This window comes from Schistocerca americana, chromosome 2 (assembly GCF_021461395.2).
Source record: "Schistocerca americana isolate TAMUIC-IGC-003095 chromosome 2, iqSchAmer2.1, whole genome shotgun sequence".
NCBI lineage: Eukaryota > Metazoa > Arthropoda > Insecta > Orthoptera > Acrididae > Schistocerca > Schistocerca americana.
The window spans coordinates 292,106,954-292,395,311 of record NC_060120.1 but is presented as its reverse complement, the minus strand read 5'-3'; the positions used below and the strand labels follow the sequence as shown (position 1 = coordinate 292,395,311).

The following is a 288,358-nucleotide window of genomic DNA, read 5'->3' as shown; positions in this document are numbered from 1 at the left end:
ACTTGACTAGAAGAAGGGATCGGTTGGTAGGACATGTACTGAGACATCGAGAGATCAGCAATTTAGTATTGGAGGGCAGCGTGGAGGGTAAACATCGTAGAGGGAGACCAAGAGATGAATACACTAAGCAGATTCCGAAGGATGTAGGCTGCAGTAGGTATTGGCAGATGAAGAAGCTTGCACAGGATAGAGTAGCATGGAGAGCTGCATCAAACCAGTCCCAGGACTGAAGACCACAACAACAACAAGAAATATATTTCACGGCGAAGCCTAAAGTAATTTGAAGTTTTAAGGAGCAACAGTACAAGCAGTTGACAAAGACTCTCACATCAAGATCACTCAAAAAATTATTTTTAGTGTCTGCATAAATGTCTTAAGGCCCAACTGTAAGTGTCTTCTAGCAAGAAGCCAAAATAGTTTGAAGTTTTAAGCAGCTGCTGCACTACTGGTTAACAAGTGGTTACAGGTCAAGACTGTTATGATCTGACGAAATTACAATCGTCAGGTCATAACTGTGAGTTCCTTGATTGTTTTGGGAGATGGCTCATCGGAAGTCCAACATATGGAACGTTAGTTCACTGTATTACAAGAATGATTAAATGATTTGCTGAACGTTTTACATCCCATTGCTACAGGAATGAGTCGTTGTTTACAGCTGTGTTTGAACAGAAAATCATTTCTTGCTGCACACAATTACAAAATCTTCTCTTGAAGTACAAGTCTGACAAAAAAATGCTCAAATGTGTGTGAATTCCTAAGGGACCAAACTGCTGAGGTCATCGGTCCCTAGACTTACACACTACTTAGACCAACTTAAACTAACTTATGCTAAGAACAACACACACACACCTACGCCCGAGGGAGGACTCGAACTTCCGGCGGGAGGGGCCGCGCAATCTGTGATATGGCGCCTCAAACCGCGCGACCGCTCTGAGTAGCAAAAGTTCAACATTTACAAAAGTACAGTCCTATATGCGACTTGAGTAGCATTGGTGCCATAACTAGATGATGTTGACTGCATCATTGGAGGTCTCCAGCTGGGGCTGAGCGAGACCACGCTTGGCTCAACCTCGACCTCCGTGTGATGGTGCTGCTGCGGTGCTGGAAGAGAGTGTGTGGCTTTAGGAGTGCCTCCAATTCGTCATTGTGGACTGCAGCGATACAACGCTAATATCTGTGACAGCGATGCACGTTTTCGACTTTGGCGTGGCACCACCATCTTTGGACGATACCAATCAAATAATTATTCTTACCAAATGTACAAATGGCTTAAGCACTCCGTCTTCAGGCCACAAGTGGCCCATCGGGACCATCCGACCGCCGGGTCATCCTCAGTTGAAGATAGGAGGGGCGTGTGGTCAGCACACCGCTCTCACGGTCGTTATGATGGTTTTCTTTGACCGGAGCCGCTACTATTCGGTCGAGTAGCTCCTCAATTGGCATCACGAAGCTGAGTGCACCCCGAAAAATGGCAACAGCGCATGGTGGCTGGACGGTCACCCATCCAAGTGCCGGCCACGCCCGACAGCGCTTAACTTCGGTTATCTCACGGGAACCGGTGTATCCACTGCGACAAGGCCGTTGCCACAGATGGTTTAAGGTCCAGTGATAAATATCTACCACAGGAAAACCATTCCAAGTAATACATTTTTGCGTAAAATTTTCATTAAGGGATATGATGCCTTGGCCATAAAGTCCAGTTTGCCAGCAACTCTGACCAAACTTGCGTGGACACAATTACACTACAAGAAACTTTAAGTTGTACCTCCAGACTATTACACATTAGAAACGACAGAATACGAAAAATTATAGGAGAAAGGACACTATTCTCGCTGCGTTAGATAGCAAAATACAAACTTGGTATGACCATCCCCAAGGAATGGACGATAACCACCGTTTAAAAAAGAGTCTATGAACGGACACTATCTGAGCGAAGAAATGTGAAAGACCGCCTAGAAGAGGGATGAAAGGGGTTAACGATATACTGAACTGTCGGGGTGAGGTGGCCGAGCGGTTCTAGGCGCTACAGTCTGGAACCGCGCGACCGCTACGGTCGCAGGTTCGAATCCTGCCTCGGGCATGGATGTGTGCGATGTCCTTAGGTTAGTTAGGCTTAAGTAGTTCTATGTTCTAGGGGACTGATGACCTCAGATGTTCACTCCCATAGCGCTCAGAGCCATTTGAACCATTTGAACTGACGGGGCTTTCAGGAGAAAGATTGGGCAGATATTAAACTATTAAAGTTGAGAAGCGGGATAGAACGACCGTCGTAAAAAATCCACTCATATACATACTTCAAACAACATAAACGTTACCAGTGAATTGGTTTAAATAGGCAGTAGGAGTAAGCTCAAGAAACCAACTGCAACATTCGCTATGATGGTCCGTCTACATTCGTAAGCGGAAGAATGACAAGGGTGTCTTAATAGGTGAAAACACAGACCTACCTTCTGGTTCTGGGCACTCATAGTTCATTTGCCGTCCTCCAGTTGTCATTACCTGACTGCCCTTACCTGTCCTACAGTCGTTCTCACACTGCGCTCCAACTAGTGTACGGAGTTACTCCTTATCATAATACAACCCAGGAAGTGGTCCATACAACATCAAATAAATAACATGCTACTCTGGTAAAACACAATTTATTGTTGAGGCCCTATGTCTTACAAGTATTTTAGTGTACAGTAGTAACAAAATAAACCAAATAAACCAGAGCCTACACGGTAGCCTTTACTTTCCCAGTTTTTTTCCCTTTATTGTTTTTTTGACATCTTAGACAAGAGTAGGCCGGCAGCGGCAATATTACGCCGCTCTTCTGCCACAGATAATACATTTATTACAAGCTGAGACCTCGAAAAACGAAACAACGCGGTAGATAGACAACAGTAGACACACAAACGTTAAATACATGAAGTCGTTCACAGGTGTAGCGTCCAAAGAAATACGTGCAGCACTCGGACACTAAGAGAGACGACAGAAACGGCACACGTTAACGAAGGAGCACAAATGACGAAACATGGAATCACTAACACGATGGCACACACTGGCGACGATCTCCAGCGCGCGAATGTTCACTTTATGTGTACGAGTCCGGGGACCTGCCAAAAGGTGAAAGGTGGGGGAGGAGGGAGAGGGGAGGGTTCAAATGGTTCAAATGGCTCTGAGCACTATGGGACTTAACATCTATGGTCATCAGTCCCCTAGAACTTAGAACTATTTAAACCTAACTAACCTAAGGACATCACACAACACCCAGTCATCATGAGGCAGAGAAAATCCCTGACCCCGCCGGGAATCGAACCCGGGAACCCGGGCGTGGGAAGCGAAAACGCTACCGCACGACCACGAGCTGCGAACAGAGGGGAGGGTGTAGATGCCAGTGGCAGAGGAGATGGGAGGGGGAGGAAAGAAGGTAGGGGGGCAGGGGAAGCCCAGGGGAGAGGAGGGAGGGAGGAAGGGAGGAGGGAGAGAAGGGAGAGAGGGTGCCCTTGGGGAAAAACACAGGGCATGGATGGGGTGGATCGAAGTTGGTAGGAGGGGTAGATGGAGGGGAGGAGGGCATCATCAGCGAAGGGGAGTTGGTGGGAGCCACCTTGGGCGAGGGTATGAAGAGTGGAGAGATGGAGAGCAGGTGGGATGTGGGAATGCGGGCGTGGCAGCAGACCGAGGTGGGAGAGGATGGGAGAGACAAACAAGTGAGGGGGATCAAGTTTGCGGGAGGTGTAGAGGATCCATATCCGCTTTCCAGTTGAGAAGAGACACTTTTAAATTTAACATTCTAGCGACCTCTGTCTGAGATCACAATAATACTGCTGCCACACAGGACTTGGTTAATGAAACACCAGGACAGTTCGGATTGTTCTTGGCAACAAGGCATATGACATTCTCCAAGCTGAATAAAACTGCCCCACACAGTCGTGACCAAAGAGCGAACAGCGACGATTTAATACGAGGGCTATTCAGAAAGTAGGGAACGTTTCCGTCTGACGCCACTAGGCGCGCGCCGATCGCGTATATTCTGATATGTGCGTGCTCGGCAGCTCAGTCGGCATCCATCCGTGACAGCGGGAACGTCTCTGTGCGTTTGGATTTTTCGATATTCGAATTTGAAATGTGCGCTGCAATCGAAAATCCCGCCAGTTGTGAGGTGCGGTCTGTGATACGGTTTTTGTTCGCAAAAAACCTAAAACCTATAGAAATTCATCGTGAATTGTGCGAGGTGTACGGAAACAACGTAATGAGTGAATATTCCGTCCGGAAATGATGCATTCGGTTTCAAAATGGCCGAACCAACGTTCATGATGAAGGGAAGAGTGGACACCCGAGCATTGTCACTGACGATCTTGTCGCTAAAGTCGATGAAACAATTCGTGAAAACCGTCGCTTCACAATAACGGAGCTTTCGCTTTCTTTTCACAAGTTTCACGGACTTTGTTGTTTGAAATTGTCACTCAAAAGCTAGGCTACCACAAATATTGTGCATGATGGGTGCCCAAAATGCTTACAGAGCACCATAAAGAACAGCGAATGGGGCAACTTTGACATTTCTGGAGGCCTACCACAAACATAGTGATTCATTACTGCATCGAATCGTAACCGGTGACAAGACTTGGGTGAAAAACGTCAATTGCGAGACAAAATTACAGTCCATGGAGTGGGGGCACACAATGGACCCTCAAAAAAACAAGAAAACGGTTGCAAACCTTGTCAGCAAGGAAGTTGATGGTTACACGTTTTGGGATAGGCAAGGTGTGCTTCTTATTGATTTTCTTGAACCTGGAGCAACCATAAATTCTGCCTGGTACTACCATAGCCTTAAAAGTGCAGTTCAAAACAAACGCCGACGTCCAAAATTTTGTTTTTGCACGACAGTCCCCGACCTCACACGGCAAACCGCACTAAAGAAGTCCTAATTCATTCAAATGTCAAATTTTCCTTCATCCGCCCTACAGCCATATCTTTTACCAAGCGACTTCCACTTGTTTCCTAAGATGAAGAACTGGCTTGCAACGCAGCGCTTTGATGACGACGCGGAACTCCAGGCGGGCGTGACTCATTGGCTGAAGTCTCAGGCGGCAGAATTTTACGACGAAGGTCTTTCAGAGCTTGTCCACCGCTATGATAAGTGCCTCAATGTGTTTGGTGAGTATGTGGAAAAGTAGTATGTCAGTCGCTCTTTCAGATGTATATAATAAAATGTATTTCTTGTACTTAGTTTTTTTTTGTTTTTTTTTTTTTTTTTTTTAATGCCGAAACGTTCCCTCCTTTCTGAATAGCCCTCATACAACACTTAGAAACTTAACAACAAAACAATAAGCAACCTCCTATCTCCGGCAGGAAAACGAGAGATGACACAAAATGCAACATAAGCTTTGTTTACCTACATGACCGACGTCTAAATCGGTAGGTAATTTTACAGTCAAAATTATATTTTTAAAACACCAATTAACGTCACTACCTAGGCGACTGTTCATATTTTGACATCCCTAGTAGGAGATGAACGACCAAAAAGCTTATTGCACCACTTCGTTAGAACTCCACAAAAGAGTTACAGGTACGTCCTCAGTCAACACCCGACACATTAAGCTTCGAACAGTGCCCTACCAGGGCACACAGGGTGAACACCTAAACCTTGCACCGCAGATATTACGAAAATGGAAAGTGCTATTGATGTGCGGTTTTCACAGAATGGATTGGCAGTCAGGGGCTCGTATTGTTCGCCAATAACGGATTGTTATAATACTTATAAAGTGTATTTTTTGTGAAAACCTATAATTTTTTGAATGGGACAATACCTGTCAACATTAAGAGAATAAAAGTAGAGTAAATTAGAATGTCTGTTTTGTTCGTTGCAGGAGTCTGGTACAAGTCGTTTACGAGACATCGTATTTTTAAAAGTTCTCAAACCGATACTTGTACGGCACCTGTGGTAGAACACACTAAAGAACAATGCAACTGTATACACTAGTTATGTGGGTCCTGACCAGTAACGAGACAACTGACCATCACAAGTTGTGTTCCAAAAGGCCACCGACAGCGGCAATACACGCTCCCAGTGCGGTACGGAACGACTGCTGCACGCGTGCTAGCATTTCAGATGAGATGTCCGAGCAGGCTGCATTAATACGTCGTTTCATATCATCGGGTGTAGTTGGTGTGTCCTTGCAGACATCGTCTTCCCACAGAAAAAAGTTCTACGGGCGTCAGATTCGGGGAACGGACCGGCCAAGGTACGGGTTCTCTGCGTCCAATCTAACAATTTGGAAACATTTCGTGAAGACACGCTGTAGTACTTCGTGCACTATGATCTGGACAGCCATTACGTTGGTACCACAGGTTCCTCCTAGTCTACAGAGGAACGTCTTCTAGCATCCGTGGAGAATGGTGTGTTAGGAGCTGCGACACTTGCGCGCCTTCAGTGTCCCGTCAATGAAAAACTGGCCTTTGAGCTGATGGTTCACTGTCCCACACCACACGTTTACACTCCATGGACGCTGACGTTCCAGCTGACGAAGCCAACTGAGATTGTCAACATATCAACAGTTCATGTTTCGGCGGCTTACCTGGCCGCGATTGGTAAATGTGGCTTCATCACTAAACAAAATGTATCATATACCTGGAGTCTCCTGTCTTAATGCCCACGTAAAGAAGTAAACACGATGCCCATAATCGTATCCATGCACCTCTTGATGGAGAGAGATTTGATAGGAATGAAACCTATGTCGATAGAGAATGCGTAGGACACTTTCCTGACTGATTCCACTTCCTCATGCGATTACACGGGAGCTCAAGTGCGGATCAATTGCAATAGCAGCAAGAAAATTAATTTCCCCCTCTTCTGTCGTCACTTTTTTCCTTCTGTTACCTCGTCTAGGCGTTACACTTCCACTTTCACCTTGATAAATCACTTCCGAAATGGTTGACGTCTATTGGGATATCTTGCCGCATACACAGTACAACAACCAACTGCGTTCTTCCCACACTCTCCATACACTGTGATCACGTCGGTCTTTTCTGCTTTTTTAAATCTCATAGTACACTCACCACTTGGAATGTCAGACAGTAACAGGCTAGCATGTATGCAGAGCACCCAAGGAACACACACGCACTCTGTAAGCAAACATAACAAAATCTACCCTAGCAACTACGCAGGTTGAATGGCAACGAACAAGTGCTGGTGTGGAAACTTTTCAGAATACGATACCTCGTAAACGACTCGCACTAGTATCCTGCAACAAACACCACTGACATTCTAATTTACCCTAGTTTTAGTTTGTTAATACTGAAACCTTCCCGTCTCCTTTATATCTCTTTTGTTACGTAACCTTCCCTTCTACAATAACCTATGAAACCTTCCCTTAGGATTCCTATCTCTTGCTTTGTAATAACAAATCAAATCTTCCCTTTGAAATTAATTCTCTTTCTCAAAAATAATAAGTGCAATCTTCGCATACAAATTTAAATGCTTGTTATTAAAAGTGATTTGCTGATTATTTCGACGAAACATAGAATGTGTCGTCGTCGTGGCCCTCAGTCGTTATCTGCAATAACCCAAAACAGTTCCTTACCTTTTTACTGTTACTGGATCGCCATCTAACTGCTACATCGAACTGTGACATGAATATACTTACTCTGGTTAACTATACTCTATTAGCTGCTGGTGGGCTGTCATAATAAGTGACTGTATTTATTACCAAAGCTGACGTTATTCTTTAACAGCAAAGCTGACGTTATTCTTTAATTAATTTGACTGAAGTTACGTAATTCATAGTTAAACTTTTTCTTGACAACAATAAAATTTTGCAAAGTTTTACGTTGATGGTTTTGGGGATGGATTATAATCAGTAATGCAATATTGGTGGCAAAAATTAGTGTATTACTGTTGGTAATGAAATGATTTTACAAACGTTCAAATGGGACTTACTTTTTACAATAACCTTACAACTACCATTGCGCAAACATACCTTCAGTAGTCTTGAGTTTCTCAAAACAAAATAATTCAATAATATTAGTTCGCCTTATGATAATAGTTAGCTGATGTCTCTGTACATCCGTTTATAATCTCTTGTAAATCATAGCTGGTGGCTGGCAGGCACACCGCTCCTCTCAACGTCTCGCTTCAGACCTGCTACCGACTCGCTTCACATCTCGCTTACTGCTGACTTCGTACGAACGCTGAAGTGCGGTCTCTCCCGCCAACAATGCTTTCTGGTGCAGACAATCCCTGCTACCATTACAAAATGTATCAATGCGCGGTCTTTCCCGCTCTTTTCTTAAAATGTATCTATACGCGGTCTCTCCCGGCCTTTTTAAAATTATATCAATGTGCGGTCTCTTCCGCCAACAATACTTGAGTGCAGACATTCCCTGCTACCACAGTTATTTCCAAAATGACAAATACGAATTATTCCTACTTAATCCTATTAATAAAATACAAACATCTTTCATAAATTGTGGTTTGACAGTTGACAATAGAAATATACACGTCTTACAGTGTCACTAGGGTTTGTTACGTTTAAAAAAGTGTATTTTTTCACAAAATATACAGTTTCTAAGCATTATAGCATTAACATAATCTGCTTATTGGCTAACAATACGAGCCCCTGACTACCAGTCCACTCTGTGGAAACAGCACGTCAATGACACTTTCCATTTCCACAATATTTGTAGTGTAAGTTTTAGGTGAATCTTTCTAGCCGACTGTGCAATCAGACACGTTTTTCCTAAAATTACGATTTTGATATTACGCGTTCCAATCCATCTCCTATGTTCGACGTTAGCGAGCGATAACCACTCACAGACGACAGGTGGCACCGATAGTAGTGGAGGGTATATAAAGCACGTCGGAGGTACGCGTAAAATAGTGCAGTCATTGTCATAATGCGGAAACGGAGCGTTTTATTTGACGTCCAAAGCTGTACGATCAGTGGCTTTCGGGCAAAGGGTGGAAGCATTTCCGAAACGGCAAAGTTCTTAAACTGTCTGGATGCCTCCGTGGTTAAAGTATACGGTACGTGGCAAAATGGCGCTATCCAAAACCGGCGCCGAGGAAGCTGTGGTGCAGCAAGGACCATAGGTAACAGGGATGGACGATGGCTGTGGCGATGTGTACGGGCAAATACATGTACAACTGTTCAGCAACTACCGCCCAGATGAACCAAGTGGGTACCGACAGTGTCTCCTCAACGGCCGACAGCGAACGTTGCTCTGCATGGGCCCCCGCAACAGGCACCTGATTCGTGCACCCATACTGACTGCTGTTCATCAACGACGAATGCTGGAATTTGCACACCAACACCGCAACTGGACGTCCACTGAGTGCCGACTGGTTGCCTTTTCAGATGAATCACTTTTTATGGTCCATCGGACAGATAGGACACACCATGCAACAAACGTGGGAAGGGCCTTGGCCGGAGAAGGGAGTATTCTGTGCTGAGGAATGTTTTCGTCGCGCTTCCTGGGTGATCTCCCTCTTGCCTACAGCATTGTCAAAAATCTTCGAGAAAATAATGTACTCAAGAGTGGTTAGCTATCTCAACAGTAATGGGATACTTCTTAAATCACAGTTCGGATTTCAAAAATGCTGTTCCACTGAGACAGCAATGCACAATTTCACTGTCTTTAAATAGTAAAATGTCACCACTATCACCACTAGGAATTTTCTATGACTTGTCCAAAGCATTTGATTTTGTGAACCATGACATTATGTGACAGAAATTACAATTATATGGTGTAAATGGAATTCCATATGAGTGGCTTAAGTCATACCTACAGAACAGGAAACAAAAAGTCTCTTTATATGGGTTAAGTGTTTTAAATAAGTTTGCCACTTCATGTAACTGGGGTGATATTACATTAGGGGTTCCACAGGGTTCAGTCATAGGTCCCCTTCTGTTCTTGATATATGTGAACGACCTCCCTTCTTATATGAAACAGGAAGCTGAACTGACACTGTTTGCTGATGATACAAGCATTATTATAAACCCAGTAAAAGAAACTCCAATTGAAAATTGGATACAAATAAGGTCTTTGGAAAAGTGATTAATCGGTTTTCTGCAAATGGGCTTCCTGTAAACTTTGAAAAAAACACAGTACATGCAATTTTGTGCTGCAAACGTACAGTTCCTTCAATAAATATAACACATTTACAGAAGTCAGTAGACAGGGTAGAGCATACTAAGTTTTTGGGTGTACATATAGAAGAGAATCTTAATTGGAAAATTCGTATTTTGGATCTACTAAAGCGACTAGGTTCAGAATAATTGCCAATTTTGATGATACAGAAATTAGTAAGCTAACATACTTCGCATACTTTCACGCTCTGATGTCATACGGAATAATATTTTGGGACAACTCAACACTTAGACAAAAAGTATTCACTGCTCAAAAGAAAGTGGTTAGAATACTGTGTGGGGTACATAGTCGCACGTCTTGTAGGCATCTTTTTAAAAGATTGGGAATTCTTATAACGGCCTCAGAGTACATTTACTCACTAATGAAATTAGTTCTCAATAACATGGATCAGTTTGAAAACAACAGTGACATTCGTGATCATAATACCAGAAAAAAGAAAGACTTATACTATCCCTTACTCTACCTATCTTTGGCACAGAAAGGGGTAAAATATGCAGCTATGAAAATTTTTGACAAATTACCAGATGAAATAAAATGTCTGACAGACAGCAGTAGTAGCTTCAAAAACAAATTGAAATCATATCTCCATGACAATTCCTTCTGTACCATAGACGAATTCTTGAATAGGAATAAATAATCAAAATATTAATACAGCATATGCATGTTGTGCCATTTAAGGTAATGGGGTAAATAATAGAAATATTAATCTTTACAATTGTACTGTAATATGCATATATATTTGGAAAATCTTGTATCATGCATTTCTTGTGCACTTGACACGTTCCACATAATAACGGCTTCCATACCGTGCGATTGATCAAAGGAACACGCAACCAACTAACTCTCGTCATCCTCTAAGGCACAATGGATCAACACAAGTGTGCATCTCTCTTTGGGGGCCATGTCCACCCCTACATGCACTGCGTTTTTCTTCGGCACGATGGCATCTACCATCAGGACAATGCAACGTGTCACGCAGCTCGCAGTGTACGTCCGTGTTTCGAAGAGCACCAGGATGAATTCACCGCAACCCGCAAGCCACCAGACTCCCCGGATTTAAACCCAATCGACAGTCTGTGGGATCACTTCGATCGGGCTGTTGACGCTATGGATCGTCAATGGAGAAACTTAGGGCAGCTGGCACTGGAGTCGACATGGCTCCATATCACTGTCGGTGCCTTCCAGACCCTCAATGACTCTCCTCTTGCACATCTGGCAGTCGTCCGTGCTGCAAAAGGTGGTTCTTAAGGCTTTTGACATGTCAATGTGACTGGACGGTGCATTAGACACCACACTGGTTCCTGCGGTGTAATCCCTCTGGTAAAACTGCTTGAAATAATTTTTCGATCGCGCTATATCTTCAAAAACGTATTTTTCCGTATGCACTATTTTTACTTCCCCCATCCTTCAGGTTTCTATGCGAATCCAACACGCTGTTGCTAAGGAGTTTCTACCCCCGCAGACAGCGTCTAATGTTTAGTTTTTTCCGTCAGTATCCCCGCGCAAAGACACCAGACCCCTCTGAATACTTCACTGCGCCCCCGCCGTGGGTGACTTGCATTTTCATTGGCCGCTCGGTAGCCCTCAGAGCTACAAAGGTCGGATGCAGCCATCGTGCATGCCGGCGAATTCTGATACACTCGCTCAATTAAAATTAAAATATCTGACAAACCAAAACGCCGGATTAAGATGCGGTTTGCACCAATCAATATAAAATTAAACAGAATACGCGTTAAATATACGTCCACTGTCATTTCTTCCCTTATTCTGCTGATTTGATGACGTAACTTTAGTATGTAGAAGTGAATACGGTCAGTGACATAGGAAATCGCTGCCAGGCGTCATACCACCTTCAATGGTTCTAAAACTTCAAGTGTTGTGAAAATCTATAACTGTAACACAATTCTCTGTCACAAAATATTCCTTAAATTCACTCCGTTATTTCCAACTCCACATTTTTTTTTTCTCTGCAGTCCCTAATGACTTTATATTTATCTAATTTCTCGCTGATCGCTGATCGCTTATGTCAGACCATTCTCTCCACATCAACTTATTTTAGTCATATTGTTCTGCAACAGACTTAACTACTAAACACAAGCAAAATGCAAAGACAGTTGACAACTTTTTAGTACTAGCACATCTTTATGACTACTCATTCATTTTCTTTCCTTTAACTGGAATCACACTGTTTTCTACTCTCACTTTCTCTGATCACACATTCATGACACTCGTTCTCACTGCTGTGGCTACAGTCTTTGTTTTTAAGGACTGTTGTGGAGGGACAATGGTTGTTGGGGCCACTGTATGCAGTCTACCTCGCTTGCCGCATTGCCATCAAACCCCGTCGAGTCTACTCTCCTGAGTCGTGAAAACCGTAGAAGCCTTTCTCGACGCTGTCACCGTATCTAACACAAACGACAGTAAATATAACCCCTATAGTGCTTAATAAAATAGTCCTGTCTAACCTTTCAAACTTTTGGATTGAAAATGTTTGAATTAATATGTACCACAGTTCCTAGGTTCCTGCTTTCATCTGACGTTTCTCATAAAATACATGTACATTAACAATTCACTCTTCTGCCCTTGGCCGCTGAGTCCATTTAATTTCACAACAACACGCCAAACTTATTATAGTCCACATTATCGCTCTTGGCTGCTTAATCTGTCTTCGAGATATACAGCACTTCTATTTCTCTGACTGTTACATCATTATTTGTCGATTGTGAAACACTTCATCCACCCTGCATCCAATAATGTCCGAGCGTCAGCAAGAAAGCAATCTATTAACAAAACGTGAAGCATTGTAAGATGTTATACTAAGATATGAAAATGTTATATACAATGAATATGTACAGGGAGGGGGGGGGGGGGGGGCGGAGGTGGGTATGTCTTTAGACGTCGAGAAGCATCGAAATGGGAAGATGACACGGAAACATTTGCGCCTTGCTATGTCGCAGTACTTCCTGTTCTTCACATTTTTAATGTCCCTCTTAGTACATACTGATTATACAAATATCGAATGACCATATAAAATTCCATTTTAAAATCAGTTTGTTTGTAATGGGACAGAAAACGATGCTTTCTATCACATTAAAGACGTAATGAGCATTATTTGTGTTCGGTCCACTCTAGTAAGAAGTTGTGAATATATATCAAAACACAATATTACTATTTTAAGAGAGCCGCTCTGTATCTATGTTCGCTAAGACAATGGTAGGTGCCTGAATGATGAGTTTTAGTGTATGTTACAGCCAACATATAGATGTTTACTGTACAGGAAAAAAAAAATTGGAAATTTGTGGTAAGGACTATGGGACCAAACTGCTGAGGTCGTCGTTCCCTGGCTTTCACACTACTTAAACTAACCTAAACTAACTTACGCTGAGTGCAACACACACACCCATGCCCGAGGGAGGACTCGAACCTCCGACGGGGGCAGCCGTGGGGACAGTGACAAGGCGCCTCATACAGTACGGCTACCCCGCGCGGCTACTGTACAGCAGAACTTCTCTAGCATTAGTAGTATGTCAGGGTGATTGAATGTTAATAACGGTTCATATCATCGGGAATTAGAGAGACATCTATAGCCTATACGGTACCCAAGCTATGCTCAAGTTACATGCGGAAATCACATGAAAATTCTTCTAGTAGTTTTCGACATTAGCTTGTTCAAAGACAGATAGACAAGACAGTTTTACAGATTTAAAAATTAGTATAGATTTGTGTAGACTGTAGCTCCGTGCGGACGTGAAAAGTGGAAGATAAAACATTCAGACAAGAGAAGAGCAGTATTATTTGAATGCTGCAGAAGAATTCTGAAGATTAGACGTGTTCATCGGATTACTAATGAGGAATTACTGAATTGCATCTGCGAGATAAAAATTGTGACACAACTAGGGTAAGAGAAGGACTCAATTGAGAGGGTATGTCTTGAGACATCGAGGAATCATCGTTTTGGTACTGGAAGGAAAGTAAGGCGGTAAAAACTACAGGCAGAGACCTAGTCTCCAGTACAGTCATGGAGTATAAATATCCATGGAGTCAGCATTCGGATGCTCAGAACGAGACATCTGTCCGCAACATCTCCTGATGCTTAAGTCACGTGGTATTGGGACGGTACATGTTAGTCCGTATAGCGCTTAGCGTATTTTGAGTGTTATTACTTCGCTAGAACTGATAGATCACCTTCAGAAGTATCCTTTGCATATGCGTCTTATAGACATCTTAAAGCTGTGAAGAGCAAGGGTATTGTGCTTTTTCGCCGCAGTATCATAGCTCAGTTCCACGTTACTTACGTTTTTTTGGGTGCGGGAAAAGAAGCGACAGCCAATAATACCTTTTTCTGTTTTCTATTGCACTTATTCATGTTGTCGAATCTCCGTTCTAATTAATTACGTTACAATGACTCTATATTGGGGGCCAATGCATCACAGGAAAGGGGGGGGGGGGCGCATTTTTAGCAATGAAGTTGTTACTGTAAATAAGCAATTTTTGTATTTTGACTCTCTGTTCATCTTTCGGGAAACTAGAATACAAAAATTATGTAATGTAGGAAACTCTCTCATGCAGACGTACTTAGGTACACACAAGGGTTTGAGGACCTGAATAAACTGGAGGAAATATAAAGTTTATCTTCAAATGAACATAGCACGAATAAGTAAACACTGCCTGGCAGCTTAAACGCACTTGCAAATTTATCTAGCATTTCTCTCGAAAACACATGGACAAACAAACAAAAAAATTGCAGAAATTTGCTCTACAGTACAAGACATGATAATACTGCATCTCTATATTTTTAAACATATAAAGCGCCTCACATTAATATGATATTTACTATTAGAGATTTGTTGTACGTACCTATGAAAAGTATCTGGTCCTCCTTTCACGTACTCCTCTTTACATCAGTAGCAACAACAATACTGACCAATGGCTGTTATTACCATTAAAACGAGTAGAAACGTATGTAAAAACAGGTGAATACGTGTAATATTAAAGTTTCGCTGTTATCACAAATTGCAGACAAGCAGCGACGTCCCATTGCCATGTGACTAGACCGGCTTCATGTTCAGAACATGCGCAGTACACTACGCTCACTCCATAGATATTTATACTCTATGAGTACAGTAAGCAGTTTCAAATGCAGGTACTGCAGGTTGCAGTAGCCACAGAGAGACGGAGAGTCTCGCAGAAGTACGATTATCGTTCAGAGCTATATCTAACAAGTCTTAGGACTGAAGACCATAAGAGCATAAAACACTGAGATACGTAATCTGACCAGTCGAATCTCCGTTCTAATTAATTACGTCACAATGACACTGTATTGGGCGCCGATGCATCACAGGGAGGGGGGGGGGGGGAGGAGGGGAACCCATTTGTAGCAATGACATTGTTACTGTAAATTAGCAATTTTTATATTTTGACTCTCTGTTTAACAGGATGTTGGTCCACCATAGGAGCGAAATGCAGGAGCGATTCTGCGTAGCGTAGATTCGACCAGTCCTCCTTGACAGATTTATGGAGGTGTGTGGCGCCAGAAATTTCGCACAGGTAACGCAATTCACGTAAGCTACGGGCCGGTGGTTTGTGCGCGTGAAGCTGGCGCCCGTTGGACTCCTATAGGTATTCACCAGGCGAATCTAGTGCGAAAGGGACCAACGTGTGCTCGTTATCGTGGCCTCCAAACCAGTGTAGACGATTCTGCCCCTGTGACACGGACAAATATCCTGCTGATGGCGCACCAGCGAACATCGGACGCAAACATTTCAGGACCGCTGGATTGATTGGGAGGTCCCCACACCTTCGGCTGCTCGTTCCCCAGACCTAAATCCCCTAGACTTTTGGTTACGGGGGCACTTGAAGGAATTGGTCTACGACACGCCAATCAGTGATGTGCGGACACTACAGGGTTGTGTCTTCAATGCGTCCCAGCAGGTACAACAACAACCTGGTATATTTCAAATCATGCGTGAACCACATTTGTATTCATTGCTGGAATGGCACGGCTTCCAGAAAGGTGTCTCATTGTCCTGCTGGAATTGCCAACGTCCGTCGGAATGCACAATGGACACGAATGGATACAGGTGATCAGACAGGATACTTACGTACGTGTTACCTGTCAAGATTCGTACCTAGACGTATCAGTTTCCCATGTCACTCCAACTACGCACGCCTCACATCATTACAGAGGGTCCACCAGCTTGAACAGTCCCTTGTTGACACGCAGGATTAGCCGGCCGAAGTGGCCGTGCGGTTAAAGGCGCTGCAGTCTGGAACCGCAAGACCGCTACGGTCGCAGGTTCGAATCCTGCCTCGGGCATGGATGTTTGTGATATCCTTAGGTTAGTTAAGTTTAACTAGTTCTAAGTTCTAGGGGACTAATGACCTCAGCAGTTGAGTCCCATAGTGCTCAGAGCCATTTTTTTGACACGCAGGATTCATGGATTCATGAAGTTATCTCCATACCCATACAAGTCCATCCGCTCGCTACAATTTGAAACGAGACTGTTCCGACCAGGTGACATGTTTTCAGTCATCAACAGGGGCCTAGGCGAGGCGTAAGGCTCTATGTCGTGCAGTCATCGAGGTTACACGAGTGGGCCTTCGGCTCCGAATGACCATATCTATCATGTTTCGTTGAATGGTTCTGACACTGACACTTTTTGATGGCGCAGCATTGAAATCTGCAGCAATTTGCGGAAGGGTTGCACTTCTGCCACGTTCAACGATTTTCTTCAGTTGTCGTTGGTCTCGTCCTTGCAGGATCTTTTTCCGGCCGCAGTGATGTCGGAGATGTAATGTTTTACCGAATTCTACTATTAGTAAATGAAATTTACGCAAAACCTAACCGCCCCAGAAATTGACTCCAAATGCCTCTTAATGTTATAGAAGAAAATCAAACTACATCTTCGTAGTATATGGTTGCTAGCCGACAAAATGTGGAAGACAGGAACAGATGAAGGTCTACATTTGTCATCCAAATGTGTTAAACATTGAGAGTAGCAAAACACTCACAGCAACAGTTCTCTCGAGTCTATGGAACCGACGTCACAGTCACAACTCAAGATCACAAAAAAAACATTGCGCAACGAAGATTCGACTAGCTCTAGAAATTTGAGAGCTCTCATAAACGCTAAATGACCCGCTAGAAACGGACTGGTCACTTGCTGTCAAAAAATTTGTATGATGAGACGTTTCGGGGGCTGCCCATCTTCAGAAAGTCTGCCAAACAAAATTATAAAGTCATAAGTAGAAGCGTCATTTACAAAAGTCATTAGGAGTACAGTTACGGAAGCCATTACAAAAAAGTTCAAAAGATAAAGTAATCGTGCCAAATACAGCAGCCTTCATACAAAGAATGACATCGCATGCGTCCGCCCTCAACAACTCATTTCTACGGACCCATTTAGCATTGAAATACGCTGAAGAGCCAAAGAAACTGGTACACCTGCCTAATATCGTGTAGGGCTCCCGCGAGCACGCAAAGGCGCCGCAACACGACGTCGCATGGAATGAACTAATGTCTGAAGTACTGCTGGAGGGAAATGACACCACGAATCCTGCAGGGTTGTCCAAAAATCGGTGAGAGTAGGATGGGATGGAGATTCTTCTGAACAGCACATTGCAAGGCACCCCAGACATGCTCAGTAATGTTCATGTCTGCGGAGTTTGGTAGCCAGCCGAAGTGTTTAAAGTCAGAAGATGTTCTTGGAGCCACTCTGTAGCAATCCTGGACGTGTAGGGTGTCCCATTGTCCTGCTGGAATTGCCAAAGTCCGTCGGAATGCACAATGGACATGAATGGGTGCAGCTCATCAGACAGGATGCTTACGTACGTGTCACATGTCAGAGTCCTATCTACACGTATCAGGGGGCCCTTTTCGCTACAAGTGCACACGCCCCACACCATTACACTGCATCCACTAGCTTGAACAGTCCCCTGCCGAGATGCAGCGTCCACATTAACAGTCCAGTGTCGGTGTTGATGGGACCAGGCGAGGCGTAAAGCTTTGTGTCGTGCAGTCATCAAGGGTTCACGAATGGGCCTTTTGCTCCGAAAGCCCATATCGATGATATTTCGTTGAATGCTTCGCACACTGACACTAGTTGAAGGCCCAACACTGAAATCTGCAGCAATTTTCGGAAGGGTTGCGTTTCTGTCGTCGTTGGCCCTGTCCCATTTTCCGACCGCAGTGAGTCGGAGATTTGACGTTTTACCGGATTCCTGATATTCGCCGTACACTCGTGAAATACTCGTACGGGAAAATACCCACTACATCGCTACCTCGGAGATGCTGTGTCCCATCGCTCGTGCGCCGACTATAACAACACGTTCCATCAGTGCTGCCGAAGCAGAATTACTAAACACAGCCTTCCGAAATTCCTTCACCAGATAAGACGAAGTAAATATTCCAGAATTCGAATCAAGAACAGCTGCCAACATGAATAACATAGAAGTAAATATCCTCGGAGTAGTGAAGCAACTTAAATCACTTAATAAAAGCAAGTCTTTTGATCGAGACTGTATACGAATTAGGTTCCTTTCAGAGTGTGCTGGCGTATTAACACCGTACTTAATAATCATATTCAACCCTTCGCTCGACGAAAGTTGCGCAGGTCACACCAATATTCAGAAAAGGTAGTATAAGTAATCCACTTAATTATAGTCCTACATCATTAACGTCGATATGCAGCAGGATTTTAGAACATATATATTGTGTTCGAACATTATGTATTACCTCGAAGAAAACGGTCTATTGACACACAGGCAACGTAGATTTAGAAAACATCGTTCTTGTGTAACACAACTAGCTCTTTATTCGCATGAAGTGTTGCGTGCTATTGACAAGGGATTTCAGATGGATTCCGTATTTCTGGATTTCCGGAAGGCTGTTGACACTGTAACACACAAGCGGCTTGTAGTGAAATTGCTTGCTTATGGAATATCGTCTCAGTTATGTCATTGGATTTGTGATTTCCTGTCAGAGAGGCCACAGTTCGTAGTAATCGGCGGAATGTCATCGAGTAAAACAGAAGTGATTTCTGGCGTTCCCCAAGGTAGTGTTACAGGCCCTTTGCTGTTCCTTATCTATATAAACGATTTGGGAGACCATCTGAGCAACCTTCTTAGGTTGTTTGCAGATGACGGTGTCGTTTATCGACTAATAAAGTCATCAGAAGCTCAAAACAAATTGCAAAGCGATTTAGAAAAGATATCTGAATGGTGTGAAAACTGGCAGTTGACCCTAAATAACTAAAAATGTGAAATCATCCACACGAATGCTAAAGGGAATCCGTTAAACTTCGGTTACACGATAAATCAGTCAAATCTATAGGCCATAAATTCAACTACATACCTAGGAATTACAATTACGAACAGCTTAAATTGGAAGGAACACATAGAAAATTTTGTGGAGAAGGCTAACCAAAGACTGCGATTTATTGGCAGGACACTTAGAAAATGTAACAGATCTACGAAGGAGACTGCCTACACTAGGCTCGTCCGTCCTCTTTTAGAAAACTGCTGCGCGGTGTGGGATCCTTACCAGATAGGACTGACGAAGTACATCGAAAAAGTTCAAAGAAGGGCAGCACGTTTTGTATTATCGCGAAATATGAGAGAGAGTGTCACTGAAATGATGTAGGATTTGGGCTGGACATCATTAAAAGAAAGGTATTTTTCGTTGCGACGGAATTCTCTTACGAAATTCCGATCACCAACTTTCTCCTCCGAATGCGAAAATATTTTTTTGACACCGACCTACAAAGGGAGAAACGATCACTACGTTTATTGTAATAGAGCTCGTACGGAAAGACATAGGTGTTCGTTCTGTTCGCGCGCTGTACGAGACTGGAATAATTGAGAATTGTGAAGGTGGTTCGATGAATCCTCTGCCAGGCACTTAAATGTGATTTGTAGAGTATCCATGTAGACGCAGATGTAGAAACTCACTTAAATTTCGATAACCTGCCATTGCAGCAGCAGTAACCGATCTAACAACTGCGCTAGACACTTGTTGTCTTATGTAGGCCTTGTCGACCGCAACGCCGTGTTCTGCCTGTTTACGTATGTCTGTATTTGAATACGCATGCCTATAGCAGTTTCTTTGGCGCTTCGGTGTACTTGCTAACACTTTTGTGTCTACTTTTATTGTAACACGCAAAGTGGCAGCAAGTAATTTCGTTTTCGACTGCGAAATATCTTGGTTTACTTTGCATTGTGCCGGCCGGAGTGGCCGTGCGGTTCTAGGCGCTACAGTCTGGAGCCGAGCGACCGCTACGGTCGCAGGTTCGAATCCTGCCTTGGGAATGGATGTGTGTGATGTCCTTAGGTTAGTTAGGTTTAATTAGTTCTAAGTTCTAGGCGACTGATGACCTCAGAAGTTAAGTCGCATAGTGCTCAGAGCCATTATTTTGCATTGTAATGAATTTCAGCTCAGCGCTCGGTGTTGCCAAGACGCAAGTAGCGGGTTGCGAATCGTCGCGGAATCGCAATTTCTTCCCGGCGTTGTCACCCGATCCGGCAGAACGGAGGGGGCCGTATCTCGCTGGTGTGGCGACCGTCATCTGAGACTCGGGTCTGTCTCAGGTAGGCCTACCTGTTTTATCCTGTGCGGAGTACTGCTACAGTAGCCCTTCCTTCAGCCAGTTCTGTGTATCGCTTGAAAGTTCTGCACACTGGATGGAGATTAGTCTACATTCACTCAACAGAGGTATCGGACGTTCCTCAGGAAACTGCAGATCACCAGCACCGCCCGTGTTACATATTATTTTACTGAGTATAGGATCCACCGAACACTTCTCGGGAGAAAGAAAAAAAATGACAGTCGTATGGTATTGTTGGCTAGGAAACCGCGATGGCTTTTATCGTCGCCTAACTGGAAAACTCTTGCTTGCTCCGTCCAATAGCCCTTTTCCTTGCGTTGAGTGGGACTTTGAAATGGATCGCCGTCGGTCAAAAAGGTAGTCACCCAAGTGTGCACGAGCAGATGAATCGTTCTTCACAGCTGGCGCAGCAATCGAGTCACGTGTTCAGTCGCCAACACACTGCCTATACGTAAGCATAAGGCAGTAGCGATCGGTGAGACTTTCCTGCCGGCCGGTGTGGCCGAGCGGTTCTAGGCGCTTCAGTCTGGAACCGCGCGACCGCTACGGTCGCAGGTTCGAATCCTGCCTCGGCCATGGATATGTGTGATGTCCTTAGTTTAGTTAGGTTTACTAAGTTCTAAGGGACTGATGACCTCAGATGTTAAGTCCCATAGTGCTCAGAGCCATTTGAACCATTTAGACTTATGTTTCACATGAACACTGTACGTAAACACGGGAGAATATATGCACGTGACAGTGCGGCAAAAAGGTGCAGTCTGTTTGTTGTAACGATTCATAGCATGTAACACTATCAGAATATGAGTCATTTCTTCTTCTTTCGCTGCATCACGTGTGACTGGTTCGAACTTTTACCGAACCCTCGAACCTGATGCAGCTGACTATGACTTTTAAATCAGCTCCCAATCTCCACTATTACCTTAAGTTCGGAAACACATTATAACGTAACTAATTAATACATTAAATTAGTATTATCACTGTCAAGACAACACATTTTTAACAGACGTAACTATACACTCAGAAGGTAAAGGGAAGAACTGTCACATCTTAGCTAAGTCAAATTTCCATCTCTTGTTTCTTCCATTAAATACACTTTTCAACTTAAATTAAAGTACATTCACCACCTATTATGTATGTCATTACTGTCATTACCTAAGTTAGCAACAAGTTTAGACACAATTGCTTATCTGTGTGTATATATATTATTTGGTTTGTTTTTTTTGTAAAATTTTCAACAAAAAAACATTTGTACGACGGAACATGTAAAATCACACAATGTATGATCTGCTATGTAATAACAGGCAGCAGGTCTTTACTTAAGAAATAAATAAGTGCATAAATAATAGGCGTGTTTGACCCTGTCCACGGCCATAGGGCGAGTCAAGTTGCTGGGTGCGTTGGTGTTTCGCGGCGGACTGTTCAACGGTCTACCAGCCAGCAGTGGTGTAACACATGTTGCCACGAAACATGACGTCAGAATTGTGGTTGGACGACGATCCTGACTGAAAGGAACCGGATGTACGATTCACGGCTCGTAATTGAAAATCGCATCCAAACTCCACAGGAATTGCTCCAGTCAGTGACTTCATACCCATCCCAACCTGTTAGGGTGGAAAAATGTATGCAGTGAACATTTGGAGTCGGTCACCTCACAGGAAGCCATTGTTCACACTGGCAAAGTTCATCGGACAGCGAAGTTCAACGCACTGGAGGAATATGAAACTGGTTTTCTGAACACTCTTCCCACCTACTGCATCTCGATTGGCCTCTAAAATCACTTGACTTGAGACCCATCGAAAATCTATGGGACATGTAGGAACTGCGGGTAAAACGCCTCATCACCATGCGCACAATACGTTGGAATTGCGCGACCAAATCCTCAGCGAGTGGCTTAACCTGTTTGCGACGTACCCGTACTGCCTTGAGGACTGACTTCGTAACCGAATCTAGACGGCTGTCAAGTGCAGGGTCTGAATTACACGGTATTACACAATGCTTGCAATTATTTTTCCAGAGATGACTAATTTTTTGTCCGCTGAGCTCACTTAATGACTGTAGGTGACTGTACCGGCTATGGTACAGTGTCAACGTCACGCCTGTGCCGCTTGATGGGAGACAAGCGAGGAGGTAAAACCCGGAGCCCGCACACAGACTACTGCTCTCGAACAACACCGAGGGGGTCGCCGAGCTTCACGTCCCCATTCTACGGACAGACCACCATCATCAGTGTCACGTGACCTCACTTCATAAGACAGAGCAAGAGATTTGTAATTTTGAACAAAATGTTAGCTCAAAATCTTATCTCACCATTCCTCCTGCCCTTGCCGGTCAAATACCAGCGGGTACAGTTTCACCACCATTAGGATTCGAACTGCCTTACCTCCGACTCGAACGCCATGGCACAGGCGTGCATTATTGACCTCAGCGACGGTGGCCAGTATGTAGGAAAGGGTGCTATGTGCTCAAAGAAAGTTACTGGTATCTATTAGATCTCGGCAAAACATCTGCATGGTGATAGTACTTACTACTATTCCTTCTCTTACTGGAATCTTCCATTGCTTGGTGGCAGAACAACTGCATATCTAAGGAAAAAATGCACGGAAAAAAATGCGACTGCTCTACAAATATTGGATTATTATGAACCTTATGAAACTATTTTCAGACTGTCAGGTATCTAATAATAAAATGTCGTGTGGCTAGAGCCTCCCGTCGGGTAGACCGTTCGCCTGGTGCAGGTCTTTCGAGTTGACGCCACTTCGGCGACCTGCGCGTCGATGGGGATGAGGTGATGATGATTAGGACAACACAACACCCAGTCCCTGAGCGGAGAAAATCTCCGACACAGCCGGGAATCGAACCCGGGCCCTTAGGATTGACCGTCTGTCACGCTGACCACTCAGCTACTAGGGCGGACAGGTATCTAGTGATGACCTAATTAGCAGAAAGCAACTAAGAACCGCTATTTTGTTGGTTTTCGCTGTGTAACTTGCTAGGTATGTAATAAAATATAATGTTGTGCACTACATGCAACTAAAAATTTAATATTCTTTGACTTTATGATTACGAGTAATTAGTTTCATGGGAGCAGCAATTTGTGGATATAAGACGTGGAAAATTCACCTTCACTGGGTTGCGGTTAGAAAGAATCGCAGGAACGATTTAATGCTGGGATGACTGGGTACTTCACTTTATGTACGAAATAGATTACTTCCATGGCCCATATGTGAGTAATGCTCGAGAGTAAGAAAGTCATGTTAAGTCGAATTAGCATGATACGGTGCGAATCTTACAAATTTGAGTGGCGGGAGAGCTATGCAGACGTCCTGATAAATCCCAAATGTCTGATATTTAACATTTCGCCAAAGACTGTTTAGAAAGTCGGAAGAGGGGGTTATCAGGGAGGAACGTGTTAGACTTCTTTGGTCCCCTAAGTGTTGGTTTGATAAAGATCCTAAAAACAGAATAAGACAAATCCCATCTCGAATAAAAGCTTCCCGTTCCACTCATGAATGGAATGTGAGCAAGCACGAAAATTAAAAAGTACCGTCCCGAACACGCTTCGTACTAATTCTCAGAGATTAAATATAGATCTTTTCAGTTTTTAAATTAATTTTATCACGTTCCGTTCGACCATCTGTGCTAATGCTGTTTAGTTACTGTGCACATGAAATCTGATAGGAAAACAAAAACGAATGCGAAGCTTTTAAAGTACTGTATAGGTAAGAGTATTGTATTACAAGGAGAGCCTCCAATTACTACGAAGATATTTTTGCGCAAAGTGGAAGAAATGTGGGACTAGGGAGCCTTAAAGTTTGAATTTTACAGGTCACAGGGTTTTCACTCACAGTTTTCAGTTCCTCTGGAGATCGCCTGGAAATGGAACTTGTGAAATACTACACGCCTTCCAGCAAATGGTCAGCGAAGCGTTACGTGAGTCGAATTGTATTCCTATCTAGCGTTCAATGAACGAATACTTTTAAAGCGGCCAGTATTCTGAATCTGACTTAGGGACGGCTTCAGCAGCGGCCTACACGAAGTTCCCGAGCTGACACTGCAGAACCTTCTGCTAGACCTTTTCTGGGCTGAGAAAATCCTTTGACATTGCTCTAAGTCTCCCTGAAATGCAGAAAGAATTGCAGGTATACATCAGCGCGACGCGTGCAGTGTGACACTCCGAGGAGAATGATGTGCGACGGCGGCAGGAAATTCGAATGCCTACCGCTGCACCTACACAGATAGCGCGGGTAGACACGAGCTCTTATATAACACACAGCCCCAAAATGCGAGGCGAAATGCGGTCTGTCCGGGCCGTCTCTTGCATCGACCCGTGGTGGTTGTGCAGCTGTGCCGAAGGATAACACCGAGATTCCGTCCCCGGACCCAGAGGAGATGTGGACCCTGGCCGCCCGGGCAGGTAGCTTGTGGTGAACTGGTAATGAAGCGGTGGGCTGTGAGGAGAGAAGTTGCGAGTAGAGATTTCTTGCTCTGTGCCACATTTACACATCCACATCCAATCGCCTTACAGTCCAGCTCAACAGTACAACAAGCTGCAGTGGCTACAAGTGCTAGAGACAGGATGAGCGTCACTTGGGCAGCAACTGACACTGGCAAGGGGATAACCCAGTCCTACTCTGATATTCTTCAGTTAGGAAGAAGAATACACCGAAATAAATGCACTGCCATAATTTTACCTACTAAGGCGAACTGTAACTATTTTTTTTTTTCAAAATCCACAGTAAGAACCGCTTATAACAGGGGTTTGTACAGCCCTTCCTGTCTAGCGCACTAATCAGGAATTAAGCGGAGGCAGCCGTGACAGGATGACGTAGCGCCGCCAAGTCCAAAGTGCACACACACCACACACACACACACACACACACACACACACACACACACACACACACTAATTTTTGGCACCTAAACCATACCACAAAGTCTCAAATCATGAATTTTTTTAGTAGCTTCCACTTCACATAGACAGCTAAACTCTTGGCACCGGCCGCTGTGACCGAGCCGTTCTAGGCGCTACAGTCTGGAACCGAGCGACCGCTACGGTCACAAGTTCGAATCCTGCCTCGGGGATGGATATGTGTGATGTCCTTAGGTTAGTTAGGTTTAAGTAGTTCTAAGTTTAAGGGGACTGATGACTTCAGAAGTTAAGTCCCATAGTGATCAGAGCCATTTGAGCCATTTTTTGAGCTAAACTCTTGGAGCTGTGATTGTTACACAAGTGACTAGCAGAGGAAAGAAAATCGAGGCAGCGTAAGATGTTCCTTTAAGGAGGACTTCCATCAATCGGGACTTTAATTTGTTGAGATTAAATTTTTTATAACAATTCCTGCAGCCCAGTTCTTACGACAATATTTGAATAATGTATATTTTGCTAACAATGAAACAGTTCCTTGCTTATTCCCCGCAGTCATCACAAAAACGCGAAGTGACTAGCGGATGACGAAAACAAACATTTTTCATACACCAGGCACCCCTAATAAAAGAATTAATGGAATCAGGCTCTTCTTTGTAACTGCAAGTTTTATTTAGACGTGGCTGGAATGTTGTATAAAATGGTCGCATTCGCTGTTCAGTTTATTGTGCTGCGTATCAGGCATAGTTGACCAAATTCGTAAAATGTGATGGTACAAACTGACAATACAGAAATGACTGAAGTTTAAGAATACTGTACCGACCAGGCCAACAAAAGCGATGAATTATTTTCTGCAAGAAGACCTTACTGGTGTAACACTGAACATTATTCTCTATAGATTTTCCATATTTCATTTTCTTTAATTTTTGGTCCTAATATGCCTTGAACACAGATATAAATCTGCGGAAACAGTAATCCACTGGTATGTGCCATGGTACAAGTGACTCTGCCTTCTTTTCGCTCGAAATTCGGTTGCACGACACCAACTGCCTGGCTTCATACGCGACATTTTAGGGGATAACATAAACTTTCGTCGTCATATCAGCTACGATTTTGTCAACAGGGTGATTCAAAATTCATATCACCCGCTGCTAGGGGTTGTAGAGTGGACTTAGTAGATGACGTTTTGATGAGGAGCCGGCTGGCCGAGCGATTCTAGGCGCTACAGTCTGGAAACGCGCGACCGCTACGGTCGCAGGTTCAAATTCTGCCTCGGGCATGGATGTGTGTGATGTCCCTAGGTTAGTTAGGTTTAAGTAGTTCTAAGTTCTATGGGACTGATGACCACAGATGTTAAGTCCCATCGTGCTCAGAGCCATTTGAACCATTTTTTGATGGGGAACCCATGCCCGGAAACTTAGCGTTCGGATATGAAATAAGTTTGAAGATGGGTCACTTTCAAATCTTCCACTTGGCGGTAGGCACACGAGCAGAGAAGAGGACGGCATCGTCAGTTTCGGTGGTAGTTTTGATGTCACGCGACACCTTCATCCGACTACAGCATTGGCTGCGAGAAACTGGCGTGTCCGAAACTAGGAGGTTGGCTGTGGTGGCCCGTGCACGCGCTCCACTTTCGATTGTGGACGCCCCTCGTCTCGCAGAACAGAATCCAAAGTCGAGTACTCAAAACATTGTCCGTGCCACGTGCTCCTACAGCACGCAGGTCAGAGTGCATTGTCTCCGCTGTGTGCGTATCGTGAAGCGGAGGATTTGAACACGATCCGATCCTCAAACTGATTTTACAATCAAATGATACATTTCTGGACATAGGTTCCTCATCAAAACCGCATCTGCTAAGCCCCCCCCCCCCCACAACTTAGAGGACTTTAATTAGGTTCTGAACCACCCTGTATAGCATTACCTCTTAATGGCATCTCCTCCACACATTTACTTGAAGTGCAATGCGTAATTTTGCGACTTCCTTCCTCCGTATAATTTCCTGAATCAGTTTAACCAGGCCGAAGAAGATCGGGAATCAGTGATGCTCATCTCACTTGCAATTCACAGCTCCAGCCTGGCAGATTCGCCTCGGTATCAGTGTATTGACTCTCGCGAGCAGTTCCGAATCTTTCAAATAGTTTTTTTTTCACATTTCGGCGAGTTTCATTTTGGCACTTATTTCGCGTGTCGTACAAATTTTTCTTCCACTTATACAATTCATGTTGAGATTTTGCGAAACGAAACCGGCTTTGCCCACAACTAAAATTTAATTTTTTCCTCTTTCCTTCGTTTAACCAGGTCTGCACTCTTACTTTGTCACTGAAAGCTCTTACTGTACTTGTTTTCTTTGGGCTTGGGAGGTACCACATTTTTGTTCTGGACTTCAATGAGCTCAACAGTCATCTTTCGAACCACAATCCATTGAATCGTCACAGTTATTTCCCGTTTATTCTAACGTTTCCACAGTTCCTAATGGAATGTCAACATCATACAAATGAATTTCCGATACATTGATATATAACACACATGTGGGTATTCAGGAGAAGTAGGTGATTTCGACTGCATAGGACGATCTTCATATTTCATTTTGCAAAGCTGAAAACATTAACTGGATTTTACATTACTGTTAAACTCTGAAAACTGTACAAAGACATATGCTATTAGTAAGTAAATGTGAAGAAAATCACAAAGGAAGTTAAATGAATTTTATCACCATTGTTAATACTCAGGCATAACACAAAAACAACTGCTAACTATTATGGATATTAAAGGAGTTACTAAATCGAGTGAGTAGCAAGTGTCAACAATCATAGTAAATATCAAAGAAAACTGGAATTCTCTTGACAAACAACGATCGCATTGTGCCGTGCTGTCTGTTTATCCATGTGCCGTCAACCAAGGACACGTGCCCGCCGCCGGCTGGAGTGGCCGTGCGGTTCTAGGAGCTACAGTCTGGAGCCGAGCGACCGCTACGGTCGCAGGTTCGAATCCTGCCTCGGTCATGGATGTGTGTGATATCCTTGGGTTAGTTAGGTTTAATTAGTTCTAAGTTCTAGGCGACTGATGACCTCAGAAGTTAAGTCAAATAATGCTCAGAGCCATTTGAACCATTTGAACATGCCCGCCGAATTGGACATGCGCTCTCTGCTACAGCTACAGGACACGTGTACATTACTCCAGCTCCCTGGCGAGCTACGAAATTGTCAATTTTCAACATTTTTTTTAAAAAAAGGTACTTGCAGTCTGCCTTAGCAGCTAAAATTCTGTATTGTGTTTCTTTCGGTATATTCTTCTTGTATGAAAAAGTTTAGGATAGGTTTCAACATTTGTAATTGGACTATTCACTTATGAGCGCCAGGTATTGAAACATATACCTCTTCAGACCCGTCATGTGTGGGAGACATGGTCTTATAAATGGAGTGAATGCATATAACAATGCTAGATGGTGAATATTACAGAATTATTAAACGTGATTTCTGACGTTCCCCAAGGTAGTGATCATTATCTGTTCCTACTGTTCCTTATCTATGTAAACGATTTAGGAGACAATCCGAGCAGCCGTCTTAGGTTGTTTACAGATGAGCATATCGTCTAGTAAAGTCATCAGAAGATCAAAATAAATTGGAAAACAAGATAGAAAAAATATCTGTATGGAGCAAAAATTGGCAATTGACCCTAAATAACGAAAAGTGTGAGGTCATCCACATGAGTGCTAAAAGGAATCTGTTAAGCTAATGTTACGCGACAAATCAGTCAAATCTAAAGGCCGTAAATTAAACTAAATATCTACGAATTACAATTACGAACAACTTAAACTGGAAAGAACACATAGAAAATATTGTGGGGAAGGCGTACCAAAGATTGCGTTCTGTTGCGAGGACTCTTAGAAAGTGTAACGGATCTATTAAAGCAACGGCCTACACTTCGCTCGACCGTCGTCTGTTGGTATACGGCTGCGCGGTATGGCATCCTTATCAGATAGGACTAACGGAATATATCGAGAAAGTTCAAAGAAGGGTGGCACGTTTTGTATCATCGCGAAATAGGGGAGACAGTGTCACTGACATGATACAGAATTTGGGATGGACATCATTAAAACAAAGGCGTTTTTCGCTGCGGCGGAATCTCTTCACCAAATTTCAATCACCAACTTCCTCCTCCGAATGCGAAAATATTTTGTTGCCGCTGACCTACATAGGGAGAAACGATCGTCGTAATAAAGTAAGGTAAAACAAAGCTCGCAGGGAAAAACATAGGTGTTCCCGCGCGCTGTTCGACATTGAAATAACAGAATTATTGTGAAGGTGATTCGATGAAGCATCTATCAAACACTTAAGTGTGCTTTACAGAGTATCCATGCATATCTTGATGTAGATGTACCTATGCAATAGAGAATAGACCAGCACCACAAAAACACTAGTCACCCCCAGGATTCATCATGCTACCACCGTGTAATACTGCGTCTAGCATCGGTAATGGCTTCACTTCAGCAATGAAGAGAGTCCCCAAGTTCCTGCAGGTGTTTCACATCCAGCTAAATCCACCCATTAATGACACATGCTATTCCTAAATAATAGTTCCAGATACACAGAAGAGCCAAAGAAACTGGTATAGGCACCTGTATTCAAAGACAGAGATATGTAAACAGGCAGAATACGGCGCTGCGGTCGGCAACGCCTCTATAAGACAATAAGTGCCTGGCGCAGTTGTTAGATCGGTCACTGCTACTACAATGGCAGCTTATAAAGATGTAAGTGAGTTTGAACGTGGTGTTATAGTCGGCGCACGAGCGATGGGACGCAGTATCTCCGAGGTAGCAATAAAGTGGGCATATTCCCGTACGACCATCTAGACGAGCCACAAATACATATAATAGTTTAAAAGTTATTGTTGTCTTAAAAATTGTAATTTTAAGAAAGTTCAAAAGCTAATATCTCGGCACTGCTTTGGCTGATTAATATGAACAAAGCGCGTACACATGTGGCTAGTAGAGCTGCATCAAGCAATCATAGCCGATTTAGCACAGTGTGTACCATTTTTGAATGAGAGGTCGGAATATGGGATTCGACAGAGAGAAACTGTGTTCTTTTGTAATAAATAAATTTAAAGAGACGAAACTAGCGGCAGTATTCTAAAGTTTAAAGAGATAGATGACTAATTAAGTATGTATTTTTATTTGTTTATTTATGTTTAGTATCAAACATCTGCGAAAAGCAAAATCACCCCACAAGAACATTGTTGTTGTTGTTGTGGTCTTCAGTCCTGAGACTGGTTTGATGCAGCTCTCCATGCTACTCTATCCTGTGCAAGCTTCTTCATCTCCCAGTACCTACTGCAACCTACATCCTTCTGAATCTGCTTAGTGTATTCACCTCTTGGTCTCCCCCTATGATTTTTACCCTCCACGCTGCCCTCCAAGACTAAATTGGTGATCCCTTGATGCCTCAGAACATGTCCTACCAACCGATCCCTTCTTCTGGTCAAGTTGTGCCACAAACTTCTCTTCTCCCCAATCCTATTCAATACTTCATCATTAGTTATGTGATCTACCCATCTAATCTTCAGCATTCTTCTGTAGCACCACATTTCAAAAGCTTCTATTCTCTTCTTGTCCAAACTATTTACCGTCCATGTTTCACTTCCACACATGGCTACACTCCATACAAATACTTTCAGAAATAACTTCCTGACACTTAAATCTATACTCGATGTTAACAAATTTCTCTTCTTCAGAAACGCTTTCCTTGCCATTGCCAGTCTACATTTTATATCCTCTCTACTTCGTCCATCATCAGTTATTTCGCTCCCCAAATAGCAAAACTCCTTTACTAGTTTAAGTGTCTCATTTCCTAATCTAATACCCTCAGCATCACCCGACTTAACTCGACTTCATTCCATTATCCTCGTTTTGCTTTTGTTGATGTTCATCTTATATCCTCCCTTCAAGACACCATCCATTCCGTTCAACTGCTCTTCCAAGTCCTTTTCTGTCTCTGACAGAATTACAATGTCATCGGCGAACCTCAAAGTTTTTATTTCTTCTCCATGGATTTTAATACCTACTCCAAATTTTTCTTTTGTTTCCTTTACTGTTTGCTCAATATAGAGATTGAATAACATCGGGGAGAGGCTACAACCCTGTCTTACTCCCTTCCCAACCACTGCTTCCCTTTCATGTCCCTCAACTTTTATACCTGCCATCTGGTTTCTGTACAAGTTGTAAATAGCCTTTCGCTCCCTGTATTTTACCCCTGCCACCTTTAGAATTCGAAAGAGAGTATTCCAGTCAACATTGTCAAAAGCTTTCTCTAAGTCTACAAATGCTAGAAACGTAGGTTTGCCTTTCCTTAATCTTTCTTCTAAGATAAGTCGTAAGGTCAGTATTGCCTCACGTGTTCCAGTATTTCTACGGAATCCAAACTGATCTTCCCCGAGGTCGGCTTCTACTAGTTTTTCCATTCGTCTGTAAAGAATTCGTGTTAGTGCTTTGCAGCTGTGGCTTATTAAACTGATGGTTCGGTAATTTTCACATCTGTCAACACCTGCTTTCTTTGGGATTGGAATTATTATATTCTTCTTGAAGTCTGAAGGTATTTCGCCTGTTTCGTACATCTTGCTCACCAGATGGTAGAGTTTTGTCAGGACTGGCTCTCCCAAGGCCGTCAGTAGTTCCAATGGAATTTTGTCTACTCCGGGGGCCTTGTTTCGACTCAGGTCCTTCAGTGCTCTGTCAAACTCTTCACGCAGTATCGTATCTCCCATTTCATCTTCATCTACATCCTCCTCCATTTCCATAATATTGTCCTCAAGTGCATCGCCCTTGTATAGACCCTCTATATACTCCTTCCACCTTTCTGCTTTCCCTTCTTTGCTTAGAACTGGGTTTCCATCTGAGCTCTTGATGTTCATACATGTGGTTCTCTTATCTCCAAAGGTCTCTTTAATTTTCCTGTACGCAGTATCTATCTTACCCCTAGTGAGATAAGCCTCTACATCCTTACATTTGTCCTCTAGCCATCCCTGCTTAGCCATTTTGCACTTCCTGTCGATCTCATTTTTGAGACGTTTGTGTTCCTTTTTGCGTGCTTCATTTACTGCATTTTTATATTTTCTCCTTTCATCAAATAAATTCAATATTTCTTCTGTTACCCAAGGATTTCTACTAACCCTCTTCTTTTTACCTACTTGATCGTCTGCTGCCTTCACTACTTCATCCCTCAGAGCTACCCATTCTTCTTCTACTGTATTTTTTCCCCCATTCCTTTCAATTGTTCCCTTATGCTCTCCCTGAAACTCTGTACAACCTCTGGTTCTTTCAGTTTATCCAGGTCCCATCTCCTTAAATTCCCACCTTTTTGCAGTTTCTTCAGTTTTAATCTACAGGTCATAACCAACAGATTGTGGTCAGAGTCCACATCTGCCCCTGGAAATGTCTTACAATTTAAAACCTGGTTCCTAAATCTCTGTCTTAGCATTATATAATCTATCTGATACCTTTTAGTATCTCCAGGGTTCTTCCATGTATACAACCTTCTATCATGATTCTTAAACCAAGTGTTAGCTATGATTAAGTTGTGCTCTGTGCAAAATTCTATCAGTCGGCTTCCTCTTTCATTTCTTAGCCCCAATCCATATTCACCTACTACGTTTCCTTCTCTCCCTTTTCCTACACTCGAATTCCAGTCACCCATGATTATTAAATTTTCGTCTCCCTTCACTATCTGAATAATTTCTTTTATTTCATCATACATTTCTTCAATTTCTTCGTCATCTGCAGAGCTAGTTGGCATATAAACTTGTACTACTGTAGTAGGTGTGGGCTTCGTATCTATCTTGGCCACAATAATGCGTTCACTATGCTGTTTGTAGTAGCTTACCCGCACTCCTATTTTCCTATTCATTATTAAACCTACTCCTGCATTACCCCTATTTGACTTTGTGTTTATAACCCTGTAGTCACCTGACCAGAAGTCTTGTTCCTCCTGCCACCGAACTTCACTAATTCCAACTATATCTAACTTTAACCTATACATTTCCCTTTTTAAATTTTCTAACCTACCTGCCCGATTAAGGGATCTGACATCCCACGCTCCGATCCGTAGAACGCCAGTTTTCTTTCTCCTGATAACGACATCCTCTTGAGTAGTCCCCGCCCGGAGATCCGAATGGGGGACTATTTTACCTCCGCAATATTTTACCCAAGAGGACGCCATCATCATACAGTAAAGCTGCATGCCCTCGGGAAAAATTACGGCCGTAGTTTCCCCTTGCTTTCAGCCGTTCGCAGTACCAGCACAGCAAGGCCGTTTTGGTTATTGTTACAAGGCCAGATCAGTCAATCATCCAGACTGTTGCCCTTGCAACTACTGAAAAGGCTGCTGCCCCTCTTCAGGAACCACACGTTTGTCTGGCCTCTCAACAGATACCCCTCCGTTGTGGTTGTACCTACGGTACGGCTATCTGTATCGCTGAGGCACGCAAGCCTCCCCACCAACGGCAAGGTCCGTGGTTCATGGGGGGGGGACAAGAACATTATTTGTGAAAAAACTGTGGCAGATACAAAAAATTGGACTTTAAATTGTTATCGCCTGGAAAATTTCCATATTTTTCAATATGTCATAAATGTTTTTGTGTTTAGTTTTAGAATGTTCACAATCTTAGTCAAACAATGTTTTGTGTTCGGCAGTCGTTTCGAGGGTGCATAGAGCGGACGTCTTTGTGGACAGTTGGTTCTGAACAACGCTAAGAGCAGGACGTGCCCCGAATCTGGTGGGGGTAGTAGTGGGTTGGTAGCCACGTTAGAAAGCAATAAAGTTGAGCGCAATGTAGTGGCTTAGGACAGCAGACAAGAGTGTATTTTGTGAATTGTGAACAGACTGTCGAGTGCCGTGATCGCGACATATGAATTTTATAGTGAAGTGTTGTAGCATCAGTTGTTAAAGGCCGCCCTTACGTAAAAGCCCCTCAGACTGCATTTTAAGTGTTTAGTGAGTATACTGAAGAAAAATAAACTACTTGTTCAAATTATAAATCAACGTGAGTGACTCAATATTTTAAATTTCACCGCAATACCTGCTGCATTGCTTTTTTATATATGTATTTTACTTCAGCTTAAAAATTGAGTTTACGACAGGTGTGGGCTGGCACCCTATGACGAAAAACGTAGCCAAACATTGAGACCAGCCACATCTCTGGGCCACTCAATTAAGCTGAGTGTAACAAATATGTATATTTTCGTGCCATAGCACTTAGGGGGCCAAGCAAAACTATTCAAACTGCAATGTTAGTGCCCCGTAACGTCGTAACCGTTAATTAGTTTTCTAGCCGCTGCAGACCTATCATCAGTTGCAGCTGTTACAGGAACATGATTACAAAACGAAAACATCGTTACGTTTTATGTTACTTACACGACATTACCTCGTAGTATCCAGGACAAACAGTCTGACGGTGCACATTTTGCCGGCGCGTTGCCAGCGGTGGGACTTCGGCGGCATTCACCTTGCCCGCTGGAGCAGCAAGGACGTTTCTCCAGCTCACGTGGCTCAGCTGATCTCATGGCCGCAGCTCGCCTCACACACCTGCGGCTGCGGCCAGACGCTGGCTAACGGCAACTCCAGCGCCGAAGTCCTGCGATGAAAAAGAGTACCCTCGAAACCGGCGGCAGCTACTTAGACAACGAAGACAATGCAAGCTGGAATCCCACAAGGATATGTAGCAACTGCGACTATGTACAACATTTACATCACTGATATCCCTATGCACCAAGGCGTGGAGTTTGCACAGAATGCAGAGGACGATGCATTATTCGTGCATTTATGGTATCGCGTAACAGCATCACTCCTTTTGCGCAGATTTGGTGAAGTTTATTCCGTGTCCCACAAATAATAACATACCACGAATGTGGCCCAGTTACAGAAACAAGTAAATATTATCACCATAAGGCATAGAAAAAAAGGTAACACTGAACAGTGAAATCACTGAACCTTCGTGACAATATAAAAAGTAACAATCGAAATATTCCGTCGTCACTTAATATCAAATATCTCGCTATCATGCTAAATCGTCTAATCTTCTTGAAACACAATATTAACTGACAAAGGGCAAATGGCTCCAAATAGCAAAAGCACTTCTTCATTAGCACAGAACTGGAAATTTAAACAAAACTACGGCTGTTACGGTGCCACGCCTTTTTTATATTACTATTTAACCACACAGCATCAGTAAACATTGTACTTAACACCTGGTTGACGAAGACTTTCAATCAGGTACGTACATCAGTTCGGCTTGACCGTTTCAGTGTTCCTTTCCAGAGCTGTGCGACTCTACGAATTTGAATTGCGTTAAAAAAGCAGTTACATTAACTTTCTGCACTCACGGAAGTAGAGAAAGACAAAATTTCAATCGTTTTACCTATTACCAGTTCCAAAAAAGTTCCTTGCTTTCTCAACAATTGACAACTGGTGTATTATCTCTGCCCGTGCTTTTAACTATCGATCGGCTATTCATTTTATAGCGATCCTGCTTAGTCTTATTCCACATACAGACGAAATAACAGGCTTCAGAAGACAATAATTATTTATTTTTCTGATCGCAAGTACAAGACTGAAGGTAAAACGTCAAAGTCAATAAACAAAACAATAATCGAACTTTCAAAGAATAATGTAACTGTCACAGCAGAAGCTCCGAGGAATAAACTGCCGACGTTCACTGTGTGCTTTTAACTTGCGTGACAGCTACTCCCACAACTTTAAACTTCAATGACTGCAAAATTCTCAAAAATATTTATAAATTTATAAATTACAGAGCGCAGCAACCAGTCGTCCTTCTTTTGCAGGTTTTGTTTGGCAAATACAGAACTCGGCTAGTGCCTAGCCATTATCAATGCACTATTTCCTAGCCTCGATGCATGACAGAACCCTGTTGTTTGGGCGTCAGTCACAGTTCTTTGAACAATACTTGATCATTAAAAAAAATCAATCTTCTCATTATGAAATCAGATTCAGATTCAAATTACTGTTTCAGATATGCGTTAACTTTAGAAAATCTTGATGGATAAACAAATAACTTCTCACTTCCACCGATGCATTTTCAGACAGCGTAATTTTTACATGAACGTCGATGTTAGTTTATGAGGCCAAACGAGAACTAATAAGTCATCATTACATTTTCCATTTACAACACTGAACGTCCATTATTGTGTTTATCACAGACAATTCATTCCATTTAATTTTATGTAAAGCAGAGGGTGAGAACAAGCCCACAGAAGTCTCTTCCGTGCATTGGCCTTCACTTTGTGAACAACAGCCATCAGCTTGTTGTTTAGCGGCAGCACCGAAGATGCTGCCAACGTCTGATACGGCGTCTCTCTCGACGTGAAACAGACAAAAAAGACATTTAAATACACAGTTCAGACTTTGCAGCCACACAAATAACATTGACAATAATGGTAGTAGATATTCGACGTCATATACGTATAATACAGAGTGACAATTATTGAGCTGTATGAAATAAAGTCGTCATAACATCTGTACGGTTTGCATTAGGACGTCCAAACTGCACGGTTGGCCGGCGGGCATGATGGGAATTAGTACGTGCATGCATTGTTTACTTTAGTGACGAACCCCAGTTTCATTTGTATGGGTTCGTCAGTAAACAAAATTGGCTCATTCGGAGTACTGAGAATCCCCATTTCGCGATAGAGAAGTCTCTTCGCCCTCAATGGGTGATTGTGTGGCATGCAACGTCCAGTCACGGAATAATCGGTGCGACATTTCTTGATTGCACGGTGACTGCTGAATGGTACGTGAAAGTTTTGGAAGATGATTTCATTCCCATTATTCAAAATGACCCTGGTGTCAACAAGATGTGATTTATGCAAGACGCAGCTCGACCCCATGTAAGCATTAGAGTGTCTGATGTTCTGGGGACAGTATTCTAGCTCTGGGGTACCCAGAGGCCATACTCTCCGGACCTGAACACATGCGACTCCCATTTGTGGGGCTATATGAAAGACAAGGTGTGCAGCAATAACAAAAAACCATTGCTGAGCTGAATACAGCCATTCAGGAGGTCATCGGCAGCATCGATGTTCCGACGATCAGCGAGCGGGTCATGCAGAATTTCGCTATCCCTCTGCGCCACATCGGCAATGACGGCAGGCATATCGAACATGTCATAACCTAGATCCGAATATCTGTAGTGGCGAATTCATGTTGAATAAAGTGTGTGCACGCCGTAGTTTGTAATTAATTTGCGTTTTTTCATGTAGTTCAATAACTGTCACCCTGCATATGACTCCTCAGCGAGAGGCATTTCCTCGACAGCTCAACTAAATAAACAGTCTGACGAAAGAAGTGAAAAACCCAAAAGACACGGCTGGGTGTCAATGTAGCTTACACACCACTGGCAGGTAATAAAATTGTAAGTGGGCTGTTTAGGTTTTTTTATTGGTAACGCCACCTCTGTATGAAAATCTCTGGCTGTGCTGTGTGCAGTCTGTGGCTGCTTTGCATTGTTGTAATACTCGCCATTGTAGTGTTGGGCAGCTGGGCTGTTAACAGCGCGTAGCGTTGCGCAGTTGGAGGTGAGCCGCCAGCAGTGGTGGATGTGGGGAGAGAGATGGCGGAGTTTTGAAATTTGTCATGAACTGCTATATATATTATGACTATTAAGGTAAATACATTGTTTGTTCTCTATTAAAATCTTTCATTTGCTAACTATGCCTGTCAGTAGCTAGTGCCTTCAGTAGTTAGAATCTTTTATTTAGCTGGCAGTAGTGGCGCTCGCTGTATTGCAGTAGTTCGAGTAAGGAAGATTTTTGTGAGGTAAGTGATTTGTGAAACGTATAGGTTAATGTTAGTCAGGGCCATTCTTTTGTAGGGATTTTTGAAAGTCAGATTGCGTTGCGCTAAAAATATTGTGTGTCGGGTTAAGCACAGTCATGTATAATTGTTCAAAGGGGACGTTTCAAAATGATTAGATTTATAATTTATATAAAAACAGCTACCAGCCACATGTATGGTTTAAAAAGGTTTATTATCTTCAGACCATCTTTTGGTGATGTTAGTGGCGAAATTTAGAAGAATTTGTACTTACAGATAAATAACCTCTGTACAAAAGCATATCATAATCTGTGGAAGACCTATAATGTTATCTCTGTGGACTACCTGTAAGAAGATCTTTGTAACTGTTTTGTTTATATAAGATATTTTCGATGTGTAAAGTGTACAACAAGTTGTATGTGATGTTTAGTGTGTGTGAGACTCTGCACAAATGGACTGTAAGTACAAATTCTTCTAAATTTCGCCACTAACTTCACCAAAAGAATCGATAGCCAATTAAAAAATCGCGTTACCTCTACAAAATTTTCGCTATCGTAACGACGCGATTTTTGCGGTCATAGAGGGCTATGGCGCAACATAAACTGAGGCTGGTGGCAGAGAAGCTGTGTGTGCGGTGCGGCAGCAGTGCGCAGGTCTGCTCCACTGCTAGGTTGCATCTGCACGACACCAGTCGACGACTCGCAGGCAGTGTTTGGAGTGCTCCTTCTCGATCCGCTCCAAGTGTCACCGAAAGAGCCGCCATCTCGTGAGTAAAGGGAAAAAGCATGTCACGTAAAGTGCAAGACACACTCTGCTCGACAAAAAAAAGTGAAGCACCTAGAAAATGTGGAAGGAACTAAATGAATCTTTAAGGGTCCAGAGCGTGTGTGATTTCCTTCGGTAGTTACAAAATCGAGTCCATTTTAAAAAGAACTTGGCAACTGAGGTCGCTTCTCACTGTGACGTTTCAGCCCCTCTGGCCCGGATGCACGCACTGATTCGTTTGGGAAGGCTGTCATGAAGCTGTTTCATACTCTGGTGACAGCTCGGCCACAGCTGCTGTAGCAGCTCGGAATTCTGTGCCTGTTACCAGCAAGCGCAGTAAGCCCGTTTCTTTCACGTGGCGGACTGGGGTTTCTGCAGTGTGGAGACCGTTTCTAAACGCTGGCGTCTGATTTGTTTCTACTTGTCACCGGCAGGTGAATACAGGCCTAAGTGGAATGACAAGTCTTTCAGCAGTTCCTTAACAGAAAGTGCTACTTCGGACTGTCTAGCACGCAAGCAACACGCCAGACACTATGAGAAACCATTAACTCTTAATTTAAGTGTTTATTTAAAACACAAAGAATAAGAAGACGTTCCTAATTCATACAAAATAAAAGTGAATTCGTCATTGGACGTTGTTGCAAGATGATAGGAAATAGCCTTGGTATTCTCATTGTTCCTTAGATGAAAATTTAGTAGTCTTGCTATTGCAAACGTTACTACTTCTGTAGCGTGTCTGTAGGTTTTCAGATCAAGAGCTCTAGTCGTCCTTATAGTGAAAACTGGAACATGAATTTTGTAGTTAAAATGTAGTAGGTAGTGGCTGTGATTAACTGATTTCTGAAGTATATTTCGGTGTGCCCTGAGATGTCATCGTCAATTTGTCTTGTCATTGTGTTGTCGAAAGGAAAACTGTAAGTTTCTAATATTTAAATATTTATCTTGCAGCAGGCCGCAGTGGCGCTACAGTCTGGAACCAGGCGACCGCTACGGTCGCAGGTTCGAATCCTGCCTCGGGCATGGATGTGTGTGATGTCCTTAGGTTAGTTAGGTTTAATTAGTTCTAACTTCTAGGCTACTGATGACCTCAGAAGTTAAGTCGCATAGTGCTCAGAGCCATTTGAACCAGCCATTATCTTGCAAAACATGGCACTGCTGACTACCTAAAACTGTCACGCACGCGTTTATTTCATCACAAGATCCACAGAAGTTTTTAACTGAAAACTCTTCATTCGTCTCTCTTCTTCCTTTGGAAGATAAATCCCAGGTGAAAGAACGAAAGCCGACACTAAGTCTGTTCTAACATTCTGCGTGGTGTCTGTTGTTCTATGTCGTGTCTCCCTACCACTTTCGCTCAAAGACGCTCTGAGCGTGTTTTTTAAGGAATTGACTAGTTTGAACCTGGGACCTGTTGCTGGTAAGGAGACGCCAGACCGCACATGACATGTAGAGTTCAGAAGAGTTCAGTGAGACTATCGATGATATAACCAAATACTTAATGATTTCAGCGTCAGTTCCACTGCACTCCCTGTAAAAGAATCTTAATACTAACTAAATTTTGTGGAAGTGGTTCAAGGCTTTCCTATTTTTAGTTAGCTGGTAAAATAACGTCGAAAAAGCAGTTAAGTTTACCATTGGAAATTTTATTCTACTCACAAAACATTGTTTATAAATTGCACTATTGATAAAAGGAAATGTTTTAATACAGGATGATAAAAACCAACTGCGTTCAACAAGAATGTGAACGAATATTCCCTGAATGGGTTTCCAAGTTCTACAATGGATCGAAGGACGACCTATGCCATATCACATCGATAATCTAGGTTTAAATTAAGTTTCACAAAAGAGAAAACTATCAAAATGGTCTACAGTGACCCTCAATTATCTTTAATTACTTATCTAACTTGTTGTAAATTACAGTGGCTGATGCGGCTTCTCAATAATTATATAACAGAAAAATCATCGCGTTTCAGATTTTAACTTACGTAGCAAATGTGAATACCATGAGCTTTAATTGACGATCGACACTAGTATTACGCAAAACGGGGGTGTAACAGATGAGACTTCTGCAGTTCTGAGTGAAGCTTTATGCGCTGTTATGCGGCATCGCGTGCGTTCATTACCTTGTCGTTGGTTAGGCAGTGTCAGGGGGCGTCGGTCGGCACAGCTCCACGCACCTCGCCGACTCGGAAGCAACTCTCTCCTAACTTCTCCTTACTACAATTTACCGAAGTTGGTTTAAAAAAAAACTATCTGGCTGTGTTTTCATCTGACCAATCAGGGTCTCAATGTTAACCTTAAGCTCCGCCTACAAAAATTCTGTCTATTCCAATGAGAAACGTTATACTTTTCGTGGTGGGGCAATGTTTTTAAAGTTTGCAACGTAACAGAGACGCGAAAAAGTCTCACGCTAAAACTTGCGGATGGTGTGGCCCTTTTTGTGTTATCGTAAGATCTATACTGTTCTTCTGGAGGGCTCTAGCTTTTAACATGGGCTGTGGGGTGGTCCTGGTGGTTAGCTGGTGACGTGGGTGTCCGTCCCTTATCGTAGGGCCTTCTAGCTTAACACGGTTCTGCTCTCGGCTTCTGTTCTCGTTTCTCCTCTCGGAACTCCGTCTGTCTCACGGTGGGAAAGTATGACATGCATTTAGGCATTCTTGTGTTAGTCTGTGGTAGTCCATTTGCTCACTCGTTACTCGTATTACTTTGGTTAATTTAATGTCACGATTTATTCGGAGCTATGTGACATACTACTGGATTTGCTTATCATGTCAGGGTTTTCATGGAAGGTGTTGGATTTGCCTGACACCTTACACTGTCTCTCAAAAAAATCTCATGGAAACATTGCCAGACGTTTCCAAACACAATGGCACAATTTAAAACCGTGGATAAGCGGCAGCGTTGTGAGGAACAAACATTTTTTTGGTTTTACTCTGTACTACACTGAAGAGCTAAAGAAACTGATACACTTGCATAACATCGGGTCGGGCCCCAGTGAGCACGCGGAAGTACCGCAACAAGACGTGGCATGGACTCGACTAATGTCTGAAGTAGTCGGGATTTGATGTTTTACCGGATTCTTGATATTCACGGTACACTCGTGAAATAGTCGTACGAAAAAATCTCCACTTCATCACTACCTCTAGATGCTGTGTCCCATCGCTCTTGCGCCGACTATAACACCACGTTCAAACTCACTTCAATCTTGATAACCTGCCATTGTAGCAGCGGTGACCGACTGCGCCAGACAGTTGTCTTATATAGGTGTTGCCGACTGCAGCGCCGTATTCTACTTATCTACATGTCCCTGCATTTGCACATTGCAGTTTCTTTGGCGCTTCAGTGTGTCTGGAATGGGTAATTACAGTTTTATATGGCGTAACTGGAAAGCTAAAAGGCATGTTTGTATCATTTTACACAATCAGCTAGGTACAGTAAGAACTGACCATGCTCTTTCAGAAGCAACAAGCAGCTTTGAGACATAACGAGAAGGTTGATCGAAACAGAAGTATACTGAAGAGACCTACTTCGACTATCTGCGTTTTAGCAAGGCAATAGTAACCTCTTCGTGGTAATGACGAATCTGAGGTGTCAGTAAATAAAGGAAATTATTTAGAACTTTTGGATTTCTTGGTAGAAGAAGAACCATACGTTAAAGATCATTTGGCATCCGGTGGAGTATTTAAAGGCAATTCCTCTGACACACAGAATGAATTAATAGCTTGTATTACCGATGTCATTAAAGACCAAATTTGAGGTAAAGAGGTCTCAACTGCAACTCAAATGAGTGTAATTCTTCGGTTTGCAGCAAACCAATCAGAAGAAATACAAGAGAGATTCGTAGGGTTTTATGATGTATCCGAAGACCAGAGTGCACGCGGCATAGCCACTGTTTTCTTGGAAGTGCTAAGCAGTTGGAATATTGATAAAAACAAATTAGTGTCGCAAACAAATAATGGCTGCAGTGCAATACCAAGGGAAAAAAATAATTATACAAGTACAAGTTTTTGTGACAAATCTGTCGGGAATTCACGTATTTTCTAGCCGTTCCAGTAAAAGAAATGAACTTCTGAGGGAAAGAGTATTGAAACAACCAAGTCCTTGTGAAATGAGGTGGAATTTTCATTCCGGCGCATACAAATCATTATTCTTCACTACACTCACCGGAGAGCAGCATTTAATGATATGATAAACAATGAATGGTGGGATGATAATTTTTTATGTCAAGCAATTGGATACTGGATGATCAAACTTTATTTTTTCTACTGCAGCTGTACAGTTCGATTTTCTTGTTTGACATCTTGCAAAGTAAAGCTGTGGACATAAGTCCCGTAACTTCGGAATTGGAAACAGTATTAAGGCTCTGAAAGATTAAGATGTGAGTACATTATTGTGAAACGCATAGTGGAAGCTAAGAGCCTTACAAATTCAGCGGGAGTATCTGAAATTAATTTTAACGGAACTCAAGGAAGTCAAGGAAGTGTTCAGAAATTGAGAATGCTAGTATTCGATATAATTGACACAACAGAAGTAAACGTGGAAACTAGAGTCCAGGATTTCATGAAACAGATTTTACAGAAGTTGTAAATGAGAGAAATTTCTCAGGTTATAGTAGACCAAACAATTTTCCTATACGTGAAGTTGAAAAACTGTTTAGAATGTATCTTTTTTTTAACAGTGAAAAACTGGAACAAGAACTTACGTTTGCTTACAGCAGCGAGGATAAACAGCCTCAGGACGTCATTATCTCCATTATAAACCATGGATTAAAAAACGTGTTTTCTCAATGTGTGAAATTACTCTCGTTGATTTTTGCAATTCCAGCAACCACCGCGTCTTGCGAAAGAAACACGTGTATATTAAAACGCATTAAAACCAACTTTCTCAACATAATGACAGATTGTCCAATTTGGCGATTTTGGCTATAGAGAGGGGACTGTGAAAATCTTCAACCAAACGGCTGGTGTTGATATCTCGTGTTATCAAAAAATGGTTCAAATGGCTCTGAGCACTATGGGACTTAACATCTATGGTCATCAGTCCCCTAGAACTTAGAACTACTTAAACCTAACTAACCTAAGGACAGCACACAACACCCAGCCATCACGAGGCAGAGAAAATCCCTGACCCCGCAGGGAATCGAACCCGACACGTGTTATCAATGTTACGCCTAGAAAAAGGACAGGAGGATATAAATAATTTTTAAAAAGATGTAACAGTGAGTTACTATGTGTTAATTATTAACCATGGATTAAAAAATATAATATTTTTATGCATTTGTTTATAACTGAACGAGGTGGCGCAGTGGTTAAGACACTAGATTCGCATTCGGGAGGGCGACGATTCAAACCCGCGTCTGGCCATCCTGATATAGGTTTTCCGTGATTTCCCTAAATCGCTTCAGGCAAATGCCGGACTGGTTGCTTTGAAAGGACACGCCCAACTTTCTTCCCCATCCTTCCTTAATCCGATGAGACCGATGATCTCGCTGTTAGGCACCCTTCCCGAATCAACCAACCAACCATATTTATAACAATTTCTGTAGTAGTTTTAGTTTTAGTAGAAATATATAACCAAGTTACTTTTGCAGCGTTTCTATTTTACAAGTTTTTGTTTTGAGATTTTTTTCTTTCTTCGAAATTCGTTATTCTCAGCGTACCCTACAAAAATGTCGAGCTTCGCCTCTGGTGGCAAGAGAGATGGGACTCCGACACAGATACATTGCTTCTCCCCATATGTCAGGGAAAGACTGTAAATGGGTCACGTTCAACCGAGCGCTGACCCAGTGCACTCTCTGACAGGGCGTTGTCCATACCCATATTAACTGTAAAACATCCAGTAAAAACAGCAACCCAGTTGTGGTTGCGGAGCTAGTAGGTAAGTACTGTTCAACGAAAGCGGCGCTGTTGTAGCGACCAGAGCATCTGGATGAGGAGGAGAATAACTGTCTTCGATTCCTAAATGCGTTTTCGTTTGTTTATCATTATTTCGTATTTTTCCATACCGAAATCGGTAGGAATGGAGTGGGGCGGCGGGTAATACTCAAACGGCCTGAATTTTCCGTTATGTCATTATGAAAAGTCTCTTAACTGTCTGTGCATGCTATACACCTACCTTTGTCGTCGGCCAGCGAGGAAGCGATGGAGAGCATACCGACCATAATTTACAGTCTGCAAGTCCACATTACTCTTTCTGCCCACTCGAAGAAAATGTTCGATTCTAGGTGCTTTAGTCTGGAACCGCGCTACCGCTACGGTCGCAGGTTCGAATCCTGCCTCGGACATGTATGGTGTGATGCCATTAGGTTAATTAGGTTTAAGTAGTTCTAAGTTCTAGGGGACTGATGACCTCAGAAGTTGAGTCCCATAGTGCTCAGAGGCATTTGAACCATTTGAAGAAAATGTTCCTACTTGTTATTCACACAGCGGGCTCAGGAACTATGACTATAAATGAAAGTTTTGAGTTTTATCTGATTGAGATATTCTGTGAAAGTTCACGTGTACAAAATATGAGTCTTAGTATTGAAACTAATATGCCTACCGGAAACAGCGCTATTAACAGTTCAGAGCAGATCTCTATGGGAAGTTCCACGTAAAATGGTCTATCGCCCTGAATTCGAGTCACCAAAAGTTAATTGCTCGCCTTAAAACTGGAAAATAATCTAGCCAGCTGTCACTCTTTTTAAGTGTGAACTACAACTGCTCACATCATTGCAGGTTAGTCGGACTAGCTGGCTGGACAGTGCTGTCCACGTTTAACGCGCCGATAAAGCAGTTGTACCGCATTATCGCTGAGCCTGTGTGCGTGTAGCGCAGCATAAAAAGTATCTTTATGACCGTACTTGACCGTACTGGACACAGCTTGACTTCCGCTCCACGTGAAACGAAATCCAATGAGATTCAAGAAAACGCGGAAGTATACATGGCTTAGTGTTCACATCAGGCTTATTCTTACGATGAACACAGTACAGTATGGAACACCATAGCCTCGCTCTTCTTCGATGCAAGGCAGTTGTATCGTCAACGGTGCGTCAGCAGCCGGAGAGCACAGGACGTCAGGGGAGCTTCCGCAAGGCCAGCTGCTGCTGTTAGGCCAGGGGTTGCGAGGAGGCCGAACGTCAGCGCCTGAAGACGCAGCTGCGCCTGGCGAGCTGCTTGTACGCCCCGCGCGCTGCACCGCGGAGGACAGTTAGCTATCAGCTGTTACTCCGGCGCCCGTGTTTACGCATCGGCCGCCGTGTTGTGTCTGTGTGGCACGCCTGCAGTAGGAATGCCAGGCACGCGCACGTCACGCGTCACGCACCCGGGTGCGCCCTGCTCCGGACAGCACCAGTCTGCTGCGGCTGCGGCTGCGGCTGCGGCTGCGGCTACGGCTGTGACGTCACAGCGCCCACCTGCTGAATGAGCCAAGCGCGACGGTTATTCAGCCTGTAGTGCTACAACGATGAAAATTAATATTACGACGATGCCAAACCTTATTTTCATGATTTAAAGAAGTATTCATGATATTAAAAATGTAGTTATAATTTTATTATTTTCATTTTTGTGCTCAGTGTATCAAAGACTTTCTAGTGCACGGAATAAATTAGCATTGTTTGTACTACGAAACTATATATGGTTGTTGGGGGTTGAGCATGTAATAATTCGATGTAAGACATTTTGTTGAGTCTGAATTTTGTTCTCGTACTGGTCGGTAGAGAAGGAAACGTTCCTTAATCGATGTGAAGGTATAAAGGCCGTAAAAAGGAGAGAGAGAGAGAGAGAAGGTAAATACAAGTTATTCAAAACAAATATCTCTAAAGTGTAACGTCTTGTGATTTCTTATAACTAAAAATTGCAAGGTCTAATCTGAGCCTGTCCTGAATAACAGCGAAGAACATTTATGTTATCATATATTTTCTTCGTTTGATCACGGTTGTGACTCGCATGTTTCTTTTTGTTACGCGACGTGTTATGAATATTATCATTATACGCGCAAAAGTGCACACAGCCTTAATCGAACCTGCGTCTTTCGGAAACGATAACTTTTAATCAGTACAATTACGCGAATACCGTCTAAATCGGAACCGTGATCGCAAAAGTGTTTCCTGGACCAAATAATTCTTATAAAACGTGTATTCTCCAAAGCGAGCAGCATTGCACTATCGCTGACTCGCAACAATCGAAAGAGTAAAAACATTGCTTAAATAAAATTGCCACCTTTTAATAATTGCCGGCCGCGGTGGCCGTGCGGTTCTGGCGCTGCAGTCCGGAACCGCGGACTGCTACGGTCGCAGGTTCGAATCCTGCCTCGGGCATGGGTGTGTGTGATGTCCTTAGGTTAGTTAGGTTTAAGTAGTTCTAAGTTCTAGGGGACTTATGACCTAAGATGTTGAGTCCCATAGTGCTCAGAGCCATTTGAACCTTTTTTTATAATAATTATTATTGTCCCATTAAATAAATAAATAGCAATTCAGTGGCTATCCAATCAATAAACAGAGAGGGCAATTCAAGCTCAACAAGTGCGCTGCTTTCATCCACACGTACGGAGCTATAAGGCGAAAAAGTCTCCAAAATTAATGTCGATGAAACTGTGTGTTGCTGTTGTTGCTACATATTGTACCGCTATTTTTTTTATTTCGTCTACTATCAAGTCATTACTTGTATTTTTCTTGAATGCAACCCACTATTTCTTCATCTTTTCTCTGAATGGTCGCCGCGCGGAGTGACCGCACGGTTTGAGGCGCCATGTCACGGATTGCGCGGCCCCTCCTGCCGGAGGTTCGAGTCCTCCCTCTGCGGCATGGGTGTGTGTTGTTCTTAGCATAAGTTAATTTAAGTAGTGTGTAAGTCTAGGGACCAATGACCTCAGCAGTTTTATCCCTTAGGAATTCACACACATATCTGAGTGGTCTTTGTCACCGGGTAGTTCCCGTTCTCCATATTTTTTTATTTTTATTTTTTATTTTATTTGAAACAAAGCACGTTGAGAAGACATTTCCTCGGAATAGCTGAGACTGTGGGAGAACGAACCACTTCCATGATAAAGCTATTCTGCCTTATGTGCAACATATCTGAGCCAGACGAAATGACCTCCGACTTCAAGAAGACTGCAATAATGACAATCCCAAAAAACGCACGTGCTGACTGTGCAAATATCACCGCGCCGTGAGTTTATTACCTGTACGTCTTGACTGCGACATAGAATTACCTGGGCCCGCATCTCGTGGTCGTGCGGTAGCGTTCTCGCTTCCCACGCCCGGGTTCCCGGGTTCGATTCCCGGCGGGGTCAGGGATTTTCTCTGCCTCGTGATGGCTGGGTGTTGTGTGCTGTCCTTAGGTTAGTTAGGTTTAAGTAGTTCTAAGTTCTAGGGGACTGATGACCATAGATGTTAAGTCCCATAGTGCTCAGAGCCATTTGAACCATTTTTTTAGAATTACCTGGACAAGACAGGCAGAAGCCGACCCGGAGTAAGGTCAATTTGTTTCCCAAATAAATGTAGGAACACGCACCGCTTTTCGCAGTGATCACCAGAGCAAAACCTTTGATATTCTGAAAGTAGCGCTGATGAAATAGTGGGAGCGACATACTATTTACAAGTACTATGGAAATCGGACTATACTTCTAGGAGTCGAGGGACATGGAAGAAAAGCAGGAGCTAATAAGGGAGTGAGACGGAACTGTAACCTACCCCCAAATTATTCAATCTATACTTGTATCGTGTCATGAAACCAAAAAATTTGCAAAAGTAATTAAAGTTTATGTAGAAGAAATAAAGAGTTTGAGATTTGCCAGTGACAACCTAATCCTGTCGGAAAACGCAAAGTATTTGCAAGATCAGATGAACGGAATGGATTCCTGAAAAGAAGTAATATGAACGTCAACAACAGAAGAGCAAGATTAATGGAATGTAGTTGAAGAGTCAAAGTGACTCAGATGATGCTAGAGGAGTTAGATTAGGAAATGAGACACTAAAATAAGTAGACGAGTTTTGCTATTTCGGCAGCAAAATAAGCGTCGATTGTCGAAGCAGAGAGGAGTGCACGGTCCAGTCACATTAATGTGAGCACCGTCTATGTTAGACAGCAAAGTGCAATAATCACTCATAGACCTCGAAAAATGGTTCAAATGGCTCTAAGCACTGTGGGACTTAACATCTGAGGTCATCAGACACCTAGAACTACTTAAACCTAACTAACCTAAGGACATCACACACATCCAGGCCCGAGGCGGGATTCGAACCTGCAACAGTAGCAGCAGCAGCGCGGTTCCTGACGGAGAGGCCTAGAACCGCTCGGCCACAGCGGCCGGCATGGATCTCGGGCGGCACCTCTAGCAGTGTGGTGGATATAAAACGTGTCTGGGGGACGCGGGAAACAGTGTAGTCGTTGTCGCAAAGTGGAGTGATTTATCTGTCCTCCAAAAGGAGATGATCATTGGCTTTCGGGCTTAGTGTGGAAACATTACTGAAACGGCTAAGTCTGCAAACATTTGGCGTGCCGCCGTGGTTAAACAACACCGTGCTTGTCAAGATGGAACAATCCAAAACCGGCACTGAAGCAACTGTTGTGCACCATGGGCCAAAGATGACAGGGGTGAAAGAAGGCTGCGCAGGAGTGTATGGGCGAATAGGCGTGCAACTGTGGAGCAAGTGAGCCACCAGATGAACCAAGGGGCCACCAACAGTGTCTCCTCAACGACCGCTCAGATCATGTTGCTGCGTATGGGCCTCCGCAGCAGGGCCTGGTTCATGAAGCCACGCTGATCACTGTTCATCTACGACGAAGGCTGGAATTTGCACTCCAGGAAGGCCAATAAGTCGCGACAGGTGGCATTTTAAGATGAATCACGCTTCTTTGTTCGTACGAACAGATGCTCGTTAACGGGTACAGGATGAAACATATGAAAGCAATCATCCTGTAACACACGTGGGATGGGTCCAGACCGGGATCATTGGTCTGGGGAATGATTTCGTGGCATTCCCTGCGTGATCTCGTCATTCTGCGAGGTACAATGGATCAACACAAATATGCATCTAGCGTCGAGGATCATTTCCACGCCTACATGCAGTTTGTTTTTCCTCGTCAAAATAAAATCTACCAGGAGGACAATGCAACGTTTCACTCAGGTCGCAGCGTACGTGCGTAGTTCGAAGAGCAGCAGAATGAGTTTATCGTACTCCTCTGGTCACCAGACTCCCCGGTTATAAACCCAGTCGGGAGTCTCTGAGATAACCTCGATCGTGCTGTTCGCGCCACGGATGCTCAATCAAGAAATCTGGCGCAGCTGGCCACGGCAGGGGAGTCGGCGTCGTTTCACATCCCTGTCGGTACGTGCCAGAACCTCACTGAATTTCGTCCTGCACGTCTCTAACCGCTCCACCCTGAAAAATGTGGTTTTCACGCTATGACAGGTGGTCGCGTTAATATGGCTGAACAGTGTACATTGGAGGCTGACAACAAGAAGAAAAGCTTTTCATCAAAAAGAGGGATTTGTTAACATCGAATATAAGTTTCAAGTGTTAGGAAGTCTTCCCTGAAGTACTTGTGTGGGTTGTAGCGTTGTACGGAAGTGATGCTTTGACAATAGATAGTTCAGAAAAGAAAAGGTTAGATGCTTTTGGAATGTGGTGCTCTAGAAGAATGTTAAAGATTAGATGGGTAGGTCGTTTAAGTAATGAGAAGGCACTGTATAGAATTGGGGAGAAAACATTGTTGCACAGCCTGAATAAACAATGTATCGGTTGATGTGACACCACCTGACATAACAAGGAATTGTCAGTTTGGAAAATGTGGAGGGTGTAGGGAAGTAAGAATTGGAGAGCGAAACTAAGGCTTGCCCGTAACAAGCAGGTTCGAGCGAATGAAAGTTACAGGAGCTATACAGAGATGAACAGACTCGCACAAGGATACATTACCATGTGTAGCTGCAACAAACCAGTCTTCGGACTCAAGGTCGCGGCAACATTTGGCATTTGACTGTTACAACGTGAGACAACCATTCTTCCTATACAAGACACCACCAAACGTATTATTTACAACATAAATGTGGGATGTCTATACCACATATGCAACTTACATCGAAACGACAACAACATTGTAAAATACAGTTCACATTTTAACTGCACACGTTTTTAATTTCTGATGATATTTGAACTATACGGAGTAGCATATTGAGGTTACAAATACAGTGCGACACCAAGCTCATTCGCTAAAACAACCCTGTATAATGTCTTGAATATGACCTTTCCTTTCCGAATAAGAAGCAGGCAACGCCATATGCAAACTCGGATACTGATTTCTTTCATTTGACGAATTTATTCTTTCCCATGGTCTTCATGTTTGAAACATGCAGGGAATATACTGTGTTTCTGTCCCATGGATTCATCATTGTAGTCACACGAGTCACAACACCGATCATGGACAGACGAACTGGGAAACTGTCGTAACTGAATGCAATTTTTGTTGGAATTTTCAACATGTTGCAGCCTTGTCAGCAGCTGTAATAAATTAATATGTCAAAAACACGCCTCAGTTGCGAAATGTTACTGGTCTTTACCCAGGTTTGAGCTAGACTAACCTAGCATTCTTTAGAAGCATGAAATAAACTAATACATACCAGAATAAGGCACGGTCAAACATTAAAAGCTAAGTTCCAACGTAGCGTTCGCGGCTAACCGATCGCTTTCCTCTAAGGGCGGCCGGGGCTGTTGCTCAGCTAAGTAACGTAGCTTGACATGGTACCACGGTACTTTAACTTTTAATGTTTGACCGTGCCTTATTCTGGCATGTATTAGTTAATTTTATGCTTCTGAAGAAGGCTAGTTTACTCTAGCTGCAACCTTGGTAAAGACAAGTAACATTTCGCAACTGAGGCGTATTTTTGACATATTAATTTTTGTAGATTTATTGCAAGTCGTCTCGTAATCTTGTGATCAGTAGACCAAAATTTTAGACGAGTTCTCAGCCGGGTAGTTTACCATTGACTGTAGTAGGCTTCTTATAGGTTTCTTTGCAACGTTCTCGAGCGTTAGTTTCGCCCATGGTGGAAGATTGGGCTGTGGAATGTTTGTATTGCCGAGAACTGTCCGCTCTCGGTAGCTGAGTGGTCAGCGCGAAAGAATGACAATCCTAAGGGCCCAGGTTCGATTCCCTGCTGGGTCGGAGATTTTCTCCGCCCAGGGACTTGGTGTTGTGTTGTCCTAATCAGCATCATTTCATCCCCATCGACGTGCAAGTCATCGAAGTGACGGCAAATCGAAAGACTTGCACCTGGTGAACTATCTACCCGACGGGAGGCCCTAGTCACACGACATTTACATTTCCGAGAACTAATTTCTCTGCTATATGGAGTGATCAAAAAGGCTCCATTCGAAAGTAGTACATTCCAGAGTCGGTATGCTAATTAGGCTAATCCACCGTGAGCATTGAGGTAATCATCTCTCTGACGCACCAGATTGAAGATACGCATTTGGTATAACAACTTGTCCTTCTGCGTGAAGAACACCGTAACGGCTTGCTGCACATCCTCGTCCGACAGGAATTGTCGACCCTTCAAGGCATTTTTTAAGGAACCGAAGGGGTGGTGATCGCATGGGGAGAGATAAGGATTATAGGACGAGTGCTTGAGTTGGATGAGGCTGAAATTCCAGATCGACCGGCGTCTTGAACAGCCACAACAGTTGTCTTCGGCGGACATGCTTCCCACACAAATTCCTCATTCTTCGATGAATGTCTGCCGCTATTTGTCCTTCAGCAACCAAGAAAACAATAACAGCATGTTTGTCCTGTCTGGACGCATTCTGTAAAAATGTCGCCATAGTTCACGTTTCCGCATTTACAGCACGCACGTCGGGAAGACATGAATGACACAGTGATCCTTTCCCTACATGTCGGTGTTTGTAGACCAGCATCTGAGTCTTGCATCGTTGCATATACACTGCAGAAACGCCCTCAAACGGAAACTTTTCCATAGCCCCTTACATGATTTTTCCACTGTCTAATGCAGAGTCTCCTTTATAAAAAAAGTTCATTTTAATACTATTTTTTTTTTTTACTGACTGTCCAGTATGCTCTTGGAATATTTTATGATTAATAAATTGAGATACGCTATATGTCTCCAAAAATGGAAGCTTTTTTCAGGGCGGTAGACTCTGGTGTAAAGTAGGAAATTATTGGGAATTAAAAGTTGCCGATTCTGTTTTAATTTTGGACAAACAACTGTACAACCATTTATGTCTGCAGATATGCTATTAGACACATCTGCATAAATTTCAAGACAGTATAGAGCTACCTGTCTGATCCAGATCATTCCTTGATATTTCCACTGTCAAATAATCCCAAATTTGAGTTGCAATAAAGTACTATTGTGTTGTTTAATTTCTGTTTAATCCACTAGAGATGGTATTTTGGATTACAAAAGGTAGAGAAATTTCGACTTGCATCACCTCAGTTCTGAGAGTTCCGAAACCTGTACAGAAAATTGGAACAGAGATCAACATAAACAACATTTCCACCCTTTTTATTGCTCATGAAAACCACACATTGCATGTTGTACCAGCATGAGACAGGACATGTTACCCTCTCACCTAATTTTCGTATATGGAAAATTATTAAAGATTTTATTACAACCAGATCCACCTTGACGGGACTCTAGAAAGTTAATGGCCTGAGCAGACGTTGATGGAGCCTGTTAAGGCGCTGAAAGCATGAGGTACTTTTATTGTTCCTAGCTCGTGGAAATGGCATGTTGGGAGTTGGAAGCAATTGGCAGTGAGCCCATCCCTCAGTAAAGATTGCCAGACAGGCCCACAGCCATACAGGGCAGCGCCTCGTTGAGACAGGTCTCCAGCAGAACAATGCCACGATACCTGAATTGGCGCCAGCCAAAGACTGGGCTTGGGGCGGCGTAGTAGAGGAACACATCTACACAGTGGAGTCATAAACTGGGCATTGTGTGCAGAGCTGTAATAAACATTCACAAGTTTTCGTGTTTGCCAATACTGCAAATAGGCCTGTGACCCACTTCCACCAGCCACCTGGGTTGTATAAGAAACTCCAGCGTCTGAGAAACGTTTAGAGATAGAATCTTTATTACACCTCATACCTAGGACTAACAAGCTCCAAGGAATAGTTGATTTAGATAAAGATCTTTAACATTATATCTGTTCTCTTGATGCCATGGGAAGCGACATGATTTTGGATAAAATCATCTTCCCCCTCCATGGAAACTTAAAAAAAAACCAGTAATTGGTGGTTCCTTTTTTTTTCCTGAGACACAGGTTTCGTAACTCTTGCTGGGGGTTCGACATGAGTTTGTACTGTCGTTGTGTGAGGGGAGATTTAGGGCCTCTGGAGCCCTGTGATTGGCTCAAAAGGGCGTGACGGTGGTCTCGTTTGTGCACATTGCGGGAAAATGGATTTCTTTTTCAGGAGAGGTGCGAGGCACTCAGGTGCTGGACTTTGGTCTGGTAAGAAGACGACTTCTGGTCGATGCTCTGGCATGTGTGGTTGGTGCTTGGGACCTGTCCTGAGACTGACTTCACTTGTGAGTAGTTTGGACTGGGGAGCCTGTGGTGAAGTTCTTACTGTACCGACAGTATGACTTCAAGCGTCTGGGACTACTTGTTTGCCGAGGGCACACTTATTCGTTTTTGGTTTACCAGTCTTGACATTTGATATCCTTGTGCGCTCTGTCGTATAAATGAGCTAAATTGGTCCTTGGTATGATCAGCAAATGGGTATGTCACACACTAAAAGTACCATGATTTCAGGGCTCTGGTAGAGAGTAAATTGCGATCCATCTGCCTGATCACTAGACCGTGTCAGTTTTGCATTTCTTTCGTGGCTGCGAACGATTCACAGGTGCCGCCTCACGTCTCGCATCTGCCGCACACATCTCGCCAGCTGCAAGTTACGTCGTCACACAAAGCAAACAGGGTAACATACTACCACTCCGGCCTTGTCAGGGCGTACAGATCTCAATCGTCACTTGCTCTCAGCTGCACCTATACAGAGAAACTTCTGTAGATTTGAACAATCAAAGTCTGCTCAGTGTCAGATCAATTCAGATAGCGTTATCCACAATTTTGGGGCCAGGGTACTTCACTCCCATCTGCCACCCAGAGTCTTTGTCCATTGTGGTCTTAAATCACCTGTTAGTTGTTTACGGTATTCAGTCAGTAACTTGTTGAGCATAATTTACGTCTGTTTTTTTCTTTTGAAAAATAAATGTTGTTAGAACTCTACAACTTCTACCAACATTCTCAGCCGTTTATAACAGCCCAACACGGTTAGCTTTCAACCATAGAGGGAGACGTTCATAGGTAGTGGTCCAGATTGCTGTAAACACCGGAACCTTTAATACCCAGTAGCACGTCCTCTTGAATTGATGCATGCCTGTATTTGTTGTGGCAGACTATCCACAAGTTCATCAAGGCACTGCTGCTCCAGATCGTCCCACACCGCAATGGCGATTCGATGTGTGTGTGGGGGGGGGGGGGGGGGGGGGGGAATCACGTCGTCCATAAACAGCCCTTTTCTATCTATTCCAGGCACGTTTGATAGGGTTCATGTCTGGAGAATATGCTGGCCACTCTAGTCGAGCGATGTCATTATCCTGAAGGAAGACATTCACAAGATGTGCACGATGGTAGCGCGAATAGTCGTCCATGAAGACGGATGCCTCGCCAATATGCTGCCGATATGGTTGCACTATCGGTTGGAGAATGGTATTCACGTATTGTACACCCGTTACGGCGCCTTCCATGACCAGCAGCGGTGTACGTCGGCCCCACGAAATGCCACTCCAAAACAGCGGGGAACCTCCACCTTGCTGCACTACTGGACAATGTGTCTGAGGCGTTCAGCCTGACAGGGTTGCCTCCAAACACGTCTCCGACGATTGTCTGGTTGAAGGCATATGCGACACTCATCGTGGAAGAGAACGTGATGCCAATTCTGAGCAGTCCGTTCCTCATGTTGTTTGGCCCATCTGTACCGCGCTGCATGGTGTCGTGGTTGCAAAGATGGACCTCGCCATGGACTCGGGAGTGAAGTTGCGCATTATGCAGCCTACTGCACACATTTTGAGTCATAACACGACGTCCTGTGGCTGCACGAAAAGCATTATTCAACATGGTGGCGTTGCTGCCAGGGTTCCTCAGTGCCATAATCCGTAGGTACCGGTCATCCACTATAGTAGTAGCCCTTGGGCGGCCTGAGCGAGGCATGTCCACGACAGTTCCTGTATCTCTGTATCTTCTCCATTTCCGAGCAACAACGCTTCGGTTCATTCCGAGACGCCTGAACACTTTCCTTGTTGAGAGCCCTTCCTGGCGCAAAGTAACAATATGGACGCGATCGAACCGCGGTATCGACCGTCTAGGCATGGTCGAACTACAGACAACACGAGCCATGTACGTCCTTCCTGGTGGAATGACTGTCGGACCCCCTCCATCTAATATGCGCTGTTCGTGCATAGTCGTTTACATCTTTAGACGGGTTTAGATGATGATGATGTTTGGTTTGTGGGGCACTCAACTGCGCAGTTATCAGCGCCCGTACAAATTTCCAACCTTTGCTCAGTCCAATCTCGCCACTTTCATGAGTGATGACGAAATGATGAGGACAACACAAAGACCCACTCATCTCGAGGCAGGTGAAAATCCTTGATCTCTGACCCTGCTGGGAATCGAACCCGGAACCTCGTGCTCGGGAAGCGAGAACGCGACCACAAGATGAAACGTCCCCTTTCAACAATTTATACACGACTGTCCTTAAACTGACACACAATATTTTGTTAGCGCAACGCAATCTGACTTTCAAAATTCCCTACAAAAGAATGGCCCTGACTAACATTAAACTATACCTTTCACAAATCACTTACCTCACAAAAATCTTCGCTGCTCAAGCTACTGCAATACAGCGAGCGCCACTACTGCCAGCTAAATAAAAGATTCAAACTATGGAAGGCACTAACTACTGATAGGGATAGTTAGCAAATGAAAGATGTTAATAGAGAACGAACAATGTATTTACCATGATATCATCATATATAAATATAGCAGTTCATGACAAATTACAAACCTCCGCCATCTCTCTCCCCACATCCACCACTGCTGGCGGCTCACCTCCAACTGCGCAACGCTACGCGCTGTTCACAGCCAGCTGCCTAACACTACAATGGCGAGTATTACAACAATGCAAAGCAGACACAGACTGCCCACAGCACAGCCAGTGATTTTCATACAGAGGTGGCGTTACCAATAAAAAAACCTAAACAGCCTACTTACATAGCCCCCATGCTCCCCACAAAAAATTTTTACAAATTGGATTGGGCAGTGGCCAATACAGATTTGAAAAAAATTTTTCATAATTACAATAACAAAGAAATCAAATGCACACACTTATTGATACAATGTTGGTCAAAAGCTAAAAATTTCTCACAGTCCATAAAGACAGTCCTCATCATTCGTCACAGTAAAATTGCAGTGTTTTTCTCAAAGTCTGACCAGTAAAAGACAATGCACACAGACGTAGTGGATTTCCATGCAGTCTTGAAGAAGTAGTGTTGTCCTTCCAACGGAAAGACAGTGCTGACTCGACATGCAGACAGGTAATGGGCCACAACAGAGTAAACCCACAGCAGAGTCAGTCGACGTTTTGAAGAATATTGGTAGTTAGGTCATCACAGAGCAGACCCACTGTAGTCCTGGTAGAAATTGCGGTACTGGTGGGCCACCAGAGGTGCAGACCCACTGCAGTCCTTGTAGCAATTGGTGGGCCATCAAAGATGCAGACCCACTGTAGTCCTGGTAGAGACAGCCAGCAGCCATCTGTTGCAAATGTGCAGGTGCACAATCACCATCGAAGAGTCTTGCGGACAATATAGCAAGTCCATAAACCACCACTTGTGCACTCACAAAGTTTCTGGAATTGTCCTTAGATCCAGCAATGCTGTTATCCAGTCCCTTGCTGAATCATTAACACACGTGCAAACACTATCAGTCCCTACTTCTCACATATTGTCCATGTACTATGACCAACAGAAACGTGTGCAGTGAAATGTTACTTAATTTGAAGAACTGGTAACAATTACAATTTGGTAACATAAAAATACAATAACAAAGGTACATGATACATCATTAAAAACATAACAATACAGATAACATTTGTAGTAATACAGGCTTTACAAAAGAATCGAAATAACATATACATCAGTGTTACAGGAATTATAAGTACCTACATAAAGATCAGAATAGCTTTGGAAACAACAACTTCACACATGAGCATTAAAACAAAACAGAATAAATAATGTCTAAACATCTTTACAAAGTAAATAACATAGTATTAGAAAAATTCTACAACATAGCTCTCATCAGCTAAACACATAAAGACAGGAAAAACACAAATATACAAGAGTACACAAACATATAGAGGGATGACACAAAAGGAAAGGACAGGGTTTGTTTTACTGCAGTCCAACCCAAAACTTCATATATCTTTCCTCTTATTTCATCCTTTGTTTCCACCAAAAAAATTCTATCTAAGCATGCTTTCTGTATTTATATGTTCACACATTTCTCACCTCAACATTTATTTCCAAGAAAATCCTACCTAAACCTGTTTTCTGTACTTTTTTTTGTATAACTCCTTAATGCATTTCTTCCAATTCATCGAAACTCATTCTCTTAGAGGCTACCTACTCTTAAGCTAACTTAAATCTACTGAGCTCAGATGCTAAACTAAGGGACGAGGCAATGCAGCATCACATAACAAATTATCACAAACAGCAATGACAAAAAAATGCCAATTTGCAAAGCAAGCAGCAGCAAATCTAAATTAACAGATAAAATGCAAAATTACAACTAATATGAGCCAATGTGCAGCAACATGAAAAATAAATGAGTAGTAAAATTGGCTTAGCAGAGTAACACAAAGTCAAATTCAGTAACACTACGCCTGGCAAACAGCAGTAACTTATACCTAAACATGACATAGCTCAAGCAGAAAAAATATTACACTAAAATGGCCATGTCTAATACCTATGTCACATCTTAACATTAGAGTGATGCATCACAAAAACTTATGCTAGTAGATAAGTTACCAAATCGTAAAAAAATTATTTATGCAATTCCTGTGAAGGGAAATGTCTTTTTGTGCTCCCTCATTTGTTTTGGATAGATCATAAAATTATTTACTGGATCTGTAGGCATAAAATATTTATATTAGTACATATATTAAATTTTATTTTAACCAATGCTGCAGTGCAGCTAGAAACTTGATATTAAACAAAATGTGTAAATAAATACATAAAGCAAGCCATATGGCATTTTTCTTAACTAGCAAGACAATAGCTGTGAAATGTTTCTCATCGTTTCATTAGGCATTTCAGTAAATATCATAAATTACGAGCTCCACAGTATGCTTTCAACAAGGAGATGTCAGTAGCGTGGACAATGGCCTTCCCTTTCCTTTTTTTTCTACCTGTGCTTCTGACGAGGCACTCACACTAATGGCTTGTTCTCCAGGCGTCTGACACACCTGGGTGCCCAAGACGCATTACGTGCAGGTGGTCACTTAATTTTCTTACGGAAATATTTACAACAGTTTCCGCTACAGTGGCAGTCTCATATAAAAATATTTCACAGGTCAAGAATTTGCGTTACAAATCTGTAGAAACAAAATGCTATTGATATAACAGTGTCCAAAAAAATTTTCATCTGCATTGTAATACCTTCACGCATATACACACACATTTCATAACTCTTAAAGTACGTTTCTTGGTTTCCAACATCCTTTTCATAAATCAGAGTCCCTAAACACTACTCATTATTCCTTACCTCATTATACATATACATATTCGTCGACACTTCTTCAATATTTCATCATGAGAAATACGTAGCATAACAAACATTCCTCAACAACATTATACACATCGTCGTCGTAATAATAACATCATAACACTTCAGTCAAATCTCAAAATCGTCGTAACTTCCTCCAATAATTTCTAAGCCTAAAAAAATTCTCTGCTCATGTCAAAAGTGTCAGCTGCCTCAAACGTACTTTAAAAATCATGATCTCATACCAAATACATCATTCAAAGCTCTCATAGTATCACAATGATTCCGAAAAAATATGAACAGTTTACAAAGTACAGACAAAATACAGTTTCATAAGTGTGAAGTTATTCAACTGTGTAATTACGTAAACATCTGTCACTCATATAGTAAAATAAATGTTTGTCTCTCTCAGTTAAATGATCAGATAGCTGTGTAATTTGTGTGTTAGAGAAATATGGTACCGATGTGTAAAGTTGTATAAGCAAATACCATATTAGCTAGGGTTCCTTGTGGTTGCCAAACACATGGTACACAAAGTAGGCGTATACCCCCCTGAGGATTAATGTAATTATACCCTCAGGTGTTACAGATTACAGCAATAGAATGAAATATATCACGGAAAACTTTCTTTGTAATTCAAAAATCTTGAAAAATAAATGGCTTAAGTACAAAATCTCTCAAATGCGTGTCCTGTAGCGCTAAATGTGCGTCTTGCTGTAAGATAATTCTGTGGAAGTGTCGTACTTATCGTCCTCCGAAAGCCAAGTTCTGCAGAAGTCAATGTACTTACCTCATGATAAACAAAAGTGAAATGCTTTGCGTATAGATATCTTAGTTATTACGCTTATTGTTGTGATGAAGAAATTACTGTGCTGTAACGTATTGTTGTGCTACGGAAAAGGCTGTCTCATTGTAGCTATATCACAAAAGTTACTATTAAAACATGTTTTACTTTCCAGAATAATACAGAAAAACTGTGCAGATATAAAACAGATATTCCGCAAAAGCAACAATGTAAATTGTCACACATTAGTAACGTCGTGATATAAATCGTGTAGCTGTCCCATAAACTAACCACTGTGTCATCTGGTATCTCACAGAAAGTACTTTAAATACAGAATGTATTTTCAGGTAACCAAAATGTTGCATTAAAATCTCATTAGCAGTACTGGTAAATGTTCTAAGTATGTAAGCCTGATAGTCGTTACGTAATCGTGCAACTAACAAGCAAGAATGTACAAATACAACACTGTGTCGTCTGTTCACTATAACAATGCATTCGTAATTTCTGTTTAAAAATGTTCCCTCGGTTCTAGACTGGATAGTGAACTTCAAACATTCTTGCATGTTAACAGTTTCTTAAGTCTGACAAAGCATACTAGCAATGTAAAGTGAAAAGTTTTATGGCAAAGACTAAGTTAAACAGCAGATTATCATTCAATAAAGGGTTTTATATGTGAAGTGTGGTGAAATCCTTTACTCCTCATAGTACTCAGAGTTTGAACTCGAATGCGATTGTCATGCGGTATACGTCGGTAAAGAATGCCAAAATTTTTCTCAAGGCTAGCGTCTTATGTTATTTTTCTCGGAGCCAGCGGGCGCACGCGGCTGCCTGCTGTGCGAGTCATTGTCTGTCTCTTTGTTGGCGAGCGCCGTTATTGGGATTTGGAGACCTAACTTCTACAAATTCACTCTGACGAGAAGGCCCTGCTCTGTTTGAATCCCGCCAGTTCTGATGCAATTCAGGTCTGTCGTTACGATCATATCGTCTGTCGTCATGTCGGTAGTTCCTGTAGTTTCTTTCTTGTCGGTTAAGTGGTGGAGAATTTCTCCCTGAATCGTAACTGCGCGCTGGACCGTTGCGTCTCAAGTTATTCTGTCTCCCGTAATAATAATTGTTTTGGTTCCCATATTGTCTGTTTCTCTGATTGTCTCTGTGATAGTCATTACTACGGAAATGCGATCTTTCTCTGTAACTATTATTACTCTGCCAACGGTTGTCGTACGGGTGGTGTCTATTTTGGTCACGATTTGCGTTGTAAGAATAGACCAGTCGTGTCCGGTTATTGTTACTGTCGTCACGGAATAGTGACGGATGTGACCTGTAATTGTTGTGTCCTTGTTTTCGCGTTCCGCGATTGTCAGTGTCACTTTCCAGTTCTTGTAACAGTCCCTGAAAAGCTTCAATGTCGTCTTTGCAACGTCCTGCCAAAATAATATGTCTTGAATCAGCAGTTGTCTTGTGACAGCCAGAGCGAGAGCACCAGCAGCAGCGAGTACTGTTTGTATAAAGCGTTTATTTTGCATTTTGTTTACGACCTTCCACTAAGGAAGGGATTCTATTTGTGTTTATCTGCTCTGCATAGTAACTAACAGTTCTTGATAAAACTTTACGTAGTTTTCGTGTTAGATTTCTTAGTGTTTTCTTGATCGTTTAGAACAGAAAGCGCCCTAAAACCGTCTTTTGTTTGTTTCGCGGCCGTTAGCCACTAGTCACTTGAATCAGCAGTTGTCTTGTGACAGCCAGAGCGAGAGCACCAGCAGCAGCGAGTACTGTTTGTATAAAGCGTTTTTGTACTTATTTGCTGCGCTTAGCTTTTAAATAGTTTTTGTGGGAAAACCTAGCGTAGTTTTCGCGTCTCGTATTTCAGTGAGTGTTTCTTGATTATCAGAGTAGCTCATCAGAAGATTATCTTGGGAATTTGTCACCGTATAGAGTAGGGTAAACATAGTCATGTGTAGGGACTGTGGTTGTTGTGAGCGGACGCAAGGAGAATTGGCCACTCTTCGGGGGCAGGTGGAGGCTTTGTCTGTTAGGCTCATCGAGCTCGAGGCGCAGGCGTCGGCTCGTAGTGGCGTTGGGGCAACTGTGGTGAGACCTATGCCTACTTCGGTGGCCTTGGAATCACATGGAACCCCTGATGTCGCTGCGTCTTCCGGCAGTGAGCATCTTACCGGTCAGCCATCACTCCAGGGTGAATGGCGGACAGTGGTGGGCTCGCGCGTGCCTGGCCGAAAGGCGAAGGCGGGATCTGGCCGCGTGGCAGCTGCCTTACCCCTTTCCAACAGGTACGGGGTGCTTCCTAGTGGTGATGACATCGTTTCCGAGCCACCACAGGATGCCTCGCCTGTTGGGCCAGTGGCCGATTCTCCGGCAAGGTCCCGACAGTCACAGAGGGCGGGCCTATTAGTTATAGGGAGCTCCAACGTTAGGCGGGTTATGGAGCCCCTCAGGAAAATAGCGGGTAGGTCTGGGAAGAATGCCAGTGTGCACTCGGTGTGCTTGCCGGGGGGTCTCGTCCGTAATGTGGAGGAGGCCCTTCCGGCAGCTATTGAACGCACTGGGTGTGACCGGCTGCAGATAGTAGCACATGTCGGAACGAATGACGCCTGCCGCTTGGGTTCTGAGGCCATCCTTGGTTCCTTCCGGCGGCTGGCTGATTTGGTGAAGACAACCAGCATCGCACGCGGAGTGCAAGCTGAGCTTAATATCTGCAGCATAGTGTCCAGAGTCGATCGCGGTCCTCTGGTTTGGAGCCGTGTGGAGGGTCTATACCAGAGGCTCAGACGACTCTGCGACTATAATGGTTGCAAATTCATCGACCTCCGTTATTGGGTGGAGAACTGTAGGGCCCCCCTAGACAGGTCAGGCGTGCACTACACACCGGAAGCAGCTACTAGGGTAGCAGAGTACGTGTGGCGTGCACACGGGGGTTTTTTAGGTTAGAGGGACCCCCTCTTGGGCGAAACGATAAAATACCTGACGGCTTACCAGAGAGGACATTATCATCGTTGATAAAGAACGTCCGTCCTCAGAGACCAAAAACAGGAAAAGTTAACGTAATATTGGTAAACTGCAGGAGTATCCAGGGCAAGGTTCCTGAATTAGTATCTCTTATTGAAGGAAATAGTGCGCATATAGTATTAGGAACGGAAAGTTGGTTAAAACCGGAAGTGAACAGTAACGAAATCCTAGACACAGAATGGAATATATACCGCAAGGATAGGATAAACGCCAATGGTGGAGGAGTATTTATAGCAGTAAAGAATTCAATAATATCCAGTGAAGTTAATAGCGAATGTGAATGTGAAATAATCTGGGTTAAGTTAAGTATCAAAGGTGGGTCAGATATGATAGTCGGATGCTTCTATAGACCACCTGCATCAGCAACCGTAGTAGTTGAGCGCCTCAGAGAGAACCTGCAGAACGTCGTGAAGAAGTTTCGTGATCATACTATTGTAATAGGGGGAGACTTCAATCTACCAGGTATAGAATGGGATAGTCACACAATCAGAACTGGAGCCAGGGACAGAGACTCTTGTGACATTATCCTGACTGCCTTGTCCGAGAATTACTTCGAGCAGATAGTTAGAGAACCAACCCGTGAAGCTAACGTTTTAGACCTCATAGCAACAAATAGATCGGAACTTTTCGACTCCGTGAATGTAGAAGAGGGTATCAGTGATCATAAGTCAGTGGTTGCATCAATGACTACAAGTGTAATAAGAAATGCCAAGAAAGGAAGGAAAATATATTTGCTTAACAAGAGTGATAGGGCACAAATCGCAGAATATCTGAGTGACCACCATCAAACGTTCATTTCTGAGGAAGAGGATGTGGAACAAAAATGGAAAAAATTCAGAAACATCGTCCAGTACGCCTTAGATAAGTTCGTACCGACTAATGTCCAAAGCGAGGGGAAAGATCCACCGTGGTATAACAATCATGTACGAAAGGTACTACGGAAACAAAGAAAGCTTCATCATAGGTTTAAGAGTAGTCGAATCATAGCTGATAAGGAAAAGCTGAACGAAGCGAAAAAGACCGTAAAGAGAGCAATGAGAGAAGCATTCAACGAATTCGAACATAAAACATTGGCAAACAATCTAAACAAGAACCCTAAAAAGTTTTGGTCATATGTAAAATCGGTAAGCGGATCTAAATCCCCTATTCAGTCACTCGTTGACCACGATGGCACCGAAACAGAGGACGACCGAAGAAAGGCAGAAATACTGAATTCAGTGTTCCGAAACTGTTTCACTGCGGAAAATCGTAACACGGTCCCTGACTTCAGCCGTCGCACGGACGCCAAAATGGAAAATATTGAAATAAACGATATCGGAATTGAAAAACAACTGCTATCACTTAGTAGCGGAAAAGCATCCGGACCAGACGAGATATCCTTAAGATTCTACAGTGATTATGCTAAAGAACTTGCCCCCTTTCTATCAGCAATTTATCGTAGATCGCTGGAAGAACGTAAAGTACCTAGCGACTGGAAGAAAGCGCAGGTCGTTCCCATTTTCAAGAAGGGTCATAAATCAGATGCGAATAATTATAGGCCTATTTCGCTTACGTCAATCTGTTGTAGAATAATGGAACATGTTTTGTGTTCTCGTATTATGACGTTCTTAGATAATATAAATCTCCTTCATCATAACCAACATGGATTCCGCAAACAGAGATCATGTGAAACTCAGCTCGCCCTATTTGCCCAAGAAATTCACAGTGCCGTAGACACTGGCGAGCAGATTGATGCCGTATTCCTGGACTTCAGGAAGGCATTTGATACGGTTCCGCACTTACGTTTAGTGAAAAAAATACGAGCTTACGGAATATCGGACCAGGTTTGTGATTGGATTCAGGATTTCCTAGAAGAAAGAACACAACATGTCATTCTTAACGGTTCAAAATCTGCAGATGTAGAGGTAATTTCGGGAGTACCGCAGGGAAGCGTGATAGGACCTTTATTGTTTACAATATACATAAATGACTTAGTTGACAACATCGGTAGCTCCGTGAGGCTATTTGCAGATGACACGGTTGTCTACAAGAAAGTAGCAACATCAGAAGACTCGTACGTACTCCAGGAGGACCTGCAGAGGATTAATGCATGGTGCGACAGCTGGCAGCTTTCCCTAAACGTAGATAAATGTAATATAATGCGCATACATAGGGGCAGAAATCCATTCCAGTACGATTATGCCATAGGTGGTAAATCATTGGAAGCGGTAACGACCGTAAAATACTTAGGAGTTACTATCCGGAGCGATCTGAAGTGGAATGATCACATAAAACAAACAGTGGGAAAAGCAGGCGCCAGGTTGAGATTCATAGGAAGAATTCTAAGAAAATGTGACTCATCGACGAAAGAAGTAGCTTACAAAACGCTTGTTCGTCCGATTCTTGAGTATTGCTCATCAGTATGGGACCCTTACCAGGTTGGATTAATAGAAGAGATAGACATGATCCAGCGAAAAGCAGCGCGATTCGTCATGGGGACATTTAGTCAGCGCGAGAGCGTTACGGAGATGCTGAACAAGCTCCAGTGGCGGACACTTCAAGAAAGGCGTTACGCAATACGGAGAGGTTTATTATCGAAATTACGAGAGAGCACATTCCGGGAAGAGATGGGCAACATATTACTACCGCCCACATATATCTCGCGTAATGATCACAACGAAAAGATCCGAGAAATTAGAGCAAATACGGAGACTTACAAGCAGTCGTTCTTCCCACGCACAATTCGTGAATGGAACAGGGAAGGGGGGATCAGATAGTGGTACAATAAGTACCCTCCGCCACACACCGTAAGGTGGCTCGCGGAGTATAGATGTAGATGTAGATGTAGATGTAAATGTTCAGGCAATTTGATTAAGCAAATGCGGATGAGTTCTGAGGGGCTGTATGGGTTTGTCAGGTACTGATTCTTGTGCAACATGTCTTCAAAATATTTCACAAGACTGGAGAATTCAGATTGTTCGAAATGTTTCATCATTATGATGCCATGTTTTACTCGGTCTTGTGTGGCTGGAGACCAATATGCTGAGAGGAAGGCATGGTAAAACTCTCCTTCACTGTGGCAATCGTGAATTACCGATCGCATTCTTACAGCTGGTTCATTCTCTAAGTAGCCACACATAAATTCTAATCTGTGTTCCAACGACCAGTTGGGAGGAAAGCAATGAGAGAATTGATGGAGCCATGCTTGTGGATGAATGTCGTTGCCAGAATTCTTAAATGTTTTGAATTTACGTGTAGTAATGAACAGCTTATAGTCAAAGTCATCATGTCGGCGAGTCGCATATCGGTCATTGTTACGTCGTTTCGGCGGTTCCATTTCAAAATTCGGTGCACCTTGCCAATTTCTTTCATAACTTCCGAAATGCCCTGTGTTATTATTTTGTGGCTGTTCCGTATTTCTGTGTCCCTCTTCCCGTATTGGGGCGCGAGTATCCTCTGAAATACGTAATTCTTGTATTACCTGTGTCAGCTGATCTTGTACTTCTCGGATTTCTCTTTTGTACTGTGTATTGATTTGATTTTGATTCTGTTTGAATTTTCTAATTTGTTCATACTCTTCTGTGTCAGTGAAGGCTACAGGTCTTGTGTCATTCAGATCATCATCTACCTTTGTAGATAAGTTAGTGACCTTATCCGAAAGTTCGGCTACTTTCTCCGATAGTGAACACATTTCCTCAGAGTGTTTTTCTGAACCAAGTTTCAGAGTGTCCATTTGTGTTGAAATCGTATCTACTGTGTCCTTTAAGTTTTCTTGAGTTTTTGCAAGCTGCGTAACCGAATCGGTAGATGCAACTGAGTCAATTTTAGCTTGCAAGGTGTTGTGATTTTCATGAACAATGGTTTGCAGTTCTTTTATGGCTGCTTCGTGATTCTGTAATACATTTTCATGCCGCGAAAAAATGGGTTGAAAATGCTCACAAATTTGTGTTTTTATGTCATTACAGACTTTTTGACATTTCGATTCAATGTTATGTAACTCACTAGTTAAATCTTCACGTGTTTGTTCAAGTGTGGTGTCTAACTTTTGAAGATTTTGTCCCATTGCGTCTAACTGTTGCTGTGTTTGTCTCTGGTGTTGTTCCATTGTGTCTAACTTTTGAAGATTTTGTTCCACTGTGTCTAACTTTTGCTGTGTTTGTCTCTGATTTTGTTCCATTGTGTCTAACTTTTCAAGCTTTTGTCCCATTTGTTGCATTAATTGTAATAACAATGCACTGGTGTCTGAAACATGTTCCTCAGTGCTTTTCGGCAGTGAATTTGCGCCGGCAACATTCACATTTTGACAAGCGGAAAATGTGTCTTGACTCATTTGAGAAAACGGTGAGAACCCAAAACCTGAGTCTGCAGTATTTGCAATATTGTGTTCTGTCATTCCCGATTCCTGAGGCGAGCTGTTGCCGACCAATCGATCGATAACGCTTCCCTGTTCACTACCTGTTTCACTGTCTACACCATTGTTTGCCGCCCGCTCCATTTCCCTATGCGCAATTACCAAATTACTACTTTGAACATTAGTTAATTCATTACCCAGTGGTGCTGGCAAGCTACGCTCGTCGTCACTATCATTTCTCAATTTACTTTGGAGCCTAGTATTACGTTTTTCACACGCCATTATTGTCACAATATTTCACACGATAACACAGAAAAGCACAATTTGAAGTGCAAAAATAGGAGAACGCATTAACATAGCACTGAAAATAATATCTAGTTAATTGCAAGCGTAGCTGCGAAATACTTGGTGCAAATCTATATGCATGCCACAACTGTTTTACTGTACAACAATGAAAGGCTACAACTACAAAGGGGATTCTCTCTACAATTACGCGCTAGCAATAAACAAAAGCTACACTAAATACACAAACTACAAGAAAAAATCAGAAGATTCCAGTGAGGTATCCTAGGCTAAGAGTCGACATATGAAACGTCCCCTTTCAACAATTTATACACGACTGTCCTTAAACTGACACACAATATTTTGTTAGCGCAACGCAATCTGACTTTCAAAATTCCCTACAAAAGAATGGCCCTGACTGACATTAAACTATACCTTTCACAAATCACTTACCTCACAAAAATCTTCGCTGCTCAAGCTACTGCAATACAGCGAGCGCCACTACTGCCAGCTAAATAAAAGATTCAAACTATGGAAGGCACTAACTACTGATAGGGATAGTTAACAAATGAAAGATATTAATAGAGAACGAACAATGTATTTACCTTGATATCATCATATATAAATATAGCAGTTCATGACAAATTACAAACCTCCGCCATCTCTCTCCCCACATCCACCACTGCTGGCGGCTCACCTCCAACTGCGCAACGCTACGCGCTGTTCACAGCCAGCTGCCTAACACTACAATGGCGAGTATTACAACAATGCAAAGCAGACACAGACTGCCCACAGCACAGCCAGTGATTTTCATACAGAGGTGGATAAAAAAACCTAAACAGCCTACTTACAAAGACAACGAGCTCCGGGTTTAGTGACATCTCTGAACAGTCAAAGAAACTGTGTCTGTGATACAATATCCACAGTCAACGTCTATCTTCAGAAGTTCTGGGAAACGGGGTGATGCAAAACTTTTCTTGATGTGTGTATATTGCATACAAAATGGCTTATAGGTATTACATTCAGGAACAGTATTTTTGACTGGGGATGGTATTTTCAGATTCACGTCCACTTCCACTTAAGCTGTTAGTGCGACATGTCTCGTTGGTACAGGGATTAATTACAAACATTTTGTATAAATCTTGAAGGGAATTAAATCCTCTACAACATTGGCTATTAAGCAGCCCCAAAAACTGTAGTAAAAATGTTATAGTAAAAACAGTTATTAAAGGAACATAAATGACAAATACAAATGTTTGGGATTTCTTGACATTTTTGCAGGTTTTCACAGCCTCCTATCTCAGTAGCTGTTCCGAATTTTCCAGCATGTTATGTATGAAATATGCAGAAAATTTCACGCTCTTTATAATCGAAATGGCATATTTTTGCCTAAAATGCACAGGAAGCGAGTTAGCAAAAACATAAGAAGTCACATTTATTAGGCTTTTTCTCTCAAGATGGCTGATAATGTACAAGAGGGAGAAGGTCTAGAACTTACATTTCTCACGAGAGAGAGAATACATACAACTTACTTGAAGATCAAAATTACTCCATTTTTGAAAGCCAACACATTTTTCAGTGTTATCTCTACTGGACCAATCTGCATGGTTCTTTGAAACGGATTTCAGCAGTACAGGGTTTTCACATACCACACAGTGCTGCGTCCAACGCTGTATGAGAAGTAATGGAGGACAGGATGGGTGCAGATCGCTGGCAACGCTCGGACTCTGACAGATTGCGTAACGCATTTTGCTGAAACAGACGAGTTAGGAGTGGGCCTGGAAAGGAGACCGGGGGAACCGTTGCTTCGCTGAGCACTCCACATTGGGGTTTCAGCGGCCTCAGCTCACAGAGTGAAACCTCACAGAGTAACAGCAGTGCACTGACTCATCATTTCAGGTATTATTACTCGATATTAGTACTACAACTATCTATTGCAATTATACAAAAAAATGTTGATCCTGAAATGTTCTTTTCTACTGATGAACTATGGGTTTATTTTTTGAAGCCATATTGACTGTTTCAAAAATATGAAAAGTTTTTACAAATATTGCCAAAAATCAAAAAATGTCTTGACTACTTAAATTATTTAACTAGCAATGTGTTTCCAGGTTAGACTTGATCATCAGGCTATAGTAGCAGTAGAAAAACACTCAACACAAGTCTACATAGATGTTAAGGTATCTTTGTATAGTCTTGGTATATGCTATGGCCATCCTGTGGTGAATCAGAAGGATAACCTAATACTGATATTACTTTGTATGTTCATCTGCTGTCCACATCAACAGTTTCTAAATTTAGTAATCACTCACTTTGTTCTTGTTATACATTTATGTAAGGCAGAGTATATGTATACATGTGTGTCCAGGATCTCCTCCCAAACCCGAGGTCTAACTTCAACCAAATGTGTCACAGAAACAGCAGGTCTTGTAAGTATCAGCACTGTGCAGTTTGTAGTCTCCTAGTTCCAATAGGAGTGGAGATACAGGCAGAAACATGTTTTCCACACCCCTGTCATATAGGCTGCCCAGCATAATGAGCATTATCTGTGAGAATAGTATCAGCCTACCACATCAACCTGCTTTGCAGTGCAGCACACATGTCAGGGGCAAGGAACAGTTTTCAAGGCCCTAATATGTAGGCTGCCCCACATGATGGGCTTGTTGTTTTGGTGTAGTTTCAGCCTACTGTGTGTTGTACAGGCTATGTGCGGTGATGAGCCTGGCTGGGGACAGGTTGAGATGGCTACAGTAGGGGATGGGTAGAGTGAGAGAGAGGAGGAAATGGAAAGAGAGAGGGGTGGAGGGGAGATGCAAGAGGCAGGTGGAAGGTGTAGAGCGGAAGTGAACAGGTGTAAAAGGAAGAGGGGAAGGTGGAGATGGAAAGAGAGAGGGGAGGAGGATGTAATGAAGGGGAGAGGGGAAAGAAGATATGGTCAGAAAGAGGAGATACAGGAAATGGAGAAAGAGAAGTGGAGAAGGAAATGAAGAGACAGAGAGGAAGGTAGAGGTGAGAGGTTGAGATGGACAAGCAGAGGTAGGAAGAGGTGAAAGCAGAGAGAGAAGAAGTATGTGTGTTCATTTCATGTGTCTAATGCATACATGTGTGAAATAATGGGGAAAAGACTAGCGAATTCATACTAAGGAAAGTGAGACCGACTGTGAGGTGCTGCAAGAGCCATTGGCTGAACACAAAATGAGTTCTGAAGTCAGCAGAAGTCAAAGCATGTACATTGTGTAGATGCTCGGGTTGTAGTTGTATTTGCGTAATATTAACGACACAGTACCCTGCAAAACATTCATTTTACGTTCAACTGATGGAGCGCTGGTTGCAGGTGCCTCATCCTCTCTTACAAGCACTGTATCTCGCAAGTCGTCAGTGCGTGTGGTTCGGCCTCCCCCTTGGTTATTGTTCTGTAGTACCAATTACCCTGTTTCAAAAAAATGCGTGTGAATTCCTAAGGGACCAAACTGCTGAGGTCATCGGTTCCTCGACTTACATACTACTTAAACTAAGTTATGCTAAGAACAACACACACACTCATGCCTGAGGGAGGACTCCAGCCTCCGGCGGGAGGGGCCGTGCATTCTGTGACATGGCGCCTCAAATCGCGTGACCACTCCGCCGGCCTACCCTGTTGGAGCAGTCTTATAAACATGCAGTGAGCCGGATGTCTTCTACGCTGAGCTGATATATGGACCTGTACAACCTTCCTGCTTCTCTGCTGTTTCCAATTGCTTGCCCATACAAGAAAATCATGTCAGCAGGTTCCGTCGCAGGATACGACTCGATTTTGCTAGGGCTGATCGACATTAGTACATCAGCTTGTAAACACAATGTGTGGTCTACCACAATACGAGCGCTGCACACCAATATTTCAATACACAGCACACCATCTGCACTGGATTAGTTATTATACCAGTCTCCAGGCACGGATCTAGCTGAAAGGAGGGGCGGGGCAAACCAGGGATCAAAGACTCCCCCAAACCATAAAAGCGCCTTTTTGGGGTACAAAACCTGGTTTATCTGTACTCCGTGGCTATTCATTCGGAGAGAGCTACTGGCTTTTGCGTTTAGAGTTAGAGGACACATTTTCATCTCCTGTGATCAAGCGGTCATAAAAGGTTTCTGCATTGTGGCACTAATCAATAAGTTGCATATGGTGGATCGATTAGCTTTGCTTGTCTTTAAGAATCTGCAGTGAATGTTCTTGGATAGTCGACCAACGTTAGCTAAGAGTGTTTGAGAGTGGTTTGATCGTCCGACACGGGTATTCTTCCACATCTGCCCTTAACATTTCATTGACAAAAGTTGTTGGTCTTCCTGATCGACACACGAGTCAAAAAGATCAAAGTTATCGGATTTGAGCTTAGAAAACTACTTTTGGCATTTACGAATATCTGATGCTCTTGGATAAACATCGCACATGTCGTTTCTAGCAATTGTTGCGTTACTACCCGTGCGAAACTCAAAAAGCATAAAATGCCAAATACGAACTTCTGGTATTTGACTGGCCGTTTCATCATAAATTACAAAAAAAATTATTAAGATTTAATTGTTTACTAGTAAATATTCCAGTCTAACCTTAAAGTGTCTTTGGTGCGACTTTGAAGTACACAATGAGCAGATAAATGACGAACGAATATCGACATGCGCAGCAACGACATTAATGGTTCAAATGGCTCTGAGCACTATGGGACTTAACATCTATGGTCATCAGTCCCCTAGAACTTAGAACTACTTAAACCTAACTAACCTAAGGACAGCACACAACACCCAGCCATCACGAGGCAGAGAAAATCCCTGACCCCGCCGGGAATCGAACCCGGGAACCCGGGCGTGGGAAGCGAGAATGCTACCGCACGACCACGAGATGCGGGCCACGACATTAATGTCCGGTCCCCTTAACGAATGAAATACAGTCATATTCATTCCTGATAGGTTGTCACTATTAGGATACACTCTAGGATAGAATCAACACTCCAGAACGCCAACGTAAGTATTAAACACAGTTTAACGTTCACTTTGTACCAAAATTAGCATGAACAGAAATAACTGTACGATACGTATGTGGAGCTTGTTTCCAAAAGGTATCAAATCCACAAAATTTAAAAATGACTCCGACGTGGCAGCTCGTCCCTGATAGCTTTCTGAATCTACCTAGTAAATATTTTCTACCAATAAGTACCAGATCTCTTATATAGAGGTAGTAAAATCCAGCATTTTACACTAAAACATAGCATATCCCTTTGAACTTTCATAGCAAGCAGTACCAAATCGTCTTGCACTGATATGGCTGAGTGCTGTGCGTAACCAAAGAGCTAGGCCAATTTCAGTTTATTATTGTGTTATTTCATATAATATAATTGTGTTTTCTGTTGTGTTTGCTTATGGTTAACACGTAAAATGAAGTCTTATGTGTCCGATGAATATGCCGATGTGCTTGAACTTACAGAAAATCCAACTAAACGTAAAAAATCTGTAAATATGTGGAAGCATAGTGTTTTGAAATACGGGAAAACTAAATGTAAAAAAATCTGTAAATATGTGGAAGCATAGTGTTTTGAAACACGGGAAACATAATGGTTCAGCAAATGCAAAACCTCATATCAACTGTCAACGTAAAGACAGTTTTTGTAAAGCATTACGAATAACAGAAAATGAAATGATACGTGAAAAAAACGGATATTGGAACATTATAAATACTGTGAGTCAGAGAAACTTATTAATGGGGGATATTGACGTGAACTATCCTAAAAGAAGAAGACCTAATGGAGGTAAGAAAGAACGTTCAAGCCAAAAGAAAACTATAAGCTGCAGGATACGAACTGCTCTTTAGGGGTAGGTCCCTGTTTGTAGATTTAATGTTGGACGAAGAAAGGCTGAGCAAGCAGCTAATGATAAAATTAATAGTGGGGCTGCAGTTTCTGGAACAAGAGGTGGTGCAAGGCATGATGATGATACGAAAAAAATACAGGCTCAAACTATAGCTCACATAAATGGAAATGAAGTCCCATTCTTCTTCATAGAGCGTAGGGGAACGATGCGGAGGCCCCCATTGCCGTACTAGGCAAGGTCCTAGTGGAGGTGGTTTGCCGGTCCCTTCCTTCGACCGTAACGGGGATGAATGAGGATGATGAAGACGACACAACAACACCCAGTCATCTCGGGGTGGGTGAAAATCCCTGATCCTGTCGGGAGTCGAACCTGGGACCCTATGGTCGGGAAGCGAGAACGCTACCGCGAGACTACGAGTTGCGAACATAGCTCGCATAACAAGTTTTAAATGCAGAGAACAGTGCTTGTGGGGAGGGGGGTATAAAAAGGGCACAATCAAGAAAATACTTGCATTTAGAATTAACCATACGTCAGACGTAGAATTTATTTTGCGAGAAGAATGTTATTTGCTCATGAAGTATAATTTGTACAGTTTTAAAATAATTTTTATGAGAAAAAATACCAAATCCAAAATAACATCCCTATTAACTGTAGAATAATAAATATCTGAGAGAGTGAGGATTACCTCAGATTTTTCTAAAAGACCTATCAGTGAGTCGCAGACAAACTGCGTATCAACTATGGCTTGCATAAGAGAACTATTGGGGTTATAGGGAATTTTTCTGCTCTGCTAAAAAATGTGGCCAGTTGTATTTGGTACCTTTTGGAACCAAGCTCGATGTATACTTTTAGCTACGATTCTGCACTTGTTCACTGTCGTAGTTTCTCATTTCGGAGAACAATCAGAAATAAGGGACATATTTACATCTAGGCCTCTTGCGCCTTCCAGTACTATTTCCAGGCTATTTCTTAAATGCCTCAGTATTTTGCTGCATCTACGTAGAGCGAGGGCATCGTAAGTCGCCTCGCCTCATTTGTCCACAACGTAGCCTCCTAAGATGCTTATATATGGTCTCGCCTGTTCTTAGTCAATTATTAGGTATGTCTGCCATCTATGCTACTGTATAATGACAAAATGGTGTTTAACGTCGTTACCAAAAACTTCGGAAAGTTTTTAACCGACTTACTTCAGATCTTCCATGATGCTCTGATAAATACTCAGATGGACGTGGGTTACATACACACACACACACACACACACACACACACACACACACATTATATATACAGGGTGGTCCATTGATAGTGAGCGGGCCAAATATCTCACGAAATAAGCATCAAACGAAAAAACTATAAAGAACGAAACTCGTCTAGCTTGAAGGGGGAAACCAGATGGCGCTATGGTTGGCCCGCTAGATGGCGCTGCCATAGGTCAAACGGATATCAACTGCGTTTTTTTAAATAGGAACCCCCATTTTTTATTACATATTCGTGTAGTACGTAAAGAAATGTGAATGTTTTACTTAGAACATTTTTTTCGCTTTGTGATAGATGGTGCTGTAATAATCACAAACGTATATGTACGTGGTATCACATAACATTCCGCCAGTGCGGACATTATTTGCTTCCTGATACATTACCCGTGTTAAAATGGACCGTTTACCAATTGTGGAAAAGGTCGATGTCGTGTTGATGTATGGCTATTGCGGTAAAAATGCCCAACGGGCGTGTGCTATGTATGGTGCTCAGTATCCTGGACGACATCATCTAAGTGCCCGGACCGCTCGCAGGATAGTTACGCTGTTTAAGGGAACAGCAAGTGTTCAGCCACATGTGAAACGTCAACCACGACCTGCAACAAATTATCATGCCCAAGTAGGTGTTTTAGCTGCTGTCGCGGCTAATCCGCGCATCAGTAGCATACAAATTGCGCGAGAATCGGGAATCTCAAAAACGTCTGCGTTGAGAATGCTACATCAACATCGATTGCACCCGTACCATATTTCTATGCACCAGGAATTGCATGGCGACGACTTTGAACGTCGTCTACAGTTCTGCCACTGGGCACAAGAGAAATTACGGGACGATGACAGATTTTTGCACGCGTTCTATTTGGCGACGAAGCGTCATTCATCAACAGCGGTAACGTAAACCGGCATAGTATGCACTATTGGGCAATGGGAAATCCACGATTGCTGTCAAATGGAACATCAGCGACCTTGGCGGGTTAATGTATGGTGCGGCATTATAGGAGGATTGATAATTGGCCCCCATTTTATCGATGGCAATCTAAATGGTGCAATGTATGCTGATTTCCTAGGTAATGTTCTACCGATGTTACTACAACATGTTTCACTGCATGACAGAATGGCGATGTACTTCCAACATGATGGATGTCCGGCACATAGCTCGCTTGCTGTTGAAGCGGTACTGAATAGCATATTTCATGACAGGTGGATTGGTCGTCGAAGCACGTTCACCGGATCTGAGGTCCCCAGATATCTCTCCGTGGGGAAGGTGGAAGGATGTTTGCTATCGTTATCCACCGACCACGCCTGACAACATGCGTCAGCGCATTGTCAATGCATGTGCGAACATTGCGGAAGGCGAACTACTCGCTGTTGAGAGAAATGTCGTTACACGTATTGCCAAATGCATTGAGGTTGACGGACGTCATTTTGAGCTTTTATTGCATTAATGTGGTATTTAACAGGTAATCACGCTGTGACAGCATGCGTTCTCAGAAATGATAAGTTCACAAAGGTACATGGCACAACCGTTATGTATTTTAATTTAAAAAACCTACCTGTTACCAACTGTTCGTCTAAAATTGTGAGCCATATGTTTGACTATTATAGCGCCATCTACCACAAAGCGAAAAAGTGGTCCGCCTTTACTAGTACGACACAACATGTGGTTCATGCACGATGGAGCTCCTGCACATTTCAGTCGAAGTGTTCGTACGCTTCTCAACAACAGATTCGGTGACCGATGGATTGGTAGAGGCGGACCAATTACATGGCCTCCACGCTCTCCTGACCTCAACCCTCTTGACTTTCATTTATGGGGGTATTTGGAAGCTCTTGCCTACACAACCCTGGTACCAAATGTAGAGACTCTTCCTGCTCGTATTGTGGACGGCTGTGATACAATACGCCATTCTCCAGGGCTGCATCAGTGCATCAGGGATTCCATGCGACGGAGGGTGGATGCATGTATCCTCGCTAACGGAGGACATTTTGAACATTTCCTGTAACAAAGTGTTTGAAGTCACGCTGGTAGGTTCTGTTGCTGTGTGTTTCCATTCCATGATTAATGTGATTTGAAGAGAAGTAATAAAACGAGTTCTAACATGGAAAGTAAGCGTTACCGGACACATGTCCACATAACATATTTTCCTTCTTTGTGTGTGAGGAATGTTTCCTGAAAGTTTGGCCGTAACTTTTTGTAACACCCTGTCTTTCTTACAGTCAGTTTTAGCTTCTATAGCAGGACATTTAAAGCGTTACACAAACTGTTTCTCCCATATTTCTTCTTTCTTCGCATACATATTTTAAATAAAAACATATACATACCAGTGCGCTGATTTGTTTTCTTCCTCGCAGTCGGTCTTAACAGAAAATAGAAAGTTGTATTTATGGCTTGTCAGCGTATGATTAGAGTACTGTTGTGGAATCATTGTCTGAAACTTGCTAACCCTACGCATTCGCAGATTAAAATCATGCGAAATATTGTCACTGAAGCAACTATCCTCAGAGATTCAGCAGCTGGACGGGTCTCCCTCATACCCCGTACGCCAATGGTCCCAGCAGCTTCGCCTACTCATTTTAAGCGACGTCAGTTCCCAATCAAGGTTTTATTTGCAATGGCAATGAACGAGGCTCAACGACAGAGACAATGGGGAAGAGGAGATGGACAAAAAGAGGGGAAGAAACGGACATAGAGAGGAGGGAGGACGAGATGGGCAGAGAGAGGGGCTGGAGGAGAAGAGGAATGAAAGGGAGAGGAGGAGATGAACAGACAGAGGCGATTGAGGAGATAGGAGTGAGAGGGAGAGGAGGAGACGAACAGGGGGAGGAAGAGAGGGAGAAGGAGAGTATGAAGTGTATCCAGTTCCAGCACGAAATCAACAATTTCTATGCATTGCCGGATTCTCTAGTACATCATACAGATAAATACTCCTAAACGCAGTTATGTCATAGTAATTTTACATACATTTGTTCTTTCAATCAATACTGCGCATTCAACAGTCTACTTCATGACAAATTGTAATTAAAACATGGCTGTACGTAGCATCAAATTCTAATGAAAATAGAAACACAATCTTTTCAAAGAACATAATTTATGAGTTAAAATACAAGTAGTTATACTAGCTGTGCTCAGATGGCATCTGCTTGGTGATGCTACTGCATTTATTCTATTCGCGTTTTAATGAAGCATGAAAAATGAGAAACGAGTGATCAGTGTAATCAATGTGTCGTTACTACGTTTGTAACACATTATTCCTTATTACGCAATAAGTTCGTGCTCTTGGATGGTGATGACACCAGCATCCAGGGGGAGGCAGGGAGGGGAAACTTTGTCCGACCTCGAGATGAGGGGTCGCTCTTTCCGTAATCCATTTAAAATGGCTTGTGGTCCGATTCCTTGCTTAAAGATTTGTGACTTTTCCCCTAATTTAGGTGGTTCCTATGGCGTGTTGTAAAGAAACTTTTAAAATACCCTGGCACTAAACAGCAGGACACGGAGGAGCAGTTAGCGGGAGTAGCGATGGGAATATCTGAATTCTGCTCCTCAGGCTAACTGGCTCAAAGGTCTGAAAGCAGTTTTGAGGAGGTGCTTGGCGCTCGCAGGACTGTTAGTTGTTCCGTAGCCATCGACTGTGTAGGAGCCAACTGAAGCGGCAAAACTGGCTAGGTCTAACTGAAGCCAATAATTTTACATTGTGCTGAAAAGAAATGCCTCCGAATTTTTTATGTGAAGACTCATTAAAAAAAGCTTTTTAAATAAAACAAACTTCATTACATCTTTATTCTTCATGTTTATGTATTTACTTCTCACAATACTAATCCTGGAGACGAACACGTTTCTACCAACGAGAGACCAGTTTGTTGATACCGTCACTGTAGGATCTTCGCTTCATTGACCGAGCTACAACTCACCTCTGCTCCCACCGATTCATCATTATCAAAGCGAAGCTCCCGAAGTTGTTCTTTAAGTTTGGAAACAGCTTAAAATCGGCTGGGGCCAAGTCGGTACTGTACGGAGGATGATCGATGATAGTGAACCCAAGGCGTCGGATTGTTGCTGATGCCGCAGCATTCATGCATTGTTGTGCTCAAGGAGAGGGTGCGCCATGTGCAGGCGAACGTTTTCTGCAGTTAGAAACTCTTTTATAACTCGCTGATTCTCAGGCACCGTCTTATTTATGTGACACACCGCCATGTTACGCGCTACAATTCGAATCCCTCTAGTGACAGAGGGCTGTAACTCGCGTCAACGAAGCGGGAAAGTCGATCGAGTAATATGCATGACATGTAATACCTCAACGGACATTGAGAACAGAACAACAAGCTCTGAGACAAGCCCTCGTACATTTCCTTTCGTGCACATAAAAACTGGCCTGTTTTTTCTGTCTCTTTGACTTACTGACTTGAACCGCAATCCTATTTTCTTTTTATGAAGATTATTCAGCAAACGTCTCTCTGTAGCAACCGACTAGAGGTGCTGTACAAATTTTCGTGGTGTGCGTTTATCAGTCCATTGTTCAGATCTTGCCGGCCGGGGTGACCAAGCGGTTCTAGGCGCTACAGTCTGGAACCGCGCGACCGCTACGGTGGCAGGTTCGAATCCTGCCTCGGGCATTGATGTGCGTGATGTCCTTAGGTTAGTTAGGTTTAAGTAGTTCTAAGTTCTAGGGGACTGATGACCTCAGAAGTTAAGTCCCATAGTCCTCAGAGCCATTTGAACCATTTTTTGTTCAGATCTTGGAATCTTTCTGAATGCACTTGGGGCATTAATCTTTGTTATTGTGGCACTGGTAAATTTAACTCTGTCTCGCCGATGAAAACTGACCATCCTTAGTACTACAGTGTCAAGAATTAATTTAACTGACGCGACGGCGCAGCTTGGCCATGGGGCGCTGATGAACTAAATTTCTACAGGATGCTGTCAATGAACCTTCCCCTGGAAAATTACTTCTGAATAGACTGGCCTACATTATCTAACAGTTGTGACCAGTTGCTTCTTCATGTTTTCGCGTCCGCATAATATCCGTTTCATCTTCTAATATTCATATTTGTCGACGACATGTTAGTAGTGTCGCCTCATGGTGAAGATGGTAACCCATCTGAATACAGCCCGTGGACATCGAAAAGGAGGGATGCCTTCCATTTATGGATGTTTTCGTTCGGCACAAAGATGACATGTACGTAGTATATCGGAAACAGACACATACAGATCTATATTTACGTAGAAATAGCTGCCACCTTCCTTCCCATATGATTAGTGTTCTCAGAACTTTGGTTCACAGAGTATACGTCATTGCTGACTACAGCATTCTGCAGGACGAGCTCCAACACTTAAAAAGAGTTTCTGAAACAAACACGTATTCTCCACAGCACATAGGTAAGGAGCCACAAAGAAACCAAAGTTGAATATAAAAAATGCAGAAGAAGACACAGAAATATTTAAATCCATGGTTTTCTTGCCATATGTGGGAAGCTAACCTCAAAAATAGGATGAATTCTCAGCAAGCACCGAAGACAGCAGCACTCTTAGGTTCCTTTAAAGATGATTTGATACTCTGGAAGATTGGAATTTACAACAACCCCCACAAGCGAGGCCTTTCATGCATCGGACAGTCGACTCTTACCGAAAACCATAGGTATTCCCGGGTCCTGCAGCCCAATAAGAAGGCGGTGGCAGAGCACTGTACTGATACTGATCACTGTATGTTGTTCGACAATGTCAGATTTCTGGCGTCGACTTTGTAAGACGTCGTGGTCTCCTGATCTTCATTGCTTACATATTCCGCCCTCACAATCATATTCCGCACATCAAGACGCTTCATTCGAACCCAAACTCGATAAGATAAAGTCAATGTTGTATGAATTCATGTAAACGATATGCAGATAACTAATAAATCGCAAGTGCGCACCGTGATTGAAATACTCGAGACTGATGTACACACATACATTCCAGACACGATGGTCACAAGAGCTTTTAGTTGGAAAGAGGCAACCGCATGCCAGGAGGCCGGTCCCAACCCATCTACATCGGCCGGTGACCGCCCGTAGAGCAGACAGCTTTTGCCCGAGTGAAAGGGCGACCCCGTTTTCAGCTTAAAAGCAAATTCCGCTACACTGTGTGGGAGCGGCCAGCCTACGCATTCTTTACACATAGCATGCAGTTTCAGAGATTTTCACAGGGAGACAGCAAACACCAAACGCCGATACTATAGATCTCGGGATTGGTCGCCTTAAACGAAACGTCATTCTTCCGATTTAGAAGAGCAATGCTGATTGGCAGACGATATTTCTGACGCCTTGAGCTGAAGGAGTAATGGAAGAGACCGAAAAATATACCCTTTCACGTCTGGCGTGGAGAGGGGCCGTTCCGTTGTCGCTCTTGGAGCGAGAACACGTAACGAGAGCGTGCATGCTCGTACGTGTACTCGAAGAGTGAGGAACAAGTCTCTCCTCAGTACTTCACTGGGAGAGCACCTCTGTCGAGAGCGAATCAAAGTGCGACTGGATATTGAGTCCTTGCGATTAAGCGTTGTTCACTGTGTTGGCCGCCACGCTTATTGTGCGGTGTGAATGGACAGACTTATTGTTAAACGCCGGCGAGCGAATTTTTGAGTGGCATCACGGTGAACTAGTTATCTGACCACGCCAATAGTTAGACTAGGGGCGAATAGGAGCCCTTGACTTCATCAAGGCGTAGGGAGAGTTTGATTGGCAAAGGTCAATCCAGGTAGAACAAGAGTTATCTTATTTGTCAGCAGCGAGCGGCGCAAACAGCAGTCATCGCAGCTTACGGTATTGTACGCTACAGCTCTTGTGAGCCCCATATTTCCTCCACAACAGTACACTTCACTGCATTTCACGCGCGACAGCCTCGACCGTACCTAGGAAGATTCTAACGGATAATTATTCAAGTTGAGTAGGCGCACCTCTCAGCCATTCTCCCAAGTCAACAACAATCTTAAACTCTGTATAGAAATTTCATCAGCGAATCCTATCCTTGAGAGGTACTTCACACACCGAAAAGAACCAGGAAATAACGTGTTCAGTTCATAACTAAAAGAGCCATTGTGATTTCTCAGAATTTTGCAAAATAAATAATAATTTTCGTTCGTTTCATGTTTATGTTTTTCTTACACTAACTAGCACTACTCCAGTACCCAAGTATCCCACTAGTTACGTAAAAAGTTTGTGAATTTTTGGTGTCATTTCCTTACAGCGGACGACTCCAGAAGATATTTATTGCTGAAAGTTTGTCAGGCATTTCTCTTTAGAACGTTAGGAGCGTCTGTCTGACTTCTGTAGTAGTGTGCGGGTGGAAATTGCGTCTTTCAGGAGCCACAGGGTAAGGGGTACATCTCAGATTAATCCCACGCTCACAACGTCATTGCTCTGGGACTCGGTGGTGAAAGATGCAGCTGAAATTCATTTGGCGACGAATTTAATTAATGGAGAAAGATTTCAGCATTGATAAATCATGGAATCCGGCGCTTCCTTTAATAAACTTGCAACGACGTCGCATAGTGCAGCTCATGGTCATGCATCGTCTTCCCAGCGTGTATCGACCGCGTCGCCATGGACCTAATTTCCCGCTTATGTGTACTTCATTCCCGCCGATCAATGTCTATGGCGCTTGTGTATCTGTGCCCGCATGTGCAGTGGCACGGTCCTCGAGTTTAAAAGAACGGAACGATCACTGGAACGTCAGTCATTCAGCTCACTCTGAAGATGGTTGAACGATATACGTCCGACATATTAGAAGAAGAAGCGGTGCAATTTATGCATCTGCACGCCCGAAATTGATTGCCCATGGCTTTGTCAATGAAGGTTGTCAATCTAGATCGTTTCGTTGTATGTGTTCGAGGTTAACATTGCTTCCACCGAAGTCTCCCCATTTAGAAAAACCTCGTGATAACAATCAAAACAGGTACAACCTAGCTTTCGTAAAACAAGCTACAATGGTCAGTCAAAATATAGGATGTATCAAAAATAATCATCCGATTTGGCACGTCTATAAACATATACAATGAATTTTATCTTTTCATGAACGGGAAACTCAAAAAGTTTTTTTTTTTAATGCCTTTTCATAGGTGTTGAATATGCCCCCCTCGAGATGCACGGCATATGTCAATGCGGAATTCAAATTGTTCCCACACTGCAGCTAAGCTTCAGTTACAGCTTCCACAGCTGCTGCTATGTGATGTCTCACTTCATTCATTGTTGTTGGTAACGGAGGCACGTAAACAGAGTCTTTTTTAAACCCCCACAAGAAATAATCACCTACGGTCAGGTCCAGTGACCTTGGAGGCCAGTAATGTAAGGTTGAATCATTTGGTCCAGTCTGACCGATCCATCGTTCAGTAATCCTTTGACGTAAAAATTCCCACACTTCCGGTTTACAGTGTGGCAGTGCCCCATCCTGTTGGTAAATGAAGCCAAAAATGGTTCAAATGGCTCTGAGCACTATGGGACTCAACTGCTGAGGTCATTAGTCCCCTAGAACTTAGAACTAGTTAAACCTAACTAACCTAAGGACATCACAAACATCCATGCCCGAGGCAGGATTCGAACCTGCGACCGTAGCGGTCTTGCGGTTCCAGACTGCAGCGCCTTTAACCGCACGGCCACTTCGGCCGGCTAAATGAAGTCGTTCGAATCAGTCTCCAACTGGGGGAAAAGAGGTATGTGCTTCCTGTAACAGTGATCTCACCAAAGAAAATGGACATACACCTTTTCCCATGAAACTGCACAAAACACATTAAATTTTGGAAAGTCTCTCTCAATTTGTACAACTTCATGTGGTTGTTCCGTACACCATACTCTCACATTATGACTGTTCACCTTTCCATTTAAAAGGGTGTTGCTTCGTCACTAAGCCTAAACGTGGAAGAAAACTATTGTCCTCCATCTTGACAAGAACGAAATTACAGAACTCCACACGCTGTTGTTTGTCACCTTCAAGAAGAGCTTGCAGTAGTTGAATTTTGTATGGTTTCACGAGTAAACGTCGACACACACGCAAGACGGACATCGGGGGCATGTTGAGCTGACGACCTGCACGGTGAACGGATTTCTGCGGACACCTTGTGAAACTATGGGGGACGCGTTCGACGTCTGTGTCAGACACTCGGGGACGATCCGGCGATTTGTCTTTACACAAACAACCTGTTTCTCGGAATTGTTCATGCCATCGTATATTGCACTGTGCTGTAAGAGAATTCACTCCATACCTAGTACGAAGGTGATGCTGAACAGTTATTAATGACCCGCACTGCACAAAACGTAGAACGCAAAACACTTTCTGTTGTCCCGACACCATTTTTACTCGAACTGAAGATGCCGCGCACTGCAGCTACCTAGCGGGAAGCATGGAAAACTCGAGAGTTTATTCTTTCCAACAGCACGTTGTTCAGGAACATATCTCAAACAACATAATAGTTACGATTTTTTAAAAGTCTGATGATTCTTTTTGATACACCATGTATTACGACATCCTGATTCACACTGTGGTGGTCCATGTTTAGAACGCAGTAAAGCAGCAGTTCTGCGTGGCATGGATTCGACAAGTCCTTGATAGTTTTGTAGAGGTATGTGGCACCAAATGACTATGCGCAGTCATACAATTCCCTTAAATTACCGTCCGAAGGTTTGTGGACGAGGCGCCTCATACCATAGCAGGTGTGTTCCATTGAGTTCAGATCAGTCGAACTTTAAGCCCAATGTAAGTTCACTATCATGCTCCTCAAACCAATATAGCATCACTCTTGCCTTCTGACATGGACAACCACTCTGCTGGAAGATGTCATCATTACTGGGAAAGGCGTCAAGCATCAAGGGCTGGAGGTGGTCCGCGGTAATGTTAATTCAGTCAATGCCCGTCACGGTGCTTTCGACTACTACCACAGGTCCGTTGGAACCCCAGGTGAACGTACCCCGAAGTATAATATTGCCTGCATCCGTGGCGCGGTACATTTTTCGAGGAACCTTTTGGATGAAGGCGTATCCGCACCTGACATGGTGTAACAAGAAACACGATGAATACGAAGAGGCGACACGTTTCTGTCCATCCATTGTACAATCACGATGATCCAGTGTCTACTGTAGTCGTAACTGACAATGTCGTTGGGCCAACAACGGAATACATGTGGGTCGTTTGCTGTGAGAACCAGTGTTGAGCAATATTCTCTGAGCGGTGTGTTGTGAAACGGTTGTGTACGCGCTAACACTGAACTTTGTCGGGAGATCAACCACAGATCGTCGTCTATCCTGCTTTACAGAGCGTTCGAGCCCCCGACATCCGCGCTCCATGATGATCCATAGGCACCCACCACCTGGTCACCTGTTCGTGCTTTCACCGTCCTCCAATCACTTTACCTTGATGTTCGCGTCTGCAGCACGCAATAATCTGCACTTGGTCAAAGTCGGTCGTGCCATTATATTTCCTCATCGTCGAGCTGTTGTCAGTGAATTTCTCCATTTGCAGCCCATATCGTCTCTAGACTGATTCCACATTCCTCTCTACTCCGCTCACACGCTTTCCTTACCTAGTCAAGTTCCCGCAACAGCAGCAGGTGGCATTCAGTCTCGAGGTGGACAGTCGTCATAATGCATACCGGCTCACGTGGATCTACGTAAATACACACATACATATCGAACGATCACAGGCCCTGCATACGATGCGCTGCTTCCACGAACTGCCTCTATATCTTTCGGTTTTGTGCTCGGTTCCTCCAGGCGTCTTCAACCCTCAGGGTTGCCAGGTCCTTCGCCAGGTCATCCATTCAACGCTGTATTGGTCATCCTATGGGGGCTCGGTTGTTTGGTTTCCCGTAAAGTGCTTTCTTCACCTGTCTGCCTTTTGGAATACCGGCTACATGGCCCACCCATTGTATTCTTTTGTGCTACAGTTTCTGTAGGGTTGTTGGTTGTTGCCGCAAGAGGCGATTTCCTCATTCTTCCTCCTCCGTTCTTCCTTATCTAAAACTGGTCCCCATACGTTCCTCATTACTGTTCTTTCAAATGTTAATAGCGAAGTGAACTTTGAAACGTCTGCCAACGGACGATACCGGTATAGAGGAGGTAAAAAGTAGGGTGGGCAGTGCAAGGTAGAAAGGATCGTTAGGATTTAATGTCCCTTCGACATCAAGAACATTAGAGACGGAGCATAAGCTCTGAATCGTTAAAAGATGGGGAATGAAACCGACCGTGTTCTTTCAAAGCAACCATCCTGGCATTTGCCTGGGGCGATTTATGGAAATAACTGAAAGCCTAAATTTGGATGGCCGGACGCGGGTCTGAACCGGCGTCGTCCCGAAGGCGAGTCCAGTGTGCTGCCCACTGCCCTAGCTGGCCACATCGCTCGATGTGGGGCGTTCAGTGGTGAGGGCGACGAAGGATTGGATGGCGACAAGGGGGCAAGGGGGGGGGGGGGAGTCCGTGATTGCTGTTACTCGATCTGTCAGCGCCTATCGATTGTCCGTGGTCGACCACAACCTGACCTCACGATTGGTGTCAAGGGCCTTTTCAGTTCGCCTCGCGGAAGAGTCGTCTGCTGACGAGCCTTCAGTTGTCTCTTTAGTACAGGAAATGCAGTTTCCCACCAACTTTTTCACGAAATTTACTACTGATCATCTTCAACTTTTATAGTCCTGTCTTCCTCAGTTGCGTGTAATATTACGGTCGGCAACAGAAACCAAAACATTGCTTTAAAACAAGCGTTCAGTGCATAGTGTTGTGGAATGGGAAAAAACCGCAAATTGGCGTTCATAAGAAGAAGAACAACACCAAAAATGCAACAGGAGCGTAATATGTAGGAAATTGTCTACGCAACCTGCTACTGATGATGCCTTGCAGAAAATAGAGGCGAAACGCGTATGGCACTAAAATTGTGTTTTGTTCAGTTGCTGTCAGACGGTCCATAAGTAAACATTATTAATATACCGTAATATTGTGCATAGTGATATTACAACAAAAATTAAAATTTAGAAATAACATTTATAAATATTGCATTGTGATGTATCTAGGGTTTCTTCCAATATGTGAATGAAAGCTCATAACGTCCAAACATTTCAGTCGTAACGGACCACTGTTGTAACCCCTTTTCTTTCGTTCTTATTCTTCCTCTTTTTCCTTCTTCTTCTTACCTACTGTGGTCTTATCATGTTTTCAGTCAACTGCCAAACAGTTATACATGCAGATATTTATTATGGAATCTTACTGTCTGACGTTCTAATTACATGTGTCAGTAATACCAACTGAAAACGTCAGAACGGCTATGAATTATGTAAGTAGCCGTGTGTCTGATCGTCCAGTTGCTGCGTTGTTCCTGGGTCGTAGTGATCGCAGCATTCGCGGCCTTATCATTTCCATTATGTCAGTCCAGTTTGGAGTAGTGCGATCTATGATAGCAAGTTTCCGGATTTAAGACCAGACCTGTGGGTTAGGGTAACAATGGAACCAAATTATTTGCATGTGAAAGTTGTGGTGAGGTGGATGTTGCATTACTTTTCGTTGACTGCTATTCTTTCTTTGACGATCATTTCCTTTACCAATGTTTCAGTTCCACTCCATTTCTTTACGCGTTATTCCCATAAATTACTTTTACCACTGTGGCCTCAGTTGTAATTCACTGATGCTGTACGCAATGGCTACTACATTTTTACGTTGTGTGAAGTGTCCAGCCTTGCATTATTTTGCATAAAGACTTAATTAACAATCTCCGAACCAGGTGGATAATTTCTTTCGATATAACTGTTGTTGTTGCCATGTTCAGCCCGAAGACTGCTGCTCCATCCTGCGGAAGCTTCTTCATCTCTGAATAACTACTGCAACCTACATCCTTCTTAATCTGCTTACTATATTCTTCTCATGGTCTCCCTCTACGATTTTTACTCCCCACACTTCTCTCCAATATTAACCTGCTTATTTCTGGATGTCTCAGAACTTGTACTATCCCTTCTTTTAGTTAAGTTGTGCCACATATTTCTTGTTCAAAAATGGTTCAAATGGCTCTGAGCACTATGGGACTTAACTTCTGAGGTCATCAGTCCCCTAGAACTTAGATCTACTTAAACCTAACTAACCTAAGGACATCACACACATCCATGCCCGAGGCACGATTCGAACCTGCGACTGTAGCGCATATTTCTTGTCTCCCCAATTCTGTTCAGTAACTTCTCATTACTTAAGTGATCTACCCAACTAATCTTCAGAATTCTTCTGTAGCGTCACATTTCAAAAGCTTCTATCCTCTTCTTGTCTAAATTATTTGTCGTCTATGTTTCACTTCCATACATGGCTACATTCCTTCGGAAAGAGCTTTCTAGCACTTAAGTCTATAATCGATGTTAACAAATTTATATTCTTCAGAAATGCTTTTCTTGCCATTACCAGTCAACATTTTATATCCTCACTACTTCGGCCATCATTTATTTTAGTGGCCAAATAGCAAAACTCATCTACTGCTCTAAGTGTCTCGTTTCTTAATCTAATTGCCTCAGCATCACCTGATTTAATTCGATTACATTCCGTTACCCTTGTTTTGCTTTTGGTGATGTTAAACTTTATACCCTTCTTTCAGGACGCTGTCAATTCCGTTCATCTGCTCTTACGAGACCTTGGCTGTACCTTAAAAAATTACAATGTCGTCGGCAAATCTCTTACTGTATATGCAATAACATTTGCTCGTATTTAACGGCCTTAGCTTAAAAAAATCTCATTGGTTATAAGACAATTACTCCGGGGAGTTGTTAATATCCAGGGGACTGATGACCTAAGATGTTAAGTCCCATAGTGCTCAGAGCCATTTGTTAATATCCTACCGAGCGCGTCCACAGGTGGCGGATAGGGGGATGCTCACCAGATATGGTGGGTACAGGGGAAGAAAAGTACCTGTGGTGGACCAGAACTAGTACCAAGGACATGACAGTTCCATATGTCAGTGGTGGCTGATTAATTTGCTCTGTGGCTAACAACCACAGTTGTAACACGGAGCTTGGTACACTCGAGATTGATAACGTCTGACTTTCACACATGAAAAGTTCTTTTAGAAAAAAAAAATTCCATCGTCCAACCCAGTAGAAAAAATTCCACCCCCTAACCCAGTAGCCGGCCGCTGTGGTCTCGCGGTTGAAGCGCTCAGTCCGGAACCGCGCGACTGCTACGGTCGCAGGTTCGAATCCTGCCTCGGGCATGGATGTGTGTGATGTCCTTAGGTTAGTTAGGTTTAAGTAGTTCTAAGTTCTAGGGGACTGATGACCACAGATGTTAAGTCCCATAGTGCTCAGAGCCATTTGAACCATTTGAATCTAACCCAGTAGAGAAGGAGAAGGCCACATCGGATTCAGTAGGTAGCCAACTAGAAGACTCAAATGAATCGGAGCATTTGAAATCACTCAACTCTCATCAATGCATATGCCAAAATAAAACATAAACACGTTAACTACATTGCAACACATAACATAAAGTCTTTACTGAAAACTGCAAAGCTCAGTAACTTCACTCATGAATTGGACAGACAAAACGTCTTAATAGCAGGAGTCCAAGAAATGAGAAATACAACAGAAGATCCATTTGAATCTCAAGGTTATAGAATTTATAATGGAAAACCAAGACAAAGAGTTGTGAAACAGTGCCCACAATTCAGGACAGAATTTATAGTAAATTTGAAAATCATAGGCTCAATAACTTATTTTAAAGCTATTTCTCTGCGAATCTCAACTTTAACTCTGAAAACCACAAACAAGATCTGTACTATCATAAACGCCTATATCCCTAACAGTGAGAAAAATTTGCTAACAAGAACTACGGTAGAAGTAGGAAAATTCTGGGATCTTTTGGATCAGACAATAAATCAAGTCAATAAAAGTAACGCAAAGATCTTAATACAGGATTTTAATGCCCAACTGGGAAAGGAAAAGAATTACAGTTGGAAAATGGGCTCCACATAAGCAAACTAATAGAGACGGACAAAGGCTTATTGAAATTTGCAGAACAAGTGCGCTCATCTCTAAATCTAGATATTTTAAAAGAAAACCAAACAAACTTATGACGTTGAAACATCCGGACTGGACAAGAGAAGAGTGGCAGCTGGACCATGTCTACAAGGACAAATTCTTTCATAAGGAAATTCGAAATGTTAAAGTAATGAGAGGAACAGACACAAGTTCAGATCGTTATCCGGTCAAAATCCAATTCACCCCATCAAGGAAAAAACGACAGAGAACAGTTGGAGAGAAAAGAAAGTATGGCCGACATAAGTTAATAAAAAATGACAAGAATCAGCAAAACACACAAAATATAATAGTAACAGATAAGCTTGAGGAACTAATACCAGTTTTAAAACAACATGCTGAAAAATCGTCCCCAGTAAATCAACGTAAAAGACACATGCATGGTGGACTACGGAATGTGACGAAATTCGTGATGAAACACATCAAGCTTGGACAAAACCAAAGTTACAAGATAAAAGAGAATGAAACTAACCTCAAAACCATCGGAAAATAATTGCCTCGAATTATCAGGAAAACAAAGCGATAATATCAAAAAGATTTACTGAATTCCATTGAAGAAAACTACTACAAACCAAGTACAGAGATTATTTTAAAGCCTATAATCATTTTAAAGCCTCTAATAAACAGTTACGTAATTACAACCCTCCCACACTACTGCAGAGAAATAAAGATGGAAAAATAGCCCATAATAACAAGCAAAATCATGGCAGAAGCAATCAACAAGCTCTTGAACTGTGATGAACCTGAAAATCTTTTGACAATGGACACAGACACCCCCGTAAAAACCAAATTAGAAAATATAAACCTACCTACAGTATAAGAAATAGAAACTGCACTTAAATAAATGAGAATCTACAAAGCTTGTGGTGAAAATCAAGTATTTGCGGAAATTTGGAAATTTGCTGGTAAAAGAAATCAGACTTCTTTACATATTATTTTACAAAACATTTGGGCAACAGAAAAATTCCCAGAAGAATGAACCACAGCTATAATTAACCCACTTCATAAGAAAGGAGACAAAAGAGATCCAGACAACTACAGGGGAATCTCGCTCTTGGACTGAACCTACAAGATTTTTTTCCAAGATTTTACACAACAGGATCAAAGAACAACTGGATAAGGAACTGGGGAATACCAAGGAGGCTTCAGACCTTGGAGAAGCTGTACCAAACAAATAATTACTCTGAAATTAGTCAAGGCTTATTACCACAAACGAAATAAGCCTCTCTCAATTACATTTATAGTTTTTAAGAAAGTATATGATTCTATCCATAGACCCTCACTGTTAAAAATTTTGAGAGGTTTCAGACTCCAGCCAAAATTAATTAAACTGATAGAACTTACCTTAATAAATACAAATTCGAAAATTAAGTTCACAGGGGAACTTTCTGGATCATTCTGGGTTTAAGGCAGGGAGACGGCCTGTCACCACTTCTTTTTAATTGTGCCCTTGAGTACATAGTGACAGAATGGTACAAGGACAATCTGAAGAAAATTAAGTTTGGAACACAAAAATATGGCATAAAGTTGAACTGGCTCTTCTCGCCAACAACATTCAAAGAACCAAACAACAAATACAATCACTACAGAAAATAGCCAAGAGTATTGGCCTTAAAATATCATTAGAAGAAACAGAAATAATGCTAACGGAACCGCCACCGGCAAACAAAATTAGAATTGGAGAACACGACATAAAAATTGATGAAAAATTTAAATACTTGGGCGAAATAATAAGGCACAACCTGAATGAGAAACCATCATGACAGAGTAGAATTAACAAATTGATTAAAACATATCATGTTACCGAGAGCACATATAACAAAAGGTGTCTCTGAATAGCCACAAAACTGAAACACCACAGAACAGTCACTCAGCCGCAAATAGCATACGCTAGTGGAACTATATTTAAAACAACCAACACGATCCCAAAGAATGAAAAACTATTGGGCCAACGAAAGAAACAGAAACACCTTAATCATAATATTGACTGAAGTGATCCAGTGTTGGCGATAAAATAAAAAAAATAACGCTAATAACTAAACATTAACATTCTACCACCTGGGGCGCCTTTTTTCTAGATTTTAGTTATTTTTCATATTTTTATTCGTGTTTCCTTTCTTACGAATGATAAACTGTAACTAACAAAGAGGCAAGGCGCCTTAGATAATAAAAAACCACAGCAAAGATATGTAAGTTAACCAGAGACATGACGCAGAAAACGCCATAACGTCCTTAAATTGTTTCTTTTGTAGAAACATAAATGTGACGACACTGTGTAAAATCATTCACTTCTCCTCTAGCGATTCCTATGAAAATTGCCGTCTTTATTATTCGTTGCTGATTCATGAAAGCGTATTCTAGCTGAAAATGTAATTTCAAAGGCAAGTAATACTTAGATTCGCATGCGTTTTTAGTGATCCTGAGTCATATTCCACTTTTAAATAGCATCATCGTGAGGTCTGCGCCAAGTTAGAAGCCTAGCATCAGCTCTTACAAACTGAAATCGGGACTTATTCGACCAGATCACTGTTTTTCAGTAGTCTATAGTCCAATTGATATGGTCTCGAACCCAGGAGGAGCGCTGCAGGCAATGTTGTGGTGTCAGCAAAGACACAGTTGTTTTCTTACGAGTAGAGCAGTAATTCATTTTCAGATTCCAACTCTAGCATTGCATTCCATATCACATAACATTCGTAGGGTACTTCACTACTGAGTTTTAGTTATATGCTTTTCATGAAGCACGCAGTCAGTTTCCTTTGGCATTTAATGGATTCATTTTCTTTATTTCAAATTTTGCATTCCGTGAAGTTTTAAGTTTTACATCGCGACATTCTTCACGTGCACAAAACAGGGCCAACCGACACCCGGTTTCACTCAGCAATTGAATACGTTGCCTAAAGTACACGTTACATGAGAAGAAACTTTTTGAAAACAGTATATACAGTTCTTTCTCATACAGATAATATTTTATAGAAAGCTTAATACACAATGAAATTCCAAAGAAACTGGTATAGGCATGCGTATTCAAATACAGAGATATGTTAACTGGTAGAATACGGCGCTGCGGTCGGCAACGCCTATATAAGACAACAAGTGTTTGGCGCAATTGTTAGATCGGTTGCTGTTCCTGCAATGGCAGGTTATCAAGATTTAAGTAAGTTTGAACGTGGTGTTATAGTCGGTGCACGAGGCATGGGACACAGCATCTCCGAGGTAGCGATGAAGTGGGGATTTTCCCTTACGAACATTTCAAGAGTGTAACGTATCAGGAATCCGGTAAAACATCAAAACCCCAACATCGCTCCGACCGGAAAAATATCCTGCAAGAACGGGACCAAAGACGACTGAAGAGAATCGTTCAACGCTTCCGCAGATTGCTGCAGATTTCAATACTGGGTCATCAACAAGTGCCAGCGTGCGAACCATTCAACGAAGCGTAATCGATATCGGATTTCGGAGCCGAAGGCCCACTCGTGTACACTTGATGACTGCTCTACACAAAGCTTTACGCCACGCCTGGGCCCTTCAACATCGACATTAGATTTTTGAGGACTGGAAACATGTTGACTGGTCGGACGAGTCTCATTTTAAATTTTATCGAGCGGATGGACATTTACGGGTGTGGAGACAACCTCATGAATCCACGGACTGTTCAAGCTTGTGGAGCCTCTGTAATGGTGTGGTTCAAATGTTCAGATGTCTCTGAACATTATGGGACTTAACATCTGAGGTCATCAGTCCCCTAGAACTTAGAAATACTTAAACCTAACTAACCTAAGGACACCAAACACATCCATGCCCGAGGCAGGATTCGAACCTGCGACCGTAGCGGTCGCGCGGTTCCAGACTGAAGCGCCTAGAACCGCGTAATGGTGTGGGGCGTGCGCAGTTGGAGTGGTAGGGGTCCCCTGATACGTCTAGATACGACTGACAGGTGACACATACGTAAGCATCCTGTCTGATTACCTGCGTCCATTCATTTTCATTGTGCATTCCGACTGGCAATTCCAGCAGAACAATACGACACCCCACACGACCAGAATTCCTGCAGAGTGGCCCGAGAAAGAAGCGCCAAAGAAACTGTATAGGCATGTGTATTCAATTACAGAGACGTGTAAACAGGCAGAATATGGCGCTACGGTCGGCAAAGCTTATATAAGACAACAAGTGTCTGGCGCAGTTGTTAGATTGGTTACTGCTGCTATAATGGCAAGTTATCAGGTTTTAAGTGAGTTTGAACGTGATGCTATAATCGGCGCACAAGCTATGGGACACATCATCTCCGAGGTACACAAAGCCTTACGCCTCGCCTGGGCCCGTCAACACCGACACTGAACCGTTGATGACTGGAAACCTGTTGTCTGGTCGGACGAGTCTCGTTTCAAATTGTATCGAGCTGTTGGACGTGTATCGATAAGGAGACGATCTCGTGAATCCATGGACCCTGCATGTCAGCAGGGGACTGTATCTGACAGGTGTTACGTACGTAAGCAGCCTGTCTGATCACTTGCATCCATTCATGTCCATTGTGCCTTGCGACGGACTTCGGCAATTACAGCAGGACAATGCGACACCCCACACGTCCAGAATTGCTACAGAGTGGCTCCAGGAACATTCTTCTGAGTTTAAACACTTCCGATGCCCACCAAACTCCCCAGACATGAACATTATTGAGCATATATTGGATGCCTTGCTCCACCCTCGTATTCTTACGGATTTATGGATAGCCCTGCAGGATTCATGGTGTCGATTCCCTCTAGTACTACTTCAGATCTTAGTCGAGTCCATGCCATATCGTGCTCGCGCTGCCCCTACACGATATTATGAAGAGCCAAAGAAACTGGTACACTTGCCTAATATAGTGTAGCGGTCCCGCGAGCACGATATGGCATGGACTCGACTAAGGTCTGAAGTAGATACACATAACAGCGTAAAAAAGTTGTCCTGTCGGGTAATGCTGTTAGCAGTAGTCTGCTACTGGCTGAATTCGTTTCAAGCCCTCGCCTGCCGGCAGATGCCACTCAGAAACGCTGCGCCTCCGTCCATTGACCAGCTGTTTGACGGGGTCAAGCTGGGCGCTGCGCCGAGGCATGCGCGTCCAGGAGGCCGGCAGAAGGATGCGTGACGTCGGCTCGTTAACGGTCGCCGCATCAGGGAACAAGTGTTTCCGGACCTATCTGGATCGTTCTTCTTACGAGAGATGCGCGCCTTCCGTCCAGCGCCGCCGCAGGCGTTCCAGTTGCTGCCATTGTCCCTGTTCTGGAGGCTAAAGTAGACCGGCGGTGCTGCAGCCTCTTGTGCAGCGCCGAATCGTCAGGGGTTAAGAAGCCTCACTTCCCACAATTAACTTAACTGTCTCTGAACTAATAGGTGCAAACTCGTTAACTTCGCAATCTTTGACTTCAATATATACTGTACCCTCATAATTTGGAGCACCTCCCTGTATACTCTTAGCTCTAAAAAGAGCAATCGGAACGACGAACAGTGTCAGTTCGCGAACCTCGTGCTTGCTGTTGTCCAAGAGACTCGGAATTGTGACTGATACCCCTGCACACACCGACCGTCCAAGTCTTGCGTGCACGCATTCAAATCGGGCTGCCACATTCACTCTGTCAACACTGGACAACAAATTTACTAACACCTGGAAAACACTTCTGTAAGCAATTTACAGAGTTATACAGGGTGGGCTATTGATCGTGACCGGGCCAAACATCTCACGAAATAAGCATCAAACGGAAAACTACAAAGAACGATACTTGTCTAGCTTGAAGGGAGAAACTAGATGGCGCTATGGTTGGCCCGCTAGATGGCGATGCCATAGGTCAAACAGATATCAACTGTGTTTTTTTTAAATAGCAACCCCCATTTTTATTACGTATTCGTGTAGTACGTTAAGAAATATGAATGTTTTAGTTGGACCACTTTTTTCGCTTTGTGATAGATAACGCTGTAATAGTCAAAACGTATAAGTACGTGGTATCACATAACATTCCGCCAGTGCGGACGGATTTGCTTCGTGTTATACTACCCATGTTAAAATGGACCGTTTACCAATTGCAGAAAAGTTCAATAGCGTGTTGATGTATGGCTATTGTGATCAAAATGCCCAACGGGCGTGTGCAATGTATGTTGCTCGGTATCCTGGACGACATCATCCAAATGTCCTGACGGATCGCCGGATATTTACGTAATTTAAGGAAACAGGAAGTGTTCAGCCACATGTGAAACGTCAACCACGACCTACAAGAAATGATGATGCCCAAGTAGATGTTTTAGCTGCTGTCGCGGCTAATCCGCACATCAGTAGCAGACAAATTCCGCGAGAATCAGGAATCTCAAAACGTCGGTGTTGAGAATGCTACATCAACATCGATTGCACCCGTACCATATTTCTATGCACCAGGAATTGCATGGCGACGACTTTGAACGTCATGTACAGTTCTGCCACTGGGCACAAGAGAAATTACGGGACGATGACAGATTTTTGCACGCGTTCTATTTAGCGACGAAGCGTCATTCACCAACAGCGGTAACGTAAACCGGCATAATACGCACTATTTGGAAACGGGAAATCCACGATGGCTGCGACAAGTGGAACATCAGCGACCTTGGCGGGTTAATGTATGGTGCGGCATTATAGGAGGAAGGATAATTGGCCCCCATTTTATCGATGGCAATCTAAATGGCGCAATGTATGCTGATTTGCTACTTAATGTTCAATCGATGCTACTGCAAGATGTTTCACTGCATGACAGAATGGCTATGTACTTCCAACGTGATGGATGTCCGGCACATAGCTCGCGTGCGGTTGAAGCGGTATTGAATAGCATATTTTATGACAGGTGGATTGGTCGTCGAAGCTCCATACCATGGCCCGCACGGTCACCTGTTCTGACGTCCCCAGATTTCTTTCTGTGGGGAAAGTTGAATGATATTTGCTATCGTGATCCACCGACAACGCCTGAGAACATGCGTCAGCGCATTGTCAATGCATTTGCGAACATTACGGAAGGCGAACTACTCGCTGTTGAGAAGAATGTCGTTACACGTATTACCAAATGCAGTGAGGTTGACACACGTCATTTTGAGCATTTATTGCATTAATTTGGTATTTACAGGTAATCACGCTGTAACAGCATACGTTCTCAGAAATGATAAGTTCACAAAGGTACATGTATCACATTGTAACAACCAAAATAAAATGTTCAAACGTATCTACGTTCTGTATTTCAATTTGAAAAACCTACCTGTTACCAACTGTTCCTCTAAAATTGTGAGCCATATGTTTGTGACTATTACAGAACCATCTATCACAAAGCGAAAAAAGTGGTCCAACTAAAACATTCATATTTCTTTACGCACTACACGATTATGTAATAAAAAATGGGGGTTCCTATTTAAAAAAACGCAGTTGATATCCGTTTGACCTATGGCAGCGCCATCTAGCGGGCCAGCCATAGCGCCATCTGGTTTCCCCCTTCAAGCTAGACAAGTTTCGTACTTTGTAGTCTTTTCGTTTGACGCTAATTTCGTGAGATATTTGGCCCGGTCACGATCATTGGACCACCCCGTACACGCTGTTGTGTAAGTTCCTGTCCCCGCTCTGACGTGTATGTCATCTTCATTAGCGGTTGCGAGTTCCATTAAGGGAACCGAAATCTAACAACTGTACCGTGTGCCTAGAACACTTCCAATGGCCACGTTTCGATCTGAAGCTTGATTTCAATTTTGTTAGACAACAATAATGCGCACGCTTTATAGAGGTTGCTTGGAAATTCCTGTCACAAACTTATAGGACTTGCAGAGGGGGGGAGTACATAACATTTTGATTAGGAACCCAGGTCGGGAAATGTACCGTTTCCGTGATATAGCCGTTTCAAAATATGGTTTTTAGGTAGGTTCGCAACAGGGTAGTCATGGTGGTGGTGCTGTTCGCTCTGAATATCATGATGTTCGTAAATTCCCGTTACAAAATTGTAGCACTTGTAGAGGGGAGTGAGTACATAACATTTTGAATATAAATCCATGTCCTGAAACGTAACGTTTATGTGCAACAACCGTTTGGAAACATGTTTGCTAGATAGGTTTGCAGCAGGGTAATTATGGCGGGGGGAGGGGAGATGCTTACGTCGGGTTGGCGGAGTTCATCTGACGTCCATCCTACCTCTCTCACTTGGTTTGATCCTCATACACATGTCTGTAACCGTTAGAGGTGGTCTGGAATGTTGGAGGTGGCATGGGTATAGTTGTTGCACATCCATAACGTACCAGACGGTGCTGGGTGTGATACCCAATGCAAGTGCAATTGCTAGTGTGCACATTGACTGTTTCCCTTCAACATGATGGAGTGCGGTGTCTTCCAATTCGGATATGTGGCATCTTATTGGAGCACCACAAAAGCTTTTCATAACGATCTTGATAAAGGCGACGAGCAGCTATTCCATTAACCGTGAACTTTGCCGTTCAAAAAGATCGTGCCAGTGTGACCTGCAAACGTGTACTGAACCATGCTGCTCTAACACTCACAATGACGTGAATGAGGCTCGAGCCAGATGAGAGAGTTAGGATAGAGGTCAAATGGCATCAGCCAGGCCGACGTAAGAACTCCCCCCCCCCCCCCCCCCCATAATTACCCTGTTGCAAACCTACCTAGCAAACAGGTTTTCAAACGGGTGTTGCACAGAAAGGTTACGTTCCGGACATGGATTTCTATTCAAAATGTTATGTAATCACTCCTCTCTACAAGTCCTATAATTTTTTAACGGTAATTTACGAACACCATGTATTCAGTCAATCAGAGCGAACAGTATACGTAAATAATATTTGCTGTTTGTTCGACATGCATTTTACCGCCAACAGTTCCAATTAGAACTCGCATTTGTCACTATTGTTACAACACCATTTTCACTATCGTCAATGTCATTTTGGATTTTCTCCCATTCAACCCACAAAAATTTAGATGAAACGTTGTACGGGGGACAATTATTGAACTATATGAAATGAAATCGTCATGACTCCTGAACGGTTCGCGTTAGGACGTTTAAACTGCACAGTTGACCGCGGGGCATGATGGGAATTAGTAATGTGAATATGGTTTGGTTTAGCGACGAACCCCACTTCAATTTGAATGGGTTCGTCAATAAACAAAATTGACAATGGTATGTAAAGATTTTGGTAGATGATTTCATTCCCTTTATCCAAACCGACCCTGATTTCGACAAGATGTGATTCACGCAAGACGGAGTTCACCCACATCGAAGCAGGAGAGTGTTTGATGTCCTGGAGGACCACTTTGGGAACCGCGTTCTGTGGCTCCGGGGGAAACCACAGGCCACTGGCAAGGGCCTGGATTGGCAACCATATTCTCCGGATCTGAACGCATGCCACTCGTTTTTGTGGGCCTGTGTTAAAGACAAGGTGTACAGCAATAAGCCAAAAACCATTGCTGAGCTAAAAACAGCCATTCAGGAGATCATCAACGGCATTGATATTCATACACTTTAGCAGGTCATGAGGAATTCCGCTATTCGTCTGCGCCACATCATCGCCAATGATGGGAGGCCCATCGAACATGTGATAACCTAAATTCGAATGTATGTAATGACGTTTACATGCCGAATAAAGTGTGTGCAGGCCGTAGTTTGTAACTAAATTACGTTTTCGTTCATATAGTTCAATATTCTCACCCTGTTTATGACAGCCACTATTTCACACTACTCACACGCGTTTGTTAACTTTAACCACATAAGTCGCTTTAAATCAGAACTCTACTTTTCATCTGTACTACCAGTAAATATTCCTCCTTTCACCACGTTCAAAATGGTTCAAATGGCTCTGAGCACTATGGGACTTAACATCTGAGGTCATCAGTCCCCTAGAACTTAAAACTACTTAAACCTAACTAACCTAAGGACATCACACACATCCATGCCCGAGGCAGGATTCGAACCTGCGACCGTAGGAGTCGCACGGTTCTGGACTGAAGGACGTAGAACCGCTCGGCCACCGGGGCCGGCTCATCACGTTCCCCCTGATTTACTTACCGTCTAAGTCAATTGCATACTCTGCTTTCATTAATATCTCGTGTAAACTCGTTCGTGAAGGTTCTGACCACCTCCGCTAGTTTCCAGCGACCGATTGACAATATGAAAACTCATAAGCGCTCCAATCAAAAACAAGAACGTGCAGTTCGCGTCGCCCTACCAAATTACTTGACGCCATAGATATAGTACGCTCACAAGGTTCCATTTGCAGAAGGCTTGCAACATAAACCCCAGATTTTCAAATCTAAGTTGAAATTCAAGCTTGTGGCACACTACTTCTATTCTGTATTTTCGCACAGTTCTTTACAGCCTTGCACTGTAACGTATTATTTAATCTTTTACATACCCGCATCCAGGATTCTGTGTGGTGTGCCGGCCCCGGATCCAATCAGCCCGATGGATTAACGACGAGGGTCGGTGTGCCGGCCAGCCAGTTCAAATGGCTCTGAGCACTATGGGACTTAACATCTGAGGTCATCAGTCACCTAGAACTTAGAACTACATAAACCTAACATAAGGACAGCACACACATCCGTGCCCGAGGCAGGATTCGAACCTGCGACCGTAGAGGTCACGCGGTTCCAGACTGAAGCGCCTAGAACCGCACGGCCACACCGGCCGGCTCCGGCCAGCCAGCCTGGATGTGGTTTTTAGGCGGTTTCCCACATCCCATTATGGGAATAACAGACTGATCCCCACGTCCCGCCTCTATTGCACGATTCACAAACATTTCGAATACATTCTCACACTTTCCCAAGGGATAACACTAGACGCAGACAGATGGGACACGCTCTCCATCCCAGGGGGGTGGGGTGAGAAACGAAGTGTATCCGACCATGCTGTGTCAAAACAAACATTGGGAAATCCAGAAAATAACATGCTGACCCCGTGAAGATACGGAGTAAGTCCAGGAAAAAAGGAAAAAGGAGTATCTTGTATACTACTGTAAACCTTTTCGGTGTTTTTAATTTCTATAGCCTTCTTGTTTCGGTTTTTAAATTTTTTATCTGGCATCTATGAATTACACTGCTATTTCCCCGTCCTGTGTTTAATTCACGATATAATAGTACAAACTGTCAACGGATGTCGTTACGATCGTGTTCTGCACTGAAAACGGCATTCCGATCAACGGACAACCACGCCAGCAATATCAGGGCACTTATCAAGCGGGATGGTGTTCGTAGGTTAGTCCCACATCCACAGTCGCTGTGTACACAATCACAGGCGGTGCAGTATGGCACAGAGAAGACGCTTGCAGACTCTCTGCTGTGGAGGGTCATGGGAAGAATAGATCAAGAGAGTCGCAAAGTGATGTAACCCGATAGCTTAATGTGCATCGTTCTGTTGTTTCTCGGATGAGGCGACAGTTTATAAAGACCGAAACTGTATCTCAGAGACCAGGACAGGGCCAACCACGTTTGACATCAGAAAGAGGGGACCGCTTTTGGCTGTACGGGCGCGGCAGTGCCGCCTTAGTACTGTAGTGCAACTTGCATCTGACCTCGCAGCATCACCTGGACGTGTTCTGACGAGGCAAACGCTATACAGAAGCCTTCAGCAGACTGGACTTTAATGTTGGAGATCTGCTGTCTGTTTACCTCTGGCGTGTCTTCACAGAAGGGAACGTCTAAAGTGGAGACGTCAACATACCACCTGGACGGTTGAACGATGGGCTAATGTTCTTATTGTTGTGACTTGGCAAGACAGCCAAGCCACTATGAGGTAGCCGAAAGGCACGCGTTTAAGCTCACGCACGCTGGCGTGAGGTCTGGAACAGTTAAAGGAGTTGAGTCTAGTAAAAAAAGTACGTAGCTTCTGGAATACTTAACTTTAATCCATAATTGGTAAACATCGGTCTGACGGTACATGCATCACAAGATAAATAGCAAATGATAATGGCGCCTTGCTAGGTCGTAGCAAATGACGTAGCTGAAGGCTATGCTAACTATCGTCTCGGCAAATGAGAGCGAAATTTGTCAGTGAACCATCGATAGCAAAGTCGGCTGTACAACTGGGGCGAGTGCTAGGAAGTCTCTCTAGACCTGCCGTGTGGCGGCGCTCGGTCTGCAATCACTGACAGTGGCGACACGCGGGAACGACGTATACTAACGGACCGCGGCCGATTTAAAGGCTACCAACTAGCAAGTGTGGTGTCTGGCGGTGACACCACACTTATCAAGGATGGGTATCGATTTGGTCTCGAGAGAGGTTCTCGACGGAATAGCATCTGAAGGGAACGTGGAACACGATTCTGGGACCTAAACATTGTGGAAAGAGATCAATATCGAGGAGGATCCCTAACGGTGTGAACAAGGATTATGTTGACCAGACGAACACTTCTTCATGAAATTGTGCGGGTGAATCAGCAGGATTTAACTGCTGTCAGGTATCTTGAGCAGATCTTGGAATCTCAAGCGCGATTGTTCCGAGGTGTTGTAGGCCCAGACTTCGTATTGATGGACGATACAGCTCGACCTCAAACAGCAGAACATGTCTTAGATGCACTAGGGAGATAGGTTACATCACGTCAGCATCCACCAACCACTCTCCAAGACTTGAGCTGCTCTGCAGGAAGAATGGGCGTTATTGCCTCAACATGAGATTGGTGACATCATTTGCAACAAGTCCCGTCGTTGTCAGGCCTGTATCGTTGCCAGGGGTGGTTACTCCCCATGCTGAGAGCATTAACCACTTGTCGAAATGCGTGTAAATCCGTTAAGTCGGAAAAAATGAAGAACATTTTTCAAAAATGGTTCAAATGGCTCTGAGCACTATGGGACTCAACATCTGAGGTCATAAGTCCCCTAGAACTCAGATCTACTTAAACCTAACTAACCTAAGGACATCACACACACCCATGCCCGAGGCAGGATTCGAACCTGCGACCGTAGCAGTCCCGCGGTTCCGGACTGCAGCGCCAGAACCGCACGGCCACCGCGGCCGGCAGAACATTTTTGCCCACCGTTATGCATGTTGCAGTTCATAACGTTCTGTATTCTTTACGTTGTTTCCACTTTAGTACCGCCTGTTTATACTGTTCTGAGGCAAAATAAATTTCCGTTTGATGCTTTAATTTTGGACACCACTGTATGTACTGATTCGTCTCATGATTAAGTAGCTTTGGCTAACATGAACTATACTTGAGTATTGCTCATCAGTGTGGGAGTTTGGGATCCGTACCAGGTCGGGTTGACGGAGGAGATAGAGAAGATCCAGAGAAGACAGGGTTATTTGGTAAGCGTGATAGTGTTACGGAGATTTTCAGCAAACTCAAGTGGCAAACTCTGCAAGAGAGGCGCTCTGTTTGGGCGCTGATGACCACGCTGTTTAGCGCCCGAAAACCTCAAACCACACACACACACAATGCATCGCGTTGTAGCTTGCTATCCAGGTTTCGAGAGGGTGCGTTTCTGGATGAGGTATCGAATATATTGCTTCCCCCTACTTATACCTCACGAGGAGATCACCAATGTAAAATTAGAGAGATTCGAGCGCGCACGGAGGCTTTCCGGCAGTCGTTCTTCCCGCGAACCATACGCGACTGGAACAGGAAAGGAAGGTAATGACAGTGGCACGTAAAGTGCCCTCCGCCACTCACCGTTGACTGGATTGCGGAGTATAAATGTAGATGTAGATGTGGGGAACTTGACGCTCAATGAATTAAACTGAGCAGAAGAGACCCGGCAGATCTGGGCAAAGTCGTCACGTGCAGTGGTTTGTAAGCGGTTTAGGGTCTCAGTACGAAGTTCCGGGCAAATGGCCAAGTATTTAGCCTTAGTTAATATAAGTAAAATTTCTGTCTGTCACGAAATAGAAGCAACTGTGGTTACTTTGAAAGGTATGATAAACGCCCTTGGGATACGCCAAATGGTAGTATCTACAGTTAATGCGGTGCATGCCTTTCTATCTACATTACGATGTAAATAACGATTAACAGGGCAATAACTGTACCATTAAAACACACACATCGTTGGATTTTGTGCTAGACAACGAAGAATGGTGATGTCTGTGCACAGTGCTTCAGAAGTCTGCAAACACATGATTATTCCAAGCGATGGGATTAAAACCACCACGTCTGTTGACAGCATTGACATGTACTATAGACGACACATTGATTAACATATCAGAAATAGTTATAGATGAGCTACTTTTTTCCCAGCGGAAGTGTTTAAACTCAGAAGAGTGTTCCTGGAGCCACTCTGTACAATTCTGAACGTGTGGGGTGTCGCATTGTCCTACTGGAATTGCCCAAGTTCGTCTGAATGCACAATGGACATCAATGGATGCATGTGATCAGACAGAATGCTTACGTACGTGTCATCTGTCAGCGTCATATCTAGGTGTATCAGTGGTCCCATATTACTCCAACTGCACACGCTCCACGTCATTACAGAGCCTCTGCCAGCTTGAACAGTACCCTGAAGACATGCAGGGTCCATGGTTTCACGAGGTCGTCTCCTTATCCGTACACGTCCATCCGCTCGATACAATTTGAAACGATACTCGTCCGACCAAGCAACAGGTTTCCAGTCATCAACGGTCCAGTGTCGGTGTTAACGGACCCAGGCGAGGCGTAAAGCTTTGTGTCAAACAGTCATCAAAGGTACACGAGTGGGTCTTCGGCTCCGAAAGCCCAAATTCATGACGTTTCGTTGAATGGTTCGCAAGCAGCATTGAAATCTGCAGCAATTTGCGGAAGGGCTGCACTTCTGTCACGTTGAACGGTTCTCTTCAGTCGTCTTTGGTCCCGTTCTTGCGGGATTTTTTCCGGCCGCAGCGATGTCAGAGGTTTTGCTGTTTTATCGCATACCTGATATTCACGGTACACTCGTGAAATGGTCGTACGGGAAAATCCCTACTTCATCGCTACCTCGGAGATGCTGTGTCCCATCGCTCGTGCGACGACTATAACACCACGTTCAAACTCACCTAAATCTTGATAACCCGCCAATGCAGCAGTAGTAACCGATCTAACAATTGCGCCAGACACTCGTTCTCATATACAGACGTAGCCGACCACAGTTCCTTATTCTACCAATTTACATATCTCTGTATTTGAATACGCATACCTATGGCAGTTTCTATGGAGCATCAGCGTGTATCTGGCCAACGAGATTTCTGTAGACATTGCGCTTCCGACTTACACCACTTACACGAACTGGTCAAAAATTAGTGGACATTACTATGGAGTGCGTCCAGTCTTCGCCTTTATGATTGCCTGATCCCTGCTGGAGACACTTTCAGCGGGGAGTCTGAATGTCTGGAGTGGCAGCCCATTCTTCCTCACGAACCGAATCCAGAGCAGGTAGTGATGATCTTCGATGCTGGGGTGAGTGGCGAAGTTATCGTTCTGACTCCTCCCAAAGGTGTTCCGTTGGGTTCAGGTCGGGGCTCGGGGCAGGTCAGTCCGTATTAGGCATGTTATTGTTCACAAACCATTGTCTCATGGTTGCTGCTTAATGAAAGGTGCATTGTCATCCTGATACAATCATCTTCCACTGCACACAGTACACGATGCTGGTAAATGTGTTCATATCTTTCCGACTTTATCCTTTTCTTAAGCTCAGTAAGTGGGCCACATCCTGACCACGAAACACACCCCCAATACTGTAACACCACCTCCAGCGTGTCCGCCCCCGGTAGCTGAGTGGTCAGCGCGACAGAATGTAGATCCTAGTTCGAATCTCGATGAACTCTACAATTTTTTTCGGTTTGAATACCTAGATGAGTTAAATATGAAATTCATCAAATATATGTTATTAACTGCTGCTTAACCACCATTTTTCAAGAAAACCGCACGTCCTCCAATTTCCGATTACATATCGAACGCAAAATTTTGGTTTTCATTGCAAATATGAATTCTTAAGTATCGACATTTTATAAAAGACTGTCAAAGTTTGCTTTTGGAGAAAAGTGAAAAATCAAATGCTCGTTATTTGAATATGCCCGTTGTTTTGTAGGATGGATGTGGTCTCACACGGGCCAACCATCGTAGAAAGATAGAAAACAATTTTTATGGTTTCGAGCACACTTTACAAATGCAGCATTTTTACAGTTGTCATCATACCACTGCAATCTGAACCCAATAGAAATGATCTAGAGCCAAGTTAAGGGAATTTCCGTGAGAAATAATAAGATATTTAAGCTGCCAGACGTACTGGAACTAATGCACGAAGATTTGCGACACGTCACTGCTGAACGATGGCGAAATGCAGAACAGCCTACCATAAAGGAGGAGGAGGAAATGTGGATTTTTTGGTGGCTTGGGATTCTGTTGCTGATGGCCTCGTTATCAACGTAGCAGAACTGAAATATATTGCTCTGAGTCCGACATGGAAGGAGTTCAGTAGTTAACTACATGGGAAATCAGCAGTATGTTTTTACGCCACACATAGCTCATGCAGAAGAATTACCCTTGCTAAAGTTAGAAATTTTCATCACTCTTGTTTTTCATTACAACAGTATGTTAGTAAAGATCGAGGACAATTTATGTTTTCCGTCAGGTCACCTAAGAAGCGTATCGCCTGGTTTTTCCCACATATAATTTCCTTCTGTTTAAAAATTCACAGGTATATTATCCTCTGCTTGCACCTTTTTACGTCTTTACTGCAGCTGACCACAATACTGCATGTTAGTTGGATCACTTGCCCGGCCGGTGCTGTCCAAGTTAAATGTGCCGTAAAGCTGATGCCCCATATCTTCGTTGAGTCGATAACCGTGTAACGCACAGGATAAAACGTATCCTCATTATCGTACTTGAATTTACTCCAGATAGATTTGCTTCCGCTCCACGTGAAACGAAATCCAACGATGTTCTAGCAAACGCAGAAGAATACGTAGTGTTATGTTTACATGAGGTTCATTCTTATGATGAACAGAGTATAGTGTATGCGTCATCTGATAAATGTCGCTGGGGTTTCCGTTGTGTGAAACAATTTTTTCGTCAATGAAGTAGAGACGTTGTTCAGACAAGAGTAAGCATGTCGAAGCATGCTTCATCCTCGTCTTTACGTGATGAAGACATTAAAACATTGTTAAATGAAAGTGGAAATGAGTGGTCTAGCGATAGCTTTTCAATCAGTGGGAAAGAGAACGGTGGTGACGACTTTAATGACAGCGATACAGAAGCGTCAAATGGCGAAGCCGACGTCGAAGAACTGCTGACTGCTGGCACTGGTTGTACTAGAGTGTGGTCTGTTAGTTGCAATGCAGGTAGGAGTACATTTGCCTTTACAGGGACACCAGATGTCGAATGAACTAGATATTTTAACATTAATTTTTGATAAACAAGTATGTTCTTAACCATGATACTAAGTTATAGGAACAAATAAGCTGAACAATGAAACTGAAACATTGTTATTCCCACACGGCGTAGCTGAGAAGCCCGATTCTGAGATGTATTACTCAACGAAAGAAATTCTTGAAACACCTATTTTCTGGAAAATAATGTCAGAAAGTATACTTAGTTTGCTGTTGAAATTATTATTCGAAAGACTGTTATTCCTGCTAAATTACACAAAGTGAAACCAACGATTGATCATCTGCAGAAAAAAATGTGAAGAGATATATATTCGCGAAATATCTGTTGACGATTTCGTTTTAATGTGGAAAGGGCAGCTTTCCATAAATCAGTATATACCTCTGAAATTTGGTCGTTTTGGGATCAAATCATTCCATTCGTGCCAAGCAAATAGTGATTACTTCTGTCGCTTTATAGTATACAAAGGAACATAGATTGCTTTTGTGCGACAATATAGTGAATATCCTGTTTCATCTAAAATTGTTTTGTCTTTGTTTAAGGATATTTTTGAAAAAGTACCGTTTTAACCGACAGACTTTTTACAAGTCCCTAATTACTTGATTGTGTTGTCTAAAAACACTGACTGCATTGGCCTCTGATTTTAAAACTACTATAGCTCTTTTCGGTTAATTGTAAATTAATTTTTCCGGCTGTTGGACTTCAGTATTCCTATAAGTAGGAACAGCTTTGTAACTGTTTTGTTTATGTAAGATATTTTCTATGTTTAAAGTCTACAGCAAGTTGTGTGTGATGTTTAGTGTGTGTGAGACTCTGCACAAATGGACCATAAGAAAACTTAAAGTGAACGAAACGAAGCAGACTCTCACACATCGACAACATCACATAGAAACGGCATAATACGCAAAAAAAACCACTTGAAAATGGGAATCATTTCCCGAAATGCGTCGTGTGAAAAGTAAATAAAGAAAATCGTGACTGGCAGCAGAAGAATTATTTACAAACAAATTGATTCACAGTTGCAGGCTTTCAAAAACCATTTATAATGGATCAAATCAGATTGTAATGTGTTTTCCATAAATTGTAAGTGATAAAATTGTTTTATACGATGTAAGGATGAAAACACAGTTGTAAACAAACAAATGTAGCTTGTACCACATATCGACCGCTGCCCAGCTGTTTAGCCCACTTGGCTTGCAATTTGTCCCTTACTAGCAGTTTGCACTTGTCTCGTGATTGAGACTGTTGACGACATACAGTGTATGTAATGAAGAGTTTTATATGATTGACATAACACTAGCAAGCTAGACAGCCATATTCTGCTCATTAGACTATGTGTCTAATGAATGACAAAATGTAACTTTTTTCACGTCATCTGACAACAGTTTTGCGTTGTATTTTATGGCCTTTTGAAAAGGACGGAAGATCGTAACTCGTAAGGTGATTTTGGAAGTAATAAAAAGTGTGGTCAAGACATCAGAAAAGTTATTAGAGTACAATACCACTACGTCATGACCTCAAAGACAGCAGTACTCCTTACAGGTTACGAGTAACAGGAAGTAAATAACATTTGCCTTGAGATAGACAACACTAGATAGGAAAAGTGATGGCGATGCGACGGCGAGGCAAGAAATCCGTTTGCTCTCTTTCTAGTATATTACCATGAGAGGAAGAAAAACAGTGTAAACGAAGTCAGAAAGTATCCCCAAATATGATGACAGAATGGGGGGCGGGGCGTTATCTTATAGCTAGATGACCAGCACATGACAGATTGCACAGCAGCAAGAAAATGTCTCACATAAAGCGATTTCGGTGTCCGATGTATGTTGCAGCTCTAAATTCATTCTTGTTGTACAAGAAAATTTGGAAGAGTTTATTTTCAGATTCAGCTTACTGAAAGTCTACTTGAAAAATACTGTGCGTCTGTTAATTCATTCCCAGCAAAGAGAAGTGGGTCGACCTCGTCAAGTGTCAGCCCCGACACGATTGGTGCGACGACACCTGCTTAAAATATATTCCTTCTCTGGAGGAAAATCATCCACCGATGAGATACTGCCAAGTGTGCTGCAGCCAAAAAGACGTCACTGGGGACAAAATAAGGAAAGAAACCCGTGTGTACTGTGAAGAGTGCGATGTTGGGCTACATGCAGTACCTTGCCTTTATTTGAACCATACTAAAAGTAATTTCCAAACAAATATTGTACAAGAAAGCTATGTGTGCATTAGTGCCTCCGATAAAATACTTCCTGAGATTATCAAAAGAAATCAAACGTAATGTACTTATTTTCATAGCACACATTGTTGCTGCCAAAAGCTTCGGTTTGTTGGAATATTGTAATCGCAACAAGCACGTTATCTGAGAAAAGCGCGTCGAAACGTGTCGGACTACGCCGCTATGCAGGAAAGGGGGAATATGACTACACTGGCGGGAGCAGAACAGGCAGCTGGCGCGCGCAAATCCCCACAGCGTTGGCGCCACAGCGGCACGTGGTACATACAGTACCGCGACCATGATGGCCGACACTCTCTCAGTGTGTCCACACATTGCTGGAATGATGGGATGTTAAGGGAGGCGTCCGAACAGCAGCAACAGCGCCGCGATGTCTTGGTATTACATTTTAAAAACAACAACTATAAAGTAATTTACAGACACACACATTTACACTCACAGGTCTAGAATAACAAGGGGAGGATAGGTGGTCGCCCGAGGCCTTAAAGCAGAAACCATTCCGGCATTTGGCTGAAATAATTTAGGGAAACCACGGAAACCTAAATCAGGATGGCTGGATGAAGTCTGGAGTCTCCACCCACCCGAATACAATGCCACTTTGTTGATAACAGTGTTACATCATTCGGTTTACTCCTAGTGCACAATACTGTTTCACGGATAAATTATTTAATAATGACAAAAGTCTAGGGCTGTTCTGTTCATTCTTTACTCACTCCCAGTCAGTGCACACACTACACACATATTGTTTCATAACACTACCCACACCACATCGGCTGCTGTCAGGACCATATTGTGCACTGCAGGCTCCCACATGCTAGCCTCAGAAATTGCGTTAGCATCCCTCTATAAGAAGTGAGATGTTCAGAACAAAAGGAACATAAGGTGTTATGTAAGATGTTATTACCGTTATCATTATTTCTGATGCTTTTTCGCCAATTTCCTACTCCGTGTTACCTAAGTAATCCATTAGTGTATAGAATGTTTGGGTTAACAGATCCATTACAACATATAGGTTGACTCTCACACAGAAGACTACAGCAACTAATCACTCTTTTCAATGCTATTCATTTATTTAAACAGCGCCGTTACCGGTTTCGAATCGATAGTTTCATCTTCAGACGGCTAGTTCACGTTTTACATTACATTTCATGTTTTGTTTCTGCACCTGACGAAACTTTCTGGGGTTGGCGATGCCCTACAACCAAAACAAGATGTGAGACAACGTCTTTTTAATTGTAATTGTGCCTCACGACGATTTTAAGTGATGTAAACTAATTAAAAATATTGTTAAATGGAAGATGTTTCTGTTACTTACAACGAAGAATCCGGCCCATCACTTTCCAGTGCAGGTTGCTTATCATCTTGTAACATCCAAAATTGTATAATTTCTCTCTTTTGTGTATATATATATGCACATAATGTAACACACCACTCACACACTTAGGAGTTTCGTCACATGGAGGTATGCGTACAAAGATGGCGATCGCATTTACAACCATAACAATTCCAAAGACTTCCACTCTCAGAGATATTTCATTATGTACATGCATGTGACAATAGAAATCTACAAATTGCTAATGTTACGTTACTTACTATTTACACTGAAAGAGAACTGATTAAAATTAAGACAAACATATGAAGCAGTCAGTTAAAAAGTGTGACTGAAGTAATATTACGTAAATATTATAGTATACATTGGTACAAAAGTAAATGATAAAGGCCAGACGTACAAAATAAATGTTACAACTATGGACATATTATGACATACATTGAAAGCACAGTAAACGGGTTGGGATGGATGTGCATATATATAAATATTACAAATATTACAAAAATGGAAATTTTATTTTTTTATTTTTTACTTTAAATTGGAAATCAGGTGAATGAAATTTTGGAGAAAAGCTGTATTGGCTAACTCGGTTTGTTCATTGAAGAGATTTTGTGGTGATTTGCTTTTATGCACATATACTTCTATCTCCTCAAGGAAATTCATAAGGCTATCTTAAGCAACGGTTCAAAGAACATATAGATACCATACGTTTGAACAATATTTCAAAATCCGCATTTGCCATGCAAACAACTACCAACAGTAATGGAATAAAGAACATTGAAGACAATTTACAAGTATTGCACCATGCTGAGAAACGTAGCCTTATGAATTTGCTTGAGGAGACTGAAATATATGTGCATAAAAGCAAATCACCACAAAATCTCCTCAGTGAACAAATCGAGTTGGCCAGCTTTTCTTCAAAATTTCATTTACCTGCTTTCCAATTTAAAGTAAAAAATAAAAAATTAAGAACGTCCACTTTTGTAATATTTATATGTATGCACATCCATCTCAACCCATTTACTGTATGCCATAATATGTCCATAGTTGCAACATTTATTTATGTACGTCTGGCTCTTATCATTTACTTTTGTTCCAATGTATACCATAATATTTATGTAAAATTACTACAGTAACATTATTTAACTGACTGCTTCATTTGTTTGCCTTAATTTTAATCAGTTCTCTTTCAATGTAAATAGTAAGTTACGTAACATTAGCAGTTTGTAAATGTCTACTGTCACATGCATGTACATAATGTAATATCTCTGAGAGTGGAAGTCTTTGGCAGTGTTATGGTAGTAATATCGCCATCTTTGTATGCATACCTCCATGTGACAAAACTTCTAAGTGTGTGAGTGGTGTGATATATATATATACACACAAAAAAGTGCATTATACAGATTTGGATGTTGCAAGATGATAAGCAACCTGCATTGGAAAGTGATGGCGCGGATTCTTCATTATAAGTACCCGAAACATCTTCCATTTAATAATAATTTTAATTTGTTTACATCACTTAAAATCGTCGTGAGACACAATTACAATTACAAAGACGTTGTCTCACATCTTGTTTTGGTTGTAGGGAATTGCCACCTCAAGGAAGTTTCACCAGGTGGGGAAACAAAACACTAAATGTAATGTAAAACGTGAAACAGCCGTCTGTAGATGAACCTATCGGTTCGAGACCGTTAACAGCGCTCTTCAAATAGTAAATAGTATTGAAAAAAATGCATTACAACTGCCTTTTTAAATAAATTTAATCCGTCAGTTACTTTAATCTCCTTTGGTACCTAATTGTACAATTTTATTTCTTAGTAGAAACCGCTGCTTTGAGTTTTATGTTTATTCTTTCTTGATAAATGTAAATTCAGTCTAGATCTTACCCCACTGTCGTGAATAGACCTGTTTGGGCAGTAATTATCAGTGTTATTATTTATGTGTGCAATTGTCTTGTAAATGTACTCACATGATGCAGTTATAAATCTGCAGTGAGATTGACTACTACTTTTGGTTATTATTCTAATGGCCTTTCTGCAGTTTGATAATTGTATTCATATTTTGTTCATTTGATCCCCAGAATAGATGCCGAGCTAAAAATAGAGTGTACTTATGAACAGTACGTAATAAAACACACTGGATGTTACACATTGATGACAGGACTCTAAGGCCATAACATGCTAATGCCGTTCTGTTAGCAAGTATATTCGTGTGTTCACACGACTTCATATGAGAATCAGTATTCATTCCTACATTTGTTACAGTCTCTACAGAGGTTTCATCCACATTTAGTTTGATAGTGTCATTTTCCCTCTTGAAACTGAAATCACAGCATTTGTCTTCTTTAGGTTCAGTGTCATTTTATTGCTCATTGACCAACTGTAAGCTTCCTTGAAGGATTTATTGGCTTTCTCTACGAGGAGTTTTCTTGTTCTCACAGTGACTATGATGTTACTGTCATCAGCAAAGAGAAGTTTTGGCAACGACTAACACTACCAGGAAACTCATTTCGGTTTATCAGGAACCGTATTGGTCCTCTAATGCTATCGTGTGTACCTCTTATATTAATATATTTTGGCTCTGATAAGTATTAGCAAAAATTTAGAGTTACTTGAGGTATGTGTCACCTCTACTCTCTATACCATATCTGCTAGCTATGATCGAAACCGCTATCAGTTGCCCTCTTATTCCTAATGCTTTTATCTTAGTCAGTAGAATCTTATGGTCAACATTATCCAAAGCCTTAGAAAGATCTAAAAATGTGTCTGTTGCATACTCATCTTTGTCAAGATTTCTACTACAGCTGATTGCGTACTTCCACCACTTCGGAAACCAAACTGTGATTCACATAAAAGGCTGTATTTATTCAGTCAACTCATTAATCTTTATATCATAATAGATTCAGTTACTTTTAAGAACGGTGAGAGCAGAGAAATAGGGCGGTAATTTTCTGCGTCTTCTGCATCACCTTTTTTAGCACCGGTACAGAGCTTCCTGTTTTAAATACTCTGAAAATTACCCTGATGTGAGGTTTCGATTATTATGTTTGTATACTCATTAGACACTGTTTCAGTAGACATAAAGGTACTTCATCTAAGTCTACAGCCTTTTTATTTTTTAGTTTTTGTACAGTTTTACTGACTTCAAGCTCTGTGGTTGGCAGCAACATCATCGTACTGCCTACATAATTATGTTTGTTTTTCGGGCCTCTTCCTCTTCCCTTTTTTATGACAGCCGAGACTGCTTTGCTTTTATTCGATACATATTATATTGAACCATGAACGTCATGAATTTGGGCTTTCGGAGCCGAAGACCCACTCGTGTACCCTTGATGACTGCATGACACAAAGCTTTACGCCTCGCCTTGGCCCGTCAACACCGACACTGGACCGTTGATGACTGGAAACCTGTTGCCTGGAAGGACGAGGCTCGTTTCAAATTGTATCGAGCGGATGGACGTATATGGATAAGGAGACGATCTCGTGAATCCATGGACCCTGCATGTCAGCAGGGGACTGTTAAAGCTGGCGGATGCTCTGTAATGGTGTAGGAAGTGTGCAGTTGGAATGGGACCCATGACACGTCTAGATACGACTCCGTCAGGTGACACGTACGTAAGCATCCCGTCTGATCACCAGCATCCATTCATGTGCAGCGTGCATTCCGAAGGACTTGGGCAATTTCAGCAGGACAATGTGACACCCCACACGTCCACATTTGCTACTGAGTGGCTCCAGAGACACTCTTCTGAGTTTAAACACTTCCGATGGCCACCAAACTCCCCAGACATGAACATTATTAAGTATATCTGGGATGCCTTACAACATGCTGTTCAGAAGAGATCCCCACTTCCTCATACTCTTACGGATTTATAGACAGCCCTGCAGAATTCATGGTGTCAGTTCCCTCCAGCACTACTGCAGACATTATTGGAGTCCGACACGATATTAGGCAGGTGTACCAGTTTCTTTGGTTCTTCAGTGTATGTGAGGAATTCAGGACCTCATCTGGATCGAGAGAGGATAACTGTCTTATCATTCAGTATGTTCTTGACACATAGTCGTGGCCATTGTGTAGCAATACAGGTAAACGGTGGCTCAGAGGTCTGGAAACAGATACCCGGTCGGTAGTATTTATGTCTGTCACTTACCAGTTCTGTTGTCTCTGTATATGTCTGTTAATGTGAGAAATGGCGAGTTGCACAGTGTTTCGGAGCCGAAGTTAAACTGTAGGTCTCCCTCCTACTGGTTGGGTAAATCAGGCCACAAGTCGGAAGAAGGCACGGGTCATCACCTCCAAGACGACAAAGTCTAGTAAAGTGCTGTAGCGTCAAACCAGTCTTCGGATTCAGGAGAGCTGTACCTTAAACATAGGAGGCGTAGACGTTATTTCATTAGACAACGTGAGTTTCCTTAGAAACGTCACCGCTGCCTTTCCAGTAAGCACACCCACGTCCATTTCCGGTGTAGACGATATTTGCGTTTCCGTCATTGCAGAGGACTCCCTGTTAATTGGCTGCGTCACTTCTGCCGCTGCTCAGCTCCCGGAACTGCCCGGCAGGTTCGGTCCAGTTCGCGGCAGACGGTCGTCGTGCACAGTGGCTGCACTGACGCAGACGGGCGCTGGCTGCTGGGCAGAAGGGCCCAATAAACACAGACAGCCGGGGCGCCGCGCGTTGCCTCACCTCTGCTGCCTGCTGCCGGGGCGGAAGCGACAGCAGTCAGTCGTCCAGAAGCACTTAGCAAAGTGTGGCTATTTGTGGGGATACGAGACGCAATATTCGCATAGGTTCAGTCGTGGGTGACGCAGGTAACAGACTTCCTGTAATTTGTAGGATACTGGGAAAATACAAACACTCTACAAAGGAGACAGGCTACCAAAAGCGGATAAAAATTCACTTGACGCCTTCCTGAGAGACAATCTCCACTCATTCCAAATTAACAATGTAAATTAGACCAGATGTGGCTTCAATACAAAGAAGTAGTATCGACATCAGTTCCGAAATTTATACCAAATAAATTAACAAAAGGCGGAGTGTCAGAACACTGTTACAGAAACAACGAAAAAATCATGCCAAATTTAAACGTTCAAAAAAATTGTTCAAATGGCTCTGAGCACTATGGGACTTAACAGCTATGGTCATCAGTCCCCTAGAACTTAGAACTGCTTAAACCTAACTAACCTAAGGCCATCACACACATCGATGCCCGAGGCAGGATTCGAATCTGCGACCGTAGCAGTCGCGCGGTTCCGGAGTGAGCGCCTAGAACCGCGAGACCACCGCGGCCGGCAATTTAAACGTACCAAAAATCCCCAAGATTGGCGATCTTTTACAGAAGCTCGAAATGTAGCACGAACATCAATGCAAGATGCTTATAATACTTTCCACAACGAAACTATCTTGAAATGTGGCAGAAAATCCAAAGTGATTCTCGTAGTATGTAAAGTATGCTAGCAGCAAGACACAATCGATGCCTTCTCTACGCGATAAAATGTAAATGCTATCGACGACAGTGCTGTTACTAAACACAGTTTTTCGAAAATCCTTCACCAAAGAAGACGAAGTAAATATTCCAGAATTCTAACCAAGAACAGTTGCCAACATGAGTAACTTAGAGAGAGATTTCCATGGAGTAGTGAAGCAACTTAAATCACTTAGTAGAAACAAGTCTTCTGGTACAGAAAGGATAGCAGTTAGGTTCCTTTCAGAGTACGATGATGCAATATCTTCGTACATAATAATCCTATAAAACCGCTCGCTCGATGAAAGATCCGCATCCAAAGACTGGAAAGTTGCACAGGTCACACCAATATTCGAGAAAGGTAGTATGATTAATCAACCAAACTACAGGCCCATATCATTAACGTCCATATGCAGCAGGATTTTAGGACATTTATTGTGTTCGAATATTATGAATCACCTCGAAGAGAATGGTCCGTTAACACACAGTCAACACGGATTTAGAAAACGTAGTTATTGTGAAACACAACTAGCTCTTTACTCACTCGAAGTGTTGAATGCTATTGACAAGGGATTTCAAATTGATTCCGTATTTCCAGATTTCCAGAAGGCTTTTGACACTCTACCACACAAACGGCTTTTAGTGAAATTGCGTGCTCATGGAATATCGTCTCAGCTATGTGACTGGATTCGTGATATTCTGTCAGACAAAAAAAAAATGGGTCAAGTGGCTCTGACCATTATTTATTATGGGACTTCACATCTGAGGTCATCAGTCCCCTAGAACTTAGAAATATTTAAACCTAACTAACCTAAGGACATCACACACATTCATGCCCCAGGCAGGATTCCAGCCTGCGACCGGAGCAGCCACGTGGTTCCGGACTGAAGCACCTAGAACCGCTCGGCCACACTAATGACATCAAAACACACAATAAACTAATTATTCATTCTCAGGACATACATACCTACTAACACTGAGAGAGGAGGGAACATATATTTACATAATGTAATTATGATATGAAATTTCAACTTGACCATTGGGTAACGCTCACAAACGACAATCTATATTGGCGTCAAACATGTACAGTCTCATCTATTGCGTCCTGCTCAGCCTCCTCGAGGGAGTGCGAGAAACATTCAGTGAAATAAGACATGGAAGGTGTCCGTGACACATCGTCACAGGCAATAGCTTTATGGAGCGAGTCCATTGAGTCGTTTCAAGGTTCCAGCAAACGCGGATGAAAATATATTGTAAATGTTAAACGAGGTTCATTCTTATGATGAACGGAGTGTAGTGAATGCTGTTTATCCGTTTTATTAGGTCTACGTTGTTCTCGACACTGCGCGGTCCCCTAGTTGTCGAGATCGCTTATCTTGTGTGCCGATGGCGATTGTCCTCGCACTTGTTTCGTCATGCAAAGGCGCCGCCGCCGCCGCAGGAGCCAGATAGCCATCAGCAGGAGATTATCCGGAGTAGAACAGCCATCGGCAGACGAGCGCGTGCCAGACCAGCCGTGAGAAAGGAGCGGTCGCCTTTCTTTGCGTCACTGCGCGTTAACCTCCGGAAATTGTTTCGACCTAGGCTCGCAGGCGTGGCGTGCGCTCTATTGTAGGACCGCAGCGAAACAAGACGCCCTGTGAGTCGTAAACCTGTTGAAGTGGAGACGCCGAAGCTCCGGGAATCAGAGTTGACAAATATGGTGGTGTTCTCTCGCGAAACAGAACTTCCCCAGTACAAAATACAACAGGGATCGTAAGATGGCCCTAGTTTTAACTAAAGTGTTCGCAGAATATAGGCTGGAAACGTATCTAAAACTCCAGCAAGCTTAGTCCCTCACAAAAAGCTTATTACTCTTCGTTGCAAAAACTCTCCTTCACCCTTTATCGTAAAGGAACCTACTGATAATTCTGCTCCAACGCTTGCACACTACCGCCAGAGCCACTTCATTGAATACAGAAATACACTACTGGCCATTAAAATTACTACACCACGAAGGTGACGTGCTACACACGCGAAATTTAGCCGACAGGAAGAAGATTCTGTGATACGCAAATGATTAGCTTTTCAGACCATTCTCACAAGGTTGGCGCCGGTGGCGACACCTACAACGTGCTGACATGAGGAAAGTTTACAACCGATTTTTCCAGATGTCTCACCTATTGAAAACGTCTGGTGAATGGTGGCCGAGCAACTGGTTCGTCACAATACGCCAGTCACTACTCTTGATGAACTGTGGTATCGCGTTGAAGCCGCATGGGCAGCTGTACCTGTACACGCCATCCAAGCTCTGTTTGACTCAATGCCCAGGCGTATCAAGGCCGTTATTACGGCCAGAGGTGGTTGTTCTGGGTATTGATTTCTCAGGATCTATGCACACAAATTGCGTAAAAATGTAATCACGTGTCAGTTCTAGTATAATATATTTGTCCAATGAATACCCGTTTATCATCTACATTTCCTCTTGGTGTAGCAATTTTAATGGCCAGTAGTGTATAAAAACATATTTCGTCTCTAACTTAAAATAAGCTCGTAGAGGCATTAATACTCCCCATCCTTGACTGTAGGGACTTTGTAATCAAGACCTTACGACGGCTGCAACTAGGGATGAATGCTTGTTTGTGGTACATTGCTGATGTTCGCTATTTCGACCACACACTGAGGTCACAAAAGCCACTGGATACCTCCTAATATCATGTCGGACCTCGTTTTTCCTCAGCGTAGTACAGCAACTCCACGTCGCTTGGAATCAACAAGTCGTTCGAAGTCCTCTCCATAAATATTGAGTCATACCGTCTCTGTAGCCGTCCATAACTGCAAAAGTGTTGTCTGTGCAAGATTTTGTGCACAAACTGACCTCTCCGTTACATCCCATAAATGTCGCGCGATCTGGGTGGCCAAATCATTCGCTCGCATTGTCCAAAATATTCTGACACGACGCATTGTCATCCACAAAAGTTCCATCGTTGTTTGGGAAGACGAAGTAAATTAATGGCTGCAGATGGTCTCCAAGTAGCCGAACGTAACAATATCCAGTCAACGATCGATCAGTTGGGCCAGTGGGATCCAGTCCGTTCCATGTAGACACAGCCCACATCATTATGGAGCCACCACCAGGTTGCACAGCGCCTTGTTGACAACTTGGCTCTGTGGCCTCGAGGGGTCCGCACCACACTCGAATCCCGCCATCAGCTCTTACCAACTGAAATCGGTACTCACCTGACCAGGCCACGGTTTTCCACTCGTCTGCGGTCCAGCTGATGTGGTCACGGTCCCAGGAGAGGCTCTTGCATACTTTGCCTACTTTCATTCCATAATGTCATATGGTATAATATTTTGGGGTAACTCTTCAAGTCAAACAAAAGTTTTCAGAGTCCAAAAGCGTGTAATACGTATTATTTGTGGAGTAAATTCACGGACGTCCTGTAGAAAACATTTCAAAGAGCTGGGTATACTAACTACTGCCTCTCAGTATATTGACTACTTAATGAAATTTGCCCTAAATCATATATCTCTGCGGGCCGGAGTGGCCGTGCGGTTCTGGGCGCTACAGTCTGGAGCCGAGCGACCGCTGCGGTCGCAGGTTCGAATCCTGCCTCGGGTACGGATGTGTGTGATGTCCTTAGGTTAGTTAGGTTTAATTAGTTCCAAGTTCTAGGCGACTGATGACCTCAGAAGTTGAGTCGCATAGTGCTCAGAGCCATTTGAGCCGTTTTTTAATATATCTCTTTTTCCAACAAACACCACAGTTCATACATACGATACCAGGAACAAAAATGATATACACAAGGACTTAAAAGCACTTACTTTAGTTCAAAAAGGGGTCCACAACTCAGGAACACTCATCTTCAATAATTCGCCAGCAAACATAAAAAAATTTAGTTACAAACAAAGATCAGTTTAAAAGGAGCCTGAAAGACTTACTAGTGGCCAACTCCTTCTACTTCATTGACGAATTTTTTAATAGAAACAAATGATGTATTGTATATACTCATACTATTAGTATTCTTGTTTCAGCTTAAAAAATGATGTATTGTATATACTCATACCATTAGTATTGTTATTTCAGCTTTAAAAAAAATTGACATGTTCCACATCCACGAGGATCTCCTCTCCACGAATCTATGAAACGAAAAACTAATCTAATCTAATCTAATCTAATATCGTGCAGTTAGCAAAGGTACTCGCATCTCTCGTCTGGTGCCATAGCCCATGAACGCCAAATTTCGCCGCACTGTCCTAACGGACGCGCTCGTTCTACAACCCACATTGATTTCTGTTATTTCATGCAGTCTTGCTTCTCTGTTACAACTGACAACTCTACTCATAGACCGCCAGTCTCGCTCGCTTAAGTGAAGCTTGTCGGCCAATGTGTTGTCCGTGGTGAGAGGTAATACCTGAAATTTGGTATTCTCGGCAAGCTCTTGACACTGTAGATCTCGGATTATTCAATTCGCTATTTCCGGAATAGAAGGTCCCATGCGTCTAGACCCAACTACCATACCGCTTTCAAAGTCTGTTAACTGCTGTTGTGCGGCCATAATTATGTCGGAAACCTTTTCACATGACTCATTTGAATACAAATGACAGCTTCGCCAACGCACTGCCCTTCTATACCTTGTGTACGTGCTGCTACAACCATCCCGTGACTTTTCTAACCTCAGTGTACTTAACTATAGAGAACCTACTTCACTTTCGTACGAGAGCTAACGACAGCTGGAACGTTCGCTGTTTCGACCATATCACTCCTACCAACGAACAACTATCACGAGTACGTGTCACTATGCGCAGAGATTATCATAACAAGATTTTGCTCTATCGTCGTCTTAGTCATTAGACTCTCTCTAATTTATCTTCAACTCTTACACTGCTACCTGAACAGCACAGCAGAATGTTCTCAGAAAAGTAGAATTCTCTCTGTACCACTACACAATACAGTCATCTTCTCAAAATAACTTTCTGTATCAGGAATCCGACTTTGGAAGGACCTGCCTAAAAATGTAAGACAAATTAAAATATTTCCTATCTTCAAAAGACAGCGAAATGCCCACTTTACATCACAAGAGCTAGTTCTTCCATATACTTGTCTGCGGCTCACTCTCGTTAATCCTCCTTCCCACTCCCCCCACCCCCCTCTACTTCCCGTGTTATCTACAGAGTTCTCTAATGAAACTCTGTTGCTTATTAACCGCTGTCGTCACTGTCATTTCAGCCTTCTCCTTTTTAATTATACTTCTGTTTCTGATAATACTTAAGACGGCTTTAAATGTGGTAAACTAACCAATAAAGTGGGCAACTTTGTTACTTGAGTATCAGTTCCTGATAACAGCTTGTTGTGGCTCGCTACTCGTAAATACTGTCGGGTCAACATGAAGACATGGTTCTGTTGCAGTTTGTTTTGGCATGATGCTGACATTAATGGTGGAAGCTGCAAGTGCATGTATCACACTTGAGCTGCCCACAGAGCCATTTTTCTCGCACGTGGAAAAACCTGTTTGTAGATTAATTGGAAACCTTCTGCTACTGCTGAACAAATTTGAAGAGCTAACTGAAGGTAAGTTGATAAAAATAAGTTATATGCGCAGACAAGTCTACATACGAGTTAAACTTTGAAAAAATTTCTTCAACCATTGGGAAGCAAAAAAATCATTTCCGTATATTATTAGGATAACTCTGTTACAGCACACATAACTGCAGAAGCAAGAGTAGCAATTGAAACTGTATAAAAAAGTCTCATTAATAAAATTAGGAACATCTGTGAATACTTTGGTAAAAACAACTAAGTTTTATTTCGTTTTATAAGTTTGTTTTCAAATGTAACGTACAGTTTCTCACAATACTGTATTAAATGTGTTATGACTTCGGTTTTCTCTTACGACTGAACTTACAAATTACCTTCCTCACAGGATATTGTGTTAAAAGTAAGTGTTGTGACCTGTTTTTTCTGACGCGGTTCCGCTCAACAGGTGCGTAAATATGTCTATAAAAGTTTTATTTAACTACCCTGCTTAATGCAGTTTAGTTTTTCTCATTCTCATTTTGTTTCAGTGAAGACAGGTCTGTAATTACTTCCGTTTTAAGAAAAGTACAAAAATAAATCTCAACAAATTGGTTACGTTTGTGACAAATGTTTTTCTGTTTATTGATAAAGCAAAACTCAGAAAACTGCCAAATGTTTAACGAAGCTATAATTCTGTGTCATAAGGGAACACTAGGTGACCCCATGACTTTGAAGATGACCCCATTTTCAGTGTCTTGGGAGTCATGACACAATGTTGTCTTGCGCTGGGGGTAACTTTTTGACAGTCCGTATTCCATATTCCGAACAAGTCACGCCTAATAATTTTATGCCATAAAAATTAAATCATGAAGATTATAAAATTCCGTGTCGTTGAAAGTTAAATGCTGCAGTAAATATCTTACAACGTTACGTTGCAAAGAGCGCTAAAAGTATCACAATATTGAAGCTTTAAACGTGGCTGCGTTGTCAGCGACCGTAACAAGGTAAAATTAAAACAATTGCAGCCCTCGGTCGCGAAAATGAAGTCTTTTTTACTTCGGTTTCGGCTACTTCTAAGAGTGTCTTCATCAGAAACAAAACATTTAAAACTGGCATGTCAGGTATAAAATAAATATGGAGCGATAACGCTTTAGTCACAAAATATTAAAATAGAAAACATAGGGCAGGCGACTAAGGGCTGCACCACATGTCAAGCTGCGGTAAGAGTCTGATGCCACCGCAGCTCGACATGTGGTGCAGCCCTTAGTGGCCTGCCTCTATGTTTTCTATTTTAATATTTTGTGACATTGAATCTAACCAAAAAATTTTTTTTCTATTCCTTTCTTGGGGCCCATCTCCTGTCAGATCCAACGCCTTCTTCGTAATAAATACAACTGCAACGTTGCTTTTCTACCAATAATAATCTAAAAGAAAACTTCATTTATAATTTAAAATAGACTCGCTCTCCTTTAGAAGGTTCTGGTGTCTATAAGATTTTCTACGACACCTGCTCTTCTTACTACATAGCACAACAAAGAACACCTTTTACGAAAAAATGGCATTAACACGCAAAATTCGTCTTTTGCCGACCATCTTCTGATTACAGGTCACACACCTAAAGCTATTTACGATATCAACATTTTGCACACCGAGAAGAAAGGACGCAGATTAGATATTCTTGAAGAATTAGTGATTTTTAAGCATCTTTCTCGAAAAGATAGCCTCATTCTCAATGAGCAGCTGCAGTTCCGTAACAAAAATTTCTTCAACAGTTACTTGACATTTAATTTCAGGTTTCCTCGTGCAGTTACCGAAATGTTTTTTTTTCCATCTAAGTTAACTCTTTTTTTCCCCTTTACTGTCATTTCTATTCCCAATCAGGGGCGGGATGGCAGCAGCATAAGCGCTGCTCTTCAGCCAAGAGACATAAATGGACAGGAAGACATTTAAAAACAATATAAAGAAGATAACATGCCAGGATATAGAAACAAAAAAGGCGGAACAGAAGAAAAGAAGGCATACAAAGCGGTGACTGTAAATCGGAGACAAAAATCTAAAAAAGTATGTTACACAAAAAAACATTACACTACATTAAAAGGCACCAGGCAAAGTACGGCTGGAGCATGAAAGATCGTAGAATGAGTAAAACAGCCACGTGACGGACGGTGTAGCAAGTAACTGTCATGGACGAAAAACAGGTCGAGCACACAATTAAACCCACATCACTAGATGACACTGTATAACGGCACCAAAACACAACACTAATGCAGCACACTGATAATGAATAGAAACCTGAGAGGATCTGCAAGGGGGAGGGACTAGGGAAATGGGAAGAAGGGAATAGGAGGCGAGGAGGAGGGGAGAGAAATGGCGATGAGGGGGGCGCGCCGAAGGAGGGTTGGGGAGGGAAGGGACGAGAGAGGAACATAGCCAAGGAGGGGGTGCAGGAACTCAGGGAGGGAAAGAGGAAAATCCGCTCTGGGAGAGGAAAAAGGGGGGCCTGGGGAGGGGGTGAACAAGGCCATGTTACAGTTGGAAGGAAGGGTAGATGTCACAGCGAAGTTCAACATCCTGGAGGGGGAGGTGCTGGAAATCGCCCTGATGAAGGAGATGGAGGGTGTGGAGGTGAAGAGAGGGAGAGAAACAGCGATAGAGGCGAGGCACTGGGTGGGGGTGGAGAGGAAGGAGGAAACCACAGGGTGGGGGGAATCAAGCCTGCGGACAGTGTAAAGGATGCAGAGATGTTGGAGGAAAAGGAGGAGATGGGGGAAGTGGGTGAGGTCATACAGGGGTTGTGTGGGGGAAGGAAGGTGGATATGGAAGGCAAGGTGCAGTGCATGGCGTTCAAGGATTTGGAGGGCCTTGTAAAAGTGGGGGAGGGGGGGGGGGGCGGAGATCCAGGCACACAGGAGTTTCAGGAGGAGGAGGCGGATAAGTCAACTAATAATTTTTCATTTATTAAGTGGTTTATTGGGTGTATTTCATTTTATATCGTTTTCTACAGGCTGTGTCACTCAGCCCTTTTTGTATTTTCTATAGTGATGTTTTTATACTTCAAACTGTACTTCTAAACTCTGATGTAGACAAAATGTTACTTTATCTGTCACTGTTAAACAAAATATTGCCTTTTACATAATGTAGCGAATAATGTCCGTCATAATATTCATCTGTCCACATTTGAATATTAAATAGCCAAGTTGTACTTGCAGCTACCAGATGGCACTCTCGGTGCAATGTTCACTTGCTCACAGTTGTTAACGCGGGCGCCTCAGTCTGAAGCACGACATATGTGAGCAGCCGGCAGTGGCTCGCCTTCCAAGCATTTTACTTTAAATTGTGACTAAAGCTGTTTCGCTTTATATTTATTTCACATGTGACTTTAAGTACTGCTTCTTTTTGTACTGTTAATCAGTTTTCAAACTGTATTTCTATGCTTTTACCACGTTACCATGTCTGCCTTTGAGTTCAAGTACTAAGTACTGTTCATTTTAACATTCAGCTGTCTATGTTTTAAATGTTAAGTAGCCTACTTATATTTACAGCTACCAGATGGCATTCTCGGTGTCATGTTCACCTGCCCGCACTTGTTAATGCGGGCGCCTCAGTCCGTTGCTACCTGTGGCTTTACAAATATGAGCAGCTCATAGTGGCTCGCCTACATACATTTTTTTTTTTAATTGTAACTAAAGCCCTTCTGGCCTGTTATTTATTTTATACGTGACATGTAAGTAATGTCTCTGCCTTGTATTGTTAGTCAGTACCTACACTTTTATATAAAAAAACTTCTTTTCCCATAAATTTGTAATTCTGATAAGGCACTCTTAGAAGTGTTGAAACCCGGCTAATAAGACTAAAAATTGTGACCGAGCGCTCATTTGTTTCAGCTTTAATAAAATATTATCTTTCACAGCTCACCGTGCTGCTTGAAAGGCAGTTGTCGCAGCCATGAGTTGCCGGCGAGAGGGTGATCAGTTGAGCGACAGATGCCGCGGACTGTTGGCTTGGGGGCTGCGACCGACGCTGGGATTTATCGCGCCACTGTAGCCGACAACCGGCGTGATGATTCGTAGCGGTGAGGCGGCAGCTCATGCCTTGTAGACATTCCGTATGCGTCCTTGGATTTTACCTACAAATTATGACAGCCTCGACCAATGGGACGTTCCCACCTACTATTAAACGACTTATGCTTTTACACGATCATCTTTTTCTTCAACACGGAGATGTACTCTCTGTACGAGCTACACGTCACACTTCACACGCCACACTTTAATTTGCTCCACATTAAATTTATAATAGTCATATACTGAATAACAAACTCGAATTTCTGGTATAATGTACGTGTCAAACCAATGTTTTGTGGTAGTCAGCAGGCGACAGTATTTCCCGCACGAATTCTCGCAAAAAATGGCGACTCCTTTGCATATTACCTATGACTTAAGGAGCATTGGCCACTGTATGTATATAGACTTTTTAATGTGACCAGTAAATGTCGCTGTGCAACATCTGAAGAGTGAAAGCGTCCCAAGTGTCATCAATCTATATCCACATCTACATAGATATTCTGCAAATCACACTTAAGTGCCTGGCAGAGGGTTCATCCAACCACCTTCACAATAATTCTCTATTATTCCAACCTCTAACAGCGTGCGGGAAAAACGAACACCTATACCTTCCCGTACGAGCTCTTATTTCCCTTATTTTGTTGTGATGATCCCTTTCTAGGTCGGCGTCAACAAAATATATTCGCATTCGGAGGGGAAATTTGGTGGTCGAAATTTCGTGAGAAAATTCAGCCGCAACGAGAAACGCCTTTGTTTTAATGATGTCCATCCCAAATCCTGTACCATGTCGGTGACACTCTCACCCCTATTTTGCGGTACTACAAAACTTGCTGCTCTTATTTGAACTTTCTCATTGTACTCCGTTAATCCTATCTGGTAAGGATCCCACACAGCGCAGCAGCATTCGAAAAGAGGACAGACAAGCGTAGTGTAGGCAGTCTCTTCAGTGTATCTGTTACCTTTTCTAAGAGCTCTTTGAGTAAAACGCAGTCTTCGGTTTGCCTTCCCCACAACATTTTCTATGCGTTCTTTCCAACTTAAGTCGTTGTAATTTCTAGGTATTTAGTCGAATTTACGGGTTTTAGATATGATTGATTTATCGTGTAACGAAAGTTTAATGGATTCCTTTTAGCGCTGATGTGTATGACCTCACACTTTTCGTTATTTACTGTTAATTGCCAATTTTCGAACCATACACATATATTTTCTAAATCGTTTGGCAATTGTTGTGATCTTCTGATGACTTTACTAGACGATCAACGACAGCATCATCTGCAAACAACCTAAGACGGCTGCTCAGATTGTCTCCTACAGCGTTTATATAAATTAGGAACAGCAGAGGGCCTATAACATTACCTTGGGGAACGCCAGAAATCACTTCTATTTTACTCGATGACTTTCCATCAATTACTACGAACTGCGCCCACTCTGACAGGAAATCACGAATCCAGTCAAATAACTGAGACGATATTCCATGAGCATGCAATTTTACTACAAGCAGCTTGTGTGGTACAGCGTCAAAAGCCGTCTGGAAATCTAGAAATACGGAATAAATTTGAAATCCCTTGTCAATAGCACTTCGTTCGAGTAAAGGGCTAGTTGTGTTTAACAAGAACGATATTTTCTAAATTCCAGTGTTTTCTTATCCAGGAATATTTTTTTTTACATTTTTTACAAGAAAACAACAAAATTAAGTCCATGAGGAAGTCCATCATTATTGACTTATGCTTCTTACGCAATTCCATTCCTTGGATCAAATGTGGCAAAGCTTATTGTAAAATTCCTTTTGCTGTTGAATAAGTGGCAACATCATCTACAGATTTCTCTGTTTTGCAACTGATGCACACGACTGACCTTTCAAATGAAGTACGGCACAGCACACATCTGCCATTATCTTTCCTCTTTTAAATAATTTACATTTTTCGCAGGATCTCATTCACTTAGGTCATACTGATCACAGTGCCCGGGACACGCAGCAACTGTGATTTATGATTTTACCCAATAGCATCCCACACCATAAGGCCTAGAGTTGGCGCAGAATGTCTTTTTGAATTCAGTCACTGTGATCCAGCTCCTCCTGTCTGCGGTGAATCAAAATGCGACCATCATTTTCAAACAAACAGAAGCCGGAGTGTTCCGAAAACACTCTCTGATGCCGTTCCTGACCCCAGTGATATCGTTCCACACACCATCGCTGCCGGCCGGGGTGACCGAGCGATTCTATTCGCTACAGTCTGGAACCGCTCGACCGCTACGGTCACAGGTTCGAATCCTGCCTCTGGCATGTGTGTGTGTGATGTCCTTAGGTTAGTTAGGTTTAAGTAGTTCTAAGTTCTAGGGGACTGATGATCTCAGATGTTAAGTCCCATAGTGCTCGTCTCTATTTCCTCTGTCAGTCCTACCTGTTACGGATCCCATACTGACGAGCAGTATTCGAATATTGATCGAACAAAGATTTTTTAAGCCACTTTCTTTGTTGGTGGATTACATTTCTCAAGGATTCTTCCAGTGAATCTCAGCGTGGCATTCGCCTTTTCTGTGGTCACTTTAAAGTGGACTGAGCCGTGCATGGCTCGTGTTCCCGCCATCATGTATTTTACAACCTGTTTTAACGTACTTCCTCCTCACCACGTTAATTTAGATTACTACTGTCTCTGAGTTGCTGCTTTGCCTGACCGTGAGCGGCGTTAGCAACGCGTATTGATATATCCCCTCTCATAATATCTTTGCTCGACTGCTATGACTTCCCGGTCGTTGTCTGTCGTAAACCAGTTCGGGTCGCGAGTTCCGGTCTGCCAGTCAGTTAGAATGCGTCTGGACCACAGACTGCACCTTCCCGTCGGGGAGTTGCAATGCGGCACTAAAGTGCGCATCATTTACGACGGCGGCCGAGTTTAGGTTCGTTCTGCGCATCTGACGTCACAAAACACAGTCAGCCAATGACCAGAGAACGACGTTGCCAGAGCTCCACTGCAGTGCAGAGCACGGACAAGTGTCTTCAGTTTCAGAAACGTTCAGTCATAAATAAAGTAACTGAACAAAAGCAATGTCTCGATAGCAGACTTTCTTTTATAGAAAGTTTGGAAAAAGCATTCTTCATACCAATTGCTTCATATTCTATTAATTAATTAAACCAAACGATCAATAAGCCTCCTAATTCAGGCGGTAGCAAGGATAGGTGTTTGTATCATTCTCACTAACCGCTTTTTCGTAATAAAGAACAGTGTTAATTGTTTATTTCCTATTGTACTTCGACGAAACGGGAGTAACTCATGGTCATACCAACAGTGTTTGTCGGTATTTTGCGTGATATTTTAAAGTCCTCTGGGAGATCTCTTGAACGAGGAGCTGAGTTAACGTAATGGTTTAAGTGTATCGTCCGAGAGCGAACACAAGACAGACTCGCAACGGAACGACCCACCATGTATCACGTCATCCGAGAACGTACACTGCGAAGACGGGCGCTGATACATGCCATTACCACTGAGGACGGCCGTCATCACACCACACAACGCGATATTGCTGCAGCCTTCTTCGACCATTACGCACGGCTTTATTCTGCTCAATGTTCCGACCCGACGACGGTGATAGCAGTCTCACAACTGGTTTACGGCATTGTCCCACAGGATTTACAAACTGAATTATTGAACGACATTACGGAAGACGAAGTTATCGTCGCCATCGGTAAAGGAGCGGCGAATAAGTCTCCTGGCCCCGACGGGCTCCCTGTGGAGTTTTATAGACCTTTCCAGTACTTACTGGCTCCCAAGTTAACAGACATCTGTCGGGAGCTTATGTCCCCCGCGGTGCCGCTCCCGGCGACCTTCGTAGAAGGGATAATTATACCGGTTCACAAACCTAAAGGTGGGGCTCGAATACAAGGTTACCGCCCGCTAACACTCGTCAACTGCGACATGAAGATATTCACCAGACTATTAGTAAACCGTCTACGACTGACCCTACCTTACGTCATCTCGCCAGATCAGACTTCCCTAGGGGGTATCAACAACATTCACACAGCACTGTGTCGATACCGTGACTTAATTGCCCTAGCCAGGGCACGCCCCATCCCGGGAGCGCTGGCATCACTAGATTTTAGCCAAGCTTTTGATCGAGTGGATCACGCGTACCTAATGTCCGTTCTCCAGCACATGCAGTACCCACAGCAGTTCACAGACGTCGTGATGCGCCTCCTCCGAGGGGCGACTTCCAAAGTGCTCGTTAACGGGCGTCTCTCGCAGTCCCTCCCGATTTTCCGCTCCGTGCGTCAAGGCTGCCCCTTGTCGACGTTACTATATGCTCTGGCACTGGAACCGCTCCTCTGTGGCCTCCGTCAACGCCTCACCGGTTTTACCCTACTTGATGTCACATTTCGCTGTACAGCATATGCAGACGACCTGTTTCTCGTGTTCCGCAATCGTGACGATGTCAACAGGGCACTAGAATGGATTACCACGTACGGTGTGGCTTCCGGCAGCTGTCTCAACGTCGCCAAATCGGTCGCCATGGCCATAGGAGACGGGTTGACCCCAGCGTGTGTCGAACCCCTACAGCTTCGTGGCACTATCAAATGTCTCGGAATAGAGTTTCACGACGACATACGGCACACTGCGGCTCTTAACTACCGCCGCTTATTACAACAAATTCGGGTCCAGATCTTCAACCTTCGTCTGCGGACCCTCGACATTCTCCAAAGGACACACTTCGTCAATGTTTACCTCGCATCGCGCCTTCCACACATAGCGCGTGTTCTTCCAATACCGTTACTGATGGCTCGACGTCTATTAGCGGCATTCGGAGCCTACGTCAGTACAGGCATGCTCTTCAAAGTCAGTTATGAGTCACTGACCCTTCCCCCAGAAAGGGGAGGACTTGGTCTAGTCCATGTCCACGACAGAGCTGTGGCCCTGTATGTCAGCTCACACATCAAGCTGTGGCGCCACCACCCGGAAAGTTTGACAGGTTTGCTGTTGGAGTCCTTAGCTCCGCCGTCCATTATGCCCCCACTGACGACGCAAGACATACCCCCACCCTTCTACTACTTCGGGAACTTTTACATTCACAGCTGTGTCCGTATCGCAGTACCACCGACGAAACAGGCGTCGGCGCGGGATATACATCATGTCCTACAGCAGAGGCGCCCACCAAACATCGTGGAGACCAAAAGCCCTCAGGTTAATTGGAAGGTGGTGTGGAAGACAATTCACGCGATTCCACTGGACACAGCCGTCCGATCCACATGGTACATCACAGTCAATGGTAAACAGATCACCCGATCACGCCTCCACAAGATAAACATGGCGGAATCGCCTCTCTGTGTAGACTGCGGGATACCAGACACGGACGAACACCGTCTCACGTGTGGCGCGGCAGAAGACGTATGGCGCTTGGTGCGACAAATTTTGTCGTATTTTCTACGAGTGACTCCGGAACACATTACACCTCGGTTTCTACTATTTCCGGATCAACAGTTTTTCCCGTGCGCCAAGACCAACGCTGTCACGTGGATCCGTGCGCATTCGGTACACTACTTATTTCACGATGGACCTAAAGATGTATTCGGCTTTTGGAACTACCTACAAGAACGTCATTGCAAGATTGTACGGAATCCAAAATACAGACAGTATCTGTCTTATTACTTAGGGAGTGCCCTACGCGACCCTCCACGCAGCTGGATCATCAACAGGTAGGAGAAGATACCCACTGCGTGAGCTGACAAGACTCAGTTTGATTCTCGGTGGAATAACATGATGTACGTGAAGATGTACCTGGATGATGAAGCGTAAGGAGAGTAGCGACACACCCTTCTGCATCCTGTATGAAGCACTTTTTTTTTTCGTTTTCCCCATATACATTACCTCGGTGTAGGAACGTGGCGAGATATTGTTTTCTTTTTCTCAGAGCACGATGCGGTGCTAGGTACATTTATTTTTGTTGTGGTATAAAGTAAAACCACATTAAGAATGTATTAAAAACAGTAAATAAAAATAAATAAATAAATAATAATTCCCACAAAAGATTTCCCCTTCCCATCCCTGATTCCTTGATTCCTTGACGGACGAGTGGGACACTATCAAATGTCAAGTGGCAACTAAAAACGACCATACGGAAAGTATACGCTGTGGACTTTTACCTGTGCAAACTCTTCAAAATTTCGTGCAATGGTTTACTACATCTAACGCTGCACAATAACTGCGTTGAACACCAAACTAAAATTAAGTCATTTATGGGGGGAAGGTATCAGTCGCAGTCAAGAAGATGTGTAAAAATCAAATTTTTTGGGCCAAATATTTTTTGTGATATCGAATGATAAAGTGTGTCAAAGTAGTCGAAACAACATGTGTCTGCACGTGCGAGCAGTGCAATGATGACAAAATCGCGCAAATCGCGGAATGCTGGGAGCACGTCTCTGTAGCAGCGAAAGGGTTAATGCGGTCGTGGTGGCTTTACTTCATAAACTGCGCGCCTCCCACTAAACGTAAGTTTGCGAACTGTATCGGTTTGACGGAGGAGATAGAGAAGATCCAAAGAAGAGCGGCGCGTTTCGTCACAGGGTTATTTGGTAACCGTGATAGCGTTACGGAGATGTTTAATAAACTCAAGTGGCAGACTCTGCAAGAGAGGCGCTCTGCATCGCGGTGTAGATTGCTCGCCAGGTTTCGAGAGGGTGCGTTTCTGGATGAGGTATCGAATATATTGCTTCCCCCTACTTATACCTCCCGAGGAGATCACGAATGTAAAATTAGAGAGATTCGAGCGCGCACGGAGGCTTTCAGACAGTCGTTCTTCCCGCGAACCATACGCGACTGGAACAGGAAAGGGAGGTAATGACAGTGGCACGTAAAGTGCCCTCCGCCACACACCGTTGGGTGGCTTGCGGAGTATAAATGTAGATGTAGATGTAGATGTAGATGCTTCTCTTGGCGCGTACAACTGGCAACGCAGCAATCTCCCGCGTCTGGGTGGGCATGCGCGAACCGCCAAGGTAAAAGGATTGAACTATAGTGCAGTCGGGTTGGAGCAGCAGTTAGGTGTGCGCCGACGTGGCTCGCCCGACCACTGCCGCCAGCATCACTTGAGCCGGGCCGCGGTCTTGGTGGATCGTCGGTCGGTCGTCCCACTGGACGACTCGTTTTGGCTCGCCGATCGTTCATGAGTCGACTGTGTGTGTGTGTGTGTGTGTGTGTGTGTGTGTGTGCGCGCGCGCGCGCGCATCGACTCCCGATTTGTCTTCGTGTGTGCTTAGTTACCGTTGCGTCTCGTTCAGAGCTTCGTGCAGGTGTTTGTCAGGTTGTGTGTATAGCTGGCGTTATTCCCACTGACGACGATTTTACATGTTGTCGACATTCTGTAATGAGTCGGTCGGTTGCTGCGGACCAGTCCCTGCGTTGTGTCGGAACGTGTGTGGAGCTGTCCGATCGCTACGAGCTTCGTGGTTCACCGATCCAGGACGTCAAAGTAGTGGTTTCAACTACACAAGCCACGTCCATTCATATTGTGGCGTTCGATTGGGTGGTTCGCTGTTGGGGAGGTTTTCCTGTGAGCAACACCGAGTGTTTCTATTGCTGAAATTAGCCGCCATGCGGTGCAATTAACTATTTTGGTTGACTACAATTCGAGTGCACCAGCGGAATTCTGTGCCTTGTGGCCGTTAGTGTTCCGGTTACCTGCCCTGGCCACTAACGTAATTTCAGGCAGCGTCCTTTCCACACCTGTCGCTGTCTAACATGGTGCGTAATTTTGACAGCTATTTGGATTATCACGTTCGTAACCTTTTGTGGCGCTGAGCACTATGGGACTCAACTGCTGTGGTCATAAGTCCCCTAGAACTTAGAACTACTTAAACCTAACTAACCTAAGGACATCACACACATCCATGCCCGAGGCAGGATTCGAACCTGCGACCGTAGCGGTCGTGCGGTTCCAGACTGTAGCGCCTTTAACCGCTCGGCCACTTCGGCCGGCTAACCTTTTGTGTTTGAGTTCTCATGTACTGATTGATGGCCAACAAGCCGTTGTGCCGGTCGGTCCGTGGCTGTCCCCTGGTTGGGTTCCGACGGATCAATTGTAGTTGGGCTCACCACCTGTCTCACCCAAGTGAACGAGGGCAGACCGACCTCCCTGGAGGCACTGAGTGCCGTTGTCTTTATTGTCTTTCCCACCTGTGTTCAATTATCTGTTTTCAGCTACTTAAAATTTAAGGCTTATGGTTATAATTTTTTTAAAATGTTGGTAAATTAATTGTGGGCTTGCAACTTATTCTTAAAATTATCTTTCAAGCTTAAACATTACGGCCTTCTGCCTTTAAAAGATTATGGTAATATTTTTTAAAATTTTGAAATTTAATTGTGGCCTTCAGCCATTGGTATTACACCTTGCATATGTTTGTTCTATCTACTTGCCTTGAGGCTTTCCACCTAGCTGTGATATATGTTTTTTTAATTATTTTATTTGCTATTTTAACTGCGTTTTTTTCTTGTTAATTTTAAGATTTCTTGTTTGGAGGCATTCAGCCATGAAAGAGTTGCATTTGATAAAGGTTCGGTCATGTGCCACTTTGGTTTAAAGGTGTTATTAAATAACAATAAATTACAATTTTGAGTGAACCTGACCGACACATTATTTGGCCCTTTCCACAATCCTAATTACCTATTCTGCCCTGCGGGTTTAGCGGGCGTCTCATGGATGCTCCACTGTAAATCGCTCAGTAGACCTGCTCCTATATATTTTATGGAAGTAACTGCTTCCAGAGATTATTCTGCAATTCTGTAATCATACACTAAAGGGTCTCTCTGTCCGTGTATTCCAGATACGCTACATTTGTTCATGTTGGAGGTCAGTTGCCACTCCCTGCACCAAGCATCGATCCTCTGACCCTCTACAGGTCTTCCTGCATTTCGCTACAATGCTATAACGTCGCGACTTCTCTGTATACAACAGCATCATCTGCGAAAAGCCTCATGGAACTTCCGACGTTATATACTAGGTCAGTTACTGGTCCTATAGCACTTCACTGGACCACACCCGAAGTCACTTTTGTGTCTGAAAACTTCTCTCCGTGCGGAATGACATCTCGTATTGTGTTTGCTAGAAACTCTTCAACTCAGTCACAGTTGATCTGATAGTCCGTACGCTCGTATTTTGTTCGTTAAGCGGCAGTCGGGAACAACTATATCGAACGCCTTTCAGATGTCAAGCAGTGCGGTATCTGTCCGGCCGCCTGTACCTACCGCTTTTTGTGTCTCGTAGACAAGAAGAGGGAGCTGGATTCCAAACGACCGTTGTTTTAGGAACCCACGTTGGTTCCTACACAGGACATTTTCGACCTCCAAAAATGTCATAATTCGTGAGGATTAAATAGGTTCCAAAATTTAATTTAAATTATTATACACTACTGGCCATTAAAATTGCTACACCAAGAAGAAATGCAGTTGATAAACGGGTATTCATTGGACAAATATATTATACTAGAACTGACATGTGATTACATTTTCACGCATATTGGGTGCATAGATCCTGAGAAATCAGTACCCAGAACAACCAACTCTGGCCGTAATAACGGCCTTGATACGCCTGCGCATTGAGTCAAACAGAGCTTGGATGGCGTGTACAGGTACAGCTGCCCATGCAGCTTCCACACGATACCACAGTTCATCAAGAGTAGTGACTGGCGTATGGTGACGAGCTAGTTGCTCGGCCACCATTGACCAGACGTTTTCAATTGCTGAGAGATCTGGAGAATGTGCTGGCTAGGGCAGCAGTCGAACATTTTCTGTATCCAGAAAGGCCCGTACAGAACCTGCAACATGCGGTCGTGCATTATCCTGCCGAATTGTAGGGTTTCGCAGGGATCGAATGAAGGGTAGAGTCACGGGTCGTAACACACCTGAAATGTAACGTCCACTGTTCAAAGTGCCGTCAATGCGAACAAGAGGTGACCAAGACGTGTAACCAATGGCACCCCATACCATCACGCCAGATGACACGCAAGTATGGTGATGACGAATACACGCTTCTAATGTGCGTTCACAGCGACGTCGCCAAACGCGGATGCGACCATCATGATGCTGTAAACAGAACCTGGATTCATCCGAAAACATGACGTTTTGCCATTCGTGCACCCAGGTGCGTCGTTGAGTGCATGGTCGAAGGCGCTCCTGTCGGTGATGCAGCGTCAAGGTTAACCGCAGTCATGGACTCCGAGCTGATAGTCCATGCTGCTACAAACGTCGTCAAACTGATCGTGCAGATGGTTGTTGTCTTGCGAACGTCCCCATCTGTTGACTCAGGGATCGAGACGTGGCTGCACGATCCGTTATAGCCATGCGGATAAGATGCCCGTCATCTCGACTGCTAGTGATACGAGGCCGTTGGGATCCAGCACGGCGTTCCGTATTACCCTACTGAACCCACCGATTCCATATTCTGCTAACAGTCATTGGATCTCGACCAACGCGAGCAGCAATGTCGTGATACGATAACCCTCAATCGCGATAGGCTACAATCCGACCTTTATCAAAGTCGGAAACGTGATGGTACTCATTTCTCCACCTTACACGAGGCATCACAACAACGTTTCACCAGCCAACGCCGGTCAACTGCTGTTTGTGTATGAGAAATCGGTTGTAAACTTTCCTCATGTCAGCACGTTGTAGGTGTTGCCACCGGCGCAACCTTGTGTGAATGCTCTGAAAAGCTAATCATTTGCATACCACAGCATCTTCTTCCTGTCGGTTAAATTTCGCGTCTGTAGCACGTCGTCTTCGTGATGTAGCAATTTTAATGGCCAGTAGTGTATTATAGAGATCGATATGGATACAATGACATTGTTTTTCTCTCTATCAGATTTTAACTCAACTGGGAACTTAAATTGACGATGAATCGAAAATCTTCAGTTCGCAAGGAAATACAATGCGTTTTGAGAATAACTGGCTTGGCTTCATATTTTCGCGACCGTGTAAGTTCGAAACATTTCGAGTGCAATAACTTTAATTCGCACTGGACAATCGGAGTTTTTAATTAAATGACGAGCAAGTTCTAAATAATTACTACAGTTCGTAGTTGTTTCGCTGAGATGGTCGCAATGGCAGCTGCGAAACTTCACCCAAGCCGCTTATTGCGATTTGCACAACACTCACTCAGTTTTCCACTTCTTAATCTAAAAACATAAGAGAGAGATTAATGTTAAGAAATAATATAACGATAGTCATTTCTGAGATAAAAGTGATCATTGTTTGCACATTTACAACGATGTAGACATCTTAACACAGCAAGGCCAGGAGGAGGAATATGAAGAGAGAAGTGAAAGGTGAAGGACGCCAGATAAAAGATTAATATTAATTTTACAAGGTCGGTTCTGTCACTCACTCTCTTCCTCCGAAGTTTAACTGAAGCCATTTTTATGATTTTATGTTCTAAACCCGTAAATTCTTTTCTTATTATAGGTAGCATATTCTGTAGTCAATTATAACTCTTCTAAAAAGATATAAATTTCATTTAAACAAGAAAGAAAACCACTGCTTTGTCTCTATGTCACTGGGGACGGTTTCTATACCCTAACATCTATATGGAAATTAAATATTTTATATGCAGCTCATGATATTAACAAGACGTTTTTTAACAGAAACAGAATATGACAGAGAGAAGGCCGACATAATGAATTCCGTCTTCCGAAATACCTCACCGCAGAATACCGTAATACGGCTTCTCCTTTCAGTCATCTCACGAACGCCGAATAGACAGATATTGAGACAGTGATCGCGGAATAGGAAAGAGACCGCAATCACTTAATGGTGGAACGGGATCTGGACCGATTGACTTACCTACGAGATTCTACAGAGATTATGCGAAAGAATTTGCCGCTCTAGTAGCAGTTACCATAGGTTACGAGAGTGGCGAAGGGCACCAGGAAAAAAGCGCAGAACACCCACGTTTTCAAGAAGGGTCATAAGACAGACGCACATAATTATAGGCCTATGTCGTTGACGTCAGTTTCTCCTAGGATTATGGAAGATGTTTTATGATCACATATTATGACGGTTCTTCTTCTCTGTAAACATCGACATAGACTCCAGAAACAGAGATATTCAGAAACTTATCTCGCCCTGTTCGTCCATGAGATCCAGAGTGTCACAGACAATGGCGCCCAGGTTGATACCGTGTTCCTTGACTTTAGGAAAGCATTTGATAGTAATAGACCTCTCGTCCTGACTACAATATTGATTTTGTTTCTTTCATCCTTACCCCTTTCGGTATTACGCCATTTTTAAAGGAGTAAAATCCTGCTGAAACGAAGTACTGCTTCCGATTTAATCGTATTAAGCGTAAGTGCAGAAACCCCTTACGAGTGTAAGAAATAAAATTAATACTGTGGTGAAGACGACAGTTTTATTGCGACCACTGTTCAAAGAATTCCGGAACTTTGCCCACAAAATTTTTCTATTCTTACCTTTTACTTATTGTGTATGGTCCCCTTAGAAATACTCTCCTTCACAGCTGATAACCGCTCCCAATGCCGTTTCCACTTTCGAAAGCAGTCTTGGTTCGCTTCTTGCTGGATCGCGCCAAGCGCCATCTGTGAATTTTCTTTTATCTCGTCTAGCGTTGCAAATCTTCGTCCTTTCAGTGGGGTTTTCAACTTTGGAAATAAAAAAATGTCCACAGGGGCCGGGTCAGGAGAGTGCAAAGGATGAGGCAGAACAGTGATTTTGTTTTTTGTACAATAGTCACGCACTAACGGGGACGAATGCGCGAGCGCGCTATAATCGTGCAAGAGCCATGAACTGTCTCGCCACATTTCAGGCCGTTTCCTTCTCACATTTTCTTGCAGGCGTCGCAACACGTTCCGATAATACCATCGATTAACAGTTTGTCCCCGTGTCACAAGTTCATGATGAACTAATCCTTCAAAATCAACGAAAACTATCAGCATGGCTTTGGCATTTGACCTGACTTGACGAGCTTTTTTTGTCTTGGAGAACGTTTCCCGGCGCATTGTGAAGATTGAAGCTTGGCCTCAACATCACAACCGGAGACCCACGTCTCATCACCAGTTATGATTCTCTTAAGGAACATCTCGTTCTTATTTACGCAGTCCAAAAGCTCTTCATAGATTGCGAGGTGAAGGTCTTTCTGGTCTTGACCCATACGTCGTGGGACGAACTTGGTAACAAAACAATGGATTCCAAGATGCTGTGTCAGGATTTTATGACGTTATCCGGCTGAAATTTTACATTCTTTCTCAATTTCTCGGAGAGTCAGTCTTCGATTGGCGCGCACAATTTTGTTGACGTTCCTGACATTACCGTCGTCGGTAGACGTCGAAGAGCAACCTGAACGAGATTCATCTTTAACTTCCGTCTGGCCATTTTTAAACCGTGTGAACCATGCGTACTCGTAACACGGAGTACGGCTTAAGCACTCATCACCGTAGGCTTTCTGCATAATTTGGTGTGTGTCTGTAAAGGTTTTCTTGAGTGTAACACAAAATTAAATGCAGACGAGTTGCTCCTCTAAGTCTGCCATTTCGAAGGTAACTAAGTGTGCGGCTCAACGTTCTACTCAATACAGCATTGAACAATAACTAACAGGACAGGCATATAACAATGAAACTTCCGGCAGCTACACATCAAACACAGTCGTGTGCAGAGATGCCAACCACATTTCGTTCCAGGACACCACTGGCGCGAGATGACGAATGTTCCAGAATTCTTTGAACGGAAGTCGTATAACTGAAGAAACGACCGCCACATTTCGTAAACCTATTACGCAATATGTACATGAATCATCCGCACACAACCAAGGCATGGAGATTAAATTTTACTTCGATGGGAGTCTCTTTAATCTGACAAGACTTCGTTCGCAAAGACGTACCAAGGTCACCCGGGTGACGGAATTATAGTATGCCGATAACAATTTATCTCCTGCTCTACCACTTGCAGGTTGAGAATTTTTTATATTTTGGAAGCATCTTCTCTACACAGTGTACCAGCGAACAGGATGTTGATAAAAGAATTGGGACTGTCCATGCAGAATTTGGACGGTTAATACACAGAGTCTTCATGAATAATTACCTAAAGTTGCACAGCAAACTCATGGTGCACAGAGCTATTGTCGTTTCTACGCCCCTGTACGACTGTGAAACTTGGACACTTTATCGCCGTGATATCAACAAAATTGAGCGCTTCCACCAACAAAATATGAGATACATCTTGAACATTAAGAGGGAGGATCATGTGATCCACGCTGCAGTTCTCGAGAAAGCGGATCTAAACGGCATTGAGACAACCATCATCGATCATCAACTGATGGCAGGTCCCCGTTCACCCCAATAGTCAGACAATGCTTCCCCGCGAACCCTTTATGGTGAACTCTGCTCTGGCAGTACCTCATGGAGGCCCTCTCAGGCGCTTTAAGGAGCAGCTGAAACACATCATGAAGGCTACTGGCATAAACATATAAACATGGGAGGAGTGTGTGTGGCCGCTTACTCTGGAGGAACTCTACATCCACCACTGAAGGAGAACGCCGCAGACAGCAACAGGCCAAGCAGAAAGCAAGAAAGCTCAGTTTCTTACAACCCTGCCCTCCTCCAACCAATCAGGCGATTTGTGTGGACGCATGTTTTGTGCCAGAATTGATCATTTCAGCCGCCGAGAACACATCCATACGTCGAGCTGAAATGCTCATTCTTTGCAGGAAGAAGCTGGCCGTACTCGGAGTCGAGCTGTAGCCGACGACGACGACGACTTCCACAGTGTCGTTCAGTGAACAAAATACGAGCTACGGGGTATCGGACCAGATATGTGTCTGGATTCAGAATTTCCTTGCAAACAGAACTGAACACGTAGTCTTAATGGAACAAAATTGACAAATGTAAAAGTAATGCTAGAGTACCTCAAGGAAGTGTGCTTATAATACATACAAAGTGTGCCGTGACGCACTGGTACCACCTATTTTCTATCTTCCTCAATCTGTGAGGATGAGTTCTTAGTCTGGGCCACCCGATGGCGGGACGGGCTCACGTGGCGCAAGCATGTGCTAGAGGGTGCGGTGGCGTGTCAAGTGTGGAGGACGAAGGTGGACAATTACGAGGTGGCAGCTAACTTGGGTGGACTGTCGACTGTGCGGTGTGCCCGTACTGCCGGTCTCTGGAATCATGTACCCAAGCTGTCTATCAGCTCCAACTGAGTGTGACTGTTGTACTCGGAGGAGTGCACTAGCCCTGATCGAATTGTATTGCTTATTCGATGGGGCACTCTGTCCCCCTTCAGACTTGTCAGTAGTGGACGTAAGTCATAGTGGAAACCTAAGACGTGTCGGCAGTTGTGTGGCTTCTGTGTGGCACGACTGGTACGGACATCTTATGATTGTGTGGTTGTGAGATTAACTTGGCCTCTTATCATCGCACAGAGAAAAAGAGAAGATAGGGCTTATCTTTTAAATCTTAGGGTACTGCTACACCTCTTATCACCGCACAGAGAAAATGAGAAGATAGGGCTTATCTTTTAAATCTTAGGGTACTGTTTTAGTGTACTCTTGATGTGCAAGGTCTAATTCGTGAAGTACCCAAGCTGGCGATGTATTTGACAGAATCATTTTAACGCGCCTGTGTTATTTGAATGTCATGGATTCTTGAAGGCAGTGCATTTCAACGTATTGGTAGCAATGTACGAATATTTGTCTGAGGCTGATTTACTGAGTTCAAATGGTTCAAATGGCTCTGAGCACTATGGGACTCAACTGCTGAGGTTATTAGTCCCCTAGAACTTAGAACTAGTTAAACCTAACTAACCTAAGGACATCACAAACATCCATGCCCGAGGCAGGATTCGAACCTGCGACCGTAGCGGTCTTGCGGCTCCAGACAGCAGCGCCTTTAACCGCACGGCCACTTCGGCCGGCGATTTACTGAGTACTTGACATGATGATTTTCCTGTCAGAGTGCTTCTAATGCATTGCTGTTAATTATTAGTTTTCGACACTGAGAATTGTTACATTTCAAATGTTTCGTTAATCCATTTCTCATGCTTGTGAAATTAATGCTGACATGAGGAATGAGCAATGAGCCGCGCCGCGGCTCGCGTTACTACTGTTTGTAGGTTTCCGCCCTCTGTTCGAGGCCAGACGGTATCGTTTGGTTGGCATGGTTTCGGTTGTTTGCCTTCTTCTCGTGTTGATTGGCGCCTCTCGGTTTCGCAAACGTTGCCTGCCCGCTAGTGGCAGCAATGGTGGTTACCGATATGTAGTAACTGTTGCCCCATCTTTGGGGCGACGTCGTTGTTTTTACGAGTCATGTGAGTGGGCCGGTTGGGTCGGGGACTCAAGAGGAGTCCGCGCAGTGCTAGAACACGCCGGGACCGCTGGCGGCACGCATGGACTGCCGGATGGAAGGGCTGTGGTCACGAGGGTGCACGACCTCGTCGTAAACCGGATCCAGCAAGCTTTAAGATGAGTGCATTTCAATCCAAGTAAAGAAACTCCCACCATTGTGATATCTCGCTATTCTCCAGTGACTTGGGTTCGTGTTGCTGCTCGTAGTGTCGCTGAGGCGAAGAGCAGTGAGTGGAGTGCTTGGGGAAGGCGGATCTGATTAGCTTTCCTCGACTTCTTATTACTATTTACTGCGTTCAACTTGTTACAATTTGTTAAGTTCAACCAGCGGTAATTGTTCTTGCCTGGTGGCCGCTAACGCCCCAGTGACCTGCCCTGGGGCCCAGTTGGTGATTCTTCTACTCTGGTGGTAGTGATTCCTTTCTCATTCCGGGCTCTCTAAGCACAGTATTCTGGGGACGTAGTGCAGACCGCCGGTTCCAGCTTTGGCGTATTGTTCCATCGTTACATTTGGTTTATAGGACGTCAGGCAGCTTCAGCAAGATTATCATTAGTCATTCGTCAGACTACCACTAGTCTGAGTTACCATCTCGTGAAGTGAATGCAACTCTTGGCTGCCTATCTCATCGCTCGCGGAAGTGTCTGTTGCCGGACCTTCTCGGAGGTCTATTCCTGGAGTATCGTCTGTGGCCCTTTGGTACTTGTAAGACATGTGTGTTCTGAAAGGAGGTCTGATGGCCAATAGTTCAGTGTAATGCTCCTTCAGTGATGCCTTCTGCCATGTTTGTGGCGACTTACCTTAATATTTCAATACCTGTAAGTTGTAAATTGCAGCGAGTTCTTAAACAATTCTTAATTTATTGCCATTCTTGGCGTGTAAGGCCTTCAGCCGTGATTGTGGTCATTTGCCTTAAAATTCTAATTTGGTTTTTGTATTAACGCAGTAAGCCTTTAAAACCTTATTTACTGCCATTCGTGGCGTATGATGCCTTCTGCTGTGTTTGTGGCCACTTGTCCTTAATATTTCAATACCTGTAATTGGTAAGATGCAGCGAATTTTAAACAATTCTTAATTTATTGCCATTCCTGGAGTGTAAGGCCTTCTGCCCATATCACAGTGGCTTGCTTTTAAGACATTATCTGCTGTATTTGTATATAATGGTGATTTGCTAAATTGTAACTCACTGAAAACACTATTGTTTACACAGGTGTTTATTCCTTCATTAATAACCTGTGGTATTTTTATTTATTCTTGAGTCTGGAATTACTGGTTTAAAATAAACTGTGTGTAACTGTAAAAGGCAACCAATAGTAATTGATTACCGCCCCGTCCAAAATCGTAACCGAATCCTGCCTTCCCTTGACTACCAGGTTTCAAGCAATTTTATGGACTGTTGGCTAGTTTCTTGTTAATGCCAGTTAATGTTTAATTGTCTGCTGCTGCTGGCGTTACTCAGAGAGTTTATGATTGACACAATGACAGATCGTTTGGATCTGCTATATCAGTGGTTATTACGAGGGAAAATTAGAAAGTCTGTGGCCCTATTTTGTATTAGCCGAAGTAAGGTATATGCAGCTAATGACAAAAATATACATCCTATTCTACGTACCTTACACTATTTTTCCACATAGTTCCCACACCGGTTCATACATTTGTCCCACTGCAGCACTATATATGAGATGCCCCCGAAGTAGAACTCGTCCGGCTGACCATGGAAACACCATCGGACTGCTGTCTTGGCTTCATAGTTGCTAAGCCCTGGCGCCATTAAGTTAGTAGGCTGTTCTGTATGGCGCCACTAGCTCAAGGGTAATATCAACTATTTCTCTTGCGGCCCCTTTGCCAATATCTATGAGGAAGAGTTGGTATCTGTGGTTTGTGTCCTCATAAGCTCTTTGCTTATATATAAAGTGGTCCAACTAAAACATTCATATTTCTTTACGTACTACACGAATATGTAATAAAAAATGGGGGTTCCTATTTAAAAAAAAAACGCAGTTAATATGCGTTTGACCTGTAGCAGCGCCATCTAGCGGGTCAACCATGGCGCCATCTGGTTTCCCCCTTCAAGTTCTTTGTAGTTTTTTCGTTTGATGCTTATTTCGTGAGATATTTGGCTCGCTCACGATAAATGGACCACCCTATATATATATATATATATATATATATATATATATATATATATATATATATATATATATATATATACGGGATGGCTGGCCTGAGGGAGGAAGCACCAAGTTGTTTGGGGATTGGCGGTAGCGTCGCGACAAGAGGCAGTCATGAAGTCCGAGAGACCGAAACCACGAGCTACGCAAGGAGGGCCTTTGGAGAGGAAGAATACCGGAGTACTTCACCGGGGTCAGCGTCGACCACAAGCAGCAGGCCGACATCCCGTCTGTTAGTTGACAACATTTGTGTCGGACGACCGCTCGTGGCTGGCTGCCCCCTTCTACCCTCAGAGTTTTACTCGGCCGGCTCTTTGGTCGTAAATATACACCGTAGTATTGTACTAGACGCTATTTGTCGTTTGAAAATTTGTTCTGATATTATATTGCCCTTCCTTTATAGTTCATACCCGATCATTAATGTTTTAATAAATCAGCTCCTGGTCGGAAATACAGTCGGAACAATTGTACCAAGGTACAGGTTGCCGTTAAACAAACAAGTGTCTTGTGGTTAGATTTAGATGTTAACCGGTTCAATTCCTTGATTGTAATTGTATTTGAGCTAATCTGAACTATCTGTTGTACTAAGCTGTGCGTTCCTGCCTTTGAAATACTGGGTCATTTGTAACTGAATCTTGTGGTTCCGCCGAGTGAGTTCTCTTGTAATAAGTGCTCATACGTAACTTTTTAAAACGTTCCTTCAGAGCGGCCTTCATAACCGAGAAGCAATTTAACTTTTGACATATTAACAGCCAACTGTCACCAGGGCTTTAGTCAAAAGGAACGGGTTGGGATCCATTAGCGCCGTGTTGCTGATTGAAATGGAAAGGTTGCTCGCTTTGAAGCAAGCCTTATCATTGTCATAAGTGTTTCCTAATTTGTTTAATCTTCAAGCATAGGAGCACATCTTAACCCCGAACCTTTCGACATAGAGTTTCTAAATGAAAAAAAAAATTACGTCATTTGTTTGAGTAACTGAAACACTCTTGTCATCAAGATTACTAGTATGTTTTCATGTGTTGCAGAAGCGCATTTAATAAGAGAAACTGTGGCCATTAACATCACTTTCCCACCAGATGACACTGAATTTTTTTCTTCTTCTTCTTCTTATTATTATTATTATCTTTTTTTTGTCACAGATTAACCTGGATGTTTCCACGCCACGCTCTGCTGCTTGGATTCCCGGGTGAAATTCAGAATCCACGTTTCACCACCAGTAACAATGCGGTCCAGGAAGCCTTCACCCTCCTTGGAGAACAATTCGAGTTGATTCAGTGAAGACATCATTCGCTTGCCTTCCATCACGTCATCCAACTGCTTAGGGACCCAGTGACATGAAAGTTTCCGGTGCCATAAGGACCTGTGAACGATGTCGTAAGCACTCCCATGCCATATGGCAAGTTCCGGGAAATGGCCGTGATGTGCACTGACCGATCTTCTTTCACCATTGCATCCACGCGGGAAACGTCAGTCAGCGACGAACACTTCCCGATCGCTTATTGTCATGCAAGACTTCATGTTGTTGGTCGAACTCACAATACCAAAACCTCACAGTTCTCAAAGCCAGACAGTTTTCTCCATATGAGTGCTGCATTTCCCTGTAGAACTTGATGTGCTTTCGTCCCGTGCTCCTTAGGAAACTAATCAAACTTCGTTGCTCTAACGCGATGGAAGTGTGAAGCGCAACCGCCGTCTTTAACAACTGACAGCACCGCCGTGTGGCGGAGCTACCGGAAGATACGGCCAGCACGAACCAAGAAACTCCAACGCTGGGAATGGATAAAATGGTTCAAATGGCTCTGAGCACTATGGGACTTAACTTCTGAGGCCATCAGTCCCCTAGAACTTAGAACTACTTAAACCTAACTAACCTAAGGACATCACACACGTCCATGCCCGAGGCAGGATTCGAACCTGCGACCGTAGCAGTCGCGCGGCTCCAGGCTGTAGCTCCTAGAACCGCTCGGCCACTTGGACCGGCGGGAATGGATATGTTGACTTCGCATTTACAGCCATAATTCGGCTAAAAAATTAGGGGCAAATACATTGTAATTTGCCTTCGAAGTTTCTTATATCGACTCGGGTATTCATTCTGATGCATTAGTCTTTTCGGGTCTATTCTGTTTTCATAAAATGTAATTTTATTGGTGTTTTCTTAAGGTTGCCTCAGCTTGGTATATCAAATAAATTTATTTCAAAATTGTATTCCACCTCAATCAATCACTCCGCGCCTTTACATCCACCTTCCTGTTACAAAATGATCCAGTGGATCACGTCCGAAGCTCCATGAGGGTGTCCACAGATGATGCACTTGTCTACAAGGCCCCACAAGATTGTAGCGAACTCCAGAAAGACTTGAAGAGGATCGATTATTCGTGCGCCGACTGGCATTATACCTTGGCAGCAAATAAGTGTAACGTTCTGCATATAAATAGGCGAAGAGTATATAAATGTTAGACTGCACACAGTATTTACCGTAAAATACCCAGGAGTAACCATTTGCAACTAACTAAACTGAACTGAACGCAGAAAAAGCAGATTTGATGTTCGTTGTAGGAATCTAAATGAACTATAACTCATCCTCGACAGAAGAGTCTTACAAAACACTTGCTCGATTGATTCTCGAGTGTGGCCGAGGAGCGGTACCTCTTGTCACTGGTTCGTTTAGTTGAAGTGAAAACGTTAAGGGATGATCAACAAAATCCACTGTCAGATGCTACGTTAGAGCCGTTGAGTATCACGGAGAGGTTTACTCTTCAAATTACCAAAAAGCATGTTCCGGAAAAAGTCGGTCAATATATTAACTTCCTGCCACACATGTCTCGGGAGATGATTACGACGAGGAATTAGAATACGGAGGTTTACCGACGCGCCAACAAGGTAGGAAGAGCAGTGTTCAATGTTCCGTCAACATCGAGGTCATTAGAGACGGTGCACAAGCTATGAACGTTTCAGAGACAAGGAACGAAATCCACCGTGCCCTTTCAAAGGAAGCACCCCTGCAGTTTCGTGGAGTGATTTAGAAAATGGCTCTGAGCACTATGGGACTTAACATCCATGGTCATCAGTCCCCTAGAACTTAGAACTACTTAAACCTAACTAACCTAAGGACATCACACACATCCATGCCCGAGGCAGGATTCGAACCTGCGACCGTAGCAGTCGCGCGGTTCCGGACTGCGCGCCTAGAACCGCTAGACCACCGCGGCCGGCGGAGTGATTTAGAGAAATTACGGAAAACCTACACCTGGGTGGCCGGACGCAGATTTGGACCTTCGTCCTTTCGAATGCGGGTCCAATGTGCTTACCACTGCGCCACCTTGCTCGGTGTCAAAAAAGCAGGGAAGAGGGTAACGATCGTGCTACCACAAGTACCCTCTGCCACGCACTGTCAAATACTGATGTAAATGTATCTATACAGGCGACGATTTAACCTCCTAAAATTTGCACCGCAAATATTGCGGAAATGGAAAGTGCTATTAATGTGCGGTTTGCACGGAATGGTTCAAAAATGGTTCAAATGGCTCTGAGCACTATCGGACTCAACTTCTGAGGTCATCAGTCCCCTAGAACTTAGAACTACTTAAGCCTAACTAACCTAAGGACATCACACACACCTATGCCCGAGGCAGGATTCGAACCTGCGACCGTAGCGGTCGCACGGCTCCAGACTGTAGCGCCTAGAACCGCTCGGCCACACCGACCGGCCGGAATGGTTCAAATGGCTCTGAGCACTATGGGAGGTCATCAGTCCCCTAGAACTTAGAGCTACTTAAACCTAACTAACCTAAGGACATCACACACATCCATGCCCGATGCAGGATTCGAACCTGAGACCGTAGCAGTCGCGCGGTTCCGGACTGAAGCGCCTAGAACCGCTCGGCTACTGCGGCTCACGGAATGGATTGGTAGTCAGGGGCTCGTACTGTTAACCACTAAACAGATTGTAATAATACTTAGAAAGTGTATTTTCTGTGCAAACATACACTTTTAAATGGAACAACGTCTATTGATGTAGGAAATGTCCGTGGTTTTTGTCACAGGATTCTAGTGCGAGTCGTTCACGAAATAAGGTATTTTGAGAAGTTCTTACACAGACACTTGCACATTACGTGTGTAGCACATACAAAAGAGCAACACAAATGCATCGCCAGTTATGTGGAATCTGACCAGTAACGAGACATCTAATCATCACAAGTTGTATTCAAAATGACCACCGGCTGCGACAATACATGCTTCTAGTATGTTATGGAACGACTTGTGCACACGTGGTAGTATTTGATGGGAGGTGTGCGAGCAGGCTGCAGTAATACGTCGTTGCATATCGTCGGGTGTAGTTGGTATCTCCTTGTAGACAGCGCCTTTCAGCTTTGCCCTCGGAAAAAACGTCTACAGGGGTCAAATCCAGGGAACGGGCCGGCCGAGGTACAGGTTCCCTGCGTCAAATCAGATGATTTCGAAACTATTCGTGAAAACATGCTATAGTACTTCCTACACTGTCTTATCACAGGTTCCTCATAGTCTGCAGAGAACGTCTTCTAGCATATGTGGAAGCCGGTCTGTTAGAAGGCTGCGATACTTGTGCGCATTCAGTGTTCCGTCTATGAAATACGCGCCGTTGAGCTGGTGGTACACTATCCCATACCACACGTTTACACTCCATGGACGCTGACGTTCCATCTGACGACGCCAACTGGGATTGTCAGCGGACCAATATCGGATGTTTCGGCGGTTTACCTGGCCATGATTGGTAAATGTGGCTTCATCACTAAATAAAATGTATGATACATCTGGAGTATCCTGTCTTAATGCCCACGTAAAGCTGTAAACACGATGCCCATAATTGTATCCATGCACCTTTTGATGGAGAGAGATGTGATAGGGCTGGAACCTATTTCGAAGTATGATGCATAGGACACTTGCCTGACTCACGCAACTTCCTCATGCCATTGCGCGGGAGCTAACGTGCGGATAAACTGCAACAGCAACAATAATATTAATTTCCTCCTCTTCTGTCGTCACTCGTTTCCTTCTGTTACGTTGTCTTGATACTACACAACCACTTTTTCCGGGCGGGAAGGAGCGCCTGGTCCCCAGCACGAATCCGCCCGGCGGATCTGTGTCGAGATCCGGTGAACCGGCCAGTCTGTGGATGGTTTATATGCGGTTTTCCATCTCCTCGGCGAATGCGGGCTGGTTCCCCTTATTCCGCCTCAGTTACACTATGTCGGCGATTGCTGCGCAAACATGTTCTCCACGTACGCGTACACCACCATTACTCTACCACGAAAACATAGGGGATACACTCGTCTGGTGTGAGACGTTCCCTGGGGGGTCCACCGGGGGCCGAACCGCACAATAACCCTGGGTTCGGTTTGGGGTGGCGGAGGGGTGAAATGGACTGCCATAGTCGTCGTGGGGTTGTGAGCCACTGCGGCTGCGGTGGGGACGGAGCCTCTCCGTCGTTTCTAGGTCCCCGGTTAACATACAATACAATACCACTTTCACGTACTGGTTAAAGTGGATGATAAATAATTGTCAAGATGGCTGACGTTTATTGGGATATCTTGCCGTATGCACAGTACAAGAAAGCACTGCATTCTTCCCATGGTCTCCATACAGCATGAGCATGTCAGCTTTTTTTCTGCATTGGTAAACCCCATCTGTAGCGTTTCTCAATAAAAAATAAGATATATTATATTATTAATCGTTACATAGATATGAATTAATTAATTAAAATGGAATGTTAATAGATTTTATCTCTGCTAATAAACATGACATTTAAGAAAGCATTGAATAATTCGTAAGTACTGGTTGAGAACGCTACATGAATGTTTCTCGCTTTGCTGGAGGCAGTACTGTTGAAATAATAAAACGTGTCACAGAAAAATTTTTACTCCCTTTTATAATTAAGCTGAAGTCCGCCTCCAGCATCGTCATTACGTAAGACCGGCGAGTGCGTTGGCAGACGATGTTATTTGGACAATGACCGATCTGAATGTTACATGGTTCGTGTAGTAACATTGCCCGGATTTTGAAAGCAAAAGATCGGTAAAAATTATCTCAGGGATGCATGAATTATAACCTGATGGATTACAGTGTTCGGCCGTGGCCGCCAAACAATGCGCCAGCAACTTCTCTTCGGTGCAGCCTGAAAGTGCACTATAACAATGCGCAATAAAATAGCATATAATATGAATAGCAAGGGAAGGAATCTTCAAATGAAACACGGCTACTTAACATCAAATTAACATAATTATTCAAGAAAAGCGTACAAGTGACACACAGCTTATCTCGATAGCGGAGGACGAAAGAGAGGGGGGGCGAACGAGTCGCGTTACGTTTTTTATAACGTTAGACAAACGAATGTACCTACAACATTTTGTTTCACAGTCTCCTTTACACTCTTTACTCCAAAGATACTTCTTTACAAGGTAAGTCAAGAATAATTAAAAATACATCATGTCATTGGTAGATCGTTTCTTTCAATTAATATAGAAATTTATTTAAGTATGTGTAAAATGATTTATAATATTTTCGAGCATTAATACAAATTGGGGCTACTTTTTTGCACATTTATAATGTAACATTTCACATCGATCACTTATGATGTAGCCTACTGCTTGGATTGTCACGCAGTAACGAACTGCAAGTCGCAATGCACTCAAGGAACACATAGGTGGACTTTAAGCAAACATAAAAACATCGTACCTAGCAATTACGCATGTTGAATGGCACAAACAAGTTTCGGTGTGGAAACTTTTCAAAATGGTATATGTCGTAAATGTCTCACAATACAATCCTGCAACAAACACCGCAGAAATTCTAATTTACCCTACTTTTAATTTCTTAGTGTCAATAGGCATTTTTCCATTTCAAAAATATGTTTGCACAAAAAATACACTTTCTAAGCGTTATTATAATCTGTTTTGTCGGCTGACAGTACGAGCCCCTGACTAGCAATCCATTCTGTGAAAACCGCACTTCAATACCACTTTCCATTTCCGCAATATTTTCGCTGAAAGCTTCAGGTGGTTCACTCTGTATATATTTGGTGTTAGCGTGCGGTGAGTGTTATAATGACTCAAAACTCATTCGTAGGATTCAACATACAGTCCTCCAGCTTCGATTATCGGTAAGATTTCGATACAGATCTGCAAAAGGCTCCTAGTAATTAAAAAAATAGTTTACAGAAATTCGAAACAGGCAAGCAATTGATCTGAGGACTTCATATACAACAGAATACAGCTCTTTATGAAGAGACATCATCAGAAGCAAACATAACGTCCAGTATAAATCAAGCAATGTCACAGGACTGTTACTGCTAACCATTATACAGCATGTACAGTAAAAGCATTGCTCAATCTAGCTGCTTCCGTAATGCTGGCAGAATCAATTATCACTCCGCAGCGTAGTGCGCACCGATTTGGAATTTCCTGACTGATTAAAGCTGTGTGCCGCCTCGGGATTCTAGGATGGGACCTTCGTCTTTCAGAGGCAAGTGCCCTGCCAGCTGTTATCCATGCACGTCTCACGACCCGCCATCCGAACGTCCCAGGTTAGAGTCCTGGCCCGCCACACGATTGTAATCAGCCAGAAAGTTTCACTAAAACTATTTATTAGGGCGGAGAATAAAACGATAAAACAAAATAAATACCTCATAAATGACCAGACCAAACTGGCAAATCACACAAATACGCACGCATACAAGCACACACACACACACACACACACACACACACACACACACACACACACCACACACACGAGTACGAAAGTATACTTAAAACATTTCATCGCGAGGTTGGCAGCACTCTGAACCCACACGAAAAAGAAATGAACAGACAAAAATATAGTGCTGAGTACAAAGCAGATCATGTCACTGCGAAATTTGAGCGAAGATAACTCAGGTGTGAAGTTTTACGTAAGAGTAGTGAAACGCAGAGAACAAAAAATGGGGCAAAAGAAAAAGCGGGTGTCTAGGAACCAAAAAACCACAAAGGTTTAAAGTTCAACCAAGTTTCTTCGAAAATGGGATGAGAAGTTCCGCCTTATGCAAGACACCTTTTTTTTTCTTTTGTTTCACCCATACATGTTTCAGCACTTTTGTGCTATCGTCAGTGGGTTCTATTTTTAACTGTAAAACAGTATGGGTGAAACAAAAGAAGAAAAAAGGTGTCTTGCATAAGGCGGAACTTCTCATCCCATTTTATTAGCAAGCACGGAGACAACAAGAAGAACTGCACCACAAGATGATTACAAGTTTCTTCGATTTTAACTTCTGCTAACAAGTAGAAAAACCTGGCAACCTCAGAAAACCCAAAAAGGAATATTAAATACCATTTGTAAACTTAAAAGGAAAATCTGTTTTAATGTATACATAGCAAATTGTAGAAACGTTTTGCGTGTGCTATCATGTATATTTACAAAGGCACTACTGATGATGCTTTGAAAATAAAAGCAAGACGCGTCTGGTATAAAACTCTCAACTTGCAGAACGCTGGAGGGGATTTGGAATGCCTATGTCAACCATGTTAAATTTTGTTAATTTCTGCCTGTATTTCAGAAACCAGTGTATCAATGGACATAAAAGATTTACTGGACGTCACACGTTGTGTTCTTAGTGCGCTGTACCAAAATTGTAACATTTCAAGCTCTGAGTTGGAAAACAAACTTTTTTAACTACACAGTTAAAATTTTGTATAATTCAACGCACTTTCTCCAAAATAAGTTTAGTTATACTTTACATTACGTTTTTATTTAAGTATAGAAGACTCTGCATATGTATGTTGCAACTTCCTAAAAAATATGAATACTCTCCTCTAAGTAGTTTCTAAAATCAGGGGAAAAGTACTATTGAAAACGTATATTTTCAGAAACAGCTACCAATATTTGAATGGCTAATACTTTCTTAATGTATGTTTCATTTTCTATTTTCTCTCATTCAGAAATCACCCTACATCATACTCTGTATCATCCTGTTGATCATTTTCCAGGGATCTCTTTTCTCCCACCCGGACTCGTTAGTGGCTATTTCTGCTGGGTATTGTGCTCTATTACATTTGTCCATCCGTTGAAGTTCACTGACGCATTTTGCTCCAGTATTAATTCCCATATCAGTGTTGCTCTACCAATTTTGCTATAATTAAAAGCAATAACATCACAGCAGACCAACATTTTAGTGTCTTCATAAAAAAAAAAAAAAATCGAGTAGATTAGAGACTGCTGAAAGACCTATTTGGATTCTAAGGCTGTCCATGTAGACACTTCCTCAACAAGTCAGAATGTGTCATGTCTCAGTAAATGGTCTTTCTGAGTTTTATGGCTACTGTTGGGACTGAATGTTTATGACTGTATGAATTTGCTATACTTGTACCATGAATCTGATCTGGGAGGGCAAAGTTGACGTGTTACTTTGACATCTGTTGAAGGTTTGTGGGAGAAGGTAGCCCATACTGCCTACGTCATTCTGAACATATCATCAGCGTTGTTTCTAATGGCCATCTCACAGCGTTGTTGTGTACGCCTCCGTAGCGTAGCGGTAGCGTTACCGCCTATCACTCAGGGGGCCCGGGTTCGATTCCCGGCAGGGGACTGGGTGTTGCGTGTCCATCATCATTGACTCGCAAGTTGCCGATGTGTCGTCACCTAAAAAGGACTTGCAGTACGGCGGCCGAACTCCCCCGATTGGGGCCTCCCGGCCAACAATGCCATACGATCATTTCATTGCAGCGTTGTTGTAATTCATTAATAATTTCGTCTGTCAGCTTGCCTCTTATGGTTTTACCATCAGACAGATCTTCAATCTGGTGTCTATCTTCTGGACGAGGCCCATAAATTACAGATTTGTGATAATCGTATCACCATAAGGTCCAACAGCTACTATGCTGTTTTATGCTTTCGAGTCCCCATCACCTAAGAACTCAGTGCAGAACCAAAAAATTCCAACAGCTTCAGAGGCCTCCATTCCAACACTTCTTGCTTCATACTTCATACCCCAGGTATGTTATGCTTTGTTTTTTAACATATCTATGTACGTGTGTTTATACTGTGAAACTCTACGATGTTGTTTTCGACAGTGGTACCAACAGAAACAAGGAAATTTCGTCTTTGAAATACTGCAATCGACAAACGTCTTTATACAAAGTTGCCGACTTTATTTGATCTTAAAGTGATGCATGTAAGGTACTTAACATTTGACACTCATGCAGACAATGTTTTTAGAAATTCAGTACTAATTCATAAATGATTTACATACTGTTTTATTAAGAAAACTGCACGTTTTATAATGGGATAAAATGCAAGTGCAAAAAATTCTTTGTTTTTACTCCCTGTAAAACTGAAAAATACAAAAAGCAACTAGAAAGGGCAGTCAAATGAAAACCGCACACCCGCCGCAACAGGACCATGGAATGGCTCCATTCAAAACTAATCATCACACGTGTTAAGACACTTATCCCACTGAGAAACGAGACGATCAATTTCTGTATCGCAGAAAGTGGTCGGCTGCTGACGGACCTACACTTGCTCTTCCTCATCTGACTGAAACCGAGGTTCACGCATGTCTTTCTTCAGGTCGCCAAGAAGCAAAAATAACACGTTGAAAGATCCAGGATAAAGGGAGGCTGTGGCAATGTTTCCCAACCAAATCGCTGAAGCATAGCCTTCGTCCGATCGACAGTGTGGGGGCGGTCGTTATTGTGCAACACGTCGATTCCAACCAACAGCATTTCGACACCCCGAGGGCAGATGGCAAACCCAACACTGGTGTAAGATGGCAAGAACTATGCCCCATACATGAAGTCATTAAAGATCACATAACTCACGTTGAGCGAACAGTAGGGCTGAACAAAATGACTGACAAGGCACAATGCATCTTGTACAGGGTATAGTATGGACGTATTGGAATAATTAATATCGGTTGATGGTTTTAAAGTAATTCACATGACACGAAAACTTTGTGGAAACGACTCGATTTACTGGGCGCTAGTTTACCCCAGGGAAGTATTTAGAGTTGACCGTGGGCGGTTGGGGAATGCCGAAGGGAAGCGACAATAGGCAGCTTAGGGCGGCTCAAGCTCTGAGAAAGTGGTAACACGGCGCAGCCTCCAGCCACCTTAAGATGAGTGACAGTGAGTGAGTGGTTAACCCCAACTCCATGCTGGTGTGCCGGGAAACAGACGGAGAACTTGTACGCCTGTTGATAAATGTCCGTCATCCCGTTTTCCGTGAAACATGCTAGAAAGCCACGCAAAGCTACGGTGGAGCAGTCAACAGAGATCAAAATATGCATATTCATGACTATAGCAACTTCATGCTGAATTCACGGTCGGCAGAGTCTGAAGTAAATCAGGAGAAGAGCGACAGAATAAAATACGCCGGCCTCCGATTGGAACGTAGGACCAAGAAACTTGAAGTACTCTCTTGGGAGTCAGAATTCCGGAAAACTTGGTGTTTGTGCAGACGCTAACCGTGATGGGTGGCCTGGGGGGAGCTAAATAGAAGAAGTTGAGAGGAAGAGAAATTTTGTTGGAATTTGTTCACTTCCCAGAGCAGGCATTGGTCGGTGCTGGGAAGCGACGCATAATTAACGCGACTTGCGCTGCAATTGGCGTAAGCGATTTTGCTGGAGAGGAAACCGAGGCAAAGATCAGACTGGCAGAAGTCTCCGTAGAGGTCTTCCGTTCCCAGCTTGCCTAGAGTGCAGACGTGGCGTTCTTGACTCAGCTTGCCTGAGAAAGAGTGAGCATCTCTGCAGTTTAGGACTTAGCAAAGTGAACGATTGAGTTTGGAGATAGGAGGTTTTGGTTCAGCTATGTATTGAGCAAGATAGTTAGGAGTGAATAGACGAACGCAGCCTTTCAGTACCACGAGGTCGGCCGACGTCCACACGACGACGACGCTCCACCATGCTGAATTCGGTGATATTGCGCCCGCTCCGGCCACTGGATTTGGATCACGTCGGTAAAGTTTCCATGAGGGTTTCATGGGCCATGTATTGTAAAATTCTTCTCGCGCTTCGCATTGCGCCTGGGTCAGTCGATAGGAATTACTTTTGATTTATCGCACTTTACTCCACGCAAACGCAATTTATTACCACTGCCTGTTAGGAGAGTCATGTAATGTGATGACTGAATGTCGTGAGTTAAAATAAATCTGTGCTAATCGACGGCATCTGTTTTCAATCAAGTAGTTGAAATCCCAAGTCACTTTCTTAATTAATTTTATGTTCAACAATAGCTGGTGTCCAATAGCTGAATATAACATCAATGTGCACCCCTTTTTAATTAAAAGGGATCAATTCTGAATCAATTAATGTCAACACTGCTACCGCAGTTCAATCAGGAGTCACAGGGCCTTATTACTTTCTTTGCATTATCCGATGTTGCGGCAGTTTTGCACTCTCTGTTGATCTGTTAGTCAATTACCTGGGATGAACACACACCAAAACCAGATAAGTGACGGGTGGGGTGTTACACTGGAAACACCCAATCTCTCCCGCCAAAGAAATCCGAAGCTGCTCATATAAGCTCCAGTAACATCGTGATGACCTCCTTCTTCGACTGCAGGGGCTCTCTGCTTGTCGAGTTCCTCGAGAGCGGAACCACAATCAATGCGCAGAGCTGTGAAGGCACTTTGCAGAAACTGCGACGCTCAGGAATGCTGTCGGAAGGAATCATTTGTCACACGATAATGCCCACCTCCACATTGCCAGTCAGACGAAGGCTATGCTTCAGCGATTTGGTTGGGAAACACTGCTACATCCTCCTTACAGCTCGGATCTTTCACCGTTTGATTTTCACATCCTTGACGACCTGATGAAAGAAATGTGTGGACGTCGGTTTCAGTCGGTCGAGGAAGTGTGCGAGAGTAGTGGGTCTGTCAGCAGTCTGCCGCATGCTACGAAACAGGAACTGACCGTCTCGTCTCCCAGTGGGATTAACGTCTTAACGTGTGTGGTGATTACTTTCAAATGGAACCATTCCACGGTCCCGTGGTGGCGGGTGTTAGGTTTTCAGTTGTCTACCCACCATAGGTATGACTGTTTATTCATATTTATTAATATTTTATCCTCAGTCCCCTGTGGTTATTGTTTTTGAGCGTTTGTAATTGATTTCAGACCGCAAAGACTTCATCTCCAGACACATCGCGTAATGATCGATGTTTTATTCATTATAAAGTTCATTTGGTATGGCCACGCTGTGACTCAATATCAGTTAAAAGATTAACTAAAGCCGTGGAGTAGCCATGCCGTAAGATGGTATCTCAATATGACCTGATGCACTTATTGATGGGTAAGACATCAACTATCAGCCTAGAGTCATCGTATGTTTTTGACAGAAAGGAAATACTGAACTCTGGTTAAGTGTTCAAAACTCCTGTCATATATGCAGTAAATTTTTCAAAACCACACAATACTACAGTTCACACAGGAAAATATAACAACGGCAGAAAATATACTTCGCCGTAAATACACACAATAGTGTTGAAAAAATTCCAAGACGAAAATTCGGTACCTGCTTGTAACTTTCAGATCTGCTTCAGTTGCTGCGGATGTCGCATGGTGTGCTGTATTTATTGTTAGGAAAACCTTCGACTTTTAGTTGAGCAGCACTGAGCTGTTAAAGTCAACTTAGCCCTACGGAAACAGTATTTCGTTAGTCGTGTACTTGCGGATCTCGTAACGCTGTCGAGAACGGTACTGCACTGGTACACAACGCAACTATAATACTGGCCATTAAAATTGCTCCCCCACGAAGATGACGTGCTACAGACGTGAAATTTAACCGACAGGAAGAACCTGCTGTGATATGCAAATGATTAGCTTTTCAGAGCATTCACACAAGGTTGGCGCCGGTGGCGACACCTACAACGTGCTGATATGAGGAAAGTTTCCAACCGATTTCTCATACACAAGCAGCAGTTGACCGGCGTTGCCTAGTGAAACGTTGTTGTGATGCCTCGTGTAAGGAGGAGAAATTCTTACCATCACGTTACCGACTTTGATAAAGGTCGGTTTATAGCCTATCGCGATTGCGGTTTATCGTATCGCGACATTGCTGCTCGCGTTGGTCGAGATCCAATGACTGTTAGCAGAATATGGATTCGGTGGGTTCAAGAGGGTAATACGGAACGCCGTGCTGGAGCCCAACGGCCTTGTATCACTAGCAGTCGAGACGACAGGCATCTTATCTGCATGGCTATAACGGCTCGTGCAGCTACGTCTCTATCCCTGATCAACAGATGGGGATGTTTGCAAGACAACAACCACCTGCACGAACAGTTCGACGACGTTTGCAGCAGCATGGACTATCAGCTAGGAGACCATGGCTGCGGTTACCCTTGACGCTGCATCACAGACAGGAGCACCTGCGATGGTGTACTCAACGACGAACCTGGGTGCACAGGTTCTGTTTACAGCATCATGATGGTCGCATCCGTGTTTGGCGACATCGCAGTGAATGCACATTGAAAGCGTGTATTCGTCATCGCGATACCGGCGTATCACCCAGCGTGATGGTGTGGGGTGCCATTGGTTACACGTCTCGGTCACCTCTTGTTCGCATTGACGGCACTTTGAACAGTGGACGTTACATTTCAGATGTGTTACGACCCGTGGCTCAACCCTTCATTCGATTCCTGTTAAACCCTACATTTCAGCAGGATAATGCACGACCGCATGTTGCAGGTCCTGTACGGGCCTTTCTGGATACAGAAAATGTTCGACTGCTGCCCTGTCCAGCACATTCTCCAGAACTCTCACTAATTGAAAACGTCTGGTCTATGGCGGCCGAGCAACTGGCTCGTCACAGTACGCCAGTCACTACTCTTGATGATCTGTGGTATCGTGTTGAAGCCGCATGGGCAGCTGTACCTGTACACGCCACCCAAGCTCTGTTTGACTCAATGCCTAGGCGTATCAAGGCCGCTATCACGGCCGGAGGTGGTTGTTCTGGGTACTGATTTCTCAGGGTCTATGCACTCAAACTGCGTGAAAATGTAATCACATGTCAGTTCTAGTATAATATATTTGTCCAATGAATACCCGTTTATCATCTGCATTTCTTCTTGGTGTAGCAATTTTAATGGCCAGCAGTGTATCAAATAATGGCGAGAATAAGCGACTTTCTGTAGCCGTAGCACATTCCAAGGAATGCGGAAGTGCTGCCTGTGTCTCTTCCTTGCGCTGGCAGCTGATGGACTGCATTACTGTTGTATTTATGGTACCAAGCACAATCCGAAGAAACACTAACGCCACAGCTCGTAAGTGCCGACACGCGGCAGCGCCTGAAATATGCATTTCCAGATAAAAATTCCTTCTCGGAAACTGGCAAATTTGCATCCCGCACAACATAGTTAGCGTGGTTTTTAATACGCCCTATATGTAAATGATCTAGTAACGACTGTTTCGGATGACCTATTGGTATACTGGGAGGTCGCGTGGTTAAGAAATACAAAAAGAAACTTTATGACCACCTCTTAGTGCAAACATTGGTACCTAGTTCTTAATATGAGTACAATTAACCTATGAGCTTAAGAAGTGAGAAGGAGTCATATTGTTTGATTACACAATCAGCGATTAGCAGCTAGAGTCAATCCCAGTCGTCAAGGAGTTTCTGTCCGCAGCGATTTAAAATGGAACGACCACATAGATGTAGGGGCAACGGCTTTGCCGCAATGGATACACCGGTTCCCGTCAGATCACCGAAGTTAAGCGCTGTCGAGCGTGGCCGCCATGCGCTGTTGCCATTTTTCGGGGTGCAGTCAGCCCCGTGATGCCAATTGAGGAGCTACTCAACCGAATAGTAGGGGCTCCGGTCAAAGAAAACCATCACAACGACCGGGAGAGCGGTGTGCTGACCTCACGCCCCTCCTATTCGCATCCTCATCTGAGGATGATACGGCGGTTGGATGGTCCCGATGGGCCACTTATGGCCTGAAGACGGAGTGCTTGCTTGTTACATAGATGTAGCCGTGAGCAAGGGCTTTATGCCAGCATGGGATTTATCGGGGAAAAGAAATATTGCATCAAAACAGCTAAATGTTTTGCAAAATAATTCTTCTAGAAGTAAGAAAGAAAATACATAAGAGAAACATACACTCCTGGAAATTGAAATAAGAACACCGTGAATTCATTGTCCCAGGAAGGGGAAACTTTATTGACACATTCCTGGGGTCAGATACATCATATGATCACACTGACAGAACCACAGGCACATAGACACAGGCAACAGAGCATGCACAATGTCGGCACTAGTACAGTGTATATCCATCTTTCGCAGCAATGCAGGCTGCTATTCTCCCATGGAGACGATCGTAGAGATGCTGGATGTAGTCCTGTGGAACGGCTTGCTATGCCATTTCCACCTGGCGCCTCAGTTGGACCAGCGTTCGTGCTGGACGTGCAGACCGCGTGAGACGACGCTTCATCCAGTCCCAAACATGCTCGATGGGGGACAGATCCGGAGATCTTGCTGGCCAGGGTAGTTGACTTACACCTTCTAGAGCACGTTGGGTGGCACGGGATACATGCGGACGTGCATTGTCCTGTTGGAACAGCAAGTTCCCTTGCCGGTCTAGGAATGGTAGAACGATGGGTTCGATGACGGTTTGGATGTACCGTGCACTGTTCAGTGTCCCCTCGACGATCACCAGTGGTGTACGGCCAGTGTAGGAGATCGCTCCCCACACCATGATGCCGGGTGTTGGCCCTGTGTGCCTCGGTCGTATGCAGTCCTGATTGTGGCGCCCACCTGCACGGCGCCAAACACGCATACGACCATCATTGGCACCAAGGCAGAAGCGACTCTCATCGCTGAAGACGACACGTCTCCATTCGTCCCTCCATTCACGCCTGTCGCGACACCACTGGAGGCGGGCTGCACGATGTTGGGGCGTGAGCGGAAGACGGCCTAACGGTGTGCGGGACCGTAGCCCAGCTTCATGGAGACGGTTGCGAATGGTCCTCGCCGATACCCCAGGAGCAACAGTGTCCCTAATTTGCTGGGAAGTGGCGGTGCGGTCCCCTACGGCACTGCGTAGGATCCTACGGTCTTGGCGTGCATCCGTGCGTCGCTGCGGTCCGGTCCCAGGTCGACGGGCACGTGCACCTTCCGCCGACCACTGGCGACAACATCGATGTACTGTGGAGACCTCACGCCCCACGTGTTGAGCAATTCGGCGGTACGTCCACCCGGCCTCCCGCATGCCCTCTATATACGCCCTCGCTCAAAGTCCGTCAACTGCACATACGGTTCACGTCCACGCTGTCGCGGCATGCTACCAGTGTTAAAGACTGCGATGGAGCTCCGTATGCCACGGCAAACTGGCTGACACTGACGGCGGCGGTGCACAAATGCTGCGCAGCTAGCGCCATTCGACGGCCAACACCGCGGTTCCTGGTGTGTCCGCTGTGCCGTGCGTGTGATCATTGCTTGTACAGCCCTCTCGCAGTGTCCGGAGCAAGTATGGTGGGTCTGACACACCGGTGTCAATGTGTTCTTTTTTCCATTTCCAGGAGTGTATGATGTGACTTTCAATGATGCTCGAAATCATGTACAGCAAATATGGTGCATCTAACGTTTCCCTATTTTATTTCTTACTTTTAGACGAATCACTTCAAAAAGTATTTGACCGGTTTTCCCGAATTTTTATTTCATTTTCAAGTTCTTCTCAGAAAGCATAAACTGCAATATATTTAGGTATCGATCGGTATTTATCATTATTAAGAATATACAGATCAAGAGGAAGCAGAGAAGTTTCAGTTTATTCTGTAATTTAATATCTGTTTCATTTTTTCTAGTTCAAATAAAAATTTCATAGTTTCTAACCAATGAAAATTTTTCCGCGCAAAATACTTTGGCCTTTAAAGAGATGAACGTTTTGATACTTCATTTACATAGTGTTGTTTAATATATAAACTTTCCCCCAATCGCTAAATAAGATTTTCTTTATTACTTGTTTTCGAGCAGTTACATGTTTCTTTGCAAAACTAGAACACGCGCTGGTCAATTTCATACTTCATTTATCCATTTACCACTCTGCGTTTGGCTATTAAAATTCGGAGAAAAATCCATTATGTAATTCCTGGGCAGTCTTGTTTGAGCACAGCGACTATAAACAAGAATGTGCAATTCACACAAGAAGTAAGCAATACGCGAAACCACCGTTAAAGCAGTTACTTAATATTATATCTTTGGTACACTTACCAACTCATATTAGTTTAAGACATAGAGAAGGCTCAAAGAAGAACCAGCACAAGTTGTTAAGAGTTTTTAGTCGGCGCGGGAACGTCTTACAAATGCTCAAAAATTTACGCTGAGAGACGTTGTGTTGCGTTAACGCACAAAATTCCCACAGATCACGTTCAGATGCTATGGATGGAACATATCCCTTTCTCTAACTTACATGTCACGTACTGAACATGAAGAAAGACGTATGTAGCGGGTTACTGACTATGGGGAGAAAATAATCCTGGTGCACCATGCACCCTCTTTTCCAATCTGCACAATTCCTTGGATATTACAAATGTGACACACATTTCCATAACATCTCTTGCTTCTAAACGCATTCCTGGCATGGACTCAACTAATGTCTGAAGTAGTACTGGAGGGAATTGACACCATGAATCCTGCAGGGCTGACCATAAATCCGTAACAATAGGAGGGAGTGGAGATTTCTTCTGAACAGCACGTTTAAGGCATCTCAGATATGCTCAATAATGTTCATGACTGGGGAGTTCGGTGGCCAGCGGAAGTGTCTAAACCCAGAAGATTGTTCCTGGAGGCACTCTGTGGGAATTCCGGATGTGTGGTTCAAATGGCTCTGAGCACTATGGGACTTAACTTCTGAGGTCATCAGTCCCCTAGAACTTAGAACTACTTAAACCTAAGGACATCACACACACCCATGCCCGAGGCAGGATTCGAACCTGCGACCGCAGCAGTCGCGCGGTTCCAGACTGTAGCGCCTATAACCGCTCGGCCACCCCAGCCCTGGATGTGTGTGGTGTCGCATTTTCCTGCTGGAATCGCCCAGGTCCGTCGGAATGCATAATGGACACGAATGGATGCAGGTAATCAGCCAGGATGCTTACATAGGTGTCAGAGTCGTATCTAGACGTATCAGGGGTCCCATATCGCCCTACACCATTACAGAGGCTCCACCAGCTGACATGCGGGGTCCATGAATTCATGGGATTGTCTCATGACACGTTCATCCACTCGATACAATTTCAAGCGAGACTCGTCCGACCAGGCAACATGTTTCCAGTCATCAACAGTCCAATGTCGGTGTTGACGGTCCGAGGCGAGGCGTAAAGCTTTGTGTCGTGCACTCATCGGGAGTACACGAGTGGGCCTTCGACTCCGAAAGGTCATATCGATGATGTTTCGGTGAATGGTTCGCACGCTGACACTTGTCGATGGCCTAGCATGGGAATCTGCAGCAATTTGAGGAAGGGTTGGGCTTCTGTCACGTTGAACGATTCTCTTCAGTCATCGTTGATCCCGCTCTTGCAGGATCTTTTTCCGGCCACAGCGATGTCGAAGATTTTCTTTTACCGGATTCCTGATATTCATTGTGTACTCGTCAAATCATCGTTCGGGAAAATCGCTACTTCATCACTACCTCGGAGATTCTGTGCCGCGTCGCTCGTGCGCCGACTATAACACCAAGTTCAGACTCACTTAAATCTTGATAACCTGCCATTGTAGCAGCAGTAATCAGTCTAACAACTGCACCAGACATTTGTTGTCTTGTATAGACGTTGCCGACCGCAGCGTCGTATTCTGCCTGTTTACATGTCTATTTGAATACGCATGCCTATACCAGATTCTTGGGCGCTTCAGTATATAATCACTCCACTTTAAATCGCTGCGTACTCATACTGCTAGATATTTTGTGGAAATAGCTTCTTCCAATGATCGTCCCACAATCGTGTAACCATACGATAATCACTCTTTCTGTCTATTTACGCGCAATATGTTACATGTGTTTGTGTTGAGGGTCAACTGCCACTCCTTGTACGATAAACCGATCCTCTGCAAGTCCCCCTGCATTTCGCTACAATTTTCTGCATCTACATTTATACTCTGCAAGCCACCCAACGGTGTGTGGCGGAGGGCACTTAACGTGCCACTGTCATTACCTCCCTTTTCTGTTCCACTCGCGTATGGTTCGGGGGAAGAACGACTGCCGGAAAGCCCCCGTGCGCTCTCCAATCTCTCTAATTTTACATTCGTGATTTCCTCGGGAGGTATAAGTAGGGGGAAGCAATATATTCGATACCTCATCCAGAAACGCACCCTCTCGAAACCTGGCGAGCAAGCTACACCGCGATGCAGAGCGCCTCTCTTGCAGAGTCTGCCACTTGAGTTTGCTAAACATCTCCGTAACGCTATCACGCTTACCAAATAACCCTGTGACGAAACGCGCCGCTCTTCTTTGGATCTTCTCTATCTCCTCTGTCAACCCGACATGGTACGGATCCCACACTGATGAGCAATACTCAAGTATAGGTCGAACGAGTGTTTTGTAAGCCACGTCCTTTGTTGATGAACTACATTTTCTAAGGACTTTACCAATGAATCTCAACCTCGCACCCGCTTTACTAACAATTAATTTTATATGATCATTCCACTTCAAATCGTTCCGAACGCATACTCCCAGATATTTTACAGAAGTAACTGCTACCGGTGTTTGTTCCGCTATAATATAATCATACAATAAAGGATCTTTATTTCTATGTATTCGCAGTACATTACATTTGTATATGTTAAAGGTCAGTTGCCACTCCCTGCACCAAGTGCCTATCCGCTGCAGATCTTCCTGCATTTCGCTGCAATTTTCTAATGCTGCAACTTCTCTGTATACTACAGCATCAACCGCGAAAAGCCGCATGGAACTTCCGACACTATCTACTAGGTCATTTATATATATTGTGAAAAGCAATGGTCCCATAACACTCCCCTGTGGTACGCCAGAGGTTACTTCGTCTGTAGACGTTTCTCCATTGAGAACAACATGCTGTGTTCTGTTTGCTAAAAACTCTTCAGTCCAGCCACACTGCTGGTCTGATATTCCGTAGGCTCTTACTTTGTTTATCAGGCGACAGTGCGGAATTGTATCGAACGCCTTCCGGAAGTTAAGGAAAATGGCATCTATCTGGGAGCCTGTATCTAATATTTTCTGGGTCTCATGAACAAATAAAGCGAGTTGGGTCTCACACGATCGCTGTTCCTGGAATCCATGTTGATTCCTACATAGTAGATTCTGGGTTTCCAGAAATGACATGATACGCGAGCAAAAAACATGTTCTAAAATTCTACAACAGATCGATGTCAGAGATATAGGCCTATAGTTTTGTGCATCTGCTCGACGACCCTTCTTGAAAACTGGGACTACCTGTGCTCTTTTCCAATGATTTGGAACCTTCCGTTCCTCTAGAGACTTGCGGTACACGGCTGTTAGAAGGGGGGCAAGTTCTTTCGCGTACTCTGTGTAGAATCGAATTGGTATCCCGTCAGGTCCAGTGGACATTCCTCTGTTGAGTGATTTCAGTTGCTTTTCTATTCCTTGGACACTTATTTCGATGTCAGCCATTTTTTCGTTCGTGCGAGGATTTAGAGAAGGAATTGCAGTACGATCTCCCTCTGTGAAACAGCTTTGGAAAAAGGTGTTTAGTATTTCAGCTTTACGTGTGTCATCCTCTGTTTCAATGCCATCATCATCCCAGAGTGTCTGGATATGCTGTTTCGATCCACTTACTGATTTAAAGTAGGACCAGAACTTCCTAGGATTTTCTGTCAAGTCGGTACATAGAATTTTACTTTCGAATTCACTGAACGCTTCACGCATAGCCCTCCTTACGCTAACTTTGTCTTCGTTTAGCTTCTGTTTGTCTGAGAGGTTTCGGTTGCGTTTAAACTTGCAGTGAAGCTCTCTCTGCTTTCGCAGTAGTTTCCTAACTTTGTTGCTGAACCACGGTGGGTTTTTCCCGTCCCTCACAGTTTTACTCGGCACCTACCTGTCTACAACGCATTTTACGATTGCCTTGAACTTTTTCCATAAACACTCAACATTGTCAGTGTCGGAACAGAAATTTTCGTTTTGATCTGTTAGGTAGTCTGAAATCTGCCTCCTATTACTCTTGCTAAACAGATAAAAATTCCTCCCTTTTTTTATATTCCTATTTACTTCCATCTTCAGGGATGCTGCAACGGCCTTATGATCACTGATTCCCTGTTCTGCGCTTACAGAGTCGAAAAGTTCGGGTCTGTCTGTTATCAGTAGGTCCAAGATGTTATCTCCACGAGTCCGTTCTCTGTTTAATTGCTCGAGGTAATTTTCGGATAGTGCGACTTCTCTGTAGACAACAGCGTCATCCGCGAAAAGCCTCGCGAACTTCGGATGTTGTCTGCTATGGTCAAAAGTAATGGTCCTATAACACTCCCTTGAGGTACGTCTGAAGTCATTTTTACGTGTGAAGACTTTTCTCCTTTGAGCATGACATGCTGTCTTTTGTTTGCTACAAACTCTTCACTTCAATCACGCAGTTGGGCTGATATTCTGCACGCTCGTGTTATGTGTTGTGCTCTTACTGCTGTTACATGGTTCCATGTTTTCAATGTTTTCTGCTTGCTTAAGCCGGTATTATGGCGTTTAGTATCTTTTTCTGACGTTTGCAAATCAGCCATAGCGTTTCTTTTCAGGTTAAATAACATGTATGATATGTGAAGTTGTCACAATAGATACTTTAAATACTGTGAAGATGATCAATGAACGGAACCGGTTGTGAATAAATACATTGTAAGACAGCGCATTGTGTACCATGCATTTCTCCAAATGTACCGATGCTGCTGTTAATCGCCTGAGCCCGCATCTCGTGGTCGTGCGGTAGCGTTCTCGCTTCCCACGCCCGGGTTCCCGGGTTCGATTCCCGGCGGGGTCAGGGATTTTCTCTGCCTCGTGATGGCTGGGTGTTGTGTGCTGTCCTTAGGTTAGTTAGGTTTAAGTAGTTCTGAGTTCTAGGGGACTTATGACCACAGCAGTTGAGTCCCATAGTGCTCAGAGCCATTTGAACCATAATCGCCTGAAAAACAGTTTGATACTACAGCATGACCAGGAAACTGACATGAAATGTCCTCCAAGTTTCTCCTCAAATGTTCCGCCGCTACTACAGCTGAGGCAGAGGCTAAAAGTATCCGTTAACCGTATACGATCTACCTTTAACTAGCAGGGTTTTTAGCAATTTCAAATCTGCAGCAATATTTACACTATGTTTACATTTTACTACTAATAATTCTTGAAAGCACGCAAAAAACTGTTCTCTTTCGAAATATGAACCTTGTCAAATTTTCTGTACGCACTAAATTCGTGAAATTTGTCTTATATTGTAGAAAATAACTCGAAAGATGACTCCCCGGAACGCTTAGCTCGGAAATAAGAAATCAGTACTCATAAGACAAAAGAAAGGAGTTCCGTGGTCCATCATCCACCAAACTAACAGTAGCGGAAGGAATGAATATAAATGGAATGCAAAATCTGTGTGGATAGGATTTCGTTGTAACGTGTTTACCAAATACTCGTATTTAGGATTTAACATCGAATTTTAACCATACCCTCAAGGCGCGCAGTAGTTCAATTAAGTAAACAAATGTGAGGTCACTGTTGTATTAAAATAATCGCTTTTACTCCGTTGTACCACTTCGCAACTTGTGTACATCCCTTGTTAGAGTACGCCTGCCCGTGTGCGCTGCAATCGCTTTCATTAAACAAAAGGACATAAACGTCCTTCCAGTAACATAAACGCAATCGGTTCGTACAGGTTGCGTGCGAGATGGAACCGCTTAATGCTGCCCGCGGATTACGCCGTGGTGTTTGGTTAACTACGGTGCGGATAGCGGCATTAAACCACGCCAGAAGCCAACAGCCGGGACAATAAACGAAGGTTGCAACTAGGCGAGGGGTGACGGAAAAGAGCGAAAAAGGACGAAGCCGGCTGGGCGCCGCTGACCGGTCCGTCTTCCCCCACCACCACCACCGCGGTGGTGTCGCGGAAGGAGGGGAGGGGGGGGGTGTCGCAAAGACGGGAGATACTTAATGCCCGAACCTGTCCGGATGCTACACAGTTCTGCGTGCCCCATCGCCGACGACTAGTTGCGAAACCGACGCACGCGTGACGTCTCTGTGAAGAAGCGGCCCAGAGGCTTTGCTCTCTCTCCTCAGTCGTCTGCGCCTCCAGCGTGTGTCGCGCCCACCCCCGCTGGTCGTTTCGTTATCTCGGTCCGTTTTTCTTGCGTGTTTCCTTACGAAGGAGCAACAAAAGAGGCGGGTTATCGCGCCCTATTTTTTAAATATATTGTCTTTACCCTCCTTTCAGTTAAAAACATAATTTCGGCTAGCCCTTTTTGAGACAAGCACGTGAATGATCGTGTTTCAAGTTCCCTGACATAAGTTTAGTTTTAGAAAGTTATAGACACCAGTTTTTCGTCTCTCAAGAGGTTACCCGTCCAAGGCCTACGTGAATGCATTATAAAGAGTTTGCCAGCTGCAAAGAGACGACTGACAAGATCCTGTGGTAAGTTTCGACTATTTTTCACTCATTTTAAGTTAACAAAGTTTTATAAATCTTTTGTTCTTATTTTTAACATGAAACCATATTAACTTCTATTTGGTTATTTAACCACGCCTCGGTGTGGTGTTTTGAACGGTAGAGCAGAGTTGACCATTCGCTAAAATCTTCGAAAATCAGGACGGTGTGAAGTAAAAACTAAAGGGATGAGACTGCTCATGTATTTCAGGACTCGAACGTACGAACTAACTAGCATTCCAGCCAAACTGCTTTTCTCGAAATTTTGTGTGCGGTCTACATTCTACATCGTATTTACATCAACACGTATCATTCTGAAGTGAGTGGCTACGTCGTCGTTTATTGTAACATGAATTTAAGATTCTCATCGATCGGTTCACGGAAGAAGTATGAAGAAAAACAGTACGTGCCTCTGTGACACTTGCTACTGGTCTAATTTTACTAACACGAATTGTACGTATAGAAAAAAGTAGTAGATTCTTCGCTAAAAGTCGGTCTTTCAGCTTTGTGAGTAGGTGTCCGGAGATATTAGACAATCCTCGAATATCTGCTAGCTGCGATTTCTCTGAACTGTCGTTTCGCTTTCCCGTGAAGCAAACGACCAGATGGGAGATCGTACCTCCGAAAGTCTTACGTGGTCAAAGCCCCGTGAATAGTCCAGCCTGCAGTGTGAACAAACACACTAGAGCACAAACCAAGTATACAACGTGCAGGTAACATCATTCGAACACAGAACGCAAGTTTTTTCAGTGTGCTACAGTAAACTGGATTCTGCTGTTTCGTTTACCTACAGCCTAGTACAGGTGATCGATACACTTCACATCGTACTGTTAATCCTTAATAATTTGCGCGACACCGTTAACTCCTATTGGGGCTGTTTAAGCACGCATTTTGTTTAGAAATCAAATGTATCAGGGACGTATTTTTTTTTTTTTTTAGTCATTAAACGGTGCATTCACTCGCACACCGAAATCTACAACTCCATCAGAATCGTGAACAAAACTAGATTAACACTGCAGTCAGGGTCTACTACAGTTAACATTTCCTCCGAACTCATAATGCCTCTAGATCCGACAGCATGTTACTACTGTTTGAACGGATGAAACTTTCTCACGAATTATTTGCAAATCTCAATAATTACACCTGATACTGTCGTCCAAGTCATTTTGACAATCCCGCTCCGGCTCCGGTGGGCTATTTACATCTACATCCATATTCCCTGCAAGCCACTTTGAAGTGCAAGGCAGTGGGTACTTCCCACTGAACTTCTTAGAGTTCCTTCCGGTTCCATAGTAAGTAGGATCCCGCGGGACAGTTCATGTATTTCTCTGCCAGATAAGGTCTTGCAGGACGTCAGTGATGCTTACCATGGGCAAGACAGACCTGCAAGCATTCGTGATGCCATCCTTCGTAAGCCGTCGATATCGCCTGTCTGTCCAATTTGGTATGAATCCCACAAGCTGTACTATGTTCTAAGAAGCGTCGCACTAGTGCTTTGTAAGCAATTTGCTTTGTCGACTGTGTTTCTGCGCTGTCTACCACTGAGACGAATCAGCCATCTATGTTATCTACGACTGAGCCTATGTGGTCATTTTATTTCATATCCGTACATATTGTTCGACGCAGTTATTTCTACGAGCCGACAACAACTGTAACTAAATGATATTTTGATTGTAGTATACCAATATTTTAATTTTGCGAAGTCCAAAAAAAATTTCTGAACGCTGAAATCAGGTTGTCTGTCTTTGCACCACTCTCAAATCGTAAGAACATATACCTTAATTTTTTGCAGCTTTTTTTAGACACTACTTCATCGTTGATAATAGTAGCACCTCCAAAACGTCTGAGGTTATTGTTAACATTGTGCCCAGGACACTGATATACAGTGTGAACAACAAGGATCTGAACACATTTCCCTGCGTCACACGTGAAATTTCTTCTAAATTTGTCGCGACTCTCCAGCCAAAATAATACGCTGCGTCCTTCTCAGTCAAATCAAGAATTTCGCTTGCTGCCCCTTGTGATCATGCTTTCGACATTAAGTTGAAGTGTGGCACTGAGTCAAATGTTTTCCGGAAGTTGAGAAATTCTGCATCCACCTGATTGGCTTTGTCTGTAGGTTTCAGCATATCATATGAGAAAAGCGCAAGTTATGTTTCGCACTGTCGATGTTTTCAGAATCCTTATTGGTCGGTACGAGGACGTTGTTCTGTGTGAGATACCTCATTACGTTTGAGCTCAGAAAATGCTTTAATATTTTACAACAAACGCATTTCAATGATATTGGGCGGTAGTTTTGTGGATCAGTTCTGCTACTCTTCTTGAACACTGTGTGAAATGTGGTTTCCGCCAACCACTGGCCACCGGTTTTTGTTCGGTGGATCTATGGTACGTTACTTTTGAAAGAGAACCTAACTCAGCCGCGCATTCTGTGTAATATCTGACAGGTATTCCGTCGGGTCGTGGATCTTTACTTATTTTAGTGACATTATATGTTTTTCAACGCTGCTGAGACTAATATCGTTATCACTCACTTTTGCACGGGCGCGAGAATTAAGCTGGGACGACTCAGAAGAAATCAAGTAGATTCGTTTTTTCTAGATTTTATAAAAGTTGTCACCGGAAATATGTGCTGAAACTGAGATACAGTGCCGATGGATCCCGTTGCTGTGGAACAAACATCCGCCGGTGGTGCTGTCGTGTTGGGGTTCATCGTGGTGTGAAGCCTTCCGTCTGTTTACGCCTACGTTCTGCAAAAAAAAAAAAAAAAAAAAAAAAAAAGGTTCAAATAGCTCTAAGCACTATGGGATTTAACATCTGAGATCATCAGTCCCCTAGACTTAGAACTACGTAAACCTAACTAACCTAAGGACATCACACACGACCATGCCCGAGGCAGGATTCGTACCTGCGACCGTAGCAGCAGCGCGGTTCCGGACTGAAGCGCCTAGAACCGCTTGGCTACAGCGGACGGCCTTCTTTCTGCAGAATTAGCAGGAATCGTGCCGTGTGTCGACGTACCGTGCATAATATGACAGCTCATTAATGTCTGGAAGTTCTCTCCGGGCAGACATGCACAACAAGAACGAGAAGTTAGGTATGCTACTTGCGTAAACTGGTTGTCAGAGAAATTGTGTCAGAACAGTACGAGGGTGTCCAGCGCTCGAGGCACCTGCACGCACTATCAGGACACTAGTGTGACGTGCTGCGTGACGTCAGAGGACGAGCAAGACGACTGCAACAGACACGGCACACGGAGGACATGTTGTGTCTGCGTCGCTTATCGATGCGCACTGTGGCTCGAGACGTTTCGCCAAGGAATGTGGGATGAGCCAGCATCCACATCTACACTCCACCAGCCGCCTCACAGTGTGTGGCTGAGGATACTTTGTGTAGCTCTCTACTTCGTTGCTTTCCTGTTCCAGTCGCTACTTGTGCGCGGGAAGAACTCTCGCCGGAAGTCTCTTTACCAGCCCGAACCTCTCGTAATCTCGCCTCCATGGTATTATCGCGAAATATATGTAGTTCGAAGCTATATATCGGTTGACTCCTTTAAGAACATACGCTGTCGGAATTTTAACAGGAACAGCGCCGTCATGCATAAATCTTCTGCTGAAGCGTCTGGCGGTAAGGTCCCTTCAGTATCTTCGTGCAGCTTTGACGCTTGCCAAAAGAACTCGTAACAAAACACGCTGCTATTATTTGAATCTTCTCTGTTTTATGTATTAATCCAAACTGGTAAGGATCCCATAGTGACGAGCCTCGTTCAAGTATCGGTCTAACAAGAGGTATTTTTTTTTCTTTTTTTTTTTTTTTAAGTAACCTTCTTCGCGAGTAGACTACAATTCCTGAAAATTTTTCCAGTGAATCTCAGTCTCGCATATCCTTTTTCTATGATTATTTTTATATGGTCCTCCTATTTTAAATCGTTCGGTGCGCATAGTCCCAGATATTTAATTAAGGTAGGAGCTTAAAAGTGACTGGCAACGGCCTTGCCGCAGTGGATAGACCGGTTCCCGTCAGATCACCGAAGTTAAGCGCTGTCGGCCGTGGCCGGCATTTGGATGGGTGACCATCCGGGCCGCCATGAGCTGTTTCCATTTTTCGGGGTGCACTCAGTCTCGTGATGCCAACTGAGGAGCTACTCGACCGAATAGTAGCGACACCGGTCAAACAAAACCATCATAAAGACCGGGAGAGCGGTGTGCTGACCACATGCCCCTCCTATCCGCATCCTTATTGAGGATGACACGGCTGTCGGATGGTCCCGATGGGCCACTTGTGGCCTGAAGACGGAGTGCGTTTTTTAAAAGTAACTGATCGGCAACTGCTTAATCGTACAGTACGGGTCACTTTGCCTGTTTATGCACAATACGCTGCGTTTGATTACGTATGGGATCAGCGGTCTGTCTCTGTACCTACTGTGGACCTTCTACAGTTCTTCCCAGAATTCGCTATAATTTTTTATCGTTGTAGTTTGTCTGTATACAACAGCATCGTCAGCGAAGAGCTTCAAGGGACTTCCGACGCTATCTACGACGTTATTTGTATAGGGTGTCCCAGAAATGTTGTGACAAACCTCTGGGGGAGGTGCAGCACATCGTAAGGATTGAGAAATGCACGGCAACCTATGGCCGCAAACTTGAGAGGTCGAAGATCCGAAAGGAAACGGGAGAGTGATTCATTTGAAACATATCTTTGGACATAAAGAGTACACATGGTGTACGACAGGAATATAGCTCCAACGTTACAACAGATGCTCGAAGTCCGCACCACCAGACGCCACACAATGGCTGTCACCGACGAAGCATTGACTGACGGAAACGCTCGAACGCTCCGGGAGGTTCTTCGATTATAGCAGCTGCAGCTGCGCAGACGATTCTTGCCACGAGATCCGTTCCACACTCGACTCGTGAGTTTCATGACTCCCCACAGAAACAAATCAGGGTACGTTAAACCGATTAGCGAGGGCGCGTCTCCCTCTAGAACTCTCGTGTACAGCACCACCCGACGGCGCACGTCGTCGTTTCCGGTCATGGGTTGCTATGCAGTTCTCATCCTTATGACGTACCCCACCTTCCCTAGAAATTTGTCACAACATCCGGCCATGGGTTTCTATGCAAGTCTCATCCTAATGACGTACCCCACCTTCCCTAGACGTTTGTCACAACATTTCTGGGACAATCTGTATACAGGGTGTAAATTTTAAGTTGATAAACCAAAATAACCCAAAAAATTAGCTTCAAACGAAAAAAAGTGTAGAATCCAAAGTTGATTATTTTCTAGGGGGACATCTACTGGTGCTAAAATTAGCCCGCCAACCCAGCCCCATTGGGATGGGACGGGAGCAACTTTAGAATTTCAAATGGGAACCCCCATTTTTTATTGCAGAATCAGATTCTACGTAAAAAACTACGTACATTTTGTCTTAAAAATTGTTTTGATTCTTGGTAGTTGGCGCTGTAATTCAATAAAATCCATGTTCTTATTTTTGCTTGTAAAATGGTTACGGATAAATAAAAAATTAGTTCACTCGTTAGTAAGTAGGATGTCTGGATAGTTAGTTAGCTAATCAGATGATTTGTTTGATAATTAAAAGTGGTGTGGCCTCATGACCACGAAACAAACAAAACTTATCCGAATCTGTGGAGCCGGCCGGAGTGGCCGAGCGGTTATAGGCGCTACAGTCTGGAACCGCACGACTGCTACGGTCGCAGGTTCGAATCCTGCGTCGGGCATGGATGTGTGTGATGTCCTTGATTAGTTAGGTTTAAGTAGTTCTAAGTTCTAGGGAACTGATGACCTCAGAAGTTAAGTCCCTTAGTGCTCAGAGCCATTTGAACCTTTTTTTTTTAATGTGCGGAAAAAAATAATACAGTATTTGGGTCAACGTTTGTAAAACTCTGATTCCACTCTCTCAAACTCCACCCTATGGGGAGAGAGGGAGAGTTTTAGTTTTAGCGAATCTAAATTTACAAAGTAAATAAGTATTTTTTATTTATCCGTAACCATTTTCCACGCAAGAAATAGAACATGGATTTTCTTGAATTAAGCGCCATCTACCAAGAATCAAACCAATTTTTTAAGACAAAATGTACATAGCTTTTTATGTATAATCTGATTCTGCAATAAAAAATGGGTGTTCTCATTTGAAATTTTAAAGTTGCCTCCCACCCCAACCCCGGGGGCCTGGGGTGGCAGCCTAAATTTAGCACCAGCAGATGTCCCCCTCGAAAATAAGCAACTTTCGATTCTACACACTTTTTCGTGTGAAGCTTATTTTTCGAGTTATTCTGGTTTGTCAACTTAAAATTTACACTCTGTGTATTGTAAATTGTATGAGTTCTATTACGCCGGCCGCGGTGGTCTAGCGGTTCTAGGCGCGCAGTCCGGAACCGCGCGACTGCTACGGTCGCAGGTTCGAATCCTGCCTCGGACATGGATGTGTGTGATGTTCTTAGGTTAGTTAGGTTTAAGTAGTTCTAAGTTCTAGGGGACTGATGGCCACAGATGTTAAGTCCCATAGTGCTCAGAGCCATTTCTTTAGTACTATTACACTTCCTTGAGGTACGCCCGAAGTCACTTTTACGTCTGATTGGACACACTCCTCCATTTCATCTGTTAATGCACCAGGTTTCCAATATGCTCTGTGACGCTTAAGATACGGCACTACATTTTTTATGCGTGAGCTCTTTACTGATGAAGCAACACTGACGAACCGCGCTAATGTAAATTTACGCAAACTGCGTTACTGGCTATGTAACTAACCCCTCGTCAAGTACGTCGCGAACGGTCCTGGAGAATAAACTTAGGGTGAGTTACCGATGAAACTTTCGTTGTGGAACCTTCCATTATCCCAGGAATGTTAAATTTACATATGCACGCTGACAGTCGTACGAACATTTCACTGGGATGTAACCGGATCAGATCTTGCAGCGCATTTCACAGATAATTTTGTGAAAATTTCATCACCAGAATTAACATGTGTTAAATCATTACTTTTGAACAATTTTAGAATGCTGTTACATTAGCTGTAGAGTTATATTTTTCTTAAACGCGTCAGTGACTTTAATGTCTGCGTCGTTATAAGATTTAAGAGTATTATAAGATACGTCATACAGAGTGTATTCGGAAATGCGTAAGTGCCTCAATGAATGTTTGACTAATGGACTCCAATACGTTATACAGGAGGGCGCACGTTCCGCAGAAACGAAACTAATATCGGGTGTGGCGCAAATAAGTATATCAGGACCTCTGATGTTCTCTCTCTCTCTCTCTCTCTCTCTCTCTATATATATATATATATATATATATATATATATATATATATATATATATATATATATCAGAGAGGCTCAGCAGCACTGCGACATTCTTCGCTGACGATCCCGTTCTGTTCATGAAAGTATCTCGTACTTGGACCATCGTAAAGAATGTGGGCAAAATTTCCCCGTCATAATGAATAGCCATTCTGTTTAAATATGGATATATACTGCATAAGGTAATGCCTAAAACATAAAAAACAGTACGGCATCTGATTACAAGAGTAGCAGTGAACACTTGAAGTGCGTCACGGCGTATAAGTATTTAGGAATGTTAAGAAGCGACATGAAACAGGGCAATCGCGCAAAATCACTACTATGGACAGCGCTCGGAAGACTTCGATTTGGGCCTGCCGGAATGGCCGAGCGGTTCTAGGCGCTACAGTCTGGAACCGCGCGACCGCTACGGTCGCAGGTTCGAATCCTGCCTCGGGCATGGATGTGTGTGATGTCCTTAGGTTAGTTAGGTTTAAGTAGTTCTAAGTTCTAGGGGACTGATGACCACAGCAGTGAAGTCCCATAGTGCTCAGAGCCATTTGAACCATTTGAACTTCGATTTGTCAGAACGGTTCTGCGAAAATTCAATACGTCTGCTAAGCAAGAAGCACAGACGATCCCAGAGCGACAAATCGTAGAGTATTTTTCCTGTGTCTCGAGTCTTTATCAAGTAACCATGACAACAAACATCGAAGGAATTCCGAGACGTGCTGGTAAAATCGTAACAGCTCCTAATGGACCATCCGAATGTGTAGCAGAAATGCTTGGGTAACTTAAATGGGATCCTTGGAAGAAAGACGGCGTAGTTCTCGCTGAACCGTGTTGACTAAATTTCGCGGAACTCTTTTGGAGTACGGCTCTGTGACCACTCTGCTTCCATGATCGTATACAATGCATAGCGATCACGAGAATAATAGACAGACATACAGTCAGTCATTTTTTCCTCGCCTAACACACGAACGGAGTAGGACATGAAATCAATAATATTGATACGATAAACCACCCGCAATGCACTGTACAATGGTTTGCGGAACAGATGTGTAGAACCATAAAACAAAATTGTGTGCCCCACTCGAAATAATTCAAATGGCTCTTAGCACTATGGGACTTAACATCTGAGGTCATCACTCCCCTAGAACTCAGAACTGCTTAAACCTAACTAACCTAAGGTCATCACACACATCCGTGCCCGAGGCGGGATTCGAACCTGCGACCGTTGCAGCAGCGCGGTTCCAGACCGAAGCGCCTAGAACCGCTCGGCCACAGCGTCCGGCGAGATTTGTTTCACACTATCGAAGTTCAATAACTGCTCATAGCTCTTAGGCTACGCGGTTTAGAGCCCATGTTTACTTGATTTTTGTTTTGTTTCGAATGATCATTCCTTTCATATCACTGAATATTGACCATCAGTTCTAAAAACGCTGTATAACATCTATTTAGGTTAATTATTTCATGATTGCGTGGTGTTCGAAAGAGCAGACACCACGCATTCGTACAACTGATTCACATCGATGGACAATGAATGCAGACCCTTCAATGCGGATGTACAATGTCGTTCGACTTCCAGCTGGAATCTAAAATTAGCAAGCATGGAGAACATGGCCGGTGAGTGCGGATAGGTGGCGCTGGATCGGGAACGTGGGTCAGCAGGGGAGAGTGCCTAGATTGTCCGCGCATTTGAGGTAAACACTGTGTCTAGTGTCTCGATGGCACAGTGGTTAAGGCAACTGCCTAGGAAGCAGGAGATCCCGCGTTCATTTTTCACCGCTCCCCCCCCCCCCCCCCCCCCTCTTCAGATTTACAGGACACAACATGTTGTTCTCAATGGAGAGACGCCTACGGGTCCATCGCTTTTCACAATATACCGGGTGATCAAAAAGTCAGTATAAATTTGAAAACATAATAAACCACGAAATAATGTAGATAGAGAGGTAAAAATGGACACACAAGCTTGGAATGACATGGGGTTTTATTAGAACCAAAAATAAAACAAAGTATTGCTAGACGCGTGAAAAATCTCTTGAGCGCGTCGTTTGGTGATGATCGTGTGCTCAGCCGCCACTTTCGTCATGTTTGGCGTCCCAGGTCCCCAGACCTCAGTCCGTGCGATTATTTGCTATGGGGTTACCTGAAGTCGCAAGTGTATCGTGATCGACCGACATCTCTAGGGATGCTGAAAGACAATATCCGATGCCAATGCCTCACCATAACTCCGGACATGCTTTACAGTGCTGTTCACAACATTATTCCTCGACTACAGCTATTGTTGAGGAATGATGGTGGACATATTGATCATTTCCTGTAAAGAATATCATCTTTGCTTTGTCTTACTTTGTTATGCTAATTAATGCTATTCTGATCAGATGAAGTGCCATCTGTCAGACATTTTTTGAACGTTTGTATTTTTTTGGTTCTAATAAAACCCCATGTCATTCCAAGCATGTGTGTCAATTTGTACCTCTCTATCTACATTATTCCGTGATTTATTCAAATTTACACTGACGTTTTGATCGCCTGCTATATAAATGACCTAGTAGATAGTGTCGGAAGTTCCATGCGGATTTTCGAGGATGATGCTGTAGTATACAGAGAAGTTGCAGCATTAGAAAATTGCAGCGAATTGCTGGAAGATCTGCAGAGGATAGGCACTTGGTGCATGGAGTAGCAACTGACCCTTAACAAAGACAAATTTAATGTACTGCGAATACATAGAAAGAAAGAACCTTTATTGTATTGTTATATGATAGCGGAACAAACACTGGTAGCAGTTACTTCTGTAAAATATCTGGGAGTGTGCGTGCGGAACGATTTGAAGTGGAATGAGTATATAAAATTAGTTGTTGGTAAAGCGGGTGCCAGGTTGAGATTCATTGGGAGAGTCCCCAGAAAATGTAGTCCATCAACAAAAGAGGTGGCTTACAAAACACTCATTCGACCTATACTTGAGTATTGCTCATCAGTGTGGGATCCGTACCAGGTCGGGTTGACAGAGCAGATAGAGAAGATCCAAAGAAGATCGGCGCGTTTCGTCACAGGGTTATTTGGTAAGCGTGATAGCGTTACGGAGATGTTTAGCAAACTCAAGTGGCAGACTCTGCAAGAGAGGCGCTCTGCATCGCGGTGTAGCATGCTCGCCAGGTTTCGAGAGGGTGCGTTTCTGGATGAGGTATCGAATATATTGTTTCCCCCTACTTATACCTCCCGAGAAAATCACGAATGTAAAATTAGAGAGATTCGAGAGCGCACGGAGGCTTTCCGGCAGTTGTTCTTCCCCCGAATCATACGCGAGTGGAACAGGAAAGGGAGGTAATGACAGTGGCACGTAAAGTGCCCTCCGCCACACACCGTTGGGTGGCTTGCGGAGTATAAATGTAGATGTAGATGTAGATTACATAAGGGGTGATTTTTGCCGACCGTTCTGTCTTCTATCGCACGAACCCACTTACTCATTATTTTCCCTTGCTTTTTGGAGAGCGGTCAGTGTTTGTAGAAAACCACCCGCGATGTTCAAAACTGGATTGTGGTGTTCCGCACACAGTTGACGCCCACAGCATTTCGCTGATGGAGGCGCTTGCTCTACTCGCGGCACTGTATACAGCCGTAGAGAAGCGGTACGCCGCACCTGCTCGCTAGTCGCTACCTGCCGGGCCGCGTTCCGGCGCGCTCTTGAACTGGCCTCGACTCCTCACGCAGGCGCTTGCCTGGTGCGTGCGCCAGCTGTTCGGAACGTGTGCCCAGCTGTCAGCAGGGCCTCTGCACGACCTCGCCTCACCTTTACTCAGCCTGCCAGCACAGATTAACGTACTCCAAACGTCCCATTCGTGCTGAAGTGAATGATCACACACATCTTCAAACCGCTTTAGCCCGTTTTACACGAGCGCCTTCCTGGTCAAAATCGCCTACTCGAAGTGCGTCCGACTTTCGTGCCCGTGTGTAAACCAGCAACCAGCTGCGACGCGAGTGTGTTTGTAACGTCAATGATCCGTACATCGTGCCGAGTGCGGATTTCTAAGATTCCGAGTTTGCTGCACGCTGCGCATGCGCAGGACTACAGCGGCGTCTGCTAACATGGGAATTTATAACCTATTCTGGTCGAACTCACTCGTATTATAGAAATGATTTCATGCTTTCGTCTGTTCTTAATCTTTGTTATTTTGTTTGCTTTGTTTTCGTTGCATATTAAAAAGTTACACAAGGTCCTCAAATTTTTCCTACCTACTAGTGTTCTCCTACGAGAGAGCCGAAATATCTGGAAACAAAAAGCATTTGCGTTTTACAGAGAAAAACACCTAAACTATGCGCGAATAAGAACGTAAATATATAAACGTTTTTATTGAAAATTATTTCAACTGCGAGAAGGTCAGACATAGTAAACGAGAAAAATAATTTTCGTTGTTATTTGGTACTTAGCAAGAAAACAAGTTACAAATGTTAAAGCAAAAGGGCGCTATTTACAGCGTACTACGTATAGTATGACGTGTTTGTAAGTGTACATTTTCTCGAGAAAATACATCTACATCTATACTCCGCAAGCCACCCAACGGTGTGTGGCGGAGGGCACTTTACGTGCCACTGTCATTACCTCCCTTTCCTGTTCCAGTCGCGTATGGTTCGGGGGAAGAACGACTGCCGGAAAGCCTCCGTGCGCGCCCGAATCTCTCTAATTTTACATTCGTGATCTCCTCGGTAGGTATAAGTAGGGGGAAACAATATATTCGATACCTCATCCAGAAACGCACCCTCTCGAAACCTGGACAGCAAGCTACACCGCGAAGCAGAGCGCCTCTCTTGCAGTCTGCCACTTGAGTTTGCTAAACATCTCCGTAACGCTATCACGCTTACCAAATAACCCTGTGACGAAACGCGCCGATGTTCTTTGGATCTTCTCTATCTGCTCTGTCAACCCGACCTGGTACGGATCCCACACTGATGAGCAATACTCAAGTATAGGCCGAATAAGTGTTTTGTAAGCCACCTCCTTTGTTGATGTACTTCATTTTCTAAGGACTCTCCCAATGAATCTCAACCTGGCACCCACCTTACCAACAATTATTTTTATATGATCATTCCACTTCAAATCGCTCCGTACGCATACTCCCAGATATTTTACAGAAGTAACTGCTACCAGCGTTTGTTCCGCTATCTTATAATCATACAATAAAGCATACTTCTTTCTGCAGTTACAACAGTAGAACCATTTAAAGAACTAACATTAGTGGTCTCGAAATTTTCTCTCTACTAAGAAAGCAACAACTTTTATTAATACTATTAAACCACAACTAATACCAATACCACCAGAACTTCACACAATTTCATAGCTAAAACCAAAAATTCAAGCGGTCACTGGAACACTCAACGACTACAACGCACAAACAACTCAAAAAACATAGTGGGCGAAAGTTTCCAAAAGTTTATAAAATAGTTATTTTGTTAGAAATAGCACGAGACACCGTTGAATTTAATAACTGTACAAGAGTGCACAAACAACTTTGTCAGAACTTAAAGTAAGAACCGCTACAGCTGCAACTGCATGCGCGAAATGTAAACACACTGCTAACATTTGGAAGAACTATTGAAAACTACTAAATTTAATATTCGAATTCAGCGCACAAAGAGATTTGTCTGTACTTAGCTTTATAACCGCCACCGCTGCAACCGCACGCCGCGAAATGTAAGCACAGTATTGAGGAACATGTAACACGTCAGCCTCAGTTGCAAATAGAAACCAAACTTTACCCAGGTTTCAGCCAAAATAATTTGGCATTCTTCAGAAGCGATTGACACCAAACTACTGCAAGCTAAAGTTTGGCCATGTCAAGTATAAAACTTTAGCACCGTAGTAACTAGTCATAATCTACATGTATATTTTCTAAAATGGCGACACTTTTCCTATTCTTTCAGTTCTCAGGAGTGTACAAAAATTGTAGAAACGAAATGGACGTGTGGTTTTTTTCGGCCAGGAGGCCCCAACCGGGGAAGTCCTGCCGCCAGGTTGCAAGTCTTATTTCAGTCGACGCCACGTTGGACGACTTGCGTGTCGGTGATGATGACGAAACGATGACGAGGACAACACAACACCCAGTCCACGAGCGGAGAAAATTTCCAACCCAGCCGGAAATCGAACCAGCGCCCGTTGTAATGTAGGCAAACATGTTACCACGAAGCTAAGCAGGCGGGGAAGGGGATAGAGAATTTACCACACGACCTTCACCACGAACTTCCTCTATGAATTCTGCTTTGCTCATTAATAAACTCTATTGTCGTTGTTCATTCCTACGTTTTGTCACTATATTTCGATTTTTCCGTACAAAATATAGCCTCTCGTAACCTCACTTTCACCATTCAAAGCTCCCACAATTTTGACGCTAACGTGTAAACGGAAATGACCACTCAAAACAGACTAGAGTCGGTACGGAAACAAAACGCCAGGGGCGCTGCAGTAGACGCTCTTGTCTTGAGCAGTCAGTCGGGACAAGAAAGTCGATCGTGTAAAAGGAGCTTTAATGCAGCTAATGACCCGTGCACTCGTATGGATTGCCGCTGTACGTTACTCAAGCATCGCCAGGCTCGGAACATCTCCTCCCCCTCCTCACGCGTAATGCGTGCGCGGCGCGCATCTCGAGACGTAAACAAAGCAATTGAGGCCAGACACGCTGGAGCAGGGCACACGCATTTCCACACGCGCTCTGTCCGGTTGGCGCTCTGTGTACGTCAGACCCACATCTCGCTTCCTTTCGTCATTTTCCCTGCGTCCACCACATCAGCCGTATTCGGATCCTTCTCACATGCGACAGCAGTCTCCCCCACAGCATTTCGTCACAAAAGCTCAGACTATGTCTTGATCTACATCTATACTCCGCAAGACACCTTACGGTGTGTGACGGAGGGTACTTTGTGTAGTAGTGTCGCCTTCCCCGTTTTCGTTTTCCATTCGTTAAAGGTGCGTGGAAGTAAGTCACCGCATGAGTTTTAACTTTTACGAATTTCTCGTCGTGGGCATTCCGATAGCTGTATGTACAACAATGCAATGTGCAGCCCTACTCTTCTTGCGATGTGTGGAATTCTAACAATAAACGTTTCTGCAATGCACTACAACTCTCTTGTAGCGTGTCCCATTGCAGTTCGTTGAGCATTTCTGTAAAGCTCTCCCAGTAACGAAATGATTCCGAGAGGAGACGCACCGCTCTTTTCTCTCTCTCTCTCTCTCTCTCTCTCTCTCTCTCTCCCTCTTCCATCTGGAAGAATCACAGATCGAAAAGTAAAAATCAGAAATCGGCCGAACGATTGTTTTCTAAGCCACTTCTTTCATCAATGTATTAAATACAATTCTTCTTATCCCAGCATATCTCAGTCTCACACCTATAGCGAGAAACAGAACTCCTCCGACAAAATTTCAGAAGTTGTTGAGGTATATTTGCTCAATATTTTCATGGAAGGGGCCTATCGTTTACCGTGGTTCTTTACAGAGTAATTTTGTAATTACGATTTATTCGACTTTGTTACCATAATTATCTTTATTTCTGTGAAAATACTTTACAACAGCGACAAAGCCTTTAGGCAGCCATCGAAACGTAGTTACACGAAAGGGTATGGTTATTCGTGGGCGCCTATGTACAGACGCAAAACTACTGTGACGTGATTGTCTGCGATAACAGCTGAACTTAGCACCACTGCATTCAGTGCATTGATAGATGAATGCGTATCGGCAGATTCTTTATAGGTAAACCGACCCGTTCAGCTGTGTATCACTGTTAACGTGTAACTAACACTGTCGGAAAATCAAACCCCGAACCGTAACGAATGCGGAATTAACGACCAAGACTAAAGCAGGCCTCACAGTTATGAAGAGCAAGTACCGTGAGTGAATGTAACAAGTTTCTCTCCGAACAAACGCACAGCGAGTACCGTCGACATTTGCACTTCTGTGCAGATACAATATTTTCAATGCAATACCGCTGCAAGCGGGAAGAATCAAACTAAATTCAATCCCTCTGTAAGAAGCCATAAGAAAACACGGGTCCCTTGAACCAAAATACTCTGAAAATATCCCAAAGCAACCTTCACATTTTGCCAATGGAGTTCTTGTTCAGCCCGCATTTTTCTTATGATTAGTTTTATATGATCATTCCATCTGACGTCACTTCGGACACTTACATCTGCGTGTTTTGCTATAGTTTCTATTTCCAGTGATTTACCATCGACAGCGTAATCGAACAGTAGCGGATCTCTTCGCCTATCTATGCGCAGTTCGTTACTTTTATTCAGGTTCGGTGTCAGCTTGCAGTCCGTGCAACAGTGGTCGACCCTCCAGACAACAGCAGCGTCTGTGGAAACCCTCGCGGAGCTTACCACGTTGTATATAATATACCGTCTCGTTACGAAGGACGTGTTGAGTCCCATCTCCATCTGCTAGGAAGTTCTCAATCCACTTCTGCTTCTACACTCGGTAAGCTCGTGTTTTGTTCGCCAAACAGCAGTGCACCTCCATATATAGAATGCCTTCCGAAATTAAAAGAACACGGTATGAATACAGAACTGATGGGGCAGCTAACAGATGATTTGCTTCACACTTACATGGCGACCATCAGACTTGTTAATCACGGGTTTTGATGAGTCTTAGGTATGTTGTAGAGGAACCTACCCCGAGTACCTGGCTAGCGGCTCTTCATGCGACGCCATCTACTTTTCGAGAAAATCGAGGCTGAATTTTTATGCATGCCTCGTATACCCATAAGTTAATAATGCACTGTGGTGACAAAAGTCATGGGATGGCGGTACGCACACATACAGATGGCGGTAGTACCGCGTACACAGGGTATAAAAGGGCAATGTATTGCCGGAGCTGTCATTTGTACTCAGGCGATTCATATCAAAAGGTTTCCGACGTGATTATAACCGGTCGACGGGAATTATCAGACTTTGAAAGCGGAATGTTAGTTGGAGCTAGAAGCCTGGGACATTCCATTTCGGAAATCGTTAGAGAATTCAATATTCCGAGACCCACAGTGTCAAGAATGTGCCGAGAACACCAAATTTCAGGCAGTACCTCTCACCACGGACAACGCTCGTGACAGTATTTACCCTACGCCAAACCCTGCACGGTAATTGTGGAATGCAAATGTAGGCGTAGATGCGGAAAGTTCTGTAAATGAGGTGTTATATACACTTGTGAGGTGCTATATATAGCTATACACGTTTACCCCCGGATGGAGTCTGGTGGAGGGTACGTAGAGCAGCAGAGTCATGCGTCCCTGCACCCCAGCGCCACAACCCCCCCCCCCCCCCACCGCCCCCGCTCCCACCTCTTTTCCTTTCCCTTTCCTATTGCGATCGCGGATTCCTTGCACGAAACAATATTGCTCTTACGTCTCCGAGTCCCTTTAATGTTACCGTGCTGGTCATTAAGTCAGATGACGTGTTTGGCGCAGGAAGTAATGTGCTTGTTGGCAAGTCTCGTAACGAACGCTCTCAGAACGTTAAGTGTAACCCTCACAAGTTTGTTCCCACGCTCTCCGTTATGTGCAGAAGTCCGAAGTCCGCTGCCAGAGCCGACGCGCTCCAGCGACGTGCGATACGCCAGACAAATTACACGACGTGTTGCACAGTTGCGAAAACGCATCCTCGCAGACATGAATCAATTCTCGACACCGCGAGGCTCCTTGATTATCGTCCTTAAGGCTAGCCGGCATCGACTTGACCTGCAACGCAGGATTAAGGCAGCCACCGCTCCTCGCCAGTGATATCCACCCTGCAGCTACGTAATCGATCTTAGAAAGACTCCAGCGTCTGATCACCGAAACGGAAAACGTACATCGCCAGCGCTCAGCACAGCGCCTGCAATTACATCCCTGCAGAAATCTCGGCAACGACAAAAGAAGCTAACAGTTCAAAACTACGTAGGTCAATAATTTCACTGAAATAAAACTCCCTTAATACGAAAACCAATGTAGTTTATTTAATTTATCAGTTAAACCTGACACAGCCTATCTCTTCCGTCAACACCCAGAGACACTGATGTGATTGCGAGTATATTGCAGGGAAGTATAAGAGACAGTCAAATGAAAACGATACAGGCGGAAACAAAGCAAGTAAAATGTTTGTTATTTCAAAAGTAATCGCCATAACGCCGGGGCACAATCATAGTTCACCAGGCAACTGCAGAAATTTTACTATGACAGCACTGAGCGTCTTGCCTCACAGCGGAATAATTGTACAAACAGTTAAAAAGATTTCTTTTGATATAGTAAACAGTTCGCTTGCTTTCTCCCAGCTGTCTCTTTTTCATTTGACTGCCCCTTATAGATTAAGCTGCTCAATGAGTTTTCGGATAGAGTTACTTGCCGACATTTTTAGCACATTTTAGTTCAATATAAGATACCTTCCCTACTCCAAAACTTCTTTTCTTCATAACCATTGTTAAATTATTTCTTCTTGGACTGCTGTATTCATACTTTTATAAATTAGATACTGCAGATAGCAAGGTTTCACATGCCATGTAAAAGCTGCAAAAGGAACGACTTACTCTGCGAATGAAATTTCGAGTAGCTGGAAAGCAGTAATGTTAACTGAAGCGCTAACATTTTGAAACTCTGAAGAAAATGGTTCAAATGGCTCTAAGCACTATGGGACTTAACATCTGAGGTCATCAGTCCCCTAGACTTAGAACTACTTAAACCTAACCTAACCTAAGGACATCACACACATCCATGCCCGGGGCGTGGTTCGAACCTGCGACCGTAGCAGCAGCGCGGTTCCGGACTGAAGCGCCCAGAACCGCTCGGCCACAGTGGCAGGCTCTGAAGAAAAGGCTGGCACGTGGGAAAAGCAACTGGACGATCCGTACAACGGAGCAAAAGGGCTGTGAATCGTAATTAGGGAGGGGGGGGGGCTGATGTCCATCAAGGAGGAGTAGGTCTCCCAGTAACACGCACGCTGGTTAACAGGGCACCCAATGATTTGAGGCTACCCACTCAATTACGGTTAGCCTGAGTCGACGAAATGCTTTCGGATTATATAAAAGTACTAGGGCGTATAGTAACTACAGGTTACTTCCAGTTGCTGAACAAAATCTGTTGAACACAGAAGACCTACAATCAGATTGCCCACTAAGTATTGTCAACACAGGTGTGCCTCCCTAACTGAGTGGTCAACGTGTCTAATTGCCATGAAGAGGACCCGGGTTCCGTTCCCGGTACTTCCAAGCTGGAAGGACTGAACGCGGTCCACTCAGCGTCGAGACAGCAGAAACGCAGCTCCTGCGTCTGCAAAACTTACGACGGCTGGGACAGCTCTGTGTTAACGCCGTGCACCTCCAAACCACAAGCGAATGACGCCACGTGGCAGAGGAGTGCCACCGAAACACCGTTCTGATATCTCAAGCTTGTAAACTGCCGGCAATATTTATATTCGGATGTAATAGTAGGACACAAGAGCAGTTCTGACCATGAGCACAGGACTATGAGGCAGAGTACAGAGGAGGTACGCAACCTGCTGTACCATTTGTGGAGCTTGTGAAAACTATAGCCTGCGTGATGTGGTCTAAACTGTTTGAAATCAGTTGGAGATATGCGGTGCAGTACAAGGCGAGTGATTTTTAAGTCCCAGACGAGAAGAATAGGAGTCCCTGTTGTGAAATATGTGAAGCTGGCTCAGTGTTACCAACACAAGTCACAGAGGTCGCTGAAGTATTTACGAGAGCTGCGCGATGCTTTAGTGTTCGGCTGATGTGCGTTAGTTTGTTAGTTACGTTCATGTACTATGGATCATTTGCACGATAAATAGTTAATAATGTGGAACGAGACATTTTACATTCACATCGCACTAATCTGTAACTGTGGCTACATGCTGAAGATTTATAAGTATTTTATTATTATTATTATTATTATTATTAAATGTCCAGATGGGAGTTAGTAATTCCTACCCACCGCCTTTTACACATCGTAATAACAGATATCGTCGAATGAAAAAAAGAGCTGTCAAGGAGAAACTTTTTCAGTTTCTTTTCAAATTTTACGTTCCTGCCTGTCAGACGTTTTATGAGTTATCAAATATTTTACTTGTGGCATTGTGAACCCCTTTTTGTGCTGAAGACAACCTTAATGTGAAGCAATGAATGTCGTTTTCTCTTCTGGTACTGTATTTACGTATATCGCAATTCCTTTTGAACTGTAGTGGATTATTTACAACAAACTTCATGCGGGAATAAGTGCACTGTGAAGCAGCAGTCAGAATACCCAACTCCTTAAACAGGTCTACAAGACGATCGTGAGTGAGCACCACGTGTTATTCTTACAACACGTCTCTGGGCACTTAAGACTTTCTTTTTCAAAAATGGGTACAGCAAAACGTTATTCCATATCACATTATTGAATGATAAATTCATGATTACAGACGTGATTAGCCAGCTCAGAGGTATAATAAGTAAGAAAAGCCAGGATTCGACACTTTTTTGCCAGTCGACACAGTGAAAAACGCGATCGTTCGCTCCTCATAGACTCAGAGCCACATTTGAGCGTAACCAGGCGCATACGACTTCTGTAAAGTTTTGGCAAACCTTCGTTTCCGTAGCACATTAACATCTGATAAAGAAAGTACGTTCTCGTTTAATTTGTGCTGTACAATGAAGAAGATAGATAAACGTGTATGTTACGTTTTCAAAATATCGCGGATGCTTTTCGTTATCTGTTACAAACTGTCCTCCAGTATGAGACAGAGCAAGGCGACATAGGGCAGTGGTTCGCACGCTGGACTCGCTTCGGGAGGACGATGGTTTAAAACCCCGTTCGGCCACCTAGATTTAGGATTTCCGTGATTTCCCTACATCCGTCCTGGCAAATGCCGGGATCGTTCCGTCGAAAGGGCACGGCCGACTTCCTTCTCCATCTTTTCGTTATCTTAGCTGGTGCTCCGTCTGTAATGTCCGCGCTGACGACGGTACGTTAAATTAATCTCCCTTCCTTCCTTTAAAATTGTAGCACTACCGAAGTCGACATCTACAAAATATGGTTTGGTACGAAAGTGGAAAAGTTTGATGCAGCGAAACCCAAGCTGAGTTTAGGTCGCACCTCCTTGACTTTGCAGCAGAAAGGTATGCAGTATTCTGCTGCAATTCAATCGGCTAACCTTGGCAGTTCTCCTTGTACACCCACGTCCAAACTGAAGAATTTCCTCGTGGCTCACTCTTTCAATTCTGCCAGAGACTTCCTGGGCAAAAAATAAGCTAATTCCTGTCTCATATTTTTGATTATCCTAGTATACACTCAGCATCATGTCGTCTATATTGGATTCGTTTTCATTTTATTTTATCTAGTATTAACTTTTCAGGTGTTAATTTCATGTACTGACTTGTTGCATGACGATGGACATTTGCTACTCAGTTCTCTCCTACAGAACTAGACATGTAAAATAAAATAAAATATCCCCAGAGGGGTCACCGGGGTTAACGTCCCCATCCATCGGACGGATCACCATCGCCAGTGCCACATGCTCTTACACCCCGAGACACTGAGAACAGGTTGGGAATTTAATGACAAATGTTGAATCAGACTCTGGTCATCAGGGACTTTATGCCCCCAGCTCTCCTCCCCTCGCCGGGCAAATACTGGCGATGAAAATTTTTTTGTTCTGCCAAGATTCGAACTGGCCGCCACCGACTCGAATGCAACGGCACAAGGGTGCGTTACAGACTTAGGCTGCGGCTTGGGGTGATATTAGACCAGCAGCACTGGCGTGTAACCATTCACTCTTCTCATAATTCAGACGAAAGTGGAAAATTACGGAATACACTATTACTGGGACCAGAACAAGTATCATGTGCCACGCCCTTGAGAGTAACTAGGGAAGTAATACTCGACAGTAATTAGCAGAATAATTGTAGATATATGAGAGCTACAAGCGATACGTCCAGTACGGAGACCGTATAAAGATAACATCAAAATAAGAAAATATAACAAATAAGTAACTTTTCACTTAGCCCCTGTTCTAGCTGCAGTTCCATACCTGGGCTGTTGGTACCTAACTGCACAAGCACAGGTCTCCCAAGATGCAGCAAGAGGGCACTCTTGGCCCCTGCCGCACGCTTGGAATATGGAATCCAGAGTTTTTATTCATTACTGAATCTACTACCTACATTGCTAATGACTCTCCGCCAGCAGCCGACGATCTACGGAAATTTCCGTTTCTCACGCAACAGCGAAAAGCTGGTGTGTTTGTTGTTGACAGTGTATGGACAAGGTGAGGACGTCCGGCGACGCGGAAGCTCCAGCCAGACATCTTGTTTACAGTGTGGGTCACAGCAGAGTTGCGCAAGGTGGCGCCTGTCGCTCAGCTCAAAGGCAGGGCAGGTACGAAAGAACGATCTGACTACAGTGTGCCAGGGCAAAACCGCTGAAGAAATTCAGGTTAAACTCAATAAAGACCTTGATACTCTGTAGAAATATTACACTGCATGGACACACCATCCTAATCCAATTACGACACTCAAAGCTGCCTGCAATTGGGCAGTGCCTAAGGCAGATGTCTGACAATAATGCTGGACCGAATGCTCTTGCAGAGATCTCGCCTTGAATGGGCGAAGTGGAATCTGGAGAGCCGTAATTCTATTTTGTCCAAACTGGTAAGTACGTGATGATGCTGCGACACAGACGCGTTGGGGACTTCGGCTGTGGTATTGCTGTGAAATGTGACAGAACATTGTTCATCAGTTTGGTATAACAGGCCCCTGCAGCTAGTGGAGTGGCTGTCTCACTAAGGGAGTTAGTGAGAATAATGTGGCCTACACACTGCAAATGGCTTCCTGGCTACGGACACGTCGAACCTGCTGAAGTTTTGAGAGCCTTACAAGCAGCTAAAGTATACACTCATCAGTCAGAACATTATGGCCACCGACCTACTATCGATATAAACACGTCCAGGCGATAGCAGCGTCACGTGACAAGAAATGATTGCAAGTCAGACTCAGGCACGGTGCAAGTAGTATCAGTGGGAGTGGTGTCCGTGTGTAGAATGGGGAAGGTCCGCGATCTATCTGAGTTTGCCCGAGACCAGATTGTGATACCCCGGAGGCTCAGCAAGAGCATTTCGAAAACTGCACGACTTGTGGGGTGTCTTCAACGTGGCGAAACTAAGGTGACTCCACGTCTAGGCAATTTTGACGACGTAGCTCGGGCGGCCACCCCTCCTTACAGATTTCGGACGTCTAGGCTGGGCACACTGATAAAATAGGACAGGCAGCGAACTGTGACGGAACTAAAATCGGACTTTAATGCTAGACAGAGTACGAGTGTGTCTGAACACACAGTGAACCGAACACTCCTAACGATGGGCATACGCAACAGGCGACACATGCAGGTGCCAATGTTAACACCACGACATCGGCCACTACGACTGAAATGGGGACGCGACCACCGCCACTAAACGTTGGCGCAGTGGCAGAGCGTTGCATGGTCTGCTGAATCCCGATAACTTCTTCATCGTGACGATGGGAGGGCGCGAATCCATCCTCTTCCAGGGGAACAGCTCCCTGACACTTCACTGCGGCACGGAGACAAGCTGGCGGCGGCTCCATTATGCTCTGAGGAATATTCACGTGCGTATCACATGGGTCCAGTGGAGCTGGAATGACACCGTGACGGCCAAGGATTATCGTACACTGGTTGCAGGCCACGTACACCCCTTCATGACGATCATGAATGGGATTGGTTCCCAAATATGTGAGTGGCTCGAAGACTTCTTAAGTAATAGAACCCAGTACGTTGTCCTCGGTGGTGAGTGTTCATCGGAGGTGAGGGTATCATCTGGAAGTGCCCCAGGGAAGTGTGGTAGGTCCGCTGTTGTTTTCTGTCTACATAAATGATCTTTTGGATAGGGTGGATAGCAATATGCGGCTGTTTGCTGATGATGCTGTGGTGTACGGGAAGGTGTAGTCGTTGAGTGACTGTAGGAGGATACAAGATGACTTGGACAGGATTTGTGATTGGTGTAAAGAATGGCAGCTAACTCTAAATATAGCTAAAAGTAAATTAATGCAGATGAATAGGAATAAGAATCCTGTAATGTTGGAATACTCCATTAGTAGTGTAGCGCTTGACACAGTCACGTCGATTAAACATTTGGGCGTGACATTGCAGAGCGATATGAAGTGGGACAAGCATGTAATGGCAGTTGTGCGGAAGGCGGATAGTCGTCTTCGGTTCATTGGTAGAATTTTGGGAAGATGTGGTTCATCTGTAAAGGAGACCGCTTATAAAACACTAATACGACCCATTCTTGAGTACTGCTCGAGCGTTTGGGATCCCTATCAGGTCGGATTGAGGGAGGACATAGAAACAACCCAAAGGCGGGCTGCTAGACTTCTTGCTGGTAGCTTTGATCATCACGCGAGTGTTACGGTAATGCTTCAGGAACTCGGGTGGGAGTCTCTGGAGGAAAGGAGGCGTTCTTTTCGTGAATCGCAACTGAGGAAATTTAGAGAACCAGCATTTGAGACTGACTGCAGTACAATTTTACTGCCGCCGACTTATATTTCGCGGAAAGACCACAAGGATAAGAGAGATTAGTTCTCGTACAGAGGCTTATAGGCAGTCATTTTTCCCTCGTTCTGTTTGGGAGTGGAACGGGGAGAGAAGATGCTAGTTGTGGTGCGAGGTACCCTCCTCAACGCACCGTATGGTGGATTGCGGAGTATGTATGTAGATGTAGATAATGTTTCCCGACTGCAGTGGCATTTTTCAACCAAATAATGCGCCATGTCGCAAGGTGAACAGTGTGATGGAGTGGTTCGAAGAACACAGTGGAAGTTCCAATTGACGTGCTGGCCCCACATCTCGCCAGATCTGAACCCAATCGAACACATCGGGGATGTGATTGAACGTGGCGTCAGAGCTCATCGCCCCGCAATTTACTGGAATTAGGTGACTTTTCACTGCAGATGTGGTGCAAACTCCTTCCAGTGACCTACCACGGCTCCATTGGTTGAATGCCACGACTCATCGCCGCTATTATCTGTGCCAAAGGTCGACGCACCGGCTATTAGCTAAGTGGTCAGTGTAGAAAAACAGGTCTCATCCTCCCATACACCAGGATCTCTCAGGCAACACCCGCTTCAAATCTAGGTCCACTGAGTGGTGGACATGCAAGCAATAGAGAACTTGCAGTCTCCTGTTCCCTTCGCAGAAACACTACTTGTGTGAGATTATTCTTCTAAATGCACATTTGTCGCGTCCTCATTGCGCCTCTTCGTGCTACTGAATCATGCCTCTGTGGCCATGCAATGAAGAGTGACGCAGACACTTTAGGCAAACAGAAATAGCGCCCAAGCACACCGATATGGTCACCTTTCAAACTTTGATGCAAGAGTGAGGTGAACCATGATCTGAGGCATAGCCAAACATTGGACTAATATGCTGGTCTGTCCAACTTGTAAGACGGAAGGCTTCAACCTCACTGTAAAGGTATGGGTGGCATTGAATGGAGGATGCCCATTTTATTCAGCTTTTTAAATTTTTATTTTGTACTTTGTGAACTATATGGAGGGTTTTGTGATACTACGCGACTAGATAAATAACAATGCAAAATATAGCCATACTGGCGGCCAGTGTACTAGGTAGGAGAAAATAACAGCAACATTCAACCATTGTATGAAAGCACGATACAGGTGCAACAAAAAAGAGCTATCCACCAAGAAAACAGTTGCGTGACCCTAATACCGTACAGAGTACGAGAAAAACACCGGAAAAATCCACCTAAAGTGCACAGAAGTCGTCGTCATGTCATACAGTGTGTGTTAAAGTAATAGCAACATCGAAATAATGGACTACAGGAAAGCATATAGGACACATCACAATAACATGCTAATTCGAGGTGATAGAACACGTTCCTCTGCACATTCCGTTGCCCTGCACTATATGACCGTGTTTCCAGCGTTTCAAAATGCACACGACGTGATTTTTCTAGATAAACTTTTGTCTGGAATCTGGATGAGGTACCGCATAACCCTAAAAGGCCTCTTTTTTCCGACAGTTTTTCTGTAATGTTAAGATTTCAGTGATTTCAGTGATAGATAAATAGCAGCTACTAAATGGAGGTGAAAAAGCAGCTTCTTTATTCCAAGGTACTGATTTTCAGACTTTATTTTTGTGTTTGTTCGCCTCATGTCACGTGCGTGCATGGGGGGTGGGGGGGGGGGGGGGGTGGTTTGTGTGTGTGGGCGCCGCTGTATACGCCTGCGAGCGTCAGCGCAGGCAGCGGCGCGAAGCGCAGCAGTGGTGTTGGTTGCCTATCGCCGAGGCGCTGAGCAGTGGTGCTTATGTGTGTGGCGTGTTGCAGGAAGCCGGAGAGCGTGGCCCCGCAGCTGAGCGCGCCGTCGCCCGCGCTCTTCACCTCGTGGCGCATCTCCTCATCTGACCGACAGCGGCGGAGAGACTGCCAGGGCCGCTAGGCATGCTGGGAGCCGAGCAGTCCACCATGTCCAGCTCTGGGGCGGGAGCTTCCGCCATGCACGTAATGTCGCACGCACTTCACTGCCCTGCAACTAGACCATAAGCGCGCTTGCCTGCGACGTGGTTTCCGTGATACTGTTACCTGTCTTCAACAATCTCCTCTAAAAATGTTTTGCTTGTGTGGCTTAGACAGGTGGGGGGAATAAGTCTTAAAAAATAACTATACTCTGAGATAAAAAGAAAAACAATTTTAAGCAAGTACGATGTGGAAACTGTTTTCAGACCCACCACGAAAACAAAAGTAAGTTTAAGATCCGCAAAAGACAAACGACATCCTCTAGCTACACCAGGTGTCTATAAAATTCCGTGCAGTTGTGGAAACGTCTATATAGGCACAACAAAAAGAAGCGTCAACAGCCGTCTGGGTGAACATAAAAGGAACTGCCGCCTCGGACAGATCGATAAATCAGCTGTAGCGGAACATGTTTTTCGGGAAGATGATCATGAAATAAAGTTTAGTGAGACGACCGTCATAGCAAAGACGTCGCATTATTATGCGCGAATGTACAGAGAGGCCATTGAGATTGCCCAACACCGCAATAATTTTAATAGAAAGTATGAAGGCATTAAGCTGGATAAGATATGGCTATCAACATTGCAGCAACAGCGTGACAATCGATTAATTTCAATTGAGAAAGTTGGCAATATCAGAGATCATAGCACAGCCGACGTCACGTGATTTACAGCGGCGCCCTCTGGATGGCATATATATACAGCGCTCACTCTTCCTGTCGTTGCAGTTCGCCGATTGTCCTCGGAGGATGCCTTCCGCAGTCGAAGGCGAAACGTCAGGGGCGAGACTTATTTATGGACCACAGCATCTCTGCCCGGAAGTGTTAAGTGATGACAACACCTGCCGTAAAAGCCTTCATTCTATGATGAAACAATAACCAGAATAAAAGCAGTCTGTTCGAAGAAGCACGCCCTTCATCATATGTGGAATCAAACTCTGTTACTGGTTAACATTCAGCACTGTTTTCCTCTGCTCCATGCGTTGCAACATGTTTTGGTCCTCCTTGGCATACCGTCCAGAAGCTGTTCAAGGTGTTTCTGGTCAAATCCATCCCATTCTCCTGAAATCATCCACTGTGTGAAGAACGTTCCTGCTACGATGTACAGCAACTTTCAACAGGTCGCAGACATTTATTCGCATCAGCAGATGCCGGAGACCATGCCATTTGGTTGACTGATGCCTCCTGGACGCAGATATTCACAAAGTGGGCGTAGTAAATCCATCCTTATCATCTTGAAATTAAAAATATAAGCCAAAATGTTCGGTATCGGCTGGACAATAGGCCTGAGGATGCTGTCCCATATTCAACAGCTCTTAAATAACGCTCGACAGAGATTTTGTGCTGTTAGGCATAATGGAGGCTTAGAAGAGCAGTTGTTCGTTTGGAGACTGTTACACATTATCTGGTCGACACACATCTCCTAGTTGCCTCCAAAAAGGCAGCACGCAGTTCTGTTACATTCTATTGTGGGTGCCTATGAGCCACAATTTGTAGGTTTCAGTCGTCAACTGGTGTTTTTAACGACAAGTCAGCCTTCCAATGCTATGTGTCTCACAACGGTGGTCAAATGTACGAATGACGTCACTGTGGTGTCCACCCAATTACGAGACAACATCACTTCCTGACCACGGTCCTTGTTTTGGCAAGCCGAGCAGAACACAAACCGCAATGTCCCGTTCACGATTGAATATAGTCTGCTACACAGAATTACATTGAGAATGCACGTTCATTCATTGTCATTACTCAGGTGGCTGCATGTAGCAGTTTCACGTAGTCAATGAAGTACTCAGAAAGAGATTTCTGATCAAAAGCATACGGCCTATGTAAATTATGAGGCTGACAAGAAATATTTTTAGTTCGTTATATTTTCCATATGAGAAGCAGAGGTACTTGCAGCAACATACATGGACATCATAATCATACCTAAATTACACTAATCAACAACTGCAATCGCTGTTTCGGTTGTATATTGAGAACTCAACTCCGTTTTGCGAAAACTATATCGCCTCTCTTCCAAGTAACACTATTTAAGTTCCCTGAGCACCTCTGTTTCACTTTCAGATGGATCATAACGTCCTGTTACGTTCCTAACAGCGTATCTCTCATTTCATAAGGGCTTCGAATGCTTGAACAGTGATCTGTAATTGGTCACATTGGGTCTTTTGCATGCTATTTCCTTTACAGATCGATAACACTTTCCCAGAACCCTTCCAACAATCTTACATCTCACATTCACCTATCCTAAACATACTTTCAGTGACCATCTCATTTCAGATGGCTCTTTGGCATTATACTTAAATACTTGCATGATGTTACATGCTCACACTATTCAAACTAATCTTGTAATCAGATACTACTGTGCTAGCATTCTTAGTAATGTAAACAGTATTTTAGTGTCTTGTACTTCTTTTTGCCTGAAAATGAGCGCCAAAGGATCAGAATGCATCGCAATTAAATTAGTGTAATAAAATTAGCAGTCCATAAAAATGACTTCTTGTGGTATTACGGAGGGGCTTTAGAAAGTACGTTTCACATGCTATCCCTCACTAAGAACATTGCGCAACAGCAGTGACGTATTGTCAGATGATAGTACATGTTCCCAGTTTCCTACAGACACAGTTCTCCTGCGGTATGGATAACAGAACAGGTACATCGTAGTGTGGCCTGGCAACTGGAAACGTGCTCCAGAGTTGAAGTGAGCGGTATAGTACGATTCTCGTGGGCAAAACGTTTAAATTGTACACAGATTCGCTATGAAACTGTAGCGGTGAATGGAACAAGTAAGCTGTCGTGACCAGCAGTAGTGAAATGGTGCCAACAATTTCACCAAGGCCGAGGGTGATGGACGTCGGGAAGCCCAGATCTTGCACATAAGCTTTCTATCTTTTTGGCAATCTAAATGAACATCTTGAGAGAGAGAGAGAGAGAGATTTTCCAACGACGAGAATGTTAATACAGCTATTGTCGATGCTCGTGATAAAGAAGAGAATTTTTATAGTAGAGATATTAAACGATTATAGAACGTCCCGACCGATGCTTGCGGAGACTTGGTGACAATGCTGAAAAGTAGTGCCACTATCTGTGTCATTTTGAAGAGTACTTCAGCATTCAATAAAAGCTACTTGGCGTGCCATAGTAATGTGTAACTCACTTTTTGTAGTGCCTTCTTACGAGTGGGGTGTTTCAAAGAAGTGTCACATATATCTTTTGAGGTAATATTGGTCAAAATTACAACAAAAATTCATATAGTGTTAAGCCCTGAATAAGCTTCATTTGTTTGTATTATAAATTTGTTCTAAAATTCAATTGCGTATTGTTTTTGTTGGTTTAACTTCTGTCAAACCCATTACTGCTTAGTACGAAGTCTATTTTTTTTCAGTCTCTGATCGGTCACGAAATAAAAACCACAGTGAAAATTCGGAGAAGCTTTGCGCAGATGTGTTGCAAAGTCTTTAGTCTGCCCGTCTATTACGTCACGTCACAGTTTTCAGTTCTGAGTGCAAAGTGAGCAGGTAAAGATGCCTACAACAATAGTGTCTCCCACCAAGTATGAAGTGTGTGCTGAGGGGTTCCGCCTGGTTTCATGCAGCCCACATAACGTTACTGTCATACGTTTCCTTGGGGTTGGGTTGTTTGGGGGAGGAGACCGGACACCGAGGTCATCGGTCTCATCGGATTGGGGAAGGAAGTCGGCCGTGCCCTTTCAAAGGAACCATCCTGGCATTTGCCTGAAGCGATTTAGGGAAATCACAGAAAACCTAAATCAGCATGGCCGGACGCGGGATACATTGCTTTATTCGTGAAAATTCTCATCCGAACTTGCAGGTGCAGGAATGACACTCCTGCACTGTTTTCCATGGGAAGTATTTGATCACCCACCATACGGCCTGGACTTGGCTCTCTCTGATTTTTACCTCTTTGCGCTAGATATTAGGTAGCATTTTGGCACATACAAAAGGCTGCAGACCAGTGTAGGGAAGCATTCTGTGATTGGCCTCATGATAAATTTGCAAAAATCATACATTTACACAAAAAATATGAGTGTATAGTAAATTATATTTCAAGTACAGTTTCTTAATCGTAACAATCGGCCGAAAGTGAGGAATAAGGCAAAAGAAATCCGCAAAATTTTAAAAATCGGAAAATATTAAATGTTGTGGGGCTTAAAAAGATCTATGGATTGATTTTTTTAGAAGTGTCGACTAATTCGTTACGTTTCGAGATATGCTGCAAAAACTGTTAAAAATCTCGTTAGCGGTCAGCCTCCCATACTTGCTATTTACTGTAAGTATAGGCCACAGTAAGTCAAAACGATCCTGTTTGAAAAATTAAAAATTAATTATTTTTTGCGATACATAGATTTTTTTAAAAAAATGCGCTGTCGATAACTGGCTAGACCTTCTCGACAAATGTCCCTACAGTGGCTATTTTAAGCTTATTTTCTTCATGCCATTTCCCCCTATTCTGCCGCCCGCTCCAGGTGGCGTAATCCGCGCTTGCACGCTTCGCTTTATTACTGAATTATTTATATTAAAGATCAGCTAAACATCATAGTACTTTTTGCTTGAAAATATAAAGCATTCAATATTAACCGGTTTCAAGCATCTCGCTGTAAAATGTTGACTATGTTCATCAGATATTTTGAAAAAAAAAGTTATCTTAGCTCCAGAATATCATAGAATTTTTTTTTTAATATGTGAAAGAACGTCAGCAATTTCTTTCTTTCTTTAAAAGTAATTTCCATAAAAACAAAAGTGCAATTTTTCCGAAGTCTTTTTTGACCCTTACAATTAATGAAATGGTAAAAGTTATTTATTAGCGCGGTATCATAACTCTTTGAGAAGAAAAAAGACTAAAACCACTACTGTAAGGCCATCTGCTGAGATCTTTTAGTTTTCCGAACAGCTTCCTCTCTTGACTTACCACGGGCTGTACTTAAAGTAAACAGCAAGTATGGCAACGTGAACGTTAACAAGATTATTAAGGTGAACGTTAACGAGATTTTTAACTGTTTTTTCGGTATACTTCGAAACGTCACAAATCAATCGATACTTCTAATAAGTCAGTTAATAGCTCTTTTTTAACCCTTCGATATTCTCATTTAACATTTTTCGGCTGTAGCTATAGTAGATTAAGTATCTGAGAAAAACAGTTTTCTACAACTTTGGTGATTTTTTTGGCCATGTTGGCCATCTTGCATCGAGTTTCATGAAACAGGAACTCTATTTAAAATTTAATTTCCTATACACTCACATTTATTTTTATTTACTGTTCAGGTAATAAGTTTTGCAATCACTTCTCCGTAATGCTTGGACTAAGAGGCGGCTGCTTTCTATGACGAGGGTGCTGGGAAGTTGGTACAAAGCTACGATAAATGTCTAAGTCGGAGCGATGGCTATGTAGAGAGGTAGCTGGGAGGTGTAGCTAAGTATTGTAAAAAAATATTTTTGATTTTGACTGTGGTTTCCAATACGTGATCGATCGAAGGTTGAAGCCTTATTGTGCAGAGCCTTCTCGGAGCGCACAGCCGGCTTACGCTCCGTCGTGTCCCCAGGTGCCGGCCGGCCACGAAGGCCTGGGAGACTGGCCGGGCCCCGGGGGCGGCAGTTGCGGGGGCGACGAGGGCGACGCGCTCTTCTCGTGGCAGGACTACAGCGTGCTGGCCACCGTGCTGCTCGTGTCCTGCGCCGTCGGCATCTTCTACGGCGTGCGCGAGTGGCTGCGCGGCCGCCGTGAGCAGGCGGGGTCGGATGCGGGGGCGAGCGCCGGCGAGAAGGGGGCGGCGGGGGCGGAGGCGGGCGCGGGCGACGCGGGGCAGGCGGCCGCCGACTTCCTGCTGGGCGGCTCCTCCATGCCGCCGCTGCCCATGGCCATCTCGCTCGCCGCCAGGTCCGTGTGCAACACGACAACTTCTCTGTCCGACAACACGAAGCCTCGGTTAAGGACCATTCACCTCATCACACATTTACTCTGTCCAGTCACATTACACCCGTCAAAAGCCGGCGCAACCACCTTTTTCACTGCAGACCGCTTTGAGATATGCAGGTAGATAGTCAGTGAGGTTCTGGAAGGTACCAACAGCGATGTGGGACCATGTCGACTCCAGCGCCGTGGCCAGCTGCGCTGGGTTTATCGGTTGAGGATTCATGGCACGAACAGTTCGATCGAGGCGGTCCCGTAGATTTTCGATTAGGTTTAAACCTGACGAGGTTACTTGTCAGGAGAGTGCGGTAAACTCATCATGGTGCATCTACACTGCAAGCTGTGTGACACGTTGCATTGTCCTACTGGTAGACGCCGTCGTGCCAGGGAGAAACAGACTACATGTAGGTGTTGACATGCTCCCCAAGGATACATGCATACTTCTGTTGATCCTTTGTACCTTTCAGAACGACGACACCTGCCAGGGAATGCCACGAAACATTCCCAAAACCCACCAACCCCCCCCCCCCCCCGCCTTCCCCCGGCTTGGGTATTTGTATTCCTACCGGAACGTGTCCGGAGTCTTCTGACCCGCCAGTCATTTCAAAAGCGCAACAGTTTTCTACAGAACAGTCGCAAAATAAGTGTTGCTTACAAATATTTACGAACCTAAAAGCCTTCGCTATCTTACTACACTTTCGTCACAAATGATTCCCCATGGATACAAGTCAAACAAAATCTGAATATGATAATTTACAACAAATTAAACTTTCGTGTGTTAATTATTTACATTAACGGCCAAGGCAAGGCACCACGGTATTCTCAAGTAGCGCATATGCACAGTTAATACAGCAACCCGTAATTCGTAAAAAAACAAAAAAATAATATCTACCTGTATAGCCTTAGTATTACATTATTGACAAACATCCAGACGATAGTCAAAGTCGTTCCATACTTTTGAGAGCACGTCTGGAGTCAGAGCCTTTGCCATGCGGTGCCCCAGCTAAGCCAAAGTTGTTCCAAGGTGGAGCCAGGTAGACGGTTTCGTCCACTCACAGTGGACCTTGGACGCCACTGGTTAAAAGCGAGATCCATACACCCTTTACGGCCGCTCAGTAGCTGAGGCATAGAAAAAGGCAGTGCAGTACACTTGGCAAAAATCACGCCGCACAGTTCTAACTGAATTGCATCTATTGAAATGGAGAATGCAGGACGCATGTTGTTGCTGTTTTATCGTCGTTCTGAACCTTCGCAAGTTGGGTAATAAACGAGTGAGGGAGTGAGATGTGCTAGTTACAATGGAACCTGCAATCACATGAACCGGGAGCTTAACAATGGGTGTTGGTTTAGATGCGCAAGTCAATATTCATCCCAAATGACTGTCTTCGTTCATGTAGAAGACACCCTTGTGAAATTGGATGGATCTTTATGAACCACTGTGTATTTTTGCAGGGCAATGACACGCTTTATCGTCAGAACTACAGCACATAGAGCCTAAAATTTTGTTCGACTGACTCTCGCACTGGTGGCAGATAGGATCAATCACCCAAGTCACTTTCAGAATCAACATTCACATAATTTCATCCGCAACCAGAATAATACTGTGACGTCTAACGTAGCATTAAGGAAACTTTCATGTGCAAGGACGTACGACACACTCCATTCACGTGACATCAACACATATTCAGGCAACGCTCTTAAAACAATTACGATTTAAATCACCGGTTCTAGTAAATGAAACTGGCAACAAAAAAGAAGAATCCATATACTCACGCAATTTTGTGAGTACAGTTACTCATCATTCATAGTCACACAAAACACCAACATATACAAGCAGTACTCATCAAACTTCATAATTTCAATCAATTTCCTTAAAGAATGGTGGTTGGCAGAGATGGTGTATTGCTACTGTTTCATTTATTATCGAAATAGCTACTAAGTACAACGCAATAAATAATAGTTTTATAGACATCATAAATTTTACAACGGATTTTACACTCAAAGGCGAGAAACATGATGCACCGCGAAGGAATTATCCGAATGGGATGGAAATCAGTGGATGTGACGTACATGTACAGATAAACAAATGATTACAATTTCAGAAATGTTAGATGATTTATTCAAGAGAAAGAGCTTCCTAAATTGAGCAAGTCAGCCGCGCGGAGTGGCCGCGTGATTAGGGGCGCCATGTCACTAATAGTGCGGCCCCTCCCGCTCGAGGTTCGAATCCTCCCTCGGGCATGGGTGTGAGTGTTGTCCTTAGCGTTAAGTTAGTTTAAGTAGTGTGTAAATCTAGGGACCGATGACCTCAGCAGTTTGGTCCCTTAGGAATTCACACACAATTGAATATTTTTTGAGCAAGTCAATAACGCGTTAGTCACCTCTGGTCCTTATGCAAGCAGTTATTCGGCTTGGCATTGATTGAATGACTTGTTAGATGTCCTCCACAGGGGAATCCTGCCAAATTCTGTCCCGTTGGCGCGTTAGATAGTCAAAACACCTAGATGGTAGGAGGCCCTGCCCATAATGCTCCAAACATTCTCAAATCGGGAGAGATCCAACGACCTTGCTGGCCAAGGTGGGTTTGGCAAGCAGGAAGACAAGCAGTAGAAGTTCATGCCGTGTGCGGGCAGGCATTATCTTGCTGAAATGTAAGCCCAACATGACTTCCCATAAAGGGCATCAGAGTAGAATATTGTTGACGTACCGCTGTGCTGTAAGGGCGCCGCAGATAATCTAAGGATAGAAATAATACCCCAGATCTTCACTCCTGGTTGTCGGTCCGTATGGAGGCGACAATCAGGTTAGTATCCCAGCGCTGTTCGTTCGTGATCAGGACTCAGTTCGAAGCGGGATTCATTACTGAAGACAGTTCTACTCCTGCCAATGAGATTCCAGGCCGAAGACGTGTCTGGAGATGCCCCGGACAGCGGTGGGATATCAACCCAACTGTCGCCCTCTATACGACCCAACAACAAGGAGTGATGGTCTGGGGTGCCATTTCTTTCCACAGAAGGACCCTTTTGGTTGTCATTCGCCACACTCTTACAGCACAACGGTACGGCGACGATGTTCTCCTCCCCGATCTGTTGCCCTTCATGGCAAGCTGTCCTGGGCTCACCTTTCAGCAAAATAATGGCCCCCCGCTCACGGCGAGCGTTTCTACTGCTTGTCTTCGCGCTTGAAAAACCCTACCTTGGACACCAAGGTCGCCAGATATCTCCCAAATTGAGGAAATTTTGTTATGGTCATGGTCCTCCAACCAACTCTGGATTTTGAAAATGTAATGCGCCAATTTGACAGAACGACGTTCTCCTCCCCGATCTGTTGCCCTTCATGACAAGCCATCCTGGGCTCACATTTCAGCAAGGTAACGGCCACCCGCTCACGGCGAGCGCTTACACTGCCTGCCTTTGCGCTTGAAAAACCCTACTGTTGTGTATATAGTTCCGCATAGTCAGCGGGTACACAACTTTCCCACTAGAGCGCAACAGCGCAGGCACAGCACTTGTCCATCTCCGCACTACGAGATGGCGCTGCCTTAGAGACAGACCAAATTCCGCGTATTAATATGTAACGCAGCCAATGAGATTGCTGCTAACGCAGAACCTTTTCTCCTCGCGTATCACACTCGCGCAAGGTATTATAACGAGTGTACAGACCTCCGATTAGTCAGTCTGCATTTAGTCTGTACCAGTCTACATTAGTCTGTACCAGTCTTTAGTCAAGTTTCAGTCTGCGCCTAATAAGATTACCATATTCCTGTACATAGCCATGAAGAGAAATGTACAGCCACTTTGTCAAGTATCAGAGATATGTGAGAATAAGATTAACGTTCCAAGACCAAAGGAACTTCAGATAGTCAATTGTAAATAGCATCCAGAATCAAGTTACGTAAGGTTTATGCTTGTTACTATTTTAATAAATGTGTGTGAAAATTAATCAAGTTCTGTTTAAAGTTGGTCACTGTCGATCTACTACTCTAAGTGTGCAAGTGGCATTTCTATCGTCTGACCTAACGGCAGAAGATAAACACGCCACGATAAGACCACGAGACATATTGCTGACACTCGCCTACTTCGTTAGAGCGACAAGTCAAATAATCTGATGGTGTGTGTACCGAAGGTCTTACAGTACAGCTGGCCGAAGTGGCCGTGCGGTTAAAGGCGCTGCAGTCTGGAACCGCAAGACCGCTACGGTCGCAGGTTCGAATCCTGCCTCGGGCATGGATGTTTGTGATGTCCTTAGGTTAGTTAGGTTTAACAAGTTCTAAGTTCTAGGGGACTAATGACCTCAGCAGTTGAGTCCCATAGTGCTCAGAGCCATCTTACAGTACGCACACCGCACCTACCTTGGTCACCAAGGTCGTCGGATCTCTCCTAGATTGAGGACATTTGGAGTGTTATGGTCATGGTCCTCCAACCAACTCTGGATTTTGAGAATATAACTCGCCAGTTCGACGGAATTTGGCACGACATCCTTCACGAGGATAGCCAAATCAATGCCAAATCGAATAAGACCCAGACGTGGACCAATGCTCAATATGTGAACCTCTTTCTGTTGAATAAATCATCCAGTTTTTGAAATTGCAATCGTCTGTTTGTCTGAACATGTGCAGCATACCTACAGATTTCCATCTCATTCGGATAATTCCTTCGTAGTGCGTCTTTTTTTTCTCTTAGATTGTTATAGTGTATTTGTACAAGTGTAAGCGTAAGCCGTGCGGAGTGTGAGCGTTTGTCGTGTGGCCGGCTGGCCGTCGCAGCTTCGTGACGGCGGTGGAGCTGCTGGGCAACACCTCCGAGATGTACCTGCACGGCACGCAGTTCTGGATGTCGTGCGTCGCCTTCCTCATCGTCGTGCCGCTCACCTCGCAGCTCTACCTGCCCGTCTACCGCGCTGTCGAGGTCACCTCCGCCTACGAGGTTCGTACTTTGCATCTCCAGCTACCTGTATCTACACTGACCTAACCAGTTAGAGTGATGTTGCCTAGAATCTCAAAAAAGGCTTTAGATCAGTCTGCATGTGTGCCACACCGAACACGCGGCTGAGGGTATGTAAAAGCTATCATAACACTGCGGAAAAAAATTCTGTGACAATTCGAATTTCGTGATCTTAAGGGGAAATAACTGTGAGAGGTCTTGCGATAAGATTTTGTTATGATACTCTTTTGATTGCCAGACTCGTTCCATTCAGCATCTTACTATGATCTGTATGCGGAATACGGTTGGCGAACACGCGCTGTGTTGATGACCGGTGTCTGCAGTGTTCACATACCTCATCTGCTGCGACACGCTCAGCCACGTACTCCTCTTCCACCTACAGCGTGTTGTTGTTGTTGTTGTTGTTGTTGTTGTCTTCATTCCGAAAGTTGGTTTCATGCACCTCTCCATGCTACTCTATCCTGTGCAAGCTTCTTCATCTCCGAATAACTACTGCAACCTTCATCCTTCTGAAAGTGGTTACTGTACTCATCTCTTGGTCTCCTTCTATGATTATTATCCCTCACGCTTCCCTTCTCTTAATAATCCCTTGATGTCTCAGAATGTGTCTTATCAACCGACCCTTCTTTTGGTCAAGTTGTGTCACAAATTACTTGTCTCCCCAATTCTATTCAACGCCTCCTCATTAGTTACATGATAGACCCATCTAATCTTCAACATTTTTTTGCGTCACCACATTTCGAAAGCTTCTATTCTCTTTTTTTCGAAACTGCTTATCGTGCATTTTTCACTTTCATACGTGGCTACACTCAGTGCAAACACCTTCAATAAGGACTTCCTAACACATAAATCTATATTCGAGTTAACAAATTTCTCTTCTTCACGAACACTTTTCTTGCCATTGCCGCTCTACGTTTCATATCATCTGTAATTCGGTCACCATGAGATATTTTGTTGCCCAAATAGCATAACTCTTCTGCTGCTTAAAATGTTTCATTTCCTAATCTAATTCCCTTAGCGTCACCTGATTTAATTCGACTACATTCCATTATCCTTATTTTGATTTTGTTGATATTCATCTCATATCCTCCTTTCAAGACACTGTCCATTTCGTTCATCTGCTCTTCCAAGTCCTTTGCTGTCTCTGGCAGAATTACAGTGCCATCTGCAAATCTGGAAGTTTTTATCTCTTATTCATGGACTTAAATTCTCAGTCCAAATTTTTCTTTGGTTGCCTTTACTGCTTGTTCTATGTACAGACTGAATAACATCGGGCACAGGCTACAGTTCTGCTTCACTTCCTTCAGCATAATTTCCTATAATTAATTAACGTATACAAGTCTGGCGGAAGCCCTTACTACAGAATGAATCACATGAACCGCTAGTAAAATTCCACGTCTTAAAATACACGGGAAGGAGGCCTGGATAGTTCACATTCTAGTGTCATTTGTTAGTTGGCCTTAACCATCGCCGTTTCCTAAAAACAACTGATAGCCAGTAGCCACCTCTCCTGATGTATGGAGTTCGCAGTGAATATGATTATTTTTCGTTGAGTTGGACAGCGTTCACAATAGTTTTGTTCACAAGAACGTACGTGGCCGGCGCGACGGAGATGAATGTAGGCTCCACCACACGATTATGAAGTAAACGTGCAACCAACCGCAAAATGTTATCATTTAGCGTACACTTTGTCTTACATCGAAATTTCGCATGGAAATATCACGACCTTATGTGCTCTTATCTCCCACGGGCGACACAATCTCGACGACATGGTACACGTACTCGAAAGTCAATAATATTTCTCATTAATAAAAAACAGAGTGAGGTTTGTGTAGTATTCTACATCATTTATTATTTAACTAAGCGCTTTTCAGCTGTCACGCGAACGTAGGGTTGAAAGATAAATATATATCGTTGTAAATTTTGTGAGAACAAAAATTTTAAACTAGATGCATCTAAAGAGTCTGCCAATTGTCTGTCAGAGATAACGGTTATTAACGTTAAATGTAAGACTGAAAGAAGAAGAATTACTTCCATGATACACAATCTGGTACTGAAAGATCAAACACGCTTCCCATACACATCATTTCTAACCGCGGATACTGCAAATAAACCCACATAGATTAATTTCAAAATTATCCTTTCTAGTTATATGGCCCATAGTTTACTTTATCTGAGTTACTGTGATTTCACTTCCCCTGTAATTTTACTTTCCAGAGTTAACACTGTTTTATTTACCAATTTAGTTTCATCAAGTGCCTCGCCTGTAATATCCTTTCTTAACTTACTGTTATCTTGATCAGTCATATCCTTAAAACACGTCACTGAAGTTTGCCCTGTTTTGCTCAATTTATCAATTTATTTTTCTTCTCTGAACAAATGTTGCAGTTTGTTGCATCCACTGTCTGACAAAAGAAGGCGAGCAAGCAGAAGTAGAGGTGGAAACTAAATGAAATTTCACGGGTTTACAGGGAATGTGAACTTCTTTCAGTGATTAGAAAATCGAGTCAAATTACGAAGTTATTGGCTGTATGACCGTACTGATCATTAGACGCTGCACGCCCTCTGGCCGTTTCGAATGAGTGCCGAAACGCCATTCTATCTTCTCCTGAGGCCCGCAACTTTTGTAACTGGCCCTCCTCGATATGCTGGCTACTTGCACTGACGTCCGATCTGGTCCCTCGCGTGTTCTCTCAGGGACAGTCAGGGGATCTTACTGGCCACCGGAGTACCTCGACAACAAGTAGACAGTTCATACAGATACAAACCATGTGCGGACGCCCTGTTGAAAAATGGCACCACGATACTGTCGAATGAAAGGATGGCCGTGACGCCCGAGTTCCCTCAGTCACTACCAGCCGCGACCTGACCTCATACCCAATGGGCCCCTACACCATGACGCAATAAGTAACAACGCTCTGCCTCTACAAAACACTGGAAGAATGTACAGGGTCGCCGTCATACTCGCCGACGCTGATCATCCAGGGTAGTGCAGAACTGTGACTCAACGCTGAATACCGTGGGCGCCACTCATCAGGAGTCCATGCTTCACGCTCGTGTTATTGGCAGCCGTCACATGGGACGATAATTCCCTAGTCCGGCTGCTGTTCTTCTCCGACGAGTGGTGCGGGGTAACACAGAATGTCGCTGAGTGCCCATTAGGCCCATTCTCAGACGGCAGGCGCAGATGAGAAGACGTCGTGATGTGCTTAGTGCACTGTGCAGCGATCGACCCTTGTGTGTTGCTCAGACGTGGTCGAACAGAACCTTGTCGATGAGTACGCCTGCTCTAACGCTCCCAGGCAGTCCAGAATTGGGATACTATGGCGACTGTGTGCCCCACAAATCTGGATGTTGTACGATTCGACCAGCTGGGCAAATGGAGACCTGCAATGAGCCACATTTGAAGCTGAGTGAGATTCTGATAATGCTGTCTCACACGAGTACCGGGCACCTTTGTGTCCTTCTCAGTGGTCACTCAAAATCTGACGCTGTTCAGTTCTTTTACATTCTCTACCAGGCCTAGTGACAGCACTAAAGACGAACCACATGGAACGTTATTTCTATTTTGAACTGCAATTTCCTTACCCTTTAATATAAAGGGAGTGGAAGGACTTGACCCATACAGTGACCATTTCAATTCAACATATTTATTTGCATCATAGATAAATCATTAAGAGAATTACAATCATAAATCAAATAATAATTTCATTAAGAAACGCCATTCAGGCAAACTTTACAAACTGCTTGTTATAAAAAACCACAAATGAATTAATCTCTTTGCAAACACTTAATAAGAGGCATGAAATATTACATCACAGTCCTTGCAACGCTTTGCTGCCGCAAGAGCAATCATAATTATATTTCACTAATCGTTGGTAGGACTTGAATTACTTAACTTGGCCGGCCGAAGTGGCCGTGCGGTTAAAGGCGCTGCAGTCTGGAACCACAAGACCGCTACGGTCACAGGTTCGAATCCTGCCTCGGGCATGGATGTTTGTGATGTCTTTAGGTTAGTTAGGTTTAACTAGTTCTAAGTTCTAGGGGACTAATGACCTCAGCAGTTGAGTCCCATAGTGCTCAGAGCCATTTGAACCATTTGAACTTCACTTGATGCCAGCTGCTGGATCGATGTGGCAAAGACACCAGACGCTGCTTAGTCCGATAGTAACAGCGTGTTCCTTCACGGAAGCGAGTACATGCATAGCTTCACGAGGTTGCCAAGAAGCCACAGCGCCGGCCCGCCGTTACTGACCCCAGTACGATCAAGCCCTAACTGCCGCCTGTACTCAGGCTCACCGTGCTCGCTGTCGTCTCTCCAACGTCTCGCTGATACGCGCACTTCAGTGTGCCGTGCCCAACGTTGTTCTCCCTTTTCCACCCCGTACTGCCCGCTATATCCTGAGCCGGCCCAGGCTCCAAAGACAGACTTCTGCCAGAGGGAATCGATAGTGCCTAACCAAAGATAGCCCTGGCACCAGTCCCGCCACGGCTCACCACACTAATCTACTGTGAAGGCAGTCGTACCTGTCACAGAGAACTGCAATTCTAATCACTCAAACACCCGTCGATGGTGTGTACTTGTATGAAGTTACATTGACATCGATGTCCAGTGCGAGCTTCACTTTTGTCAACTTCCACGGCCGCTATCTGCGATATTGCTGATATTTGATTTACGGGCATAAGGCAAAATTCTCTGCCTAACGTTTTAATTCCGTAACTGTTTTCTGAGCCGTTAAAGCCTCTGATGAAGTCTCCAGTAGTGGATGGCAGAGAATTATGGCTTGGACCACGGCCTTGTGTCATAAATCAGATATTAGAAATACAGTTTTACTTTTTTTGTCCCGCGATGCATTTAAGTAACAGTTCACGCATTTATTTCAGACGGAGCACGCACATCCAGTAATTGAATGTGACATCCCTTAGCAACGATTCGATCGTTTGGAACAGATCGCAGCCGGCCAGTGTGGCCCAGCGGCTCTAGACGCTTCAGTCTGGAACCGCGTGACCGATACGGTCGCAGGTTCGAATCCTGCCTCGGGCATGGATGTATGTAATGTCCTTAGGTTAGTTAGGTTTAAGTAGTTCTAAGTTCTAGGGGAGTGATGATCTCAGATGTTAAGTCCCATAGTGCTCAGAGCCATTTGAACCATTTGGAACAGATCGCATTGGACATAGCACATGAGGCGTTATCACGTCCGGTCGCTGTCATACCCTAATACTCATTACTTTATAACCATAACTGTTGCTTTCAACAATTCAGTTCGCGTTTGCAAAGGGAGTACGGTACCTACACGGACGTCGGGCGCCGATATGACTGTACGCTTGTAAGCCCTATGTTGTTTTACACGTGTGTCTTTCCAAGTTTGCTTCCAGAGACTGTAAAGTGGGGCGTGTTGCAGTACCTGGAGATGCGGTTCGGGCGCGGCGTGCGCAGCCTGGCGGCCGCCATGTACGTCGTCCAGATGACGCTCTACACCTCCGTCGCCGTCTACGCGCCCGCCCTGGCCCTCAGCGCAGGTGAGATACTCTTTGCAACTCGCGCACAAGGCACTGAGCGGTTATAAGAGTCGAAGGACGTGAAGGAGAAGCAGTGTTTAAGAAGGGAGCGAGGAAGCGTTGTAGCCTACCTCCTGTGTTATTCAGTCTGTACATTGAGCAAGCAGCAAACGAAACCAAGGAGAAATTTACAAAGCGAATCATAGTTCAGGGAGAATAAATTAAAACTTTAAGGATTTTCGATGACATTGTTAGTCCGTCAAGAGACGGCAAAGGTCTTGGTAGATCAGTAGATCGCGATGGATAGTGTCTTGAAATCGACAAAACTGTAGTTGAACTGTAGTTGAATTAAGTCATACGATGCTGAAGGATTAGATTAGAAAATGAGACGCTATAAGTAGCAGACGAGTTTCGTTATTTGGACGCCAAAATAACTGACGATGACAATGGGCGAAGTAAAATGGATATAAAATGCAGACTGGCAAGAGCAAGAAAAGCATTTCTGGAAAACAGGAATTTCTTAACATCAAATATAGTTATAAATTCAGGAAGTATCTGTCTGGAAGTATCTCTCTGGGGAGTAACTTTATAAGGAACTGAAATGTGGACGATAAACGATTCAGACAGAAGATCGTACAATTATTTTAAATGTTCTGTTGCAGAAGACTGTTCAACATTAGATGGGCAGATTGAAAAATAAGAAGATACTGAATGAAACTGCAGAAACCAAAAAATTATGACACAATTTGACTGAAAGTTAGGGCTGGTTGATATGACACATAGTGAGGCATCAAGAAATCGTGAATTCGGTAATGGCGTGGTGTGGGGAGGGGGGGCCGGCCGAAGTGGCCGTGCGGTTAAAGGCGCTACAGTCTGCAACCGCAAGATCGCTACGGTCGCAGGTTCGAATCCTGCCTCGGGCATGGATGTCTGTGATGTCCTTAGGTTAGTTAGGTTTAAGTAGTTCTAAGTTCTAGGGGACTAATGACCTCAGCAGTTGAGTCCCATACTGCTCAGAGCCATTTGAACCATTTTTTTGGGGAGGGGGGGGGGGGGGGGGTGAGGTGTAAAATTTGTAGAGAGAGACCGAGTCTTGCATGCGGTAAGCAGACTCAAATAGATCTAGGTTGCAGTAGTTATGCTTAGATGAAGAGACTTGCACAGGACAGACTAGATAGACTAACTAGGAGAGCGCTATCAGACCAGACTGACGTGACGACATCTAGATACGTCATGTGTCTTTCTTGCGCATTGTGCGTATCTCACAAATAAAACAGTGGAGCAAAACGTTCTGAGAGTTTGTAACAAACACGTTTTGTCGACCTAGAAAACGCTTTCTGTAGCGTAAAATGATGCTAGATGTTTGAATCTCAAAAAAAAAAAAAAATTACAGATAGCTATAAGAGCCAAGAGGGAGAAATAAGAATAGAAGACCAAGTAATTTGTGCAAATAAGAAACAACGAAGTAAATAAAAGAAACGTTCAGAAGTGCGACTGCAACTCAGGATGAAACGGTACTATTGATAAGATTCACTGATGACATCTACATCTACATCATACTCCCCAAGCCACCGAATGATGTATGACGGAGGGCGCTTTTTGTACCACTAACTGAGTCCTCCAACTCTATTCCACTCGCGAATAGTGCATGGGAAGAAGGATTGTCGGTAAGCCTCTGTATTGCGTCTTATTTCTCTAATTTTCTCCTCATGGTCTTTATGCGAGACGAATGTCTCGAAAATTCAATAGCAAATCTCTCCTTGATGCACAACGCCTCTCTTGTAACGTCCGCCAGTGGAGTTTGTTTAGCAACTCCGTAACGCTCTCTCGCCAGCTAAACGATCCTGTCATGAAACGCGCTGCTCTTCGTTGGATCTTCTCTATCTCCTTTATCAGTCTTACCTGATATGGATCCCAGGTAGATGAACAATACTCAAGAATCTGGCGAACAAGCGCCTTATAAGCCACTTCTTTCGTGAATCAGTTACATTTCCTTAACATCCTTCCTATGAATCTGAGTCTGACCTCTGCTTTTCCCACTATCTGTTTCATATACTTAAGGTCGCTCTGGATAGTTACGCCTAGACATTTTACGACAGACGCTGACTCCAGCTCAATGGTGTAGCTGTACAGCAGCGGATTTCTTTTCCTTTGTATGCGCAATATTTTACTTTATTTACGTTCAGAGTCAACTGCTTGAGCCTGCACCATTCATCAATTCTTCGCAGGCCGATCTGCAAATTCTTACTGTCTTCTGGCGTTGCTACTTTGGTATACACAACTGCATCATCTACGAATAGCCTTAAAGAGCATCCGACGCTTTCTATTAGATCATTTATATATACTGTAAACAGCAACGGTCCTATCACACTTCCATGTGGTACTCCGGATATTACCTTTACATTTATCGATTTTCTTCCGTTATCACTGCTATCCTCGGCGAAAGCGAAGAAGAATTAAAGGGCCGGTTGAATGGGATGAACAGTCTAACGCGCACAGAGTACAGATTGAGAGCAAACCGTAGGGAGACCTAAGTCGTGAGGAGCAAGAGCAATCAGACCTGCGACAAGCTTATCATTAAAATTCCGGACGTCGTAGTACACGAAATGAATAATTTTGTTACCTTGAAAGTAAAATTACACTTATGCGGACGAGGCAAGGGGCGACATAAAGAGCAGACTAACATAGGCGGAAAAGACATTCCTGGCCAAAAGAGGCCATTAGTAACATACATCGGCCTTAATTTGAGGACGATATTTCTCGGAATCTTGGTTTGGAGCAAAGCATTTTATGCAAGTGAATCATGGGCTGTTGGAAATGGAAATGCCGTGTGGCTAAGGCCTCCCGTCGGGTAGACCGTTCGCCTGGTGCAAGTCTTTCGAGTTGACGCCACTTCGGCGACTTGCGTGTCGATGGGGATGAAATGATGATGATGATAAGTACAACACAACACCCAGTCCCCGAGCGGAGAAAATCTCCGACCCAGCTTTTTTAAAAAAAAGGCCGTTTTGAAACTAGAAGTACAAAAATTGGTATTTGGTTCCTCGCTCATAAAAAAAATGTTTCTGAATTTTTGGAAAATCAACTCCTAAAGCGCAAACAGCCTTGCCGCAGTGGTAACACCGGTTCCCGTCAGATCACCGAAGTTAAGCGCTGTCGGGCTGAGCTAGCACTTGGATGGGTGACCATCCGGTCTGTCGAGCGCTGTTGGCAAGCGGGGTGCACTCAGCCCTTGTAAGGCAAACTGAGGAGCTACTTGACTGAGAAGTAGCAGGTCCGATCTCGGAAACTGACATACGGCCGGGAGAGCAGTGTGCTCACCACATGCCCCTCCATTTCCGCATCCAGTGACACCTGTGGGCTGAGGATGACACGGAGGCCGGTCTTTAGCGTTGGGCCTCCCATGGCCTGTTCGGACGGAGTTCAACTCCTAAGGCCGTCAAATAGCGACTGAAAGTTTTTTTTTAAATAAAGCTTTACTAAAGAACTACTAAAACGCTTTTAAGCTACATCTATGAACATTATTATTGTCTTTCGGACTAAAAAAATACGTGTTTTAGCGTTTTTGGAAATTCAATCCCTAAGAGGGATGAATAGGGGATGAAATGTATGATAATATTTCATTTTGAAAGCATTTTTAAAGCAAAATCTAAGAAAATTTTTATTTGGCTTCTCTGTTACAAGTACAAAAATTCGTGTTTCATTGTTTTTGCAAAGTTGCTTCCTGAAGGTTTTTTTTTCATTTTTTAATTCCACATCTAAGGGGGTGAAATAGGGGATGAAAGTTTTTTTGAAAAATGAATCATTATTAAAGTAACGATAAAGCATTTTTAAGCTACTTGTATGAAAACTGGTTTTTAACTTCTCGGCTAGAAACAAAAAGATACGTGTTTCAGTGTTTTTGGGAATTTAACCCAAAGAGAGTGAAATAGGAGATGAAAATTTTTATGATACGATTTCATTATCTCGGTTAGAAATGTAGAGCTATTACGAGGGTTGACGGGAAAGTAATGCCTCCACCTTCGTAACTCTTCAACAGTTGGCAGCATTGGTATGCGGCAGGTACTGGCTTGTTCCGTAGCCGCTTCCCTACAGCTCCAGTTGGCGGGAAGCCTTAGCACTGAACGGTTGTGTTGTTACAGCGGAAGGTACGGGATCCTGCGCAGACGGTCGGTCAATGCGATTTAAGCAACGTGCAGTCACTGAATTCTTAACAGCAGAAGGTGTCACCCCAAAGGAGATTCATCAGAGAATGAAAGCAGTTTATGGTGATTGTGTTGATGTGAGTACTGTGCATAGTTGGGCAAGTAAGTTTAGAGATGTTGAGGCGGGAACATCTGACCTGCGTGACAACAAAGAGTTGGACGTCCTGTGACAATAACCACCGAGTTTCACAAGCAAAATGTTGACAGACTGATTCAGGACGATCGTCGTCTCACTCAGAGAGAAACTGCAAGGACATTTGACATTTCACAAGAACGTGTGGGTCACATTATTGCTTTGCTTGGCTATCGGAAGATCTGTGCCACCACAGCAGAACTTCAGAGACTGAATCTCACCACCTTACGCATCCTCCATACAGTCCAGATTTAGCACCGTCTGACTTCCCTTTATTCCCGATAATGAAAGACAATCTGCGGGGACATCATTATGCTTCTGATGAAGATGTTGAAAGAACTGTGAGACTGTGGTTGCGGGAACAGAGTATCTACTTCTTCCGTTGCGGCTTCAGAAAACTTTTTGATCGTTGGCAGAAATGTAACAAATTGACTGGTGATTATGTGGAAAAGTGAATATTGGTAACTAATGATCACATTCTAAGGATTATTTCTGCGTTTGATTTATTAAAATATTCCCATCCAAACCCAATTAACGAAGGTGGAGGCATTACTTTTCATTCAGCCCTTGTATATTGTAGGCATCGTTTAAGGAGGGATTTTCCGAAACTAAACCCGTATGGGGTGAACAAGAGGATGAAAGTTTTTTTTTTAATATGTCGCTGTTTACGCAATTTGGAATTAGGAACTACGAATACTGGTATTTGATTTCTTGGTCAGAAAAAATACGTATTTCAGCATTTTTGGAAATTCAACCACCGAGGGGGCGAAATAGGGATGAAAATTTTCATGAAAAGATTTCGTTATCTCGCTTAAAGGTAAATAAATATGTGTTGGGTGATGAATGTTTCAATGGAAATATCACCAAATGATCTCAAAAGGCAGGATTAACGAAGACCTCACACTCCACCTACCAGAATCGCTTTTTGGTGAAAAGTGCATTCGGTAAAGATAATGCTTCAGTGGCCTTAATTAGACCATAAAGTGTACGCGGCGCTAAGCTAGTAAGAAATGAAAGAATACGTTGCACAAGCTACACACATGGGAACAGAACAAACTCATTACAAGCTGTGGGCCTTTGAATAGAGTGCACTATAACTGTTTTGTTTCCAGACGATATATCTATTCGGAATACGCCGTGATTGAATGCAGCTTCCCTTTAAATAGCAATGGCTAGCACACTGGACTCACATTCGGGAGGACGACGGTTCAATCCCGCTTCGGCCATCCTGATTTAGGTTTTCCGTGATTTCTCTAAATCGCTCAGGCAAATGCCGGGGTGGTTCTTCTGAAGGGGCACGACCGACTTCCTTCCCCGTCCTTACCTAATCCGATGTGACCGATGACCTCGCTGTCTGGTCTCCTCACCCAAACAACCCAACCCCAACCCAGCACATCTCAACCTACCCTTTATAAAATTTAGTCTCGCACAATTCATAGCTTTCAGTCACACACTCCAGTTTATAAGAAAGGAAAGAATAATACGCCTATTGTAAAAACGCGAATCTTAGGGTAACTTTCCAGAGTTTTATTTATTACTTTGAGAGAAGGAGCAGATTGCTAGACAGACCTTTATTGGAGTCCTTAAGTGCATAGCATTAAGAGGCGTGACAATTCATCTGTCAGCGGCACGGTCATCGTGCTATGTTTCTCTTTGTGGCCATGAGAGAGGAGCGTCTGTCAGCAGTTTTGCGCTGGCTGCTGTCATATTCGGCAGTCACGGATTACACGCACCATCAGGGTCTTGCTCGGCCTCCCTGAAAACACAAAAGTGGCTTACATCAGGCCTAGCAGCAAAATGAAGCCTAGCATCTCTCGCCTACCGTTCTGGAAAATTTTGCTATTTGCATGTCCGTGAGTCTGGTGGGCCAACGGCCTTGCCGCTAAGCTCAGCCCGTCAGATCACCGAAGTTAAGCGCTGTCGGGCTGGGCTAGCACTTGGATGGGTGACCATCCGGTCTGCCGATCACTGTTGGCAAGCGGGGTGCACTCAGCCCTTGTAAGCAAACTGAGGAGCTGCTTGATTGAGAAGTAGCGGCTCCGGTCTCGGAAAATGACATACGGCCGGGAGAGCGGTATGCTGAGCACATGCCCCTCCATATCCGCATCCAGTGACGCCTGTGGATGAGGATGACACGGTGGCCGGTCGGTACCTTTGGGCCTTCATGGCCAGTGCGGGGAGGAGTGAGTCTGGTAGGTCAGCTGTGATTCTTCTTCTCGCCAAATGTATTATTTGTTAGAAACTTTTGTTGCTTTTGCGTGAAATTCTCTTCTCCCACGCTAAAAGATCCACACTTGCCCATAAATATCTTCTCCAAAAGCGTTCCAATGTAATATTGGTTGTGTTTACTTTCTGCGACACCTAGAAAAGAACAATTCCTGGCTGGGACTTCAACTTGTCAGGTCCCTTCAACAATCTCCATTGTACAGACGTCGCCAACAGGACAACAAGCCCCGTGTTCTCACACCTGCATCTACAGTGACCTAACCAAACAGCATTACTGTCTAGCGAGGGGAGTCTGTTTGGGACGGTATTAATCTGTCAAGAAGCTTCCTCTCCTAGTGCCTTCTTGGTGGCACAACTAAATTTTGTAAAGAGAAGCTGCATCCAATCTAGGCGTATTCCGAGCAGATATATCGGCTGGAAATAATACAATTATAATGCCCTCTATTGATACTGCAAACTATCGATTGAACAAAAGTTGTTCAGACATATTAAAAAAAGGTAATGAGAAGCCATTTATGGGGCTCTAAAACAAATGATTATCCCTATTCAAGAAATCCTCTGTCATATGTAATGAAGTTCTAAAAGCAGAGCGAAAAGAGATTTCATTTGAAAATATTTTTTGCTGATTGTCGAATAATTTATTTCCATGAGTAGTTTCTTAAATTGTTTTACGGATGTGTAAATCACTCCTTTCTGGGTAAAGGCTACGTCCGTTGGAGGACAAGAATCTTTTTTTTTTTTTCGATCAGCTACTGTATTTGAGAAAATTTTTTATAATCTTAAAATTGAATCAGTTGTTGCCAACAAATTTCATTAGTTAATAAAAGTATCATGAGATTGTGACAGATATTCCCGACTGTTGGCAAACAGATGTTTACACAGTCAACTTGTGTAATCTGACTACTTTGTTTCCAGCAATGACTACTATTTCCCGACGTATGTGCCATCTAGAAATATTGTCTTTTTAAAATCAGTGAATCAAATAGTACAACTACATTAACTTGGTACTGGTTCCTACGACCACAAATTTTAAGAGTTAGTCTAATGACACAATCACTTGAATGTAAACGTTTTGGCAGGTTTGCTACACCGTTCATCCAAATTTTCTTCGATAAACGCGTCAGCAGCGGCACTGGTAAGTCGTCGTAAAAATCATTAAGCAAACGTCGGCCGGAAATCTCAAAACGAAAGCCAATAAGAGGCCACGAACCCCTCAACAATTTGTGATGCGCAAATAACTTAGAAATCTGATGCCCAAGTAACTTAGACATCCCTACCTTATTTGCTCTTTATTGCTGGAATACTACATTAATCGAGATTGTTAAATTTTTGCCAGAGCAAAATTTCACGAGCTGGTCATTTTAACGCCTAAAACAAGACCATTTTCTTAAAACTAGTTGGTGACTTTCACAAAAAGAGAAAAAGAGAACTTACTACTTTTCTCTGTAGATATTTGTTTTCTCAGTCTGACGACGTATGTTCGAATCTGCTCTTTGGGGTGCTCTGGCGGCTATATTGAGTGACATGTCTAAGGCCCGGGTCTCAATCTGGCAAACAGTTTTTACTCGTCCTAAATTATCCATATCGAGAGTTGTTTAGTGACATCGTTGGGAATCCTAATATCGAGCTCCTCAGTTTTTCAAAATTCTTGCAAAGACCAGCGATCTATTGCCTATCATGTACTTATTCAGTCTACTGTGTCTTTTAGAGCAGGCGTAAGAGAAAAAAAGAGAAGGAGGCAGATGAGCAAAAAGATTCGAATAATAGAAAACTACCTCATTAGAAGTATGGACAGACGAAAAAGGGATGGTGTAGAAGTAAGGTGAGGGTCACGAAAAGCAAGAGGAGGAGAATGGAAGAAAAGAACAGAAAAGGAAGCGTTGAAAGAGAACAGGTATGGAGAGAAAGAAGAAATGGACGGATATAGGGAGCAGACATCGATGTAAGAGAAGAAAAGACAGTAGGAGAAGCAGTGGGGTAACTAAGAGTGGAAGAAAAGAAGAAGAAAAAGGATTATCTGTCAGGTAATGAGGTGTAACAGAAGACTTGTGAGGAACGATGAGGGAGAAGGACAGATAGAAGATGAGAATAAAAAATAGTAGAAATAGAGAGGAACTAAGAGTGAGAATTAGGAACAACAACGTAATGTGAGACTTGCATTCTCGGAGGCTGCAAATGTTGGTCCCCTCAGGATAGACTCAAAGCTCCCATTTGATGGTCATGGTTTGTTGTTTGTGATGAACTGGGAGGATCACTTGACGCACCCCATATTGCGCCTACACGGTAGCTCTGAAGTGATCCTGTTCCAAAGTACACCATGTAGCAGTAATTAAGAGAACCTTACATTTTGTGGAAAACTGCTGCTTGATGTGTAACAACGCAAGAGTAGATAATTTTTAGTTTTATGCTATGTTACAAGCGTGGTAGGGCACACTTCCTTACTAACATGACGGTGTCCACATGTTCCAGTGACTGGACTTAACGTCTACCTGGCCGTTACCTGTGTCTACGCAGTATGCATCATCTACTCATCTCAGGTCAGTCTATGTATCAATGTATTTGGGCTGTAAGTGCAACAAAATCAGTTTGCTCCTTTTCTTTTCTCATTTTCTTCCTCATGTGCTCATTCTGTTCTCTTATTCTTCCCCTTCAACCTGCTGCTCTATCCTTCTCGTCTTCTACCTCTCCTTACTACTATTGTTCTCCACTACTTTCTCTTTGTCTTCAGCTCTTACCTCGTTTCTTCTCATCATCTATAGACTATTCCATCTCCTTTATTTTTTCTTCGAATCAACACCGTGCTTGCCTTCTTACACTTTCCCACCAACTGTTTCGTCAGAAACGACCAAGCTGTTTTGAACTGTTTGCAGATACCACATAAATTATTATCACTACATCATGTTACTCTTACAAATTACTGCCTGAAGATAGGCTAGTTTCTTTAACTAAAATTTATCCGCATGCTGGTTTACATTAACAGGATAACATTCAGTCGGATTTTGCATACAGGTGCATTCGTTGCTTGTTGCTGACTACTTTTGAGTTGAACTGAAAATCTATCTTTCATATCAACAACGCTACATACGCTTCTTGAACGTTATTAATACCTTCAAAGCAAATCTTGTTTGTTTTAACAGTCATATGTGTTTTGTTACTCTGAAACAAAGAATTTTTTCTAAGCGTCTTTCCGCAATGAAATAAACAGCGTTTTTTTAATTTGTGGCCATTCACTAACGACAAACTTCATAAAGAAGTAAATTTATTTTGTAGCTCTTGCTATATGTCTAGTTACCTTCAGGAGATCAAGTATAATTATGACATTTTTTGTCCAATTAATATTTTTGTTTAAAGACAGAATTGTCACAGAATTTGTTCTCTGTAATGTTAATAAATGAAATTATGTAAACTATACTTACGTTCTGACATAGTTATTGTTAAATTTAGTAATTCCAAAAATGGACACCTTCATTGGACCTAAGAATGTACAGTTTTAAAATCCAGTCCTTATCGTAATACACACTTTGAAATTTTGAATATGCATTTCTTTTTCCACTGTGTTACAGTTATTTTTTAAAAAAGCAATTATAATTGTGGTTTTTTCTGTGATATTAACAACTATAAAAATGACGCGGTGCACCACGTATATTGACAATGTTTTTCTAAACTGATGATTTTCAGAGACGAAAATGTATGTTTCATAGAGAATTAGCCGTGAGGAAGTTAATAAACAATAGAGATTCGGATACGTATAAAATCCTACGAAATGAAAACAGACCTCAACATGAATGTACAGATTAATTATTCATGTCAGAAAAGGAGCATGTTTGTAATGTTCAATTTACATCATGTAACTGTATTTCTCTTCAGTAATTAATTACTCGATAATGTGACTTGCTTTGGATATATCCGCCGTCATAACAACTAAAATTCGTAATAAGTTTTTCGTAGGACTACTGAAACTCGCGATTGGCCGTCCAACCAGATGGAGAACCTCCGCTGTTCTTCACAGTTGAAAGACTTTGTTCATGTTATTATATCCAACATCGCTATTTCGTGATGCGCTGTTGACTGCCAAATCGGCAGGGAAGAGCGAAAGAAACTGACACACCTATCTAATATCGTGTAGGACCCCCGTGAGCTCGCGAAAGTGCCACAACAAGACGTGGTATGGGCTCTACTAATGTCTGAAGTAGTGTTGGAGGGAACTGACACCATGAATCCTGCAGGGCTCTCCATAAGTCTGTAAGAGTACGAAGGGGTGGAGATCTCTTCTGAACAGCACGTTGCAAGACATCCCAGGTATGCTCTATAATGTTCATGTCTGGTGGGATTGGTGGCCAGTGGGAGTGTTTAAAGCCAGGAGTGTTCCTGGAGCCACTCTGTAGCAATTCTGGGCGTGTGGAGTGTCGCATTGTCCTGCTGGAATTGTCCAGATACATCTGAATGCACAATAGACGTGAATGGGTTCAGGTGATCAGACAGGATGCTCACGTACTTGTCACCTGTCAGAGTCGTATCTAGACGTAACAGGTGTCCTACATCACTCCAGCTGCACACACCCCACACCATAACAGAGCCTCCACCAGCTTGAACAGTCATCTGCTGACATGCAAGGTCCATGGTTTCATGATGGAAACAAGACTCGTCCTACCAGGCAACACGTTTCCAGTCATGAACAGTCCAATGTCGGTGCTGACAGGCCCAGGCAATTCATAAAGCTTTGTGTCGTGCTGTCATGAAGGGTACACGAGTGGGTCTTAGGCTCTGAAAGCCCATATTGATGAAGTTTCGTTTAATGGTTCGCACGCTGACACTTGTTGATGGCCGTGCATTGAAATCTGCGGCAATTTGCGGAAGGGTTGCACTTCTGTCACATTCAACGATTCTGTTCAGTCGTCGTTGGTCCCATTCTTGCAGGAACTTTTTCCAGCCGTAGCGATGTCGGAGATTTGATGTTTTTCCGGATTCCTGATACAGTATATTCGTGAAATAATCGTACGGGAAAATCCGTACTTCATCGCTACCTCGGAGATGCTGCGTCCCTTCGCTCGTGCGCCGACTATAACACCACATTCAAACTCACTTAAATCTTGATAACCTGTCATTGTAGCAGCAGTAACCGATCTAACAACTGCGCCAGACACTTGTTGTCTTGTATAGGCGATGCCGACCGCATTGCGATGTTCTGCCTGTTTACATATGTCTGTATTTGAATACGCATGCCTATACCAGTTTCTTTGGAGCTTCAGTGTAAAAGACTTCGAAATGGCACACGAGCTAACTTCCGCCGCATTTTCATACCAGTAGTGGAAATATCTTTGGCGTAACTCATGATAAGAGATAAGTGTGATGGGCCTCTAGAGAACGTAGAGTTGTGTTGCAGTTGCTGCAATGGTGCACACTTGACAAGGGACAGGATGGAACCACGACATAGCCTTCTCCTCGGGGTTGGAAGGGGAATTCGTATGGCATCGTTCGTTGAGAGACACCAAGTAGCAAGAGCAGCCACCTAGTTGGTTAGCGTTCCTACCACGGCACAGAATGGCCTCACTCCTCGTGCTGTGTGAGAGTTGTGTTTTAGGTGCATTTGTTGAGTGAAGGTGACAGCAATGGAAGTATTTACAGTATGGTGATCTGTTTATGTTGTTTGATGATGATGAGAAAAGGGAGAGCAGCACATAACCCTCTCCTCTAGAGCGACATCAAGGAAGGCGCGGGCTTACTGCTCTCATCCAACGGACGGATCACTATCAACAGTAGCACATGCCCTCACGCCAAGAGACATTATGGAGAGGTTTGGAATTTCTTCCCTGACTTTGGCACAGACTCTCATTATAAGGAACTGTACGCGACCATCTGTCCTCTTTCCGGCGGAATAGTGTAGGTGAAAAGTTCTTCCACCTCCAGTACTAAAACCCGCTGTATCCGAGTAGGGCGCCACCACACAGGCGTCTGTTAACGAGCTCAGCTGCGGGGGCAGATTCCTCCTTTAGCAGAACCTCCAAACGGTAGCGGGCCAATCAGGGGAGAGTTTGGTTAGATCTTGAAACAAAGCGGAGAGGGTCGGCAATTACTGCACGACACTGGAAAAACAGTGTCGCAGTCAGGAGGCAAAACTCGCTAGGGTTACTAATGCACCGGACAAAATCTGCTTATCGAGATTTCAGATTTCCAAGCAGCTCCTCCAGAGCCTTGGCTACCGTGTGGTGACGCAGCGCTCTGTGTTGCAGGGCGGGATGCGCGCCGTCATCATCACGGACACGTTCCAGGCGGCCGTGCTGATGGGCTCCATCTTCGTGGTGCTGGCGCTGGGCAACGACCGCGTGGGCGGACTCTCCGTCGTCTGGCAGCGCAGCTCCGTCACCGAGCGCCTCGAGTTCTTCAAGTGAGTCCTGATCGCGTGCGGCGTGTCGCCTTAGCTGCTCTTTACTAACAATTGTAACCCACCGAAATTTGAACTGTGTCTTGTCCTCTTTCTTTAACATCTTCCTCCTTCTCAGCAACTCTCTAGAGCAACGGAAGGTTTCAAGTGATTGGAAAAGAGCACAGGTAGTTCCAGTTTTCAAGAAGGGTCGTCGAGCAGATGCGCAAAACTATAGGCCCATAGCTCTGACATCGATCTGTTGTAAAATTTTAGAACATGCTTTTTGCTCGCGTATCATCATTTCTGGAAACCCAGAATCTACTCTGTGGGAATCAACATTGATTCCGGAAACAGCGATCGTGTGAGACCCAACTCGCTTCATTTGTTCATGAGACCCAGAAAATATTAGATACAGGTTCCCAGGTAGATGCTATTTTCCTTGACTTCCGGAAGACGTTCGATACAATTCCGCACTGTCGCCTGATAAACTAAGTGAGAGCCTACGGAATATCAGACCAGCTGTGTGCCTGGATTGAAGACTTTTTAGCAAACAGAACACAGCATGTTGTTCTCAATGGAGAAACGTCTACAGACGTTAAAGTAACCTCTGGTGTGCCACAGGGGAGTGTTATCGGACCATTGCTTTTCACAATATATATAAATGACCTAGTAGATAGTGTCGGAAGTTCCATGCGGCTTTTCGCGGATGATGCTGTAGTATACAGAGAAGTTCCAGCATTAGAAAATTGCAGTGAAATGCAGGAAGATCTGCAGCGGATAGGCACTTGGTGCAGGGAGTGGTAACTGACCCTTAACATAGACAAATGTAATGTATTGTGAATACATGGAAAGAAGGATCCTTTATTGTATGATTATATGATAGCAGAACAAACACCGGTAGCAGTTACTTCTGTAAAATGTCTGGGAGTATGTGTACGGAACGATTTGAAGTGGAATGATCATATAAAAATAATTGTTGGTAAGGTGAGTGCCAGGTTGAGATTCATTGGGAGAGTCCTTAGAAAATGTAGTCCATCAACAAACGAGGTAGCTTACAAAACAGTCGTTCTACCTATACTTGAATATTGCTCATTAGTGTGGGATCCGTACCAGGTCGGGTTGACAGAGGAGATAGAGAAGATCCAAAGAAGAGCGGCGCGTTTCGTCACAGGGTTATTTGGTAAGCGTGATAGCGTTACGGAGATGTTTAGCAAACTCAAGTGGCAGACTCTGCAAGAGAGGCCCTCTGCATCGCGGTGTAACTTGCTGTCCAGGTTTCGAGAGGGTGTGTTTCTGAATGAGGTATCGAATATATTGCTTCCCCCTACTTATACCTACCGACGAGATCACGAATGTAAAATTAGAGAGATTCGAGCGCGCACGGAGGCTTTCCGGCAGTCGTTCTTCCCGCGAACCATACGCGACTGGAACAGGAAAGGGAGGTAATGACAATGGCACGTAAAGTGCCCTCTGCGACACACCGTTGGGTGGCTTGCGGAGTATAAATGTAGATGTAGATGTAGACTTCCCTTCTCCTTCCCCTTGGCTTCCACCTCCACCACATTCTCCTCTACCTCCGTCATTTTCTCCTCCACTTCTACCTCCACTGTGTCTATCGCCAGTACTGAAACACATCACTCTGCCGGCAGCCTGAACCCGGACCCGACGGTGCGCCACAGCTTCTGGTCCGTGGTGGTGGGCGGCAGCTTCTACTGGGCCACCATGTTCTGCTCCAACCAGGCCTCCGTCCAGAAGTACATGTCTGTGGCCACCATCAAGCAGGCCAGGACGTGAGTACAAGCTTCTGCATTTAATCGACTTCTTCATTGCGGTCATCTCCTAGCGCAGCAAGTGTCTTGTGATGCAGTGCTCAATAGGGAACCACATACATTACTACAAGTAAATGTATTACTCAATTGTAGTTCCAATAAAACAAGGAAATAAAGGGGATTGAAAATTGTTTTATGGGTGAAAAATTCGATTTCTTGTTTCTGCTTACAATTATAATATAAAATCTGCTCTTTAATTTTTCATGCGGTTTACTACTTTCGCTGAGCTAGAACTACGTTTAATCAATCGTTTATTATTATGATGCACAATGACATTTCTTGATGGAAAATCACCTTTGCTCACTTAAAACGTTTTGTCTCTGGTGCCACGTAATATACAAGGCTGTACTTTCGCATGCACATGTTGGCGCCCATTTAAGTGGTTGTTTGTCTTCTGTTGATGCGGGTTCTGAGTGCCGCCATTTCATCAAAACTTTGAACAATGCATATTACTTTTTTCTTCCTCAGTAATGGAAATTAACTGCATTTTCATTGCAAGACCGCTGTGACCAAGATATTAAGAACAGGCAAACCAGACAGGCTGCAACCTGGATCCAGGTCCCACGGTGTGTCACACCAAATGGTCCGTGGTGCTCGAGTTTTGTAGATGACATGCTTGCACAAAACATCTACTGCTCAGCATCCTCCTCACAACTTGTAACCCACAGATGCTGGCTTGGTGCTAATGAAGCCCGCTTATACAGCAAATCCTGATCCTTTTAAAAATGCCTGCCAGGAAAAATTCACAAGGTAGTTGTCTATTTCAAGAACGTTACTTAGTCACCACTTCCAAGAGCGTATCTGTTTGATATCAGACACTCAAGAATGAAGTACATAATACTACCATCGCGTTTAACGAGACAAATGGATGAGAAAAAAGGTGATGGAACAACTACGAGCAAAGGTTGCCTGGAATACAGAAATACTTCTTGACGATTGGGAAACAGCAATCAATAAAAGGAGCAAAGCCACAGAACTATAAAATATGACCTAGTGGGCGCCGGCCGTGGTGGCCGAGCGGTTCTAGGCGCTTCAGTCCGGAACCACGTTGCTGCTACGGTCGCAGGTTCGAATCCTGCCTCGGGCATGGATGTGTGTGATGTCCTTAGGTTAGTTAGGTTTAACTAGTTCTAAGTTGTAGGGGACTGATGACCTCAGATGTTAAGTCCCACAGTGCTCAGCGCTATTTGAACCATTTTTGAGCGAGAGCATTATGCCCACTGCCCGCCGCGATAGCGAATGCCGGCTGGTGGTGCTGCTAGCATGTGACGTGGTAAGCGAAGAATCGAGGTCTACGAGAACAGGCCGCGGTCACGAAGGTAGGCCTGATCTCTCTCGCTCGCTCAACTCAACAAACTACGTTTCTGCACCTGTTAACTCGTTACTACGTACGTACGTACAAACGAGAATTGCATCTTCTACTGGAATCCGCTATTATGGAGTCTGATTGTTATTAGTCCTACAATTATCGGAAGTCCATAGGCCTACTTATAATTTGTCATGGCTGTGCTGGGGTACAATAAAATTAAAATCATGCCAAAATGATTAGCAGTCGCGTAAGGCACTACTTCTTGTATCAAATGAAGAGTGTTAAGCAGAAGAGACTAAATGCTATAAACAAGCTGTTATACCATTAATATCGAGTATTAATCTCAAATTAAATTTTGTTACAGAGCCGTTAATCAATAAGACTTCATATTATCAGATTCCAGTAGGAGATTCAATATTCGTTAGTATGTACACGCCCAGCTGTGTGTTAACAGGTGCAGAACGTAGTTTGTCTGCTGAGCTGAGCGAGCGAGCGAGCTCAGGCCTACCTTCATGGTAGGCCTGTCTTTCTTGTAGGCCTCGGCGAGGAATATAAGTGGACCAGAGACGAGTGGGGACTCATTGTAGCGACGAGCTGTTACGGCCCGGCGCCTGGGAACGACCAATGCGGAAACAGCGAACATTGCCGGTTGTTCGCGAGCTGCTGTCGTGGACATCTATGGCAATGATTGATGTACGGCGAAATCACGAACAGACGACAAGGTTTCGGAAGCCAGCGCCTCATCACAGAGCCTGGAACGCAGAGGCTTGCCCACACTAACAGGCAGCGATATGTGGCGCATCCGATGACCGACTACAGTGCTGGTAGAGACACAATTGCTTTGGGGCACACAGATCAGTGCACACTGTGCAGAAGACAGCCATATTTTTGCCATGGTGTCCCAACGACATAGTCAGTTACGATCTCAGTGGGCACGGGATCACGGAGACTGAACTGTGCTTCAGTGGAAACGTATCGCTTGGTCGGCTGAATCATGCTTTTGGTAACATCAGATGGATGGCCGTGTCCGGGTATGCCATCCTCCAGGCTAACGGCTGCTAAAAACATGCACCACAAATATACACCACGCCACGGGCACAGGCCGGTAGTTTCAGTAGTATGTTATGAGAGGCATCCACATGGCATTCCACGCGACCTGTGCTACTAACCGAAAGTACCATGAGATCTGTGCACTATTTCGACGTCAGTTCGGTCTCTTCGTGCTTGATGTGTTTCCGACGGTGATGGCATCGTCAACCAGGGTACTTGTTGGCGTCACTAGCCCAGAATTGTGCTACAGTGGTTCCAGGAGGATGACAGTGAACTCAAGTTGACCTCATGCCCACCTGATTTCAACCCAATGGAAGACATATGAAATCCTATTGGGCACCAGCTCCGCGCCCACAGACCACCTTCACGGAATTAACGGGAATTTTGTGGTCTGTACAGAGATAGACATCTGCTGCCACATACCTCCGAAAACCTACCGCTGAGTAGAATCTACGCTGTGTTCTGTTGCAAAGGGGCACCAACACTTTGTTAATCATGGTTTATCGGCGTACATTTGATTTAGCTTCTTTGAACGAAACAAAAAGTTACAACGGGGATAAAAAATAGTTTAGAAAATTCATCTCATTTTCTACTATGTAAATGTTTAGAAAAGTAATTCAATAACAATAAGAAGCTTAAATGTACACTATGCACAACTTTCAAGCCTCTACTTTTAACAGATCCTGAAGTAATGGGTGAGGAATATTGCTTTTTAACAGTGTCTCCAAAGGTTATTTACACTGCCGTTAACAATTACCCGGTACATCTCAGAGTAACTTGCCCTATGTGGGTTATGAAATTGTATATTAATTATTGCATGAGAGCTCCTACATAGCTACGTGGTACACACCTTATGTATGAAACGCAGATGGGAGTGGTGTCACCGCCGGTGAAAACCCATTGTAGTATCAACAGCTACCCTTCATTGCCCGCCGCATTGCTAGGTGTGTGTGTGTGTGTGTGTGTGTGTGTGTGTGTGTGTGAGTTGCGTTTATGGCGCTCAACAGCGAGGTAGTCACAGACCGTATGAAAATTGTTAGGAACGAATGTGCTTAAAATGTCCAAAGCTTCATAAAACAAGTAAGAGTAAGTCCGACACTATTACACTTACTCGCTCCCAACCTCACCCACTGTTACCCGTACAATCAAACTATGTAACATATTTTAAAAACCGTAAAAATGGGCAGATGTTCTAAAACTGGCAATGGAAAGACATGTAACACAAGTGGAAAACTGAAATAATGAAAGAGGAAAATTTGACTGGCTTATCACTTATAGAAAATCATGAATGTGTGAGTCACCGTGATAACACATTAAAAACTCCTCCCTTAAATGTTTGGGAACAAATTGGACATTTCACAAAACATTAAAATACTACCACATATGCAGGCCGCTGTGGCCGAGCGGTTCTAGGTTCTTCAGTCCGGAACCGCGTTGCTGCTACGGTCGCAGGTTCGAATTCTGCCTCGGGCATGGATGTGTGTGATGTCCTTAGGTTAGTTAGGTTTAAGGAGTTCTAAGTCTAGGGGATTGATGACCTCAGATGTTAAGTCCCATAGTGCTTAGAGCCATTTTACTACCACATATGTTTAATTTTCATTTAAATCAGTGGGCAGGTCTATCCGTAAATTAGCTCCTCCTCTCTTGTGGTTAAACAAAAGACGTGACGCACTGTAATTCATCCGTACCATACAGTGGTTTGCCTTCCCCCCGGAACAAGAAACCACGCATCATAGGGCTGTGTCCAGTTCGAACACGGGTCAGAAGCGCCTCATTCAGTCTGCGCAGCTGGAAGGAGGCACTTGTGTTGTGGACTTCACTAGGCGCAACTTCTTGTCTGTCACTTCGAGCCACTCTTCTTCTTCCCGTCTACCGATGTTGCTGCACCTCAACAGTGAGGCCATATCATGGAGGGGGGATTATCGCAACACGCCGTCTTAGCTGCTACATCCGCCAGTTCGTTTCCCTTAAGACACATGTGTCCTGGTACCCAGCAGAAAGACACCTCCTTCTCCAGACTATATGGGTGGGGGAAGGGTCCTGGATATCCTGGACTACTTTACCTGCTGGCTACAGACGTCACAGAGAGTTCCGTGCACTCAGGGAGCCAGAAAAGACGAGAAACTTGGCAGTCGCCACACACCTCATCTGCTGCAGTGCGCTCAGGATCCCGTACAATTCGCTATCGAAAATACTGAATTGCTGATGGAATCGGATCTTGAGGACCTCATCAGTGAAAACAGAGAAACCAACGGAGTCCCCTCCTGTGTAGAATCATCGTGGATATAGCTGTACAGCTCTAGTGTTCATTTAATTCATTTAAAGTATCATGAAATATTGTATTGGACGCAGATGCAGGAGTTCAGCGTCCGCTGTCTAAATATATCGTGCGCCTCTGCAGCAACTTGGGTGGCAGTTGGTGTTGAACTCGTCCCCCACCAACTGATTCCAGCACACACACACTGCAGGCGGATCCCAAATGGTTTTTTCCTCGTGAATGACTAGAGAAAAGGCGTCCCATAGCTGGATGGACAACAGTACGCTATGCTGCTGAACTGGAAGCAGCGAGGACTTGACGTACCGTGAGGGTTTGCCGCCGGTTGGTGAGCGACGGTTTCCCAGCCGTAGCACAAACACTGGGTATGGGGCTGGTCCTGTAACCACCCGCGTGACGGTAGATACCATCAATGATCTTCAAGTAAGAGTGTCTTGCTGATCCGTATACCGTACACCCACCTCCAGCCGCGATCTCACGGCTGCTCTATGCAACTGGAGCAGACGTGCCCTGTTCACTCCCTAACACCTATGGCACTTTCTGTGTCCAGTGCTTTCTCGATCCTCATCTTCAGGTCCTTCAGGTATTGTAACCACGATAGTTTGGAATCAAATATCAGGCTCAACAGCCGCATCGAGTCTTTCAAATAAAGAACGATGTCGCTCATATGCAAGTGAGATAAAAATAAGACAGCAACGATTAAAATCAAAACACACACACATACACACTTAACTGCAGGGAGTTAAGAACCGCCTTTGGAGCCCACTTCTCCAACCTCTTCACTGTAATTTGCAACTGACGAGCTGTTGCAGTGGTGGAGGAGGAACAGAAAACTGAAAAATCTTCCACAAATAAGAAGCACTGGACAGGACGCCTTACAGTAGATGTTGTGGCGTTACTGGCTGCGGCAAAGAGGGTGACGCTTAAAGCACGCCCCTGGGGAACACCACTCTCCTGGTGAAAACTGTCTGACACGTCGTGGGAATCAGCCACGATGTCGTAAAGCCGTCAGGCCGCGGATCGCCCATCGCTCTGTCTCTCCACGATTTGTATGTCCACAGAGCATGACAGAGTAGCAACATGCAAAGAACTGCTAATTGGTGATGATGCATGTAGCCACGTTAGATGACTGTTAAGATTACGGATGAGTCATGTCAGGCACGTCATTTCATTACGATCTCTCTTCTTGTGTATGTAAAGCCTCTTAATTATTCAGTTTTCCATGCTGTGCACTTTCTGGGCCTCCACTATTCATCGTTTTCCTGCCATTGGTCAGAAACAGTACGTTATCAGACATAAATGGTGCAAGTTTTAACTGGCGCAATTTATCAGCGAGTCTCGTTCTCAGCCCCCCACCCCCTTCGACAGAGTATGAGTTTGTTAGTTTTCACATAGATAACAAAAATCACTCTAGTCGGTTTCCCACTCTAGTCGGTTTGCATACGTTCCCAGCGTCAGTTGACTCGTTTTACATGAAATATGGCCTGGTCCATAACAGGTCTTTCATCGCATCTCGTGACATCTGACGTCCATTCTGGTGCTTACTGCAGTTTTAAAGAGATGGGGGATGCGTTACTTTAAAAGGTTTCAGTTTGAGTTTGTGGATAGCTTTGTGAGCAAGAGCTGCTGACACTCTAGCCTGAAGTACTAAATGGCCCTACGATTTTCTCGCACTTCTTTCCAAAGCCGCTCCTAACACGTAGAGTTGGGCTAAAACAGGTGCGCCACTTGCCACAGTCCCAAGAATGGGCCAAAGCGCGGCTGACAGCGGGAGCCTGCCAGCCTCTTCCTCCCTGGTATTGACTCATGCGTAACACCAGCGCTGTGCTTGCAAAACACATGAAACACTCCATATCTAAAGAGGGAGTAAATTCTAACGTTCTGTATTTATTATTACTAGCTCACAAGCCCAGCATTGCCGGATACTCATTTTGCCAATTTCCTATTAGAAACGAAAAGAAAAAAATGGACTGTTTTTTAGCATAAAATCGAAAAAAATTCATTTACATGTATTCGTGAAAATCTCTTTGAAATTATGGAACAACCATAAAAAGAAATATGCGTAACGTACAAATGTATAGGTCCAGTATATACATCAAGAAACACTGCATGCAAAATACAAATTCTCTGTAACGTTTATTTGACTCAGAACTTGATTATACACGATACTTGTAGTTACACGTCCAGGGGCTACGATGAGTAGAGTTAGTAGATAGAAGTAATAAATGTAAACGTAATGCATAATGCAACAGTTTTTTACTCATTATTTATGACGTCATATTTCCTGAACTATGATAAGTAGATGGTTCTTACCCCGACATAAATTGTTGTCGTCTGGCACATCTGACGATGTCGTTGAGCGAATGAGACAACGTTTTGTCAACAGCACTACGAAATCGACCCGGCGTGCATCTCGCGATCTTCAAATCTCACAAGCGACAGTTTGGCCTGTGTCGAAAAAAACGTTTGCATTTGAAACCATACAGACTGACTATCGTACAAGCAATAAAAGACACTGATAAAATTGCTCGCAATAACTTCTGTGCGGATATGTTAAACAGATTACATGAGGATGAACATTTCTTGGACAAAATAATCTTTTCTGACGAGTCGACTTGTCACTTAAGTGGCAAGGTTAGCACACATAGCCGGCCGGAGTGGCCGTGCGGTTCTAGGCGCTACAGTCTGGAGCCGAGCGACCGCTACGGTCGCAGGTTCGAATCCTGCCTCGGGCATGGACGTGTGTGATGTCCTTAGGTTAGTTACGTTTAATTAGTTCTAAGTTCAAGGCGACTGATGACCTCAGAAGTTAAGTCGCATAGTGCTCAGAGCCATTTGAACCATTTTTGGCACACATAACTGTGGGATTTGGGGCAGTGAAAATCCATATCAAACATTGCAACATGTTCGTGATAGCCCTAAACTGGACGTTTTTTGGGCATTGAGCAAAAATAAAGTGTACAGCCCCTTTCTTTTCCGTGAGAGAACCATCAACGGGATAATGTATTATGATATGTTACAACAATTTTTGATACCACAGATCGATGAGGATGACCAAGAACGAAATGTTTACTTCATGCAAGATGGTGACCACCCACTACTTAGCTGACGTCCGGGATTTTCTCAGTGACCGCTTTCCAGGTCAATGGATTGGCCGTGATGCGCCAACTGCATGCCCCCACGTTCCCCAGACCTGACACCACTCGATTTTGTTTTAATGGGGATTTATCACGATATCGTGTTTGTATCTCCTGTGCCGGCTTCTCTACCTGAACTTAGAGCAAGAATTTACACCGCCACTGAGCAAGTAACGCCTGCAATCCTACAGCGAGTTTGGGAAGAAATCGACTTTAGATGGGATGTATGCAGGATAACCAACGGAAGCCACATAAAACATCCTTAGTTTAAGGTAAAAAAACTTGATGTGCTTCGCTACAAAATAACACTAAATCCAGTTCTATATCTTCTGTCAATAAATTTATATGAATTTCTAAAGTTGTAAAGTCCTTTCTGAAACACTCTGTATATGGTTTTGTCGCCCAAAGAGTGTGAAATAATACAGCGTATTGGAATCCTGAATAAAACCAACCTGCTTTCAGAAAAGGGAAATACGGAAGCGTCCGATCCCACCCATCTGCTTTGACCCATGACGTCACAAATATGGCGGAAACAAAAACAAACACACACACTTTCCACAAGAAGCCTAATGACACTAACGGGACAAGCGCGGGAAATGGGGTGTTTTGGGTGGGGGGCAAACTAAATATAAGCAAATTTAGACGCCTTGCGTAGCTACAACGTGTAAGTGAAGACAGCCATGCATGAATACCCACCCACCTCCCCAGGGGTCGTAACCCCTGCAACCCATAGAAGATAAAGATGCTTCAGTAGCTGATTAGTGTTTTTTGTCTTTTTTTTAAAAAAAATCTCACGGGATAGAACGAACAGATCAGAAAAATAAATATGATAAACTAAAACAGAAATTCGAGGAAACAGATAATTAAAATAAGTAATAAGTGTTTTTAAATTTTAATAAAATCTCACGAGATAGAACGAACAGATCAGAAAAGTAAATAAAATAAGATAAAACAGAACTGGAGACAGCCACACTCAAACCAAACTCCGCGCCGTCATGACGTCACACACAACACCCTTACGTCACGGGTCAAAGCTGACGCGTTGGATCGGACGCTTCTGTCGACCCCAGAAAAGAATGTGTTTAATTACTTATTGAACGCCCCCCGTATTACTACTACTACTGCTACTACTGCTATTGCTGTTGTAGTTACTTACGTATTTTTATAGTTCAACGTTGCGTCACTCAATTCTGGCCGTATAATGACTGTTTCTATTATACTGTGTCATCGATTCCAAAACGTAGTAACAAATAAACAACTACCTGACACTAAGATGCATGAGATTTAACGAACCATTACTGTGAATGTTACTCTTGGCTCTTTGTTTTGTCAGGGCTTTATGGGTGAGCTGCGCCGCCTTGGCCATCATTTTCACGGCCAACTTCTACACTGGTATGGTCATCTATGCTGACTACCACGGATGCGATCCCATCAAAACTGAGGTGAGTCTCTTCTGAATCCGAAATACAGACTTTCTCCTGCTTCCAGCTTAATAAGCACATGAGAGTGTACAAGGGACTGTGCTATCAAAGGTCAGTGCCGTTCTAAGCGATCCACTCTAGACTGGTTAACAGAAACGGCATGCTGTGTTGCTGTTGTCCCCTGACTCTGGACAAAAGTTCAGCAAGCCACACTTGGAGACAATTTTTATCTGATCACAGTAACTGTTAGTATTTCATGCGTGCCAAGAAATTTAGAAGCAACCCACCCACAGACAGAAGTGCTCGATATGTATAAATCTGGGACACTCATCCTGAAGCTATCAAGGAGCATTGCATATATATTGGTCCATTCCTCCCCAGCGTCATTTGTATACCTCAAAGCCTCAGAGATGATGTACTTTTCAACTCAACTCGCCTCCCACGCATGGCTCAGGGAAATCGTCTCTGTTCTGTTTCAGTAGTGCTGGTGGTACTGTGAAGATGACCGTTAATGCCCATGAAAATAATACAGGTCCCCAGCTTCCATTGGTTCATGGAAACTTCGGCTATGTCGTTCCATTATCTCTGAACCTTTAGTTGTGAAGATATGTCTAGATATTCTTCCACTGCATAGATACCCAGTTAGACCATTCCTCTGTGTTGATCTCAGCTGTCTTGTTGCAGACCATTTTGGGCAAGGTCAAATATCCCACATTCTGTTGACAACATCTGATGATGAGATAACCGTACATGGACTTCTGAGCTCACATCAGTCCTATACGGTGCAGTGCCCACCAAAGAGTTATGCTGAAGATGCGTTTGCCTGACGCATCACATTTTCCCTGATACGCGAGCTCTGTCAGCAATGTTGCCTGCACCGTTGCCAGTCGCTCCGTGCACACATTTCACGGCAGAGTGAAACATGGCGTGTCAGTCTCTTTGTCCCCAGTATCTGTAGCTCTGGTATGCCTTCCTGACAAACTTTAATACGAGGGCTATCCACAAAGTACATTACGTTTTGGAATTAAAAATAAATAAAGTATTGGAATTTTTTTTTATTATGTACAGATGAAAGCCACACTTAAATACTACTAATCTACACAGTTGCCATTTAAATTAAGGCACTTATCGTTGCGATGGACGAGCTAGGAAATTCCATCGTCGTAAAATTCGGCCGCCTGCGCCTTCAACCACGTGGTTACCTCTTCTTGAAGCTGTGCGTCGTCATCAAAACGCTGCATAGCCAACCACTTCTTCATTGCTGGGAATAAGTGGAAGTCGCTCGGTGCCAAGTCGGGACTGTACGACGGATGAGGAAACAACTCCCACTTAAAAGATTCGAGAACTTCAGGAGTGGCATTTGCCGTGTGGGCCCGGGCGTTGTCGTGAATCAGCAAGATCTTTGAGCCCAACTTTCCGCTGCGCTTGTTTTGTATTTCTCTTCTGAGGTTGTGCAGAGTTTGGCAATACCTTTGAGAGTTTATTGTAGTGCCTCTTTCCAGGAAATCCACAAAAATCACACCTTTGCTGTCCCAAAAGACAGTCGCCACGTGGTTGAAGGCGCAGGCGGCCGAATTTTACGAGGAAGGAATTTCCAAGCTCGTCCATCGCTACGATAAGTGCCTTAATTTAAATGGCAACTATGTAGAAAAGTAGTATTTAAGTGTGGCTTTCATCTGTATATAATAAAAAAAATTTCCAATACTTTATTTATTTTTAATTCCAAAACGTAATGTACTTTGTGGATAGCCCTCGCACATTTATTTTTTAATTATATATATATATATATATATATATATATATTACGTTTATCACTGACGGACCCCTCTTCCGCCGCAGGCCATCACTGCCAGCGACCAGTTGTTACCGTACTACGTGATGCAGCACATGGCACATCTCAAGGGCGTGGCCGGCTTCTTCGTCGCAGGGATATTCAGTGCCTCTCTCGGGTAAGTTTCCCATCAATGTCACATCAGCACATCAGCTGGAATGGATGGAATGGCGCAAGGAAACAAGAAAATTTCATCATAATTTGTTGGGTGACTCGTATAGTGGTCCTATATTCTTACTTAAAGAGCCATAACTGTTCGTCACCCATGCAAAAAAGGAACAAAAAGTTAGGACATTTTTATTTGAAATATTTAGCAACCCACAAATATACAACACAAACAGTGATTGGTAATGATTTCGTGTACTCACAAGTGCGTTAACTTACGAGAGAACGCTGACTATGTAAACATAACAAACTGCGTGAAATGTAAATAATACAGCAAAACACAGATCCACCAATGTAAAGTTTGAATACTGTGCCTGCGCAGCCCTCACAGTCAGACAATGATGAGTATCACAGATTTTGTTACTCTAGGGTGCACAACGTATAATGGCGGGCAGAAACAATAGAAATATTTACTATGTTAAAAATTTCAACATGACGATTTTGTAATTTGCACTGAGTAAGATTTAGTGGGTGTGGCTACTATTACAAACATTATTAGAACAATTCTATAAAACGCAAGAGTGAAAACATTAAGTTTGTGAAGGGCTTTGTTGGTGAGCCCGCAACAAATAGTGGCAATAAACGACATCAGTTAATTAGTATCAGTTTGGTCCCTGATTGCGACACTATATTATTTTTAAATAATGTTTCGTACAAATTGACTTTAATGACAAGCGTTTAACGATCTGTACTACTGATGGAATTACGCTCACATATTCGCAGAGTTATTACTTGTCAATTTTGAACTACGAAAAGAATTAATTTTAAGACTCAATGCTGAACTACTTAAGTTTCAGTTGATAACGATAAATGGAATGTTATTAATTACGAAATCAGCAATGCTCACACACACCATTGTCGATTTATTACAAAAGAAACATTGTCTATGTTTAAACAGGGAACAGTTACTACACAATTTGCGTATATCAGAGCTTGCTTTCCATAACAATATGCCACACCAGTTTGGCTGCGTTTTACCTCGTGGTTGGATTCCAGTGTTTCGTAGCCGCAATGACTGCCGATTCGGCCATCTTGAATTTGAAGATAGCGAGTCGAAATTCTTTACACATCCGCCCGTTTCAGGTAATGTTGCAACTATTGTCCCATTGTTATTCAAACTTCAATATTATAGGCTTCTGCTTTCAAGGTATGCTCAGCGTGACCATAAATTAGGCCATGTAGTTAATTATGGAGCCTGATTGTGCGTATATTCCCACTCCGTAACACTCACGAAACTATTCGTCTATTTCTGTAACACAGTTCACAGCACATTCAGTTACAGTATTCGACTGGAAGCATACGATCGCTGGCCACAGTTCTCGCGAAGGCGTCCTAAATAATATCCTAGTGGAGCAACGCTGTACAGTCGAAGCAATAATTTTTTTTTCCAAAACGATTGTGTGGCAACGAAACCAACAGGCAGCACTGCTACTGGACACATGATGGCCTCGTTTTCCCAGTAGCTTTCCTGACAAGGGAAATAGGCAGCTACTTCCTCTTCAACTCCTATCTCTCCCCCTGAAGGCTTCAAAAAAGGCGTCAGGAGGCTAACCTTGGCTTTAAACCGCCACCTTCAGCCTTCGTTGACTCTATCTGCCCTTCTACATTCAGCAGTTAAAATTTGTCACTTGAAACACGCATAACAGTCACCTATTTGCCCTCTAAACTGGTTCGATTCATGAGGATACTACTTAAAATTTACAATGCGACTCGTATTTAAATAATTTAGCTAGAAGCTAAACATATTCACAGTTCAGTTAAAATGGCTGTTACATTATGAAGTAATGAGGTAAATCCGTCTAGGCTTGATGCACGTTGGCGTTACTGTATTAGCGTACAGAGAGAATACTACGTGATATCAGTGTTCTACATTATATGACATATCTCGTACAAGCCATTATTTGCTATACACAGTCCGTCCAAAAAGTTCTGAGACTGATTTTATTCACGGCGTACAAGCGACGTCAGCGCAGTAACTGCCGTGGCAGGTTGAGCCACCAACTGTGAACAAGAGATGCGTGTTCGACCAGTCAGCTGTTTGTGGGGAGTGCTAAGTAATCGAAGTGCAGCTGAGGTGTGTCAATGTTTTTGTGACACAAATCACAATGGAGCAACATCTCTAAATCAAGTGTTCCGGACATTCTCCGGAATATTTTGAAAAATAGAAAGCTGTGCCCAGAGTTTGTCCCACACACCTTGACACCCAAACAAAAACGAGACGTGGACGTCTGCCGTGACTTGATTGAAATTCAAATGCAGAGAATTATTTTCTGGATAAAATCATCAGGGGTGACGAGACTTGGTGTTATCAATACAAACCTATCACAAGACGACAGTGTAGAAAATCAGATGAGAGGTCAATATTTTGACGACATAACCGACGTTCGACCCAGTGTGACACGTGAGTTGAGCAGCATCCCAAATAAGTACCTTTCTGACAGTTTCACTTTGTTGCATGAACGTTCTGCGCATTGTTCACAAGTGGGAGGGGGAGGGAGTGGAGAGAATCTGTAGAACACCTGAAGCAGTAAAATCATCATCTTAACTTTTCTCTATTCTTTATTAATCCAGTCTCGCCACTTTTTAAACTGATGAGGTATACTTCCAAGCTGTGAAGTTCGAGATGTACAGGGAAATATACAATGGAGACTTTACCTTGTACTGGCAGCCCTTTCGTCTACATCCATAGATGGTGTCAGCATCATTGGCATCCCCTGTGCCAGCCAACACCACACCACACCACACCCTACCACATCACAACACACCACACTACACTGCACTACACCACATCACACCACACCACACCCTACCACATCACAACACACCACACTACACTGCATATCACACTGCACCTCACCACACTGCACCACAGTGCACCACACCACATCACACCACACCACATCACACTGCACCTCACCACACTGCACCACACGACACCACACCACACCACATGACACCTCACCACACCACACCACATCTCACCACATCTCACCACATCCCACCACACCACAGTGCACCACATCAGACTTGTAATGGGGAGGACGGAGATTCAAATCCCAACCCAACCATCCTGATTTAGGTTTTCCGTGATTTTCCTAAATCATTTAAGGTAAATACCAGGATGGTGCTTTTCCAAGATCATAGCTGATTTCACTATCCATTCTTCCTCAGTCTGAGCTTCTGCCCATCTCTAACGACCTCCTCATCCATAGGACATTAAACCCCATATCTGTGTCTCCTCAGCCAACATCACAACTCCATAGCACCACTAACACCGTGACACAATAACCCCACGGCACAAAGCCAATATCACGACCCCATGTCCGTGTGTTCCCAGCCAACACCTCGAAACAATGTATCTGTGTCCCCACCTGACACGACAACTCCATGACCCCATGTTCATGTCGAACAACATGACGCCATATCTGTTTTCTCCGGCCACCACCACGACGACATCTCTTTTGTCCCCAAGCAACACAACGATAAGAAGTCTTTGTACATCCCGCAAACACCACAATTCCGTATCCCCATGTTTCCACCTAATAACACGAGGCCATACTCTCACGCCAAAGCCGACAACAAGACGCGACACCTCTGCGTGCCCAATCAACACCGTCGTGGGTTCCCAGCTAACACCACGACACGACATTCCCTGCCAGTGAGACGGCAGAGCCCCGGCACTGCAATGCGGGTGTGTTGCAGCACAGTGGCGGCGGCGCTCAACTCGCTGGCGGCGGTCACGGTGAGCGACTTCATGCTGGGCGCCTTCCCCGCCATCAGCATCGCGCCAGAGAAGGCCGGCACCGCCGCCAAGTGGGCGTCGGCCATCTTCGGCGCCATTAGCTTCGCCCTCGTCTTCGTCGTCGAGCGCCTCGGCGGAGTTCTCCAGGTGAGTCCAGTCCTAGCGCTGCTCGCCGAGTCTAACTCGGACTTCCCGCTGGTCTCCACTTGCAAATACATTTCGAAACCCACTGTACCTGCGTGGGACGGAGAGTACTTCGTATCAATATAAGCTTCTTCCATTCCCATATCGAGCTAGGGAAATATGATTTGCCAAGTGCGTTGTCTGTCTTTTCTCATGATCGAGACTTCAGATAAACGAGGATTGTGGGAGCTCAAAGATGCACAGCCTTCCTCAAATACGGATACCCTAAATCTGTCCAACATGGTTTCGCGACAACTATGTCGCCTTTTACAATGTTCCCTTTCCTGCAATTTAGTGCAGTATACACACCTTTCTAAATATGCAGTTAAAAACATGTACCTTTTAACAAAAGACACGTCTTCTACAGTACATTTATACTATTATCGGAAAGATGGACATTACTAACAGTTCATAATACAGTTTCTACGAAAGAATGTTGTTTTACTCATCTATATAACAGCTCCAGATACGAGGCTCAATTCTTCGATGTCTAGGAGCGATGGATAAGTCCAGGTTTTGATGGTCCATGGCAAAGAAGCTTTTCTTCGATCTGAAGATTTACTGATTTATTTCGCATATCTGATTCTTACTACCATTCCTGCATTTCTGACAGAAAGTTCTGTTCACAGTAAAGACAACTTAAACGCCTTAATATCCGTTCACAAAATCACGCATATAAACATGAGAAGAAATCTTTTCACATACACCTTTCCAGAGAACTAAGTGAGACAAAGAGAAAACGCTTCGCGCATTAGTCACATGCCTCAACAACGACTGCCGATTGTGGCGCGCAGTTTATTTTGTATCTTAGATCATTTCTTTTTGGAGTGTTACAGAAACGGTAATGCTTCAAATTACAGTATATTTCCATTTCCTGTTTTTCAGTAGTGAGTAATTTATTGAAGTTTATTAAAATGTAACGATAAATTTAGTGACACAATTTGCTTTAAATTAACTAAAAATAAATTTTAAGAATTCGAAATATGTCACGTGCTTAAGACAATGAATGTTTGGCTTTTCCTGCCGTGTTATTGTATTTATGAGAAATCAAGTCCTTTTCGAGTATATCATAACAATTTTATTCTTAATGAATAAATCATTTTCATGAACAGCTACATGTGTGTCCATTGTCAGTTATCTGAAATAATGCAAGTGCCTTTTGGTATCTCTTGTGAAGTAGAATTTATAGGATAACTAATTTTTTTAGCCCGAGATTAGTTCACAGAAATGTGCAAAATTATCCTTATGTTGTGTGCCAATTTGGAAGAATGGGAAGTCTCATCAGATGTACCAATATATAACGCAAAGATTTGTAAAATGTGAGTCACATAATTTGTAGCTGAACTGTAGTTAAAGTATTACTACAAAAGAAGGTGGTATAGTAAATTTCGGTTATCTTTAGATGTCCTGTAAATGTTTGTGTGTTGTACGTTCCCTAAAGAATTCACATTACAGTTTCTCAGTAATTTCTGTTATACTTTCGTATGGGCGGTACCGGCCAGTTACGACTCTAGACCCGTGACTCAGAATTCGTTCGATTTCACCTCTGTGCCTACTTGACAAGGAATCTAAACGCTGGAACAGCACTGGAGAATTGTCGAGCTAGCATTTTCCAGACGATTACTTTCATAGATGCACTGCACGTTGTCAGGAACCTCCCAACAAATCCAAGTCTGGAATTTGTCTTCCCTTAGTACAGTTTTTATCTGCTCATCCATGCATATGACTTCTTAGTATTAGTTCTCAACATTGAAACGATGTGACGTGCTCCAGGTACTCTCCACATGTGCTGTAGTCGTGTAATGGATGATTCGTTCTTTTAGTTATCGACATTATTTTGCAGTTAAACCACGTTTAAACGGAGGTGTTAGTCATTACAACAAGTAGAAAATTTGTGCCTCTGCATTTTTCTTATGACATTATTTTCCTGTAAACAATAGCATCGGCAGCAAACAGTCTGACACTGTGCACTGTGCACTGTGGCGTGCTGTTGTGGCGCTCTGCGTCTACCAGGGCACCTCAGCAAGCGGGCTCTGCTGGACGGTCCGCAGTACACGGTACATGCAGTCGTAACCCACACACAGTAGAAACGATTTCATGTAATAGTGGATCAAGCGGTGCAAGTTCGGCCATGCCATCAGTATGTGCGTATACGCGCGCATGTGTGTGTATGGGAGGGGAGCAGGGTTGCCTAAGTCTTTCTAAATTTTGGAACGATATGTTTGTTACTCTTGCTTTTTAATGAGAAGTTTAACAGTTTGTCATTTCTAAGCACAAGATTCTCAAGCAGCATCCATGAGACCACTATGTCGATAGTGATTTATAAATCGGTAGTGAAAGTATTATTTTTTTATGTTACTGTTAAACAACAGAACAGAGCTTCTACATGATTTATTAATAAGAAAAAAAATTTCACTAGCGCAGTGTATACAGTAACTACCGCGAATATATAAAAGTTTGTTATACTGCTACTCTGAGTAAAATTGGTTAGTACTGATGTTCTTCAGAGCATGGCAGTTTCTGATGAACGTGCGACTTTCTTCTTTCTGCATATCTGATAACCAGAAGTGAAATGCTTGTAACGTGGCCTATTAAGGACCGTTGATCACAGGCAAAAGGCAAACACACGTTGTAGGAGTACGGTTCTTTAGCGTGCTTTGTTTCGAAAAAAAATCATTAAGATTAAAAATATATATAATATAATCAGTGCTGACGGAGGTGTGATCAATGATTTACAAAGAGGTCTATGAATCCCTTTTATTTGTATAATACGTTTCATAACAAATAACTTGCCAGTGTTAAAGAACGACGTTCCCACACATGCACGCTACAGTACCATAAGCAGCAAAAAAAGAAAATACAAATAAATGAAAAATTTCTAGCCAAATGATCGAGAATGAATTTTCATTCCTCCATAGTACCTATAGTGCTAAGAAATTACTATGCTGGGCTTTACATTCAGATTAACTGCCATATCTATTACGTGAGAGAAAACCGCTAACTCTATGTACTGAATTTTAGTACCAATAACACAACAATCTCTGCACGAAATTCTTAGTTTTATTTTACAAAATCTATTCGCAACTTTCAACAGTGTAATTTCCACAGATATGTCAGATACATTCAGTTGAACTGATTTCACTCAAAATTACGATCACTTTTAGCCACCTTTTGCTGGAAGTGCAGTCGTGCTGAGGAAATAATTTTGTTCTCTGTTTGTCTGTAATGAGGTCGCTCAGTGTGCGTAGAGACTTTGAAACTACGTTATACGTGTCGTCCCACGCGAAGACGACTGTGCATCAAGAGTACCGCACACTCACAAAGTGTCTACATGTTCCCGTTTGACTCCAGACACAGTTCTCCTGCGGTACGGAAAACAGGTGCATCACAGTGTGTATGTCTGTGAGTGTGAGTGTGGGTGGGTGTGTTTGTGTGTGTGTGTGTGTGTGTGTGTGTGTGTGTGTGTGTGTGTGTTTGTGAAAATGAGCGGCAACTGGAGAGGTAGTCCAAAGCTGAAGTACGTGGAACGGTACGATTCTTGAGGGCAAAACGTCTAAATACCACATACATTCACGTTGAAATTCTGTTGGTACGTGGACCAAATGCAGTACAGCGTCCAGCTGTAGTGACATGCCGACAAGATGACCAAGGCTGCGCAAGTGTGAGTGATGCCGGCAGCAAAGTCCAGATCTTGTCTACTCGTCAAATATGGGGTGCTTAGGAAACCTGCTTTCTCGGATCGCTAGACGACAATTAAAGCAAATCGTATTAATGAATTTGATTATAGAAAATAAATGACAATACTTAACTCTGAGAAATACATAGATGTGTCGCAAGCAAATGGCGATATGCAATATAATCAGTGCCCTTCAGTATAACGATCCCAATACAAGTGAATTAATACAGTGGATGCCTTTATCCAGGTTGTTGGTCCTGGCGCTTCTGTAGAACTGGGCTGCGACCAGTCGGGTGCAGCGCTTATGTTCTCTTTGCATAGAGGGCGCTGCCGTCACGTTGTAGTCCTGGAGAGGGGACCGTCAACGTGCAATTTGCTGACGTCATCTTCACAGCCCTCTCTGTTCTAACATTCCCGACTGGTCTGCCGGCGCTTGACTTTACGCCGTAACACCATCTGATTTCTATCTTTTCGGCAAGCTGGAAGAACATCGGCGTGGGGGGGAAGGGGGGGGGGACAGATTTTACAACCATGAGCACGTCCACGCAGTGGTTCTCGAATCGCTCCGTGACGAAGACCGGATTTCAGTCGTCGACGAAGTGAACGGTTGCTAGAGGTTCCGACCTTTGTTTACAGAGACTTGGTCACTACGTTGACATGTATCTGCATCACTTTGACGTGTACCACAGCATGGAATAAAAGTTACTTGGCCTGCCTTAATAACGAGTAACTCATTTTCTGACTTCCCCTCGCAATTCTCTCTGCTGCAATGTTTTTCTTATCTCGGCATACATTGCACGCTCTCACTTTCTCCCTAAAGTTATAGCTGGCAACAGGACTAGCCAAACACTTAAAAGGACAGTCTGAAATGTTGGTACATTTTGCTCATTTATTCATTTCTAGGCAAATCACAATGCATAGAGAGACCTGGCCTTCGAAAATGCTACTTAGCTGTGCCGCCGTTCTATACACTATCAGCGTCCACAGCAACACAATGAACATTTACGAATCGGCTACTTCAATGACGGCTCCGAGCAAGACGCCCTGTATCGTGCACTCCACTGACCCCAAACCACCGGCGTTTGCAACTTCAGTGGTGTCAAGCGAGAGCTCATTGGAGGGCGGAGTTGACATCTGTTGTTTTTACTGATGAAAGTCGGTTCTGTCCCGGTGCCAGACATGGCTGGGTGTTGGTTACGAGAACACAAGGCGACCGCCTATAGCCAGCCTGTCTACGGGCGAGACACAATGAACCTACAACTAGAGTTATCGTCTGAACTGCGACTTCGTATGACAGCAGGAACACTCTTGTGGTCATACCATGTACCCTGACTGCTGATTTGTACGTCAGTCTCGTGACTCGACCTGCTGTGCTGCCACGCTTGAACAGGATTCCAGGAGGTGTTTCCCAGCAGGATAGCGCTCGACCGTTTAGCACTGTTGTAACCCAACATGCTCTACAGAGTGTCGACTTGTTGTCTTGGCCTGCTCGATCATCAGATCCGTTTCCAATTGAACATGTATGCGACAGCATCGGACGACAGCTCCACAGCAGTATTAATTTATGTGGTTGTTTAACAGCGCTCGCTATGCTGACCGATCAAGAGCAACAGACATTGAATTCCATCGCACACACTGACATCGGCACCTGTACGACTCAATGCATGCATGTTTTCATCCTTGCATTCAACATTCTGCCCCTTTACTGCGGTTATTAATGTACCAGCATTTCAAATTCGCAGCGGCTCTTCTCTCGCCCTTACATTTTCCTGTCATCTTGCAACGTTAACCACCGAAATATGCCACCTGGGCAAATGTATTCCTGAAGTGCCATTACCCTACATTAATTATTTCTTGGTGTTGGGATTTTTTTTCCGACAATGTATTTTGTACACTGCCACGGTCTCAAAAACGTCAGTCCTCGACAAAAGAGAAGAGAAAATGTTTTTGTTCCCGGAGCCATTAATACTGTGGCATTAATTCTTATTTGCTATAATGCAAGTACAGAAATACAGCATTACACTTTTAAGTTGTAGAACTGTAATCAACAAAAACTGCGTCTCATATATTTTAAAATTTGGAACTCCAGAGGTACGTACATCTTGGTGGAAAGACCAAGCCCCATCTGCTAACGCATATTTGGAAGATTTCCTCCGTGGATTGGCACCAGGGTCAAGTCCAGGGACATGTAAGAGACTACCGAGAACCCAACACCAATCAAAATAGGTTTTGTGACAAGATGGCGCTTTTCTTATACTACTGGAGAAAAATATAATATTACTATTTGTATAAATTACACACAAAGTCCCGTTCTTTTCACAAATCACTTAAATCTGGCACTTGATTAACATTTTCACTGCACAGTGGCGCATATACTAAGGCAGGTCAAAGCAAAGTTTACAATAATGTAAGGAAAAAACTAGTCAATGTACCCATACTGACAATTTACTGTGTCGCGACATGGTGCAAGGGAACAGGTGGAGCTGCTTCGTACAGCAGTAACACATCGGTTTCCATCGATTCGAATGCTCCGTGTAAACGAGTAGACGAGCTGGACTGAAGCTTTAGCCGGCAGCGAAGAGGCGCATCATTACTCCAGGCTCGGCCATTGTCTGGTCATGCCACTCGTCACTGGAAGCCGATAAGGTCACTGTGTGCTCTTGCCAGCTGGGACAGTAAATGTGAAACACCTTCTTTTGTCCAAACGTGAGCGAATTCTGACACGTAGAAGTGATATTCTGCAGCCTTGTACAAAATTGGTACTGTTTTGCAGCCTACTGACAACGTCTGTTCTCCGTCTGTTGTGGCAGGTGGCGCTGAGCTTCAACGGCATGGTGGGCGGAGTGACGCTCGGCATGTTCTCGCTGGGGATGTTCTTCCCGTGGGCCAACAACAAGGTAAGGACCCCCTGCGCGCCCGACTGAGACCATCCACCTAATTCTCCATTTACACTCGCAGATTCTACAGAACCGTTTCAGTAGAACTGCAAAATGCCGCAAAGGAATCCCTCTACAGAAACAATATGTATTTAAATAAGTTACTGCAATGCAGCCGGTTGGAGCCTTCGACAACCGCCGATATTTGAGCAGGTGAAAACCTCCCCATTTTCGAGTCACAGCTGAAGTGAGAGAACATTGTGCCTTGTGATTTAAACCCTTCGCAGGAGGGGATGCACGAACCACGAAACCAATGGACAGGGTATGCAGAAACATACCATACACTGTGAACAACTAGCGCCACAACACATCAAAAGATGACTGACGTCATACGATCGATAATGTAATATTAACCGACAACGGGTGTCCCTCTGTCGTTTGATCAGAGAGAGAGCATAATTCCAAGCAGAATTAAGGTCAAAACTTCCCCCTTCTAGTTATAAGATCACTTACTACTTTCATGTCAACAGCTTGCTTGCTAACACTATCCTAGTGGAAATGAGCGTTTGGCGTCATTGGCCGGGAGGCCCCTTGTGGGGCAGGTCCGACCGCTTTGGTGCAGGTCTTACATTCGACGCCACATTGGGCGACCTGCGCGCCGGATAGGGGTGAAATGATGAAGATAGCACAACGTCCAGTCCTTGAGCGGAGAAAATCCCCGACCCAGCCGGGAATCGAACCCGAGTCCGTAGGACAGCAATCCGTCACGCTTACCACTCAGCTATCGGGACAGACCACTATCCCAGTAATTGGAAGTGTACCATAGTACCTCTCAGTTGTTATATTCCAGCTGAAGATGGGTACCGAGAGAGGTGGCGCGGTGGTCAGCACACTGCACTCGCATTCGGAGGACGACGGTTCAACCCCGCGCCCAGCCGTCTTCATTTAGGATTTCCGTCATTTCCCTAAATCGCTCCACGCAAATACCGGATTGGTTCCTTTAAAAGGGCATGGCCGAGTTCCTTCCCCATCCTTCGATCAATCCGGACTTGTGCTCCGCCTCTAATGATCTCGATGTCCACGGGACATTAAACTCTGATCTTCCTTCCTTTATTCTCTAGAAGATGGGTAGCAATGAAATGTTCTGCAATAGCAGATTTTCTCGGCTGTCGTAAACATGTGTGACGCTTATGCTCTATGCACTGGTCCTTCGTGGTCCTTATGATCTAACTGATGTATGACCTGCCACAACTGCTGGGGATACTGCAGAAACAAGATCACCCTTTGCACAATCTGAAAGGGCCCTAATCCTAGATGGTGGTCCGAACAAAGAGACTTCACACCGTGTTTCCTCAGATTACGGCCAATCTTGTTGGAAATGCTACCTACATAACGCATAAAGGCCGTAGACTTAAGTTCCACTTCGTTATTTTCATCATTCAACCGACCCACAGTTGGTCAGTAGGACTGCGCGCGTCTTGTTTGTATCGTACTACATCCATTCTGGTGAAAGGTAACTTCAACGTGAGTTAAAACAGATGGCAAACTTTCAGGGTCTGAGATGACGCGCACACTCTATGAAGGAAGGCACGAGGTCCCCCCATCTCATGAGTTCGATCCTACAAATGGCAAATGTCGAAAACATTATCTGGCTGTGCTCACAGAACTTATTTGAAGCTCAAATACTAATACTTTGGTTATAGCGCTCGAAGTATAATTTAGTCACGCGGTTTAGTTCAGCACCAAACTTTGGTACAGCGATTTTTTTAACCCTATTCGATGTTTCACTATATCTATGTAGGTGTTTACGCTTCAACAGTTCCACAGCTTTGATAAATGTCAACACAAGAAGGCCCATATGTTCCCTTGTTCGCTGTGTAAATTGGCATTTATTGTTGATACGTCTGCAACACGTAACACACAATAAACCTTTAACTTGTTGCCCTACAGTGGTTGACCATGGTCCATAAATTGCTATATCCACAATTATAGCCACAATGGTTAAAAAAATTTAAAACACTTTGAGGATTGGTCACAATATCTTTGGAAGAACGTTATGCCCGGTACAGCTAGGAATATATTTCCTCACGAAGACAGAAACTGCGAACCTGCTCACCTATGCACATCAGCTACACACATGACCTGATTGTGGCATTGTTCAACTACTGGAACTTTGCGAGTCCTCTGTATTTGGGTCTGGTGTTCACTGCGATGTGACTAATGGCGACAAATTCTCAACAATGTGTTTTACCCTAATTTGTGCCACTCTTAGCCCATCTGCCAGCGTCTGAGGGGTGTCTCAAAGCGTAGTTCGGTTACCCGGGATGGACTCCAAACAATGGGATAGTGGCCCTTCAAGTGTATCTGCATCCCTTCCGAGTAGACTGTATCCATTTCGCTTCAAGAACCGCGGGTTAGTCTGGCATCTGCGTTGTGGCTACACATACGGTATGGTTATCTGTATCGCTGAGGCGCGCAAGCCTCCACACTTCGACAAGGTGCATTATTCGTGGAGAGGAAACGGACTGTTAAGCTGCAGGAAAGAAAATTTATGGCTCTGAAACTCGCATTTGTACCACATACCTTGCGAATATAGCCTGTCATATTGTGGAAAGACAACAAGAACTGCTTAACAACAGTTACACTCTTCTCGAACGGCTAACTAAATCAGCTGTTTGAAAAGAGAGTCGTATTTCAGAACAACGAAGAAGTACTGATGAAATAAACATTCATCCAGTACCAATTTTGATCAGTGAATCATGATCACGTGGCATAAAATTATTTACACAGACTGCGCGAGAACGTTCTTACCGTGGCATCAAAAATAAAACAACGAAAGATTATTTCATCAGTAGTTCTTAGTGGTTCTTAAGTATGAGTTTTCCAAATAATTTATAGTTTGTGGAGCTTTAATCAGCTTTCGCCCCACCTATGATCATGAAATAAAATACTAAGATTCCAACTTCGTGATGCAGGCACCAACCTTCTGGGTCAGTGTAATTAAGGGAGGCAATCAAGGTTAGACAGGGGGATAATTGAACTGATACCAGACAACATATTAATGCCAAGAACATACTCAGGCGACTCATACCACTTTCACGCTGAAAGACAAAACACGGTCGAGGTTTCACGACAAATGGCACTGGGTACACTTACTACTGGTCGGTAGCCTTCATATGTCCTATGTTTCTCCAGACTGATACTGAAATGATACGTCTGCCTGTCTGACAATTTGCTTGTAACTTATTACAGTTCGGCACAGGCTTTCTGTTAGTTTTGGATTTCTGTTGAATGTTTTACTGTTTAATGGCCCCAACAAAAAATCACTACAGTGGTGCGCAACGTATCCTGTCCACGGTTTGGTTGGTGTACAAACTCCGAGCAGTGGAAGCTTTGTTCGATTGCTAATGATGACAACCAGGAGCGATGTATAAAATAAAAATGTCGTGTGACTAGGGCCTCCCGTCGAGTAGACCGTTCGCCGGGTGCAAACTCTTTCGATTTGACGCCACTTCGGCGACTTGCGCGTCAATGGGGATGAAATGATGATGGTTAGGACAACACAACACCCAGCCCCTGAGCGGAGAAAACCTCTGATCGAGCCGGGAATCGAACCCGGGCCCTTAGGATTCATATTCTGTCGCGCTGACCACTCAGCTACCCGGGGCGGACAGCGTTGTATAAATATCGTGTAAAGAGAAATGGCAACATGAATTTTGCTGCCTGCTGCAGACGCAGATTTATGGGAGGGTGTGAGTGAGCGTTTCGCTGCATGTTGTGGTGGCCGTCCTCAGGGCGCGCTGCTCGGGGCGCTGACGGCGAGCGCGCTGGTCGCCTGGATCGGCGTGGGGGCGCAGGTGTCGGGCGCCAACCAGGCGGGCGACGCCACCAAGTTCACCTCAGCCGACCTCTGCCCCGCCTGCAACCTCACCGGCGACGCGGCGCTCGACTTCACCACCGCCTCCAGCATCACCACCGCCGCCAGCACGATGTCGCCCACAGCGCCAGAAGAGCCGTAAGTGAAACTGCATGCTGAACAGCGGCAAACCCACGCCTCGAATACAGCGTGTCCATATTGTTTCCCTATCATTTCAAAACTATTAGAGGCAGAGAGCGTCGTGATTTCTTGAAAAAGTTTAGCAACTCTCAATGCGTTTTTTTTTCTGTTCTGCCACACTTTCAATATGTGCGTCCCCACCCCACCTCTCTCTCTCTCTCTCTCTCTCTCTCTCTCTCTCTCTCTCTCTCTCTCTCTCTCTCTCTCTTTTCGTTCTACATGTCTAAAGGAACAGATGCTGTAAAAAACGTTACTGTCTCGTACATGGACAAAGCGATAAAAGTAACATCGAAAACGCAGTTTTTTATTTTTTTATTTATTTATATCATGCTCCAATACATTGCTCCATTACATATTTGCAATACTACATGTATGTATGTATTGTGTGTGTGTGTGTGTGTGTGTGTGTGTGTGTGAGTGTGTGTAGCGGTGATCATCATGATGACATCAGTGATAGTAGTGGTAGTGATAGTGGTGGTGGTGGTGGTGGTGGTGGTGGTGGTGATAAGAGGAGGGAGAAGGTGAAACCTGGTGCTAGCACATAGCCTACTCCTCAAGAATAGCACCAAGGGGGCCACCAAGCTTAACGTCCCCATCCGACAGACAGATCACCATCAACACTGTCACATGCATTATTCACTTCATGAGACAGTGTGGACGCGTTTGGTATTTAAACCAGGACATTGGCGCAAAGTCTGGTGATCAGGAACTTTACGCTATCACCTTTCCTCACCTTGCCGGCCAAATACTGGCAGTGAAAGTATTTCCAGCGCCGGGATTCGAACCTGCTGAACCCCAGGCCGAGCATCACGACTCAAGCGTGCGTTAACGTCTTTGGCAACGAAGACGAGTGTTGAACACATAGTTTGATTCTCCCTATTGCAGGAATACAATGTAATGTTGCAAGCATTAAAGAATGAAGGCTGTATGGTATATGGAAGTCTGGATCGGTCCGAGGAGCATGCAAGGAGAGCCGAAGTGGTCGAGGCGTCCACATGCGGTAAGCGGGAAATACAGGTTCGAGTCCGACCGAGGCATAAATTTTCATGCGTCACTAACAAGTAATAGGCCTACATCTATACCTAATAAAGTTGATGTTAAAATATTTGGGGACAGCGAATAAATTTCGTAATGCGCTCCATTCGTTGCTCACATAACAGCCAGCAAAAAGTTTCTATTCAAAGGCAGTACAGTACAGAATCGGTATGCCAATCAGGCAAAACTGCCGTGAGCATTGATGCAATCATCCCACTGACGCACCAGGCTGAAGATAACCATTTGGTAACTGCTAGCTGCACATCCTTTTCCGATTTGAGTCGTCGACCCTTCAAGACCTTGTTTAAGGTATTGAAGGCGTGATAATTGCAGGGAAGAGACCAAGACTATACGTCACCTGTTCGAGAGTGTCCCATTTTAGTTGGCGTAGCTTTTCCGTTACGACATTTGCAATATGGGGGCCTGTGTTATCATGAAGCAGTAGCACATGTCAGAGTTTTCCCGGACGTTTCGCCTTGGTTGCACGTATTCTTCACTCTTACATATGGTTGTCCATCGGCAGCCAAGAAAAGAATAACAGCATGTTGGTCCTGTTTGGACGCATCTGGTAATAATATAGCCACAGTTCACATTTCCGTATTTACCACACACACACACACACACACACACACACAGACACACACACACACACACACACACACATCTAAATATACGAATGCCACACTGTTTCCTTGTCTGCATGTCAGTGCTTTTATACCCGCATCGGAATCGCGCTAAATTGCATATACGCTGCAGCAACACCCTCAAACAGAAACATTTTGATCGCCCCTCACAGAAAATCAAGGCAAATTCGTGTTCTGCCCGTGTACTGGTCAGCGTTATTGCTTCATTGATTCATGGACAAAGAGTGGAAATATCATTGACGTGTGCTATGTGCACGTGATCCTTGTCGTAACCTCACAAAAAGAAGTCTAATGGTGGGACACCAGGACAGAACACGGGCCATGCGATGGGATCCATTAAGACCCAGCCACTTCTCAGGAAATGTGTCATTCAGCACATCCTGCACGCTCATTCTCCAATGTAGTAGAGCACTGCCATGCTGAAAGATGATGCACGGCTGCAGTTCTTCGATTTGTGGTAGCTGGAACTGCGCAAACATGGTCAGGTAAATATTTCCCGTTATGATGCTCTCTGCGAAGAAAAATAGGTCTATCACCACATCGTGCACTGGCCACAGCAAACATGAGGTTTGCCGACGGCCTTGCCACAGTGGTAACACTGGTTCCCAGCAAATCACCGAAGTTAAGCGCTGTCAGTCCTGGCTAGCACTTGGATGGGTCACTGTCCAGGCCTGCTGAGCGCTGTTGCGAGCGGGGTGCACTCAGCCCTCGCGAGGCCAATAGAGGAGCTACTTAACTGAGAAGTAGCGACTCTGGTCACGAAAACTGACAACGGTCAGGAGAGCAGTGTGTCGAACACATGCTCTTCGATATCCGCACCCAATGACACGGTGGTCGGTAGGTACCCTTGGGCCTTACGAGGCCTGTTCGTACGGAGAAAGACACACACACAGAGAGAGAGAGAGAGAGAGAGAGAGAGAGAGAGACATTAGGCTTAGTCTTCAGAGCTGTGTCTGAGATACTGCGTTGACGATCAACAGATGTATTCAACTAGGAACGAACTCCCAAACTGCGATTATGGCTCTACATCAGCTGTCGAATGTTTCAGAACAAATTAAAGTTTGTGCTGCGCTCGAGTCCCGATCCAGCATAAAGTTTCATTTGCTCCGAAATATTCTAGTGCTGATGGAGAACCACAGTCGCAATTCGCAAGTTGATTCTTAATAGTGCCAAAGTTTATCATAGATCTGTTCCCATGTGTTTTGTGGGTTTTCAGAGCCCCAAATCCTAATACTGTGGCGATTCACATGTCCAGAAATATGGAACGCTGCTTAAGATGAAGACAGGCACTTTTTCAGGCAATCATTGTCAGCATCTATGGAGGCCAACGTGGAAAACACGAATGCATACCATAGAGTACGATCGTTTGGCTGCAATGCTTGGAATATTTGCACTTTGTGCGCAGAAATGCGTAACCGTGTAACTTTGTGGATCCTGCTTCGAGTAATTTCCGTGATGCACAACGAACTGACTTCTGAGCGCTGCGCATAAGCCGGCCGAATTGGCCGTGCGGTTAAAGGCGCTGCACTCTGGAACCACAAGACCGCTACGGTTGCAGGTTCGAATCCTGCCTCGGGCATGGATGTTTGTGATGTCCTTAGGTTAGTTAGTTTTAACTAGTTCTAAGTTCTAGGGGACTAATGACCTCAGCAGTTGAGTCCCATAGTGGTCAGAGCCATTTTGCTGCGCATAAAAGCAGCTTGCACTCTGCTAACACGTGCTGGAGACACAGTGGACATCCGCTTCGAAAACGGTCTTTGATATTGCCTGTCTCTTTAAAGTTTAGAACCACCTCATTATGTTTGCTTTTGCCGGTGTTGTCCTCCGGTACTGACGTCGGTCGCAGATTTGGAATCCACAAATATCAGATGACACATTGAGCCTTCTCCTTGTCCGTGGCTATTCTGATACATTCCATGTCAAATCTGCAATAAAAGTTAAAGAAAAAAAAACTTTGAGAGCTGCTAAACGTTGTACAATAAACAGTGATTCTCTGTCTCTAATAGTTTCCAAGCTATTTTTTCCTTTTTTTTTCCTTTGAGCGACAGTGGTCCTTTATGGACACCCTGTGCTGTTTACAGCACTTAGACTTACGCTACTGCATATCAACATACCCCCATACCCCCAATGTAATTGGGGATTCACGTTTTGTTACTTTTTCACATCCATAAATCCAACTGTTCTTTTTGTATATGTCTTGGCGCCCCCATTTGAAGTCTCACTTTTTAGATTTAGTTACCTCCTCTGTACCAGAGGAAAGCGTTGTGTGTCTGCTACTCTGTATAACCTCGACTCTTCTTTCCAAAGCTTAGCTGGGGAACCCTAGTGGTTCCACTTCCGAAACTTTCAAGGCACCTCTAAGTCATAACATACACTAACACAAATTGTAAATGTAACATATGTTAAAACATATTACAATCTTATTGAGTCTCCATTTTTTAGAGAAAATTATTATGGATCCGTAGCTGACAACAATATTTCAGGAGATAAATATTCCATAATTATGGCTGACTTGTAGCTTTGTTTATCCTGACATAATCAGTTTCGAGACTAATGCCTCTCTACCAAACGCTCATCAACATCATATGGTCTTACCAGATGTAAAGGAGCAACAACACATGGAGGCAAAAACTACATCTGCTATGGCATGATGATGAGCGTTTGATAACGAAGCTGCAGCCTCGAAACAAGTTATGACAGAATAAGTAAAGGAGTCAAACGTAACAGTGGAAGATTAATTATCTGAAACATATCATGCATTTAAACGCAAAAAATCAGGAAAGCGCAGACGACACCAACACTGTTAACACAGCGTCAATAGCTTTAAAACGGCCCACTCTCACTACAGCTGATTACTGAGATGTTGTTACTGGCATTTTGTTGCTGCTACCGGCCGGTGTGGCCGTGCGGTTCTAGGCGCTTCAGTCTGGAACCGCGTGTCCGTACGGTCGCAGGTTCGAATCCTGCCTCGGGCATGGATGTGTGTGATGTCCTTAGGTTAGTTAGGTTTAAGTAGCTCTAAGTTCTAGGGGACTGATGACCTCAGATGTTGAGTCCCATAGTGCTCAGAGCCATTTTTTGTTGCTGCTGCGAGGTTCCCCTGTGAGCACTGTTGAGCACACTGGTCAAACTACACGCTAAAAAAAAAAAGATTAGATTTTTAGCTGTTTCGACTATTCCAGAATATTTACCAGTTGCGGACCCCGGCGTACTCGGATATTACGTAATCCAACAATGTGACGTGACCTCATTCGGAGCATCACGTGGGAATGTGCCTCAAAGGTGAAAGAGCCACTGCATATATGTCAAAACTTTCTGCCTGCACCAGATCTGCGTAACAAACGGCTGCATCTCCAAGAGTATCTAACAACAGATAGAACAAACTAAATCTTGACTTCGTAACGCCTAATAAATTAATTGGCAACAATTGACAAACTGTAAGGCGTGAGTTCCACTGCAGCAGTCATCAACAGAAGCGACAGGCTTCGGCTTCCGTGTTCTGGTGAGGAGCGTATCCGAAGACGTAGGTGTGTAATGCTCAAGGAGTGCTTCTGTCCATTTTGACTCAAATGGTTCAAATGGCTCTAAGCACTAAGGGAGTTAATATCTCAGGCCATCGGTCCCCTAGAACTTAGAACTACTGAAACCTAAGTAACCTAGGACATCACACACATCCATGTCCGAGGCAGGATTCGAACCTGCGACCGTAGCAGTCGCGCGGTTCCGGACAGAAGCGCCTAGAACCGCTCGGCCACCGTTTTTTACTCAGACCATTACGTCTAGTCGATGGTAAACTGAAAGCATGTGCTTATCACAATGTTTTAAACAATACCATTGTTGCCATTGTGTTCGGTAACGCTTTGCAACTGGTCTTGTTCACAAAACAGGGACTCTTGCATCATGATTGGAATGAAATCGTGTTGACTTAATGGAGCAGTCTGACTATAGACCCGATGGGGATTATTTGTGAAGAACCAAAGCCTCAACTACGTGTTAGGCCAGTTCCGCATCAACTATTGACAAAGCTTTACAAAGAATGGGACAATCTTCGCCTTCACTGTTTCAAAAGGCAGTGGGATGCTTTCGTCTCGGGTTGAATGCTCTATAGCAGACAGAGCGGTCCCCATACGTTACTAACCTTGTGGCAGCTGTGTTTGCGACAGAGGGCACTGGCTGTCGGGACATTCTTGGCCGTACCGCAGAGCGTCTGAGATGTGGTGCTTCAGAAAGGCATTGAAAATTCAGGTCAATAGTAATGAGGAAATCCTCCGCAGTTGGTGAAGAAAGACATTTGCGTAAAACGCTGACTAGAAGAAGAGACAAGATGATAGTCTAACATTCTGCGTGGAGTCTGTTTGTTCTAAGTCGTGTCTCCCTACCACTTTTGCGCAACGACGCTCTAAGCGTGTTTTTTAGGGAATTGATTAGTTTGAACCTGGGACCTGCTGCTGGCAAGGAGACACCAGACCACACATGACATGTAGAGTTCAGAAGAGTTCAGTGAGACTAGCGATGATATAATCAAATACTTAATGATTTCAGCGTCAGCTCCACTGCACCCCCTGTAAAAGAATCTTAATACTAACTAAATTTAGTGGAAGGGGTTCAAGGCTTTCCTATTTTTATGGTTCAAATGGCTCTGAGCACTATGGGACGTAACATCTTAGGTCATCAGTCCCCTAGAACTTAGAACTACTTAAACCTAACTAACCTAAGGACATCACACACATCCATGCCCGAGGCAGGATTCGAACCTGCGACCGTAACAGTCCCGCGGTTCTGGACTGCAGCGCCTAGAACCGCAAGACCACCGCGGCCGGCTTTTCCTATTTTTAGTTAGCTGGTAAAATAACGTCTAAAAAGCAGTTAAGTTTGCCACTGGAAATTTTATTCTACTCACAAAACATTGTTTATAAATTGCACTATTGATAAAAGGAAATGTTTTAATACAGGATGATAAAAACCAACTGTGTTCAACAAAAATGTGAACGAATATTCCCTGAATGGGTTTCCAAGTTCTGCAATGGATCGAAGGATGACCTATGCCATATCACATCTATAATCTAGATTTAAGTTAAGTTTCATAAAAGAGAAAACTATCAAAATGGTCTACAGTGACCCTCAATTATCTTTAATTACTTATCTAACTTGTCGTAAATTACAGTGGCTGATGTGGCTTCTCAATAATTATATAACAGAAAAATCATTGCATTTCAGATTTTTACTTCAAGTACCAAATGTGAGCACCATGAGATTTAATTGACGATCGACACTAGGATTACGTAAAAAAGGGATGTAACAAATGAGACTTCTGCAGTTCTGAGTGAAGCCTTATGCGCTCAAAAATGCGGCATCGCGTGCGTTCATTACCTTGTTGGTGTTTAGGCAGCGTCAGGGGGCGGCGGGCGGCACAGCTCCACACCTCGCCGTCTCGGAAGCAACTCTCTCCTAACTTCTCCTTACTACAATTTACAGAAGTTGGTTTAAAAAAAGCTATCTGGCTGTGTTTTCAACTGACCAATCAGGGTCTCAATGTAACCTTAAGGTCCGCCTACAAAATTCTGTCCATCCAATGAGAAATGTTATACTTTTCGTGGTGGGGCAATGTTTTTAACGTTTGCAACGTAACAGAGACGCAAAAAAGTCTCACGCTAAAACTTGCAGCTGGTGTGGCCCTTTTAGTGTTATTGTAAGATCTATACTGTTCTTCTGGAGGGCTCTATCTTTTAACATGGGCTTTCGGGTGGTTTTGGCGGTCAGCCGGCGATGTGGGTGTCCGTCCCTTATCGTAGGGCCTTCTAGCTTAACACGGTTCTGCTCTCGGCTTCTGTTCTCGTTTCTCCCCTCGGAACTGCTTCTGTTTCACGGTGGGAAGGTATGACATGCGTTTAGGCGTTCTTGTGTTAATCTGTGGTATTCCATTTGCTCACTCGTTGATCGTATTACTTTGGTTAATTTAATGTCAGGATTTATTCGGAGCTATGTGACATACTGTCGGATTTGCTATCATGTCAGGGTTTTCATGGAAGTTGTTGGATTTGCCTGACACCTTACAATACGACATGTGTTAAGATATCAGAGAACATGTTCGGTGACACTAGAGGACAAAAATTGTAGGTTGAAACAGAGACAGGAATATATCCTCTGGTCTAGTGTCGCACTGTCGAGTAAGCTGAAAGTGAGATGATGAATTCGCCGTCTCTCTTAGTTCTCGATATATAGAGTAAAAATAAACATTATGTACACATTAGTCGCTGTCCTGTTACAGCTGTCATTTACTAGATCGATACGGTTATAGTATACACCGAGTACGAAGTCAAACGTGTTCGATGCTTCGTCTGTAAATAGCTGTCATATACGAAGTAACCCAAGAAATATCAACATTTTACTTTGAAATTACCAGTGTGTACAAAAACAGAACAGACATGATCTGTTTCTCATAAGAAAACTATCAGCTAACATCCATGACCAAAGCACCGACTTTGTCACTAAAGTTCACAGTCCACTGAGCACACTCCCAAATATCCACTTGCAGCTCGCTACTGTCAGCTCAGTGATGCATATCATCAGTTTTCAGTCTAGGGCATCGGCGGCAACATTCGTTAGTAATAATTCAATACCACCCAAGTACTTGCAACAAAGTCATCCCTCCGCCGTGGGAAAGTTTTTAAAGCCAAATTTATTATTTACCACATGTATTCTGTACCCTACCCACAGGCAGCAACAGCGTGAAAACCTGCACCGTTTCTAACTTTATCACCTCATCTACTTCCACTGCTGTTTTTGCCACCACCGTCACCAATACAAGCTTGTAAGAGATGCTTGTGTTGTTCCTTGTTATGAAGCCATTTCCACCTAGTAAGCTTTGTTAATCACACTTTGGGAAGCAATTTATATGGCGAATGATGTATTAAACCTTGCAGCTTGACAAACTAACACATATAATTTACGTTCATTTCATAAGCAATCCAACTGAGTGTATCATTTGTAATCACCTAAACTTAATAGGATTTAGTGGGTACGAACGTAAGTAGGCCTCAAATACAGGATGATTATAATTAAATTGGCGTTGTTCCGAGTGCTGCAGTGCGGGGCTGTATATGTCGCAGGACGCTGAAACATCGTACGTATGTTCATTAATCGGTGCACTCGAGGAGTGTGATGAAAAAATAATAGTTCAATGTTCTGCCACGGTGAAAACATGATGCTTTAAGCAGTCAGAATGTGAAATGTTTCTCGATTTGGCGTCAGTATAGTGATTGTCGCTTAGCGATGAATGTTGATTTCTTTCGTGAACTGTCTTTTGGTGTAAAGGATTAATAAGGGTGAAGTTTTCCATACGAAATCCAACGGCTATTGAGAAGCTGGTACAGCTGTGTTATCAGAACCGCAGCAACACCAGCGTTACCTGCATTGCGGGAATATCGCCGGCAGAAACAGCTGCAAAGAGGGCCCATGTCAGTAAAAGAGGTAAAGAATATGATCAAGAAATTTGAAGAAACAGGTGAATCAGGCTATGCAGCAGCTAGGGGCAAGTTTTTAATGAAGTTGTAGCCAGCCATGCAGCACATGCCTCACATTCTGCAGCCTGTGCCTGAGCTGTGTCACGGGAATTTTCTCCCACCTCCTCAACAGTTCAAAAGATTTTGCGGCATATTCTACACTGGTATCCCCACAAGCTTCAGAACGTCCACCAAATGAAGCCCCAAGACAGCTACAACGCCGATAACGCCGCGACTTTGTCCTTCATTTTTTGCAATGCGTAGAAGTGGATGACATGTGGCCAGGGATTATTCTTTGGACAGACGAGACACATTTTACTCTGCATGGAACTGCGAACGCACAAAATCGTCGCATATGATGTTATACTCCGCCACACGTTGTGCAGTAACATCCACTGCACTCAGGTTATGTGACTGTATGGTGTGGTTTCACGAGCTCCGTTTTTCTTCAAGAGGATGACACCTCGTGGGCCTTTTAGGTCTCTAGTGACATCTCCATGTTATAAAGACCGTCGTACCGAGCGAGGTGGCGCAGTCGTTAGCACACTGAACTTACATTCTGGAGGACGACTGTTCAAACCCGCGTCCGGTCATCCAGATTAAGGTTTTCCGAGATTTCCCTAAACAGCTCCAGGCAAATGCCGGGATCGTGCCTTTGAAAGGGCACGGCTGATTTCCTACCCCATCCTTGATGCAACCCGAGCCTGTGCTCCGTATCTAATGACCCCGATGTCGACGGTACGTTAAACCCAATACTCCTGCTCCCTTCCTTCGCAACTGCATCCACACCACTATTTTCGTGCAAAAAGGGGCGATGATGTTGATGATTGGTTGTGGGGCGCTCAACAGCGCTGTCATCAGCGCCCGTACAAAGTCCCAAGTTTCACACAGTCCAATTTTTTTACACAGTCCAATCTAGCCACTGTCGCGAATGATTATGATGATGATGAAATGATGAGGATCCCACAAACACCCAGTTCCCACACAGAGAAAATCCCAAACCCGGCCGGGAATCGAACCCGGGACCCTGTGATCCAGAGGCAGCAACGCTAGCCACTAGACCACGAGCTGTAGACAAGGAGAGGCGACAGCACATGTCGTTTGCCAGGTGAAAGATTTTCTTCGAGAAACCTTCGGTAATGATCGCATCATCTCTAGGCAATTTCATGATGTGTCCCATTCCAGATTCTCCGACCTAAATGTATGTGGCTTCTGGATGTGGGGATAATTGAAATATTGCTTCCATCAGGGATATTCTTATTGATCTGATGGATAGCATATGATGACATTTAGCTGTGATTTCACCAGATACCCTGCGAGCAACTGTCAACCATGCTGTGTTACGGATGCAGCATATTATTGAGTCAGGAGACCACATTCAACTCATGCTGTAACTTGTGACCATATATGCCAGAACCGTCATTATCATGCGTTTGGTCAATCTTTCCCTTTTCCTGCACTCACACTAAATTCTGACTGTTTACAGCATCATATTTTAACCTGGTGGTAGACTGTGCAAAACACCTATTGATGAACGCACCTACGATGTTTCAGCGTCCTGCGATGTATACAGCCAGCGCTACAACACTCGGAACACCTTCAATTTTATTATAACCACCCTGCATATCGTAATTAATCTTACTTCCATGCAGTTGTCAATCTGAGGCCTTGGCCAAATTGATTTTAGTTACCAATTATGAAGTTTCGTATTAATTTAGCTCTGATGTGCTTCAACCAAAATAGTTACATCTGCCCATGACGCATCAAAGTCAATACAAAAACAAAAATGTTCTCAGTTTATTACTGAGAATCTCAGGGTTGCTTTTCTGGTTGTTACTTTTAGGCCGGCCGGTGTGGCCGTGCGGTTCTAGGCGCTTCAGTCTGAAACAGCGTGACCGCTACGGTCGCAGGTTCGAATCCTGCCTCGGGCATGGATGTATGTGATGTCCTTAGGTTAGTTAGGTTTAACTAGTTCTAAGTTCTAGGGGACTGATGACCACAGATGTTAAGTCCCATAGTGCTCAGCGCCATTTTTTGTTACTTTTACTTTGAGACAAACAGAACATAGGCACGCAGCATTTCACTTGACTATGTTAGCGCATTTCATCACCAAGTGGTGTGTGGCCAGTGTGGTCACACTGAGGGCTCGTAGCTTTTACTCTCTGCCTAAGAGACGACAGGCAGCGGTTGTCATATGCCTGGCTGCATCCCGGCGGGAAAGAAGCAGCCTTTTAATAGCAACAGGTACGGCGGTCACCATTTACGCCCACAACCAAATTGTTGAGCGACTTTTCAGCATAAATTGATGTGTGTCATATAGGACATAGCAGTCAAGTGTGTCACAATACAAGTACATCAGAACCTCTCTCCCCTGGGATTCTGCAGAATTCGCTGTGGACATGTCATTGCATTCCGCGAGTCGAATTTTTTGTAAATAACTTTTATTTCACACTATCTTGTAAGAGGGACAACCACAGCCGTAAGTAGACATCTTGAATACTAACCGCCTGTCTGCTCTTACAAATAATTTATTTAATGACCGGCTTAGTAGCTAAGTCCTTAGCTGGGCACTCTCTCGCTTGTATCTCCACGCATCGCGGTTCGCTGTATTTGTGGCACTTTTGATGGACTGTGACCCTCGATCTACTGATTAACCGATCATGTTCGGCCTACTGTAGTCCTTTCCGGGTTCATGTTTTTAAAAAAATTCTTAGGCAAGCTTGCGGAATCGTGGAGCCATGCCTTCTGCTTACCTCACGAATCGCAAATGTGTCATTTATTCATAGACAAGAAATGTTCTGTTCCGTCCGTGTCGCAACTTTAATATCATGATTTAACATGTCTAACCTGGTGATGTGGTTTCTAAGCTACGAAACCGGTCTTTAAATAAATTATTTACAAGAGCACCCAAGCGATTTTAATCAAAACTTTCATTAATCCTGAGTAATACCCCCTTTTCCCATCCTAACACAAACACTTGCCAACAACTACTCTAGTCAAAGTACTCCAGAGTGAAGCTCATATCTCTCCCAGATGTGCAGACTCCACGCTGAGTCGTCGATCTTCTTCTCTTCAGGCTTGCGTGGGGCAGCGCTGTCTGGCGATATGCATTGTCTTCTCGTATAGACATACTACAATCCTCCTCCTCCTCCTCCTCCTCCTCTCCCTCCCACTCTCCCTCCCCCACATCCGCTGCCGCCTCCTCTTCCTCCTATAACTACCACTAAAACTACCAATAATAATACATATACATAAAAACATAAATATACGTGTGTTCAAAATCTTAAATCTCTGAAAGTTCTTCCCCGATTTCTTTGAAATTTTGACACGAAATTGCAATCGAATACGCGCGGGGTTTTATATGCCTAGGGTTATATACCTACTAGACCGGCATATGCAATATATAAACATGTACGTATTAATTATAAGGGAATCTATATAAAAATGTAAATGTTCGTTTGTTCAATATGTTAAATCTCGTAAAGTTCTTAGTTAATTGCTTCAAAATTATGACACAATGCTGCGTTCTAATACGTGCGGTTTCCAAACTGACGTGGCACATCGGGTATACCACAAAGATCAATAATCACATGGGAATCGACAGTCGAACGTTACGAGACGGCACTATGGTTACGTGTGGAGTGGCATCGTCGGACACTATTTAATTGGACCATGCAATCTCCTGGGCCGACTGTATGGTCGCACATGTCTCGTATTGCTGCGACAGGTTCTGCCGGACATGCTGAATGATGTTCCCGTGCTTGTTCATCGCCACATTCGATTCCAGCACGACAGAGCCCCCGGGCATTTCAGCAGACAAGTGAGGGCACTTCAGCAGGCAGCTTCTCTCGGCTGCTGGATTGGTCGCAGTGGGCCATTCGAATGGCTAACACGATCACCAGATCTGTCCCTACTCAATTTTTTCCTGTGAGGGTACCTGACGGGCCTTGCGCATGGAACACCTGTTACAACGCCGGATGACCCCGTGGGCAGAATTGTTGTAGCAGCAGGATGTCTTCAAGATACATTAGGTCGCTTTAAGATGGTGCGCCATTCAATGCAGCGTCAGTGTCACGATACATCTGGAGAAAACTCTGAGCATCACTTGCAGTGGGCGTCCATTTGTAGCATGTGGCTAAATAACTGCAATGCCATTTAGTACCCCCAGATGGCCTTTGCGAACCCAGGTTCTTATGTCATTATTGATCCTTGCTGTGTGCCCGATGTGCCATGCCAGTTTGTAAACGTTTTTTGTAATCATCTTGTATAAGTAAACGTGTAATATGGACAGGCTGATTCACGAAGATATGCAAATATTTTAATATGCTATTCTACAAGTAAAACTAAAGAAAAAGTTCATATAACTAGAGGTCCGCAAATGTTTAGTTACGGAGTTACGGCTAATAAAAGATTTTGTCTGAAATTTAGCAGCTTCGCTAATAATATGAAGCGATTGCAAAACTGTACGAGGTTAATGTAAAGCACGATTTTCATTTATTTTTGTCACAAACGAAGTGGTTCTGGAAAGAGCAGGTGAGAAGAGAAGCTTCTGGAGTTTCATTGTTAAAAGAAGAGTGCAATTTACAGGCCATCTATTAAGACATAAAGGACTCCTGAACACAATCATAGAGGGATATGTCGAGGGAAAAAGACCAAGAGGAAGACCACGACTGAGGTACATGGATCAAATCGTGAAAGATGTGGGATGTAACACCTATAAAGAAATTAAGAGAAAAGCTGAAAGACGCACAGAATGGAGACAAGCTGCCATTGTAGCTGTTGCAAACCAATCCTTGGATTGACCACTACAGAAGAAGAAGGTCTGGTGAATCTAATAAAACATGTCCCAGACGTGTATCTGCAGTAGTTTTCCAGAACATACAGCTTATTACACAAGTAAATTTGTTTACTTTCCATTAAGAATATAGAAACGTTTAAGTCATGATGGCAACCGTTACCGAGTTGTTTCAGTCGTTTCCTAACCTTGAAACGAGTTAGTTTTCTGTATTGTTCAGTGAAAGAACATAACAACAGTGTATTTAAGTGAAACCACATCGTAACTGTTGTAGTTTGTAGATTATTTATGAAATAGAGATGCCTTTCATATTTACGACAGAGGAATACGCCGATATAGTGTTGATTTATGGCAAGTGTGATAGTAATGCTACGGCTGCAGTTAACGAATATCGCGTACGTTATCCAACTCGGAGGATTCTGAATGCACGAACTATTAGTGGAGTATTTCGAACGTTACGGGAGACAAGTTCTCTGCCTAGTGTTCACAGCGCTCGATACGTGAAGACGATGATGAGGATATTATGGATGCTGTTCAACGTAGTCCAGGTACCAGTACACGACGTATCTCTCAACGATTAGGCATTTCACAATCTAATGTAGGATACAGATTATTGTGCTTCAGTGTACGCCATACCTTAGATTGTGATGAGGCACTGTTTACTCGAGATGGTATAAACAACATACATAACGAGCACGTATGGTCTGAAGCAAACACACATGCAATAGTGCAACGAAATTTCCAGCGGCAATTTAGCATAAATGTGTGGTCTGGTATAATCAACACACGCTTTATTGGACAATTCGTTTTCCCAGTACGTCTAATTGGCGAGAAGTACTTACAATTCCTTCCAGAAGAAATGCCCCGCTTGCTCAAAGATGTTCCACTTGCTACGCTATTACAAATGTATTTTCAACATGACAGCGCGCCTCCACATTTCACCAACTCCGTTACTACACATTTAAATGAACATTTTCCCCAGAAATGGATTGGTCGTGGTGCAACACGTCTGTGGCCGCCGAGATCGCCCGATTTAACACCAATGGATTTTTGGGGATGGATGAAAGACATAGTTTATGAGGGCGAAGTCGATACATGTGAGGCATTACTTGCTCGCAGTATGAATGCAATAAGAACAACCCTGTGAAACTGAAACGAACAACAAAATTTGCTCATACACGTGCAGACATTTTTGAACATTTATTGTGAATGTATTGTGAAATTGAATGTGTACTGTACTACTTCCTTACGCTGAGCTTTGGTTTTTTTCGGTTTAACATGAATTCACGTATGCTATGGTATTAATGAAAGCAGATGTCCGCCCCGATAGCTGAGTGGACGCCGCCGGCACGATAGTTCAGCGTGTTCAGTCAGAGAGCTGATTGGCCCCTGTAATAAAAAAACTGAGAGGAAGGATCAACATACGAACTTAACCGGATGTCATGTGACGTCCGCAATGACAAAATGCAACGATCAAACAAAAAAAAAAGTGGTCAGCTTGACGGGTTGCCGTCCTACGGGCCCGGGTTCGATTCCCGGCTGGGTCAGGGATTTTCTCCGTTCAGGGACTGGGTGTTGTGTTGTCTTCATCATCATTTCATCCGGCGCGCAGGTCGCCCAATGTGGCGTCGAATGTAATAAGACCTGCACCAAGGCGGTCGGACCTACCCCGCAAGGGGCCTCCCGGCCAATGACGCCAAACGCACTTTTCCAATAAAAGCAGATTATCTGACACACTCACACAGTTTCAGTTAACGTTATTACCATCATTTTTCCAAAATTAAATTCTCTACAACTCCTGTTGAAAACTTTGTGCAATTGTCTGGAATTTAAAAAAAAAAAAAAAAGGTCAAGTAGTTAATAAATTAAAAATTTCACGAAATTACTTCTTTGATTCTCTGGATGTTCTGGAAAACTACTGTAGATACGCGTCTGGGACATGTTTTATTAGATTCACCAGATCACAGATCAACAACAACAAAATAAACGGAAATCGTTCTTTACTTTAATCTTGTACGATTTTCCGATGGCTTCGTATTAGCAAAGTTGCTAAATTTCAGGCAAAATCGTTTATTAGGCGTAGCTCCGTAACTAAACATTTGCGGACCTATGTTTGGATGAATTTTTTTCTTTAGTTTTACTTGTAGAACAACAAATTAAAATATTTGCATATGGAAACGTATTACCAAAAATCGCAAAAAGCTCTTGTCTGATTTACTCTAAATTTTTACACGATACTCTAACAGTCATTTGGATGGACATAAGCTACATATTTTTAACATATATAATATATAAATACTGTATATAGGTAAAATATACAATAGTGAACGTTTTTAGCAAACAGGAAAGTTCTATACAAGGTTTATCGGCTTATGATTAGTATACTATTACAGAATCTGAATATCCAATAACACTTAAGAAGGCTCGACGTCAGAGAAAGGGGAGGGGGGCGGGGGAGGAGTTGGACACAGAGGTGGAGAGAGAGAGGAGAAGATGGACAGAGAAAGGAGGGAGAAGGTAACAGGCAGAGAAATGGGGTAGGAGCAGGACATTGACAAATAACGGGGGATGAGGTGATGGACAGAAAACGAGGGGGGGGGGGGGGGGGGAGGAGAATACAACGTATGTCCAATTCCCATACTTGTTACAAACGTATGATTTCTGTCTCCTTTCTTTTCGATTTAACCAGATTGAGCCGCAGCAATGCATGGCTGGGAATAGCTAATAGTCGTAGTAGTAGTAGTAGTAGTAGGTAGTAGTAGTAATAATAATAATAATAATAATAATAATAATAATAATAATTTACTTCACTATTGACAGGACCACCAGCACCACTGGAGCTAACGTAACCCATTAAACCAATACCTTCACCTGCATCAACAATTACAACACCGTTAATACTACCATAACTACTACAACTACCTATGAGTCATCTACACAAAATTTGTACAGCAATTTCCCTTTTATCCAGGTTAGTGCAGACACGAGACTGCACGGATAACGGTAAAACTTGGGTACTCCAAAAATGCACATTTTTACTCGGATCTGTTGTCTACTGGATTTACAAAATATGCTAGATGCCGCATTTGAAAGCCCACTGCAATACTTAACGCACTGGTTGCCGGAAGTTGAGAACTTTTCACGAAATTAATCTTACATCATGCATTGTTTCGTTTCACCTGCTGTTAGTTCATTTTCGGGAATTTACTCTACCTGCTATTCGTTCACTTCTTTTTTCTTCCATCGACGATTCTCATATTTTCTGAAGAGTCAAAATATCTGTAGCTTCACATGAACTTTGTCCTGCACACACTGAGAATAGACGGACGATTTTCAGGGGCGCGGTGTACGTGGTAACGGGTTCCTCGATCGCCTAGTCTTCACTTTCTTCCTCTACCGAATACAATTTGTTCGCCATATGTGCACTTAGTTACTCAAATCCACGTTCGTAGGCATCACTATTCAACCACTCGCAAGTATTTTCGTCATTTACGTCTTCACGACCAGAAAGTTCGTTTGTGCATGAAAGTATTCGGTCGAATTATAACAGAGTAGTTCAGGCTTAGATTCTTTTATTTTCTTTTTTAATCCTCAAAGTATGTGCGGATAATCAATCAGATGGACAATCCACAAGCTGGATAACCTGTACATGGATAGTCTGGGGCGTGGTGTATTGTTGTTTCTGGTTTCAGTGTGTGAAATTTTGTTTCTCAGCTCAAAATGTACGGTATTTCTCCTCCCAAAAATCGCCTGTACCAGAGATCTGTTATTTTGAAAATATCAAACGATATGTTTCGGAATCAGTTTCGACTCTGCAGCGTAATTTGCGCTGATTTGGAACTTCCAGGTAGATTAAAATTGTGTGCGGTATCCGAACTTGAACCTAGGATCTGAGTGAAGTTTCTTCTGGAACAGCTCCCTGGGCTGTGTCTAAGGCACTTCGAAACATCCCTTCTTCCAAGAACATTAGTCCTTTAAGGTATGACGGGCCACCCAAAAATAACGGGAATTTTTGTTATTTTGCGTATTTATTGAACTGCACATTCATAATATTTTAGTCCTCTTCAAAGTATTGTCCATGTGCATTACTGCACTTGTCCCAACGCTTTTGTCACTGCTGAAAACTGTTCTGGAAATCATGAGGCAGGATCTGTTCCAAGCTGGTACTCTGTTTTCTTTGATGTTATCCAGATCACTGAATCACTTTCTTTTCAGAACTTGCTTCATCCGTAATCCGTGAAAATAAAAAAGTCAGATGGAGCCAGATCGGATGAGTAAGGTGGATGATGCACAAGCACATGTTGTTTTCCTCGATGAATTATCGGACCGTCAGAGCTGTGTGGGGAGCATTGTCGTGGTGGAGCAACCAGTTCCCATTTCTCTACGTTATGGCCGTTTTCGTCACCCACTCTCTCGTAACCTTCGTAAAACATTCAGATAAAAATATTGTTTCACAGTCTGTTCTGGACGGAAGAACTCCTTGTGGGCAATGCCATTGACATATACAAAAACAAATCAACATTGTTTTCACATTCAAGCACACTCGATGTGCTTTCGTGGGTCGTAGTGGCGTTTTTTTCCACTAGCTCGACGGTTATTTCGACTCTGGAGCACCTGTAGCACCAACTCTCATCGCATTTTCTTTAAGAAAATTTGGATTGTTCTGTACTCCACTCTGCAGGTGGCGGCAAACATTCACGTGGTTTTCTCTTGGATCATCTGCGAGCAAGTGAGGCATAAATTTCGCCAACACCCATCTCATGTGCAAATCTTCGGTTAAAATTGGCTGGACCGTGCTCCATGACATTTTCGTTTCCCCAGAAATTAGGTCAATGGTTCTTCGACGATCTTCCTCAGTTGTACGTTTTATTGTGACAATGTTTTCGTCATTCATACCTATCGAATGACGATTGGGGCGTGGCATGTCTTCAGCTGATATGTTACCAGATTTGAAACGGGAAAGCCATTCGTAGACCTGTGATTTCCCCAAAGCGTCATCATTAAAGGCTTGTCGAAGCATCCCAATGGTCTCGGCTACAGTTTTCGCTAACAGAAAACAAAATTTCACACAGACCCTTTGCTCCTTCTTGTCGACCATGTCATTAATTACCTATGTTGTTTGCAGAGTGTTCGTGCTGTACCGGCTGTCCTACCTGTGGTACTCGGCCATCGGCTGTGTGACGACGGTGGTGGTGGGCCTGGTGGTGAGCCTGGTGTCGGGTCCGCGTGACCCCACCACGGTGGACCCGGCACTGCTGTCACCGCCGGTGCGCGTCCTGCTCGACAACCTGCCCAAGAGCCTGCGCAACCGCCTCAGTCTCAGGGTGAGTAGCCTCCTCCTGAGGGCGCCAACACGGGCACACCAGGCGAGGGATTAGTCACCATAGGAGATAGCCCCCTAATAGCGCCTCTAGTCCTGATAATGACCTAGTGAGAGGAAGAGACACCAAAATTCCTTCAGGTATGCCAGGTCCAAATGAGATCCTTCATTGATGAGTGAGTTCTGTGAAGCTACCAAGTTGTTGAGATGTTGATTGCTAAGTCAAACACACTGCCCCCCATACAATTTCGGAAAAAATCGCAACACAAAAAATAATTAATGTAGAGTGACGAAATTGCAGCAATACATTTGTCTACGCTACTTATTCAACTGATTAACACTGCGACATCACTGTTTAATGTAAGTGCAAGATAAGCCATTGCAAATGTGAAATAGTGTTACATTAATAACAAAAGTAAAGGCTAGAATATTGAATACAGGCAAGCAAACATACATGCATCGTGTTGTACTGGTGGCAGATGTCAGTTTCTGGGATGAAGTTCCATGCTTATTACATTGATCAGTCAATACAGGGACGGTTAATGCTGGTTGTGGATGATGCTGGGTTTGTCATCCGATGCTGTCCCTTATGTGCTCGACTGGAGATGGATCTGGTGATCGACCAGGCCAAGGTAATATGCCAATATTCTGTAGAGCATGTTGAGCTACAACAGCGGTATGTAGGCGAGCGTTATCCTGTTGGAAAACACCCACTGGAATGCTGTTTATGAATGTCAGCACAACATGTCGAATCACCAGATTGATGTACAAATTTGCAGTCAGGATCCATGGGATAAGCACGAGAGTGCTCCTGTTGTGATGCCAAATTGCACCCCAGATCATAACTCCAGGTGTAGGTCCAGTGTGTCTAGCACACAGACAAGTTGGTTGCAGGCCATCAACTGGCCTCCTTCTGACCAACACACAGCCATTGCTGGCACCGAGGTAGAACTAGCTTTCATTAGAGAACACAACAGATTTCCACCCTGCCCTCCAATGAGCTCTCGCTTCACATCACTAAAGTCGCAAGTGGTGATGGTTTTGGGTCACTGGAATGAACATTACAGGGTGCCTGGCTTGGAGCTATCCTAGAAGCAAACGATTCCTAACAGTTTGTTGTGTCACTGTGGCACCAAGTGCTGCTAAATTTGATGCTTCAGATGCCTGACTTAGACTGTAATATTAATAGTTATAATTATGTTGAGTCTATATGACTGCTTATAATGTACTAATGATAGCTGCACTATCAGTTGAAATCTAGATCTGCAATGCAATAAAAAAGGCAGGCGAAATTACGACTGATGCTGACGTTTCTGTCCTGGACTACATCATGATCGTGCGGTACAATCATTCCTGTAGAATTGAACATGACATTGCTAAAATATTTTCATCATTGGTTGTTGGGATACATTACACAGGGTTGTCGTAGTGAGATTGAATATTGTAATCCCCAAATCCTCGAAAAATATACCTATTCAAAAAACCAGATAAAAATTCACTTGACGCCTTCCTGTGAGACAATCTCCACTCCTTCCAAATTAATAATATAAGTGTAGACCAGATGTGGCTTAAATTCAAAGAAATAGTATCGGCAGCAATTGAGAGGTTTATACCAAATAAACTAACAAACGACAGAGCTGATCCTCCTTGGTACACAAAACAGGTTAGAACACTGTTGCGGAAACAACGAAACAAACAAGCCAAATTTAAACAGACGCAAAATCTTCAAGATTGGCGATCCTTTACAGAAGCTCGAAATTTAGGCGGAGTTCAATGCGAGACGCCTATAACAGTTTCCACAACGAAACTTTGTCTCGAAACCTGGCAGAAAATCCAAAGAGATCCTGGTCGTATGTGAAGTATATTAGCGGCAAGAAACAATCAATGCCTTCTCTGCACGATAACATTGGAGATACTATCGAAGACAGTTCTGCAAAGCAGAGTTACTAAACACAGCCTTCGAAATGCCTTCACAAAAGAAGACGAAATAAATATTCCAGAATCGAATCGAAAACAGCTGCCAACATGAGTAGCGTAGAAGCAAATATCCTCGGAGTAGTGAAGCAACTTAAATCGCTTAATAAAAGCAAGTCTTCTGGTCCAAACTGTATACCAATTAGGTTCCTTTCAGAGTATGCTGATGCATTAGCTCCATACTTAACAATCATATACAACCGTTCTCTCGACGAAAGATCCGTACCCAAAGACAGGAAAGTTGCACAGGTCACACCAATAATCAAGAAATGTAGTAGGCGTAATCCACTAAATTACAGGCCCATATCGTTATCGTCGACATGCAGCAGGATTTTAGAACATATATTGTGTTCGAACATTATGAATTACCTCGAAGGAAACGGTCTATTGACGCACAGTCAACATGGGTTTAGAGGACATCGTTCCTGTGAAACACAACTAGCTCTTATATGAAGTCTTCACGGGTTGTCAGCCGAGTAGCATCGTCGTCTCGTAGCTACTCGGCTGACAACCCGTGAAGACTTCAAAAAAATGGTTCAAATGGCTCTGAGCACTATGGGACTTAACTACTGTGGTCACCAGTCCCCTAGAACTTAGAACTACTTAAACCTAACTAACCTAAGGACATCACACACATCCATGCCCGAGGCGGGATTCGAACCTGCGACCGTACGGTCGCGTGGTTCCAGACTGTAGCGCCTAGAACCGCTCGGCCACTCCGGCCGGCTGAAGACTTCAAATATGAAATTCGCCGAGAAAGCCTGCACTCGCATACAACTAGCTCTTTACTCACATGAAGTGCTGAGTGCTATTAACAAGGGATTCCAGATCGATTCCGTATTCCTGGATTTCCGGAAGGCTTTTGACACTGTACCACATAAGCGGCTCGTAGTAAAATTGCGTGCTTATGGAATATCGTCTCAGTTATGTGACTGGATTTGCGATTTCCTGTCGGAGAGGTCACAGTTCGTAGTAACTGACGGAAAGTCATCGAGTAAAACAGAAGTGATTTCAGGCGTTCCCCACGGTAGTGTTATATGCCCTTTGCTAGATCTGAGCAGCCGTCTTCGGTTGTTTGCAGATGACGCTGTCGTTTATCGACTAATAAAGTCATCAGAAGATCAAAACAAACTGCAAAACGATTTGCCATCCGGAGTGGCCGAGCGGTTCTAGGCGCTCCAGCCTGGAGCCGCGCGACCGCTACGGTCGCAGGTTCGAATCCTGCTTCGGGCATGGATGTGTGTCATGTCCTTAGGTTAGTTAAGTTTAAGTAGTTCTAAGTTCTAGGGGACTGATGACTTCAGAAGTTACTGCTCAGAGCCATTTTTTTGCAAAACGATTTAGAAAAAATATCTGAATAGTGCGAAAAGTGGCAGTTGACCCTAAATAACGAAAATTGTGAGGTCATGAGTACTAAATGGAACTCGTTAAACTTTGGTTACACGATAAATCAGTCTAATCTAAAAGCTGTAAATTCAACTAAATACCTAGGTATTACAATTACGAACAACTTAAATTGTAAAGGAACACATAGAAAATGTTGTGGGAAAGGCTAACCAAAGGCTGCGTTTTATTGTCAGAACACTTAGAAAATGTAACAGACCTACTAAGGAGACTGCCTACACTACGCTTGTCCGTCCTCTTTTAGAATACTGCTGCACGGTGTGGGATCCTTACCAGGTAGTACTGACGGAGTACATCGAGAAAGTTCAAAGAAAGGCAGCACGTTTTGTATTATCGCAAAATATGGAAGAGAGTGTCACAGAAATAATACGGGATATGGGCTGGAAATCATTAAAACAAAGGCAACGTTGCGAGGGAATCTTCTCACGAAATTCCAATCAGCAACTTTCTCCTCCGAATGCGAAAATATTGTGTTGACACCGACCTACATAGGGCGGAACGATCACCACGATAAAATAAGGGAAATCAGAGCTCGTACGGAAAGATGTAAGTGTTCATTCTTTCCGCGCGCTATACGAGATTGGAATAATAGAGAATTGTGAAGGTGGTTCGATGAACCCTCTTCCAGGCACTTAAATGTGATTTGCAGAGTATCCATGTAGATGTAGATGTACTTATTCATGTATCTTTTTCGCCTACTTTATCAAGAAGTTGGTAATCATGTATATGTTTACATATGAACGATAGCAACAAAATCTCAAATTCCTGGTAATTTGTAATTAGTGTAGTCTTGAGACTAATGAGCTAGCTCATGAACTCCTGATAGCCAAAGGACTGTAATAAGTAATAAAATTAGTTTTGATAAGCCGTGGATCAATAATTGAGATTTTTAGGTATTATGAACATGCCATTTAATGAAAATACTGAAGAATTTTTGGAATGTAGGGTCTAAATGATTTTGTTCTGTTATTGGCAGTGATAATGGCAACATTCCAAGACTTGCAAGAATGTTTTAATTTCAAGTTTGAAGTAGAATAACAAAGAACAACAGAAATATTTTTCCATGTAGAATAATCACAAATATATAGCCTTTTGCTTATACTGTGAAACTTTTATTCTTGCCCAATTTTGTGATTCTAAACTGAATACCCTACAGGTTTTGATGAGTGACTGTTCAAAAAAAAAAAGTATGCAGATGTCATCTGAACTGTACTGTACAAAACCCTGAGATGTGAGAGGTTAGAAAGAAGCACAGAAAGTAGGACAGCTCTTGTTCTCAGTACTTGGTATAACAAAAACAGCTTTATAAACTCTAGGCTGCATTCCTCACAGTAACAAAAGAGAAAAAGCCCATGTAAACAAATACCAGAAAATGCATGATTTTTGAAGTATGAATGAAAGATCACTTTTCTGAAGGTTCTGAATTTAATTAATGAAAGGAGAAAAATATAAAAATGCTGTAAATCAAGCAGGCAGACATCTAAAATACGAGACTGACAGAGAGGGCAAAATGACAAACAATGAATGGCTAGAAGGGATATGCAAGGCTGCAGAAACATATTTGAATGTAGGAAAGATAGATGCTGTTTATAGGCAAGTAAGAGAGAGAGAGCTTTGGAGGAAAGAGGAGCAGCTGTACGAACATCAAGAGCTTAGATAGCAGGGCAGTATTAAGCCAAGAAGGGAACAACGAAAGTTAGGAGGATTATATAAAATGTCTGTACATAGGAACAAACTTGAAGACGATATTATGAATGAGAAGAGGATTAATATGAGATGGGGGATATGACACTGGGAAAAGAATCTGAGAGATCACTAAAGCATCTAAGTCAAAATAAGCCACCTGGAGTAGATGAGATCCCCTTGCAATTATAAAGATCTTATGGAGAACCAGCCATAACAAAACTATTCCTCCCAGTGTGTAACATACATGATACATGCAAAATACCCCCAGATTTCAAGTACAATGTAACAATGCCAGTTCCACATAAGGTATCTGCTGACAGTTGTGAATATTACCAAACAATTAATTTATCATTGTAGCAAAATATTTACAGAAGAATATGAAGGGTAGGAGAATTCAACCTCAGAGAAGACTATTTTAGGTTCTGGAGAAATGTGGGACAACATGAGGCAATAGTGACCTACAAATTATATTAGATGTTTGACTGAAGGAAAGCAAACCTATATTTATTCCACTTGCAGTTTCCCTTACAAAAAGCATTTGACAATTTCAGCTGGACTACAGTCTTTCAAAATTCTGAATGTATCAGGGAAAAAGTATAGGGAGAAAAACATTGTTACATGATTTTTATAGAATCGAGACCCCTGATATGAAAGTCGAAGAACCTGAAAGGGAAGCAACAGTTGAGAGCAATAGTGAGACAGGGTTGTAACCTATCCCTGAAGTTATTTGGTCTGTATATTGAGCAACAGTAAAGGAAACGAGGCAGATATTTGGAGATGGAATTATGGGTCAGGGAGAAGGAATAAAAACATTGTGGTTTGCTGCTGACACTGCAGTTCTCTAGGAAAAGACTACATATTTGGAAGATCAGTTGTACAGACTATATACTGTCTTGAGAGGAGTTTATGTGATGACCATCAACAAATATAAAACAAGGGCAACTAAATTAAATCAGATGATGCTGATCAATTGGATTATAAAATGAGCCACTAACAGTAGTAGATGAGTTTTGTTATTTGGGAAGCAAAATAACTGTGGCTGGTGAAGACACTAAGTGTAGACTGGCTATAACAAGAAAAATACTTCTGAAAAAGTGAAGTGTTTCAATACCGAATATAAATTTAAGTGTTTAGAAGTCTTTTCTAAAGGTGTTTGCCTAGAGTGTAGCCTTGTACAAAAATGAAATGGGAATGGTTACAGTCCAGGCAAGAGGAGGATGGAATCTCTTGAAATTCAGTTTTACAGAAGAATGTTGAAAATCAGGTGGGTAAATTGGCTAACTAATGAAGAGGTAGTGAATTGAATTTGGGAGAAAAAAGTTTATGACACAACTTTGCTGACAGAAGGAATTGGCTGATAGGACATACACTGACACTTTAATGAATCATCAATTTGGTGAGGAAAGTGTGGCAGGTAAAAACTGCAGAGGGAGACATGACTACAGTAAGCAAGTTCCAGTGGAAGTAGGTTACAGTGGTCATGCAGAGGTGAAGAGAGTTGCCCAATATACACTGGTGTGGAGAACTGCATCAAACCAGACTTCAGACTGATGGCCATAACAACAATAGAACATGTTAAGTGGTTAAGTCAGAAACTAGCAACAAATATTTCAGCTGTCCTCCGTGTACTTAACCCTTGCATACGCAACAGGATCATGGACTGTCACACCCCTCAGTCACCAATGGATGCGGCTGACTGATTTTGCAGTCTTCCACGAGATATCGAAGAAGTGTAACTGCATAGGACTGTCTACTGAAAAAACCAATTGTTTACCTATGGAAGTAACAACAAAAATGGTTACAGTCTGTGAAACATGCACACCACAGAACAGGTGGTACCCTCCATACCTATCATTACAACAGGTAACATATAGTGCATTTCAAACAGTGCTGGAGTCACATCAGACATGAATCGCATGCTTCATGTTACTTGCAGGGGCACATCTTTTTGTGGGGTGCAAGCTTGTGTAGATGCGGAGAAGGGCATATTGAACATTTGTTATCAATTTCTAACTTGAGAATTTAGTAAAATATTCACTCATTAGGAAGTTGCAAATCAGGTACCAGTACCTCCAAAGATTGTTTATATAGTTATTTTCGTTATTTTGGAAAGAGTAAAACATACTTCTGATACAACCTGTATACTACATCCTACATAGTGTGCACAAAAACTCAGATCATTTGATGACAGTTGAACTGTATGCACAAAATTCATATTCTTAACAAGGTGGTTTTTTTATTTAGCTGTGAGTGCATTGGAGACACTTTATGCAGAATGTTCAGTCAGTAAAATAACGAGCAATTTACCTTGTAGAGTATCACACCATGACAATAAGCCCAGTGGCAGTGTGCATAAATATTCTGTGACATGTACATTTATATGTGTTGTGTTATTCTCTGATTTTTCAAGTTAGTTTAGTATTCTGTGCTTCATGTATTAAGAAATTTGACATACCTATACATTAATATAATGTAATATGTGAAATTAAATTATTAACTCTCAGATGTTAACCACATATTTTGGTGAACCCGACATGATCTTATGTCATTACGCTGGCTCCAACGCACCGTATCACATCACAAGTCAACTGCATCACATTTATTTTCACACTCAAAATACCAGACTCAACAATAAATGTAGCACCAGCTGCAAGCAGTGGAATCAGCAGAATTGCGATCAAACCCCCATGATTCTGGCATAATAACCCTTTATTACAGTTTGCACAACTGGAAGGCCAGTTCATGTTAGCACAGATGTTGTTGTTGTTGTTGTTGTGGTCTTCAGTCCTGAGACTGGTTTGATGCAGCTCTCCATGATACTCTATCCTGTTCAAGCCTCTTCATCTCCCAGTACCTACTTCAGCCCACATCCTTCTGAATCTGCTTAGTGTATTCATCTCTTGGTCTCCCTCTACGATTTTTACCCTCCACGCTGCCCTCCAATGCTAAATTTGTGATCCCTTGAAGCCTCAAAACATGTCCTACCAACCGATCCCTTCTTCTAGTCAAGTTGTGCCACAAACTCCTCTTCTCCCCAATTCTATTCAATACCTCCTTATTAGTTATGTGATCTACCCATCTAATCTTCAGCATTCTTCTGTAGCACCACATTTTGAAAGCTTCTATTCTCTTCTTGTCTAAACTATTTATCGTCCATGATCCACTTCCATACATGGCTACACTCCATACAAATACTTTCAGAAATGACTTCCTGACACTTAAATCAATACTCGATGTTAACAAATTTCTCTTCTTCAGAAATGCTTTCCTTGCCATTGCCAGTCTACATTTTATATCCTCTCTACTTCGACCATCATCAGTTATTTTGCTCCCCAAATAGTAAAACTCCTTTACTATTTTAAGTGTCTCATTTCCTAATCTAATTCCCGCAGCATCACCCAACTTAAGGGGAGTTGGAATGCCCTATCTCGCCAATGTTAAATTTGCTAACTTTGTGTACCTTTTTCTTTGGAACTATTATCTTCAGAACTTTGAAATTCTGGCAGAGGTTTTCAGCATATATTGTGAGCCCACTGAACTAGAACCAATGTTTTCTTTTTGTTGGTATAGTATTTATGAATTTTTTACCATTAAGCCATTTTTTATTGGAAAAAGTATAACATAAACTTCCCTAGTTCAGAGAATAAGCCAGTTCTTGTCATGATTCTAGTTCAGTGGCCTCTTTGAACTGTTTTGCAGCATTTCTGAAAATTTGAATGTTGTTGGTTGAGTGGTTTATGAGATAAAGGTACATGTAACACTAAAAATGTCAAATGCCAGAAAATGCGATTAAAGTAATTTATTATGAAAATTCACAAATACCTTTTATTCTATTATCAAAAGTGTCCAGCAGAGTAATCAGGGTCATCTTCTAGTTCTTCTTCTTCACCTAGAAGCTTTCTTCTCCTTGCTGCCCTTGCTTTTTTTGTATTAAATTCAGCTGCATACTGAGCCTTCCTTACTCGCACGCTGTCCAGAAGCTGAAGACCTCTGATGGTGTTGATACCAGGAGCAATGCCGAGCCTTGCCATGACCTTTAGCCTACCCATATGACCATCATTGAATGAAATAACAGCATCACTGACTCCCCATTTCAATGTTTTTATCCCAACAAATACATTCTTAGGTACACGAGTCCAAATGAGGTTGTTGAACGACTCGTTTTGATTCTGGGTACAACCATGAAGACATTTTCGCAGAAGATCAGGATGCCCCAAGTCTCTATATATTGGTTTAATTACTTCCATAACAGCCAATGGAATATAATTTTTATGGTGATAAGGATCCCCAGTAGCTTGAGATTTTCTATAATTGCACCATGACTGAGGACCATCTGGACAAGCAAAATGTTGAGGATTATCATCAGTTGATGATCGATGTAAATATGTGGCCCATACAGCTTGTCTCATTTCCTGCAAATTATTTGCATTATTTCTTATTGCCATACCATAGTATTGTTGTAATTCATTTATAATTTTATCTGACAGGCGACCTCTAATGGTTTTACCATCTGACAAAATTTTGTCCTTCAGATTCTGTTTCAGTTTCCTTAGACGAGTGCCCATTCGTTTCTGAACATGACCGACACATTCTAGTTTAGTTATTGTCTTATTGACATATGGCATGGATTCTGTAACACTTTTGTATGCCTTGGAGTCCCCATCTCCAAGGAATTTTGTGTAAAATACTCCCCGTTCTTTTTCTGATCTGCTAAACATTTTCACAGCAGCGGCAGCCTCCATGCCTCCACTCGTACCTTCATAATTCTTGCTACATATGTGAGCTGCTTCTATCTTACCAGATGCACAATGGTAACAATGTTTAGTGAGCACTTCATAGTCCAAAACTTTACCGCTGTCCACACTAGTAACAGTAGCAACAGCATTTTTGGATGTGTGACCCCTTTTCTGCCAGGTTCCATCAAAAGCAACAGGGATATCTGGGTTTCCTTCATTTATATATTTTGCTTCACTGGCAGCAGCTTTCATTGATAAATCTGCTACAGACTGAACAGCATCTCCTATCACTTCAGTGTAATTGTCAATTTTAGCAGGTGGAGGTGGAAGATTCATTATGGCACAAAATGTTTGAGCAGCAGTATGTCCTTTACCAATTGCTCTCATTGCATACATTAGCCTGATATTACTCTCAAACAAATTGCTACTGCATGTTTTAGAGCTCCAAAAACAGGTCTCATTTTCACAACTGGCACAAACTATAGCAATTTTGCAGGAAAGTCCTATAGATTTTGTTATGTTCATATCAAAAGAACCTCCACAAAGATTACAACACAAACATTTCTTCATAAACTCAGTAAAAACAGGAAAGTCGACTAAAACATATTGTTCATTAGAAGCTTCATCTGTAATTTCACTTGCACAGTTTGATAACTTCTTTTTTGATGCACTGGTGGGCGTGTCTCCTTCACACATCTCAGCTGTACAAACGTCAGAACTTTCACCAGCATCAACAGGTGCTGAAGCAGAATCACTTGAACAAACGTTATTTGTAAATCTATTACCGCGAAACTTTCGCTTTTTAAATAATGATGCACTCCTAGGCATCGTAGAAACTACGCACTCACCACTGAAAGTCAAAACAAGACAGATAACAAACTCCAAATGAGCGACAAACTAAACTCGAGGCTCAAAACAAACACTCACAGATCAAAAACTGAACAATAAACACAGCTAGTCGTAAAAACAATGGTACCTATGGAAGGATCAAAGATTCTACAACTGAAGAGTGAAATCCACAGCCTTCTATATGTAATGTTTTCGGAAATGCGAAGATTTAAATGTGTACAAATCACAAGATGGGTAACTTTGCTGGGCGCACATGTAATTTTGAAAAATTAAATAAAAATACTTCCAATTGGAATTTCTTAACAAATTTTGCACCATTTTAAGCAGAAAATTTCAAATTAAGTTATAAGGTTAAAAACTGAAAATGTGAATTTTTTCCATTTTCCGGCATTCCAACTCCCCTTAATTTGATTACATTCCATTATCCTCATTTTGCTTTTGTTGATGCTCATCTTATACCCTCCTTTCAAGGCACTGTCCATTCCGTTCAACTGCTCTTCCAAGTCCTTTGCTGTCTCTGACAGAATTACAATGTCATCGGCGAACCTCAAAGTTTTTATTTATTTCTTCTCCATGGATTTTAACACCTACTCTGAATTTTTATTTTATTTCCTTTACTGCTTGCTCAATATACAGATTGAATAACATCTGGGAGAGGCTACAACCCTGTCTCACTCCCTTCCCAACCACCGCTTCCCTTTCATGCCCCTCGACTCTTATAACTGCCATCTGCTTTCTGTACAAATTGTAATTAGCCTTTCGCTCCCTGTATTTTACCCCTGCCACCTTTAGAATTTGAAAGAGAGTATTCAAGTCAACATTGGCAAAAGCTTTCTCCAAGTCTACAAATGCTAGAAACGTAGGTTTGCCTTTCCTTAATCTTTCTTCTAAGATAAGTCGTAGGGTCAGTATTGCCTCATGTGTTCTAACATTTCTATGGAATCCAAACTGATCTTTCCCGAGGTCGGCTTCTACAAATTTTTCCATTCGTCTGTAAAGAATTCACGTTAGTATTTTGCAGCTGTGACTTATTAAACTGATAGTTCGGTACTTTTCACATCTGTCAACACCTGCTTTCTTAGCACAGATATCATCAGATAAAACCAAATACAGCTATTTCATCACACCACAAAATGGAGATCTAGCTGCGGAAGTGCAAGACATCCTCGCTCCACCCCTGAACACTGAACTACTTGTGTCTGATAAAAATGCTTTAATGACATGGATATCTCAATTAGCGGTGAAGTAACTGTAAAAACTTTTGCGAAGGAAGAACTCAGTGATCATGCCCATTGCAGCCTATGACACCTATGTACAGTGGCGAGTAACACAGTCAGTGACGACATAGTATAATACATCTAGTTGTCCTTACTGCCTTCCGATACACAGAAAATTTTAACAGTTTGCACTGTTGATTTGAATGTGCTAGCACAGACAGCAGACAGCAGTGGAAATGTATCCATCTGCAAGCATGTCAACATTAGTTTCACAATAAGATAACATTCTTGCACTGACTCTTTCATCCCTGCAGTTGCAGTTAGCTGAACTGACTACACAAATCACTACACTGCAAGTGACACACACTCATCATCGGCTATGTCATCGATCATCATGAAGCTGCAATCAATCACCTGTCATGCCAAATATTTGCCAGTACCATAAGAAGTTTGGCAACAACGCTCAGAAATGTATGCCACCATGCAAATGGAAACATGACAGAGAGCATATCTGCAGCAGCTACACCTGACAGTAGCAGACACTGCCTTTTGGTCATGGACCATGACACAAAAATACATTATTTGGTAGACACAGTGGTGGAATTGTCAGTGCACATGCCAACCCAACTACCACACTGTAACTGCTATGATTACTGCCTATTCGCCGCCAACAACTCCAAGATCAGACATATTAGGGAATCTGACATATCTATACATGCCAACATTCATGTAATGTATTACGTGGAAATAAATCATTAACTCTCAGAAGTTAACCACAACCTCAGATGTGGATGAATACGAGATAATCCAAATGACATAAGCAAAAACTCCTTAGCTTTTGAGTACAGCATTAGTAATATGAATTTGGACTCCAACACATCTGTTGCACATGTAGAAGTACAAATCAGTAAGAAGTGAGACAAGGATATAAAATCAGTTTTATGGGCAAAGGGGCACAAAAAGATGACTTACATTTACTAGAGCACTATTGTAAAGCAGTACACATGCAGAGGAAACTGTGTACCAGGACCAGTCAATTCTTTAGTGTTGCTCAAGTACTTGGGGTCTTAACCAATTTCTGGTCCCTTTAATCCCCCAAACCAACCAACCAACCAATCGTAACCAATCCATGTTAAAAGAATGAATCAAATAGATTCAGAGGTCCAGTGCAGTATTCATAACCACTACATCCTGTCAATGTAAGATTGTTACAGAGGTAACAAGGGTATTGTACAGGATCATTGGAAGAAATGACTTCCTCCTCATGAATTCTCTTTGGAAAGACCAGACAAACTATAGTTGAGACAGGCCAGCAAACTGCTGAACTGTTCTCCTACCACTAGAATATACCTCACAAAATGATGGTAAAAACAATACAGGAGAAATTAAAACCCATATGAAAGCACCACGTAGCAAGAAAGTAAATAAACTCTATTGTGAAGTTATAACTACAGTAAAACATGTTTAGATATCTACTAACATTAAACTGTGTTCTTGCTGCTAGGCATATCCTGTTGATCATTATTTTCTGCAAGCACCAGAACAGATTGTAACAGTCCAGAATGATTCTATTTTTCCCATACTCCATTCATGAATGGAACAAATAAGATTCATGATGAATTATACAAGGTATACTTGGCCAGCATTGCCCAGTGGCTCCAGAGTGTGTATGTAGAGAAAAACACATGTTTTGAAAAAGACACATATTCTGATCACCAAAACTTCACAATTATCATCACCCATTTAATATGGTGCACTGCCTATAACCACAACTTATTAAACTCTGATTTTGTCACACTCCTTCTAGTCACATTATTGTATATCTTTATTTCTTGATTTTGACAATGTAACTTTCTCTTATAGGACATGTCCAAGCGCAGATTCTCCACTGTGCGACCGCCTTGCGTCTCGTCCATATACCGTGGTGGCATCATCAACGCTGGTATCTCTCTGGATGATGAAAAGCCAGTGGTGCCACCCTCAGCGACTGTAACTTCCTCACAAGCACCACCACCAGCTTCAATGGGAGGTGGCAGTCTGAATGGAATGCCACAGCAAATGCAGCTAGATGGTTTGCCACAAAAAAAAGTATCTTCCAATGACAACAATGGGATGTACTTTGCTAAACTTTAGCACCAAAGTAAAATGATGGTGGATGGAATCATATACCCCAAGTATTAGAGGGCTAACTTAAAATCCACTATCTGTCATGCTAACCATGTATATAATTGTTGTCTGAGGAATCTCTGCCACTGAGAAGAGAATGCACTCTCTCTTGACATATAAAAGACTTACGACCACTGAGAGGGAGAGGACACACTGAACAGGGCACTGGCTTTATTGTGAGCACACCTGTAAACTGATAATTACCAAAATTCATTAATTTCTACTAGGTAGCAATTCCATTGTACCATCCTAATCCTAGTTACACTTAGCATTTGGCTCTCCCTCTACAGTTCTTGTTCGTTCTCATCAGTGCCAGTGGTAATGGTTCATAGGACAATTTTTGTACTTTCTTATCCAAATTAGAATGTTTGACAGCAAATTTATTTGTATTCATTCATGAAAAGGTACTGCCTTAAGTATATCATCGCTCTCTGTACATGAGAAATGTCAAATAGCTTCTTCTACCAAATGTGCCACAACTGTTTTGTTTTCAACACATCTTTTTTCATAATAATGTTTCTGTAAGCATAAAAAAATGCTTTCAAGATATATTCTGCATGGGTCACCTGTCTTACATTCATATACATATTCAAGTAACTTACATATTTCTTTAAGAACAATATGAGTCATTTTATGTAGTTCTTCAATTTTCTCTCGTGTGGCCATGAACAAAAACTAAATTTCTAAACATGTGTAATGCTTGACTATTTGAGAATTTTATAAATTGAAATAAGTGTGATTTGATCATAATCCATAACTAAATATCGTTTTCTTGTAATTACTCCTTTACTTAAAACTATAATTGGAGCACTCATTCATAGTAGGTTTTATTATGCAAGTTCTGTTTCACTGGGAAAGAATTATTTTTGTTGTAATTCTTTTCTCATCAAGAGGTAGACCAATTGTCTATTTCAGATTCAACTCTGTGCCTCCCAGATCTATTTCCTATTTTGAGTACCAACAATTCATTTTCCTCATGAATGGTAATGGAGGATTGTTTTAGGTTACCTTCCATTGGACATCTATTGTTTTGTTTACAATCCTTCACTTAAGTTTATAATCACTTTTGTTTATAATGTTAGATGCCAAGCTCTATATGTTGAGCTGTTCCATTTCACTATATTTCTCATACTAATGCTTCTCTTGACCACTAGAATCTCTGCTTGTGCCCTTCTTTATTAGTACCCATTGTTCACTGCCATATGGATAGCACAATGAAGTGATAGTTTCAAATCAATCATTATTTTTGCTACTTCCCTTTACTTTTTTTAATTTCTAAGATTATTTTAAGATTCTCATAGATATAACTGAAATTTCCTAGCTTACAGTCGATATAGATGGATGATTTCTAACAACCAAGAAACTTGGTCATTGGTACTGGTTCCTAGCATTTTGTAGTAATAGAGTTAGGCAAGTTCATCAGTGGGTGACACTGCTAGCTCCACTGTTGTTACTCATATGAACTGCTATGTAAAAGATGGTGGATGCATGTCAATGATAACTGCAAATAGAATGTCAAAGAGATTCATTATAACGTTGAAAGTTATCATTTCATGTCTTTACAAAAAAAAAAAAAAATACAAATGTCTCATGAGTATACAAATGGAAGAAACTGAACTTACTATAACTTACAAAATCAGACATACGAAACAATCTGAGAAGGTAAAATTAATTCATTGTCTATATCAGTACATAGGCACTTTACTTTTAGACAACAGTTCTACTTATTTCCTTGTCCTCACTCATATAGCTGCTCAATTCCAAATCGTGAGCATCTTTTGTAAAGTGAGCAAAACAGTTCCAAAAGAAATGAAACATAAACTCATCAAAACAGTTTCTGCTCTCTTTCTATGGAATATTTCATTAGTTTGTTAAAAATATTATTGCAGAATAGACCAAAGAACTATCTCTACAAATACACTTACCGCTCATCTACGTTACCATATGTGTATCTTTGTGAAGTACTGCCTTTTTTTAATACAAAATGTAAGTAACTATCAGCTGTACAGTTTGTAAATTTTCTGAAATTTTGTATCACACCTGAGCTTTCAGTATTTTTTTTCCTTTTTTTGTCAGACCACGTTCATTCATCATTAACAATTCCTCAAATATATGCATATATTACCAAAGAATGTTAGCCATGTTATAAAAACAAAGTAACACAACATAATAAATTGTTCAGGATATTAAGTTATACAAAGATCATGTTTATCTGTGTGTCTCTTCCAAGACAAACACAATGAGAAATTTTATAAATACTAAAATATTTTCTTTCTTTGTTTGTGAGAGAAAAAGTTAAATATGACACTGACTAGTTACAGAAACATATATACTGTACTTTACGTGTTGATGTGGAGATCTATATGTGTTTGATATGTAATGCTGTGTCCATAAACAAAGGGAACAAAATGGAAGGTATTAAGTTACATGCAAATATATCTAGAAGTTTTAGAAGTGATTTTTGCATTTACTAGAATGCTTGCATTTCAACATATGTAGCATGTAGCTGTTACACTAGAACATTCACTATGTCTAGAAAGACTATACCCAATGCATAGTTTAGATAGCCAAGAGTACAAAGCAAATAGAAATAATATTATAGAAATGTAAACAGTAATAGACAGTGAACTTAAAGTTTACACACTCTTTTATTGTCTCGCCATTTGGTATCAATATATGTATGCATGAAACTATATAAGACAATGTACAATCATAAAAATATGTAACAAAAATTAATTAATAAAATTAATTTAGAGAGCATCAGTAAACACTGTTCATTTAATTGTGATTCCCAGTAAAACAAAAATTCTCTGCTGCTCTTTTATTGTTATGATACTCCCTACACTATTCAGTAGTGCTGGTAT

General features: G+C 43.4%; 1 protein-coding gene and 1 pseudogene across 1 annotated transcript; both read left to right on the top strand.

Moving 5' to 3' along the window:
- Positions 1 to 169,042: 169,042 nt before the first annotated feature.
- Positions 169,043 to 287,088, top strand: LOC124594914 (sodium-coupled monocarboxylate transporter 1-like). Its single transcript, XM_047133394.1, has 16 exons — positions 169,043 to 169,481; positions 195,137 to 195,310; positions 200,878 to 201,030; positions 201,118 to 201,212; positions 206,011 to 206,170; positions 211,591 to 211,708; positions 220,721 to 220,788; positions 224,482 to 224,636; positions 226,265 to 226,405; positions 235,549 to 235,657; positions 237,476 to 237,585; positions 241,335 to 241,521; positions 248,044 to 248,130; positions 251,904 to 252,124; positions 271,268 to 271,466; positions 285,192 to 287,088. The coding sequence occupies exons 2-16, from the start codon at positions 195,251 to 195,253 to the stop codon at positions 285,459 to 285,461; spliced, it is 2,133 nt and encodes a 710-aa protein (XP_046989350.1). The 5' UTR covers positions 169,043 to 169,481; positions 195,137 to 195,250; the 3' UTR covers positions 285,462 to 287,088.
- LOC124596737 lies at positions 214,783 to 214,900 on the top strand (annotated as a pseudogene).
- Positions 287,089 to 288,358: the final 1,270 nt, after the last annotated feature.

Bases quoted from the DNA above. Each gene is read 5' to 3' on its own strand.
- LOC124594914 (XM_047133394.1), top strand. From the start codon at position 195,251: ATGCTGGGAGCCGAGCAGTCCACCATGTCCAGCTCTGGGGCGGGAGCT. The intron at 201,213-206,010 runs GTCCGTGTGCAA...TGGCCGTCGCAG, and splicing joins GCCATCTCGCTCGCCGCCAG to CTTCGTGACGGCGGTGGAGC. The intron at 220,789-224,481 runs GTCAGTCTATGT...TCTGTGTTGCAG, and splicing joins GCATCATCTACTCATCTCAG to GGCGGGATGCGCGCCGTCAT.